General features: G+C 46.3%; 2 protein-coding genes and 1 non-coding gene across 6 annotated transcripts; 1 reads left to right on the top strand and 2 right to left on the bottom strand.

The window, feature by feature from the left end:
- The first annotated feature begins 5,686 nt into the window (after positions 1-5,686).
- nup50 (nucleoporin 50) lies at positions 5,687-91,438 on the top strand. Of its 3 annotated transcripts, XM_038779922.1 has the most exons (9): positions 5,697-5,885; positions 7,408-7,716; positions 31,485-31,563; positions 35,033-35,116; positions 60,657-60,843; positions 62,339-62,947; positions 74,871-74,952; positions 80,148-80,266; positions 85,460-91,438. In XM_038779922.1, exons 3-9 carry the CDS (start codon positions 31,495-31,497, stop codon positions 85,669-85,671), a joined length of 1,362 nt encoding a protein of 453 aa, XP_038635850.1. In that variant the 5' UTR covers positions 5,697-5,885; positions 7,408-7,716; positions 31,485-31,494; the 3' UTR covers positions 85,672-91,438. The 3 variants fall into 3 exon arrangements, with proteins under 3 accessions (XP_038635849.1, XP_038635850.1, XP_038635848.1); XM_038779921.1 differs by lacking the exon at positions 7,408-7,716 and having other exon boundaries at positions 5,687-5,885; XM_038779920.1 differs by lacking the exons at positions 5,697-5,885; positions 7,408-7,716 and adding an exon at positions 26,035-26,206.
- A 55,876-nt stretch (positions 91,439-147,314) lies between these two features.
- kiaa0930 (KIAA0930 ortholog) lies at positions 147,315-287,151 on the bottom strand. 2 transcript variants are annotated; one of them, XM_038780773.1, is made up of 11 exons: positions 286,747-287,151; positions 225,833-225,981; positions 201,749-201,853; positions 189,612-189,689; positions 187,351-187,452; positions 176,121-176,261; positions 165,862-166,056; positions 165,332-165,364; positions 159,301-159,475; positions 155,434-155,589; positions 147,315-147,639 (listed from the first exon to the last, which is right to left on the bottom strand). In XM_038780773.1, the coding sequence occupies exons 1-11, from the start codon at positions 286,877-286,879 to the stop codon at positions 147,599-147,601; spliced, it is 1,308 nt and encodes a 435-aa protein (XP_038636701.1). In that variant the 5' UTR covers positions 286,880-287,151; the 3' UTR covers positions 147,315-147,598. The 2 variants fall into 2 exon arrangements, with proteins under 2 accessions (XP_038636701.1, XP_038636702.1); XM_038780774.1 differs by lacking the exon at positions 165,332-165,364 and having other exon boundaries at positions 286,747-287,147.
- On the bottom strand, positions 273,099-273,290 carry LOC119955361. The gene has a single exon (XR_005458452.1). It is a non-coding gene; the product is annotated as a U2 spliceosomal RNA (small nuclear RNA).
- Positions 287,152-288,358: the final 1,207 nt, after the last annotated feature.

Raw genomic sequence — 288,358 nt, 5'->3', positions numbered from 1 at the left:
TATTTTGGAGGAGGAGAAGGCGCCGCTAGAAGGGATCAAGGCAAAGTGGGAGGAAGAGTTGGGAGAGGGTATAGAGGAGGGGTTATGTTGTGAGGGTTGTTGCTTCGGAGGGTGCCTCCACCTCGTGTGCAAGGTTGGGGTTGATACAGCTGAAGGTGGTGTCTAGAGCGCACCTTAAAATGGTGAGGATGAGCCGGCTCTTTGAGAGGTAGAAGATGTGTGTGAACCTTACGGGGAGGCCTCGCAAACCACGTTCATATGTTTTGGTCCTGTCCAAAGCTGGAGGATTACTAGAGATTCGGGTAATCTCTAAAATGGTGAACGTGAAACTGGACCCAGGCCCTTGGGAGACAATATTCGGGGTGTTGGACCAGCCGGGGTTGGAAACGGGCACGGAGCAGATGTTGTAGCCTTCGCCTCGTTGATTACCCAAAGACGGATCCTGTTAGAGTGTAGATCAACCTCTTCACCCTGTGCCCTGGCATGGTGGGGGGACCTGCTGGACGTCTTGACGTTTGATAAGGTCAAATTTGAAATGAGGGGTAGGATGGAGGGGTTCTACAAATCATGGGCGTTATTCATTATCCACTTTCGAGAATTGGATAATATCGAACATTGAGGGGAGGATTGGGGGAAGGGGTCTGTATGTGTTAATGGTGACTCTGGGTGACTCCTGATTCCTTTTTGTCATTTGTTTATGTTAACATGTGGGCGAATGTCAGGGGTTTGGTGGGAGGATGGGATTGTTGTTATTGATATGGGGATTGGCATTACATTCGTTACTGATTATTGTAGGGTGTAAATTTGGGAGAAAATGTGAAAAAGGAGAATAAAATGATTTTAAAAAAATGTTTCTGGAACCGACCTCTTCCTTCATCTGAGGAAGGAGCAGTTCTCCAAAAGCTAGTGATTCGAAACAAACCTGTTAGACTTTAATCTGGTGTTGTAAGACTTCTTATTAAAGATCTAGAGGCCTGGGATAAGGGCATTTCATTTTTATTATTTGCCGCTGCAGATGTACGGAATGAATCAATTGGTTTCAGTCCTTTTGAGTTGGTCTTAGGATATGAAGTAAGTGGGTCCACTTAAATTCATGGAAGAGGAAATTTTGGCCCATGTAGAAGAAATTATTCTCTTGGACTGTGTCTAAATTTTGAGGAAGATTGTTAAAGGTATGCACAGTGGCTCAGGAACATTTTAAAGTTTCTCAACAAGTAACGAAACCCTGAGTGTATAAGACAGCTAAAACTTGAACTTCTAAGGCTGGGAATAAAGTACTAGTTCTGTTACTTTAGCCAGGTGAACTCCTGCAGGCTAGATTTTGTTAACCTTGTTCTGTTAAAAAGAACAAACATAGAACATACAGTGCAGAAGGAGGCCATTCAGCCCATCGAGTCTGTACTGACCCACTTAAGCCCTCACTTCCACCCTAACCCAAGTAACCCAATAACCCCTCCTAACGTTTTTGGTCACCAATTTATCATGGCCAATCCACCTAAGCTCCACATCTTTAGACTGGAGGAGGAAACCGGAGCACCTGGAGGAAACCCACGCAGACACGGAGACTCTAAGAACAATGTAATCAGCCCCCGGACAGAAGGAAACAGTATTGACGAGTGTGTCATAAACAGGCTGAGACAGTATACTGTTTACTAGAGGCAGGTCTAGTCAACCAGTGAGTGTACTCCATAAGACCATAAGACCATAAGACATAGGAGTGGAAGTAAGGCCATTCGGCCCATCGAGTCCACTCCGCCATTCAATCATGGCTGATGGGCATTTCAACTCCACCTACCAGCATTCTCCCCGTAGCCCTTAATTCCTCGCGACATCAAGAATTTATCTATCTCTGCCTTGAAGCCATTTAGCGTCCCGGCCTCCACTGCACTCCGCGGCAATGAATTCCACAGGCCCACCACTCTCTGGCTGAAGAAATGTCTCCGCATTTCTGTTCTGAATTTACCCCCTCTAATTCTAAGGCTGTGCCCACTGGTCCTCGTCTCCTCGCCTAACGGAAACAGTTTCTTTGCGTCCACCCTTTCTAAGCCATGTATTATCTTGTAAGTTTCTATTAGATCTCCCCTTAACCTTCTAAACTCCAATGAATACAATCCCAGGATCCTCAGCCATTCATCATATGTTAGACCCGCCATTCCAGGGATCATCCGTGTGAATCTCCGCTGGACACGCTCCAGTGCCAGTATGTCCTTCCTGAGATGTGGGGCCCAAAACTGGACACAGTACTCCAAATGGGGCCTAACCAGAGCCTTATAAAGGCTCAGTAGCACATCGCTGCTTTTATATTCCAACCCTCTTGAGATAAATGACAACATTGCATTCGCTTTCTTAATCACAGATTCAACCTGCATGTTTACCTTTAGGGAATCCTCGAATAGCACTCCCAGATCCCTTTGTACTTTGGCATTATGAATTTTCTCACCGTTTAGAAAGTAGTCTATGCTTGGATTCTTTTTTCCAAACTGCAAGACCTCACATTTTCTCACGTTGAATTGCATCAGTCATTTCCTGCACCACTCTCCCAAACTGTCTAGATCCTTCTGCAGCCTCCCCACTTCCTCAGCACTACCTGCCTGACCACCTAACTTCGTATCATCGGCAAACTTCGCTAGAATGCCCCCAGTCCCTTCATCCAGATCATTAATATATATGGTGAACAGCTGCGGCCCCAACACTGAACCCTGTGGGACACCGCTGGTCACCGGCTGCCATTCCGAAAAAGAACCTTTTATCCCAACTCTCTGCCTTCTGTCAGACAGCCAATCCTGAACCCATGCCAGTAGCTCACCTCGAACACCATGGGCCCTCACCTTACTCAGCAGCCTCCTGTGTGGCACCTTATCAAAGGCCTTTTGGAAATCTAGATAGACCACATCCACTGGGTTTCCCTGGTCTAACCTACTTGTCACCTCCTCAAAGAATTCTAACAGGTTCGTCAGGCACGACCTCCCCTTACTAAATCTATGTTGACTTGTTCTAATCCGACCCTGCTCTTCCAAGAATTTAGAAATCTCATCCTTAACGATCGATTCTAGAATTTTACCAACAACCGAGGTTAGGCTAATTGGCCTATAATTTTCCATCTTTTGTCTTGATCCTTTCTTGAACAAGGGGGTTACAACAGCGATCTTCGAATCGTCCGGGACTTTCCCAGGTATTAAAGAAGGAAAATGGTGATATGAATACACTTGAAGGTTCAAACAATGAGTCAGAGATTGAAAGGTCTCAAATCGAACCCCCCACATCCTCACCTGGGTATATATATATTTTAACTTTTTCCAATTACAGGCAATTTAGTGTAGCCAATCCACTTACCATGCACATCTTTGAGTTCTGGGGGTGAGACCCACGCAGACATGGGGAGAGTGTGCAAACTCCACATGGACAGTGACCCGGGTCCGGGTTTGAATCTGTGTCCTCAGTGCCATGAGGCAGTAGTGCTGACCACTGTGTCCTGTACATATTTGTACCACTGGGAGCATACAGTTCAGCATCATTGGAGGGAGAGCTTTTACAAGGTTTCCATTGCTATTGTTCAGTATTGGTGGTACAGAGTATTTGTATGTCAGTAGATCACGGTTATGGAAGTTGGAGGAGGAACGTCCCACCAGATGGACTTAGATTGAGGTTAGAGCTGGAAGCAAAACTGAAGCAGCAGGTGAAGGTATTTTTATTTGTGGGACATGAGCATCACTGATGAGGGCTCTCTGTGTGAATGGCTTGTTTGGATATAGAGAATAAAAAACATTTATCTTTTCCAAGATGTTCATGCTTCAACAATTGTATTGGCACAGTGGTACCAGGCTGAACTTATTAGAAATTGCATTGATAGTCCAGGAAAAGTCTGAATATAAGTTTTCTTGGAGGTCACGTTTGGAGAAATCTAGTCCTACTTAACCAGTTAGATAACATGATATGCTCACTGTGTGACTACAGCACATTACTGTCAGAATTTACATATAATAATCTTTATTGTCACAAGTAGGCTTACACTGTAATGAAGTTACTGTGAAAAACCCCTAGTCGCCACATTCCGGCACCTGTTCGGGTATAGAGGGAGAATTCAGAATGTCCAAATGACCTAACAGTACATCTTTTGGGACTTGTGGGAGGGAACCCATGCAGACTCAGGGAGAATGTGCAGACTCTCGCACAGACAGTGACCTAAGCTGGGAATCGAACCTGGGTCCCTGGGTTTATTTACCCTTAGAAAAGAAAATCATATTTATTTTAAAAATATTTTTATTCTCCTTTTCCACAATTTTTCTCCTGATTTTACACCCACCAACAACAAACAATAATCAACAAATATATCAAACCCCATAACAATAACAACGATCCCATCCTCCCACCAACCCCAAACATCAGCCCGCATGTTAACATAAACAAATGACAAAAAATGAATCAGGGATTACCCATAGCCATCTTTAATATACACAGCCGCCCCTCCCTCCAACCCCCCCCCCCCCCAACTAATGACTGGGGATGAGTTTCTATGGGGAATTTGATTTCTCCATCTTGTTCTTGTTGACTTGATACTAAGCATATGACATAAGCATATGGTGGTTAGCATAAATGCTTCACAGCTCCAGGGTCCCAGGTTCGATTCCCGGCTGGGTCACTGTCTGTGCGGAGTCTGCACGTCCTCCCCGTGTGTGCGTGGGTTTCCTCCGGGTGCTCCGGTTTCCTCCCACAGTCCAAAGATGTGCGGGTTAGGTGGATTGGCCATGCTAAATTGCCCGTAGTGTCCTAATAGTAAGGTTAAGGGGGGGAGTTGTTGGGTTACGGGTATAGGATGGATATGTGGGTTTGAGTAGGGTGATCATTGCTCGGCACAACATCGAGGGCCGAAGGGCCTGTTCTGTGCTGTACTGTTCTATGTTTTATATCATCAGCCCCACTGCAATATAACTCAAAATGCTCTTTCCAAATAGATACAGTCTGATGCAACCTGCAGCTCCAGAGGCTCTTTAACAGCTTGTTTGCTGTCCTAAACTTTTCGAGACGTATCATGTTAACATGAAAAAAGCCTATAAAGTAAAATAAGTTTTTATTGTGGGGATAAAAGGCTAATCATTATGCTGTGTCTTGTAGATCCAAATGATTATTTTTAATGAATGGCATCATTGTGCTCTAAAATACTAAACCTGTTCCAAGTGGCGTGGTTATAATCATGGTTATAGATAATAGCTTTGGGTAGATGAACAGGTTTTCTGGTTGCGTTATTGTTTCAAAATTTTGCTGAGATGATGCTATTCTGAATTTTTTCAATTGCAACCAATGGCTGAAACAATTGTCTCGATTTTATACCTTCGGTTTTCAAGGCAACTTTACTGATGAACTGACTTAATTTGACGAATGCGGTGTTCAGAGTTAATCTTGTATATTCTCTGTATTGACACAAATGCAACACAGGCAATTTATTTGCTATATGTGCAAATTGCCCATTCCACCAGAGGCACTTGACAATTTGGAGAGTATTTGGTTTAGAAATGCCGAGTTCCTGTCTTGGAATTCTCAGGAGCATTTATTTTAGGTTTTATTTTGGAAAGAAAGCTGGGTCGAGTGGTCTGCACAGCTGAATGTTTCCTTTGCTTTGCTCACCAGCAGGGCTTTGAGTGAGATGCAGGAGGGACAGCAGCAGAGTTGCACTGAGCCCTAGGCCAGCGGAGGGAGCATGCGCGCGCCGCGGCCCGCCCTCCGGCACAAAATGGCGGAACTGGGACACGGCTGAAGCTGTGAGAAGGGGATTGAAGCAAGGCGGTGTGGGGCTGCATTCAGAGCCGAAAGCACAAATCCACATCGTCACCTTACCGGGAAGGGGAGGGCGTCTGATTATCGGCAAAGACAGAATCAGCGTGCTGCAGGTGAGCAAAGCTTTCCCCCGCCTTGCCCTGTGCTCACGGCGAGAATTCCCAGATTCAAATGGAAAACCGTTGGTTTGCGCCGCTTCCAGAAACATTACTGAAACGTGCGGCGGTGTTGGTTGAAATGCTCCAATTTAAGGGACGGGAGCAGGTTTGTATTTTGTGTCTGACTTCCTTTGCGGATGCATATGTTGCCCGGGAGGGGGAAGATTTAAAATGAAAGGGTCAACGGCATTTCACTGAGGCCTGCAGTCAGGAACTGATCGCTGCACGCTTCTCTCTCTGTTCAAATCATTACCCCCTTTCCCTTCCCCACCGTTTGGCTTCTTTCTCTCTCTCTCTCTCTCTCTTCCCCCCTCTCCCCGACGCGCGCGAAATGTGAAAGCGAGGAAGCCGCTGAACAGTGTGAAACAATCGCGCTGACAACATTTCATAAACCGGGCCGTTGCTGCCTTTCTTTAAAACGCACATTCATCTTGTGGCATGGACGCGCGTCCAGCAAACTTGCTGCTCCTGGGCCCGCCTCCTGTTCGGGCCGGCGGCGCCGAGCTGCTTTCTGATTGGCCAGCTCCCTTTGTCAATCACGGCCGGTGGCTAGCGCCTGGTTAGGTTATTGACCATGCTCTGGTCACGCGAGTTAGGTGGGCTGAGTGTCTCTGTGCCCTGGGAGACGGTCGGTCTTTTAGGGTTGATGAACTCATGATAATAACCATGAGTATATCATGTTGCAGACACACACTGATGGACACACACAAGGACCAATCAACATGTACAAACACCGTAGCCAATCACCAGTTAGAATATGCGCACTATAAAGGCAGAGGGCACCACGGTTCCTGCTCATTCTGGGTGCTGCCTCTCAGTGTAACAAGAACTCATCCAGCCCAGCACAGACTCGCACCACGTGCTGAGAGAATCTGGGGTGGGTTGCACAAGGCTTGGGTCTCTAGTTTAAGTTAGCATCATTTAAAGCCACAGTCATCGTGTGTTAGTTAGTTAGCAGTAGTTAATAAAATTGAGTTGAACCTTCATCAGTGTTGGAAGTGTCTGTTCATCTCAAATCTACACTAGCCAACACTTTGAGAACCTTACGAAACATCACCTCAAAATGTGATTAAATGTAATTATTGTTGCAAGTAGGCTTACATTGACACTGCAATGAAGCTACTGTGAAAAGCCCCTAGTCGCCACATTCACCGGTACACAGGGAGAATTCAAGAAGGGCAGCACAGTAGTTAGCACTGTGGCTTCACAGCGCCAGGGTCCCATGTGGGTCACTGTCTGTGGAGTCTGCACGTTCTCATGTCTGCGTGGGTTTCCTCCGGGTGTTCCGATTTCCTCCCGTAGTCTAAAGGTTGGGTGGATTGGATATGTTAAATTTCCCTTAAATGTCCAAAAAAGGTTTGGAGGAGTTATTGGGTTATGGGGGTAGGGTGGGAGTGAGGGCTTAACGTGGGTTTGTGCAGACTCGAATGTCGAATGGCCTCCTTCTTCACTGTATTATGTCCAATTTACCTAACAGCACGTCTTTTGGGACTTGTGGGAGGAAACCGGAGCACCTGGAGGAAACCCATGCAGACACGAGGAGAACCCATGCAGACTCCACACAGACAGTGACCCAAGCCGGGAATAGAACCTGGGACCCTGGTTTTCGGAAGCAACAGTTCACATTGAGCTACTATGCTGCCCACGGTTAAGAGGGACTGTAGAGCAGTCCAGTCACGGCAGCGTCCACTGGGTACTGAAGGCCTCTGATCCCTGTGGACATCATTGTCTTGATCCTCAAGCCCAACGCAAACTGGTGGACTAGCACCCCATCTCCCGATTTAAGGCACGTTACACTCTTTCACTTAACACTGAGTTCAACAATTTCAGATTGTGAATTATCTTCTCCACCATTGCCCCATTTTTATTTCCAGCAGTTTATTTTGATTTCTTTCATTGACCCGTCTTTCCCACTCCACTCGGGTCAATCTGCTCCTAGTTGTCCTATGACGTAATCTGACCTCTTAGTGTGCCACTATCAGAACCCATGTTCGTCATTATCAACATCATTCCCTTTGTGTTTTTGTCCGCGGCATCTTTGTCAATCTCGACCTGTCGCTGACCCTCTATCCAGCTCCATTGCTCCATGTATCCCCTGCCTACAACAGTATCAATCTCAACTTATTTCCAGTTCGCTTAGCTTCAACAAAGAGTCATCCAGATTCAAAACATTGGCTCTGTTCTCTTTCCATAGATGCTGTTACACCTGCTGAGATTGTCCAGCATTTTTTTGTTTTGTTATAGAGTTTATAGATTGGTTGAGTACTGCAAACCAGAAAGTTTGCAGGTTTGATCTCTGATCTGTGATGAATTCTCAATCTCGCCCTGCAGCAACGTTGTAGGGATGGTGTGATTGCCATGCTGTGCACCTGTCCTCTTTTATTTGTCCTTATTGCCCCATATCCATGCATAAATCAAATGCCTGTGAAATGGTTTGATTAGTTACTTTGGTGGCGAGGTTATTCCAGTCTCAATTTCATTCTTTACTGAGATTTGAGCATCAGTGTTTCCAGGAAGGGAGCCGCAGGATTAACAGTGAAGGAAAGTGGCATATAGTGATATGTAGGTTGGAGGGGTACTTACAGGTTTCTATTCATCTGTTGCCCTCATTCTTCTCGGTGGTAGAAATGCTGTAGAAGGATGTTTGGTGAGCTCCTGCAGTACAACTTGTCTCAGTACACATTCCTGCCACTGAGACAATAGTGGAGCGTTTTAAGGTGCTGGATGGAGAGCTGCTTTTTCCTGCATAATGTAGTGCTTCTTGATTGTTGTTTTGGAGCAGTACTCATGCAGGCAGGTGGAGAATTTTCCTTCCTGATTTGTGTCTTGTAGAAAGTGGAAAGGATTTATAAAGGGAGTCAGGAGGTGTGTTACACTCCACAGAATGCCCATCCTCTGATCTGTTTTTATTGCCACGCTATTTATATGGCTGTTTCAGTTCAGTTTCTGGTCAGTGGTAACCATCAGGATGTTGATAGTGGGGGACCCAATGATGGTAATGCCTTTGAATGTCATGGGGAGATCGTTAGGTTCTGTCTTGTTGGAGATGCTCATTATCTGGCACTCCTGGGGCACAAATGTTACTTGTCACTCATCAGCTAAACTTGAATGTTGGCCAGGTTTTGTAGCTTATGGGCACGGACTGCTTCAGTGCTGTACACTACAATTATGTGCAACTAGCCGAAGATAGTTGGGCTAAGGACACTACCCTTTGGAAATCCTGCACTGAGGTCCTGGAGCTGAGGTGTTTGGCACCAAGAACCACAACCATCATTCTACTGGGTATGACCGCAATCAGTGGAGAGTTTCCCCCTGGATTACGTTGACTTCAGTTTTGCTGCGGCTCCTTGATGCTGCCTTGTTGTCACGGCAGCCACTCTCCCCTCTCCTATTGTCCCTTTTTGGACAAGGACTGGAGATGAGTGGACCAACCGGACACACCCAACTGAGCATCGGTAAACAGGTTATTGTTATGTGAATGCTGCTTGATAGCATTGTCAACTGCATCTTCTGTCATATTGACGATCAAGAGTAGTCTACTGACAGTAATTGATCGGACTTGTTTTCTCCTTTTTCTGGGCAAGACATGTATGGGCAATTTTCCACATTGTCGGGTAGATGTCAATGATGTAGCTGACAATTATGGTATTTTTCTGAAGCTGTTCAGATATGTTTGTGTGCAACATTGTAAAGGCACCAAACATTTGGTTTATTTCCCTCCTGCAACAGACTGCTTGTTTAACATATTGTAGGATACATAGCATTATCATGGTGAACTGCTTTGTTAAGCAGTGTAAGCTTACTCATCTATCTTTTGTTGCAGTGTAAGTTCAACTTACACATAACTTTGGGTGTTCGGGCATTGTCATTGAAGATGAAATTTGTTACAAGCCTTTGATCTATTTCAACTTTGCTTGGCACAAGGTGGGCGTGGCAGAGCTCAATGGTACTGCATTATCCTTTTGGGACATATCAAGACCTTGTGTGCAGCAATGTTGACTGTTTTATTGCATTTGGTTAGATTTCTCCTGACAAATCCTAGGACTTTGCTCCAATTGCTGCACATGGTTTGTGTTGTATCCATGACATATCACTTGATAGGAGACAACGATCACACTCTGTCCTATCCCCACACACACTCTGCTTGATGGATGTCAGATTGACTCATTCCGTCAATGCTGTATGTGTGAAGGTCCTAGGCTGTCTGAATTTGCACGTGTGGTGTGGAGTTTGATGGATTGAAAGTCATATTGCCATTAATGGAACCATTCTCCCAGTACATCCACGTCCTTCTATAGTTGTACTTGGTCTTCCTAAACACAAATGGGATGGTACATGAGGCAGTCACCTGGGAATGGAATTGGTTCTGATACCATAGATCAAGCTATCTCCTGTGCAAGTCCGTGTCTCTCTTCTCCTCCCCCCCCCCCCCCCAATACACATACTGTAATCAGTCACTCTCCCCTTCCACATTCCCCCCCACATACACTGTAATCAGTCCCTCTCCCCATCCCCATACACACTATAATCAGCCCCTCTCACCTTCCCCACATACACTGTAACCAACCCCACTCCGCTTCCCCCCACACACTGTAACCAGCCCCTCTTCCCACCCCCATACACACTGTAACTAGCCCCTCTCCCCACACACTGTAATCAGCCCTCTCCGCTTCCCCCCACACACTGTAATCAGCCCTCTCCGCTTCCCCCCCACACACTGTAATCAGCCCCTCTCCCCACACACTGTAATCAGCCCCTCTCCCCTTCTCCCCACACACTGTAATCAGCCCCTCTCCCCACACACTGTAATCAGCCCCTCTCCCCACACACTGTAATCAGCCCTCTCCGCTTCCCCCACACACTGTAATCAGCCCCTCTCCCCGCACACTGTAATCAGCCCCTCTCCCCACACACTGTAATCAGCCCCTCTCCCCACACACTGTAATCAGCCCCTCTCCCCACACACTGTAATCAGCCCCTCTCCCCACACACTGTAATCAGCCCCTCTCCCCACACACTGTAATCAGCCCCTCTCCCCACACACTGTAATCAGCCCCTCTCCCCACACACTGTAATCAGCCCCTCTCCCCACACACTGTAATCAGCCCCTCTCCCCACACACTGTAATCAGCCCCTCTCCCCACACACTGTAATCAGCCCCTCTCCCCACACACTGTAATCAGCCCCTCTCCCCACACACTGTAATCAGCCCCTCTCCCCACACACTGTAATCAGCCCCTCTCCCCACACACTGTAATCAGCCCCTCTCCCCACACACTGTAATCAGCCCCTCTCCCCACACACTGTAATCAGCCCCTCTCCCCACACACTGTAATCAGCCCCTCTCCCCACACACTGTAATCAGCCCCTCTCCCCTTCTCCCCACACACTGTAATCAGCCCCTCTCCCCATCTCCCCACACACTGTAATCAGCCCCTCTCCGCTTCCCCCCACACACTGTAATCAGTCCCTCTCTGCTTCCCCCCACACACTGTAATCAGCCCCTCTCCGCCTCCCCCCACACACTGTAATCAGTCCCTCTCTGCTTCCCCACACACTGTAATCAGCCCCTCTCCCCATCCCCCCACACACTGTAATCAGTCCCTCTCTGCTTCCCCCCACACACTGTAATCAGTCCCTCTCTGCTTCCCCCCCACACACTGTAATCAGCCCCTCTCCCCATCCCCCCACACACTGTAATCAGCCCCTCTCTGCTTCTCCCCACACACTGTAATCAGTCCCTCTCTGCTTCCCCCCACACACTGTAATCAGCCCCTCTCTGCTTCTCCCCACACACTGCAATCAGTCCCTCTCTGCTTCCCCCCACACACTGTAATCAGCCCCTCTCCCCATCCCCCCACACACTGTAATCAGCCCCTCTCCACTTCCCCCCACACACTGTAATCAGTCCCTCTCTGCTTCCCCCCACACACTGTAATCAGCCCCTCTCTGCTTCCCCCCACACACTGTAATCAGCCCCTCTCCCCTTCTCCCCCACACACTGTAATCAGCCCTCTCCGCTTCCCCCCCCACATACTGTAATCAGCCCCTCTCCCCTTCTCCCCACACACTGTAATCAACCACTCTCCCCATCCCCCCACACTCTGTAATCAGCCCCTCTCCGCTTCCCCCCACACACTGTAATCAGTCCCTCTCTGCTTCCCCCCACACACTGTAATCAGCCCCTCTCTGCTTCCCCCCACACACTGTAATCAGCCCCTCTCCCCTTCTCCCCCACACACTGTAATCAGCCCTCTCCGCTTCCCCCCCACACACTGTAATCAGACCCTCTCCCCTTCTCCCCACACACTGTAATCAGCCCCTCTCCCCTTCTCCCCATACACACAGTAATCAGCCCCTCTCAGCTTCCCCACGCACACAGTACTCCGCCCCTCTCCCCTTCCCCACACTAATCAGCCCCTCTCCCCTTCCCCACACACACTGTAATCAGCCCCTCTCCCCATCTCCATACACGCAGCAATCAGCCCCTCTCCCCTTCCCCACACTAATCAGCCCCTCTCCCCTTCCCCACACACACAGTAATCAGCCCCTCTCCCCTTCCCCACACACACTGTAATCAGCCCCTCTCCCCTTCCCCACACACACTGTAATCAGCCATTCTCCCCATGCACACTAATCAGCCCTCACCTTCCCCACACACTCTCTCTCTCTCTCTCTCTCTCTTTCTCTCTCCCCCCCCCCCCCCACACACACACACACACACACACAACCACAGACAAAAAATATCTTGGTTAAAAAAAAGCTATCTCTGTGTCATTTATGTATACCAGGAACATCAGAGGACCAACGACAGTCCCTGATTGAATATGACTTTTCCTCCATCAACAACAGGGTGACTACTCTAGCCAAGTCTCTATGCACTGATGGGGGTCACTTTTTTCGATCTCTTAATCAGTTGGTCTCAGCTGGGGTATAACATTGAGTCCTTAGGAATTTCTTAAATGTACCAGTTGAGGATTTACATGATTTTCACTCCTTGTTACTGTCCGTGAATCCTGCTGGAAATGTGTTCAATTAAGAAAATAATTGCTGGTCGATTTATCCTCCTGATACATTCTTGTGGTTCATGTATAGAATGCTTCTATTAATTTTTAATTTAGGCTTTATTCGGTGCCCTGGCAAATTCATGCATAAACAGGAAAGGCATGCTTGTGTTGAAACTGCTTACAATTAAGATTTTGTAAGAATTGTCCAAATGACTCTGCTATTTTGGAAACAGATGAGTCACATAAGCAATGTTGCTCCAGTCAGTTATACCCTTGTAAAATCTGAATTTAATGGGGTTTTAATGTTTTTTTTTGAACTGAAGGATGGTATACAGCAGTGTGAGCCAGTGGTCAGATCTAGGAGTACTGCCTTTGTAAATATATATTAATGATTTAAACCTGGCTGTACTGGGCACAATTTTCAATATTTGCAGATGACATAGAACTTGGAAGTATTGTGAGCAGGCAGACTTCAAGAGTACATTGAATGGGCGGACAGGTGGCAGATGACATTTAATGCAGAGAAATATGGTGATAATTTTGGTTAAAAGAATACAGAGGCAACATAAAGGGAGAACAGGAGCAAAGGGACCTGGTTGTTGCTTGTATTCTGGCGAATCATATAGAGCAGCAGTAGAGAGGGCTTTGAACTAAATAGTGGGGACAAGGGCAGGTTTGGGAAGATGTGATAAATTAAATAGAGAAGACTTGAGAGCAAGGTAGCAAAAAAGGATATAATGATTTATAGTCTGGCAGGAGAGTTGGGAGAGGATATGGAGGAGGGTGAGGTGCTCCAGAAAGTGAATGGCGCCGCCTCGTGCGCAAAGCTGCGGTTGATACAGCTGAAGGTATACAGAGCACACCTCACGAGGGCGAGGATGAGCTGGTTTTTTGTGAAGAAGTTGAAGATGTATGTGAACGTTGCCCGGGGGGGGTGTGAACCATGTCCAAAGCTAGAGGATTACTGGAAGGAGGTTTTTAGGGTAATTTCTAAAGTGGTGCACGTGAAACTAGACCTGGGCCATATTCGGGGTGTTGGACCAGCCAGGGTTGGAAACGGGTGCGGAGGCAAATGTTGTAGCCTTCGCCTCATTGATCGCCCGAAGGCGGATCCTGATGGGATGGAGAGCAACCTCTCCATCCTGTGCCCTGGCGTGGTGGGGGGACCTGTTGGAATTCTTGACTCTTGAGAAGGTTAAGTTTGAACTAAGGGGAAGGATTGAGGAGTTCTACAATTCATGGGCATTGTTCATCATACACTTTCAAGAACTGGATAACATTGAACATTAGTTGGGGGGGTGGGGGAGGGGAGGGGGTCGGTGTGTGTTGATGGTGACTATGGGTGATTCCTGATTCCTTTTTGTCATTTGTTTATGTGAACATGCGGGCTAATATTTGTTTGGTGGGAGGATGGGATCGTTGTATTTGATATGGGGATTGACATACTTGTTACTGATTATTGTTGTTGGTGGGTGTAAATTTGGGAGAAAATGTGTAAAAGGAGAATAAAAAATATTTTTTAAAAAATTATAGTATGGCAGGAATGAACAGAGTGCACAAATCTAAGCGTGCACCAGCAGATGAGGCAAGAGATTACAAAAGTAATACAGGTTGAGCATCCCTTATTTGAAAACCGGAAAATTCTGAAATCTGCACTTTTCTTTGAGCGCCAATCTGATTTCACGAGCCCCTGGGTGATGCACAGTTCGCAATGTGAGCATTTGCACATTATCTTCCTAATTCCGAAAAATTCCAAAATCCAATACACAATCGACCCCAGGCATTTAGATAAGGGATGTTCAAACTCAAAAGACTAGAGTTAAATTATCCATCTAACATTTGTAATAAAACCGATTTAATTGTCAGCGCAAATAAAAATAAATATGTATGAACTGATTGCCATTACAAAAACATTGCTGCAAGATTACAAAGACTGTGATCTGAATGTTCAAGGGTACATGCTGTTTAAGAAGGGAAAGAAGCCAGGAAAAGATGGAGATGTGTAGCTCTGTTAATTACGGATGACACTGGTAACTTGTAGAGAGATGACCCTAGTTCTAGAAGTGACAATATAGAATCAGTTTGGGTAGACACAAGAAATAGTAACAGTAAAAAGTCAATTATGGGAGTGGTTTATATGCTCCACTATGTAAGGTGGTGTTGTACAGGAAGAAATAATAGAAGCTTGTGAGAAATGTGTAATTTCAATCTACATAAAGATTGCTCGAATCAGATTGGCAAAAATAGCGTGGAAGATTAGTTCTTTTTTTTAAATATAAATTTAGAGTACCCAATTATTTTTTTCCAATAAAGGGGCAATATAGCATGGCTAATCCACCTACCCTGCACATCTTTTGGTTGAGGGGATTGGGACCCATCCAGACACAGGGAGAATGTGCAAACTCTACACGGACAGTGACCCGGGCCGGAATCGAGCTTGGGTGCTTGGCGCCATGAGGCCTGATTGTCACCCTGGAAGATTGTTCTTAAATGTTTTCAGGACAGTTTCTTAGCACGTTCGAGAACTAACCAGACAGCAAGCTATCAAGAAATGTGCGTATTAAATTAATTTGTCCACTTGGCCAGGAAGAGTAGAAAAGCAGTGTATTATATAAATGCAGAGAGATTGTGGCACAGAGGGGTCTGGGTATCCATAAATCAAGGAAATTTGGCATGCAATGCAGTGTCAACATTCTATTGCAAGCGGCTTAGAATTTAAAAGTAGGGATGTTTTGCAACAGTTGAATAAAAGTCGCCATGATCTCTGAGGACCATTGGCTGCTCTCCCTTTTCGAGAAAGATCTGACTAGTAGTGATTTAACCTGAAGGTCTCCACACTCCGACGAGGGGCAAAGTTGAGAAGGCGGGACCTTCATGGATAACCTCATGTATAACCAAACAGTTGTATAAAGTATTGGTGAGACCACATTGGAGTACTGTGCACAGTTTTGGTCTCCATATTTAAGAAAGGATATAAATGCTTTGGAAGAAGTTCATGAAATGAAAAAAAATGAAAATTGCTTATTGTCATTGACATGACGTCGCAAACCCCTGCCAAAATCCCCTCAGCTTCGGACATGTGTACGTGATTCACCGGGCTTCCCCCACACCTGTCCTCCACCTCCTCAAAAAACCTACTCATCCGTGCCGAAGTCATATGGGCCCTGTGGACCACCTTGAACTGGATCAGGCTAATGAAGTTACTGTGAAACGCCCCTAGTCGCCACATTCCGGCGCCTGTCCGGGCAGGCTGGTACGGGAATCGAACCGTGCTGCTGGCCTGCCTTGGTCTGGTTTTAAAAGCCAGCGATTTAGCTGAGTGAGCTAAACCAGAAGGCTCACTTGACTTGATACCTGTGATGGAGGAGTTATTTTATGAGGAAAGGTTGGATAGGCTGAGCCTGTATCCGTTGGAATTTAGAAAACTGAGAAATGATGTGATTGAAGGATACAAGATCTGGTGAGGACTTGACAGATGCTGAAAGGATGTTTCCCTTGTGGGAGAGACTAGAGTTAGGGGCACACAATTTAAAAATAAGAGATTTTCCATTTAAGACTCCGATGAGGAGAGATTTCTCGAGGGTTGTGAATCTTTGGATCTCTCTTCCCATAAAGCAGTGGAGTCGGGACCATTCAATATCTTTACGGCAGGCGTAGCTAGATTCTTAACTAACTAGGAAGTCAAAAGTATATTGGGAGTCGATGTGAAGGTGGAGTTGAGGCCACAATCAAATCAACCATGAACTTATTGAATGGTGAAGCAGGCTTGAAAGTCTAAATGGTCTGCTCCTAATTCTTACGTTGACGTGCAGAAATCGTTGATGGTGGCAGATGAGGTTGAGAAAGTGGTTAATGAGCAAGACGAGTGTTCACTCTCCCAACAACGTTTTGCCCTGGCCATAGAGCCCTTGGAAATGGCACTTAGGTCATCGAACATCTGGTTGGGGATAGTGAGAGGGGGGTGGAGCACAGGGTTTCACTCTATGCGGACGCTCCTTAACGTAGCACATCCGTTTGGGGGGGGGGGGGGGGTGGCTGGGATTATGGAGATATTGGAGGAATTTGATCGGTTCTTGGGCTGCAAATTAAACCTGGGTAAGAGTGAAGTATTCGCGATTCAGGCACGGGGGCAGGAGAGGGGACTGAGGGAGTTTTTGTTTAAAGTGGTGGGAAGTAGCTTTAGGTAGCTGGGGATTCAGGTGGCAAGGGACTGGGGTTAGCCCGATTAAGTTAAATTTGGGCAGGGAGGTGGAGCAAATGAAAGGGGATTTCCGCTGGTGGGACATGCTCCCGCTGTCATTGGCGGGGAGTGTACAGACGGTGAAGACCACAGTCCTCCCGAGATTGTTATTTGTGTTTCGATGTCTTCCAATTTTTATCCCTATGGTGATTTTCAGGAAGATGAACGTGGTGATCTCTGGTTTTGTGTGGGCTGGAAAGGCCACGTGGGTGAAGAAGGTCCTTTTGCAACGGGGGTGCGGGATGGGATGCTTGGTTCTTCCGAATTTTATTAATTAATTATTACTGGGCAGCGAATATATCGATGGTGAGGTAGTGGGGGGTGTGGGAGGCTTTGTTAACGGTACCTCAACCGTTCTCGGCATCTTGGTACTCCACAAGCCCAATGGTAGTGGCAGCCCTGAGGGTGTGGGGGCAATGGAGGCAGCACATGAGACTGGAGGGGGCGTCAGTGTGGTCACCGATGTGTGACAACCACAGTTTTGTTCCGAAAGGGCTGGATGGGGCTTTAGCAGGTGATAGCGGGCAGAGATTTGGTGACATAATAATAATCGCTTATTGTGACAAGTAGGCTTCAATGAAGTTTACTGTGACAAGCCCCTAGTCGCCACATTCCGGCGCCTGTTTGGGGAGGCCGGGACGGGAATTGAACCCGCGCTGCCGGTCTTGTTCTGCTTTACAAGCCAGCTATTTAGCCCACTATGCTAAACCAGACCTTTTCATTGAAGAGGGTTTTCCGAGCCTGGAGAGATTAGAGGAGGAGTTTGAGTTACCGGGTGGGAACGGATTTCGGTACCTGCAGGTACGGGACTTTGTCCGGAGGCAGTTTCCAAGCTTCCCTCGCCTCCCTCTAAGGGCACTGCAGGATAAGGTGATATTAAAAGCAGGAGTTGGGGAGGGGAAGGTTTCGGGAAATATATAAAGAATTAATGGAGTGGTGAGGGGTCCCAATAGGGAGGCGAAGAGGAAGTGGGAGAGGAGTTGGAAGTTGGACTATGGGAAAAGGCCTTGAGAGTCAATTCATCCTCATCGTGAGCCAGGCTTAGCCTGATCCAGTTCAAGGTGGTCCACAGGGCCCATATGACTTCGGCCCGGATGATTAGGTTTTTTGAGGAGGTGGAGGACGGGTGTGGGGGAAGCCCGGTGAATCACGTACGAAGCTGAGGGGATTTTGTCAGGGGTTTGCGACGTCATGTCAGAGGTCCAGGAGCAGAGCGTTACTCCAAGTCCAGAGATGGCAATATTTGGGATGTCGGAGGATCCAGGGGCCCAGGAGGGGAGAGAGGCTGCGTTTTGACCTTTGCCTCCCTGGTGGCCCAGAGATGGGTTTTGCTGGGGTGGAGGGACTCTGAGCCTCCAAAGACCAGTGGTGTGGGTCAGTGACATGGCAGGGTTTCTCAAGCTGCAGAAGATTTAAGTTCACCTGAAGAGGTTCAATTCAGGAGTTCGCTCGGAGGTGGCAGCTGTTCATCAACTTCTTTAATGAAAACTGACCGGGGGTGGGGGGGGGGGGGGGGGGGGGGGCATGGCAGTGTAGATTAAGGATAGGGAATCTAATATACAGGTAGTCAGGAGGTATGGTGGGAAAGTTGGGTATGTTGTTGTGTGTGACGTTCCGCTCTGCTGTTTAGAATGTTTAAATGTTAAAATTCTAAATGCTTCAATAAAATGTTTTCTTAAAAAAAAGAGAAAGTAGTTAATGAGGCATATAGGATCCTGGACTTTATAAATAGAGACCAAGAGCACAAAAACAACTGGAGCACCACACTTTGAGGAATGGTGGAGGCTTTTGAAAGGGTGCAGAAAAGACTTACAAGGGGCGGCATGTGGCACAGTGGTTAGCACTGGGACTGCGACGTGAGGACCTGGGTTCGAATCACGGCCCTGGGTCACTGACCGTGTGGAGTTTGCACATTCTCCCCATGTCTGTGTGGGTTTCACCCCCACAACCCAAAGATGTGCAGATTAGGGCCACGCTAAATTACCCCTTAATTGGGTAGTCTAAATTTATTAAGAAAAAAGAAAAGGCTTATAAGAATGGTGCACAGGGTAATTGTTATATCTTTGAGTTTGCCGCAAAGAGAAAAGGAATGGCGGTGCCCACACTCTGGATTCTTATAAACACACAATCTAAAGATGGAGAACTGAACCCCACACAAACACTCATTACTGATGTCAGTACAGATCATGTGACAGCAGGAATGCATTCTCTGATGCATAACACCCCCCTCCCATAGTACTTTATTGCAATGACAACTGCTTCACATTTTTATAAGAGACCCATTTATACATTATCTATCTACACATACGTACAACTTGATAAAACAGAGAATCTCTCAGGTGGACGTCTATTTCTTTTAGGTTTTTAGGTTGTATTTGACATTCTGGAACTGGGTTACTCTGAACCTTGGAAGTGTCTCTTTACTTTCAGTAGTGGTACTTCCCGCATGGAAAGTTACTCCAGTGTCCATCTCTACAGGTATTTGGAAGTCCTCAGAAACAAAATCTGAATTTGTGTCTTCATCCGGCCTCTGTTCCAAGTATTGTTGTCTACGTTGTCTTAGGGTTAGGGAAATTGAGAAATTTCTGCAATTTCACTTTGTGAAGCTATGATGTCACCAAACTCTTTCACCATCCATCTGTCTGTTGTATGATTTTGGACCAGTCTTTGCTAGGATCACAGCCCGGTAGTGTGGCTTCTGGCTAGCACTCACTCTCCTTGATTGAGTAGTTGCTTTTTGAGTTCTGTTCTCTCGTAGCAATCTGTGCCTGTTGCTGTTGTTTGACAATCAAACTGACAATCAGAATTTCAGAATTAACAAATCAAGCTGTTTGCAGTTTGGTGAACTTTGATGTTGCGTGTGCGGTATTCTGGTAAGACATTAAGAATATGTTTACTCTTGCTATCGTGGTCCTTCGATGCCTTGATGAAATGTTTCAATGATTAAACAAAACATTTGGTCAACCCATTTGTTGCAGGATGGTACAGAGCTGACTATGTGCTGTATGCTGTTCCTTCTTGAGACGTCTTCAAACTTTTTTGAAGTGAACGGAGTACTATTGTCACTTGTGACCTGCTCCAGTGTACCAAATCTTGAATATTTTGTCTAGTTTCTCAATGGTTTGTTCAGTTGTCATGGATTTCATGATCATGATTTCTGGCCATTTAGAGTGTGCATCCACAATGACTAGGAACATGTAACCCTTCACTGGACTAGCATAGTCCATATATTCTCTGCCATGGCTGTGTCAGCCATTTCCATGGATGTAATGGTGGAGTGTTTCTTAGTTTTGCACAGGACTGACATTGCCCCAGTTTCTTTTCAATTTGAGCATCTAATCCTCGCCACCATAAAAAACTGCTTGTCAGCTACTTCATCCTCACCATACCAGGCTGTCCCTTATGCAGTTGACCAAGGACTTTACTACGCAAGCATGGAGGTATAATCACTCAGATTCCTCATAATAAAACTCTGTTCTGAACTGTCAACTCTTCGTGTGATGTTGGGCTTGAGGTCTGGATTTTTACAATGAACATCTGACATAGTTCCTTTTTGGACCATGTCCATCATCTTCCCCACCACTGAATTGGTTCTTGTATGCCTCATACATCAGATGAAGTCACTGGTACATTATTCACAAGTGAAAAATACAGGATGTTGACAAAATGTTCTTCAGCTTTTTGTTTGACGTAACAGCCATCTTGACTAAGCATCAGTGTTTGCATGTTGCTCTTACTTATGATATTAGATGTACTTGTGTGCCAACAATATCAAAGACCATCATTATAACCTGCTTGTTGCTAAAGAAGAAATGCTTTTGCATGCCCCAAAGATTGTTGTTAAGGGTCGATGATCCGTCAAAATAACATCTATAAATGTCGTGGTGGAGTCTTTTTACTCCCAAAATGATGCTCAAAGCCTCTTTCCAGCTGAGTATAATTTGTTTCAAGCGCTAGTAGAAGTTCGCAAAACAGATGATATTGGTCATTCCTCTCCCGAAGGAATTATTTGTGACACAACTGCACCAAACCCATAGGGTGATGCATCGCAAGCAAGTTGTGACTTCAGCTTGAGTTTGCAGTGAATCAACAGCTCTATTTTTTTTTAAAATCACATTATTGGCATTTTCAAAATTTATAAGCAATTAAGCACATTGGCTGTGTTCATTCACTGTACAAAACAGAAAGTTTTGTCTTCCTTCCCTTAAATTCTCCTATGTACAGTCTGCCGTCATCCTGTTGCTCTGGTCCATTGATGCTTTCTCCAGGTCCATGGTTGTATTCTCCTGGGCCTCCACCTTCCATCCCAAGCCATCTATCATGCGCTGAAGGGTGGTTGTTGCTTCCGTTACCACCTCCTTCACCATTATCTGGTACTCCATCTTGATCGCTACCTTCATAGAGGTGAGTTCCTTTTTCAAAACGTTCCTCCACCCGTCTGTGTGGTTGAGGGGAGGGGGGGGGGGGCGGAATGTCATATTCTGCTCCTGCTCAGCCGTTTGGGTCACCGATCTTTCCCCCTCCTGGTTCACCTGGGCCTTCGCCTCACCTGGTGGGGCTGCCTGTCCATCCACCCGTTGCTCCTGTCCCTTCCCTCCGCTTCTGCCTCTGACTTCTCGTTGTCCTATCAAGTTGCTGTTCGCGGGCATCTTCTTTCCTTCTTGCACTGTTGATGCCTTTTGTTTTGTGGGGGGGGGTTTAGGTGGCTTTTAGGGCCAAAAGCTCATAATAAATTCATCGTGTTGGGTGCAACTGGGAGGAGCGCCACCTGATGTGCGTCCGCTCAGCACATCGCCACCACTGGAGTGAATCAACAGCTCTGACTTCTGTTAGGCATCTTTTACCTCATTGTATGCACTTTGCATTCTTCTGGCTGTACCATACCTGTTTGGCAGGTAACAAGATGTGCAAAGGCTTCAATTGTGTTGCTAAATTTGACACGAATTGATCAACCCTAAAAATAACCGTAGTTGTATCACATTCTTTGGTGATTATAAATTATCTGCGGTATTAACGATACAGCTGCGCCCGTATCCACTTCCATCTTAATTTGATGCCCATCAAGTTTTGGAATTGCCCACTGCCGATGCCCACATTTAGCTCCTGCAGTTGCTCAGGTGCATCGTGAACTTTGTCTACTAATTTATAGACACGTCTTGTCTGTTTAGATGGGGTTTTTTCTTGCACATATTTGGTCTAGGTGAGGTTCTGAGTCCCAACAGGCCATGGTGATATGGCCCTTTTTGCCACAGTTCTTGCACTTATTCCCTCTACTTCATTTGCCTGCTGAGTGTCCAACCTGTGTACATCGGTGACATGGTTGTCCCCTTGCAGCCTTGTTTCTTGTGCTATCCATTTTGTGGATCTTCACTCCAGCCCCTATCTGTGAAGCTTCTTTCGTTGCTAGCGCCATAGATGTGCCAACTTGCACTGTAGCTTTGAGAGTTAAATCACTTAGTCAGCAGCTTCCTCTGAATAGCTTCACTGCGGAGTTCACAAATGAACCTATCACGAAGAGTGTCATCAAGTGTTGCACCAAACTCTTATATTGCTAACCGTCTCAAAGTTGCTACAAATTGTAAAATGCTTTGCACCCTACTGAACTGAGAAAAGTTGTCCCCTGGTGTTTTATTCGCTGTGAGATATAATTGGAATATTTTCTCGTACGCGCTCCAAATCTCAACATTTTCTTCAAATGCATCCATGGTGCTGTTCTTTTTCTCCACTCTTTCCCTCCTCTTCTCTCTCTTCCCCCCCCCCCCCCCCCCCTCCAATTCCCCATTCTGCATCCCAGCTCTAAGGGTCTATACTTCACCCAACCTCCTTCCAATTCTTTTTGTATGGCACAAGTGATCCCTTTATCCACAACGCAGCTTCAAATTTTTCCTTTTTGTCTGAGTGGTTTGACTTTTCCTGAGTAGTGACCTGTAAAGAGTTGGAAAACTGCTGAATCTCTGCCCCCGAAGTCTGTTTAGGTTTGCCACATGCGTGTTCTCTGCAACCCAGACTCTATCTCTTCAAAAGCAAGCAAGTTTTCAAATGGTTGTTCTTCTTTACTCATGGTTGTGGTCAATTTTTAAAAAATCTTCAGTGCGCTGGCTTGCTTCACCTGCATATGAGAGTCCAGTCCCGACAATTTTTTCTGCTCTCGGGGCTGGCTCCACTGATTTTTATTGACTGTCTCTTTTTTTTTTTAGTGTCTTCATCCGATCTGTTTTCATCCTCGCCGCCACTTATCTCTTTTGTTAACTCTGTAAATTTGCTGCAAAGAGAAAAATTATGGAGGTCCCCACAACTCTGAATTTTTGCAAACCCGACGCGAGGTTTTATTAGGGTGTTGCTCATACAATCTAAGATAGAGAACTGAAGTCTGCGCATACACTCATTGCTGATGTCACCAGATCATGTGATGCTTCACCAGCAGGGATGTATCCTCTGATACGTAAGAGGAAGGTACATCAGTTATTGGCGAAGCAGGTATTGGTTTCCATTTGAGAAGACTGTTCAGAATCATGAGGGTTCTGGACAGAGTAGATAGAAACTGTTCCTTTTGGCAGAGGGGCTGAGAATCAGAGGGCATACATTTGAGGTGATTGGCAAAAAAACAACCTCAGGGAAAAAAACATTTATGCATTGATCAGGATCTGGAATGCATTGCTTGAGAGGGAGATGGAAGCAGAGTCAATTGTGGTTTTCAAGAGGAAATTGGGGCAGCACTGTGGAGCAGTGAGTGGCACTGTTGCCTCATGGCGCCGAGCTCCCAGGTTCGATCTCGGCTCCGGGTCACTATCCGTGTGGAGCTTGCACATCTCCCCATGTTTGCGTGGGTTTCGGCCACACAACCCAAAGTTGTGCAGGGTAGGTGAATTGGCCATGCTGAATTGCCCCTTAATTGGAAAAAATGAATTGGGTACTCTAAATTTATTTTAAAAATAAAAGGAAATTGGTTGTGCATTTGAAGATGAGAAAATGTGAAATGTTACAGGGAAAGGATGGATGAGTACATTAGCTGTGTTACTCTTACAGAGAGCAGGTGTGGACTTGATGGGCTGAATGGTATTGTAATCACTCTATGATTCTCGGGTGTAAATTTTGTTCTTAACTGCACAATAGAAAAAAGAAGCAATGAGAATGCCAAATAGATTAAACTGACTATCCGAGTGGGGGTTGCACGTTCTCCCTGTGCCTGCTTGGATTCCCTACAGGTGCTTCGTTTCCTCCCACAGTCCAAAAGGTGCAGATTAGGTGGTTTGGTCATGATCTATGCGGGGGGGTTATAGGTCTAGGGTGCGGGGGGGGGGGGGGGGGGGGGGGGGTTATAGGTCTAGGGTGCGGGGGGGGTGGTTATAGGTCTAGGGTGCGGGGGGGGGGTGGTTATAGGTCTAGGGTGCGGGGGGGGTGGTTATAGGTCTAGGGTGCGGGGGGGGGGTGGTTATAGGTCTAGGGTGCGGGGGGGGGTGGTTATAGGTCTAGGGTGCGGGGGGGGTGGTTATAGGTCTAGGGTGCGGGGGGGGGGTGGTTATAGGTCTAGGGTGCGGGGGGGGGGGGGTGGTTATAGGTCTAGGGTGCGGGGGGGGGTGGTTATAGGTCTAGGGTGCGGGGGGGGGGTGGTTATAGGTCTAGGGTGCGGGGGGGGGGGGTGGTTATAGGTCTAGGGTGCAGGGGGGGGGGTGGTTATAGGTCTAGGGTGCGGGGGGGGGGTGGTTATAGGTCTAGGGTGCGGGGGGGGGGGGGGGTTATAGGTCTAGGGTGCGGGGGGGGGGGGGGTGGTTATAGGTCTAGGGTGCGGGGGGGGGGTGGTTATAGGTCTAGTGTGCGGGGGGGGGGTGGTTATAGGTCTAGGGTGCGGGGGGGGGGTGGTTATAGGTCTAGGGTGCGGGGGGGGTGGTTATAGGTCTAGGGTGCGGGGGGGTATAGGTCTAGGATGCGGGGGGGGGTTATAGGTCTAGGGTGCGGGGGGGGGGGGGGATTGGTCAGTACAGATTTAATGATCGAATAGCCTCCTGCACTGTAGGCACTCTAGCCTGAAGATCTTGTGTCTTAGAATTACTGCCCTATTTGCACAACGTTTAGTAAATTGATTTATATTGAGGAGGCTGGGGAGATTTGTTTCCATTGGTAGAGGAGTCAATAATCAAGGGACATAGATTTGAAGAATTTGGTGGAGGGGGTGGTGAGATAGAATTTGGGGGTCTAGAACCCAGTGCCTGAAAGGGTGTTAGCAGCAGAAGCCTTCATTGGATATAAAAAGTACGAGAGGTACATCGCTAAGGACCAAGAACTGAAAAGTGGGATTTGGCTAGATTAGTTATTTTTGGTTGTTTCAGCCACAATGAGTGAAATTAGTAATCTTCCATGCTGTGTTTTTTTTAATTGCACTGAATTTAAGATAGAGTATTTATAAGTTTGAAATTGAATGCATCTCAAACATTTTTCTCTCGTAATTTGTGATACAGCTTCGGGTAAGTAATCAAGATGAAACAAATTAAGCCGGTCGATTGAAGTGTATTGTAACTAAAACATGTACAGTTGGCAAGGCATGCCATGTTTTGTAAGGCAGTACCAAATTGAAGGTAAAGGATAGTGTCCGGCTATGCAAGCAAAGGGTAGTGGTTCACCAGTTCCTGATTAATTTATTGCATCATTTTTGGTTTCTGAACAAAATGGACAGAGGTCCATTACCTGAATTTATACAGATCTATTCTAGTTTTGAATTATTGCAGAAAAGTATGTCCAGAAAATAATGCTTATCAAATGATTATGAGGCAACAATCTCTTTTAACGGTGTGGATGATGTCATAAACTGCAGGAGAAAGCAGTGGTTTATAAAGTTACCTGAACTCAAATTTAACTGATACCAATGGTTTCTAACTTAGTTGCTTTTTGATCACCCTCCAAGTTGGTGCAAAGCACCAATTGCCATACTAATGAGAAGCATTTGAGCAACTTCCATAATGTATATTCTTGGACAGTCTCTGGGTGGAAGATGAGGACCACACTGATGGAGTTTGGCCCCTATTTGAGATGAGGTAATCTACTAAAATAAAGATTATTCCTAAATTTAATTGAGATAAGTTAAACCTAATTCTTTACTTCTGATACACACGTGCCTGGAAGGCCCATATTGAATAAGGGGAATTAACCAAGCTAAGTAATATTAGTTCTCCCGTTGTCCTTTAGATTGGGTCCTCCACATTATTCATTCATTTTGTTATAACTTGTGTTGGATTTATAACTTCCTGACTGAAATATGGTGGGCCCTCTTTCTAATAAGGAGTTTGTGGTAAGTAATTCTCATTATAGGATCACATTAGCTTGGAACACATGGTATTTTATGCTTCCACAGTAAATAGTCTTTGTGGAGGAATTGGTTGACACAATGTTTAGATTATTTTGTATTCTAGATCAGAATTAAAATCCATCCAACATTGAGGGCATGAAAATCTCATAGAATCATAGAATCTACAATGGGAGACGGAGGCCATTTGGCCCATCAAGCCTGCCCCAGCCCTGGGAAAAAGCACCCATTCAAGCCCACGCCTCAAACATATTCCCCTAACCCAGTGACCCAACCTAACCTCCAAACATCTCCTTTGGTGCAAGCATTTTGAGTAAATTCTGTTGGTCAGTCTTGCCTTTTGGTAAAGTTTCTCCCTTTCACATATGCTAACTTCCTATTGGGAAATGGTATCAGTTATCCTGAAGTGCCTTGTTCAGTTGATAACTTCAATAGCTACTTGTTATCATAGCATTTGTAACGTACTGTTACAGGATTCTTCACAAAGAACAAAGAGAAATACAGCACAGGAACAGGCCCAAGGCCCTCCAAGCCTGCGCCGATCACGTGTCCTATCTAGATCAACCGCCTCTATCCTTCTATACCCCGCCTGCCTGTTCATGTGCCTATTCAGATGAGTCTCAAAGGTCGCTAACGTATCTACCTCAACCACCTCACTTGGCAGTGCATTCCAGGCCACATCTCCACTGAACCTTTTTTCCCCTCACCTTGAACTTGTGCCCCCTTAATTGTCATTTCCACCCTGGGGGGAAAAGCCTTCAACTGTTCACCTTATCTATACACCTAATAATTTTATAAACTTGTATCAGGTCGCCCCTCAGCTTCCGTCTCTCTAGGGAGAACAATCCCAGTTTATTCAATCTCTCCTCTTAACTAATACCCTCTGTAAAGCTTCCACGTCCTTCTGGTGACCAGAAGTGGACACAGTATTCCAAATGTGGCCTACCGACGTTCTATATAACAGTAACATAATTTTTGAGCTTTTATACTCAATACTCCGTCCTATGAAGGCATGCAATCCATATGCTTTTTTACGACCATTTTCACCTGTGCTGCCACTTTAAGGATCTGTGGACCTGCACGCCCAATCTCTCTCAGTCTCTGCTCCTGATGGTTCTGCCATTTATTTTATAGCTCCCACCTGAATTGGATCTACCAAAATGCATCTCCTCGCATTTGTCTGGGTTAAATACCATCTGCCATTTCTCTGCCCAATTTTGCAGCCTGTATCCTGTTGTTTTCTCTGACAATTTTCATCACTATCTGCAACTCCTGTAATATTAGTATCATCCACAAACTTGCTAATCTGACCCGCTACGTTTTAGAAAAACACCCTTCCACTGCTACCCTTTGTCTTCTATGGCAGTGTTCTTCAAACTTTTTTCCAGGGACCCATTTTTACCAACCAGCCAACCTTCGGGACCCTACCAGGCTGACCTTCGCGACCCAAGCTGGCCGAACTGAGCGACCCACCATTTTCTCTTGCCTTGTTTGCTGCTGATAAAAATGGAGGAAATGGTTTTGGGTCCCTTTGGCCCTCGTACACACTCCTCCAATGGAACCTGTTGGATGAAGGTAAAGCCTTCCAGTGTTGGAAAGTATGGAGTCTCCATCTATCCAAAGTTCTGCACTTTTTCCTGTAAAACTTTATCAAATAACCCCCCCCCCCCCACCAAACTTGTAAAAAAAAATGAATAAAATAAATGAAAAAAATAAAAATTAAATGAATAAAATGAATTAAAACCCCCCCCGAACTTCTAAAACAAAAAGCTGCGACCATTTAAAAAAAAAAATAGCGGCAGCACTGTGCTTGCGCGCCCGATCATCGATGCGCATGCGTATAGTTTTGCGCATGCGCGCCGATAATAGTGCGCGCATGTGCAATGCGGCCAAATTTTTATTACATGTTTGCGGCCATTTTAAAGGCCGCTTGCAGCCGGCGTTATTAAAAGCCGGCTGCTGCACGGGGATTTGCGCGATCGGGAGCGCCGCGAAGGACGGTTCTGCGTCCCTCCTGACACCCGCCCGCGACCCACCCACAGGGCGCGCCCCTGAGTTTGAAGAACACTGTTCTATGGCCAAGCCAGTTCTGTTCCATCCAGGTAGTTCACCCCTGACCCCATGTGATTTCATCTTTTGCACCAGCCTGCAATGAGGGACCTTATCAAATGCTTTCCTGAAGTCCATGTAGACAACATCCACAGCCCTTCCCATATCGATCATTTTTGTCACCTCAAAAAAATTAAATTAAATTCGTGAGACTTGACCTCCCTCTTACAAAACCATGCTGTCTATTGCTAATAAGATTATTTACTTTCAAATGTGCATAGATCCTGATCCTATCTCGGAGAATCTTTTCCAACAATTTCACTATCACTGACATCAAGCTCACTGGCCTATAATTACCCAGATTATCCTTGCAACCCTTCTTAAATAACAGTGCAGCATTGCTATCCTCCAATCCATTGTGAAAACCGATGCAAAATACTCATTTAAGGACCTCGCCTACTTCCTCTGGTTCTATGCAATGAGGACACAAAGATTTCTGTTAGAGTCCCAGCGATTTCATCTCTTGTCTCCATCAGTAATCTGGGATAGATGCCTCCTGCCCCTGGGGATTTGTCTACCGTAATGCTTTTTAACACACCTAACATTTCCTCCCTCGTAATAACGATCTGTTCTAAAGTGTTTACACATCCCTATGAGACACCACCAATCAACGTGCCCCTCTCCTTTGTGAATACCGATGCAAAATACTCATTAAGGACCTCACCTACTTCCTCCTGGTTCTACGCATAATTTCCCTCCTTTTGGCCTTGAGTGGACCAACTCTTTCTCCAGCTACACTCTTGTTCCCAATATACGTATAAAATGTCTTGCGATTCTCCTTAATCCTGTCTGCCAAGGACATTTCGTGACCACATTTTGCCTTCCTAACTGCCTGCTTGAGCTCTTTTCTACTTTCCTTGTATTCCTCAAGTGCTTCATCCGTTTTTAGTTGCTAGTACGTCACGTATGCGTCTTTCTTCTTTTTGACATAAGGGGCAGCACGGTAGCATTGTGGATAGCACAATTGCTTCACAGCTCCAGGGTCCCAGGTTCGATTCCGGCTTGGGTCACTGTCTGTGCGGAGTCTGCACGTCCTCCCCGCGTGTGCGTGGGTTTCCTCCGGGTGCTCCGGTTTCCTCCCACAGTCCAAAGATGCGCAGGTTAGGTGGATTGGCCATGATCAATTGCCCTTAGTGTCCCAAATTGCCCTTAGTGTTGGGTGGGGTTACTGGGTTATGGGGATAGGGTGGAGGTGTTGACTTCGGGTAGGGTGTTCTTTCCAAGAGCCGGTGCAAACTCGATGGGCCGAATAGCCTCCTTCTGCACTGTAAATTCTATGTAAAAATCTATGACAAGACTCCCACATGCCAAATGTGTATTTGCCCTCAAACAGCCTCTCACAAACAACAGCCTCTAAATCCTGCCTAATCTGGTTGTAGTTAGCCTTCCCCCAATTTAGCACCTTAACCCATAACATCTTAGAGGGATAAGGTGGAGAAATTAAAACCAGTGAAGCTCCAGGCCGGAGTTGGAGCATGGATATCATGGATGGTTGTGGGGCTAGAAGAGATTACAGGGTGGGTGTGGAGGCTGTTGGTGAGACCATAGAAGGATTTGAGAACGAAGCATGGAAATTTTACTCAAGGTATTGGTTAACTGGGAACAGATGTAAGTTAGTGAATACATTGTGATAGGTGAATGGGGCATAGTTAGAACATGGGCAGCACAGTTTTTAATTAACTCCATTTCAGTCTGGATTATTTGCTCAAGAATCACCAATGGAATGAAGACCAATTCTGTTTTAATTGTTGCCGCCTCAGTTAGACAACTTTGTTCGTTGATAATGCTGTTCACTTCCGTATCTGCATGTTTTAGATTAAAGTCCCACTGTGGATTTGACTTTAGAAACACAGCTTATATTTGTAAAACAGAAGGATTATTGGCGATGATACATTGAGTACAATTTGCCTACTTACAAATGTAAAAGATTTGATGACACTATTAGAAGAACAGTGTGTTGTCCCAGTTTCCTGGTCAACATTTCTCTGCCAACCAACATCACCATAAACTGATTATTTGATCATTCATTACTTATCTTATATGGAACCTTGCTATTTGCTGCTGTTTTCCTAAATAAGCAACTGCAGTTCAAAAGCAATGCTTTTGTAACATAGTGCTTTAATGCACAAGACACACTCCCTCCTGTCCCCATGCAACTTCCCAACTTGCTGCTTTTGTCCTGTGGCACATTAATTCTTCTATCCATGCTATCTTTAATGGCAGTCTGCCACATGGCAAGTTAAATTTTAAGTCCTTTAGCATAATTCTGTTTTGTAGGTGAACATAGCAGCCAATATGAACAATAAGGTTCCAGAAACAGAAATTAGAACTTTTCTTGGTTATTTTGGTTGAGGGATAAATATTGACCAAGGAATCGCGTCTGTTCTTTGAATTGTGTCTATGTAATTTTTAATGTGTGATGGCAGACAGGGTTTCAGCTTAATGTCTTACCTGAAACACACTGGGTGGGATTCTCCGTCCCACCAGCCGCATTTTCTGGGGTGGCGCCCCACTGCTGGCAGCCGGCCAATGGGGTTTCTCATTGTGGGCCACCCCATGCCTTCGGGGAAACCCATGGGCGTGGGCACGATGCCTGTGGGGCAGAAGATCTCGCCGATGGAGAATTCCGCAGACTATTTCTGTCAGTGCAGTACTTCCTCAGTACTGAACTAAAGGGTTAGTAGATAATATGCACAAACTTGAAACCTTCTGACATCCAATCAAGGTGAACTTCTCACAAAATTACAGTTGATGGAAATTATTTTTTAATTGACCAAATTTTGGACTTTGTTCTATTTTTGCTGTTGAATTTCGGTGTATTACTTAATATTTTTGTTTTTTTGGATTTTAGACCAGTCGTCCAGTAATAATCAAGAGTAATCTTGCTAATTTTGTTTCAGTGACAACATAATGGCAAAGAGGACTGCAGACAAAGAGCTAACTGACCGGAATTGGGATCAGGAAGAAGAATCTGAAGAGGTATGTTCAGAGTTTCTGTCGGTGATAATGTTATTAAAGTGATTGATTTGATGGGGTTGCGGTAGTTGATATGGGCTTACAGTTATCTGTACTATACCAAATTAAATGATTTGGGGTGAGAGGTCTGTTGTTGCAGAGGGAGAGGTTGATCGGAACCTGAGTATGTGCCAAATTTGGTGACTGAGTTGGCGTCTGGTAAAGGAGTGAAGCAACATTTAGAAAAAAAAACATTTAAGGCACTTTTGTATCCACTTGATTGCGGAGTCAGAGACTTTTTAGAGTACCCAATTATTTTTTGCAATTAAGGGGCAATTTCACGTGGCCAATTCACCTACCCTGCACATCTTTGGGTTTTGGGGGTGAGACCCATGCTGACTTGGGGAGAATGTGCAAACTCCACACGGATAGTGACCCGGGGCCGGGATCGAACCCGGGTCCTCTGTACTGTGAGGCAGCAGTGCTAATACTACTCCACCGTGCTGACCCCTTGATTTGAATTGTTAACACTGAGTTGACCATCTAGAATGAACAGACAGGTGTTCAAATTTCAAGCTTGAAAGAGCCAATGTACTAACTACTGTTTCCTGTTGGGTTGCATGTAGATATGTTGAGCACGTTGCAGCTTCCTTGTGTTATGTTTCCAGTCCAACATAATAAGCTCTCAATTTGGTCACCTGATCAAACCTAGTAGTAAGGCAGAGTTTAACAGCTCCGAAGCCCCGGGGGGGGGGGGGGGTCATAGTCATTGCCTATCGGGTCCAAACTTCTGAGGCAACTCCCAGGTAGTCAGTGCATCAGGACTTCCGAGTGGTCACATAGCACATTTTGAGGAAGTGTCTTCAGAGTGTGACCATCTGTGTTCTGAGCCAATGGGCCAAAACTTCCTTGGAGTGGTAGTCAGAGTCTGACTGCCACTCTGTGCCCACTTACCTGTGCCAAGCAGGACACTATCCTTGGCTCCAGCCGGACAAGATCCAGGTAATGCAGCACCTCCCCAAATCCAGCATCCTTGGGACGGGGGAGGGCGCGAACCAGGAGTGGGAAGTTCGGACATTTTGAGGGTAAGGGGATGTCCAGCCAAGTCTGATTTGGGGAGACCCATGTTGGTGGTGGGGTGGGAGACTCCTTTTGGTTTGTGTGTGTGTGTGTGGGGGAGTCCCGTGCAGGGACAACCTGGGAATATGGAATAGCTTCAAATTCTGAGGTGCACACATCACCAGCAATCTGCCCTGGTCTGCCCATGTCGACCAAGAAAGCACAACAAAGCCTATACTTCCCCAGGAAACGAAGAAAATCGGCATGTCCACATTGACTCTTACCAATTTTTAAAGATGCACCATGGAAAGCATCCTATCTGGTTGCATTGCAGCTTGGGATGGCAACTGCTCGGTCCAAGACCGTAAGAGACTACAGAGAGTCGCAAACATCCTAGTCCATCACGGAACCTGCCTCCCATCCATTGGCTCTGTTTACACCCCACACTGCCTTGGGAAAGCAGGCAGCATAATCCAAAGAATCGGGGTATTCTCTCTCTCCCGCCAGGCAGAAGATGCAAAAGTCTGAGAACACTAACTAATCGATTCAAAAATAACTTCTTCCCCACTGCTACCGGACTCCTGAGTGGCCTTCTTATGGACTGAACTGATCTCTCCACGCATCGTCTCTAATGTGTAGCACGATACTCTATGCTGTACCCGATGTCTGTATATTTAAATTGTATTTATTGCATGTCCTAAGTTTTTTATGCATGGTATGGTCAGCCTGGACTGTACGAAGGACAATATTTTTCACTGTACCTCGGTACACGTGACTATAAATCTAAAATCTAGTTGCACTGAAGTTAGAAGAGGTTTTATTTCTTCTAACTTTTTTCAGAGTAACTATTAGAGTAACACGGTAGAACTATTCTAGGTTATTTTGGGTGGGGGGGGGGGGGGGGGGGGGGGGGGGTTGGGCCTGTTGGGGACTGGGGCGGGATCGGCCCATTGTGGGAATGAGCCCGATCATGGGGGTGGGGTGTCCCATTTGGGCCTGCTCTGGATCTTTAAAATAGGTACTCTGAAGTTAGAAATGCCTTTTGTTTTCCTCCTAACTCACTCAGAGTAACTATGAGAAAACTGACAATCATCTGAAATTGTGTTTTGTAGTTCCAAGTCTCTAAGTTTACAGATAACATAAAAAGAAAAGATGAGTAGTGATGCATTTCAAGAGGACCGTGGCAGGCTGGTAAAAAATGTAGTCATGTAGCAGAAGAAATTTTAATACAGAGGCGTGCAAGCCGATACATTTTGGTAGGAAGGACTAGGTGAAGCAATGTAAACTAAAGAAAACAATTCTAAAGGGGGTACAGGAACAGGCACATAAGCATAAACTGTTAAAAGTAGAAGGGCAAGTTGGAAAAGTAGTTAAAAGCATTTGGGATTCTGGGCGTTATAAAGTGAGGAATAGAATGAGAAATGAAGGCAGTTGTAATGAACCTTTATCAAACACTGGCCCTGTTACAACTGGAAATTTTTATTTATTTCACGGGATATGAGTATTGCTAGCATTTGTTGCCCAACTCTTAAAAGTGCCCTTGAAAAGGCAGCGGTGAACTGCTGCTTCGATCACTGCAGTCCATCTTATGTAGCTACACAGATTTTAGGCAACGAGATCCAGGTTTTTGATGTAGTGGCAATATAGTTTCAAGCCAGGATGGTGTGTAGCTTGGAGGGAAACCTGCAGGTGATGATGTCCCCTTGTGTCTTCTGTCCTTCCCCTGCTTGGAGATAGGGGTCACAAGTTGGGACAATGCTGTCAAAGGAGGCTTGGTGAGTTGTCGTGGTGCATCTTCTAGATGGCACACACTGCTAACGTTTTGCGACAGTGGTGGAGGGAGTGAATATTTAAGGAGTCGATCAAGCGGACTGCTTTGTCCTGAGTGGTGTTGGAGCTGCACTCATCCAGGCATATGGGGAGTATCCCATTAGGCCAAGCATGAGGAACTTCAGATGCATGGATAGATTGGAAAAACTGGGTTTGTTTTCCTTTTTAGATTACAGAAGCTTGAGAGGAGACTTGATAGAGGTATTCAAAATCATGAATAGATAGAATTAAACGTTTGCCATTGGTGGAAAGATAAAGAAATGATGGCACTTCTGAAGTTTATTTGCGATTGTGTAAAAACGCAGTGGTCAAGTAGGATGTAGCAATGTCCCACAAATAGTGAATGAGATGAATTCCCAGCTTTGGCATTGTTGCTTGCAGAAGATATGCAGAAGCACACAGAGAATTCCCTATTCTTTTGAATGGCCTGTGCGGTCTAATATCCTCCTGAACTACTGGAACCCACAACCTCTAGATTCCAGGTGAGAATATAGCTGAACCACATTGATATTTTAGTGCACCTTCACTTAATCTATTACTATGGAGAACCAAATGTGAGATTATTAGTTGACATCTTTATGACTGATATATTCTTGCTTTCCAGGCAGGAACCTTCTCGGTTGCAAGTGAAGATGTGTTGAAAAATAGAGCTATCAAAAAAGCAAAACGCAGAAACATCCTTGCTGAGGTAAGCCACACATTTTACTGTATTATGTGCAGTTTTTCACTTCCAGATATTTATTTAAAATGTAATTGAAGTACTCAACACTAGACTTCCCTGCTCTTCAGTATTTGGGGAGAAATTGAGCAAGTCCCCATTTCCTCGGGTCAGGCAAAATTAAAACCACATTTAAAATTTGCCTCTAATTGAATCAACACAAGCAGGGTATTCCCAAATAAAAATGTTCTTGTTCTATGGATAAGATGTGACTACATTGCAGTTCCTGTGATACAAAATAATAAAGCTACAAAAGGTGAAACTTCTATCTCTTCCCAATTCATTCGGGAGTTTCTGACCATATAGAAAATTAATTTATTATCCAAAGTACAAATCAGACATTTGGAATGAATTATTAATTGCATTTGTAGCTTCAAAAAGGCCAATTAAAATTGATGTAGTTTCTGTAATTGTGGCTTTTAAATGCTTCAATACAGTGTTTCTTTTTATCTTCACTCCACCTTTTAATTCTGCATCATTGAATTCTTTCTTCATTACCCTGGTAATGCACTATCTAAAACATAATTTTGTTATGTTTGCAATGAACTTTTTTTACACTTTAAAAATCTCAGGAATTAGGAGCAGACACAGGCAATTCAGCCCCTTGAAAATTCAATCAGATCTCAGCTGATCTCTTTGTGGTCTCAAAATCCACCTCCCTACCTGTCCCCATTTCTCTTTAACTCATTTTATATCAGAAATATATCTATCTCCTTCTTAAATCCATTTGATGATTCAGACTCCACTGCACCCTGGGGCAGTGGGTTCCACAAACTCACCACCCTCTGAGAACTGAGATTAGGAGGAATTACTTCTCGTAATTAACTGCCACTTGACTTGTATCTGTGACCTCGTTCAAGATTGCCCCACGAGGGAAAATATTTGGTCTGCATTTACTTGTCAATCCTGTTTAATATTTTATATGCCTCGATCAGATACCCTCCCGTCCTTCTAAACTCCAGCGAGCATCAGCCCAAACTGTTTAATCTCTCCTCCTACGTCAACCCTTTCATCCCTGGTATCAATTTGGTGAACCTCCTCTGAACTGCCTCCAAAGCCACTACATGCATCCTTAAATAAAGAGACCAAAACTGGACACACTACTCCAGATGTGGTCTCACCAACACCCAAGGGGCTGGTTTAGCATGGTGGGCTAAACAGCTGGCTTGTAATGCAGAACAAGGCAGCAGTGCGGGTTCAATTACCGGCCTCCCTGAACAGGTGCCGCAACGTGGCGACTAGGGGATTTTCACATACTTGTGACCATAAAAGGTTATTATTATTTTAATACAATTGCAACAACACTTCTTTACTTTTATACTCCAGTCCTTTTGCAGTAAACGCTAACATTCCATTTGCCTTTTTATTACATGCTGTATTTGCATATCAACTTTTTACGATTCATGAACAAAAGACCCAGATCCTTCTGCGCAACTACATTTTGAATCTGCTTTACATTTAGATTAATTGCCTTTCTTTTTTTTCCAGCCAAAATGGATAACTTCACACATTAAACTCTATCCGTCTGTAAAATCTTTATCTCCTCTTCACTGCCTGCTTTCCCACCTATTTTAGTACCATCTGCAAATTTTGCTATGCTACACTCTGTCCCTGCTTGCAGATCATTTGTACAGATTGTAAACAGTTGAAGTCTGAGGACTGACCCCTGCGGCATCTTGCTAGTTACAGTTCACCAGCCAGAGAAGGACCCATTTGTCCCAACCCTCTGCTTTTTGCCAGTCAGCCAATCCTCAATCCAATCTAGTACCTCTACCCTGAATCCCCTGTGATCTCACCTTAATGAAGATTCGGTATTAGTTTAACTTCAGTTTTATATTTTTGACACTATTGTAAATTCTGCTCGACTCAATGAAATAGTTGATCAGTTCAATTTCCATGTTATTCACTCTAGTTTGAGATAGTGAATTTAAGCAAAAACAATTAAATCCTTAATTACTTATTCTGCCCAGAAATTTGTCACCATTGGCTTTGTTTAGATACTGTACTGCTAGAAGTAAGTTAGGAGCTTGAGTGGCTCAGTGGATCTACATCTGACAGGTATGGGAGATGATCCACATTGTCCAAGGACCTGCTGTGAATCTTGATGTCGGAGAGCAGTTTTCTGTGGTAGGAGTGGGCTGTTAGAGAACCTTTGTTTTCTGGGTGTTTAGTCTGAGGCCCATTCTCTCCGATGCCTTGGTGAATATGTCGTTGATGGTTTGTAGCTCAGCCTCTGAATGTACGCACACACAGGTGTCATCTGCATATTGCAGCTCGAAGACAGAGGTTGGGGTGATCTTGGTTCTGGCCTGGAAGCGTCGGAACCAAGAACAGTTTCCTGCTTGCTGCAAGGTTAACTCCAACGGGGAGCTTCAGGGTGATTGGGTGGAGTGTTGTTGCAAGGGAGATGATGAAGAGCGTTGGTGTGATGACACAGCCCTGTTTGACCCCAGTTTGCACATGCATTGGGTCCGTGATAGTTCCGTTGTTGAGGATCATGGCTTTCATGTCATCATGGAGCAGGCAGAGAATGGTGACGAATTCCTGTGGGCAGCCAAATTTGAGGAGGATGTTCCACAATCCCTCATTGTTGACAGTCAAAGGCCGTTGCGAGATTGAAGATTGCCATGTACAGAGGTTGATGCTGCTCCCTGCACGTTTCCTGGATTTGTCAAATGCTGACGGTCGTTTCCATTGAGCCTCTGGATGGGTGAAAGCCGCACTGACACTCTGGGAGGAACTCTTCACTGGGAGAAGACGGTTGACGAGTACTCTTGAGATGATCTTTACCATGGTGGAGAGGAGGGAAAGCCTTCTGTAATTTCCGCAGTCATGCCTGTCTCCTTTCATGAAGACAATTAAGGCATCTCTAAGATCGTCTGGCATGCTTTGTTCCTGCTGACGAGGGTGATTAGGTTGTGGATTTTTGTCGAGAGTTACTCTCTGCTGTATTTTAATACTTCTGCGGGGATTCTATCTGCGCCAGTGGCCTTGTTGGTCTGTAGCTGTTGGATGACCTTTTTTTTTATAAATTTAGAGTGCCCAATTATTTTTTCCAATTAAGGTGCAATTTAGTGTGGCCAATCCACCTACTCTGCACATTTTTGGGTTGTGGGGGCGAAACCCACGCAGACACGGGGAGAATGTGCAAACTCCACACAGACAGTGACCCAGAGCCGGGATCGAACCTGGGACCTCAGCGCCGTGAGGCGGTTGTGCTAACCACTAGGCCACCGTGCTGCCCTGGATGACCTTTTTGACCTCACTACGAGCTGGGAGATGGTGGCAGGTAGCATGTTGTGGGATGGTGTCAAGGGCTCTTACGTTGAAGGCTGTGTCTTGGTTGAGGAGTTCTTTGAAGTGCTCTCTCCAGCGGGTGTTGATTGCCTCTCTATCTTTGAGCGCGTCACAATTTTTGGCTCTATTGGGTGGGTCCCTGCGTAGTCGGACTGTAGATGGTTTTGATTGTGCTGAAGAATCAGCTTGCATCATCGTTGTTGGTGGGTTGCTGAGTCTCCTCTCTTTCCATCCACCATCTGATTTTTAGGCCGCCTAATTCTTTGTTGCACGTTGGCCTTCAGTTGCCTGTAGGCTTATTTCTTCTCATTCAGGTTTTGGTGGAGCTGCCATTTCAGGAATGCCTTGTGCTTGCGGTCAAGCAGATCCTGGATCTCCTGATTGTTCTCATGGAACCAGTCTTGGGATTTTCTGGGGGTGTTGACTGTGGTGGCTTTTAATGTGGACCAGGCGCTGTGGGCATTCTACGGCTCTGGCTTGTTGGTTGTTGTCCAGTCAGCTGTGACACACTGACTGGCTCTTTCTTCTCCGGGTCTTTGAGTCCAGCAACATTGTGTCTCCTGTGGCAGAGTTTTGCCTGCCTGTTCTGGTTTGGGGGCAGGGTGATGGAGACGGTAAAGCGGATAGTCGGTGATCATTCCAGCAGTCGTTGACTCCGTCTGTGGTGCAGGTGATGCAGATGTCTTTGCTGTTCCTTGTTCGGACAATGTTGCAATCTATTAAATGCCAGTGCTTAGAGCGGGGGTTGTTGCTAGGCGGTCTTCTGCTTATCCCTCTGACGGAACAGGGTGTTCGCGATGACCAGGTCATGTTCTGAACATTTTAATAATCTTTATTGTCACAAGTAGGCTGACACTAACACTGAAATGAAGTTACTGTGAAAATCCTCTACTCCTGTTCGGGTACACAGAGGGAGAATTCAGAATGTCCAAATTACAGCACGTCTTTTGTAACTTGTGGGAGGAAACCGTAGCACCCAGAGGAAACCCACGCAGACATGGGGGGGGAGGAAAGTGCAGACTCACACGGGCAGTGAACTCCAAGCCGGGAATCGAACCTGGGACCCTGGTGCTGTAAAGCAACAGTGCTACCCACTGCCGCCCCAATGTCAGGAGAAAGACTCTGTTGTCTTTTGTTTTCCCCCATGCCTTCCCTCCCTAATAAGCCCTCCCAAAGGTTTGCATCTTTTCCCACTCTCGCATTGAATTTGCTGAGGAGAATTAGCTTATCTCCCTTTGGGATGCGGGGCAGCAATAGATCAAGGCGAGAGTCGAGTGCCTCTTCTGTCTTGTCCAGGTATGTAGGGTTGGGGTGTAGTTACTGACGGCTATGATGTGATTTTTCTAGGTCAGGGTGAGCTGTAGGGTCATGGGTGGTTTGCCCACCCTGCCACAGGGTGGGAGGGTTCGTTGAGTATCATCAAAGTATTCAAACGTCAAATAGCAAGCCAATGGTGGTGTGAGGCCAAAAGTCATTTAATAAAAAGCATTTTTACATTTTAGCAAAAGGACGTATTTGCCAGCCATTAGAAACTCAACTCTGTTTATATTTTATCAACCACTAACAGCAGAAAGCTAACTAGGGCAGCATAGTAGCACAAGTGAATAGCACTGTGGCTTCACAGCGGCAGGGTCCCAGGTTCGATTCCCTGCTGGGTCAATGTCTGTGCGAGGTCCGCACGTTCTCCCCGTGTCTGCATAGGTTTCCTCCGGGTGCTCCGGTTTTCATCACAGTCCAAAGACGTGCAGGTACGGTGGATTGCCCATAGTGACCAAAAAAAGGTTGGGGGGGGGTTATTGGGTTATGGGGATGGGTTGAAAGTTAGGGCTTAAGTGGGTCGGTGCAGACTCGATGGGCCGAATGGCGGCCTCCTGCACTGTATGTTCTCTGTTCTTAGTTGTTCAATTCAGTAGATGGTGATTATTGAAAAGTTTTTTGTTTGAAAGCATAGAACATAGAACATAGAACGATACAGCGCAGTACAGGCCCTTCGGCCCTCGATGTTGCACCGACATGGAAAAAAAAACTAAAGGCCATCTAACCTACACTATCCCCTTATCATCCATATGCTTATCCAATAAATTTTTAAATGCCCTCAATGTTGGCGAGTTCACTACTGTTGCAGGTAGGGCATTCCACGGCCTCACCACTCTTTGCGTAAAAAACCCACCTCTGACCTCTGTCCTATATCTATTACCTCTCAATTTAAGGCTATGTCCCCTCGTGCTAGCCACCTCCATCCGCGGGAGAAGGCTCTCGCTGTCCACCCTATCTAACCCTCTGATCATTTTGTATGCCTCTATTAAGTCACCTCTTAACCTTCTTCTCTCTAACGAAAACAACCTCAAGTCCATCAGCCTTTCCTCATAAGATTTTCCCTCCATACCAGGCAACATCCTGGTAAATCTCCTCTGCACCCGTTCCAAAGCTTCCACGTCCTTCCTATAATGAGGCGACCAGAACTGTACGCAATACTCCAAATGCGGCCGTACCAGAGTTTGGTACAGCTGCATCATGACCTCATGGCTCCGGAACTCAATCCCTCTACCAATAAAGGCCAACACACCATAGGCCTTCTTCACAACCCTATCAACCTGGGTGGCAACTTTCAGGGATCTATGTACATGGACACCGAGATCCCTCTGCTCATCCACACTACCAAGAATTTTACCATTAGCCAAATATTCCGCATTCCTGTTATTCTTTCCAAAGTGAATAACCTCACACTTCTCCACATTAAACTCCATTTGCCACCTCTCAGCCCAGCTCTGCAGCTTATCTATGTCCCTCTGTAACCTGCAACATCCTTCCGCACTGTCTACAACTCCACCGACTTTTGTGTCGTCTGCAAATTTACTCACCCATCCTTCTGCGCCCTCCTCTAGGTCATTTATAAAAATGACAAACAGCAACGGCCCCAGAACAGATCCTTGTGGTACGCCACTCGTAACTGAACTCCATTCTGAACATTTCCCATCAACTACCACTCTCTGTCTTCTTTCAACTAGCCAATTTCTGATCCACATCTCTAAATCACCCTCAATCCCCAGCCTCCGTATTTTCTGCAATAGCCGACCGTGGGGAACCTTATCAAACGCTTTACTGAAATCCATATACACCACATCAACTGCTCTACCCTCGTCTACCTGTTCAGTCACCTTCTCAAAGAACTCGATAAGGTTTGTGAGGCATGACCTACCCTTCACAAAACCATGCTGACTATCCCTAATCATATTATTCCTATCTAGATGATTATAAATCGTATCTTTTATAATCCTCTCCAAGACTTTACCCACCACAGACGTTAGGCTCACCGGCCTATAGTTACCGGGGTTATCTCTACTCCCCTTCTTGAACAAAGGGACCACATTTGCTATCCTCCAGTCCTCTGGCACTATTCCTGTAGCCAATGATGACCTAAAAATCAAAGCCAAAGGCTCAGCAATCTCTTCCCTGGCTTCCCAGAGAATCCTAGGATAAATCCCATCCGGCCCCGGGGACTTATCTATTTTCACCTTGTCCAGAATTGCCAACACTTCTTCCCTACGCACCTCAATGCCATCTATTCTAATAGCCTGGGTCTCAGCATTCTCCTCCACAATATTATCTTTTTCTTGAGTGAATACTGACGAAAAGTATTCATTTAGTATCTCGCTTATCTCCTCAGCCTCCACACACAACTTCCCACCACTGTCCTTGACTGGCCCTACTCTTACCCTAGTCATTCTTTTATTCCTGACATACCTATAGAAAGCTTTTGGGTTTTCCTTGATCCTACCTGCCAAAGACTTCTCATGTCCCCTCCTTGCTCGTCTCAGCTCTCTCTTTAGATCCTTCCTCGCTTCCTTGTAACTATCAAGCGCCCCAACTGAAACTTCACGCCTCATCTTCACATAGGCCTCCTTCTTCCTCTTAACAAGAGATTCCACTTCTTTGGTAAACCACGGTTCCCTCGCTCGACCCCTTCCTCCCTGCCTGACTGGTACGTACTTATCAAGAACATGCAATAGCTGTTCCTTGAACAAGCTCCACATATCCAGTGTGCCCAACCCTTGCAGCCTACTTCTCCAACCAACACATCCTAAGTCATGTCTAATGGCATCATAATTGCCCTTCCCCCAGCTATAACTCTTGCTCTGCGGGGTATACTTATCCCTTTCCATCACTAACGTAAAGGTCACCGAATTGTGGTCACTGTCTCCAAAGTGTTCACCTACCTCCAGATCTAACACCTGGCCTGGTTCATTACCCAAAACCAAATCCAAAGTGGCCTCACCTCTTGTTGGCCTGTCAACATATTGTGTCAGAAAACCCTCCTGCACACATTGTACAAAGAACGACCCATCCAATGTACTCGAACTATATCTTTTCCAGTCAATATTAGGAAAGTTAAAGTCTCCCATAACAACTACCCTGTTACTTTCGCTCTTTTCCAGAATCATCTTCGCCATCCTTTCCTCTACATCTCTAGAACTATTAGGTGGCCTATAGAAAACTCCCAACAGGGTGACCTCTCCTTTCCTGTTTCTAACCTCAGCCCATACTACCTCGGAAGAAGAGTCCCCATCTTGCATCCTTTCTACCACCGTAATACTGTCCTTGACTAGCAGCGCCACACCTCCCCCTCTTTTGCCCCCTTCTCTGACCTTACTAAAGCACCTAAACCCCGGAACCTGCAACAACCATTCCTGTCCCTGCTCTATCCATGTCTCTGAAATGGCCACAACATCGAAGTCCCAGGTACCTACCCATGCTGCCAGTTCCCCTACCTTATTTCGTATACTCCTGGCATTGAAATAGACACACTTCAAACCACAGACCTGAACACTGCCGCCGCCCTCCTGCGAAGTCAAAACTGTGCTCCTGACCTCTCTACTCTCAATCTCTCGCACCCCAAAACTACAATCCAGGTTCCCATGCCCCTGCTGAATTAGTTTAAACCCCCCCAAAGAGTACTAACAAATCTCCCCCCCAGGATATTGGTGCCCCTCAGGTTCAGATGTAGACCATCCTGTCTATAGAGGTCCCACCTTCCCCAGAAAGAGCCCCAGTTATCCAGAAATCTGAATCCCTCCCGCCTGCACCATCCCTGTAGCCACGTGTTTAATTGCTCTCTCTCCCTATTCCTCATCTCACTATCACGTGGCACGGGCAACAACCCAGAGATAACAACTCTGTTTGTTCTCGCTCTGAGCTTCCATCCTAGCTCCCTAAAGGCCTGCCTGACATCCTTCTCCCCTTTCCTACCTATGTCGTTAGTGCCAATGTGGACTACGACTTGGGGCTGCTCCCCCTCCCCCTTAAGGACCCGGAAAACACGATCCGAGACATCACGTACCCTTGCACCTGGGAGGCAACATACCAAACGTGAGTCTCTCTCGCTCCCACAAAATCTCCTATCTGTGCCCCTGACTATTGAGTCCCCAATTACTAATGTTCTACTCCTTTCCCCCCTTCCCTTCTGAGCAACAGGGACAGACTCCGTGCCAGAGGCCCGTACCCCATGGCTTACCCCTGGTAAGTCGTCCCCCCCACAAGTATCCAAAACGGTATACTTGTTACTCAGGGGAACGACCGCAGGGGGTCCCTGCACTGACTGCTTCTTCCCAGTCCCTCTTACTGTTACCCATCTATCTCCAGTCTTTGGTGTAACTACTTCCCTGAAGCTCCTATCTATGACCCCCTCTGCCTCCCGAATGATCCGAAGTTCATCCAGCTCAAGCTCCAGGTCCCTAACACGGTTTTTGAGGAGCTGGAGTTGGGTGCACTTCCCACAGATGAAATCAGCAGGGACACTGACGGCGTCCCTCACCTCAAACATTCTGCAGGAGGAGCATTGTACTGCCTTCCCTGACATCCCCTCTAGATTAAAAAAAAACAAGAAAAAGAAAAAGAAAGGAAGAGCTTACCTGATATTACCTCAAACCCTGATCCCGCTGAAAGGTAAGCAAATTTAAAGGCACTCACTCACCTTCACGACAGGCCCCTGCTCCCGCTTCCCAACCACCGTGGGGTGGGGGGGTTGGTTAGAGGAGGAGGTAGGGTGGGAAACACTCACAAAGTGTTTCGTGGACATATTCTCCCCAGGATTTAATCTTGATTTTTTAATGGGGCTAAGTTATTGAATTTTGAAAGAATTCTAGTCACTTTTTAACAGAAACATGAAATTATAGTTGCCTCAGGAAAAATATTATCTCATTAAGCCTGTGCAATTTAATCCATTCTTCGTAATTGTACCAGGAGGCTTTCACAAATAACCTCAAAACGTACTAAGGCTTGCTGTGCACCTTGGGCTGTTTTATGATATTCATAGTATCTAGTTTCCAGTTTGTTGTGAAACTACCTCTTGTTCGCACTTGCCCTTAAAAATAATGATCTTGCATGCTGGCCTGCAGCTTGACAATTAGTATCCTTATGATTTGAGTAGCTTATTCCTTCTGAGAAACATTGTATGCTATCTTGGGTAACATTTTCATCCACCCTGAATCTATGATTAGAGACAGAATAACTAATTTTTAACGGATTTTAAAAAACTTATGGAACATTTATATTGTGGTAGAAAGATGGGGATATTTTGTTTAAAAGGTATTGAAATTTGAGTTCATTGAAGGTTGAAGTAGCATGCAAGAGTGTTATTTTTTGTAGGTCACAGATGTAGCAATTTAAACCATATTATATAAGATGGCTTTAGTGTTTGAATTTGGTTCTAATTCTTTGCACAACACTTGCCATTGTCCATTAACTCTGTTTCTGATATGGTGTGGTACCTGCTTCTGCCTTGTGGTAATTGCTGGTGTCTTGTGGTAACTTATTTCTTTAGAATTTTTTTTTTCTTAAAATAATTTTTATTCCCATTTTCACAAAATATCAATAACAAAAAATACTAAGAAAAGAAAGAACAGCCCCCCCCCCCCCCCAAACCTGTATATACAAAAAGGAAGAGATAAATTAACGCCCGTCATTAACACAGAACAAATATACACATCCCTTCAGCCCAAAACAAAGAGACGACTCCCCCCGGGGGTTGCTGCTGCTGCTGGCCTTTTTCCTACTGTTCTGCCAGGAAATCTAGGAATCGTTGCCACCTCCTGAAGAACCCCTGCACTGATCCCCTTAGGGCAAATTTCACCCTCTCCAATTTAATAAACCCCGCCATATCGTTGATCCAGGCTTCCACGCTTGGGGGGCCTCGCATCCTTCTACTGAAGAAGAATCCTCCGCCGGGCTACTAGGGACGCAAAGGCCAGAATGCCTGCCTCTTTCGCCTCCTGCACTCCCGGCTCCTCTGAAACCCCAAATATTGCGAGCCCCGAGCCCGGTTTGACCCTGGATCCTACCACCCTCGACACCGTCCTTGCTACGCCCTTCCAAAATTCCCCCAGCGCTGGTCATGCCCAGATCATATGGGCATGGTTTGCTGGGCTCCCTGAGCACCGAATACACCTGTCCTCGCTCCCAAAGAACCGGCTCATCCTTGTCCCGATCATGTGGGCCCTATGCAGCACCTTAAACTGTATGAGGCTAAGCCTCGCACAAGAAGAGGAGATCACCCTTCCTAGGGCGTCCGCCCACGTCCCCTCCTCAATCTCCTCACCGGGCTCCTCCTCCCATTTACCCTTCAGCTCCTCCACCGGGGCCTCGTCTACCTCCTGCATCACTTGGTACGTTGCCGAGATCCTCCCCTCTCCAACCCACACCCCCGAGAGCACCCTGTCCTGGACCCCCCGCGGCGGCAACAGACGGAACTCCGCCACCTGCCGCCTAACAAACACCCTTACCTGCATGTACCTAATGGTGTTCCCCGGGGGGGAGCCCGAACTTCTCTTCCAGCTCACCCAGGCTAGCAAACTTCCTGTCTACAAACAGGTCACTCAACCTCCTAACACCTGCCCTGTGCCAACTCAGGAACCCACCGTCAATTCTCCCCGGGACAAACCGGTGGTTCCCCCGTATTGGGGACCCCATCGAGGCTCCCACCTCCCCACTGTGTCATCTCCATTGCCCCCAAATTTTGAGATTGCCGCCACCACCGGGCTTGTGGTATACCTCGTTGGAGGGACTGGCAGCGGCGCTGTTACCAGCGCCTCCAGGCTCGTGCCCACGCAGGTCGCCATCTCCATCCTTTTCCATGCTGCCCCTTCCCCGTCCATCACCCACTTACGCACCATCGCTGCGTTGGCAGCCCAATAATACCCACCAAGGTTCGGCAGCGCCAGCCCCCCCCCCCCATCCCTGCCCCGCTCCAGGAATGCCCTTCTCACCCTCGGGGTCCCTTGTGCCCACACAAACCCCGTAATGCTCCTGTTAACCCGCCTGAAAAAAGGCCTTCGGGATAAGGATGGGGAAGCACTGGAACAGGAACAGAAATCTTGGGAGCACCGTCATCTTGACTGATTGCACCCTACCCGCCAGAGACAGCGGCAACATGTCCCATCTCTTAAACTCCTCCTCCATTTGCTCCATCAGCCTTGTGAGGTTAAGCTTATGTAAGGCCCCCCAGCTCCTGGCCACCTGGACCCCCAAGTACCTGAAGCTCCTCTCTGCCCTTTTGGGTGGGAGCCTGCCAATCCCCCCCACCCCCCCCCCGCTCCTGGTCCCCCGGGTGAACAATGGATAGCTCGCTCATCCCCAAGTTGAGCTTGTACCCTGAGAAATTCCCTGACAATCCTCATCACCTCCGGCATTCCCCCCACCGGGTCCGCCACATACAACAATAGGTCATCCGCATAAAGCGACTCTCTGTGTTCCTCCCCACCCCGCACCAGCCCCCTCCAGTTCCTCGACTCCCTCAGCGCCATGGTCAGGGGTTCAATTGACAGTGCAAAAAACAGGGGGGACAAGGGACACCCCTGCCTCGTCCCTCGGTATAACGAAAAATACTCCGACCTCCTATTCGTGGCCACGCTCGCCATCGGGGCCTTGCATAACAGTCTCACCCACCTGACCAACCCCTCCCCAAACCTTTCCAGCACCTCCCACAAGTACCCCCACTCAACCCTATCAAAGGCCTTCTCCGCGTCCAACACCACCACTATCTCTGCCTCCCCTTCTACCGCCGACATCATTATAACATTCAAGAGCCTCCGTATGTTAGTGTTCAGCTGCCTCCCCTTCACGAACCCCGTTTGATCCTCGTGGATAATCTGCGGCACACAGTCCTCTATCTTCATGGCTAAAACCTTCGCCAACAGCTTGGCGTCTACATTTAAGAGTGAGATCGACCTGTATGACCCACACTGCAGGGGATCCTTGTCCCGCTTAAGGATCAAGGAAATCAGCGCCTGAGACATCGTCGGAGGCAGAGCCCCCCCCTTCCCTTGCCTCGTTGGATGTCCTAACCAACAGGGGGCCCAACAGGTCTGCATACATCTTATAGAACTCATCCGGCCCCGGCGTCTTCCCCGACTGCATGCTCCCTATCCCTTTGAACAGCTCCTCCAGCTCAACCGGCGCCCCCAGTCCCTCCACCTGTCCCTCCTCCACCCTTTGGAATCTCAGCAGGTCCGATGTCCTAACCAACAGGGGGCCCAACAGGTCTGCATACATCTTATAGAACTCATCCGGCCCCGGCGTCTTCCCCGACTGCATGCTCCCTATCCCTTTGAACAGCTCCTCCAGCTCAACCGGCGCCCCCAGTCCCTCCACCTGTCCCTCCTCCACCCTTTGGAATCTCAGCAGGTCCAAAAAGCACCCCATCCCCCCCTCCTCCGCTGGGGGTTCGGACCGATACAGTTCCTCATAAAGTCCCTGAACACCCCATTAATGTCTACCCCCCCTTCGCACCACATTCCCTCCCCTATCCTTAACTCCACCAATCTCCCTGGCCGCATCCTGCTTACGGAGCTGGTGCACCAGCATCCTTCTCCCCATATTCATACACCGCTCCCTGTGCCGTCCTCCACTGAGCTTCCGCCTTTCTGGTGATCAACAAGTCGAACTCAGCCTGGAGACTACGCCGCTCCCTCAGCATTCCCTCCTCCGGAGCCTCCGCGTATCTCCTGTCCACCCTCTCCATCTCCCCCACCAGTCTCTCCCTCCTCTCTCTGCTCTCTCCTCTCCCTGTGGGCTCGAATGGAGATCAACTCCCCCCTAGCCACCGCCTTCAGCGCCTCCCAGACCGTCCCCACTCGGACCTCCCCATTGTCATTGGCCTCCAGGTACCTCTCAATACATCCTCGAACCCGCCCACCCACCTCCTCGTCGGCTAGCAGCCCCACCTCCAAGCGCCAAAGCAGGCGCTGGTATCTCTCCTCCCCCAGCTCGAGGTCCACCCTGTGTGGGGCATGGTCAGAAATGGCTATCGCCGAAACTCAGCATACTTCACCCTCGCAATCAGCGCCCGACTCATAACGAAAAAAATCAATCCGGGAATAGGCCTTATGCACATGGGAGAAGTATGAAAATTCCCTGGCCCTCTGCCTCGCAAACCTCCATGGATCCACCCCTCCCATCTGGTCCATAAACCCCCTCAACACCTTAGCCGCCGCTGGCCTCCTACCCGTCTTGGATCTGAATTGATCCAGTGCCGGATCCAGCACCGTGTTAAAATCCCCCCCCCCATTATCAGGCCCATTCAGTCCCCTCACATTCCAGGTTATCAGCCGGATCAGGGGGCTACCTGGCCCCCTCCCCCGCGGACTAGCCGTTACCCTTCCTCAGCCCACCACGTGCCTGCGCCCCCTGCTCAGCCCGTTCCCCAAGGCGGCAGACCCCCATCCCGACCCCCTCTACATACTCCAGCTCCTTCTTGGCCATTCCAGCAGCGACCTGGTAAAACACCCCCCCCCCCCCCCCCCCCCCAACCACACCCGTCCTCTCCCAGCTAGGACCCCCCTAGCTGCGTTGCTTCCTCCATTGCACTCCCGCAAGTCAGCTGACTCCTGACTCCCGCCACTCCACCGACCCCTCCCAGCGTGGGGCCTCACCTCTTCCCCAGTGTCCACCAGCAGGTTCTCCTCCTTCCCCCAACCGCGCTCAGCGTGGGAAAAAGCCTGCGCTTCCCAGCTCCGGCCCCGCCCCCTTCAACCCTCAGCGTGGGGAAAAAGCCCGTGCTTTCCACCTGCCCGACCCCACCTCCTCTAAAGCAGCTCCCTTTACCGGCCCATCCAACAGATCCAAGCAGAAAACAGTGCCCCACCCGCCCTGAAAACAACAAAGAACCAGCATTAAACAGAGAACCCCCCCCCTCCTCAAAATATAACACAGTTGTATGCAGACCCCCGCACCCAACCCTCAGTTTGAGTCCAACTTCTCGGCCTGCACAAAGGCCCACGCCTCCTCCGGGGACTCAAAATAAGAGTGTCGGTCCTTGTAGGTGACCCACAAACGCGCCGGCTGCAGCATGCCGAACTTCACTCCCTTCCTGTGCAGCATCGCCTTCGTCCGATTGTACCCGGCCCCCTTCTTTGCCACCTCCGCACTCCAGTCCTGGTAGATCCGTACCACTGCGTTCTCTCACCTGCTGCTCCTCTCCTTCTTGGCCCACCTGAGCACACACTCCCGGTCAGCAAACCGGTGGAACCGCACCAGCATTGCCCGTGGCGGCTCATTCGGCTTGGGTCTTCTTGCCAATATTCTGTGGGCCCCCTCTAGCTCCAGGGGCTCCTGAATGGACCCAGCTCCCATCAGCGAGTTTTAGCATGATGACCATGTAGGCCCCCACGTCTGACCCCTCCAGCCCTTCCAGAAGGCCCAGGATCCGCAGATTTTTCCGCCTCGACCGGTTTTCCATCTCCTCGAACCTCTCCTGCCACTTTTTATGGAGTGCCTCGTGCATCTCCACCTTCACCGTGAGGCCTAAGGTCACGTCCTCTCTTTTGGAGGCCTTTTATTGGATCTCTCGGATTGCCACCCCCTGGGCCATATGGGTCTCCAGCAGCTTGTCAATTGAAGCCTTAAACGGCTCCAGCAGCTCCACTTTAAGCTCCCTGAAGCAGCGCTGGACAGTCTCCTGCTGCTCCTGCGACCACTGCCTCCATGTCTCCTGGTCTCCGCCCACCGCCATCTTGTGCTTCTTCCCTCACTTCTGCTTTGGCGCTGCAACCACTTTCTTACTCTCCCCAATCCTGGTCCAGGCCATACTGTTGGGGAAATGTTGCTGACTCCTTCCCACGTCGGGAAACGTTGAAAAAGTACCGCTGGGGGCCCTAAAAAGAGCCCAAAAGTCCGTTCCTGGCGGCAGCTGCCGAACGTGTGGCTTAGCTCCGCATAGCCGCAACTGGAAGTTTATTTCTATCTACTTAATGTTCCTGAATTCCACATGTTAAACAATTTCACTTCCCCCTAACGCTTTTTCTGTTTACTTTGGTTGATACACTGTTCCACCATTTTATTCAATTTTTTTGAACATCTGGCATTTTCTTCGCTTCAAGTCCAGTTTTACAGTTTGGTGATCAATTTTACTTACGTACTATTTTGCACATTGATTTAAGGCTAATGAGCCTTATAATTCCCCACATATGTAGATTGGGTCTGCTGAAAAATTTGTGTGCAAGACTGTCAATACTATGCTTTGAGTAGTACATTTACTGTGACATGCAACCACATTATTCCTGCACTGGTCAAGGTCAACTTCATTTTGATCTCTGGATTCTTGATTCTTCTAGGTCATGGCTACACTTTTTTTTGTTTAAAAAAAAAATGTTAACTTAAAATATTTCAAAAACTGTCTGCTCCTTCTCAAAACCAAAACCTGGCGTTTTCCTCTTGGGAAGTGGGATTCTTTTCAGAAATTCCCCATGCCAGTAAAAATGCAGCTGCCTCATTCGCAAGCTGCTGCTTGTATCTAGACAAACTAGAGGTTTGGCCTCAGCCTTCATTGCACTATTGGAGGTGCTTTCTCTCATTGAGACATTAAAGTGAGGCCCATCTGCCTTGCCAGGTAGATGTAAAAGATGCCTGATGATATTTGCAAATCCAACTGAAGATATCAAATGGTGCCCTCTCAACCATTAATGCTTCAACAGAAATATATTATCTTGTAATTTATCTCTCTGCTCTTTGTGAGACCTTGCTGTTTGTTGCGTCGCAGACATCACACTTCAGAAATAGATCATTTGCAGTAAAGTACTTTGGGATGTCCTGAGGCTGAGAGAGGTGTTACATAAATACATGTTCTTCCCTTTGTGTATTGATGGTACAGTTTTTCTTAAATCAGCAAAGCACTTTAAAATGGGAGGACAGCTTCTAAGAAATGCAAATAGCAAGTCCAGTGCCACAGTATAGAGAATACTGCATGTACTCCATTTGAATGTATCAGAAAATAAAAGATTACTGCTCAACAGGTTCTTGTATGCCCATCAGGATCTTTCTTTGGACTTTGACCACTATCTTCCAGAGTGGTAACATCAAACTGTCAACAGCAGACCCACAATACAACATTGCATGACGTGCAATTTGATTTGTATTTTGGAGGCAGCAAAGTCAAACACCATATCAACACTACCACATTTCATAAAATCTATAATATAAGTACCACCAACATAAGATTTGGTGCCGGTGATTTTAAAGTGAGAACTGGTTTAATTCTGTGACAATCAACAACATCCAAACACAAATCATGTCCTGGGGTTTCCCATTATCTCCGTATTAACCAAGTTTTATTTAAGATTCTCATGTAAATTTAGCAGTGTTATGCTGGAGACTATTTTTCAGTGCTCCATTATTAGGTTGTCTGTTTACAGCTGTTCTTAAAACCATATAACGTCTCCTGAGTAGCAAGCAAAGGCCATAACATCGGCCTCCTACACCCTCAATCGACTCCAGCATTTCCGATACCCCAAAGATCAGTATCATTGGGTCTGGCCTGACCTCCACCGTCACAATTTTAGACCGCTTTCCCAACACCGCTTCCCTGCAGCCCAAAACTTTGTCCCATTTGTATGTAAACTTGCCACCGGAGCGACATATAACAAGCGCATCCACGCCACAAGCCGGGCTAAAAGCAAACCTACCCAAGACCTTAAATAAATACCTCCATTCCACCCGACCAAAAGCTTTCTCTGCGTCCATAGCAACAATGACCTCCGCAGCCACCCAACCAACCGTATCATAACCACATTTAACAGTCCCCTGATGTTGCTGGAGAGCTGCCTGCCCTTTACAAAACCCATTTGGTCCTCAGCAACTATCCCTGGCACACATCCCTCCACCAATTTAGCCAGCACCTTCACATCTATGTTCAGCAATGAGATGGGCCTTTATGACCCATACTTCCAACGGATCCTTCCCCTTCTCCAATGCCTCACGAAACATCCCCAGCAAATGCAGTGCCAACTCCAATACAAACGCTTTGTGGGACTCCTCTGGAAAGAACAAGCTCCTCTGGAAAGAAAGAGCTCCTCTGGAAAGCCATCTGGTCCCGGAGCCTCCCCCAACTTTTCCTCCAAACTTAGAAACTCCAATCCACCCAGGAACCATCCCATAACCCCTTCCTCTTCACCCAGCTCCATCTTCTACAGCTTCTCATAGTCCCCCTGGAACACCTCATTTACATTCCCTGATTGTGAGATTACCTTCCCCATCTCTGTTCGCACCTTAAAATTTCCCTGGATACAGCCCGCCAGCATGCGGCTCCCCATATTCGGATTGCACCCCTTTCACCCTCCTTAGCTGTTCCACTGCCCTCTCGGTGTCAACCTATTGAACTATTCTTACAACCTCTTTCTCTCCGGCAGCAACTCTTTAGTGGGGGAACCCGCATATTTCCTGTCCCCCTCGACTATCTCATCCTATAGCCGTCCATGCTCCTCTCTCTCTTCCTGTCCCTGTGTGCCTTGAATGAGATAACCTCCCCTCGGACCACTGCTTTCAACGCCTCGCAGAATGTGGTTGCTAACACGTCCTCATTCTGATTATTCAAATACTGCCCGATCGTCGACCCCACCTTTTCACAGAACCCCTCATCCGCCAAAAAACCCGACACCAGCATCTATCCTGGCCTCTGCACCTGCCCCTCGCTGAGCCTCCCCACCAGCCAATGCGGCGCATGATCGGATGTCACAATTCCTGCATACTCCGCCCCCAACGGTACTGCCTGGCTCACCACGAAGTCGATTCTCAGTCCACAGTATACACAATGGCAGCATGGTAGCAGAGTGGATAATACTGTTACTTCACAGAGCCAGGGTTGCAGGTTGATTCCAGGCTTGGATCACTGTCTGTGCAGAGTCTACACGTTGTCCCTGAGTGCGAGGGTTTCCTCCAGGTGCTCCGGTTTCCTCCTGCAAATCCCGAAAGACTTGCTTGTTAGGTGAATTGGACATGTTGAATTCTCCCTCTGTGTACCCAAACAGGCGCCGGAGTGTGGTGATTAGGGGCTTTTTTCAGTAACTTCATTGCAGTGTTAATGTAAGCCGACTTGTGACAATAAAGTTCATTATTACACGTGCGAGAAGGAGGCCTCCCCCCAGGTGCTTAAACCTCCACAGGTCAACCATTCCCATCCGTTTCATAAACCCTCCCAACTCCTTCGCCATCCTTATTCTTCCCCTCGACTTGGGGTCGGCCTGTCCACCTTGGGGTCCATCACGCAATTAAAATTTCCACCAAGTCAATTGATGCGTGTCCAGATCAGGGATTTCTCCCAGCAAACCCCACATTATTCCAATTCCGCGCATATGCGTTGACTAGTACCACTGGCGTCCCCTCCAGCATCCCACTGACTATCTCCCCCCTCCCCCGGCGTCTTTGCGTTAAACCCCAAGTGAATGACTCACCCATCCCTCCCTTAACCTACCGTGGTCCTTCACTCGGAGGTGCATTTCCTGTAAGAAGATCACCTCTGCCTTCAAACTCTTCAGGTGTGCAAAAACACGGAACCTCCTTAATCAGCCCAGTTAACCCCCCCCCCCCCCCCTCCCCCCCCCGAAGTTCCATGTTACAATTCTTACCATGGACGTATGTCTCCGGTCCTTGCCTCTTCTACCACCCTAAATTAACCACGCTCAGCTTCCAATGCCACCCCCCCCATAGATTTAACAAAGAAAAGCGTCTAAAGTCACAACCCACCCCCTCCAAAAGAAAAACGCTACAGACGGCAGGGGATTGGGGGGTTCACTATGTACTTACAAACTTTTAACTCCCATAGTACAACAACCATAACCTCCAAAATTTACAGATGCAGCTCCTCCATCTTGCACTAACTTTCAGTTCTTCCCCCAATTTATGTTCCCTTATAAAGTCAATAGCCTCTTCTGGCTTTTCCAAAAATAGCACTCCCGGCCTTCAAATGTGACCCACGGTTACGTCGAGTACAGCACCCTAAACGGGATCTGCCTCCGGCGGTGTTGGCCCTGTTGAATCCTCCACACCTCTTCGCCAGCTCCGCACCAATACCTTGATATATTTGGACATGGTTCCCCTCCCATTCATAGTCTCGTTTCTCCCCGGCCCGTCATAGGATTTTTTCTTTCTCCACTAATTTGTGGATCTGCACAGTCACTGAGAGCTCCCCTGCTCTCAGCATCTGCCTTAAAGACCTGTGGGCTCTGTCCACCTCTGGGGCCTTGTCCAGCTCCAACAGCCTGGACACTTATTTTTGTGGCGCTCGGTCCTTCCACATCTTCTGGCAGCCTCACACTCTGAAAGTTCTGCCACCAGGACCTGTTTTGCTTCTCCACTGTTGCCCTCAGCGACTTGCAGACATTCCCCAGGACCCCCACACCTGCCTCCAAGCACATGATCTCGTCGCTCTGGCCGGACACCACCACCTCCACCTGTTGTATCTTTACCTCTTGTTCCTCAAGGTACTTCTCTACAGTCCATGCACCCTCGCAGGGGTGCTTCTGCTCCCTCTATGGCCCCATTCATCTCCTTTGCTGTCGAAATTCATATTTGCTTCATCTGGGCCTTTCCCACTGGCGTCGACCCTTCTCCCTCCGCCATTTTCACAATTGTTACTGCACCACCGGTCCTCTCCAGTTCCTTAGCCTGGTCTTTGACTGTTTTTGTCAGGTCTGGTAGCCAGAAGACATATCAATCTTGGAGAACCTCTCCCTCTACATCTTCTGCACCACTTTCCTGCCGGAGTTACCCAACCAATGGATATAAAGTGCCCAAACCAGCACCTTTGAGCTGGAGCTGCCCTGTATGCGACCACTTGCTCCATGGCCATCACCGGAAGTCGGAAAAAACCTTTATTATGAGCTATGTGCTCAATGTTTTTGGTTGTTTCTGCTCTCTCCATACTGTTGATATTTTTAGCCCTCATCAATTTGTTAGCGAAGTATGAGGACAGCCTTCTATGTCTCATTTTGACACGAGAAGTGTATTCCCCCAAAGCTTGCAAGAGAAAAATACTGTAATTGTTGGAAATCTAAAATAAAAACTATAAGAATGCTGGCCATGCTCAGCAGGGCAGGCAGCATCTGGGGACAGGAAAACCGAGTTGACATTTTCAGCACCTTGCATCAGAGCTGAAAAAGGTTAAGAGGTAACACGTTTTAAGCAAGTTCAGAGATAGGGAAAGAGGTTGGGGGAAGGGAGGGAAGAACAAAAGAGCATGTCTGTGATCTGGTGAAAGGTTGGGCAGAAGAAATGATAAAAGGGATGATAGTACAGTACAAAAGGAAAAGGTAAAGTAGCATGTGAAGAACAAGATGCTGGATAGAGGCGGTATTTTGCCCCTCCAATGTAGAGGAAAACCCATTGTGAACAGTGAATGAGGTAAAAAAGAAAACTGCCCTTTTGCCTACCGAAATGTGTTTGAACCCTTGGCGGTAAGCAAGGAAGAGACAAAAGGTAGCGGTTGTGCATTCTGCCCTTGTATGGGATGGGGAGAAGGGAATGATTTGAGGAGTAGGTCAGGATGATGCAAAGGCAATGTTCGCTTTGTAATGCTGGAAGGGAACAATGTGTTTGACGTCAAGCTGGAGGTGGCGGAGCTAGGAGAGAATGATCTGCTAAACGTGGAGCCTGGTGCGGTGTGTTGGAAAGTGGAGGTCAGTCAAGATTCTGGGAGTGAAAGGAAAGGGTGAGGAGAAATATGTGGAAATTGAACAGACATGGTAAAAGATCCTGCCAACCACAATGGAGGGGGGCAGGAGGATAAAGGAGCATGAGAAAGTGTGAGCCATTGAGATTGGATTTCAGTAAGGAACGCTAACAATAGGGAAGTAAAGTCAAATCAAGGTCAAGTGAAATAAAGTAATCAAAGTAAGATCAAGTTAACTTAAGTGTAGTAAACATAGTAATTTATTCTACTCATTCTACTTGCGTCAGAGTATTGAATAGTTGTTACAGTTACAGAATGGCAGGTCAGCTCAGCCCAGTGGAGCACGCACCTTATGGTATGTGTGAAGTTGTAGGCCATCCTGCGTCACAGACAAGCACATCTGTAGGAAGTGTCACAAGCTGCACGAGCTTGAGCTTTGGATTTTAGAACTTGGCCGGCACTGCTGTGCACCCACGAGGCATAGGACTAATGGCTAGCATGTTTAGGAAGGTGGTCACACCACAAATTAGAAGTGTACTTTCAGAGACGAAATGAGTGATGGCCAGACAGTCAAAGGCAACTAGACAGGTTGCAAAGAGTCCCCTGAATCTAATTGCTAACCGGTTTGCCAGGGCAATGGCTCCTCAGGGGTGCAGCCAGAGCCAGGGTGGCACCACGGGTGGCTCGGCAGTACATGCGAGCAAGAAGATTGAAAGGGCAATAGTGATGTGGGATTCCATAGTCAGCGGATCAGACAGGTGTTTCTGCAGCAGTAAACATGACTCATGTCTCCGCTCCCCCCCCCCCCCCCCCCCCTCCCCCAGGTGAAGAATATCATGATGAGGCTGCAGGATGTTTGCCGGGGGAGGGAATCAGCCAGAAGACATGGTTCACAGTTGGTACGAGCAACCTAGGTAGTAAGAGGGCTGAGGTCTTGAAAGTAGATTTCTGGGACTTGGGAAGAAAATTAAAAAGCAGGACCTCCAGAGCAGACATGTAAGGATTACGCCCAGTTCCAGTTTTAAAGGGTGTGTTGAATGAGCACTTGGATAATCATGATCTAATTGGATTTACAGTTGGGAAGTCATATTTGATGAACTTTTGGCTTTTTCTTTTATGGATGTTACTAACAAAATTGATACAGAAGAGTCGATAGACATAGTATATTTGAATTTTAAGAAGGTTTTTGATGAAGTCTCCCACAAGGAGGTTGATTCACTAAATAAAAGCACATGGGATAGGAAGCAATATACTAGCATGGGTTAAAGAGGGCCGTGGAAGCTCAGTCATTGAGCATGTTTAAGGTAGAGATTGATAGATTCCTGATTAACAATTAAGTAAAGGTCAAGGAGGTGGGGATAGTGTGGGTAAAAGGTGGTAAAATGTCCGATCAGCAATGATCGTATTGAATGGCGAACCAGGCTCGATGTGCTGAATGGCCAACTCCTAGGAAAAAGAACTTAGTGCTGGTATGGACGGTGACATCATCACAACAGACCAGGCATTGTCAAACTCGGGTGTGACCCGCGGGTGTCGGGAGGGCCATGGAGCCATTCGTTGTGGCGCTGCCGAGCGCGCAAATCCGCGCACAGCAGCCGTCTGTTAATAATGCCGGCCGCACACTGCCTTCAAAATGGGCAGGAAAAGATTTTAAAAAATTTGGCCGCACTGCACATGCACCGATGATCGGGCACGCATGCGCAGTGCGGCCGCATCTTTTTTAATATGGGGGCAGTCTTTTTTTCCCCTCAATTTTGGTTTGGGGGGGGGGGGGGGGGGGGAAGAGGGGGAGAGAGAAGGAGCCCAAAACCATTTTCTCCATTTTTAGAAGCATCAAACAAGGTAAAAGAAAATGGTGGGTCGCGATGGTTGGCCGGTTGGTAAAAAATGGGTCCCCGGAAAAAAAGTTTGAAAAACACTGCAACAGGAATGGAGAAATTGTGTGGATGGAATAAAATCTGATAAGTGGGGTGAGAGGTATTACATTCAAGATAGCAGTGGTAGTCCAGTTTATAGCTGATATTGGTCCTCAGAAATGGAGGTGGGAAGAGTTGGAGTTGGAGATGGATTTTTGAAGGAAAGGGTGAAAATTGAACGCAAAGTTGAATCTTTCCAGTTCAGTGCAAGAGCAGAAAAAAGCAACACTACAGGCATTAATGTACAGGCAAAAGAGATAAGACAGAGGGCCCGATTGTTTGAGAAATCCATGAAAAAGAAGACATGGTTAGGAGCCATATGGACCCCTATTTTTTTTTTATAAAGCTGTTTATTTGGAGGAAGTAAGTGAAGTCAAACGAGTCGTTATTCAATCTGAGAACATTGTTGCCAGGCAGAGGAGGGTGATAGTGCTTACCGACTGGCAGGGCCTCTGATCAGGAAGATTATAATCGAAGCTTGGTTCAGCAGTTTCTATTCATAGCCTGCCCTCATTATTTTCTTTTTGAACAGTAGCAGATGGTGATGATTGTGTTCTAATTTACACCTCCGAAATCCATCTTTTACTTTTATTTGCCAAATTGTTAACTCATTTTACCTTGCACCATCATCTCTTTTGTCATCTAATCATTCTTCAAATACTGAAATTGGCCAAATTTCCTCAATGCTGATGGGTATCCAATGTCCTTGAAGACTTTCCTGCGCACACCTTGTTTTGGTGCAATTGTAACTTATTGAACTTGTGAATAGCGACCTTTGGATGCAGCACAGCAAAGTGACTTGTCACACTATGAATCATATCCACATTATGAATCATATCCTAACTAGGATGATCAACACATTAAGTAGAATGGAGAAACTAACAAATAGAGCAAAACTTGCAAAAAGGACAGCCTGCATAAAGGTTTGTGGTGGAATTATAAAAACATAGTGTGATTGTTTTTCCACCCATTATTTCTTTAATGGGCATAAATAATTGGTTTGTGATTTAAAAAAAAGTCTTTGCAATTAAGACTGTTGATATCCTTTGAGTTCATTTACAACCGAGGCCTGGAAGACTCTAGTTTGGTGATTTTTATCCGACCCCACACCTCTTTCTCCCACCTACACCCCCACGGTTATTTTGGAACCCAGTTTAAAAAAAAAATCTTTATTGTCACAAGTAGGCTTACATTAACACTGCAATGAAGTTACTGTGAAAAGCCCCAAGTCGTCTCATTCTGCCGCCTGTTTGGGTATTCGGTGGGAGAATTCATAATGTTCAATCCACCTAACAGCACGTCTTTCTGGACTTGAGAGGAAACCGGAGCACCGGGAGGAAACCCACGCAGACACAGGGAGAACGTGCAGACTCCGCTCAGACAGTGACCCTAGCCGGGAATCGAACCTGGGACCCTGTCGCTGTGAAGAAACAATGCTATCCACTGTGCTACAGTGCTGCCCACAGTTTTGGCAATGACCATGTCTTTTTGATATTTTGCTCATTCAAGCACCTTGTCCTTTTTATTATTCCTATCTTCCCTGTGTGTGTGTGTGTGTGGAGGGGAGGGAGAGGGAGAGGGCTCCACTCCAGTTCCTTCCCTGTGTCCACTGCAGTATCGCTGCTGTTAGTGGCTTTGTGAAAAGCTTCTTGATTCTGTCTTTGCCATCAACCCCATGGCTGATCAAGATCTTGCTTCTTGCCATTTTCACAGCGTTGCAATGTAACTCGTGCTCCTTGGTCCTCCAAACCTACTTTGTATTCCTCCGCTCCATGAATGGTGGCATAATCTCAAGTCACAATATTATGTCTCAACCTCTCCCTTAATTACCGTACTTTACCATCTCTGCCTTTTAAAAGTCTCCTGAAAATCTAATGTTTTACCATGCTTTGGGGCTATCTCTAACTTTGCTGCTCCTTCTTGGCAACTGTTCTCCTACAAGTCCCTTGAGCCACTTTACATTAAAACTCTTCATGAAATATCTGTTGGTTGACAAAGCACCTATTATGTAAGAACTTGTACAAGTGAGTACAACGACTTGCTAAAATATTGTATGTACAACTTGAGGACCCCCATATCCATTCTGACATAAATAAATGATTTTTTTTAAAAATAACTAACTGGCTGCATGCTTCAAAAGCCTAACTCCTCAAAAATGAATGTTTTGCTTGCATATAACCCAAAAAAATGAAGTGGTTCTGTGGTTCACTATAGTGCTTTGATATTGGCTTTTAACAACAATAGGTGGCTTTTTGAGTGTTTCTGCATATGAAGCTCACAAAATGGTTGCTTTTCGTAAACGTTATTGGCGAATCTTGTTATTTTAAATTGCATGTTAACCTTTTTGCTTTTTAACATGTACCAGTCTGAAGGTGGTGGAGTTTTCAAAGGATTCCCTGGTCTGTCGTCTTCAACTGGAAATACTGGCTTTGGAGGATTTGGAAACGGTTCTGGTTTCAAGCCTTTGCAGGGGTTATCCAATGGAAGTAATGCATCATCTTCCTCTTCGACATCTGCCCTTAGTTGCACTACTGATGTGAATGATACAGTAGGTAAGTAGAGACAAATACCAACGGCTGAGTACACGTCTTTTTACAAAAATCTGCATTCCAAGTGTACTATTTTTCTCCCCTTTTGCTCATGTAGAGATCTTTAGGTTCTGGGTATTCTTGAAAAGTTGAGCTATATATGATGGTCAAGTGTTGCAGTTTTGATTTTTTAATATTTGATCTAAACCATTGCATTTTGAACAAATTGCATTTTGACTATTTCTATCTTATATGTACATATTACATTTAACAATATGGAAACTGGCCATTTGGTGCAATCCATCTTCCTTGTTGCGTACACTCCCTCCATATGAGCAAATAGTTCAATGAACTATTTAGCCACCCTGTTCCTGTACACATTTGAAGACTTTTCCCTTCATCCACTTCACCAATCTAATTTTGAATGTTGACATAGTTTCTGCTTCAATTACTGATCCTGAAAATGAATTCCACACCGTCTCAACTGCCAAGAGGATTCCATCTTCTAAATCTCTCACTGTTAAATGTATCTATTCCTCCTCAATCGAGGGCTTTTAATTATTGCTTCCATCTACTCTTTCTGACGCTTTCATAATTTTAAACAGTTTGGTGAAATCAAACAATAATCTGCGAAAAGTAAGATTTTAAAGATTTTCTTCACATTTGTATTTCCTCATAACATGCTGTACCCTACTGAACCTGTGCCCTTTCTAAAATATCCTTCCTGTAATGTGGAGACCAGTATGTCACATAGTTCTCTGGGATCTTATTCAGATTTTATATGGGCTCATCATTGCCTCTTAGAGTTTATTTCTCTACTGTTGAGGGAAAACCTAGAACTCAATTAGCCCCCTTTGAAATAGACTTGGCAACCCGAGGTGCTGCTTTTTTCATGTCATGTCAACTTCCTTGTCCTGCTCATCCGCAGGACTAAGCTTACTTCAATTCAGCATGTAATTACTACTTTTTTCTTTGTACTGAATACGGCACCTCGCATATTGGCAACCGCCCCCCAAATCAATATCTTTGCAGCTTTATTTAATCTTAAACTTCCTGTTTGGGTATCATACAAATTTTGAATTTTTTTTCAGCTGGTATCAAAATAATTGATGTATGCAATCCACCAAAGTAATCTCAGCAGCAAAAAGTACTCCGTTTAGGTTTGGCTTGCCATTTCTTTAATGATTACATTCTTTGTATGTTGTCACTTGTAATGAAACTATATTAACATATGCTGAACTGTTGCTGAAATGTTTCACTGTTACATGTCGTGTGTTTTGAGGAGTGGCGAATCAAAAGGCATTTGATAGCTATGGCATTTCAGAGGAAATTTCTACTTCGCTCGACAAGTAGTGTGTAACTATATTTTGCATACAATGGATATTACGTACCTTCTGTATTTTTAAGTGAGCTCCTATTGTAAGAAAAAGTCCTGATCTATGAAAACTGCTGCAGAACTCAGAACGATTTAATAGATTTTATTTTGCAATCTATTTGAATATTTAATTCTATTTCATAGGTTCTTTTCTGTCTAACGGTCCTCCATCTAACCCCTTGGCGAAAGGTGAAATAGGTACAAAAACAAATGGTGTTAATCAAATTAACTCTCGGAGTAAAATGGGCTGCACTGAATACAACAAACAACTATCAGCGCTGAATTGTTCAGTCCGAGACTGGATCACCAAGCATGTCAATGAAAATCCGCTTTGTGATTTGACCCCAATCTTCAGGGACTACGAGAAGCATTTGACAAGCATTGAGCAGAAATATGGTAGCAGTTCTGACAGTGGTTCAGAGAGTGACACAAGCAGCAAGAGGCCAGAAAAGCAATCTGTTCACACATTTGGTGTTTCCAAAACATCACAGGGGACAAACCCACCGTCTTTATTCTCCTCTGTCAAAAGCAACGATATTATTCCACTCACTTCAGAAATTAAGCCTGTGACTACAATGGGAAACACCAGCTTCCTCTTTGGGAAAACAGTGGAAAAGTCTCCTTTACCCGGCTTTTCTTTCAATAGTGGCACATCAGGCTCATTATTTGGAAAAGACCTGAACCAAGAAAAAACTGGTGCTCCAACATTTTCCTTCACAACATCAACAGAATTAAAAGGCAATGAACATAAAGGTAAGGATACTGTAAAACATTTTTTAATAAACCATGTTTATATTTATAGAAATTCAATGGTCCTAAAGTTGAGGTATAATAACACAGTGGAACCTCTGCTATCAGCATAATGGAGGGGATTCTCCTCTTTCACTTACCCTGTCCTTCCATCAATAAGGGATTTATTGTGGCCAATCCACCTACCCTGCACATCTTTGGGTTGTGGGGGAGAGACCCACGTGGACACTGAGAGAATGTACAAACTCCACAAGGACAGTGACCTGGGGCTGGGATTGAACCCGGGAACATACCTATTTTTGATCATTGCGTTCTGAGCTGCTTGGTAAATTTGTTAAAATATCAGGCCACCATCTCTCAATCTCAATTATTATAACAAATGAGGCCATTCAGCCTACTGTATCTGCATCAGCTCTCTGAATGAACAATTCACCTAGCACCACTCCCCTGCTTTCTCCCTGCACTTTCTACCTTTTTCAGATATCAATCCAATTCTTGAATGCCTCAATTGAACCTGTATTACAATCCCAGACCAGACCCCAACAGTGGCTAGGATACTGGAGCAAAATCCTAATATTTTATTTTATTTTCATAGAATTCCATTAGAATTTACAGTGCAAACGGAGGCCATTCAGCCCATCAAGTCTGCACTGCACTGGCCCTTACAAAGAGCACCCCACTTAACCTTTTTGGACACTTAGGGCAATTTAGCATGGCCAGTCCACCTAACCCACACATCTTTGGACTGTGGGAGGAAACCGGAGCACCCGGAGGTAACCCACGCAGACACTGGGAGAACATGCAGACTCCGCACAGACTGTGACCCAAGCCGGGAATCGGACCTGGGACCCTGGAGCTGTGAAGCAATTGTGCTAACCACTATGCTACCGTGCTGCGTGGCACAGTAGCAAAGTGGTTAGCACTGTTGCTTCACAGCGGCAGGAACCCAAGTTCGATTTCCATCTTGGGTCACACCTGTGCGGAATCTGCAAGTTCTCCCCTTGTCTGCGGGGTTTCCTCCGGGTGCTCCGGATTCCTCCCACAAGTCCCGAAAGACGTGCTTGTTAGGTGAATTGGCCATTTTGAATTCTACCGCTGTGTACCCGGAATGTGGCAACGTGGCGATTTTCACAGTAACTTCTTTGCGGTGTTTATGTAAGCCTACTTGTGACAATACTAAAGGTTGTTACTATTATTATTATTATTATTTGTAAGACTGCAGAACAAATACTTTGCTCTAGGAGTGATTACATGAGAAAATAGTGTTTTGGTAAAATAAAACTGTTTTTCAAACTTTTTATCTGGGGACCCATTTTTACCAACTGGCTGACATTTGCAACTCACGCCGGCCTACCTGCGCGACCCACCATTTTCTTTTACCTTGTTTGTTGCTTATAAAAATGGAGAAAATGGTTTTGGGTCCCTTTGGCCCCCCCGAAATGGAAAAAAAAGGCAGCGACCACATTAAAAAAAAAAAAAGATGCGGCTGCACTGCTCGTGCGTGCCCAATCATTGGTGCGCATGCGCAGTGCGGCCAAATTTTTAAAAATCTGTTCCTGGCCATTTTGAAGGCCGCTTGCGGCCGGCATTATTAACAGCCGGCTGCTGCGCGTGGATTTGCGCACTCTGGAGCTCCCCTGAGTTTGACACTGCCTGATTTAAAACTAAACTTATTAACACAATATTAAGCTCTTTAACAGCACATCCGAAAATAGCCTCCAATTATCCTATAAACAATATTACTAAATACAGTATATATCCTTAATTACTATCGCTATTCCCAATTAAACAACAAGAATGGAAAAACATAGTTCTCAATCCATCCTACCATCCCAATGGCACAGAGGAATACTTGCTTTCCAGAACAGATTTGAATCCTATTAGAACCCTTGCAGACTGGATATCTTCAGAAAGCTGTTTAAACTGATTTGTTTCAGATTTCCCCCTTGTCCACTGAGAAGTTTGCACTGCTTTAAATACTATTCTTTTTAACTATCCTACTGTGAAAACAAAATACTTTGCTCATGGTCTAAAGATCTAACCTCAAAGCTTTCTCAAAATGTCTGTATACCTTGGCTTCACTCATCAATGACATCCCAGCTGAAAACAAATTAACTCCCCAGGCCTCCTAAAAGCTTTCTGGTCTTGCAAAACAAGATTCTGTACAAAATATGACCACTGCAGTCAAACAGATTCTAACCCAACCCTTAAATTGCCAAATGTTTATAATCCAATGCATCGAAAATCCTGTATTCGTCACACCCTCAATTTAACCCACCTCCACTACATGCTCAGGCAGTATATTCCAGATATTAACCGCTCATTGCATGGAAAAGATTTTACTCATATCGCCATTGTTTCTTTTGCCGATTACTGTCCCCTACATGTTCTACTGACATTTGGGAATCCCTCATTCCCATCATCTGTGTATGTTGTCAAACTGAGAGCATCAAAGTGTTAATTATAAATACTTTGAGATGTTGTAGGATAAGAGAAGCATGCTTGGGAAGAAAAGGTGACTGGACCGTTGGTTATCAAAACTCTCCGCAACTAAAGTTTTCCTTGCCTTATTTACAGGTCTGCTGTTGATTGCTTTTTGTGGGCAGCACGGTAGCATGGTGGTTAGCATAAATGCTTCACAGCTCCAGGGTCCCAGGTTCGATTCCCGGCTGGGTCACTGTCTGTGTGGAGTCTGCACGTCCTCCCCGTGTGTGCGTGGGTTTCCTCCGGTTTCCTCCCACAGTCCAAAGATGTGCGGGTTAGGTGGATTGGCCATGCTAAATTGCCCGTAGTGTCCTAATAGTAAGGTTAAGGGGGGGGGTTGTTGGGTTACAGGTATAGGGTGGATACGTGGGTTTGAGTAGGGTGATCATTGCTCGGCACAACATCGAGGGCCGAAGGGCCTATTCTGTGCTGTTCTGTTCTATGTTCTATGATTAATTATCAAATTCATTATCACTTATCGTGCAATTAGCAAGAAAGTAGAATGCAAACTAGATTACCCATTTTTCATCCTGCCGTTGCTATGGAGGACGCTGGAATTTCTTCTAAGTTACTAAAAGATCATTTTTAGTTGCAGCTATATCCTGGTACTACTTGAGACATTTTTTTGGTATTGCAGTAACTAGTTCATGTTTCAGGGTCTGAATTTTGGTTCTGTACTAACCAAAATTGCTGAATTATGAAGATTGACTAGACACTTGTTTTTTTTAAAATTTAGAATACCCAATTCATTTTTTCCAATAAGGGGCAATTTAGCGCGGCCAATCCACCTAGCTTGCCCATTTTTTGGGTTGTGGGGGCGAAACCCACGCAAACACGGGGAGAATGTACAAATGCCACACGGAATTGACCTAGATCCAATCTGGGACCTCGGCGCCATGAGGCCGCAGAGTTATCCACTGTGCCACCGTGCTGCCCGAGACACTTTTTTTAACCTTGTCCAAGAAAAATAGGATCCCCACACATCACTGAAGCGTAGCCAGGTCCTAATCAATCCTGTTGATAAATAGGGCAGCACGGTGGCACAGTGGTTAGCATTGCTGCCTCATGGCGCCGAGGTCCCAGGTTCGATCCTGGCTCTGGGTCACTGTCCGTGTGGAGTTTGCACATTCTCCCCGTGTTTGCGTGGGTTTCGCCCCCACAACCTAAAAATGTACAAGCTAGGTGGATTGGCCACGCTAAAATTGCCCCTTAATTGAAAAAAATGAATTGGGTACTCTAAATTTTTTTTTAATTTAATGTGAAAGGGGAGCCCACTTTGTCCTCACGATCTCACTTTAATTCGGTTCCAAGGAGGAGAGGGCAATTCAGATATCGGGAGCAGGTTTCAGCCAATACCTTTGTGCCTTTATTAACACGGAAAATCCAACCTCGTGTAGATCGTCATGAAGGGCAATAGCAACAAAATGCGTGTTTTACTCTGCCCTGGATACCCCTGCCGAATGCTGACAGCCCCGTGGGCTTTCGGCATATTTTAACGTGGTATTACAGGTAAGTTGCAGCAGCGTAGTTTTTTAATTTGGAGTCAGCTCTAAGTTAATAACTGACTCTGTAGTCTCAACCTGAAAAGGAATTTATCACACACCACTTCTCTTTCAAATTCTGAAACTTGCCACCCGTGGGTCGCAACCCTGACTTTGAAAATCCCTGCCTGGATGATCCCTCCGAAGTCGCCACACACTAACTACATGGGAATTGCCCAGCAAGTTTGGATTGTCAGTGGGCGATTTCCCTGTGTCTGAAATGCTCCAAAACTGAATGGGTTAAAGTTGGAGACTTTGAATAGTTAGCAGAATAGTTACCCATTAAAGGTTAGGAGGATTAAAACTATTTCTAGCAGAGATAACCAGACTCGCTCGCTCGTGCTCACGCTCGCTCGCTCTCTCTCTCTTTCTTTCCCCCCCACACGCGCACACGCACACACACACACACACACACACACACACACACACACACACACACACACACAAGACCACCTATCGATCAAGTGGCTTTGGGACCCTTTAAACTTACTGCATTATGGTGTGACTTGGCTCTCCTCCTCCACGCCCCCTCCCACCTCCAAACACTCCTGCTCTATGAAGGAAGAAGTCACAGAACAGGTACACTACATTTCTGAGGAGGCTCAGTTTAGAAGACTAGGTGAGAAATATTGAGTTCCACATGTGGAGCTCCAGTGCAACTAAAGAGTGAAGAGGAAATTCCACGGCTGTTGCCAATCCTAGGAAGGTTCAACTCAATGTTTCTACTTGTGGGGAAACCAGAGTTATGGCCCATAAATGTAGTATGAATACATCCAGCAAGAGAAGAGTTGTTGAATGTGGAACGTTTTGCCATAGGAATTGTTGAAATGAATAGCATAGATGAATTTTTAAAACTAGAGTACCAATTCTTTTTTTCCCAATTAAGGGGCAATTTAGCGTGGTCAAAACACCTATCCTACACATCTTTGGGTTGTGGTGTGAAACCTCCGCAGACACGGGGAGATAGTGCAAACTTCACACAGTCAATGACCGGGGTCGGGATCAAACCTTGGTCCTCAATGTCGTGAGGCAGCAGTGCTAACCACTAAGCCACAGTCTCTCCCCTTGCTTTGATGGGTATGTGAGGGAGAAAAATAAAAAGATGATCTTTATGATTATCGACCACAAGCATACCTTTGCTTTCAGTATAATCATTGGAATTCTTACAGCTCCATGCGCTGTAGGATTGGCCTTATTAGCAACCTTGTAAATGGAGCTCAAGCCATTTACTCACCATGTGAGCTTGACACTGAAACAGGGCATATCAAAGTCATCCTTTGGAATATTGACTACCCTAATCCGATCCTTGCTCGCTGTATATTACACAAATTCAGGAATGGGCCTAAGATTGCCTGAAAAGTTCCCAACCTACCTCCGATTACCCTGGAAAGCTAAGGGGTGGGATTCTCCTTTTCTGAGACTTGAAGTGTTGAAGCCAACGTAGAATTCGTGGACTTTCATGACAGAAAAACTAGCGCCACACCTGGACTGATTCTGGTGCTATTAAGGGGCTAGAACCGGTGTCGCATGGAACACAATCTATTCCAATGAAAACCCGTGTGGGATTCGCCGGATCTATAATTGTCCACATTGAGCTAGTTGTCTCTCATTGTTTCCCAAGCTCGTTCTTTCGAATGCACTCGTTTGCCTCCGAGGAGTCAAAATAATGTTCCTTCCCCGATATAGGACCCGTAGTCTGGCCGGGCTGGGTACAGCACCATACCACACCTTTGTCATGAACAATGTGGTTTTGGCGCAGTTAAATTCTGCCCGCCGCTTGGCCAGGTCTGCTCCAATGTCCTGGTACAAGATGTGTGTCATTTCCTCTTGCACAACTGCCTGTGTTTTATTTTTTGCCCACCTCCGGATCCGCTCTTTATCCTGAAATCTATGGAGCCTCACTATCAAGTAGTGGTTCCCCCAACTTGGTCTCTATTGGAGCAACCTGTGGGCCCGGTCCACCTCTGGGGGCTTGGCGTTGGGTTCCTCCCCTCTGTGCCCCAGTCCAGTAGCCCGACGGGTCACAAGTTCTGCCAACAGGACCTGTTCTCTTGGTCATCAACTTTTCCTTTAAGTGCCTTCTGGATCGTGACCAACCTTGCCACCACGAGTTTGAGCAAGGCGATCCGCTCTCCTTGGTCCATGGCAGTTGTTTCTAGGTCCTGCGCTGTTGCCTCTTGGGCCCCCAGTCTCCGCTCTACTTTGTCCATTGCCTCCTTTATGGGGGCCAATGTGGCCTCTACTGTTGACCCTACTGCCGCCACGAGGTCCTCTTTCATCGCTTCTTTGTACCTCTGGCGTTCCGTTGTGATGAACTCCATCAGCTTCTCCTGGGTCGGTTTTGGCGATCCTGTTAGTTCGCGGCTGCCACTCTGGTCTCCCTGTTCAGGGGTCGAGGTTTTCCTCTCCCTGCTTGTGCTGTTTTTTTGGCTGGCTTGCTGGCTTGTTGGCATCCTGGTTGGCTCAATGATGGATGGGGATTTAATCCGTTAATCTGGTGAACACTTTGCCTCAATGGTGGATTAATTTGGGTAATATTTTGCCCTTTTGGTGCCTGTTTGGGGTTGAACGGTCTAATCGAGTCTAATCTAGGAGAGAGCCACCTTTTGTGCGACCGTTCAGCTCATGCCACCGCCGGAAGTCTGAACATCACATTTTAGTGGGCATAAAGACCCATTTTGACAGGTATTCTACATAAACCCATGTGACTACATAACATTCTCTTGAGACAATGGGCAGTTGACAGTGAGTTGTCCTAAGTTTGGGGGATAATGCAAAAAAAAACCTTTTTTTTTTGTTAAATATTTTTATTCTCCATTTTCACATTTTCGCCAGAATTTACACTCCACCCACAAGCAGTAAATGGTAACAAATACAAAGTTAGTTTCCTTATCAACAACAACGATCCCATCCTTCCACCACCCCAAGCATCGACCCACCTGACAATATACGCATCAAATAGAACAAACCCTCGCACGGTGGGACAAACAAAGGAGAAATAAAAGAGAAAGGAATTTGGAATCGCCTATGGTCACCATTAACCTATACAGTCCCTCCCACCCCTTCCCCCTCCCACTGACATTCAATGCCATCTAATCCCCAAAAGAGTGCCGTAGATGACACCCATGCATTGCAAGCCCCCTCCCTCGCCGACTCCTCCCCTCCACTTCCTCTGACAAAAATCCTCCCCCCCAACCTCTGTTCCTCTCACGCCCCCCCCCCCCCCCCCAAATTTCCACCCCGGCTAGACTCATCGGGACCTATTCTGCCAGGCCCTGATAGCTGGAGCCCCTCCCCCCACCTCACTCCCGTCCACTGGCTGGCTTAAACCGGCCAGCGTGGTTTCATCGCTTCTTTGTACCTCTGGCGTTCCGTTGTGATGAACTCCTGGGTATCTTTCCCCCTTGGGTGGCCCCAGGAGACCAAGAAATCCCCTTTAGCACACAAACCCCGCATACACACCCAAGCTCCAAAGAACCATCATTGCAAGTGAAAGTCTCCTCTGTTCCCTTGTCCAAGTATATACAACGTTAGCTCATTTAGCACATACACCTGCCTCACTGAAAAAATACAGTTATATGAGGCTACATCGGTACATGACCACTTCTCAATTCAGCCACAGTCCTTCTGCCTTTGCAAACTCCTCCGCTGCTTCCGCCGTCCAAAATAAAAGTCCTTGGATTTGTAGGTCACCCTCAACTTAGTTGGGTATACTATGCCGCACTGCACCGTACTGATGTACAGCGCCTTCTTCACCCGGCTGAAGGCTCCTCGCCAGCTCCACCGTAACACCGTAAAGTCCTGATATATGCGTATACCAGCTCCAGCCCACTGCACAACCCGCTTCTGCTTTGCCCAGCAGAGGACCTTCTCCTTCACACTACCTACGAAAACACGGCTCACTCTCCTTTGGTACAGGCCTCCGCGACTGATGAGCCCGATCCAGTTCATATTGGGAGGGATCATCACCCTCCCCCAATAGCTTCGCCAACATCATGGCAAAATGCTCAGTCGGCCTCGGGCCTTCCACTCCTTCGGGAAGACCCACAATCCTCAAATTCTGTCGCCTGGCTCTGTTTTCCAAGTCGTCCATTTTGGCTCGCAGACCCCTGTTGATCTCTATCACCTTCCACATCTCCTTCCCCATTGAGGTAAGTTGATTGCTGTGCTGCAACAATGTCTCTTCCACTTCCTTCAGTGCCTCGCCTTGCTCCCGTACCTCCGCCACTGCGCTCAATACTGCCACCCTCACCGGGGCAATCGCCTCCTCCACCAGCACTTTCAATACTGCCCCTCATTGCCTCCATATGTTTTGTGAACTGCCTTTCGAGTTCTGCGGCCATCACCGTAGTAATTTCTTCAGCCGTAGGCAATGTGGCCTCCCCTAGTGCCCCAGCCTCCATTTTTCTTGCTGTCCCCGCGGTGACCTTTCCACTCACTGATGGACTTTCAGCTGCTTTTTTCACGGCCGTTTTTTTACTTGTTCTCGACATCTTTCTTCGCTGTGCCTTCTCCCTGCTTTTGCCACCTCGGTTACCCCTGGGATTGGGCATTAGACCCCAAAAATGCCACTCCCAAGCGGGAGCCCTCCAATGTGCGGCTGCCTCCCGTCCGCCCTCACCAGAAGTCCCCAATGCAAAAAAAACCTGAATGCTAAGAAAACAGAGTCTCCGTATTTCTCTTCAATTATTTTTAACATTTTCTATATTTTCAAAATTACTTTATTATAACTATATTATTAAAACTACCAATTTCTTATCACTCTTTTTGCTCATTGCTGACCATGATTTTTAGTCATCTAGACCAGTGCTTCTCAAAGTGTGGTATGAGTGCCGGTGCCGGTACTCGAGCCATCGCCTGCCGGTACTTGGAGTGTTTCCAGAAAAGAAAGAGACAGTAATCCTGGATTGGCTTGTTTCGCTTACCGGTCCCTGGTACATTGAAAAAAAAAACTGCCGGTACACCACATCAGATAGTTTGAGATGCACTGATCTAGACCCTGCTCTGGAATTCCATCCCAGAATCGTTCCACTAATTCCTTCTTTAAAGCACTCTTAAAAGTCAAAATCTTTGACACAACCTGTGATCAACTGCTCCTAATAACATCGCACCTTGGTAGTGAAGTGCAAACGGCAGTCGTTCAGCCGATCCAATCTACACCAGCTCTTTTTAAAAGTCATTTGGTCCCACTCCCTGGACCTTTCCCCATATTCTTGGTTTCTTCTAGTTCATATATATATATATAATTCCCTTTAGAAGTCAAGCAATTCAATCTGCTTTCACCACCATGTTAGGCAATGCATTTCAAAGCTCAGTTGCTTGTTGTGTAAAACAGTTTTTCTACGCGTCACCCAATCTTCATAATTTTGTCCCCTAGTTATCAACACTTCAACTATTGAACAGTTTTTCTTTGCTCCCTCAAACCGTCATGATTTTAAAACCTCTCCTAACTCTCCTCTTAGTCTCTTTTTCTCGGAGAACAGCCCCAGCTTCTCCAGTCATGATCCCTCATCCAGGAACAATTCAGTAAATCTCAACTGTACACTCACGCCCATCATCCTTCCTGCAGTGTGCTGGCCAGATTTGGATGCAGTTCTCCAGCTAGGACTGAACAAGTGTTTAATAAAGTTTTAGTAGAACTTTGGGTTTGGATCTGCCACTTTTTAATAAAGGCTTGAATCCGAAGAGTTTTCTTAACGGCTTTGTTAATCTGTCCGGCACCATGGAAGATTTTATGGAAAAATAGTGGGCCTTGGGAGGGTGCTCTTTCAGAGGATAGGTGCAGAATTGATGGGCTGAATGGCCTCCTTCTGCATTGTAAGGATTCTATGAAATTGGTCATTTGCATGACAGCAGCAATGGCCAGGCAATATAAACTAAAAGGAGTACAAGAACATAGTGACTTGGCATTATTTTTGCCTAAATCTTCAAAGGTGCCAGACAGTAAAAGAGAATTTCTGGATCAGCACGGTAGTACAGTGGTTAGCACTGCTGCCTCACTGAGTTGAGGACCCGGGTTCGATCCTGGGTCGAGTCACTGCCTGTGTGGAGTTTGCACATTCTACCCGTGTCTGTGTAGGACTCACCCCCACAACCCAAAGATGTGCAGGGTTGGTGAATTGCTAAATTGCCCTTTAATTGGGAGGGGGGAAAAAATTGGGTACTCTAAATTTAGAAAATGGGGGAAAAAAAGATAGTTTCTGTTTGGAACATCCCAGGTATGCCACACTGCTGTCGAGAGAGGTTTGCAGGGATCACCCCTTTAGTGTGCTGTTTATCTCACAGCAACAAAGAGTCAGCTTGGAAGGATTTGAGAATTATCATAGAACATAGAACAGTACAGCACAGGACAAGCCCTTCGGCCCAGGCAATTGTCAGCTGCCTAGAGCTAGAACAATGAGCATAAGAGGGCAGTAGAAATCAGGGATGTTTCTGATCTAATGTCACTAAATAGGAATTGCAAGGAAGGCCTGTGCTTGGAATGAAGAGTCCCAAGTACATAAGGAATTAAAATTGTCAGATCTGCTGGTATTGGCAGTGGAATGCATACAGAAATCTGAGTGTCTGACTGAGAAATAGAAGAGAGGCAATTTGCATTCCAAAGAGCGGTTGCACACTCTTGGTTTGGATTCAGAAAATCTGAAGCAACCCTCAATCCTGTTACGTATAAGGGAACTCTTGGATGGAAAGAAAAAAATAGAAAACTTTATAAGTGCAATCTCTGATTATACAGGGTGGCATGATGGCAGTGTTTAGCACTGTTGCCTCACAGTGGCAGGGTCCTAGGTTGATTCTGACCTCGGGTGTTTGTGGCGTTTACACGTTCTCCCCGTGTCTGCGTGGGTTTCCTCCGGGTACTCCGGTTTCCCCTCTCAGACTACAGATGTTCAGGTTAGGTGAAATGGCCATGCTACATTGCGCAATCTTTAGGTGGAGTTATGGGGCTAGGAGTGGGGAATTGGGCCTTGGTAGTGTCCTCTATCGGAGCAAGTGCCGGTGCAGACTTGATGGGCCAAATGGCCTCCTTCTGCACTGTAAGGATTCTATGATCTCTGCACTATTCCTTTGATCTTGTAAATAATTAACTATGCTAGCAGCAAATTATGCCACCACTATAAGCCTGCAATAAAATCATTGTGCATAAGTGATATGGACATTGTGGATAGTTTGGAGTAATAAATAAATAAAAGTAATAAATGGGTCTCCCTAACAATCATAAACACTACCAAAACCGATCACCTCACAAGATATCTGCATTGAATTTCATTTGCCATGTGTCTACCCATTCCACCAGCCTCTTTCCTGGCTTGCTTCTGCATCTGTGAAGTACCTTAGATTTTTTTTGTATTCAAAAGGATGAATAGATGCAAGTTGTCAATGTAATAATCTTTCAGATTGTTATTGATAATGATACTAGAGAGATAAATGTTGTTTGCTCACAGTAAAATCCAGTCAGATGTTGTTAGAGATGGACAATAAATTTTAGCCTTTCTAGTGACACCCACATCCGGTAAATTAATTTTTAAAATTGCCATTTTAATTAGCAGAGGAAGCCATATCTTATGCAGCCATATGTGGAACACATTAGTTCTGCCGTTGTGATTCAAGCCACTCTACACATTTACTTTTCAGTTATGATCGTCAAACTAAATGGTGGAGAGAATGCACTTAGACCTCTAATCTCGCCAATTAATTATTGTGCAGCAAAACTGAATTCTGCAATCATTAATAGTGTGACATAACAGTCCGATGATTACGTATTTCTCTGCAAGATCATTACAGAAGCACACCATTGCATCCGTCATGGCAGTACCACTCTACTTGGTCATTTTTTCCTACTTTTCACGACCATTATGTTTCAATGTCTTCACCTGCTAAACTCTTGCTTTTACCAATTGTAGATGGAAAAGATGAAGAGAGTGAAGAACCTCCCAAACCAATTGTGAATGAAATCAAAGAGGATGATGCAATCTTTTCCAAGAAGTATGTAATTTTATTCTGAAATAGTGTTAAAACTGAATTCCAAAGATATTTAATTGTTTTTGTCACTGATACCTACTTCATTCATCTATCAGAATTGAATAATATTCTGTATTTTCATGATCTTTTGAAGCCCCTCTTTTTTTCCTTTTGGTTCATTCTCCAAATATACAAATCCAAACTGCCTTCATTCCACAGAAGTAAAAAACACTGAATTCTCCTTTCAAATACATTTGAACTCTGCAGTCGATCGATATCTCACTCTGCTGTATGTAATCTTACTGCTTTGACTTTCTTCCTGTACGTAAATTGCATAGATGTTACAGGATGAAAATGGACCTTTTGGCCTAATTAGTCAATGTCTACATTTATCCTCCATGTATGCATTTATCTATGATGTTCCATATCACTTTCACTCCCTTTCTTTTACGTGCCTGTCTAATTTTTTATGTCAGTTTCTGCCTTGCTCATGGTGGAAATGAATTCCACTTTCTCATAACCAACCCTCTGTAAAGAAGTGTCTCCTGTCCATTCTATTCTAAATCTTAATTAAGTATTGTATCTACAGCCCTCAACTGTACTGTTCAAAGTGTAAGAAACAGCCTGCTTCAATTTGACATGTTTAATTCCCCGTTTTCTTCTTGTATTTGTACCTCCTATCAGGCAGCATCCCAGTGAATCTATGTTGCATTCTCACTCTGAATTCTTACTCATATTATATAAAGGCTCATCGTTAATTCTTGGTTTTTATATTCTATCCTACCTAATGATGGAATGCCAGTAATTCTGTTGGCTTTTATTGTTGCTTTGGCAACCTGACGTGCTGCTCCCAGTGAATCTGTATACCCTATCTCTTCCATGCAACCAAACCTACTTCCATTCAGAATATAACTACGTTTTTAAACAAAATTTGTCACCTCAGATTTACAAACATTGAATGCCATCTGCCACTTTATAAGTACAATCTTGGATCATCTGGGGTGGCACAGTGGTTCGCACTGTTGCCTCACAGCGCCAGTGTCCCAGGTTTGATTCTGACCTCTGGTGACTGTGTGGAGTTTGCACGTTCTCCCCGTGCCTGTTTCCTCCAGGTACTCCGGTTTCCTCCCACAGAGAAAAGATTTGCAGGTTAGGCAAATTGGCCTTGTTAAATTGCCCAAACATTAGGTGGGGTTATGGGGCCAGGAGTGGGGGGCTGGGCCTAGGTAGGGTCCTCTATCGGAGGAAGGGCTGGTGCAGACTTGAAGGGCCCAATGGCCTCCTCCAGCACTTCAGGAATTCTGTGATCTCTTTGCACTAAACCTTTGATCTTGTAAATAATTAACTATGCTGGCATCTACTAGTGCATCCATATGTCCGTCAAAAATAACCCTCCGAGGAAAGCGTGTTAGTGCAGAAACCTCTGATCCATCTCCTAAAAAAAACAAAAATGGAAAAGGTGACTGGAAAGGTTGAAACGGTAACGGCCCAAGGTAGAAGAACAACTAAAGTAGCTGTGAGCACAAAAAAGCCACTTCCTGTCACACCACAACCAGCCAAGCCAACTGGACGTTCGACCAGATCGCGAAAATAGAAAACCCCACATCCAGTCGTACTCTTATAATCCACCTGCATATAGATTGTAGAAATTGCATTTTATTTGCCCTTTTGATTTTCCTACCTTTTTTGTTTGCTTTTGGCACAGGTGAGCTGTCGCATAATTTCAGTAGGTTGCTTGGCAGTCGACGGAAAAAGAATATATTAATATATTGGAATTTTGGTAGAAGGACCAATGTTTTTGTGATTTTTTTAAAGTTTAAGATTTCGGGTTTATGGCTTATAGGGATAAAAATAAAGCAATTATCAATTCATGCGCATAGTGTTAATTGTGAAGATGTAAACTCAGCTGTTGTTTCCTTGCTTTTAAGTAATCTGTATCAAGTATTGGAATTGTACATGGATATCAAAAAAATGCATTTTTATACACTCTTTAAAAAAAAAAACTATGCTGGCATCAATTTATGCCACCACTACAAGCCTGCAATAAAATAATTGTGCATAGGTAATAGAAAAATCTGACCCTGTTAGGCACGACAGCCTATTTCCAACCACACTCTGTAACCTCCATGGCCCAACATATTCATCACTCCACCATCATCATCAAGCCATAGGACTGATTCAATGAATAGTGAGTTGCCTTCTTGAACCGCTGCAGTCCCTGAGGTGTAGGTACACCCACTGGATTGTTAGGGAGGGTGCTCCAGAATTTCTCCCCAGCGACACTGACAGAATGGCGATATATTTCCACTCAGGGTGGTGAGTGACTTGGAGGGGAAATTCCAGGGGGGTGGGGTTCCCAAGTATCTGCTGTTCTTGTCTTTCCAGGTGGTAGTGGTCGTGGGCTTGGAAGGTGCTGTCTAAACACCTTGGTGAGTTACTGCAGTGCACCTTGTACATTGGTACACATGGCTGCACCTGTTCATCGGCGGTGGAGTGTTTGAAAGTTTGTGTAAAGGGGAGCAATGAATCAGGCTGCTTTGTCCTGGCTGGTGTTGGGCACCTAGAGTGTTGGAGCTGCGCTCATCCAGGAAAGTGGAGAGTATTCCTTTGCACTCCGGACTTGTGCCTTGTAGATGGTGACCAGGCTTTGGAGGGCCAGCAGCTACTGTCGATAGGATTCCTATTCTTTGACCTGGCCTGGTAGCCACAGTATTAATAAGGCTAGTCTAGTTCAGTTTCTGATCAATGGTAACCCCCAGGATGTTGATTGTGGGGGATTCAACGATAGTAATGCCGTTGAATGTCAATAGGTGATGGACAGATCCTCTCTTGTAGGAGAGGTCATTTCCTGGCACTTGTGTGGTACGAATATCATTTTCCACTTGTCAGCCCAAGCCTGGATATTGTCCAGCTCTTGCAGCATTTGGACATGGACTTCTTCATTATCTGAGGTGTCGCGAAGGGTGCTGAACATTGTGTGCAGTCATCCGCAAACATCGCCACTTCTGACCTTTTATGATGGAAGGCAGGTCATTGATGAGGTTGGGCAATTTTTTGGAGTAAACGGATAGAAGCAATAAAACTTGCTGAGTGACTGGAAACAGGGTAATGGTAAACAGTCGTTTTAACAGAGGCTAATACCATTCATGTGACTTATATGGACTTTCAAAAGGCATTTGATGCAGTGCCACATACCAGGATTGTTAGCAGAATAAAACTAAGGGTAGCAATATGGATGCGAAGTTGGCTGAGTAACAGGAAACACGAACATTGGTGACTGGTTGTTTTTTAGATGGGAGTATGGTGGGATATCCTTGAGGTTGGTGCTCGGACCCTTTGTTCCTGACCGAGATGTTGGTGTGTGGGGAACAGTTTGAAACTTTGCAGGTGACATGGAGTTCCCTATAAGGAGGATGGTGCTAAATTTCAAAAGGACATAAACTGGCTGGTGCAATGGGTGTGGCAGATGAAATTTAATGCAAAAGAGAATGAAGTGACTTAGTTGGGTAGGAAGCCAGTGAAGCAACAATCAAATAAAGGGTAAATTCTAAAGGTGTTTCAGAAGCAAAGGGATCTGGAGTATATGTGCACAAATCAATTAAAGTGTCAGGACAGGTTGAGAGCACGGTTAATAAAGTGTGGAGGATCTGGGGGTTTTATAAATAGGGGTATAAAGTACAAAAGCAAGGAAGGCACGATAAACCTGTATGAAACACTGGTTCGGCCTCAGCTGGGGTATTTCCTCTAGTTCAGGGCACCACAGTTCAGACAGAATGTGAAGATATTAGTGAGGGTGCAGACAAAATTCATTAGAGTAGTTCATAGGATTCCTACGATGGAGAAGTCCATTGTAGTCCATTCGGTCCATCAAGTCTGCACCGATCCTTCCTATGCTCAATCCTCCACCCTATTCCAGTAACCCCACCTAACCTTTTGGACACTAAGGGGCAATTTAGCATGGTAAATTCACCGACCCTCCACATTTTTGGACTGAGGGAGGAACCCAGAGGAAACCCACGCAGACATGGAGAGAATGTGTAAACTCCACACAGTCACCCGAGGTTGGAATCAAAACTGGTTCCCTGCTGTTGTGAAGCAGCAGTGCTAACCACTGCACAAGTGATGCCCTGATGGATGAAAAACGCCAGTTATGTAGATAGAATTAAGAAGCTGGGACACCTTTTGAGATGAGAAATTGAGAGGAAATTTGATCGAGATATTAAAAATCGAGTCCAGTCAGGGTAGAGATATTCCTCTTTCTGGAAGGAGGATCAAGAAACAGGGCAGAGATGATAATTGGCAAAATAAGTATTGGCAACATGAGGAAATTTTTTTTTTGGAGCGAATGGTTAAGGTATAGAATGCATGGGAGGTAGATTCAATTGTGGCACTCAAAAAGAAATTGGGTCATTATCTGAAGAGGATAAAAAATTTGCAGAGGTGCAAGGTGAATTGCTCCTGCGCAAACCAGCACAGACTTGATGGGCCAAAGAACCACCTTCTAAACTATTACATTTCTCTGACTCACTCCTTCCCTTCTGCTGACACCAAAACCTCTCTTCCTTTCGATTGTGCTCCCATACCTCAAGGCACTTTAATTGAGATGTACTGTCAAGAACTAAAGTCTGAGATACTGTGGTTTCTGGCACTTCATCCCCTCTGGCTCACTCTCGCTGATTCTGCCACTTTTACCTGGTTGACCTCGTACTGTTTGCCCCCAATATATTCCTGAGAATACATTTTCACATAGAACATACAGTGCAGAAGGAGGCCATTCAGCCTATCAAGTCTGCACCGACCCACTTATGCCCTCACGTCCACCCTATCCCGTTAACCCAATAACCCCTTCTAACCTTTTGTTTGGTCACTCGGCAATTTATCGTGGCCAATCCACCTAACCTGCACGTCTTTGGACTGTGGGAGGAAACCGGAGCACCCAGAGGAAACCCATGCAGATGCAGGAGAACGGGCAGACTCCGCACAGGCAGTGACCCAGCGGGGAATCGAACCTGGGACCCTGGGGCTGTGAAGCCACAGTGCTAGCCACTTGTGCTACCATGCTGCCCATAATAGATCCATTTATAGAGGGAAATTCTATTGCAAGTTAACAAATGGGGAATTTCAGTGTTAAATATCAAAATATGACAAATAACATTTGGTATTCTGCATGTTTTTAAAAATATAAGCTTACTAGCTGCAATTTTGTTTTCTTTTTGCAGGTGTAAACTGTTCTACAAGAAAGATGGGGATTTCAAAGAGAAGGGAATTGGTACAATCCATTTGAAACCTGTGGCAGATCAGAAGGTTCAGTTGTTAGTGCGAGCAGACACCAATCTAGGTGAGTTGATTAACATTTATATCCCACATCATCTGTAAGTTAACAAATTGATTGTTTAGCTGTAATATTTTATGCCAAACATTCGTAACTGATTTAACTTGGTGAATACCGTGGGCGGCATGGTAGCACAGTGATTAGCTCTGTTGCTTCACAGTGCCAGGGTCCCAGGTTCAATTCCGGCTTGGGTCACTGTCTGCGGAGTCTGCATGTTCTCCCAGTGTTTGCTCTGGGTGCTCTGGTTTTCTCCCACAAGATCCGAAAGATGTGCTTGTTAGGTGAATTGGACTATCTGAATTCTCCCTGTGTACCCGGACAAGTGCCGGAGTGTGGTGACTAGGACATTTTCACAGTAACTTCATTGCAGTGTTAATGTAAGCCTACTTGTGACAATAAAGATATTATATTCAAGGCTATGAAGTGTTCTGAGAAAATGGGGAAGAAAATGAGGGATACTGTACTATTGAAACGATAGAGTACCCTTTGTGGGACTATATGTGTCTTCCAGCATGCGCAAGTGAGCGACACTGCGTGCCCAACTAACAATCTTAAATTGGTTTTGGTGTAATTCAGCAGAATCAGGTTAATTAGCAGGAAATGTCCAAACGAGTAATCACATCTAATGTTGGACACCATGATCTATTTTCTGGTTCCCCGGGGTTGTATTTGGTTGGGGGGACCCCAATGATGCACTGCAGAATCCCTCTGCGAAATACTCACGCAAGGGTTTATCCAGCAATTGTCCAGAATCTCGAATAGCCCCTGCACAATTGCACTGCACTAGAAACCATCCAACAGAAGAGATTTAAATCACTAACTCCTGACGCCTCTGCCAGTTTTACTCTGAATGAGTTAGAAGGAAAAAAGATTGCGTCTAACTCCAGGGTAACTACCTTAAGCACCAGACCCAACCTTGCACGTGACATCTTCCAACCCTCCACCCTCGGACATAAGAAGTGTGAGAATGCAATAGTTACAGAGATTCAATTTTAAGGGGAATAGATTGGTGTTTCTGTGGCTGCAAATGAAACTCCAGGATGGTATGTTGCCTCCCTGATGCTAGGGTAAAGAATGTCTTGGAGCGGTTACAGGACATTCTGGAGGGAATAGAGAATAGCCAGTGATTGTGGGACACAGCTATGCCAACGACATAGGGGGAAAAGAAGGGATGAGGCCCTCAAAGCAGAATATCGGGAGTTAGGAAGAAAGTTGAGAAGTCAGACGTCAACAGTAGTGATCTCAGGATTACTACCAGTGCCACATTCTAGTCAGAACAGAAATAGCAGGATATATTGGATTATTTTTTGGCTGAAGATATGGTGTGAGGGGAGATGGTTTCCGATTCCTGGGGCATTGGGACTACTGGGGGAAGCGGGACCTATACAAATCAGACAGGTTACACCTAGGCAGGACCAGGGCTGATGTCCTAGGGGGAGTATTTGCTAGAGTGGTTGGGGAGGATTTAAAGTAAAAATGCAGGGGGATGGGAACCTATGCAAGGAATTGGGAGGTGAAAACTAGAACAAAACCAAAAGATAGAAAGGAGAATTAGAAAAGTGATAGGCAGAGGAACCAAGGGCCAGATTCCAACAGGGCCACAATGAAAAATATTGGGAGCGAGACGAGTAATGTTAAAAAGCTTAAAGGCTTTGTGTGTTAATGTGCAGAGCATTTGCAATAAAGTGGATGAACTAATTGCGCAAATAGGTATGAACGGGTATGATATAATCGGGATTACGGAGACACGGCTACAGGGTGGGATCTGAATGTCCAGGGGTAATCCATATTTAGAAAGGACAGACAATAAGGAAAAGGCGGTAGTGTGCAGTGCTGGTTAAAGAGGAAATTAGCACAATAGTGAGGAAGAATATTGGCTCTGACGGTGTGGAATCTATATGGGTCGAGCTGAGAAACACCAAAGGGGAAAAAAAACATTACTGGGCGTTGTATATAGACCCCCAAACTACAGTTGTGATGTTGGGAAGGTAGACTGAAATTAGAGACACATTTTATAAAGGAACATCTGTAATTATGGGTAATTTTGATCTGCATATAGATTGGGCAAATCAAATTCACCACAACGCTGCAGAGGAGAAATTTCGGGATGATTTCTGAACCAAAACGCTGAGGAACCAACTAGAGAACAGGCTATCCTAGATTGGGTACTGTGTAACGAATCATTGGCAATCTAGTTGTGCGGACCCTTGGGGATGAGCAACCATAATTTGATAGAATTTTTCATCAAGGTGGAGAGTGAAGGATTGATCCTGAGAATAGGGTCCTGAATCTTAATAAAGAAAACTACGATGATATGAGGCGTGAGTTGGCTTTGATCGATTGGAGAACATTACTGAAAGGGATGTTAGTGGGTAGGCAATGGCAAACATTCAAGGAGTGCATGGGGGAACTGCAACAATTGTTTATTCCTGTCTGGCACAAAATAAAAACGGGAAAGATGGACACTCCATGGCTTCCATGGGGCAGCACGGTAGCATGGTGGTTAGCATAAATGCTTCACAGCTCCAGGGTCCCAGGTTCGATTCCCAGCTGGGTCCTGTCTGTGCGGAGTCTGCACGTCCTCCCCGTGTGTGCGTGGGTTTCCTCCGGGTGCTCCGGTTTCCCCCCACAGTCCAAAGATGTGCGGGTTAGGTGGATTGGCCATGCTAAATTGCCCGTAGTGTTCTAAAAAGTAAGGTTAAGGGGGGGTTGTTGGGTTACGGGTATAGGGTGGATACGTGGGTTTGAGTAGGGTGATCGTTGCTCGGCACAACATTGAGGGCCGAAGGGCCTGTTCTGTGCTGTACTGTTCTATGTTACAAGGGAAATTAGAGATAGTATTAGATCCAAGGAAGAAGCATACCCATTGGCCAAGAAAAATAACAGGTCTGACGATTGGGGCCTGTTTAGAATTTGGCAAGAAGGACCAAGGGATTGATTAAGAAGGGGAAAATAGAGTACGAGAGTAAGCTTGCAGGCAACATAAAAGCTGATTTTAAAAGTTTCTATAGGTACACAAAGAGAAAAAGATTGATGAAGACAAATGTTGGGTCCTTTACAGTCAGAAACAGGAGAATGTACAATAGGGGACAAAGAAATGGCTGAGCAACTAAACACATACTTTGGTTCTGTCGTCACAAATGTGGACACAAAACAGATACCAGAAATGGGGAACACTGAAGGAGATCAATGTTAACCAAGAAATTGTGTTGGCAACATTGATGGGATTGAAGGCTGATAAATCCCCAGGGCAGGATAATCTGCAGCCTAGAGTACTTCAGGAAGTGGCTGTAGAAATCGTTGATGCACTGGTGGTCATCTTCCAGGCATCTATAGACTCTGGAACAGTTCCTGCAGATTGGAGGGTAGTTAATGTAACTCCACTATTTAAAAATGGAGGGAATTATAGACCAGCAAACCTGATGTCGGTATGGGGGAAAATTCTAGAATCCATTATCAAATACTTTATAGCTGAGCGCTTCGAGAACAGTGGCAGGATCGGACAGAGTCAGCATGGATTTATGAAGGGGAAATCATGTTTGAGAAATCTACTGGAATTCTTTGAGAATGTAACTAATAGAGTTGAAGAGGGAGAGCAGTGGATGTGGTTTATTTCGACTTTCAGAAGGCTTAAAGCCCATGGGATTGGGGGTACTGTATTGAGATGAACAGAAAACTGGTTGGAAGACAGGAAACAAAGAGTATAAATTAACGGGTCTTTTTCAAATTGGCAGGCAGTGACTTGTGGGGCACCACAGGGATCGGTGCTCGGGCCCCAGCTATTCACATTGTATATTAATAATTTAGATGAGGGAACAAAATATAATATCTCAATTTGTAAATGACACCAAATTGGGTGGGAGGGTGAGCTGTGAGGAGGGTGCATAGACCCTTCAATGTGATTGGACAAGTTGAGTGAGTGGGCAAATGAATGGCAGATGCAGTATAACTTTGATAAATGCAAGGTTCCCCCCCACCCCCCTTCAACACACACATACCTTGCCTCCGATCGTACTCAACCGTCTCGCTGGATCACTCTCTCTCTCTCTCTCTCTTCACCCTCACCCCCACCCCCCAGTTTTGATCCCACCCCTTCCTCCAGTCCGACACCCACTTTCCCTCGCGGTGTCAGCTGTGCACTGACAGTACTCAGTACTTTGCCTGTTGCGAACGGCTGAAGGAATGTGCTGTTTGATACAATCTGCCAATTTGGGTAGTTTAGATTATGTACTTGGCATCACACAGCACTGAACTTCATAAGTAACATTTTTCATTTGTATGATGGGCAGAAGATGGTTTTAGATTCAAAACTCAAAACATAACGTCCAGCATTAGATGTGATTCTACAATTGGACAACACATGCTAAATGATCTGATTCTAAGAATTGCACTGCAACCAATTGAAGATTGTCAGGTGGCTTGGACTGTGGTCCACTTACGCATGCTGGAAGCCACAGATATTCACACACACACACGACCCTGCCCTTTGCAGATAGAGGGAACATGTCCACACATTGTTCTTTTTAGCTAAACAAAAGGTTAGGGAACAGTCATTTCCTGGTTCTTTTGCCGAGGCAATGTCTTGACCAATCAATAACCAGCCTAGTTTGAATTTGGAAATAAATTGGGCAGTTAACTGTTCCATGCTGCATCCCCCATGGCAACGCCTCTACCAGAGTCCACTTGTCAACCAATCAGCACTCTGCTCATAAAGTATAAATTGTTGTGCCTCCATTACGATTGGAAATTTCTTGTGAGTGCAGAATGCAACAATTTCATAGCATGTCTCCTTTTTTTTCAGCAATACATTCTGACACCGTTGCCAAAATTAAACTATTAGTCTTATGCATTGGAAATTGACAATCCAAAGTGTGCTACCCTGTAGAAAATGGAACTATTCAAGAGATTAAGCCTCCAAAGAAAACTATTAGATTTTTGGTACATATATTGTGGGGGATGGGGAACTATTTTCATTAACAGGTGGTTATTAATCAGCGGACGTAAATTTAAGATGATGATGCTAATTAAGAGGCTATTGAGCCATCAGATGGCCCTTTTGTGGCAGAATATGTAATTGCCTTTCAAGGGAAAGTAGATATAGATTTGAAAAATAAAATTTCAAAGTGCTGGGGAATTGGATTACAGGAAATGGCTAGTACGGTTCTATAATGGCTTTAACTTTCTTTTTCTGTTGATCAGGAAATATTTTACTGAACATTATGCTTCATCCATCACTGCCTTGCACAAGGACAGGAAAGAACAACGTCCTCATTGTTTGCATTCCCAACCCCCCCATTGATGAGAAGAATCCTGATACTGCTATTCCAATTTTGATCCGCGTGAAAACCACTGAAGATGCAGATGACCTCCACAAAATTATAACCGAGAAAAAGGTTGCACATCAAGTGTAATTCATGCTCAATTTAGTGTTGTGAAGAGTTTTTGCCAAGTTGCTGCTAGGGGCTTTATTTTTCAAGTTATTTTTTTAAGTTAATGATTGAGGGAAATACGTTGGTTGGGTGGATTGAACTTCAGTGCATTCGTCCTAATTTGGGCATTCTTGGGTATTGTCCTTTTCATTTGGAGGGGAGATGCTTTCTGCGTACAATTGTGACCCAACTTTTTTTTTTTTAAAAGCAGCATCGATAACTTATTTTATACCTTAAGTTTGATTAAATGGGGCCAGCATACTCAGCAACTGCAATTCTTGACATGAAAGAATCTACATGCTAATTTAGGGAATTTGAGATTTTAATTCTTACCTCTGCTATTATTCGGTCTTGCTAAATTAGTTTTTTCACGTACTTAGATGAAGTCCAAGCTGCAGCAACATTTGAAGTTGCACGAATAATTGGACTATAGTTGAACATTTAGCCCCCCCCCCCCCCCCCACATAATGCATCCCATTTCACCCCATCCTGAAAAGGCCAATTAAGTAGCTCTGTTCACAGTGACAAAGTATGAGATTCAAACCTGATGTAAAAGAAGATATAGTATTGAGCCTAGTAGAACTTGGAAAGTAAAATGAGCAGGAAAGGAAAACAAACCAAATCAGAATTCAAAAGGTGATGACTGAAAAGACTACAAGGACAAGGAAGGAAATGACAGGTGAACAGAATTGAACATAACCAGGTGGTAAAGAAATTATTTTTAGATTTTTGTCATTTCCTCTACAATCTCTTGCAGCCGTCCATTTTAACTGCTTGTAAGCTACATGATTTTCATTTCATGTCGGAAGATTGTAATAAAAAAAATTACATTGAATCTGTTAATTTGTTGAGCTTGATTCTTGTACATTGTATCTTCCAAGTAGTTTCACTGTGCAACAACAGTGCCGTATTGCGCAGATCTATCTCAAGTTAATCCGGAAACCTAAATTCACCTTTTCTGCTGAAGCATTCATAATTTCATGCCACGGAATCGTGCTTGAAAATAACTTATTTCCTCTGTTCCAGTTGCTTATTCAATCTATATACACGATATTTAGTTGCACAAAAATTCAAATTTGCTTTGTTAAATTTCACTCTACAGATCATTAGAATTGGCTAATATAATGCAATTTTATATACTTATTACATGATGCCTTCATTACATGTGTCCTACAATGTGGCTGCGGTTACCTTAAAGTTGCCATATTTGAATATCTCTTAAATTGTGTAATTTGGTTCTGAATTTTAAAATGAATATGGTCTCTATGCATCTGGATTGGCATCTTGGAGAAGAAATGGAATGTTGGCATTTATTGCAAGAGGAATAGAATATAAAAGTAGGGAAGTTATACCACAGCCAGCTGTAGAGAGACTGCATCTGGAGTACTGTGTACTGGTGTCTCGTTATTTGAAAAAGGACATAGTTGTTAGAAGCAGTACAGAGAAGGTTCACTCATTCATGGGATGAGGGCCTTATCCTGTGAAGAAAGATTGAACAGGTTGAACAGACAGAAAATCAAGCCTCCTTTCAACCTTCTCCCAATAAGAACTGCCCCTGTTTCTCCAGTCATTGTAACTGAAGTCCCCCATCCTGGGAAACAATCTGATCATTTCTGCATCCCCTTTAAAGCCTTTGTGTCCTTCCTAAAGTGTGATGTCCCAAAATCGGACATAATGCCCTTATTGAGGCTGAACCAGTGTTTCATATGGGTTTGTTAAATCATTGAAAACTTGTTTGCCCTAATTCTGTTAAAGATTAATCATTGCGATCCACAATTTTGTTGTCTGGATATACGGGACTGCCCTGCTGACATGACTTTAACCTCCCCAATTGCTAATGAATCAGACCACAAAGGCATTAAATGTGGCTAGATACTGTCACAAATCCGTAATTGATTAGATTCCCATCCATATAAAAATTGCATGTTTGAATCTCTCATTAGTTCTTGGCATTAAATTTCCATTTTGTACAGTTTTCTTTCTGTTTGAAATCCAGTTAACAATTGAGAAGTAGGAAGAGTGGCTTTTTACTGAAATTGATGTAGAGAAATGCCTGCTTTAAAGACAGCAAGAATGTTTTATTTTTCAAAACTGAAGCTCATGCCAAAATCAGTTGTACCCAACCAGAAATCCAGAATGAATGACCCTAAATTTTTAATGTAAAAATAGATTGATACTGCAAGTGTGGGATGGAACATTTTGATAGAAATAATAAGGGCATCGCATGCTGATTTGGATAATTAATCTAAACTATGGTAAAGGGATACAGGGGTCTAGCAGTACCACTACTTATCTCTAAAAGAAGCAATGCTGGTTAATAAGACCTTTCAAGATCAAACCAAACTCTAGGGTTCATTTATGATGAAATTAAAAAGCAGAGCTATGTTAAACTTGTTTAGGAGCTTGCTTAAAGCAACTTGAAACTATGGTGCACCATCGTGCTCCCTATTTAAAAAGAGGATGCAGAGATTTGAGTACAAAAAACTGACAAAAGGTGATACCAGAATTGAGAGGATATATTTATTAGGTAATGCAGTGTTTGGGGTTCTTGCCTCCTGAGGTCTATGTATGAAAGGATTTGGTGGGTTAGATGTGAAGAAGTTTCTACTGTAGGGAATCCAGAACTAATAAATATAAGATCAATAAGAAATGCAGGAAAAGCTTAAGACTATGGAATATGCTACCTTTGGAGTAATGTGACGAATAACATAGATAAAGTCAAGGGACTGTTGATGGTACATGAGAGAGCAGAGAAAGGAGTAGAAGGATATGCTGCCAAATGACTTGAATTGGAGCAAATGTGTGTGGAATCTAAACATCAGTATGGTTTCTGCTTTGTAAACTTTATGTAATTCAATGTATCCCAATCGATTGGTATGATTAATATGTGCCTGAAATATAGTTCTTGTTGGAATTACTTATTTTGGTAATTATTATTGGCTGAAATAAATGTTGCCATGCAATTGTATTTTAAAAATAAAGTCCCCAAAGGGCAATTTACCAATATAAGTATTAAATCCCCATTTATGTAGTCTTGAAAAGTTTTGCATTTTACTTTTACAATTTACTCCACTCATTTCAGAATCACACGCTGCCTTCTGTTTTAATGATTGCAGTTTCTTTATGAAACGATCGTTGTTTTCTAGACATGCATTAGGTTTTAAGATATTGCAGTTTTATTTGGTGACTGGTTTCTCAGTGCACCAGACTATCACAGGAAGTCTGTCACATTTAAGTAATGCCCAAACCACAATTTTCACCAAGTTGCTTGGTGTCCTGTGATCCATTTTCATAAAATATGGCTGGCAGAATATAGGCAAAATGCAAAATCTTGGGGCCTTCCACGTGAAGAACCATGCCATCTCTAGTTGTGTCTTAAATCTTAATTTAAAAGCTTTAAAGAAAACTAGTTCTAACCTATAATGTAACTTCTGAATTTTCTTTTGAGTCTGCAAGACTACTGATGGCTGAGGTGTGTCAAACAGGGTATTGTAACTCTGTCTTCAAACACAACTTATTTGAAGCAAATCTGTTGTGATTTTTTGTGTTTTAGAATCTGAGATTGGTTTCAAATTAGATTTTTGCAGAAAACAGTTAATGTCCATGTGTGCAAACATCAAGCAGGTCAGTTGTATGTGTAATTAGGATAATGATTGTCAGCATTGTAATGTTTGCATCTTGAATGAGCTGAAAGTCAATCTCGCGGAACAAGCTCTTAGTGATGTGTTTTGTAGAATATTTGACATACAGTGACCCTGTTTAAGCAGAAAAGCATTTTGAATTTTTTAAAGCTAATTTCAGATAGTGTTTTGCAATTTGTAGCTTCCTTGAATTTGGTGATTAGTATTGGGTTAATACACTGGATCCTCATCCCCACATGTGTATTTATTTGCAACAGTTTTTGAAACAAAGCTAAACTTGGAAACGGTTTGAGTTGCCGATTGTACAGTCATAAACACAGTACATGTTGTGTAAAATAAATTGAAGAACACCAAATTAAATAGAAAGCACAAAAGTTGGTACCATGCAAAAGAAAAAGGCAAATTAATGGGAGAAGCCTCTTCAATCACCATGCCCTGATGAGTCTGCGGATATCACAATGTTTTAAAATATGCAGGAATTGTAAAACAAGATGTTTTGCTGCACAAATCGGAAATATATTTGATTGTATTAAATGTTTGTTTTCACCAAGTAATCCCAAACAAAAGTCTCAACATGCTAATACAGCTGCAAAGAATGCATTTTGGTTTGCATTTTCATATGCAGTACTATTTTCAATCCAGGGTAAAAGGAATTTAGTTTATCAGTGAGTTTCAATGCATATTTGTTAAAATCCTAGATGTGTGTGAGAATGGACCATCTTACATTTTTCTTGCACTTTAGGTGATCATAAATCGGTGTACTCCCTTATACTTTCTGTACCCAGTATAAATGAGGAAGAGTTGTCGGTCATTGATAAGGAAACATCAAATGTATCCATTATTCAACTTGAGTGAAAAATAAAATAATACATCAAAGAAACATCCACACAGTATTGCAAAGCAACGTCCAGATGCTTTATGTTTATGCTTTTCTGTAGATAAGTTTTGGGATTTTCGCTTCAAGTAAACATTCCAATTTGTGTTGAATGGCAGATTGCGTGCTACAAAAATTTGAATTTATAGTGATTGGAATAGTGGCGTTTATTTAATTATGTTGAGAAATGTGGTTAGAAAAGCAAATGATATATGGCTGGGTATTGCGAAAAACGTGTTATACATTTAAGCATTCTAGGTATTGTTTACTCGAGTGTGACTTTTGTGTCAAGTACCAGAATACAATTTTTCTGGTAATATCATGTGACGTCATACAGGATTTTAAAAATCATTTTATCTATAAGTTCTTTAATTCTAACTTCTCAGTAGTGATCCAATTGTTTAGAGACAATTTTATTTGATTTCCTGCATAAATCTTTATATCAGTCTGAGACAAATCACTGCGTATCTGTTTTTACGTTACGATTTTAGACTCCAAAACGGTTGAAGCAGAATGGGCTGAAATTCATTGTTATGCAATTGCATCCTGCCTTGGAATTTTCTGTATATTCCATTTTATTGACTAATAAAAAGGGATTCTGTTGTCTGAAGACATTGATGTGATATTCTAGCTATTTTGCATTTTAAGAAATCTTGTTGATGTCTAAATGCCTTTGTTGTAAAAACCTATTGTGATAAGAGCATTTAGCTTTTAAATTTTTTTAAATCTGTGTCAGCACTACTTAATATGAGGAAATGCACATTTTAGTGAGGGCCAATTTCATTTTGTTGCTTTTAAGTGCTTTATTTTAAGTTAATACTATTGATAATCTGATCATTTTATCTCAATATTTTCCTTTGGTTAATGTACTTGTAATATATTCACCTGCTTCATTTAAAACCTGCCCCTTCGCTTCCTGATTATTAGAAATAAATAGATTTAACTTGAAATGAAGCCTTATTTTAATCTACTGAACGGACATTTCCATTTCTGCCCAAAATATGAGGGTCTTCCAAACAGAGCATGTGGTGCATTAATATTCAAACCATCACTGTGAAACCTGTTGGCTCTCACAGGGTGTGCTTTCTGATAACATCTAATCATCTGTAATTTTGAAGTGTGTTGTCCATTTGTGGATATCAAAAACCTGGCTAAAACACTTGAAAATCAAAATGAAAATATGTAAATCATTAAGTGTTTGCATGAATAAAATGTGTTTTTCCAGAGACATTGCTATTTCTGCCTCCAAGAATGGATTGTTGTCATGGCTATAATTTTATTCAAATAAAATATGACAATAGCAACGTGACAGCACCTTTTAACATAATACAGCATCACAAGATGCTTCACAGGAACATTATAAAACAAGGTATGGCATAGGCAGAAAGCGGTATTAGGTCAGATGACCAAAATATGGCTAAAGAAATAGATTTTAAGTGGCACAAAGGAGGAAAACAAGTTGGTGCAGTGTGAGGAAGGTTATTGTAGAGTTTAGAGCCATGGCCACCAACAATTAAAATAGAGGTTTGCTCAATAAAGGAGAATTAGAGGAGCACAGATATCCGCGGTTGTACAGCTGGAGGAGATGAGAGTTATAGATTTTATATAGATGTTATTTGTTTATTAAATGTTTGCCAGATTTTTATCAGTTTCTGTTCTGATAATTACATTACTCATTCAACTGATCCTCAAAAACATAAAATTTCAATTTTGCCAAATAGGTGGTTGTTTGCATTTTTGTGATGGCTATTGCTTTGCTTATCACTAAAATTTGAGTGTTGGAATGAGAGCCAGCGAGACCATAAAATGAAGGAAATAAAATCTGTTCTATCATATCTTTCTAAGGTGGATAGTAGATATGATCTTTACCATATTTGCCTTTTATACCGCACTGCAGTTTGAATGCGATGTTTTTTGTAGTTTAGTGTTCCTCCTCTCTCTCTCTCCCTCTCTTTCCACCCCCTCCATCCCAAAAATGTTTTAACACAAGCGGAAAAGAGTTGGTTAAAGAAACCTTTCTTTTGGAGTGCACATTCCAGCAGGCTGACAAATATGTTTTTAAAATTTGAAGACTGCTGAGTTGAACTCTCAATTGCTATGGTGCAGAAGGAGGCCATTTGGCCCAATATATCTGCACCAGCTGTCCAAATGAGCACATTCTTAATGTTCCCTACATTTTGCCTGTGCCCTACATGTTGTTTTTATTCAAGTAATCATCTAATGCCCCTTTGAATGGCTCGATTGAACCTGCCTTCACCACACTTCCAGGCGATGCTTTCCAGATCTAAGCCACTCATTTATGTGAAAAAGCTTTTTCTCACATCACATTTGCTTCTTTTGCAAATCATTTTAAAATCTCATGATCGTTTTGCAAGTGGAAACTGTTTCTTCCCAATATCGTATCCAGCTCCCTCATGATTTTGAACATCTTTGGTCTCCAAGGGAAACAGTCCCAATCTCTCCAGCCTCATAACTGAAGTTTCTCAACCTTGGACTCGTGCTTGCAAAACTCTTCTGCACTCTCCAATGTGTTCAGATCATTTCTATAGTATGGCCATAGAACTGTACACAATATTCCAGCTGATGTCTAACTAGTGCCATGTATATGTTCAGCGCAAACTCCTTGCCCTCTAACTCCATACCCTTATTAATAAAGCCCAGAATATTAGATATTTTATTAACTGCTCTCTCTCTCTCTCCAACTGTCCTGCCACGTTCAGTGATCTATGTATGTGTGTGTATATATTTATACACACCCAGGCCCCTCTGCTCCTGCACCCCTTTACCCCTCATTTCATAGTGTCTCCTCATGTTCTTCCTTCCAAAAAGCATCACCTCACACTTCTCCACATTGAACTTTATCTGCCCACTCCACCAACTTGTCTGTACTTTCTAACTTCTACACTGTCCTCTACACAGTTTATACTACTTCCAAGTTTTGTGAGATCTGTAAACTTTGAAATTGTGGCCAGCGCATCTAGATCATTAATATAGATCAGGAAAGGCAAGGGTTCCAGTACTGACCCTGAGGAAACACCACTACATACATACCTTCCTCCAAGCCAAAAAATATCCATAAACCATTAAATTTGGCTTCCTAATATTCAGCCAATTTTGTATTCACATTGCTACAGTCCCTTTATTCCATGAGCTGTAACCTTTGTTACAAGCCTGTTGTGTGGCACTGTATTGAATGCATCGGAAAGTCCATGTATACCACCAACAGCATTTTCCTCCTTGACCCTTTCTGTTGCCTCAAAAATGCTGGCTCTTCCTAGCCAATATACTCGCCAAATAATTGTTTATAAAAGCATGTCCACAACTGATGTTAAACTGACTGGCCTATAATTGCTGGGACTGACTACAACCTCTTTTTAACAAGGGCTTAACATTTGCAATTTTCCAGTCCTCTGGCACCAACCCCAAGTCTAGATAACACTAAAGATTATGGCCAGTGCTCCTGCAATTTCCATTCTCATTTCAATATTCTTTGATCTGCTTTTTGTAGTTAGGTTATAAATGAATATTAGAAGGGAAAACAATGTTCATCAATTTTTAAATTTTTTAAAAAATAATCATTAGTGAAAATTAACATTAGTGAAATTGATAGAGGCAGGATATATATTTACAGCCATTTATCTCTGAAACAGGAATGCCTAGGTCCACATCGCTATTTTGTTTCAGAACCCTCCATGTTCCTCACCTTCGAGTACCTGTCCAAATCTCTTCATTTATGCAATCAGCTTCCACCACTTTTTCAAATAGCGCATTACAGCTCCTGCTGCCTGAAGAAAATTCTCTATCTCCCCATGCCACTTATTTTAAATCTGACATCTGATTTCATATATATAAATATATATACATATCCACTCACCAGAGAAATTATTTTTCTCTATTTGCTTTTTAAAATGCCATTAGCGTGTTAGGATTGAAAAGTACAAAAGCTGAGATAATGGCAAATTCTTACATAACAATGGATAAACCGTTGTTCAGAAACAAGATGTTCAGTTTTGAACCTCATTCTGGAAACAACATTAAAACCAGAGGGGGTGTGCAGTGTGTGAGGTGATGGATGATAATTATGAGACTATAATGGGAGTATTTCTATATACCCAAGAGGGGATATATATATATATACTTATAAAATGATGATGACTTTCAATGTGATGATTAGTGAAGACTACTTCCTCTTATTTGGGAACCATTGAGTGATTATTAATGTAAATGTCAGCAAGTTTCAGATTACACCAGAATGGAACTGAAACAACACTCAATTCTGCATTGTTGGTCATAGTTTAAACTGAGGCATTGCACATTAAAGTTTCTGTGGAAGATGAGCAGATTGTGCCATCATCAACACCTATATCAGTCCCTCGGCCAACACCACAGAAAAGCATATAGCATGAGGCCCTGCTTTCAGCTTCCACAACCCCAGCCAATAACGTTTTGGGCACAAAGTCAGCACAGATTGTTTTCTTTCAATTTTGGATAGCTTTCTTTTCTCCAAAGCAATCATCTTGTGGATGTGGAGTTGCTATTGAATTCTTGCTTGGATCTTTTTTTAAGCCTATTGCATTGTTAACTTCTGTCTTAAAACACACCTATCTTGAATCCAGAAATGTGAGCATACAAATTAGGAGCACAAGTAGGCCTCAGTCCTTGAGTCGGCTCCACTATTCAATAATGGAGCTGACCTGATCGTAGCATCAAAGTCACACTTCACCCTACCTTCATAACCTTTCACCCCCTTCACAAGAATCTATCTACGTCTACAGCAGACTCCGTATCTAGCTCCTTTTGAGGAAGTTACAAGACCTCACCACTATCAGGAAAAAATACTTTTTTTAAATTTGGGTTCTAACGTTTCATTGCAAACTTTACATAATAAAACCAGACCAATGCACATCACTCCCTTGCGGTTTTCTTCTGTGTCCCATGTTTTTCTTGGGTGTTTTCCTGTCCCCTCCCCCAGGTGGTTCTTCCTTTCTCTTCCTTATTTTGTCACTTGTCCTGGGTCCTGCCCCCACAACTTTATTGGTCGCTGGTTACGAACAGGTCTTGGAACAAGTTGGTGAACAAACTTCCATGTGTTGTGGAAGCCTTCCTCCAATCCTTGGAAGGCATGCTTTATTTTCTCCAGCCTGAGAAAATCTGCCAGGTCAGACAGCCTGTGTGCAGCCTTGGGTGGTGCTACTGATCACCAGCTGAGCAGGAGCCTCTAGCTTGCAATCAGAGAGGCAAAGGCTGGGGTGTCAGGCCCCCTTCCAGTGAAGAGCTCTGGCTGATCTGATACCCCAAAGACCACCACTAATGGCCCAGCTCCAACCTCACTCCCACAACCCTGGACCTGGCCTCAAAGAAGGACTTCCAGCACCTGACAAATCTGGGCAGGACCAGAACATGTGGTTGGTTAACCAGGCTTCCCTGGCACCTTTGTCCTCCACCTCTGCGCAGGGCCTACTCATTTGTGTTCTTGTTAGGTGTGTCCTGTGCATCACCTTTTTAAAAATAATATTTATTCAGATTTTCACAAAATATCAATAACAGAAAATATTAACAACTAAGGGAACAAAAAAGAGAACCCCCTCCCCCCCCCCCGCCCCGGTAAATACAAAAAAGAAGAAATAGATTAACGCCCGACAGAAACAAATAACACATGTACACGTCCCTTCAACCCAACGCACAAAAACGACCCCCCCACCCCGGGTTGCTGCTGCTGGCCTTTTTCCCTACCATTCTGCCAGGAAATCTAGGAAAGGCTGCCACCGCCTGAAAAACCCCTGTACTGATCTCCTCAGGGCAAATTTCACCCTCTCCAATTTGATAAACCCCGCCATATCATTGATCCAGGCCTCCACGCTTGGGGGCCTTGCATCCTTCCACTGAAGAAGAATCCTCCGCCGGGCTACTAGGGACGCAAAGGCCAGAACACTGGCCTCTTTTGCCTCCTGCACTCCCGGCTCCACTGCAACCCCAAATAATGCGAGTCCCCAGCCTGGATTGACCCTGGTTCCTACCACCCTCGACACTGTGCTTGCTACCCCCTTCCAAAATTCCCCCAGCGCTGGGCATGCCCAGAACATATGGGCATGGTTCGCTGGGCTCCCCGAGCACCTAGTACACCTGTCTTCCCCAAAGAACCTACTCATTTCGTCCTGGTCATATGAGCCCTATGTATCACCTTGAACTGTATGAGGCTAAGCCTCGCACAAGAAGAGGAGGAGTTCACTTTCCAGAGCATCCACCCAAGTCCCCTCCTCAATCTCCTCACCCAACTCCTCTTCCCATCTACCCTTCAGCTCCTCCACTGAGGCCTCGTCTACCTCCTGCATCACTTGGTACATGTCCGAAATCCTCCCCTCTCCAACCCACACCCCCGAGAGCACCCTGTCCTGGACCCCACGCGGGGGCAACAGAGGGAACCCCGCCAACTGCCACCTGGCAAACGCCCTTACCTGCATATACCTAAAAATGTTCCCCGCCCGAACTTCCCCTCTAACTCACCCAGACTCGCAAACTTCCCATCTACAAACGGGTCCTTCAACCTTCTAACACCTGCCCTGTGCCAACTCAGGAACCCGCCATTGATTCTCCCTGGAAAAAAATGGTGGTTCCCCCGTATCGGGGACCCTATCGAGACCCCCACCTCCCCCCTGTGCCGTCTCCATTGCCCCCAAATTCTGAGGGTAGCCGCCACCACCGGGCTCGAGGTATACCTCGTTGGCGGGAGCGGCAATGGCGCCGTTACCAGTGCCTCCAGGCTCGTGCCCACACAGGACGCCCTCTCCATCCTCTTCTGTGCTGCCCCTTCCCCGTCCATCACCCACTTACGCACCATCGCTGCATTGGCAGCCCAATAATACCCACAAAGGTTGGGCAGTGCCAGCCCCCCCAATCCCTGCCCCGCTCCAAAAACACCGTTCTCACCCTCGGGGTCCCATGCGCCCGTACAAACCCCGTAATGCTCCTGTTGACCCTCCTAAAAAAGGCCTTCGGGATAAGGATGGGGAGGCACTGGAACAGGAACAAAAACCTCGGGAGCACCGTCATCTTGACTGACTTCGCCCTGCCCGAAAACGGCAACATGTCCCGTCTTTTAAACTCCTCCTCCATTTGCTCCACCAGCCTAGTGAGGTTAAGTTTGTGTAGGGCTCCCCCCAGCTCCTAGCCACCTGGACTCCCAGGTACCTAAAGCTCCTCTCCGCCCTTTTTAGTGGGAGCCTACCAATCCCCTCCTCCTGATCCCCCGGGTACACGACGAACAGCTCGCTCTTCCCCAGGTTGAGCTTGTACCCTGAGAAGTCCCTAAATTCCCTGAGAATCTTCATCACCTCCGGCATTCCCCCCACTGGGTCTGCCACATATAGCAATAAGTCATCAAGCGACCCTCGGTGCTCCTCCCCACCCCGCACCAGTCCCCTCCAGTTCCTCGACTCCCTCACCGCCATGGCCAGGGATTCGATTGCCAACGCAAAGAGCAAGAGGGACAAGGGACACCCCTGTCTCGCCCCTTGGTACAACCGGAGGTACTCCGATCTCCTCCTATTCGAGGCCACACTCGCCATCGGGGCCTCATATAACAACCTCACCCATCTGATAAACCCCTCCCCAAACCTTTCCAGCACCTCCCACAAGTACCCCCACTCAACCCTATCAAAGGCCTTCTCCCCGTCTAGCGCCACCACTATCTCCACTTACCCCGCTACCGTCAGCATCGTTATAACATTCAAGAGCCTCCGTACATTGGTGTTCAGCTGCCTTCCCTTCACGAACCCCGTCTGATCCTCATGGATGACCCATGGCACACAGTCCTCTATCCTTGTGCCCAAGATCTTCGCCAACAGCTTGGCGTCTACATTTAACAGCGAGATCGGCCTGTATGATCCACACTGCAGGGGGTCCTTGTCCCGCTTAAGGATTTAGGAAATCAGTGCCCGGGACATCGGCGGGGGCAAAGCCCCCACCTCCCTTGCCTCGTTGAAGGTCCTAACCAACAGGGGACCCAGCAGGTCTGCATATATTTTATAGAATTCGACCAGGAACCCATCCGGCCCCGGCGCCTTCCCCGACTGCATGCTCCCTATCCCTTTGACCAGCTCCTCCAGCTCAATCAGCGCCCCCAGTCCCTCCACCTGCCCCACTCCACCCTCGGGAATCTCAGCCGGTCCAAGAAGCGCCCCATCCACCCTCCCCCCTCCGCTGGGGGTTCAGAACTGATACAGTTCCTCATAAAAGTCCCTGAAGACCCCATTGATGCCTACCCCCCTTCGCACCACATTCCCTCCCCTATCCTTAACTCCACCAATCTCCCTGGCCACATCCCGCTTATGGAGCTAATGCGCCAGCATCCTACTCGCCTTCTCCCCATATTCATACACCGCTCCCTGTGCCTTCCTCCACTGAGTTGCCGCCTTTCTGGTGCACAGTAGGTTGAACTTGGCATGAAGACTACGCCGCTCCTCCAGCAATCCCTCCTCCGGAGCCTCCGCGTATCTCCTTTCCACCCTCACCAACTCCCCCACCAGCCTCTCCCTCTCTCTCTGCTCTCTCGTCTCCCTATGGGCTCGGATGGAGATCTCTAATCTAATCCCCTCTAATCACCGCCTTCAATGCCTCCCAGACTGTCCCCACTCGGACCTCCCCTTTATCTTTTTTTAAAATAATTTTTATTGAAATTTTTACAAAATACAAAATATAAACATCTTAACTCTATTAACATACAACCGCGGTAACACCCCATGAACAATACCCCCCCAGCTTCAAGAGCAACTTCAAACAAAAGGAAAGAACAAAAACAAAGAAAAAGAAAAAAGAGAGATAGCACCCTCCACGAACCCATGTGCACAGTTCTCCCCCCCCCCCCCCCCCCAATCCTCCCCATTATCATTGTCCTCCAGGTACCTCTTGATACATCCTCGAACCCACCTGTCCACCTCCTCATCTGCCAGCAGCCCCACCTCCAAGTGCCAGAGCGGGCGTTGGTCTCTCTCCTCCCCCAGCTTGAGGTCCACCCAGTACGGGGTATGATCTGAAATGGCTATCGCCGAATATTCGGCATCCCCCACCCTCGAAATCAGCCCCCTGCTCATAATTTAAAAATCGATCCGGGAATAGGTCTTATGCACATGGGAGAAGAATTCAGTCCCCTCACATTCCAGGTTATCAGCCGGATCAGGGGGCTCCCTGCCCCTCCCCTGCCGACTAGCCATAACCCTTCCCCTGCCTGCCAATTGCCCACGCCCCCCGCTCGGCCCGTTCCCCATGGCGGCAAACCTCCATCACGACCCCCCACCCTGCATATTCCAGCTCCTTCCTGGCCATTCCAGCAGCAGTCCGGTACCCCCCCCCTCCCCCCCCCTCCCCCTTCCCCCAGCTAGGACCCCCCTAGCCGCGTTACTCCCTCCATAGTACTCCCGTAAGCCTGCTGAACCCGGCAACTCCCGCCACTCCTCCGACCCATCCTAGCGTGGGGCTACCCCTCCTCCCCAGTGCCCACCAGCAGGCTCTCCTCCTCCCCCTCCCGCGGGAAAAAAGCCTGCGCTTTTCAGCTCCGACCCCGTTCCCATCAACCCTCAGCGTGGGAAAAAGCCCGCACTTTCCACCTGTCCGACCCCACCTCCTCTAAGGCAGCTCCCATTGTCGGCCCAATCCTCTCGCGGGCCCACCTGAGCACACACTCCTGGTCTGCGAACTGGTGGAACCGCACCAGCACTGCCCGTGGGGGCTCATTCGGCTTGGCCCTCCTGGCCAGTATTCTGTGGGCCCCTCCAGCTCCAGGGGCCCCTGGAAGGACCCAGCTCCCATCAGCGAATTCAGCAGGACGACCACGTAGGCCCCCCGGTCTGACCCCTCCAGAAGGCCCAGGATCTGCAAATCTTTCCGCCTCGACCGGTTCTCCATCTCCTCGAACCGCTCCTGCCACTTTTTATGAAGCGCCTCGAGCATCTCCACCTTTACCGCGAGGGCTGAGGCCTCATCCTCTCTTTCAGAGGCTGGTTGTCGGATCTCCCGGATCGCCACCCCCTGGGCCGTCTGGGTCTGCAGCAGCTCCGCTTTAAGCTCCCTGAAGCAGCGCTGGAGAGTCTCCTGCTGCTCCTGCGCCCACTGCATCCATGCCGCCTGGTCTCCGCCCGCTGCCATCATGGGCTTCTTCTCTCGCTTTTGCTTTGGCGCTGCCACCGCTATCTTGTTCGCCCCACTCCTGCTCCAGGCCAAATACCGCTGGGGAAATGCTGCTGACTCCTTCCCACGTCGGGAACCGTCGAACAAGTACCGCTGGGGGCCCTAAAAAGAGCCCAAAAGTCTGTTCCTGGCGGGAGCTGCCGAACGTGCGGCTTAGCTCCGCATAGCCACAACCGGAAGGCCTGTGCATCACCTTTAGCTGCATTAGGCTCAGCTTTGCACATCTGAAGGTGGTTAGCCCTGTGTTGTGCTTTAATCCAGAGTCATCCTATTTCCCTGCCTAGCTCTTCCTCCCATTTCTTGTTTCGTCCAGGGTGAGCGTATCTCCTTAATTAGTCATCCATATATGTCTGCATAATTCCTCTCTCCTAGTTCACCCGTGTTCAGTAATCCTAGTAATGAACCTGGATTGTAGTTTTGGGGTACGGGAGATTGAGAGTATAGAGGTCAGGAGCACAGATTTGACTTCGCGAGGGTGCCAGTGTTCAGGTAGGTAGTTTGAAGTGTGTCTACTTCAATGCCAGGAGTATACGAAATAAGGTAGGGGAACTGGCAGCATGAGTCGGTACCTGGGACTTCGATGTTGTGGCCATTTCAGAGACATGGATAGAGCAGGGACAGGAATGGTTGTTGCAGGTTCCGGGGTTTAGGTGTTTTAGTAAGCTCAGAGAAGGGGGCAAAGAGGGGGAGGTGTGGCGCTGCTAGTCAAGGACAGTATTACAGTGGCGGAAAGGATGCTAGATGGGGACTCTTCTTCCGAGGTAGTATGGGCTGAGGTTAGAAACAGGAAAGGAGAGGTCACCCTGTTGGGAGTTTTCTATAGGCCACCTAATAGTTCTAGGGATGTAGAGGAAAGGATGGCGAAGATGATTCTGGAAAAGAGCGAAAGTAACAGGGTAGTTGTTATGGGAGATTTTAACTTTCCAAATATTGACTGGAAAAGATACAGTTCGAGTACATTAGATGGGTCGTTCTTTGTACAATGTGTGCAGGAGGGTTTCCTGACACAATATGTTGACAGGCCAACAAGAGGCGAGGCCACATTGGATTTGGTTTTGGGTAATGAACTAGGCCAGGTGTTAGATCTGGAGGTAGGTGAGCACTTTGGAGACAGTGACCACAAATCGGTGACCTTTACGTTAGTGATGGAAAGGGATAGGTATACCCCGCAGGTATACCCCGCAGGGCAAGAGTTATAGCTGGGGGAAGGGCAATTATGATGCCATTAGACATGACTTAGGATGTGTAGGTTGGAGAAGTAGGCTGCAAGGGTTGGGCACACTGGATATGTGGAGCTTGTTCAAGGAACAGCTATTGCGTGTTCTTGATAAGTACGTACCAGTCAGGCAGGGAGGAAGGGGTAGAGCGAGGGAACCGTGGTTTACCAAAGAAGTGGAATCTCTTGTTAAGAGGAAGAAGGAGGCCTATGTGAAGATGAGGCGTGAAGTTTCAGTTGGGGCGCTTGATAGTTACAGGGAAGCGAGGAAGGATCTAAAGAGAGAGCTAAGACGAGCAAGGAGGCGACATGAGAAGTCTTTGGCAGGTTGGATCAAGGAAAACCCAAAAGCTTTCTATAGGTATGTCAGGAATAAAAGAATGACTAGGGTAAGAGTAGGGCCAGTCAAGGACAGTGGTGGGAAGTTGTGTGTGGAGGCTGAGGAGATAAGCAAGATAATAAATGAATACTTTTCGTCAGTATTCACTCAGGAAAAAGATAATATTGTGGAGGAGAATGCTGAGACCCAGGCTATTAGAATAGATGGAATTGAGGTGGGTAGGGAAGAAGTGTTGGCAATTCTGGACAAGGTGAAAATAGATAAGTCCCCGGGGCCTGATGGGATTTATCCTAGGATTCTCTGGGAAGCCAGGGAAGAGATTGCTGAGCCTTTGGCTTTGATTTTTATGTCATCATTGGCTACAGGAATAGTGCCAGAGGACTGGAGGATAGTAAATGTGGTCCCTTTGTTTAAGAAGGGGAGTAGAGATAACCCCGGTAACTATAGGTCGGTGAGCCTCACGTCTGTTGTGGGTAAAGTCTTGGAGAGGATTATAAGAGATACGATTTATAATCATCTAGATAGGAATAATATGATTAGCGATAGTCAGCATGGTTTTGTGAAGGGTAGGTCATGTCTCACAAACCTTATCGAGTTCTTTGAGAAGGTGACTGAACAGGTAGACGATGGTAGAGCAGTTGATGTGGTGTATATGGATTTCAGTAAAGCGTTTGATAAGGTTCCCCACGGTCGGCTATTACAGAAAATACGGAGGCTGGGGATTGAGGGTGATTTAGAGATGTGGATCAGAAATTGGCTAGTTGAAAGAAGACAGAGGGTGGTGGTTGATGGCAAATGTTCAGAATGGAGTTCAGTTACGAGTGACATACCACAAGGATCTGTTCTGGGGCCGTTGCTGTTTGTCATTTTTATAAATGACCTAGAGGAGGGCACAGAAGGTTGGGTGAGTAAATTTGCAGACGACACTAAAGTCGGTGGAGTTGTAGACAGTGTGGAAGGATGTTGCAGGTTACAGAGGGACATAGATAAGCTGCAGAGCTGGGCTGAGAGGTGGAAAATGGAGTTTAATGTAGAGAAGTGTGAGGTGATTCACTTTGGAAAGAATAACAGGAATGCAGAATATTTGGCTAATGGTAAAAGTGTGGATGAGCAGAGGGATCTCGGTGTCCATGTACATAGATCCCTGAAAATTGCCACCCAGGTTGATAGGGTTGTGAAGAAGGCCTATGGTGTGTTGGCCTTTATTGGTAGAGGGATTGAGTTCCGGAGCCATGAGGTCATGTTGCAGTTGTACAAAACTCTGGTACGGCCGCATTTGGAGTATTGCATACAGTTCTGGTCGCCTCATTATAGGAAGGACGTGGAAGCTTTGGAACGGGTGCAGAGGAGATTTACCAGGATGTTGCCTGGTATGGCGGGAAAATCTTATGAGGAAAGGCTGATGGACTTGAGGTTGTTTTCGTTAGAGAGAAGAAGGTTAAGAGGTGACTTAATAGAGGCATACAAAATGATCAGAGGGTTCGATAGGGTGGACAGTGAGAGCCTTCTCCCGCGGATGGAGGTGGCTAGCACGAGGGGACATAGCCTTAAATTGAGGGGTAATAGATATAGGACAGAGGTCAGAGGTAGGTTTTTTACGCAGAGAGTGGTGAGGCCGTGGAATGCCCTACCTGCAACAGTAGTGAACTCGCCAACATTGAGGGCATTAAAAAATTTATTGGATAAGCATATGGATGATAATGGCATAGTGTAGGTTAGATGGCCTTTAGTTTTTGACTTCCCATGTCGGTGCAACATCGTGGGCCGAAGGGCCTGTACTGCGCTGTATCGTTCTATGTTCTATGTTCTATGAATGTCCTGGTATCTGGGGGTATGTTGTCATTTCCTTGCAGAGGAAGATTTGGTCTGCATAGACCTTACGCCATTCCCTCTCAGGAGTTGGAACTTGTCTGTGAGTTCCCCCAGGGTCGCTACTCTACTGTGTACATGCCCGAACCATCAGTGTCTCCTTATCCTGTCTCCACCTTTTGAAGGAAGCGTCCATTGTTGGGGGACCTTGATTTTGTACATAGGGGTCATAGTGGACATCTCGGTTAGTCTGATGTGCTGTTTCATTTGGTTCCATGACCGGAGGGTGGCCACAACCACTGGGCTTTGTGAGTACCTGGCTAGCAGGGGATGAGTGCGGTTGTGGCCAATGCTTGGAGGGATGTCCCGCTATAGGAGATCTCATCCATTCTGTGGTTAACGCTTGGAGGGTTGTTTGCCCGACATGAGCTCTTCATTCTGACCACTCCACTCCCGGTTCCTTGACCCATCCCCGTACTCTGTCTGCGGTGACTGCCCAGTGGTAGATCTGAAGGTTCAGAAGGGCCAGTCCTCGCACATTTCTTCTCCTTTGTAGGACCTTATTCCTAAACCATGGGCTCTTCCCACTGCAAACAAATGCAGTGATTAGTTTGCCCACTGCTGTGAAAAAGCCATTGAGGATGTAAATAAGGGAGATCTGAACAGCAGGAGGAAGCTGGGCAGCAGGTTAATTTTGATTGTCTGCACCCTCCCTGTGAGGGAGTGCGGGGGTGGGCCCCACCTCTGCAGGTCCTTTTTAACTTCCTCCACCAGACTCGTCAGGTTCTATTTGTGGTTCTGTGGGCTATTTAGATCCCCAGGTATCGGAATTTGATGTGGGCAAGTTTGAACAGCAGCCTCCTCAGCTCTGCTCCTTCCCCCTATGGATTCACAGGAAGATTCCGCTCTCACTCAGGTTAAGTTTGTTATGTCCTCTAGGAGTTTCATTATCCCTTGCATGCTGGTCAGTGGCTTCCAGATGTACAGGAGCAGCTGACCGCACAGAGCGAGACTCTATGGGGCAGCACGGTGGCACAGTGGTTAGCACTGCTGCCTACGGCAGTGAGGATCCAGGTTCGATCCTGGTCCTGGGTCACTGTCTGTGTGTCTCCCTGTGTTTGCGTGGGTCTCACCCCCACAACCCAAAGATGTGCAAGCTAGGTGGATTGGCCACGCTAAATTACCCCTTAATTGGAAAAATGAATTGGGTAGTCTAAATTTAAAAACAAAACTCTATCGAAGGCCTTTGCTGCGTCCAGGGAGATGATCACCTTGGGTGTTCTCTCCTCAGTTGGGGTCATGAAATGAAATGAAATGAAAATCGCTTATCGTCGCGAGTAGGCTTCAATGAAGTTACTGTGAAAAGCCCCTAGTCGCCACATTCCGGCGCCTGTCCGGGGAGGCTGGTACGGGAATCGAGACGTGCTGCTGGCATGCTTGGTCTGCTTTAAAAGCCAGCGATTTAGCCCAGTGAGCTAAACCAGCCCCTCACATTTAGCAGGCGCCTGATATTTGCTGTTAGCTTGTCTGATCTTCCGCGATTACCTCTGGCACGCAGCTCTTCACCTGTGTCGCCCGGGCCTTCGCCAGGATCTTGCCGTCAGTATCAAGGAGTGAGATGGGTTTGTAAGACCCACACTCTGTCGGGTCTTTGTCTTTTTTGGGGATCAATGATATTGAGACCTGAACCAGCATTGGTAGCAGGGTTCCCCTTGACAGCGGGTCAGTGAACATCTCCCACAGGTGCAGGGCTTTGGGGTGAGTGTTTTTTATAGAAGTCCACCGGGAATTTGACCAGCCCCAGCGCCTTCCCGCCTGCATGGAGTTAATGCTCTTTATGACTTGCCCCAGTTCTAAAGGTGCTTCCAGGCCCCATCTCCTATCTTATAAGTACTTATAAATGTAATCATTTAAATCTAAAATATTTAATGTAGAAACAGTGGGTTGGTTTGTAATTGTAATATCATTTTAATTCAATATTCCTTCTTTTAATATCCTGTCCACCACTTCTCTGTTAACTGTTGAATTTGTTTGTCTATTTTGTTATTAAATATTGTCACATTTCCATGTTTTTAAACTTGATTACTTAGTCTGTATATGAATTTTTTGATGCAAGTTACAGTTATTCAGCCCTTGGGTTGTAAACCTGTCTCTTGAAGAAAATACCATTGCTATTATTATAACTCTGGCTCAGACTGGAGATTGAACCAGATTCCTCCTTGATCTTAATGGTTCATCTAATTGCTACCAAAGTGAGCTCGGCAATTCTGATAATCAATGTTCATTCTTTAGTGAATGAAATCTATTCCTGTTTTTCTCCCATTTAACATTTGCTTGTAACACTGAATATAAAATGCGCCTGATAAAACTTATGATCAAGAAGACTTGATATATTTGTCTGGTATTAAGGATATTTCATTTGTTTGCTCAGCAGATAGCATTATCTGTACAAGCCAGCAGGAAAAGTATACTTCACTTTACTAATCATTAAAAAAAATGTATAAACACGTTATATTTCGCATTTGCACAATATTAACTGTAGCTGTTAGAATTGGATAATTATGTAGTAAAATATATAAGCTTTGCTTTATTGAAGAAACAAAATTCTGGCTAGTTTGTAAGTGTGCCTTGTGCGATGGCTGTAGCAGGATTCTTTACTGACTAGTTGCTGAGCTAGCTGACCTCAACTGGAGAGCCTCAACGTCCTCTGAGCTGGGAGCGGGGCAGTTCTCCCACTAGCTGCCATTTACCTCAATTTATGACATCCCAGTAGAAAGAATTATAGTGCAAGCACTGGCACAAACAAAATTTAGCTGCTGCTGAAAAAACTTCTCAGAGCTTATACAGTGTAAAATTACACAGATAAATATCCTCTTAATTCAAACAGCGAAAATACTGGACACTCGGCAGATCTGACAGCATCTGGGGAGAGAGAAGGGAGCTAACGATGATTCTTTGTCAAAGCTTTGTGAGAAACATGCTATTTCCTCTGGGAGGCCTGGCGTGCCTCCACCCTCCCTGACAAATACGGGAAAACTAAATCCAATCCAGTCCGGAGGTGAAAGGCCACTTGTAATTTCACCAGTGTGACAGCCATGGTGGCACAGGATGTTGTGTTGTAAGGTAGATAAAATTTGGTCAACCTAGGTCATCGTGGTCTGCTGGACTGCTTCTTCATGGCGGTTTGAACATCTGGACATCTCTCTTCGCTAACCCGCTTGAGGTGGGGTGATAGGCGGCTGTTCTAGTGTAGTGAACGCCATTTGTTCGGACAAAGTACTGCAACTCCTCTCCGGTGAATACAGTGCCGATGTCAAACACTATTACCTCTGGGAGGCATGAGTAGCAAAATAGCCACTGAACCTCTATTGTGCCCGCAGAGTTTATTGCCCCCATCTTTTGGACCACCAACTACTTTGAGTGGGCATTAGCACTTCACAGGGCCTGTGAAGTCCATTTGTACCCTCATTCATGGATGACCAGGCCATTTCCATGGTTAGAGGTTGAGTGGCAATGTCTGCTCTGTCTGACAGGTGTCACACTGGCACATCATGTGTTCCAAATCCTTATCCATTCGGACCACCAACTAGCTTCAAGCTAGCATTTTCATTTGGCCCACATGGGCACTGTACAATTCCTGCAACAGTGGTTGTTGGAGATGGCACCACCACTCGGGAACTCTAGAGTATGACTCCATTCTCGCAATTGAGTTTGTCTTTATGAGTGAGGTAAGGTAACTGGTCAGATTTATCATGATGCCCCGTGCGGAGTTTGCACATTCTCCTCGTGTTTGCGTGGCTTTCGCCCCCATAAACCAAAGATGTGCTGGGTAGGTGGATTGGCCACACTAAATTGCCCCTTAATTGAAAATAAATTTATTTAAAAAAAAGATTTATCATGGTGCCACCCGGTTAAGATCATGTGCTTCACTTTAGACAGGACTGGGTCGCATTGCGTCCAGTTCTTCATATGACCTGACGATACTGGTAAAGTTTAGCGGCCGGACGATTTATTGAGGTACCAGTGGTGGTGTCAGGTTCTTTGGAAGTGGGAGCTGACTCAGCACATCAGCATTATAAATCTGGGTGTCAGGCCTGTGCTAAAAGATGTGATCATAGGCATCCAGCAATAAGGCCCACCATTGTACCCTATGGGGGCAATTGGAGGTGTTGGCTTGGGGCCTCATCCAGAGGCTTACAGTCTGTTATTATTGTGACGCATCGCCCATAGTCAGACTGCTGAAATTTCTTCTTTTTTTCCTTTTAAAAAAAATTTAGAGTACCCAATTTATTTTTTCCAATTAAGGAGTAATTTAGCGTGGCCAATCCACCAACCTTGCACATCTTTGGGTTGTGGGAAAGAAACCCACTCAAACATGGGGAGAATGTGCAAACTCCACACAGACAGTCGGGATTGAACCTGGGACCTTGGCGCCATGAGGCAGCAGTGCTAGCCACTGTGCTGCCCCAGTGAAATTTCTCCGTACATTACAGTAAGGCCTTCTTTCTCGATCTATGTGTATTTCCGCTCAGCATTGAAAGAGTTCTGGAAGCTAAGGCAATTTGCCTCGCTGAGCCATCTACCATTTTATGGGACAGGACAACTCCTATTCCATATGGTGATGCATCGCAAGTTAAGATAATTGGCGTACCTGGGTCAAAGTGAACCAATAGACTCGAGGCCTGCTCCTGTGTTTCCTTCGAATACCAATGCTGGTGGTTTCTTAAGACCAAGTGTAATATTGCCAATGTCATAATTAGGTTGGGGACAAACTGACCATAATAGTTTACCATTCCAGCAAGGACTTTAATTCTGCCACTTAGGTGTTGCGACTTCTCTTTGGCTCTCACCTGGTCTTCGAGTGGGTGCAGGCCTTTTGTGTCCACTTTGAACCCTAGGTTAGTGACCTCACTAGCTTGAACAGTGCACTTCTCACACTTCAGTCGGATTCCCACATCTCTAAATCTCCTCAACATCTCTTCGAGGCTTGTTAGGTGCTCGTCTTGTTGTTTCTATACTAGGGCACTGTCCAGGTGGACCACAACATTTGGGATGTCCTGGGGAAGAGTCTCCATTGTGCTTCGGAAAATCACACAGGCAGAGGTGATGTCAAAGGGTAATCGGGTGTATTGAAACATGCCTTTACGTGTGTTAATTGTCGCAAGCTCTCTAGAATCTTCATCCAGTTCTAACTGCAAATAGGCATGACTGAGGTTGAGTGTGGTGTACATGAGGGCTGCCACCAACTTTACATAAAGGTGTTTAATTCATGGAAATGGGTATTTGTCTACTGGGGCCGCCTGGTTGATCATAAGATCGTAATCCCTGCATATTCTAACGGAGCAGTCTGGTTTTAGCACGGGGACAATGGGGGCTGCCCATTCAGAAAACTGCACAGGTCTGATAATTTCCAGTTCTTCCAAGTTTGGCTTCCACTTTTTAGTGTCTCCCCCTGGAAAATTTGATGTATAATCAGAATTTATGTAAATCTTGGATGTTACCTTATTTGACCCAACTCATTTTGGAATACATCTTTATATTTACATAAGATTTCCTGGAAATTTTAAAAATCTCCAACCAATTCAACTTGATTTGGAGCAGCCAATCTCATCAAATGAGACTTGGCCAATGTCCTTCGACAATAGATAACAATCTTTATTGTCACAAGTAGGCTTACATTAACACTGCAATGAAGTTACTGTCAAAAGACCCTAGTCGCCACATTCCAGCACCTGTTCAGGAACACAGAGGGAGAATTCAGAATTCTCTGCTGGTACGGGAATTGAACCCACGCTGCTGGCCTTGTTCTGCATCACAAACCAGCTGTCTAGCCCACTGAGTTAAACCAGCCCCATATCATAGATAGCTGGGCATCCTGTAGCTGGTATGACACTGGCGTCATGGTTGTCCCCAGGATTTTCATAGTTTCTCTCACATCGATGTTGCCAACTTGGCCATTATGCTACTTGGGTTCAAAGACTGAACTACTTCTTGAAGATAATTGAACATTTGTTTGCCTAGAACCATGGCTGACACCCTGGTGTCAACCTCCATCTTTAGTGGTTTTCCATTTACTGTGAAGGCTATCTCAACTGGGCTTTGATAAAGGGTCACCTGGACTCAAAACGTTAGCTCTTTTCTCTCCTTACAGATGCTGCCAGACCTGCTGAGATTTTCCAGCATTTTCTCTTTTGATCTCAACTGGGGCTATTTTGCTCACTCTCACCACATTCAATCTGTCTGGTTCAGGTTCTTCATCTGAATTCATTTCCACTTTGTTCACTGGAGTCGTGACTTTTCTTTGGATTTGGCACACTCTGCCTAGCATGGCAACGTGCCTGGATATGGCCCATCGTATTGCACTGAAAACAAAAAAGCTCTCTGCAGCGGCATGCTTCTTGAGCGTGATCTCTCCCACATTGATAGCAATCATCTTGACTTCTGGGTTGACTACCCATTTGCTTCCCTGACCATGATCCTGTTCCTGGGATTGTGGCTGAACTTCCCCCTGTGCCTGTCAATCTGGCTGCACACCTTGCAGCCATACTGTCCCACAGCTGGTTCACCTTGGTCTCTTGCCCACTTTGAAGCTCTGTCACGCCCCTCTCGGCGCATTAGGTTGCCTAAGCTTTGCCCCATCTAGGGTAATCGCCATTTCAGCCAGAAGCTTCTTTTGCACACTTAAAGTTTTAACACAACATACTAAACAGTCACGCAACATGTCGCTGAGCACAGTGCCAAACTCTCAATCCTGTGCCATTTGGCAGAGTGAGGCAACAAAGGTGGAGATGGATCGCTCCTTGGCTCCTGACAGTATCACTGTAGGATGTTTGAGGGCCTGGGGTTGAAATGCTCCCTGACCAGTATCACCAACTAGTCAAATTACTTTGTGTCGGGAGCCTCCAGGGATATCAAATTCCTCATGAGGTTGTAGGCCTGGAGCCTACAAACTGTTATTAGAATCATCACTTCTGGGTGATGGAGAATTTTCACCAGCTATATCTCCATCCAATACTCAAAGTCATGTAGGAAGACGCGACAACAAACTCTAGCATCCTCACAGAAGCCCGTCTCTTCAGTACGGCAACACTGACCATGCAAAATCAGTTCCCCTGGTCTGGACATTGCTTCCGCATGACCAAATAATCAGCTTCCAAAGCAGATCCTCTTTTCCCAATTTATGGACGGCACCTGATCTTGAGGCGGGCATGGAAAACATTGTAAAGGACTTTGAAGGCCTCTTTGAAAAGGGGACAAATCGATATTGGGGCTGGGGAGCAACATACTGGTCATGTGGCAGTGCTTCGTCCAACAAGCCGCAACATCGGCTGAAACTGACCACATAAATTCCGCTGCAGAGAAGTGACAAAAGTGGAAGGCGAAAGAGAGGAACACTGGCTCAAGAAATTCGTTTCCTCTTTACCCAAAGACCTGTGGCTCCAGAATTGACCTGTTGAGTCACCCAAGGATACACAATTAGTAAATATAAACAAAATGGAGGAAATAGAAGTAACAGCCAGGAAGATTAGTAAAGTTGGCATCATTGCTAACTGCTTCTAATAATTCCTGAATCCAGCCCTGAACTAATCTGACACAAATAAAACAATGCCCAGTGTTACATAAATTTACATAGAATTTACAGTGCAGAAGGAGGCCATTCAGCCCATCGGGTCTGCACCGGCTCTTGGAAAGAGCACCCTACCCAAGGTCAACTCCTCCACCCAATCCCCATAACCCAGTAACCCCACCCAACACTAAGGGAAATTTTGGACACCAAGGGCAATTTATCATGGCCAATCCACCTAACCTGCACATCTTTGGACTGTGGGAGGAAACCGGAGCACCCGGAGGAAACCCACGCACACACGGGGAGGATGTGCAGAATCCGCACAGACAGTGACCCAAGCCGGAATCGAACCTGGGACCCTGGAGCTGTGAAGCGATTGTGCTATCCGCAATGCTACCGTGCTGCCAGTGTTCTCAGAGATGGTGCTGATCACCTTCGTCTGCTCTACATTAATTCCAATCTTATCCATCCTGCCATCAGTTGATACCTTTGTTTCCATTCCCAGGGGAAAAAACCTTTACAAAGAGGAAAATGTTAACATTGTCATTACACAGTACAACATGTATAAATGGAGGTATAATTTTTCCTGATCTACCTTTATAAATATTTTTTTCATTAATCCCATAACATCTCAGATTGTTTCATATCACTAAGTGCGCATTTTACACTTATCGACGTTAAACTGTATATGCCGTTGACACCACCCACCTTCCAAAACAGCCCAACTAGTCTGTCTCTTTCCCCCCCACCTCCAAGGAGCGAAGGTTGCGAGGTTGTTTGGGGGGGGGGGGGGGGGGGGGGGGTATTCCTACTTTTTAAGGAGCAAAGAACCAAAATTGAATCAGTCAAGAGAAATGAACAGCAATGCTTCTTTAACAAATGGTACCAAAACATCTTTAATCAAAGCGATTATTTGATCTCAGCGCCATATATATCCTGCAGAAAAAGTAAAATGTACTTTTGTTGTTCAAGGTAGAAGAGAAAGCCATAGCAATCAAAAATTGCAGCAGATATACATATCTGCTTAGTGCATGAATTACTATTAAAACAATTTATTTTCCTTGACGGCATTTTGGATCAGGATTACAAATTTCATTTCCTGCATAATTTAGCGATGTATGTAAATGAAATGGAACTCTAACATGCGACAGGCTATTTTCTTCAAGATACATTATTCTGTCACATTATGTCATAGTCACTACATAAGTCTTCCTAACTGTGCAAAGAAAATGCAATAAATCTCACACTGATACAACAGAATTCTTGCATTAAAATGCACTTGAACATAAATTGTTTACAAGATACATGCTGGGCTTAGAAAGTTTTAGACAAGAAATGGAAGCAATCTGGAGAAGGCATTTCTTTTGAGACCTGGTTGAACAGATGGTTTGCGATCTGATTGCATCTGAATACCAAATTACCAGTAACTGCATTGCAAGGCTTGATTCCCAGTAATTCAATCATAACAGAACTTCCTATTCCAGGTTTTAATTATGGCTCGCGGAACAAGCAGCTGGAAAGCATATAGCTACAATTCTGTTCTGTAATAATTGTATTAATTCTAATTAGAGCAGACACTCTCAGGGCAGGAAGTAATCAATGCGCAATCAGGAAAAAAAAACAGATCGCAGAATATTGATGTTGTTGGAAATGCAGCAAGTTGCTGGGATGTTTATACAGTGTGTGCAGGATGTAGTGGCACAGCTGGCTGCTCTTTCCCCTCTGCTTCCGGGGGTCTGTACTTCACTTTGGTTCACACTTTAGGATGAGACGGGATCATGTGTTCCATTCAACATGCAAGAGACAATACGAGTTGCTGATTATAGATGGTGCACAGTATGTCGGATTGTTGTGACAGAGATAACGTGGAAACCATTTTAAACCAAGCTGCGGTACCACTGAGTGGAAGGACGTAGATTTGCGATTCCCCACATGACCAGTCTCTGATCTCAGATACAAGTTTGTGAGAAGGTGCAAGTGGAAGGCACAAACAGGGAAGGCAATCCAGTCATCTCGGATGTTTTTATATTCCATCTCAGTGTTGGTCGGTAGATTGACATAGAAAGTCCTTGCTGATTATCACCTCACAGTCCTGGGAGCCCAAGTAAACTGCAGTATCCTTATGTTCACCGCAACTGGAGGGACTTCCGGAGGCGGCCATGGTGTGAGTGGTCGCACACAGGTCAGCTCCTGCTTGAAGGCGTAGAAAAGAGCTCTTTTTACCCGAAATCGGGTGTACCTTTAATGGAAAAGTGTAGCTGAAGGTCAGAGGAGAGGTTCCCCCGCGAGTGGCATGTCTGCTGGTTACCAAACCCGGCAGAAGAAAGGTAAAGACCTGGCCAGGGAGTTAGAAGAGACCTGTGGTGCAGCAGCTATTGGAAAGATGATGGACGGGGAAGGGTCAGTGCAAGTCGGAAGGCACCAGATGGAGCAGTTGATGGCTTTCATCAGTGAAGCGTTCCGTCAGCAGAGGAAGGAGACGCAGGAGGATCGATCAAAGTCCAGCGAAGGGGATGTGGCATTCCTGAAGAGGGTGAAGAAATGTCTGGAGGCACAGGGGTCGCAGATCGGAGAGATTGAGAGGGTGATCTCTGAACACAGCGATCGTGTGGTAACACTGGAGGTGGAGATGGGCTCTTTGCTCTCAGCGTCTTACAAAGGTTTCCAAAGGTGGAGGAGCAGGAAAACAGGTCAAGAAGATAGAATCTGAGACCCGGTGGCGGCCATGGAGTGAAAGGTCGCATATTTGGCAGCTCCCGCTCATGGTGGTCTTTTTGTGGCTTTTACGCTGGATTGTTGTAGGAATTTGGTGAAGTAAGGGTGTAGAAGCAGAAACAGAAGGAGGAGACCCCTAGTTTATGGAGCTGCGCCCCAGGAAAAATCTGAAAAAGATGACTCAGAAGTTGGTGGCGGGTGAGGACCAGATTTCGGGTGTGGCAATGGCGGATGCGCAGGGATTGGCCCCGCCAGCTCAGTGGTCAATGGACCAGCTGGTGAGCTTCTTGAATGAGAAGTTCCAACAACGTAAGGAGTGTGCGGAGGACCTGGCCCGGGCGGCGGACTCGATTAGGGCGGTGTTTGACCGCGTGGAGGCGAGACTGACGACCCAGGGCCAGGCGATCCAGAGGTTGGAGGAGCAGGCGGGGGAGCATGAGGAGCAGTCCAACTCGATAGCAGTGGAGATCGGGATGCTGCAGGACCAGCAGAAGTGATTGTTGGAGGTGGAGGACCTGGAGAACCGTTCTCGGAGGCAGAACATCCGGATCGTGGGTCTGCCAGAGGGAATTGAAGGATTGGATGCTGGTGCATATGTGGGGAAGATGCTGGAGAAGCGGATGGGGGAAGGTTCATTCACCAAGCCGGTGGAGTGGACCGGGCCCACAGGGCACTTATGTGTAAGCCCCAGGGGTGTGAGCCCCCAAGGGTGATGGTGGTACGACTGCATCGGTTCCTAGACAAGGAACATATTATGAGATGGGCCAGGCAGATGAGGCGGTGTATGTGGGATGATGCTGAGATCCGGGTGTACCAGGACTTGGGAGCAGAACTAGCAAAGAAGAGGGCGAGTCTCAACAAGGTCAAGTCGGCTCTGTATGCAAAAGGAATAAAGTTTGGACTGCTTTACCCGGCCCGTTTATGGGTGACCTATGAGGGTCGGGAATTGTACTTTGGCTCGCCGGAGGACGTGGTGGACTTTATGAAAGACAATAAGCCGATGGGAGAATGAAGACCTTGAGCTTTGACTGTTGAGAACTGAGCTATTTAGCTACGTTTTGTAAAACTTTAAACTTTCAACGTTCAATTTGCAATGTTTGGAATTATGTTTGAGGCTTTGTATATATATATTTTTCTGTTTTTCAATCGGTTCTCTTTGGGGTCAGCTGAATAAATGATACTTTGTTAAGGGAGGAGAGGTGGGCCTTTGTGCTCTGTACTTGGGAGCGATTGCTTGTTTGTTCTTGCTTCTTGCCATTGTTTTGAGAGTTTGCATTAAGAGCAGGGGGGATGGAAACCAGTAGGATGCTAGGCTCCAGGGGCAGGGCTGCCAGGCTAGCTGGGAGGGTTAGTTCATGGAAGCAAAGTGGGGGTGAGCTGAAGACCAATGTAAGGGGGGCTGGGAAGGGGAGGGGGGTCGAGGTTAGACTGCCGACGGGGACAGGACTTTTAAGGTGGTGGAGGAGAAGAGTTGATGACGGTAGCTCCCGGAGTGCGGGCCAGGTGAGGTGCATGGCATGGGCTGGCCTAGGAGAGGCTATGGCTGATCGACTGGTGGGGGGGGGGGGGGGGGGGGGGGGGGGGGAGGGGGGGGGGTTGGGTGCAGTCCTGAGAGAGAACCTTTCAGAAGGAAACTGAAAAAACACTTCTTGGCAGGCTGAAATCTTATGGCAAACTGAAACTTCAGATAGGCCTGGCTCCTCCCCTTAATTACATAATTTGTACCAAAAGCATACGCCATTCTTCTGTCTCCTGCCACAAGAAGTCCCATGACCTGGTAAGCCAGGACCAAATACAATATCGCTCATAAATTATCTACAATCCGGGGACCTCCAAACCAAAATAATATTCCATTAGTGACCTATCTGTAAACAAATAAATGTTTCTCAAGTCAATCAGCAGAACAGTCTCCCAGCAAAATCATGATTACTTCACGTTTATGACCACATAATCACAGCTTTAGCAGACATACCTGCCGTATGCATCTTAAACCCATTTAAAAACATTACTGCAACAAATATAAAATACAACAATTTCTTGCATTCATCACACAACGCATACATTTGTTCCTTGAATATTAGCCATTGCCTATCCAACGTCATGCCTTTTATTTATGTTCCTCAATCTATCTTAGCCAACTCACGCCTCATACCTTTGTAGTTTCTTTGGTTCAGACTTGGGACGGTAGTTTCAAATTGGCTTTCTTACTTTCCATCCTAATGAAGAATTTGGTCATGTTATGGTCTAGGTTTATAGTCTACTCTCGATCATTGGTAAAGTAATCGAAAGGGTCATCAAGGGGGTTATCAAGGTGCACTTGCTCAGCAATAACCTGCTCACTGACGCTCATTTTGGGTTCTGCCAGGATCACTCAGCTACTGACCACATTACAGTCTTGGTTCAAAGATGGTGAGTGTGACTGCCCTTGGCATCAAGGCAGCATTTGTTCTCCCCCTTCCAAACAGTTAGCCTTCAGCAGTCTCTGCCCTTGGAAACTATCTCCCACTTATCAGTGACAATGTCTGCCATATTCACATCTTACTTGCAGATGCCCTTGTGGCAAAGGTAATTGGCAACCAACAGATCATGACCCAGTGGCCATTTTACCAGAAAGAAGGTCTTTGGCTATATGACCATCATCCACCTGGTGAACGAGGCTAAGCCAGTGCAGATGTGGTTGGATTGGTAATGAGTGTATGTTGATGGAATCAGCATTATCAGTGCTATGTGATGACAGCGTGGCAACATCCTGGACAATGACAGTAGGCTTAATGCTGCTGATGGTGAAACCAAACTCTTGCTAATAATAATCATCTTTAAGATTTAAGATAAGCACATAGGTATCCCCATAATTTCCTAACCTCTTTCTGTATGTTCAAGAATTGGAGCGCCTGGAGATAATCAGGTTGCCAACTCTCCAGGATTGGCCTGGAGTCTCCAGGAATTGAAGCTTGGTCTCCAGGACACTGCTGTGTGCAATCCTGGAGAACAATCATTGGGACAAGATTATTTTGTCCTTTTGTTTGAGTGTTTCTCTTGACCAGAAGTAAAAATATTGAAAATGGGAATTAAATGGCTGTTTGGCTGACTGGCAAGCGTCATCCAATTTGGTCCTGAATCTTTTTGATCTCTATTTGGCGTCACAAGCATGGATGTTTTGGCAGATTCATGACTGGAGCGTGATGAGGCCTCCAGGAATACGTTCAATCACAGTTGGCAACTCGGGAGCTCACGCTCCAGGAACAGAGGTAAAACCAGCCAATAGGGTATCAGAACGAGGGAGAGCGCGGATTGGTGGGAAGCAGATGATTTTTTTTCCACCAGTCAAAAATGGACAAGTCTTACATTTATTTCCGGTTAGTTTAGATAGCAGCCTAATGAATGGAGGTATTTAAGATTTCCGTCCAGGGTTTTAGTGGTTCGTGCAAGAAAGTCTGTAGAAAAAGAAAAATAGTTCAGCAAAATAATCCAGACTAGGATTGACAGAGCAGTTTGTGTTTCTGGGTTGCAGTATGTGAAGTTTGTGAACAGTGAGTGTCATAAACAAACTGTCTATGTCCTGAATCATTGCAGTTCATAAGCAGTGAATTGGTGTGTGAGTCAGAGACTCCAACAAGGCAGTGGGAGCAGCATCGGGACATTTTTCTGCCATTGTATCCCATTTGCAGCCCATCGTATCCATGCTGACTCTCTGAAGAGCAAATTATCTAGCTCCAGTTCCCACCTTTTCCCCAAAGGCAAACAAATTTCTCCTCTTCAGATACTTATGCAATTTGTTTCTGAAAACCACTCTTGAAACTTAGGCAGAGTATTCCAGAGCATAATAATTTGTTGTGTTACAAAGCATTTCCTCCTGATGCCATTGCTTCATTTACCAAATCATCTTAAATCAGTGTCCACTGGTTCTGGATCTTTCTCCCAACAAGAACAGTTTCTCAATATATATTCTACCCAGATCCCTCATTTGAACACCTGTATAAAAACCTCAATCTGGTTAGTGGTTAGCACTGCTGCCTCACTGCTCTAGGGACCCAGGTTCAATACCAGGTGACTGTGTGGAGTTTGCACTTTCTCCCCGTGTCTGCGTGGATTTCCTCCGGGTGCTCCGGTTTCCTCCCACAGTCCAAAGATGTGCACGTTAGGTGGACTGTGCAGGTGAGGAAGTGACTATTTATTTTATCCCAAATTATTGTTTCCTTTTTAAAATATATTTAGAATACCCAGTTATTTTTTTCCAATGAAGGGGCAGTTTTGCGTGGCCAATCCACCTAACCTGCCAATCTTTGGGTTGTGGGGGATAAACCCACACAGACACAGGGAGAATGTGCAAACTCCACTCAGACAGTGACCTGGGGGCAGGATCACACCCGGGTCCTCAACCCCGTAGGCAGCAGTGCTAACCACTGTGCCACCGTGTCGCCCTCCAAATTATTCTTTCTACAAGATTTTCCATCACTAAAGGTAAATAAACTGGCTGTGTTCATCCTTACACCCTTGTTTGAACAAGAGTGAACACTTGCAGTTCTCCAGCCCTCTGGCTCTATCCCTATCTCGAAGCAGGATTGGAAGATTATGGCTGGTGCCTCCATTATTTCCATCCTTACTTTCCCCACGTACTCTCGGCTGCACTTTGTTATGTTCCTTGAAAGAATGCTCGAAGTCGTTCAGTTGAAGGATGGTTTATTGTGCTCCACAATAAATTACTTCATTGGCTTTTACTTACAGAATTGCACTTGTGAATATACTGCTTTTCTATGCTCTGCAACTAGGCCCAAAGACTTGCAGCCCTGAGCTCAAACTTCCGGCCAGTCCTGCCTCCTTGACTCTCCAGTCCAAGTGTGCGAGGGCGGGCCTTCGGCGTCCTTCTTATATGTCCCCGCGCTGCCCCCTGGTGGTACTTCCATTTCCCATCAGCCCCTTCTGTACACACTCAGGCGAGGATCACGACACACTTCATCCAGTGGAGACTTTGTGGATATAAATAAGAAATAAAAAATTGTTTAAGGTAGTCTTGGGGTTTGTATATAGATCACGCAGTTGAGAAGTTGTGGATTGTATAAATGCAGAGATTAGACTAGCATGTAGCAAAGGTAGAGCAGTTTTAACGGGGGACTTTTGAGCTTGGTAGGTGAATTGGACAATCTGAATTCTCCCTCAATATACCTGAACAGGTGGCAGAGTGTGGCGACAAGGCGTTTCTCACAATAACTTCATTGCAGTGTTAATGTAAGCCTACTTGTGACAATAATAAAGATTATTATTAACTTTCATATAGATTGGGATAAGCAGACTAGCACATCAAAAGGTTGCAAATTTCTTGTGTGTTCAGCTTAACTTTCTGCAACAATATGTCCTGGAACCAACAAGGAGGCATATTATATTAGATCCAGTAATAAGTAACAGGCTAGATTTAGTTAACAACCCAATGGTTCATGAACATTTATCTAACAATGATCATAATATGATCAAGTTCAATAGTATTTGAAAGAAAGCAGTATGAAATGTAGGTAAGGTGTGTGACCTCAATGGGATGAGGCAGAGACTGTTTGCAGCAAACGCAGAAAATCAGTGGGATAGGTTAAAAAAAAAAGAATGTGATATTGAACCAGTTTATACTCCAAAGCGAGAAGAGCTCCACTTGCCAAAAAAAAACATCGACAACTAACAAAGACAAAATGCGAAAAAAAACGCAGATTCTGACCACTGAGGTTGATGATAAATGAGATTGAGAACAGCAATAGGTGGCCAATGCCACAAAAGGAGTATGAAAAGAAGCAAGGAATATCAAAATCAACAAAAAATGTTTTACACTGAGGAAAAAAGTTGGTCAGGAGCAACATGGGTCTTTTGAAAACATAAGTGATATAGTCAATGATAATAAGGGAATGGCTAATATATTAAATCTTTGAATCTGTATTTACAGTAGGGGGAAGAGGTGGATTTGTTGGAAATCACGGAAACTAATAGCAGATCAGGGCTAGTGACTCACCAAAATTAATGTCAAGAAAATAACAGTAATGAAGAAAATAATGGCCTGATAGTGACAAAGCCCCCAAGACAAGATTGTTTCCATCCCAAGGTTTTGAATCGAGTGGGTGACAACATTGCAGATGCCCAAACTATAATCTTCTAAGGTTACCTCTATTCTTGAATTTAAAAATGTGTATGGCATACTGTTATTTGAGAAAGGTTACAGTGGGAAAACAGAGAATTAGAGACAGCTAGTCCAACAATTCTTGTTGGGAAATTACTAAAGTCTATAATTAAAAAGAGGATTACTGAGTACCTTGAACATTTTCAGCTGATCAGAGAGCCAGCAGGGAGTTGTGAAGGGCAGGTCAGAGTTCATCAACTTGATTGATGTCTTCTTTTGCAGGGGTGACTAAAGTAGCAGACAGGGAATGTTTATGGTTGTTACTTATACGCACTTCCAGAAGGTAATTTGACAAGTTTCTTCATAAGAGACTGTTAGCTAAAATTGAAACTCATAGAGTTGAAGGAAAGGTATTGACCTGATTAGGAAACTGGCTGCACAATAGAAGATTGAGTAGGGGTAATGGGCATTTACTCAAACATGATTCACCAGGCTAGAACCTCCAAGGAGTACCAATCCCACAGCTGGATTGTTACTCTGCTCCTTTATACATCCCTTAGCTGGGAGGTGCATCTTTCTCGCCCGGCCTTCCAGCGCAGGCCTGGTGAGAAAAAAGTGCAGCAAGTTTCAGAGGCCTTCAATGTAGTGCAGCAATATTGTGGGAAGTGAAGCCATACCCCTTTTTATAGTTGTGTAAAAAAGGTAGGGTCCCAGCCATTTTGAGAAGACATGGAGGAGGCAAGTGTGTCCGGTAAGCAGGTAGGACGAGGTTGTGTGGGGAGGATAGGATAGGTTGGGTGCTCATTCAAAAAGGACGTAGGGTGGGTCAGGGAATAGGTGGGGATGTAGGGATCAGGTGGTCAGTCAGGGGCGAGGAAAAATAAGTTGGAGGGGTTGAATGGTCGGTCAGGAGTGAAGGGGTAGTCAAGGGGTTAGGGATGCAGTCAGGAGGTGTGAGGAGGGATGCGGAAGGTAGTTGTGGGGGGGGGGGGGGGGGAAGAGTCAGGAAATTAGATGACAAGTACAAGAGTTAGAAGTGGTTTAATCTTTCTAACGTTTCTTGAGTGACTATTCTGCTAAAATAATTCAAACCATTTGGATTTTCCAATTTAAGTATCAGATGGTTCCTGGTGCAGGATAATTCCCATTGTAAGTTTAAACTGCCTGGGCAATTCTTGTGCAGTATTTTCATGGGTTTCAGGGGTCCCTTAGCGCCTCTTCAACGCCAACCCTTCGGACATCGGAACGTCTGGGCCGATAAGCCAATGTTCCCTTTTAAATCTTGTTGTCATAGCCCATTTTTGCAGTGCACAGTCCCTTGAAAGTTTTTTTGCACGACCAGACACAAACATTATTTATCCCAGACCAATATCCTTTTAAGCTTCTGCCATGGCCACACACCCACATAAGCTTCTTGGCAATGTTGCTTCTGAGAAGTGGTGTCCCAAATGAATCAATGTTGGAGATTCAAATATTCGCCATATTTAATTAAGGACCTGTGATATTATCATAAGACACAGGAGCAGAATTAGGCCACTGGGCCCATCGAGTCTGCTCCGCCATTCAATCATGGCTGATATCTTCTCATCCCCATTCTCCTGCCTTCTCCCTCTAACCCATGATCCCTTTATTAATCAAGAACCTATCTATTTCTATCTTAAAGATTTGGCCTCCACAGCCTTCTGCAGCAAAGTTCCACAGATCCACCACCCTCTGGCTGAAGAAATTTCTCCTCATCTCTGTTTTAAAGGATCGTCCCTTTCGTCTGAAATGGTGTCCTCTGGTTCTAGTTTCTTCTACAAGTGGAAATATCCTCTCAACGTCCACTCTATCCAGGCCTCGCAGTATCCTGTAAGTTTCAATAAGATACCCCCCTCATCCTTTTAAACTCCAACGAGTACAGACCCAGAGTCCTCAACCGTTCCTCATACAACAAGTTCTTCATTCCAGGGATCATTCTTGTGAACCTCCTCTGGACTCTTTCCAAGGCCAGCACATCCTTCCTTAGATACGGGGCTCAAAACTGCTCACAATACTCCAAATGGGGTCTGACCAGAGCCTTATACAGCCTCAAGAGTACCCCCCTGGCCTTGTGTTCTAGCCCACTTGACGTGAATGCTAACACTGCATTTGCCTTCTTAACTGCCGACTGAACCTACAGGTAAACCTTAAGAGAATCGTGAACAAGGACTCCCAAGTCCCTTTCTGCTTCTGATTTCCTAAGCATTTCCGCATTTAGAAAATAGTCTATGCCAAAATTCCTCCTTTCAAATTGCATAACCTCACATTTTTCCACATTGTATTTCATTTACCCATTCTCCTAGCTTGTCCAAATCCTTCTGCAGCCCCCTTGCTTCCTCAACACTACCTGTCCCTCTACAGATCTTTGTACCATCTGCAAACTTGGCAACAGTGCCTTCAGTTCCTTCTTCCAGATCATTAATGTATATTGTAAAAAGCTGTGGACCAAGCACAGACACCTGAGGCACACCACTAGTCAATGGCTGCCATCCTGAAAAAGACCCCTTTATCCCACTCTCTGCCTTCTGCCAGTAATGCCAATCCTCTATCCATGCCAGGATCTTACCCTTAACACCATGGGCGTTTAACTTATTTAACAGTCTCCTTTGTGGCACCTTGTTAAAGGCCTTCTGGAAATCTAAATAAATCACGTCCACTGGTTCTCCTTTGTCTAACTTCCTAGTTACCTCCTCAAAGAACTCTAACAGGTTTGTCAGATATGACATCCCTTTGACAAAGCCGTGCTGACTCAGTCTTATTTTACCATGCACTTCCAAGTACTTCATGATCTCATCTTTAATAACAGACTCTAAAATCTTAACAATGACTGAAGTCAGTCTAACCGGCCTATAATTTCCCATCTTTTAACTCCCTCCCTTCTTAAACAGTGGTGTTACATTAGCCACTTTCCAGTCCTCTGGGACCCTACCTGCCTCCAGTGATTCCTGAAGGATCACCATCAAAGCCTCCACAATTTCCTCAGCTACCTCTTTTGCACCCTGGGGTGTAGTCCATCCGGTACAGGTGGCTTATTCACCTTCAGACCTTTCAGTTTCCCCAGAACCTTCTCCTTAACAATGGTCACTGCACTCACCTCTGCCCCCTGGTTCTCCTGGAGCTCTGGCATCCCACTGGTGCCTTCCACTGTGAAGACTGATGCAAAGTAACTATTCAGTTCATCTGCCATTTCTTTGTTTCCTATTATTACTTCTCCAGCCACATTTTCCAGTGGTCCAATGTCTATTTTTGCCTTTCTCTTACCTTTTATATACTGAAAAAAACTCTTTCTAACTTCCTTTATATTACTAGCTAGCTTGCTCTCATACTTGATCTTCTCCCCCCTTATTGCTTTTTTAGTTGTCCTCTGCTCGCTTTTAAAGACTTCCCAATCTTCTGGCTTCCTACTAACCCTCACCACTTTGTATGCTTTTTCTTTAGATTTTATGCTGTCCTTGACATCCCTCATCAGCCATGGACACCTTGTCCTTCCCTTAGCATGTTTCCTCCTCCTTGGGGTGAAATTCTGTTGTGCCTCCCTAATAATCCCCCAAACACCGGCCATTGCTGTTCCACTGTCTTCCCTGCTCAGCTCCTTTTCCAATCAACTCTGGCCAGCTCCTCCCTCATGTCTTTGTAGTTACCCTTATTTAATTGTAATCCCATTATATCTGATTGCAACTTCTTCCTCTCAAACTGCAGGATAAATTCTATCATATTGTGGTCACTGCTCCCTAAGGGTTCCTTCACCATAAGTTCAAGTCTGCCTCATTACACCACCACCAGAATTGCCTGTTCCCTAGGAGGCACTGTCACAAGCTGCTCCAAAAAAAACATCTAATCTCTTAGACATTCCACAAGTTCCTTTTCTTGGGATTCATTACCAACCTGATTTTCCTAGTCCAACTGCATATTGAAGTCCCCCATGATTATTGTAATATTGCCTTTTTTGCATGCCTTTTCTATCTCCTGATTTATTTTCTGCCCCACATCCTGCCTACTGCTAGGGGGCCTGTACATAACTCCCATCAGGGTATTTTGACATTTGCGATTCCTCAACTCGAGTAAATCTGCAACGACCAGAAAGCGGCCATCCAGCGACATGGAAAACATCCAGCCTCCTCCGCAGCTCCGCATCTCCGGCAACCTAACCACCAATTGGAAGATCTTCAAGCAAAAGTTCCTCCTATATATCGAGGCCTCCAACCCCGAGGCAGCATCAGATGCAATGAAGAACGTGCTATTTCTCTCGACGGCGGGGGATCACGCCATCTACATCTATAACTTGCTCACGTTTGCCGATGGCGAAGACAAGACGAAGTTTAAAACGGTGCTGCTGAAATTCGACAGCCACTGCGACATTGAAGTGAATGAGAGCTTTGAACGGTACATCTTCCAACAGAGGCTTCAGGGTAAGGATGAACCTTTTCAGTCCTTCCTGACCCAGCTCCGCATCCTGGCTCAGTCATGTAATTATGGCTCGACGGCTGATTCCATGATACGGGATCAGATCGTTTTCGGGGTCCACTCCGATTCCCTTCAGCAGCAGCTCCTTAAAACAAAACAGCTAACTCTCTCTGTCGCTATTGAGACGTGCGTGGTCCATGAGCATGTCAAGAATCGTCACTCCCTGGGGCTGTTGGGGGGAGAGGGGGGGATGTTGCCTTGCTGACAGAGCAGGTATCAATTTTGGGGTACCAATTGATGGTCGGGGGCGGCGGTTCCATGTGGGGGCGCTCAAAGCGGTAGCACAGCTGAAGAAGGCAAGGGGGGCAGTCTATGAGTACGTCCATGAGTACGGGGAGAAAGCGAGTAGAATGCTGGCACACCAACTGCGAAAGAGGGAGGCGGCCAGGGAAACCGGGGGAGTAAAGAATAATGAGGGTAACACGGTCTTGGATCCGGGGGGGGGGGGGGGGGGGGGGGTGTGTGTTAAAGAAGTCTTTATGGAATTCTATTGTAAGCTATACGAGTCGGAGCCCCCGACGGGAGCGGAAGGGATGAGGCAATTTTTGGATCACTTGAGGTGGAAGGGGATCTGGTGGAGGGGCTGGGGGCCCCAATTGAATTGGAGGAGATTGTCAAGGGTATAGAGGGCATGCAATTGGGTAAAGCCCCGAGGCCGGACGGTTACCAGGTAGAATTCTATAAGAAATTTTCAGAAATATTTCAAAAAAATTTTAAAATAAATTTAGAGTACCCAATTATTTTTTCCAATTAAGGGGCAATTTAGTGTGGCCAATCCACCTACCCTGCACATCTTTGGGTTGTGGGGGCGAAACCCACGCAGACACGGGGAGAATGTGCAAACTCCACACGGACAGTGACCCAGGGCCGGGATTCGAACCCGGGTCCTCAGCGCCACAGGAAACAATGCTAACCACTGTGCTGCCCTAATCTTCGGAAATATTGAGCCCACTTCTTTTTTTTTTAATAAACAATTTTATTGAGGTAGTTTTTGGCTTTATAAACAGTTACAGACATCATCAGAAAGGAAGCAAAAAAGGCAAAAATGTGCAAACATCCACGTATTTTCAATACTTCCATCGTACCGTATTGCACAAGCCCGCTCCCCTCCCACCCGTACTACCCACCATATTTTCCCTTCTACTCTACTCTACCACCCCCCCCTCCCCCCACCCCCCTGCTGACGCTCACTCTCCCGCAAAGAAGTCAATAAATGGTTGCCACCTCCGGGTGAACCCCTGCACAGATCCCCTCAAGGCGAACTTAATTTTTTCCATCCCCAGGAAACTTGACATGTCCGCAAGCCACCACTCAGTCTTCGGGGGCTTTGAGTCCCTCCACGCCAATAATATTCGTCGCCGGGCTATCAGGGAAGCAAAGGCCAGCACATCGGCCGCTTTCTCCCCCTGGACGCCCGGGTCTTCCGAAACCCCAAAAATTGCCACCCCTGGACTCATCACCACCCTTGTTTTTAGCACCTGGGACATAGAACATAGAACATAGAACAGTACAGCACAGAACAGGCCCTTCGGCCCGAGCAATGATCACCCTACTTAAACCCACGTAACTCGTATACCCGTAACCCAACAATCCCCCCATTAACCTTACACTACGGGCAATTTAGCATGGCCAATCCACCTAACCCGCACATCTTTTTGGACTGTGGGAGGAAACCGGAGCACCCGGAGGAAACCCACGCACACACGGGGAGGACGTGCAGACTCCACACAGACAGTGACCCAGCCGGGAATCGAACCTGGGACCCTGGAGCTGTGAAGCATTGATGCTAACCACCATGCTACCGTGAGGCCCCAATGACCCCCGCAAATCCCTCCCAGTACCCCCTCAGCTCAGGGCATGCCCAAAACATGTGCACATGGTTCGCTGGTCCTCCCGCGCACCTAGCGCATTTGTCCTCTATCCCAAAAAATTTGCTCATTCGAGCCACAGTCATATGGGCCCGGTGAACGACCTTAAATTGGATCAGCCCGAGCCTAGCACATGTCGCGGTCGAGTTTACCCTACTCAGGGCCTCTGCCCACAGCCCATCCTCCATTTCCCCGCCTAGCTCCTCCTCCCATTTAAGTTTCAGTTCCTCTGTCTGGGACCCTTCCTCCCTCATGAGCACCTTATAAATACCCGAGACTCTACCCTCCCCTTCGTCCCTCCCAGAGACTATTCTGTCTAGGATCCCCATTGGCGGGAGGCGCGGGAAAGATGGGACCTGTCTACGAACAAAGTCCCGCAACTGTAGGTATCTAAAATCATTTCCCCTTACCAACCCAAATTTCTCCTCCAAGCTCCTCAAACTCGCGAAGCTCCCTTCCAGGGACATATCACCCACCCTTCCCGCCCCTGCTCGCCGCCATACTCGGAACCCCCCATCCATACTGCCGGGGGCAAACCGATGGTTGTCGCAGATTGGCGCCCAGACAGACGCCCCCAGCTCCCCCACATGCCTCCTCCACTGGCCCCATATCCGCAGGGTCGCCACCACTATCGGGCTGGTGGTGTACTTGGCCGGCGGCAGCGGTAGAGGAGCCGTGACCAGGGCTTCCAAACTGGAGCCCCTGCACGAAGCCGCCTCCACCCGCTCCCAAATAGACCCCGTACCCACCATCCACTTCCTTATCATAGCGATGTTGGCCGCCCAGTAATAATTGACCAGACTCGGCAAAGCCAGCCCTCCCTCGCTGCGGTTCCTCTCCAACATCGCCTTCTTCACCCGCAGGGATTTTCCTGCCCAGACAAAGCTCATGATCAGCCCGTTAACTCTTTTGAAGAAGGACTGTGGGATAAAGATCGGGAGGCACTGAAAAATAAACAAAAATCGAGGGAGGATTGTCATCTTTACAGTCTGCACCCTCCCTGCCAGCGACAGCGGGAGTGCATCCCATCTCCGAAACTCTCCCTTCATTTGCTCCACCACCCTGGCCAAATTTAACTTATGCAGCCTGCCCCAGTCTCGTGCCACCTGGATTCCCAAATACCGGAAATTTTCCTCAACTAACCTAAACGGTAGCCCTCTCAATCTGTTCTCCTGGCCCCTTGCCTGTACCACAAACATTTCACTCTTGACCGTATTTAATTTGTATCCTGAGAACTGGCCGAACTCCCTCAGCATTCCCAGTATAGTTCCCATCCTGGCCACTGGGTCCGACACGTACAGGAGCAGGTCGTCTGCATAAAGAGAAACCCTGTGTTCAACCCCGCCCCTCACCATCCCCTTCCAACCCTCTGCGGCTCTCAGCGCAATCGCCAGCGGTTCTATGGCCAGCGCAAACAGCAGCGGGGAGAGCGGGCAGCCCTGCCTGGTCCCTCGGTACAACCTAAAGTACTCCGACACTTCTCTGTTGGTCCTAACGCTGGCCCTCGGGGCCTGATATAATAATTTGATCCAATCCACCAATCCCTCCCCGAACCCAAACCGTCCGAGCACCTCCCATAGATATTCCCACTCCACCCGGTCAAAGGCCTTCTCGGCGTCCATAGCCACCACTACCTCCACCTCTCTACCCGCCGGGGGCATCATTATCACATTGAGCAATCTCCTCAGATTGGCCGCCAGCTGCCTACCTTTCACGAACCCCGTTTGATCCTCCCCAATCACCTCCGGTACACAGTCCTCCATTCTACCCGCCAGTACCTTTGCCAGGAGCTTGGCATCTACATTAATCAGGGAGATTGGCCTGTAGGACCCGCACACCTCCGGGTCTTTACCCCGCTTTAATGTCAGAGATATGGTGGCTTGTGACATCGTCGGCGGCAGGGTCCCTCTGTCCCTTGCCTCATTGAAAACCCTCGCCAAGACCGGGCCCACCAGCTCAGAGAACTTCCTATAAAACTCTACTGGGTATCCATCCGGCCCCGGGGACTTTCCCGACTGCATGGCCTTTAGGCCCCCCAATACCTCCTCTACTCTAATCGGGGCCCCCAGCTCTTCCACTCGCCCCCCCCCCCCCCCAACTGTTGGGAATGTTAACCCATCCAGAAACCTTTTCATCCCCTCCGGTTCTTCTGGCGGCTCCGAAGTATACAGCTTACGATAGAAGTCCCGGAATACCCTATTCAATTCTGCCGGATCCTCCACTTTGCGCCCCCCCTCGTCCCTCACTCTACCTATTTCCCTGGCCGCCTCCCTCCTCCTAAGTTGCTGCGCTAACAGTCTGCTAGCCTTTTCCCCATACTCGTACACCACTCCCCTCGCCTTCCTAAGCTGTTCCACGGCCCTGCTCGTGGATAGTGCCCCCAGTTCCGCCTGTAGCCTCTGCCTCTCCCTGAGTAAAACCTCCCCCGGGGACTCCGCGTGCTCTTCATCTATCCGGCCCATTTCCCTGACCAATCTATCCATCTCTGCCCGGTCTGCCTTGGCTCTAAGGGCCCCAATTGAAATCAGCTCCCCCCGCACTACTGCCTTTAGCGCCTCCCACACGGTCGCCGCTGAGACCTCCCCAGTGTCATTCACCTGCAGGTAATTTTTTATACATTTCCGAAGCCTCTCGCAGATCCCCTCCTCCGACAGCAGTCCCACATCTAGCCTCCATTGCGGGCGTTGATAACTCGCTCCCCCGAACTGCAGGTCCACCCAATGCGGGGCATGGCCTGAAATGGTAATTGCTGAGTATTCCGTGTTCTTTACCTCCCCCATACAGTCCCTGCTTATTACAAAGAAATCTATCCTGGAATATACTTTATGGACGTGCGAGTAAAACGAGTAGCCCCTTCCTGTTGGCTGTCCCTCTCTCCAGGGGTCCACTGCCCCCATTTGCTCCATAAACCCTTTCAGCTCCCTTGCCATTGCTGAGAGTCTACCCGTTCTGGGACACGACCGATCCAAAGTCGGGTCAAGGACCATGTTAAAGTCCCCTCCCATTATTAGCCTGCGAGAATCCAAGTCCGGGATCTTCCCCAGCACTCTTTTAATGAAGTCCACGTCATCCCAGTTCGGGGCATATATATTCACTAGCACCACTCTTCTCCCCTCCAGCCTGCCCCGTACCATCAGGTATCTGCCCCCCTGTCTGCGGATATGCCCTCTGTGAGCCCACTTCTGATGAGGACTTTTAATGAGGCCAGAGAGAAAGGAACCCCCCCCCCCCAAAACAATGTCACAGGCTTTGATCGCACTCATTCTTAATGGGAAGAACCCGGAACATTGTGGGTCATACAGGCCGATTTCGCTTTTAAACGTGGATGCCAAATTGCTAGCTAAGATTCTGGCCACAAGAATTGAGGATTGCGTCCCAGGGGTGATAGAGGAAGACCAGACTGGGTTTGTTAAAGGCAGACAACTCAATACTAATGCCCGGAGACTTTTGAATATTATTATGATGCCCTCAGAGGGAGGGGAGGCGGAGGTGGTAACAGCGATGGACGCAGAGAAAGCCTTTGACCGGGTGGAGTGAGAGTACCTGTGGGAAATGCTGGGGAGGTTCTGGTTGGGTGAGGGCTTAATTGGCTGGGTGATACGCGAATGATTTGCAACTGTACATTTCGGACCCTGCGGATCTGGAGGGATTTTGGTAGTTTTTCAGGGTACAAACTGAACATGGGAAAGAGAGAGTTGTTTGTGATCCAGGCCAAGAGGCAGGAGGAGAGACTGGAAGAGCTGCCGCTCAGGATGGTAGAGAAAAGTTTTGGTTACCTGGGTATACAGGTGGCCAGGAAATGGGATGCCCTGCACAGGCTCAACCTAACCCGGTTGGTGGAGCAAATGGAAGGGGACTTTAAAAGGTGGGACATGCTCCCGCTGTTACTGGCAGGGAGGGTGCAGACCGTGAAAATGACTGTCCTCCCCATATTTTTGTTTGTTTTTCAGTGCCTCCCCGTCTTCGTCACTAAGGCCTCTTTTAAGCAGGTGAGTAGGATCATTATGGGCTTTGTGTGGGCGAATGTGACCCCACGAGTAAGGAGATCGCTGTTGGAGCGCAGTCGGGGTGTTGGGGGGGTGGGGAAGGTGGGTTGGCGCTGCCGAACTTTCGCTACTGGGCGGCCAATATAGCTATGATTCGGAAGTGGCCGATGGGGGGGGGGGGGGGGGGGGGGGTGTGTGTGCAGCTGGAGGCGGCATCATGTAAAGGTACTAGACTGGGAGCTTTGATAACAGCTCCTTTGCCATTCTCGCTGACCCGTTACTCCACAAGTCCGGTGGTGGTGGCGACACTGCGGATCTGGGGACAGTGGAGGAGGTACAAGAGGGTGGAGGGAGCGTCGGACTGGACCCCGAAATGCAACAATCACAGGTTTGTCCCGGGTAGGATGGATGGTGGGTTCCAGAGCTGGCAGAGGGCAGGCATCAGAAGGATTGGAGATCTGTTCATAGACAGAAGCTTTCCCAGTTTGAAGGCGCTAGAGGACAAATTTAATCTGCCGCCAGGAAATGCCTTTAAATATCCGCAAGTACGAGCCTTCCTGAAAAAACAGGTAATGGCCTTTCCGACGCTGCCGCCACTGAGGATACAGGAGGGTGGTCTCCGCCACCTGGGTGGGGGAGGGGAGGGTGTCGGATATCTACCAGGAACTACAGGAGGCGGAGGAAACCCCATTTGAGGAGCTCAAGGGCAAGTGGGAGGAGGAGCTAGGTAAGGAGTTGGAAGCGGGTCTGTGGGCAGAGGTCCTGGGCAGGGTTAATTCCTCCTCATCATGTGCCAGGCTCAGTCTAATTCAATTTAAGGTGGTCCACCGGGCACACATGATGGCAGCGAGAATGAGCAAGTTTTTTGGGGTAGAAGACAGTTGTATGAGGTACAAGGGCAGCCCTGCAAACCATGCCCACATGTTTTGGGTATGCCCGGAGCTTAGAGTGTTCTGGCAAGGGTTCGTGAGGGCAATGTCCAAGGTGCTTAACACACGGGTGGTGCCGAGTCCAGAGATAGTGATCTTTGGAGTGTCAGAAGACCCGGGAGTTCAGGGGGCGAAAGGGGCCGACGTCTTGGCCTTTGCCTCCCTAGTAGCCCGGAGACAGATTTTATTAATGTGGAGGGACTCGAAGCCCCCCGAATGTAGAGACTTGGGTTACCGGCATGGCTGGGTTTCTCAGCCTCGAGAAAATAAAGTTTGCCTTATGAGGGTCTACGCTAGGGTTCTCTCGGAGGTGGCAGCCATTTGTCGACTTTCTCAGGGAAAATTAAAATGTCAGCAGCAGCAATCCGTGGGGGGTGGGGGGGGGGGGGGGGGAGGTGAGTGCTCTATTGGGATGGTGTGGGAAGACTGGGTCATGTGGGGTCATGTCTGTTTAATTGTTATTGTATACAGTATTCTCTTTTTGCACTATGTTAATGTTCACTCTAGTTTGTTTTGTTATTATGGTTACTACTGTTTTATGATGAAAAATTCTGCAAAACCTTAATAAAAATACTTTAAAAAAAAAAGAATAGTTACTCCCACATCAGGGCAGTGGAAAATGCAAAACTGGCCTCCCGCGAGGCAGAACGGGTGCAGGCCATTGAAAAAAATCCAAGGCCTGGGCATCGAGGAGAGTGGCCATTTTGCGCACTTTTCCCGGGTCTCGACGCATGTGCGCCATAGCCGGGTGGACGACGAGGCCGACAACCCTAATGTGCAGTTGCATACATCGGCCAACCGCACTACGCGTTGGCGCACGTGCTGACGTCAGCGTTATGATGTGTCTGAATTGTGGCTCCGCCCATTTAAAGCGGCAATGTGCAGCCAAAGGACGGTGATGCCTACAGTGTGGGAAGCCTGGCCATTATCCGGCCTGCTGCAGATCCGCACCACCGATTATCAGCCAGCGATCCCAGATACGGCGTAGAAGTATCCGTTCGGTACAAGACATGCAGGATACTGATCCCAACAGCCCAACGGATCCCTATGCTGATTGCCTCAAATCTCCATATCGGGTGGGCATAATAACCACACGCGAGCTGGTCCCCACTGCACCGGCAACCCGCCTTTCGATCCTCAGTGTGGATCCCGACGATGAGCAGTGTGCTATCCTCACAGTCAACCAGGCTCACATCCGATTTAAACTGGACACCGGCACGTCTGCGAACCTCATATCGCAGTCAGATCTCGACAGCATCCGTGGCCGACCAAGCATTCTTCCACCAGCCTGCCAACTCCTCGACTACAATGGCAATGCCATAGCTGCCAGTGGATCATGTCAGCTAGGGGTATCTCACAAGGAATTCAAGGTGACCGTACGATTAGAGATCGTTCGGCCTGACAGGGCGTCCCTGCTCGGTGCTCGCGCCTGCAAGCTCTTGAATCTGGTCCAGCGAGTCCACACCATTCCTCGACACCGGCGACTACCTCGACCGATGTGAATCTCCAGGCCGAGATAGACGACATCCTCACGCAATACCACAACGTGTTTGATGGAATGGGCACGTCCCATATCGCTACAAAATTCTGCTAAAGCCGAACGGCACCCCAGTGATCCATGCACCACGCCGGGTGCTGGCTCCTCTCAAGGATCACCTAAAAAAGCAGCTGCAAGACATCAAAGACCAGGGCATCATCTCAAGGGTCACGGAACCAACGGACTGGGTTAGCTCCATGGTATGCGCCAAAAAGCCGTCTGGTGAACGCCGCATTTGCAGTGATCCCAAAGACCTGAACCGCAATATCATACGGGAGCACTACCCGATCCCGAAGCGTGAAGAGCTGACCAGTGAGATGGCTCATGCCAAATCTTCACCAAGTTGGACGCCTCCCAGGGTTTCTGGCAAATACAGCGGATGCGTCCAGTCAGAAGCTGTGCACGTTCAACATCCCGTTTGGCCGGTATTGCTACAACCGAAGCTGGTATCATATCAGCTTCCGAAGTATTTCATCGCATCATGGAGCAAATGGTGGAGGGCATTGAGGGGGTGCGAGTATACGTGGACGACATGATCGTCTGGTCCACAACGCCCGAGGATCACATTGCCCGCCTCAGACAGGTCTTTCAGCGGATTCATGAAAATGGCCTCCAGCTCAACAGGGCCAAATGCTCATTTGGTCAACCTGCTATCAAGTTCCTGGGTGACCACATTTCACAACACGGGGTGCAACCTGACGCCGACAAGGTGTTGGCGATCAACGCCATGAAGACCCCGGAGGACAAGAGTCCTCCGCTTCCTCGGGATGGTAAATTTTCTTGGGAAATTCATTCCCAATTTGGCAGCCCATACCACGGCCCTCCGGCATCTCGTAAAGAAGTCAACAGTGTTCTAGTGGCTGCCCACACATGAAAAGGAGTGGCTCAAGCTAAAGGCAAAGCTCACCACAGCCCCAGTACTGGCGTTCTTTGACCCAACCAGGGACACCAAGATATCTACTGACACTAGCCAGGACGGCATTGGGGCAGTGCTCCTCCAGCGAGACAACTCCTCGTCCTGGGCTCCAGTGGCATATGCCTCCAGGGCCATGATGCTGACCGAGCAACGGTATGCCCAGGTTGAGAAGGAGTGCTTGGGTCTCCTGACAGGAATAGTCAAGTTTCATGACTACATATACGGCCTGCCGAAGTTCACGGTGGAAACAGACCACAGGCCTCTAGTCCACATAATCCAGAAGGATCTAAATTACATGACACCTCGGCTACAGCGAATTCTTTTTCGTCTCCGCCGTTGTGACTTCAAACACGTTTACACACCAGGTAAGGAGCTGATCGTCGCAGATGCCCTATCCCGGTCCACCACCACGCCATGTGAACAGGGCGACTTCATCTGCCACATAGAGGCATAGGTGCAGTTGTGTGCCAGCAACCTACCAGCCACTGATGAACGTGTGGTCCAAATACATGAAGAAACTGCCAAGGATCCTGTACTGCAGTGCGTGATGCAACACCTCGCCCATGGCTGGCAAAAGGGGCAATGTCTCCAGTTCTTTAACGTTAAGGATGAGTTGGCGGTCATTGAGGGAGTCCTTCTTAAACTAGACAGGATCAACATTCCTCAAAGCATGCGAGCTATGGTGCTCGGGCAGATCCATGAGGGTCCCCTTGGGGTCGCAAAATGTCAACGCAGAGCTCGGGAGGTGATTTATTGGCCGGGTATCAACCAGGACATTGCCGACACGGTCCTCAACTGCCCAACCTGCCAGAAGTTTCAACCGGCTCAGCCTAAAGAGACACTACAACAGCACGAGCTTGTGACCTCTCCGTGGTCTGAAGTGGGGGTAGACCTCTTTCACGCCAATGGGCGTGATTACGTGCTCCTGGTCGACTACTTCTCCAGCTACCCGGAGGTGGTGAAATTGTCGGACCTCATGTCTAGGTCCATCATCAAAGCCTGCAAAGAGACGTTTGCCAGGCACGGGATACCACTCACGGTAATGAGTGACAATGGTCCGTGTTTTTGCAGCCAGTAGTGGTCCGATTTTGCACGATCCTACAACTTCAGACACATCACCTCCAGTCCCCACTACCCGCAATCAAACGGGAAAGCCGAGAAAGGGGTCCATATCGTCAAGCGGTTGTTGTGCAAGGCTGGAGACTCAGCCTCCGATTTCAACTTGGCGCTGCTGGCCGACAGGGCGGCCCCTCTGTTGACTGGTTTGTCTCCAGCGCAGATGCTCATGAACCGCAACCTGAGGACAACTATTCCAGCCATCCATATTCCAGACCTTGACCACCTCACGGTGCTGCAAAACGTGCATCGGTCCAAGGACCAGCAGAAGACCACATATGATGCTCATGCCATGGATCTGCCTGTGCTGGCTCCCGCAGATGTTGTTCGCGTCCAGTTGCCTGAGGGAGGTTGGTCGGCCCCAGCTGTTGTTATCAGGAAGGCCGCCCCAAGGTCTTTCATTGTTCAAATGGCTGACGGCTCCATTCTCTGGCGCAACAGGAGGTCGCTGCGGAGAGTTCCCTGCCCACTGCCTAACCGCATTGCTCCGCCGGCTATCGTGCCTCCTCCGGACGTTTCCTGCCACGAGGACACCAATCTTCCATCGATCCCGCCTGTCCATGAAACTGCCGCAATGCCAGCAATCTCGCCTGCCCAAGTGCCGGCTCTACCTCTGTGGCGATCGACCGGAATTCAGCGCCCGCCTCAAAGACTGAATCTATAGACTTTAATTTTGTAAATTTTGTTCACTTTGCTCTGTATCTGCACGATAGACACCTTCCCATGTATATATGTTCGTTAACTCGCCGTTTGTACATAGTCAGGCATGTATATACCTTCACGTTTCATAACTTATTTAAAAAAAAGGGGAGATGTCATAATATCTACTCATGTATATAATGAAATGCAGACAGGCAGTAATTGACACATAGGATGACCAATGAACACACAACACAGAACAACCAATCACCAGACAAGACACCACCACTATAAAGCTCACAGGGCATTAAGACTCCCGCTCTTTTCGGGACCCAGATACTGAGACAGTCAGAGTGCACAGGTCAGTGGACATTACTGCCATGTGGTAGCTAGTAAGTCTGGTCGAACCAGTGAGAGTTCGTTAGTAGGATTAGTAGAGTGTATAGCCGTTCATAGTTTAAATAAAACCGTGTTGGATCATCTCCGGCGTTGGATGTTTGTTTTTAGCTTTCCTGCATCCAGTTGCAGTCAATGTCAAACCAACCCGCCTAACACATCAGCCCCCACAACCCAAAGATGTGCAGGGTCGGTAGATTGGACACAGCCTCCACAGTCTGAGGCACAAGAAAACATAAGAACGCATGGGATAAGGAAAGGCCAGTTGTCTCATACCATGCTAAGAGTACCCTCAGAACCGTTGTTCCACTGCATTAGCATCCCCCTTTTTACAGTGTTATTGAAATCATACAACAGACTGACAATTGGCTTATCCATTTGTTTATTATTAAATTGATTTGAAGCATCAGAAGGATCGTTAACAGTACATTTACATAGAAGACTGAAACCTACTTTTCTACAACTTGACACCATACCTATAAATCGAATTGTGTTAAACACATCGCTTTTGGCCTCAACACTAGGTAGCAACAGCAACCGAGCTGCGTCTACGATCTGTTCCCTTTACCTAATTCAACACAGAGAATTACCGACAAGACAAATATGAAGGAAGTTGGAAGAAAGCTTAAATATGTAATGCTTTTGAGAGGTTACAAAAGAAATCCAGGAGACAAAAAGATGGGTGAACTATAAATTACACATGAGAATCAAATGATATTCATGGCAGCTGAGAGCTCTGTGGGAGAATGAACCACAAAAATACCCCACCCGGTACGATTTCTGTAATATTGCAACCATTCTGTTGGACGTATTCTTTGCTGTTCTTCTTGAGTGTCAGCCCATAAATATTGCACCCTGGATAAGTATATGTCAATCAGACCAGTCTATACTCTGGAAAGAAAATGCAAAGAAATTCAAAACAATCTATGAAAAATGTTTTAAAGCAATGATCAGTTGAGGGAGAACTAGGAACTTAGGAATTAGAAACAGAAGTAGGCAATTCAGCTCCTTGAGCCTGTTCCACCATCTCTTCCTGATCTCAAATCCACCTCCCTACCTCTTCCCTTCAACCCATTTTTAAAATCCGAAATTTATCTCCTTCTTAAAACCATTTAATGATTCAGATTCCACCGCACTATGGGGCAGCGAGTTCCACAAACTCACCACCCTCTGCAAGTAGTTTCTCCTCATGTGGCGACTAGGGGCTTTTCACAGTAACTTCATTTGAAGCCTACTTGTGACAATAAGCAATTTTCATTTCATTTCATCTCAGTTCTAAATCTACCACCTCTCAACCTATATCTGTGACCTCTCATTCTAGATTGCTCCACAAGGGGGAACATTTGGTCTACATTTACTCTATCAATCTCCTTTAGTATTTTATATACTCAATCAGATCCCCTCTCATTCTTCTAAACTCCAGAGAGTATAAGCCCAAACTGTTTAATCTCTCCTAATACCCTTTCATCCCCGGAATTAATCTGGTGAACCTCCTCTGAAATGCCTCCAATGCCACCACATCCTTCCTCAAATAAGGAGACCAAAACTGAACACAATACTCCAGGTGTGGTCTCACCAACACCCTGTACAATTGCAACAACATTTCTCTACTTTTATACTCCAGTCCTTTTGCAATAAACACTAACATTTCATTTGCCTTTTTAATTACATGCTGTATTTGCATATCAGCTTTCTGTGATTCATGAACAAAGACACCCAGATCCCTCTGCCCAGACACATTTTGAATCTGTTTTCCAGTTAGATAATAATTTGCCTTTCTACTTTTTCAGCCAAAATGGATAACCTCACATTTATCTACATTAAACTCCATCTGCCAAATTTTGGCCCATTCTCCTTGTATATCTGTATCTGTCTGCAAAGTCTTTATCTCCTCTTCACTGCCTTCTTTTCCACCTAATTTAGTAGCATCCTCAAATTTTGCTATGTGTACACTCTGTCCCTGCTTGCAGATCATTTATATAGATGTGAATAGTTGAGGTCTGAGGAATAACCCTCGCGGCACCCCGCTAGTTACAGTTCGCCAGCCAGAGAAGGACCCATTTAGCCCAACCCTCTGTTTTCTGCCAGTCAGCCAATCCCCAATCCAATCTGGTACTCTACCCCCAATCCCCTGTAATCTCACTTTCTGGATGTCTTTAATGCAGACGTCTAGATATACCACATCCACAGGCTCCCCATTATCCACCTTGCTGGCTATGTCCTCAAAGAGCTCAAGCAAGCTTGTCAAGGCTTATCCTTCATAAAACCATGTGGCCAATGGTGGATTGAGCTTTGTCTTTTCAAATATTCAATTATTTCCTCCTTAATTATTGATTCCCCACCACAGATGTCAAGCTAACCAGTCTATAGTTTCCTAATTAGTGCGTTTCTAATCCATCGGGACCTTTTCAGAATCCAATGAATTCTGAAATATCATAATAAATGCATTTACTATCTCTGCTGCCATCTCCCTTAATACCCTAGGCTGCAGGCCATCAAGTCCCAGAGACCTATCTGCCTTTACTCCCATCAGTTTATTCACTACCGTCTCCCTAGTGATGGTTATTGCACAAAGTGCATCTGCATTAACTGTAGTTTTTGGAAAATGTTTATTATCTTCTACCTTGAAGACAGAGGCAAAATATTGGTTCAGTGCCTCTGCCATCTGTGTTCCCCATTATTACCTCACCAGTACCCTCGTCTAAGGGACCAACATTTACTTTAGCTAGTACCTTTCTCTTTATATACTTATGGAAGCTTTTGGTGTTTATGTTTTCTGCTAGTTTCCTTTCGTAGTTCATCTTAGCGTTTTTGATTTTATTTTTAGTAGCTTTTTGCTGAACCTTAAAGTTCTCCCAATCTTCCAGCTTATGCTTTTGCAGTATGGTATGCCCTAGTATTTGCCTTTATGTCTTCCTTGTTTAGCCATGGAATGTTTTTCTCCCTTTTATAATTCCTCTTCCTCTCAGGGATATACTTTAATTGAGAGGTATTTAATCTCCCCCTGAACATCAGACACTGTTCCTCAACTGCCCTACCCTCAATTATTTGTGACTGGCCTTTCCTCAGTTCCACAGTACACAAATTGCTGCTTTATTGTTATTCAACAAGACCTTCAACATGACAGCAGAGAAATTAGTAATTTGATGATGAAATTCAGTTGCGTTTCCCTATTGCAAAATGTGACTGATTCCAGTGAAGATTGCAAACTATGCAGCCTACAGCACAGCAAGTCTCATGAGGCTATCTTTATCTGAATGTTAAAGGGCACTCAAGAGCCAATCAGAACATATGTGTTGTCCACCAGTATTAGAGGACAAGGATGTAGAAGCTAGATACGAAAATATTTCTTTGATTTAAGTTCTACTATTATTAAATGATGTAACATTCAGTGCAGCTGTTAATCCCAGCCTACCTAGTTGCAGGAAACAGAAATCAGCACTGAAATGTTCAAGATCACCCACAAGTGCTGCCTGAGGTGACGGTAGTGGAAATAATCGCGTATTTGTAACTTTTAAGGAAATGTACCTTGTTCTTAATATTCTCTCTTTGAAATCCACTGCTGTAGGTGACAGGTGACCTTTTTGATAGACAAGCCAGTGCTCTATATGCCTAACCAAGCCAGCATGTTACTATGACAACAGGCCCTTCCTGTAGAATCCCACCAGCAGCCTTACAAGCGGTATATTATCTTTTTCTAACTGTGTTATTCAATGGTTGTTTTCTTTGAAACCTTTACGCTCAGGATTGGACTGAAATCCACTGAAAACATTGTGGGGAAAAAGATCATTCACCGAGGTGTCAGCAGAATGTTTTGCTAAATTTCCAGAAATAGTTTAATGCAAATATATCTAAATTTAAGGGTAGGCAGGCTGGTACGGTGGTGCTGCTGCAGAGTTCCAGGTGAGGTAGGTGTCTCATTTGCCTCACCTGATGCACCTATATCCACAGCCAATTCAATTTCTTTATAAAATGGTAGAATTCCGGTTACCAAGATGGCAGCAGCTGTGCTCCAGTTGAATAGATATACTTCAACACCTGCACAATATCCTGTGATCTACTGAGCTCCTGTATCATCCAGGCAGCAGGAATTCATATAAGTGGGGTGCCGGAGAATAATGAGAAACTAAAAGGTAGCAAGTCAGGCACATTGTTCATCTAAATTAAGGTACGTGAATTGGGGAGCGGTGAAATAAAAGGCTGGAAAAACCATGCATTTATATTAGATCAACACACACAGAAGTGACACACAATGGTCTGTGTTTCTGTGAAGTCAATATCCCTTTAATAAGGATTCCAAACAGTTGGAAATTTGAAAATTGAACGAACCGCACAGCAAACCTGCAACTAGCACGGGGGTGGGGGGTGACGATGTCAGTAAGTGGGAGTAAAGGGGGGGGGGGGGGGCGGGGGCAAGGACAATCTAAAGTGCTTTGTTCAGTGGCTCAGCATGAAACTGAAATGACTTCTAGCTGCTTTGACCAGCCCCACAGACCTACACAGATTATATTGAATCGACATGCATTCACTATCCGCTGCCCAAAAGAGGGAAAATCTCCAACCTGCAGGGTTCCCCTTTAGAAACTGCAGTTTTCTGTTTCTATTGGCACATTAGGGTTAAAAATCTGTTAGACATGTTATCACATAGGCAGTTAATTAAAACAGATATGACAGAGCATATAGGTCTCATTTTTCAGCACGCATTGGTGTTTGAAACATAGGGGGCTGGATTCTCCATCAGCGGGATCCTCCGTTTTGCCAGCAGCGCACTCAGAGCATGGGGGTGCCCACAATGGGAATGCCCATTGGTCGGCTACCAGCGGGGGCACCAGCCACACCAGAAAATGGGTGCGGTCGGATGGAGGATCCCGCCCAGAAAATTTCGTGAGGTAACACTTCGCCTCAAAAGTGTAAAGATTTTTTTTGTAAACCATACACATCTCTCTTATTCCGTTTTTTTTGTTAAATATTCCTGTTAAATATTGTTACAAAGAGAAAAACTTGCCAAGAGTGTATACCTGGGACATTTTAGTATTTTCATTTTGCACGATGTGAGCGACTCTGGCTGGGCCAGCATTTATTGCCCATTTATTTCAGATGGCATTTGAGAGTCAACCACATTGCTGACCACTCACTGATCTGGAGTCACATGTAGGCCAGACCAGGTAAGTTTCCTGACCTAAAAGGAAGGTAGTGAACCAGATGGGCTTTTATAAGAATTGATAATGGTTTCATGGTCATCATTTAATTCCAGATTTTTATTGAAATCAAATTTCACCACCTGCTGTGGCAGGATTTGAACCCAGGTCCTCAGATCCTACTCCACGTCTCAGAGTGACTAGTCCAGTGACAATATCACTGCATCACTGCCTCCCCTCAGCACTAGTGATGAAATAAATCCAGAATACCAGATGCTATGAAATAGCGTGAAGTGTAACCTTAATTAATAAGCAATAAACAATGCAAGTCAGTCTCATTATTGTTTGACAGAAAGTATAAACATAAATAATTTTTCACAATCCTGTTAGAGCATCATGTGACAAAGTTTGCAAAAATCATAGAAAAATCCATTATATCACTCATGATTGACTGGATTATGAAACAGTTCCCTTTCTTCCCAAAGTTTGTCAGATCACTAAGACATTCCCTCTTAATGAAGGAGCACTAAAACATTGATATGGCAAGAGGCTTAGTAGGAGAAGCTAACGTACACAATATAGGAGGTTACCTTTTACAGGAGGAATTTGAGCAGTAATGGTGTCCATGCCAACGTTAAAAAAGATTATTCTACCCTGGACTTACAAGTTGCAAGTGTAGTGGGCTTGTAATAGAAAATGCTCACACTGAAGGTTTCAACCAACCAAAATATAATTTCAATCAAAATAAGGCAAGAGTCCATACACAGCTACAAAGCACTACACCTCACTAAGTTGGACACCTCTACATTGTGTATCCTGTCGTTAGAAGCACTCTTAACATTTTGTTCGACTGGGCCACTTCCAAGTTTAAATGATGGGCACACAATGACACAAGTCCTGACTAAACACAATAGAATCCATAGAACCCGTTCAGTGCAGAAAGAGGCCATTTGGCCCACTGACTCTGCACTGACCCTCTCAAAGAGCACCCTACCTAGGCCTACTTGCCTGACTTATCCCAGTAACCCCACAGGGCAACTTTTAACATGGCCAATCCAGCTAACCTGCACATCTTTGGACTGTGGGAGGAAACTGGAGCGAGGAAACTGGAGCACCCAGAGGAAACCCACGCAGACACAGGGAGAATGTGCAAACTTCACACAGACAATCATCCAAAGGCCGGGATTGAACCCGGGTCCCTGGCGGTGAGACAGTGCTAACACTGTGCCACCGTGCTGTCCAATGCCTATGGTATAGATAGAGTTAGGTAGCATTCAGCAGATTGCTTTGATCGGGTTCTGTGTGATTGCCCAAGTCTTTGATGCAAATAAATACAAGAAATCTTAATCATGAAAAATAATTGGAGAACAAGTGGACCAGTATTTTTGTAGCCTCTATCTGAAAGCATAAATTTCCATCCATGAGAGCGTGTGCATCAGCTCCAATGTATCTCCTCTTCATTGCCTGGAACACGTTACAAAAAAAAAATCTAAGTTTCTATCTTTTGCTCTGAAAGTAACATCTGTAATTTGTGGGAGCATGTCAACACTTAACACAGTAGTGAAAGTGTATCTTTGACAATTAAAGTAGGCAGTCAATCCCCTGTAAGGGCTCAGAGCAACTCGCTTACCAAAGGGAACCATCAGCAACCAGTGAAAAATCTAACATTCACTTGCTTAAGCATTAAGTGTTGCATGTGGAGAGATAAAAATGAAAAATTAAACTGAACAGAATGTAGGTTTTAAAAATTCTTTAGCATTGGTAAAATGGTATTTTCTTCAAATTCTATTAAGGTGCTGTAGAAACTGTGACCGGGATTCTCCCTTTTGGGGACTAAGTCCCCACGGCCACCGGAAAACGGGCGAGAATCACTCTGGACTCCGGACTTTTTCCTCGGAAGTCCGGGGGACCTTTTCCTCGGAAGTCCGGGGACCTTTTCCTCGGAGGTCCGGGGGACCTTTTCCTCGAAGGTCCGGGGGACCTTTTCCTCGAAGGTCCGGGGGACCTTTTCCTCGAAGGTCCGGGGGACCTTTTCCTCGAAGGTCCGGGGGACCTTTTCCTCGAAGGTCCGGGGGACCTTTTCCTCGAAGGTCCGGGGGACCTTTTCCTCGAAGGTCCGGGGGACCTTTTCCTCGCAGGTCCGGGGGACCTTTTCCTCGAAGGTCCGGGGGACCTTTTCCTCGAAGGTCCGGGGGACCTTTTCCTCGAAGGTCCGGGGGACCTTTTCCTCGAAGGTCCGGGGGACCTTTTCCTCGAAGGTCCGGGGGACCTTTTCCTCGAAGGTCCGGGGGACCTTTTCCTCGAAGGTCCGGGGGACTTTTTCCTCGAAGGTCCGGGGGACTTTTTCCTCGAAGGTCCGGGGGACTATTTCCTCGCAAGTCCGGGGGAATTCTCTGTTTTCCTGGGGCTACCAGGGCCCCGGCATGCGTCGCGCAGCTCTGGCTGCTGGCGGGGCCCTGACCGTGGGGCCAGGCATACGCACGGCGGGTACAAGCGGGTCTGCACATGCGCGCAGCGGCCCACATGGCCGAGCCACACAGCGGGCCCACGCAGAGTAAGGTAGGTCCCCCACAGATCACGATGGCCCGCTGATCGATGGCTCCCGATCGCGGGCCTGGCCACCGCTTAGGGCCCCCCCTGGAGTCAGATACCCCCTACCAGAACCACCACCGTAGCCGTGGGTCTGAGCCCCCGCTGGGTGGTACCAGATGTAAACAACGCCGGCGGGAGTTCGGCCGGTCGACCACGGAGAATCGCTGCGGGGGCCTGTTCCAACGCGCGCGTGACTGGCGGGTCCACAGAGAATCACGGAAATGCCGTCGCGCCAGATTTCCGGCATCAACGGCTATTCTCCGCCCCCGCGCCAGGTGCGATTCCGGCACGGAGGGTTGGAGAATCCCGCCCCAGATCTTTATGGCACACCTCCAAAGCTACTGCCCACAGAATGGTTAGAGAATCTTCCTGTTTCTGACTTTGATGCTCAATAAAATATGGTTCCAGCCTTAATAAACTGTTGGTTTTTATTCCTCTTCTGGGAGGACAATTAGAATTTCAAATCAATACTGCCCCTCAGTTAAATACTGAGCGTCCAGTCAAAAATGATAACTTTCAGGAGACACTTTTTAAAAGTCCAAGATGGGGCAGAAGAAATGAAGTGTTTACAAACTGGGGCAAAAGAAAAAGCAAATCCTTCACTTAATCAGAGCTCAGCAATTCCACTTAAACCCAAGAAAATAGAATTTAATATTTCAGGTCGTTTTCAACCCCAGACCATTTTCAGGTTTTACTTTTTAAATTCTTGCGCGGGAACGCTTAATTGTTGCACAGAGTGTCTTTTTCAGAAGAAAAACAGTATTTGTGATCATTGCAGTGGCCATTTTGTGAGCACGGTGCAGAGTATCACAGATGAACCTATTCCTGTGTGTAAAGTACAGTGGACAGTTATGGTGGCAAGAAGCACCAGCACAATGAGGAGAAAAGAAAATGAAGAAGAGGGAAGTTTGAAAATATAAGAGAAACATTGCTGACAGCAAAGAGCACCTTCATTCTCCTTCCCCAACCAAATATACTGAACTTCACAAAGCTCCATAACAAACAAGTCTGATGTGTTCCATGTTTTGAACGTACTCAATATACATAATTTCTAACAGCAGTGTGAACAACATTCCTAAAGCTACAAATAGTGGTTTCACCACTTTGGCGATGGCCTTTCTAAATGGTTTCCATTATATTGCCTTGTAATTAGAACACCCTAATTTAATTTTCTGAAAGGCACCTATCAAACCGATACTTAAATTAGAGATGGGCAAGGCAGCACGGTGGCGCAGTGGTTAGCACTGCTGCCTTTGGCTCTGAGGACCTGGGTTCGATCCCGACCCGAGTCACTGCCCATGTGAAGTTTGCACATTCTTCCTGCGCCTGCGTGGGTCTCACCCCCACAACCCAAAGATGAGCAAGGTAGGTGGATTGGCCACGTTAAATTGCCCCTTAATTGGGAAAAAATAATTGGGTATTCTAAATTAAAAAAATAAATTAGGGATGAGCAATCAACTATACTAATATTCCATGATTGGATAAATAAGGAAAACATATACTGGTCCCATCACCACTTTTAACAGCACAAGTGCTGGGTGCCACACTGCCTTATTTATAAAAATGCCTGCTAGCAGAAAATAAAACATTATAGCAAACTAAATGAAAATATGCAGTTCAATTAAAACACACTAAAATATCACAAATCCATTCTAGGTTTTTTACTTGGTGGAGAATTGGATGAGTTAATTTATATGTGCAGGGGACTGAATATTCCCTTTCAAAATTCCCAATTTCCGCACGCTGATTGGGATTGGTGTGGTTCCACTACATCAATTTATACTCTTTTTGTTTAAATGTCAATTGCTCCATTAGAAAAGCTGTATTATTCAAGAGGGACAGAATAGAACTAGTCTGATTTCACCCCAACCACAACATTCCCATTCTGCTCTGCATAGAGTTGCCACCTGTTCAGTTTCTGAATGGTGCATTCAGGAATTTCTAATGTGAAAACAGAGGGAGGAATTCTCCGGTTTCGTCCATGTTGGGACCCATTGCGAGCGAGAACAGAAAATCTGGCGTTCCAGCAAAAGTTCCATTCACTTTCAGCGGCACTGGAAAATCTCAGCCAGGATCGAGGATGGAAGATTTTGGCCAGAAAAAACTGGTCTATTCTATAATTAAACTTAGAAGTCCATTTTTCCTCCATTGACATCTGTGTTCTATGATGTGGAAATATTAGTCATTAAAACAAAATCTGTAAAAAAAGGATTTTAAAAAAATATCGAAGCACGTTAAGTATTCAAACTTAACTCATGATCTTAGCCCGTCCCCATTCGGTCCCTGGTCTGCACTCAGGTGCAGCAAAAGGTGGCAATCCTAGCTGTGCACTGCACAGGATATGCCATTCAAGCATTTTTAACCTAACAGCAAATATAATTAACACTGAACACAAGGCCAAACTGGCTCCTGAAGAGGAGGGCAGGCTGAAGTAAAGCCTGCAGCCATCACATTTCTTGGATAATGGAAGTAGTGGAAATTCAAAAATAAAAATAAAACTTGGCACACAGGTTTGGTGAACAATTCAGATAGCTGCACTGACCCTTTTCCAACAAGCTGTTGGCCAATATTTCGTTCCAATTGGCTTCATCAGGAAGAAAAAAAAAATCAAAGGAGTGCATCAAAATTGATAAACCACAAGTTGTGATTGTTCAAAGGTTTCGGCAGGAGAAAAAGCAAAATTAATTCTCTCACAAAGTGGAAAGATTCCTTTTCCCCCTGTACTTTAGCCATTCATTATTTTATGGTCCAGCTTGTGAAAACAAATATCTCAATATCCTTTACACAACCAGTCTCCAGATGAATCACCACAGGTGGCTGCTGAGAGAACTAATGGCAATGCGGCTGGGGTCCAACAGTAGAAAAACCTTCGTAATATAGATCAGCTCACCAGCTAGAATGACTTACGGTCACAATGAGAACATTGGAGACTGTGCCACTCAAATCTCATCTCAGTCGCACATTCATTATGACAGCTATCCAGACTAGTGGACTAAAAAAAAAAGTTCAATGTCGCCACATGCAAATAAATATTCCAGGAAAAGGATTCTGAAACAACATTCATTTATACAACTTCCGCTAAACACATTCAAAACCTGGTGTGCGCGCAGGTGGGATGCTTGTCATCTGCAAGCAGTGCAAAACAAGTTCCCAAATGTTTGTTTTGCTTACTGACAAAAATCAACCGAAGTTGACTTTGGGGATAAAAAAGGGGAAGACCATACCCCACCCAATTCACCCATCAGCAAATCCCATTGTTAATTATAATTTGATCTGCAAAATTTGATAACACTGTACGGTCCCAGGGATTTCATGCCTTCTGTTGCACCTTCACCCCCATTTTAAAAAAGTGAACAAGAATTACCCTACATTACTCGATGTAAAGTGCACAAATCAAATGGCCCTTTGACAAAAGATAGGGTATGGGAGAAAACTGTGCTATCTACGTGCTGAACACACTTTCTTGAAGATTTAATTAATTTGAAGTCTTTTGTTTAATATAAAGTTCAGCAAATAATTTCCTTCCCACCTCCCCAGCGCCCCCCCCCCTCCCCCCACCCCGCCTTTTGTTCTTCTGTACTGTTGTTGCTAGATACAAAGTAATTGTCTTCAGAAATTGTCCACGAAGCATCCTGTATTGGTTTCTACGGTATGAAGCAGCTCCTAACTGGACTCTATCAAAACACAAACGCAGTGAGATTGGAAAATGAACACTGGTGATGTCCTGTGGGCAGGTGAAGGAGGCACTTGGATTGGCTGGTATTCTAATAAACGTCCCTTCCATCCTGACACTAGGTGGTAGTGTTGTCAAGAATCCGGTTGCAGTTAGGCACTTGGCTGCAAGTTTGTAAGGCAGTGCCTGCCATCAGCTATGTCATCAGGATTGGTTTCTGCCGTATCTCTAGAATATCTGGAGGGAGAGAGAAAGGTAAATTCAATAGTGTTGAAAAAAAGAATCATACAAGAGCTTAATATCAAGCACGACGCAGAACAGAGAATCTCACAAAATAATTGAAGTTCTCTGGGTGGAAGCGGTGCTAATGATCTCATTATCTGCCATCAAGGAATCAGGTGCAGGAGGGAAACCTGGAAATTGAGCATTCTACATTGTTCATACAAGGGCCCATTTCAGTCACTTAACAGTGATTGGTAATTATTTGTTTTGAAAATTAATTTAATTCCAATTCGGTCAGTTGCTACATCACTTTACTTCAATTCTGCATGTAGAGAGAGGGCGGGATTCTCCGTTTCTAAGACTTAAGCGTTGACGCCAACACAGAATTCGTGCACTTTCACGGCAGCAAAACCGGCACCATACCTGGAACGATTCCGCTACTGTTGAGGGGCTAGCACTGGCACCATGTGGAACACAATGATTCCAATGAGGATCGGTGCCGGATTCGCCAGTTTCCTGATTGAGGGGAGGCTGACAAGTTGCAGCTGCACATACACTCTCCCCACACACACCATCCCCGCCAACAAGATGGCAGCAAGAAGAGCAGCTCCACGGTTCACCGATGCCGAGCTGGAGACCCTCCTGGATGGGGTGGAGGAGAGGCGGATGACCCTGTACCCCGGCCCGGGAAGGAGGCTGCTCGCTGTTCAGCGTGCCTGAGTGCAGGTGGCAGAGGAAATGAGCGCCACCAGCAACACCATCCCGAAGAAACTGCATAACCTCCTCAGGGCGGCTAAGGTGAATGAAAGAAAAATCGCTTATTGTCACGAGTAGGCTTCAAATGAAGTTACTGTGAAAAGCCCCTAGTCGCCACATTCCAGCACCTGTTCGGGGAGGCTGTTACGGGAATTGAACCATGCTGCTGGCCTGCTTGGTCTGCTTTAAAAGCCAGTGATTTAGCTCTGTGCTAAGTGATGTGACCATCAATTCACTCGAGACACGATTGGAAGTAAACTGTGGTTTTAATAGACTTACAACTGAGCCTGCCTGCGACCAGAAGAACTGAGGGCAGGCTCACAAGGCTGCAGCACTTTATACTTCCGGTATTGGGAGGGGCCATGGGCAGAGCCATGGGCGGAGCAGAGGGTGGAGCCCTGTACAAGCTCCTCATCTCCCCCTGCGGGCAGAACCGTGCAACGGCTCACAGACAGAGCCCACAAGGACACAATACAATAGTGTGAATTACATGAAGTACATTTACCACACTAAGCAGCACTTTGCCCCAGCACTAAACCGCATCCCACACACCTGCAACCCAAACCCCCCCCAACTCAGAGGGCAGCAGAACCCCCACGCAACCCACATGCCAGTACCCATACCGGCCACCATGGCCGGGTGCCCTGGCCACCGAGGCCATCAACTGACCACCCACTGGGCTGCATGAGTCAGACTTTCTAACACTGTCGTATTCTGTTACCTCCCCCCACCAGGAGAAGGCCGCACACAACCGTCGGGAGTGGAGAAGACAGGAGGGCGCCCCCCGGATCTGCAGCCTCCCACCATGGCCAAGCAGAGGGCGCTGGATGTGGTCGGCAGCCCAGAAGAACGGGAGGTCGCTGAGAGGAGCTCGGCCGCGGGGCGAGGAATTGAGACCCTGCTTAGTTGCGGTTCCCCATGACAAGTTGTCAACACCCCCCCCCCCCCCCCCCCCCCCCACCCCCGCCCCCACACCACCCTCAATCATACTCCCCTCCGTCTCCCAGGCCTGATTTTGTCTTGTAGCTTACATGACCTGCTTCAGGGGGGGGGGGGGGGGGGGGGGGGGGGGTGTCATAGTGCAGAACCAGGCCCCCACCCCCCACCACCACCGCCACAGCTCCCACCCCAGCCAGCCAGGCCAGGGTATGGCCCAGCAGCCTACAGGTCACTGCTTTCTGCATCTTATCTCCTTTCTCTCTCCCTCAGCAGCCACAATGTCAGTTTCACGATTTTTAAAAGCACAAGTGAACCGCGCCGTCGGGAACTTGGCCCATCGGAGGAGAATTGCGGAGTCCCCAGAGAATATCGGGTCGGGCCCGCTAATGATATGCAAACGGTGTTTACCGTTCGCGCATTCTGGACCACATTGACGCCGCTGTCGAGGCGACGGAGAATCGTGATTTAGCGGCAAATCGGTGCCCGCCGTGATTTTGGAATCGGCACCTACTCTCCGCATTTCACTATTTCGGCATCGGCAAACGGAGAATCCTGTACAGGATGTTCGGGAATGGATGACAAAACTCATTAGAATCTGAAAATCTGCTGACGAGCTTTTCAGAAAACTGTAAAGAATCCTGCACTGAAAAGCACAAAGAAACACCTTCTGAAGACTTTGGGTGTCTCCCTCATCTCATTAACTAAACCTTTGTCTGCAAGTCAAAAATTTTGGATTCAAGTACCAGAAACTGGAGTAGAAAATGAAGGCTGAAGGTACCCAGAGTGCTGCATTGTTAAAGGTGCTGTCATTCGTTAGAGACTGGATCTGCCCTCTTGGGTGAGCATAAAAGATCTTGGCATTATTTTGAAGACCAGAACTGTGCCTGGTGACCAGGCCGATATTTATCTTTCAACCAACATCACTAAAACAGATTATTGGGTCATAAGCTGTAAAGTATTTTGGACACCCGAGATCCTGATAAGGGTTATATGAATGCAAGTCTTCCTTTAAACTGTTAAGTGATTAATTTCACTGCAACATACAGTATATTTAGTGATTGGGGAAATTTACTCACACACATCACTTAACCACAGGGTAAACTCCACTAACTGTTCTAAAGGCCCCTATACGACCTCCATAAATTCCATTAATCTCGCATCCAAAATGTTGATGCTTGCAAAAAAAAGTTAGGAGGGGTTATTGGTTGCAGCAATAGGGTGGAAGTGAGGGCTTAAGTGGGTCGGTGCAGACTCGATGAGCCGAATGGCCTCCTTCTGCACTGTATGTTCTATCTATCTTATTCTGTATTGTTACCCTTCCCACATTCATCCCCATTCTTGAGTGCCCCCAAATTTTAAATTCCCATCTTCATGTTTAAAGTTCTATTCCTGTAAACTCCTTCAGTAACATCCTTCCCACACAGCTTTCTATTCCCCCACCTGAAGCCTCTTATGGATTTCTCCCCAAACCGTGTCTTCAGCCACCTATGCTCATACTTTGGAATCCTGTCTCCCCCTCCCAGTCTCTTCTCCTTCCGTCTAGCCTCCATTTTCCTAGTACATTAATTGTGAAGGACCATGGGATGATTTCCAATGTTAAAGGCACTACATCAATGCAAGAGGTTGGTAATGTTGGTATCCAAGGCACACACTAGGCATAATGCCTTTAATCTATTACAATCTATCATTGTTTTGGAAGATCTATTTCTTCATACTGCTAGCTGATGATGCGGTGTAATGTTTGAACTGCATTATCACTAGCTTTCGCTTATCCTAGTCTACCTGTGTAATAATTGAAAATTGGGAAAGCAAATATAGAAACCCAAATCAGTACTTTAGGAAAGGCCTGGACTGGAAAGTAGCAAATCCAACCCTGCTGTTTAAAAAAGGGAAGTAGAATGGAGAACTTCAGACTGGTTTGTCTGGTGTCAGTGTTAGGGAAAATATTAGAAATCTATTATAAAGGATGTGATAAACTGGAAATTTCGAAAAGAATGGGAGGGGATCACACGATGCGATGGTGGGCGTAGCTGCTATTCTGTGGGTTCTGACACCACTCGCTTTTGATCAGTCATTTCTCCTGATTTTCTGACATTTATCTATCTAATCTAATCCTTGAATTAATATTTGCTGTTATGCACCTGGATGATTTGGGGGATTAATATTCTCGAGAAATGTCAAGACATCTGGGGGAAGTCAGATTCAGCAGGGGTGAAGCGGCGCTTTCAATATGGCGGCCTGATCCTTGGGAGGTCTCTCGACCCCACGGTCTCCGGGGTTCTCTTGGAAGTGGGGAAAATTATGACTGCTGGCATTATCCAAGCGATTTATCAAAGGCTTGGTGTGTTGACCCAAAATCTGTGCACTCAGGAGGCCGGATTGCAAAACACCAGTAAGAGGCTTGGTGATGCAGAGGAGGGAAACCTGCACGTGGAACATGATCCTTCCGCTGTGGAGGCACAAATTCAATCCTTGGAAAACCGGTTGAGTGGCATGGCGGAGGTCCCGGAGGACTTGGAGAAAGAATAATTGTATCGTCGGTCTGCCGGAGGGCGTGGAGGTTTTGACCAAGGGTGGTATAATGACCGGTACAGGCTTGGAGGGCTGAAGGGCCTGTTCCTGTGCTGTGTTCTTTGACTGGTGCCGTGTTTTCTCAAGTTGGATATGAAGGCTGGCCATTTCAAATTAGAAAGGGTGCATCTTATCCTCTCTTTCAGGCCAAGGAATTTTCATCCAGGCCCTTAATCATTCGCTTCCAGAACCATAACGACCAGCAGAAGTTCCTGGAGACGGCAAGGCATATTGGGACCTGGCTTCACAAGGGAGTGAGAATTTCTTTCTTCCAGGATTTTTTTGGCGGTGACGCAGGCCACGTGTTGAGGCTTCGATGATGTTCGAATGCTGCTGGATTGAGTAATGCTGTGCTTGATCCTGAGACCATGAAAATTGTATCTAACAATTCTGTCAAATCATTTGATAATCGATTGGCCTTCATTCAATCCATGAAGGAAATGGTTTGATGATTTGCAGCTTGGACTCACTCAAACTCTAATCCGGACTTTTTCCAAGAAAACGGGTGGTGGTGTCTGATTTTATTACCTAGTATCCTGTTCAAAGGAGTTGCTATTATGTGTGCACGGATTGAATGTCTTTTTGCTTCTCCTGGAGTGTTTCAGGGACTTGTATTACCTTATCCTAGTCATAGTAGATCTGCCATGTACTTGTTATCCGTCGTCTGAGTGTTAATCATGGCAAGACCGATGCCATTGCTAAAGGGTGGTTGGTGGCAGATCCAGGTCTTCACGGGTGAGTCGAAAATGCACGAGGGGCATTCGATTCCCATTTCCTTGTGGTCTTCCTTTTGTTCCCCTTGTTCTGGAGAAAGAATCCACATGGCAATGACAATATGGCTGTGCATTAATCCGATGGGTCCTCAGTCTTAATGAGGAATGTCCCTTTAGATCTATTCCAGTTGTGATTCTTTTGTTTCTTTTAGGTTATTATGGGAGGATTTCTGCATTGAATCAGACTTTGGTGCAGACAGGTCATCTCTCCATGAAAGGAATGGTTTGGGGGTACTTTAATGTAAAGTGGGTTGGAAGAGGGGAGGTACTGGCTAGTGCATGCCTCATGGTGGCTTGTAAATCTGTTCTTATTTTTCTCTGTGGCCTAATTAATGGCAGCAGTTAATTTAAAAATTTGCTCATGGAATGTACGGGGCATCCATCACTTTACCAAATCAAAAAGATTATTTCCTTTCTTAAGAAGGAGAAGGTCAACATAGCCTTACCACAAGAAACTCATTTGGATGATAAGGAGCACTTAAAATTGAAAGGAGAGTGGGTGGGATAGGTTTTCTGTGCATCCTTTTCATTAAGCAGCAGGGCGGGGGCAAACCTTCTGAATGTCCCGTTTAGTGTTGAAACTTGCATGAAGGACGGGTAGCAGATATGTGATCATTAGAGATGCGGTGCCTGGAAACGTTAATGAATGTTTACGGACCCCCAAATTATTTCCCCTGAGTTCATTACGAAGGCTTTTTTGGGGGATTTTGCCGAGTTGGCCTCAGCGAACTAGTTTGTGGCTGGTGTCTTTAATGGTCATCTGAACCCACTGGTCGATAAGCCCCCAGTCACCAAGAATGCCCACCCACCCTATGGATAGGGCGTTGGCCTCAAGCCTGTGAGGAGGTGGGTTATGTGGACACTTGGAGGACTTTATAACCCAGGGAATGAGGATTTTACTTTTCTTTCTGGTTCCACATCAATGCCATACTAGAATTGACTATTATTTTGTGCTAAGGACGAATCTGCACCTGGTAGCATTGTAATCTTGGACCATGCTTTCGATTTCTTGGAATTTCTGCTCAAGGGCTCCAACCCCCGATGGAGAACGTGCAGGTTTGATGCCTCCCTGATAAGAAATTCAGCATTTAAAAAAAAACATTTTTTTCCAAATAAGGGGGAATTTAGCGTGTCAATCCACCTACCCTGCACATCTTTGGGTTATAGGGGTAAGACCCAGGCATACACGAGGAGAATGTGCAAACTCCAAAAGGACAGTGACCCGGAACCTCAGCGCCATGAGGCAGCAGTGCTAACCTCTGTGCCCCCCCCCCCCCACCCCCCGCAGAAACACATAATTAATTACACACTTTAAAAAGAGTTTGAGTTCTGCCTCGGTTAACTCGACCCCACGTATTTCGCCCCTATTTTGTGGGAGAGGTGCAAGGCTCATGTGAGGTAGATAAGCCGCCAGTCATCAAGAATGCCCACCGACATGGGCGGCATGGTAGCACAATGGAGAGCACTGTTTCTTCACAGCAGGGTCCCAGTCTGCATGTTCGCTGTCCTTAATGGTACGTTGGCCTTTATTGTGAGGGGGTTTGAGTTTAGAAGTAAAGGTGCCTTGCTGCAGTTATATATAGCCTTCACCAGGCCTCACCTGGAGTAGTGTAAACAGTTTGGGACTCCTTATCCAAAGAAGGATATACTTGCCATGGAGGGAGTGCAACAGAGCTTTGAATGTAGCCTAGGGACAAAATCTCAGGATAAGGGGTAGACCATTTAAGACTGAGATGAGGAATTTCTTGACTTAAAGGGTGGTGAATCTTTGAAATTCTCTACCCCAGAGGACCATGGAAGATCAATGGTTGAGCATTTTCAAGACAGCAATTGAGACGAATGACATCGAGGGATATGTTGATAGTGCGGGAAAGTGGCATTGAGGTAGATGATCAGCCATTATCTAATTGAATGTCAGAGCAGCCTCGATGGACCGAACGGCCATCTCATGTTTGTATGTTTCGAAAGAGGAACAAAATGAAAGTGCTGGAAATAAAACCTTAAAACAGAAGATACTCGATAGATCAATCAGAATGTGTGAAGAGAGGGCAACATTTTGAGTGGGCCCCTTCCCAAAGCATTGATCTGTCTTTCCTCTCAGCACCTCCAGGATTTACTCTTCTCCGAGACTTAGAAACTCTCGAGATTACGTACATCTGAACCTTTAAAAGGAAATAATCCCACTTTTAGCAAAGACTTCGATTAATAACACAAAATGTCATTCAAAAACAGATAATCAATTCGCATCATATGATTGGAGTGATTTAATAGGTCAGACTTGAATAATTAGATATTTAAAGTACTTGTATTTGCAGGTATCCATACCTTCAAGGGAGAAAAAATGTGAATTAATACACAATCTAAAGAGGATTGCAGTTAGAATAATGTAATTTACTGCCCAGATTTTTAAGTCAGGGAATGTGCTGAGAAGTTCCTTGAATTCCCCTAACAGCTGCACTGATAGCTGTTTTAAAAAGTCCTAGCTCGAAACTTTATGCAGCCATGTCTTTCACATCGCAGTCCTATACTTAGGCAAGGTAGTCGTCAGGGAGTAGCAAAACCACGGCTTTTGTTTGGGGTGAAAGGATATCCGTGCATTAATCTTTAGACTTTAATTTAAAAAGGAAGAAGAAAGGTTTACCGTCCATTTTTCTTTTGATCCCTCCTTAGCAACAATCCACTGGCGCAAAATTATCGGCATATTTCCTTTTGCATTGTGACATTAGTGGAGCAGACTGCCAGATAACAGTGAAGTTCTGAGAGGATTTACCTGTTGTGATGCGATGCATTGGTAATGTAACATAGGTAAGGTGTGCATAGAGTAGAAAATTTTCTTCAGTTCTGTTCAGCTTTAGCCAGGATCCAACCAGGGACCTCCCTGTCCCGGACAATGACCGAGATCGTAGGTTGGATACACCGTGCATGTCTGCAAAGAGACATTGGATTCATTTTCAAAATGAAAAAATGTACCACATCACATTGTATTTCAAAATGCAATAAAGAAGGAGGGGAAAAAAAAACACAAGAATGATGAATTCCAGCAATTTAGAAAATGCTTTCAAAAAAATGTTCGAGTAATCACTTCAATGGTATTTAATGCCATGTGGAATGGACTTTCAATTATGCCAGGATAAGAGAAAGCTATTAATAATGTTGTTCCAATGTTACAAGGCATCTTTAGCTAGCAGCATTAAGAAATTAATCTTACAAAAGCAATGATAGATTGCTGAGGACTTAAGGCATTAAAGTGTGGTGTGTGCCTTGGATACCAACATTATATTTTCATGTCACACTGGGGTGGAACTGTTTCTTTGTCCTACATTAACCATTGCTATGCCAGATACCCTTATTCTACAAGAGAGGGCCTTGAAACATAAAGGTGAGAGTTTTAAATGAGAGATACTCTGAGGCTAGAAGTCAATGCCGGCCAGCGTAGATGGGTATGGACAAGTGTAACAACGCAGGGTAAGATGGAAACAGAACTTTGGTGGTGGTGAGGATCTGTGGTGTGGAGAGCATTGGATCAATGAACTTACTACAAATGAGGATTTCAGCAGCAGATAGACTGAGATGGTGTCAGTAGGCGGTCTTGTAATGGAAAAGATATAAATTCAGAAGCTCAAAATCAGGGTCAAACAGAGCTCCAAAGATTGCAAACAGTCCGCTTCAGCCAAGACCGTGGCCACATAAGGGAATGGAGTTGGTAACAAGGTAATGAATTTTGTGCTGAAGGTTAGAAACAGTGATTTTGGATCTCTCAATGTTTAGGTGGAGGAAGCTACACTATGTGCACAATCAGAAATGCAATGGCCACGGAAACAGTGAAAGAATAAAAGAGGTGGTGGAGAAACTAGTACTGGGCGCTGTCAGTATACACATGGCTTTGAACGATGTCACTAAGGGGAAGTCTGTAAATGAGGAAAAGGTGAGAGCCAAGGCTGTATCCCCAACTCTGACAACATGAGGGAGGGAAGGTCATTAGTGAAGGAGCTGCAGATGGTTAGGCCTAGGACACTATCCTAAGGAACTCGTCCGTTGGCTGAGATGATTGGCCTTCAAAAGACACAACCATCTCCATTTGTGCTGGGTACGACTCTAGCCACTGGACAATTTCTCCACAGTTGCAATTAGCTTCAACTTTACTGGGATCCTTGATGCTGCTCTTGATCAAATGCTGCCTCGATGTAGAGGACACTCAATTTCACCTCAGGAATTCAGTTTGAGTCAAGCCTAGAATGAGTCCAGGAGCCGAGTGTCCCCGGCAGAATCCAACCTGAGCACTATTATAGAATAGTACAGCACAGAACAGGCCCTTCGGCCCTCGATGTTGTGCCGAGCAATGATCACCCTACTCAATCCCACGTATCCACCCTATACCAGTAACCCAACAACCCCCATTAACCTTATTTTTTAGGACACTAAGGGCAATTTAGCCTGGCCAATCCACCTAACCCGCACATCTTTGGACTGTGGGAGGAAACCGGAGCACCCGGAGGAAACCCACGCACACAGGGGGAGGACGTGCAGACTCCGAACAGACAGAGACCCAGCCGGGAATCGAACCTGGAACCCTGGAGCTGTGAAGCATTTATGCTAACCACCATGCTACCCACTTGAGCATATTGAGCAGGTTATTGCTGAGTAAGTGCCATTTGACAGCAATGTCAACGACAAATTCCATCACTTTGCTGATGACTGACAGTGAACTGATGAGGAGATAATTGGCTGGATTGGGTTTGTCTCGCTTTTTGTGGACAGGATATACCTAAGCAATTTTCCATATTTTTTGGATGGATGTCAGCATTGCAAATGCACCAAAACAACATAGCCAGTGGCGAAGCTAATTCTGGAGCACGTCTTCAGCACTACAAAGGGGTTTGACAGAGCCGATGGGTGTGATTTAACTATATCGGAACAAAGTCCCATAGCAAGCGCGTTTATCCAAGTGTTTTCCGGTGTGCTCAACGGCGAGAAACACAACGCTACTGAACGGCACTCGGGTTAGATAGGGGGCCTCAGCGGGGACTGCACAGCCAACACCATTCATAGACCCGTTTCCTACACTGAGGAGCTCCGCTTGCCGGAACTCCTCAGTGTCACGTGAATGTCGTAAATTAAAAAATGGCACCCTGATCTCTGGATTCTGCTGTGCGACTCCCGATCCCCCCCCAAGCCCCAACTCACTATGAGGGGGTCCCCCAGACCCGACCCCGACACCTCCCATACACCTCAACACCCGTTCAGAGCAGCACGGGCCCAATTTCCACCATGTGTAAAATGCCAGCTTAGCACCTTGACAGTGGCAATCTGGAACCTGGTAGTACCCCTGCTAACTGGCAGTGTCACCTGGGCACCGCCATCTGACACCCAGGTGGCACTGCCAGGGTGCACCCTGCGGCTGGGGGTCTCCGATTCCCTGCGACACCTCCACGAGTGCTGTTCTGTCTGGTCCCCGTTTGTGGTCTCCAAGGCGATGGGGATAGATCCCAGGGTGCCTCAGGAAACTGCGTATTACAGTGAGACTGACTGTCTCGCTTTAATATGCAGATTTGCCAAATAATGATCCTGCCACAACGGGCAGGATTTACATTGCAACGTCTCACATGGTTGCATTAGATCTCGTGAGACGTTACGAGCTGGGTAGATACCGGGAGTGGGGTCTCCCGGCTTCTATCTGTCATGTTGCACTGCTTTTCGAGCGCAGCATGGCCAATTGATCATGCCCTATATCTTTTGTAGTGTCCAATGCACTCAGTCATTTCCTGATATCACATGGAGTGAATCACATTTGCTTTCCTGATATCACATGGAGTGAATCACATTTGCTGAAAACTGTCATTTTTTAATACTGGGGACCTCAGGAGGAGGCCTAGATGGATCAATGGCTCTGCACTTTTAGCTAAATATGATTGAAACCGTTTCAGCCTGATACACAGCAACATTAAGGATGGAGTTGTTCGTGGAGCCTCCCTATCTAATCAGTTGCTTAATTGTCCACTATCATTCATAACTGTGTATCACAGGATTGCAGAGTTATGACCTGATCTATTGGCTGTGGGATTGTTTATCCCGGTGCAGCATTTCGCTTCCATTTGTGAGCCCTATGTTGTAGCTTTGCTGAGTTGGCACCTCATTTTTAGATATGTCTGGTGTTGGTTGTGGCATGCTACAAAGATACAAGTAGTACTGAGGTAGCGGGGGGCTGCAGAAGGACTTGAACAGGCTAGGAGAATGGGCAAATAAATGGCAGATGGAATGCAATGTAGAAAATTCTGAAGTTATGCATTTTAGAAGGAAGAATTGAGGCACAGACTATTTTCCAAATGGGAGAATGCTTAGGAAATCAAAAGCTGTTCAAGAATGTAGCTCACCACCACCTTCTCAAGGGCAATTAGGGATGGGCAATAGGTTGAGCCAGAATGAGAAAAACACTACCTTCCAAAGGTCCTGTCTGGCAGATATATCTTTCTGGAGTTGGCCAGCAGATATATGGACATATTTAACCATTCTTGGTGTTGGACATTGAAGTCCCCCACCCTGGACAAAACAAAGGACCAATCCACAAAAAGATGCATCATTATAAAGGCAAGCACAAGAAACTAGTTAGGAACCGTACAAAACGAAACTGAAGATGCACCTTCGGAGTCCGCGCTGTCTGAGCCATGCCTGAAGAATTCCTCACTGTCATTGGCCGAATGAGACTTCTTCATTTCTGCCATCCGATTTTTGGGTGTTTTTCTGCGTAATGAAGGAGAGAAAAAGGACGGACGATTGTTGCGCTCGGGAGTTGGTGGCGTGCTGAAGGAAGTTACCTAAAATTGTCCCAAAAAAAGATCTAAGTTCCAAGCATTATTGTCCAAACATGCCTAAATTATACTGGATTCGTTTTCTAAATGTGTGAAAATTGGAATTCATATGATACAATGACAACACTGGGACTAGTCCCACTGGAAGGATGACAATATTTAATGCTTGTTGGGCATTGGTGATGACGGCTGATCAATTTAAACTGGTCACTGAGATGGTCTGGAGGGACGTTAGATTTCTTGATAGATTTGCAGAGGCTTATCGGAGCATCCTATGTCTTATCACAAGGACTTATTGAGGCAAAGCTGATGCATATTTTAAGGAAAAACTACCCTCACCCTATACTCTAACATTAACGGCCAATTATTGATTAGGACAAGTGTCCCAATATCATCATTTAGATCTTGCACATCTCTAATTTCCCTCCATATTTGCAACTCCAACTCTCTCTCTTTCACTATTTGGAGCTCTACCATAACTCCAGTAGCATGATCAGACAATTTTTCTGCCTCAACCCTAACTAAATATATCAAAGAACAAAGAACAAAGAAAATTACAGCACAGGAACAGGCCCTTCGGCCCTCCCAGCCTGCGCCGATCCAGATCCTTTATCTAAATCTGTCACCTATTTTCCCGCTGTTCCCGCCCATTCATATACCTGTCTAGATGCATCTTAAATGATGCTATCCTGCCCGCCTCTACCACCTCCGCTGGTAAAGTGTTCCAGGCACCCACCACCCTCTGCGTAAAAAACTTTCCACGCACATCTCCCTTAAACTTTCCCCCTCTCACCTTGAAATCGTGACCCCTTGTAACTGACACCCCCACTCTTGGAAAAAGCTTGTCGCTATCCACACCTCTCATAATTTTGTAGACCTCAATCAGGTCCCCCCTCAACCTCTGTCTTTCCAACAAAAACAATCCTAATCTACTCAACCTTTCTTCATAGCTAGCACCCTCCATACCAGGCAACATCCTGGTGAACCTCCTCTGCATCCTCTCCAAAGCATCCACATCCTTCTGGTAATGTGGCGACCAGAACTGCACGCGGTATTCCAAATGTGGCCTAACCAAAGTCCTATATAACTGTAACATGACCTGCCGACTCTTGTACTCAATACCCCATCCGATGAAGGCAAGCATGCTGTATGCCTTCTTGACCACTCTATTGACCTGCGTTGCCACCTTCAGGGTACAATGGACCTGAACTCCCAGATCTCTCTGTACATCAATTTTCCCCAGGACCCTTCCATTGACCATATTGAATTTGATCTTCCAAAATGCATCACCTCGCATTTGCCTGGATTGAACTCCATCTGCCATTTCTCTGCCCAACTCTCCAATCTATCTATATTTTGTTGTATTCTCTGACAGTCCTCCTCGCTATCTGCAACTCCACCAATCTTAGTATCATCTGCAAACTTGCTAATCAGACCGCCTATATCTTCCTCCAGGTCATTTATGTAGATCACAAACAGTGGTCCGAGCACGGATCCCTGTGGAACACCACTAGTGACCCTTCTCCATTTTGAGACACTCCCTTCCACTACTACTCTCTGTCTCCTGTTGCCCAGCCAGTTCTTTATCCATCTAGCTAGTACAACCTGAACCCCATATGACTTCACTTTTTCCATCAACCTGCCATTGGAAACCTTATCAAACGCCTTACTAAAGTCCATGTATACGACATCTACAGCCCTTCACTCATCAATTAACGTTGTCACTTCCTCAAAGAATTCTATTAGGTTTGTAAGACATGACCTTCCCTGCACAAAACCATGCTGCCTATCACTGATAAGCCTATTTTCTTCCAGATGTGAATAGATGCTATCCCTCAGTATCTTCTCCAACAGTTTGCCTACCACTGACGTCAAGCTCACAGGTCTATAATTCCCTGAATTATCCCTGCTACCCTTCTTAAACAAAGGGACAACATTAGCAATTCTCCAGTCCTCTGGGACCTCACCCATGCTCAAGGATGCTGCAAAGATATATGTTAAGGCCCCAGCTATTTCGACCCTCACTTCCCTCAGTAACCTGGGATAGATCCCATCCGGTCCTGGGGACTTGTCCACCTTAATGTCTTTTAGAATACCCAATACATCCCCCTTCCGTATGACAACTTGACCTAGAGTATTTAAACATCCATCCCTAGCCTCAACATCTGTCTTGTCCTTTTCCTTTGTGAATACCGATGCAAAGTACTCATTAAGAATCTCAGCCATTTCCTCGCATAAATTCCCTCTTTTGTGGGCCAATTCTTTCTCTCGTTACCCTCTTGCTCCTTACATACAATTTTCCTTAACCACGTTAGCCAAAGATATTTCGACCCCTTTTAGCTCTCTTTATTGCGCGTTTGAGATTCGTCCTACTTTCCCAATATTCCTCCAAAGCTTCATCAGTTTTGAGTTGCCTCGATCTTATGTATGCTTTCTTTTTCATCTTAGCTAGTCTCATAATTTCCCCCGTCATCCATGGTTCCCTAATCTTGCCATTTCTATCCCTCACTTTCACAGGAACATGTCTGTCCTTCAGAATCTTATATCAGGCAAGATGTGGTGCCAGAGAGATAGTCTTGGGGAGAAAACTACTGGGGGGGGGGGGGGGGGGGGGGGGGGGGGAGAATCAGTTATATTTGGCCTATAAAGATATGCACAGTACCAGTGTAATAAAGGGTTAACATTGGAAACTGTGTGTAAATCAAACACTAGATGGCATTACTAAGTTGTTGCATATAAGGCAGCATCTCTAGGAACTGTGGGAGAAGCTGAAGAGAACATGATGAGAGCAGAGTGAGAATAGAATGTAGAGAGGTAGCAGGAGGTCAAGTAATAGTGCAGTTTAATAGTTAGACAGAATATTGATTGTTGTAGTACAGTTTCAGTATCATTAGTTTAGTATCTGTAAATCATTAAAGTGTGTGAACGCCATTTAGTTTAGTAGTGTAAAATAAATTTGCTTTGATTCAAACTTCTTATTTTTATATTCTTTGTCAACACTTATCTGGCTATCTTGGAGGAAAAGACAAGGAATATAACATGGTCTTCACTATGTTCCTTCATTAAACCCAGAACTTTGGAGCAAAGTAGCTTCAATGCAGTCAGATTCAGCTTGTTCACCAATGGAAGCTGACTCATTTGTTTGCTCTCAATGGCCCACGACAGCGGCTTGAAAGACTGATTAACATACTGCGCAGGGCCCATGAGGAACTGCAGTTAGATCATCTCAATTACTTCAGAAGCTGCTTTTCAATAGAAGGGGAATAGATTCACCTTCAAAACACTAAATGTACTCATTAGAAAATAAACTTAAAATATATCAATATTTAGAAAAGGGAAGATCTTGAGCAGTCAGAGTTAATATTCACTGCATGGATCGATATCCAGTAGGTGGCTTCCTTCAGGAAAAATCTGATAAAAATGTCTTGTGCCGAGTGGTTGTACAACACAGTCCACACAATGGATTTTACCAGAATCTAAAGCAAACAGAAATGGAATTATTCTGGCTCCACATAGCCCACAAAAACCTTGCACCTGCTGTTTCTGCCTCCACACAGACTGCAAACAAACCACAGCCTTGCTTGAACTCTTTAATTAACTGAAAGCAGCATTTGTCAGATCTTTACACTCTGCTTGCTTATACTGCAGGCTTGATCTCAGACGTCTAGGCACAGTTCATTACAATGCAATACAGAATTCCAGCCTTGCAGCAAAAATAATGACCTTTATCGCTTGTTTTTTCAGAGGTGCGGGAGAGACAGGCAGTGAGTGAGCCGAAAGAGAGATCGTGAGGGAGATGGGGAGGGGAGAGTGTTTGAGGGGGGGAAAAAGAGAAATGGGCTGAGAGTGGAGACCTGCAAGGCGACAGAGGGAGGCAGTGAGTGAGTGAGAAGGGAAGGATAAAAAACATGTGTAATTATCATACTGAATTATTCAAAACCTGCACCCACTTTAGAAAACCTATCGACACAATTGATGGCCCTTTCTCTCATTAATAATATCTTTGTATTGCACAAAACAATTTGAAATAAAATGGATTCAGATCCAGACTAGGCCAGCAGGATGGAAATCAGTTTTCTCTAGAAGTATTCGCTATGAAATGTGTTTGGGCAAATTCAACATACCACCTAAAGGAGCTCCCCAAAAAACTAGCCATTATTCAGTGGCAATCAACATTAACAAGCTGTCAGTTTAATTAATTTATATCTATATACCAATAACATATTTATTCCATTGTGAAAATAATGATCACAGCTCAATAGATTATTGTCTGATGAAAACAAGGGTTAGGGTTAAAACTGAGTTTTGAGCATTCGTCATATCCATTTGATTTCACTGACTGCCTCAGTTTCCGCTCTTGGTGTCTGATGCTCAAGTTAAGCCTGATACTGTTTCAAGGTTCTTGGAAGGCCAGGTGTTTAGTTGTATAATTACTGATTGCTACACAGTATTAAAAATAGATAGGGGGAACTTTTTTAAAATCAAATGCAACATGTTCACGAATCAAAAGGAAATCTTGCCCGACATGGCATGCCTAATGACGCCAACCAAGACCAGGGCCGGGATTCTCCCCTACCCGGCGGGGCGGGGGGTCCCGGCGTGATGGAGTGGCGTGAACCACTCCGGCGTCGGGCCGCCTCAAAGGTGCGGAAGTCTCTGCACCTTTAGGGGCCAAGCCCTAACATTGAGGGGCTAGGCCCGCGGCGGAGTGGTTGGCGCTCCGCCGGCTGGTGTGGAAGGCCTTTGCCGCCGGCGGAAGTCCGCGCATGCGCTGGAGCATCAGCGGCTGGTGACATCATCCCCGCGCATGCACAGGGGTGGGGGTCACTTCCGCCTCCGCCATGGTGAAGACTATGGCAAAGGAGGAAGGAAAAGAGTGCCCCCACGGCACAGGCCTGCCCGCCGATCGGTGTGCCCTGATCGTGGGCAAGGCCACCGTGGGGGTACCCCCCAGGGCCAGATCGCCCCGTGTCCCTCCCAGGACCCCGGAGCCCGCGCCCCCTGCTCCCGCCGGTAAGGTAGGTGGTTTGATCAACGCCGGCGAGAGAGGCTTGACAGCGGCGGGACTCCGGCCCACCGCGGGCCAGAGAATTGCCGGGGGGGCCCGCCAACTGGAGCGGAGCGATTCCCGCCCCCGCCGAATCTCTGGTGCCGGAGAATTCGGGACACGCCGGGGGCAGGATTGACGCCGGCCCCCAGCGATTCTCCGACCCGGCGGGGGGGCCGGAGAATCCCGCTCCAGGTTTTATTTAGACAAAAACTGAAAGCCTTTTGAATTCACTGAAACAGGTCTGATTTATTTCAGAGATGTAGCCATATTCTATTCACCGGTTGCTTTCAGAGACAGGCTGAATTGAGAAAACTCTGTTCTGCCAGCATCACAAGAAGCTGAGTAATAATGCTCAGGTCAGTGGGAAAAGGAGGGGTTGTAAAAGCCAGCAACAGCATATAGACAGTCACAGTGTTGGGTGGCGGAGAGCAATCAGGCATTCCTTCAACAAATTGACACCTCTGGCCTGTGAACCTTGGCTAAGATATAATAATCTTTATTAACTGGCAACCTGGCCTTAATTTTACAGGATAGCTTTCACACTACTGGGAGCTGTACACTAGATTTTAAACAATGTTAACACAAATATCCATCTACGCATGCAGGACTCTAGATCTAGTCACAAGATTACATGATCTTTCCAATTACAAATATTTAAGGTATTGTATATATAATATATATGTAAAATATATGTTATATATCATATATAATATAAAGATATATATATATATATATATATATATATATATATATGAGGAAGGCACACAACACAGCAAACACAACACAGGCTTGTGGGGGTAATGTTAACCTACCCAGAATGCACTGCAGGAAGGAGACGCATCCCCCTGGGTGGTGAGAAATTGCAATGTTACAAGTTAGACCATGTCGCATCATGGCAGAACATACTTCAGGACTACTGCCAAAGGGGCTCTTTGGCAAAGCATGGACATTTACTTTCAACTAGATACATTGCCATGACATAGCTAAAAACGAGAAGGGGATAAAACGTGGTGTTCTTGGGAAAGCACTCTCACATTTCTACGAATAATTTGTACTTGCGAAGGTCCACCCTGCTCCCCAGGTGTCCAGATGTGGTGCCCAGATGTCCCCCCCCCCCCCCCCCCCCCCTCCCATCTCAACCAAATGGCCATTCATCCTCACCAGTCTAAAGGACTGTAACATAGTTAGAAGTACTACATGATCATTAGATTTCCAAATAGTGGGCAGGAACAAAGAAAATGTCAACATAAATAATCAACTTAAATTCAGTAGAATGCACGAACGTTGACCGAGGGGAGCCGATGCCAGGAAGAGTCGAGCCTCTACAGTTCCCTCTACTTACTTGTTCATGCAGAGGTGAGTCTGGCTCAGAACCCTCCTCCGTCCCATAGGGTGACGTGTCTCCTGTTGCAACACGACTCACAGCCATCTCAGCGTGCCCTTTCCCCTGGGGGCCTTTCATCCGGACAAATTCCATGTTGTTATATTTATAGAAGCCAAAAGACATCTTCTGGGCCATCTTAGCAGCAACACTCACCTGAAAGAATGAAAGCATAAGGCTGTAGTAAATGCTTTTTGAGCCTCTCTCAAGGCTGGTAGCCGACCAGTTGCCTTCCTTTCCTGTGTAAGTCTAAACAGTTAGGACTGGCAAGTTACTCTACTGTTTGGCTATCTCAGCCGTGGTTCCCGTCATATTTGGCATCAATACAATGTCCATTGGGGGATCATTGGACAGAAACTGTTTCTAGGAACCAGCACTGATTTCTCTTTCTCTATTCTGGGCACATGCCAGTTGTGTGCCACCACTGCTGTCTTGGCTAAGATCAGCTCGCTCAACAGAGATTAGGGGGATCAACCCTGGGGCTGGAGGATTGAGAGCTCACACCTTTTGCAATACCCATTGAGGCAGACAATATGACTTTAAAGATTTTATAAACCGTAGTAGAGGAGACGGGAAGTTACAGGAAAGAGAGGAAGAAAAAAAAAGGAAGCTAGCATATTTTCCACCCATGCCAGTCGATCTCTAACGTGAACGGGCACCTCCACCACTTACACAAAGCAGTGAAAGGCAGAGCAGCAATTGTAGAAGACCTGCAGAAAATTCCATGAATCTGAACAAGGTGCCGATGTACCCTTTATTGCTTTGCAGCAATCCGAACAATATTTACTAATAGCGGAGAAGAACTGCCACTTTTAATTAAAAGAATTCAAACAGCTGAACGATGTAATTGCTGGTTGACACACATTTAAACATAGAGTTGCTGGGTTAGTTGTAAGCTGGTGCAAAAAGTGCATCTGGGAGATTGTTACTCATCTTACATTAGCAGAACCGCTTTGAGAGCTACAGTTTCATTGGTAACGTAATTTTTCATTAGGGCACCAGTAAGTGCTTGAGAGAGCAACCAGTTTGGCATGCAGCCTCTGATGCAAGGCACTCTTGGAAGAAAGAGAATTATTGATCTGATGTTGATGACTCTGCTGCGCATTTCCAGCATCTTTTGCCAAAGCTATGTTCGTGGCCACATAGTTTCCGCTCAATTCACTGCACATACTGTGGCTGATGGTTTATTCAACATACATCCCCCAGGGGACAGTCTTTCCTAATCTATCGTTCCAAAAAAACTGCCTTTGTTTATCTACTACTTCTGTTCCATTCTTGCTGATCATTTTGCTCTGCATTCAGCAAGTTGCTTTACAAACTTGCTTTCGATCACACTTCCTCAGTACACAGTGCGATGCTGATTTGTTTAAATCTTGGCCTCTGGGCCTTCAGTTTTGCAGTGAAAAATTTCAATTTTTCTGACATCGACTTGAAAACATGAACATTTCCTCCGGGTGCTCCGGTTTCCTCCCACAAGTCCCGAAAGACATGCTTGTTAGATGAATTGGTCGTTTTGAATTCTCCCTCTGTGTACCCAAACAGATGCTGGAATGTGGCGCCTAGGGGATTTTAACAGTTAATTTCATTGCAGTGTTAATGTTAGCCTACTTGTGACAATAATAAAGATTATTATTGTTATTAATTAAGTCCATCCCAGATGTGAATTGTGCACCCAATTGGACCACGAGTAAACCATTCCATCATTCATTTAGATCATGGTTGATCTGTATCTCAACTGCATTTAACCTTTGTTCTGTATCCAGAAGACATAGGAGCAGAAGTCAGCCATTCAGCCCATCAAGTCTGCTCCACCATTCAATGAGATCATGATTGATCTAATATGAAATCCTCAACTCCACTTTCCCGCCTTATTCCCATAATTCTCGATTCCCTTAAAAATCTGCCTATTTCAGCCTTGAACATATGTTTTTTTAAAAATGTATTTTATTACAAACATGTATCAGAACAAGTTATAGTGAACAAACACCCCGGGAAACATGCTACCAACAATCAACCATACAGCCTGTACAGATTTTTCCTCTTTTTCACCCCCTTCCTCGCCCACGATGAACAGCCCCTCTAACACGGTCACAAACATCCTCCACCTTTCCTCAAACCCCTCTGAAGAGCCCCTTAACTCTTACTTTATCTTCTCCCATCGCAGGAAGTCGTACAGGTCACCCAACTAAGACACTACCCCCGGTGGAGATGCCGACCGGCACTCCAGCAAAATTTGCCGGCATGCAATCAGAGAGGCGAAGGCCACGACATCGGCCTTCCTCCTCTCTATGACCTCCGGCTTCTTTGAAACCCTAAATATCACCACAAAGGGTCCGAGTCCACCTTCTTCTCCACTATCCTGGCTAAGGCCGTGAACACTCCCATCCCAATCTTCCCAATTTTTTGAAATTCCAAAACATGTGTGTAATTCGCCCCCACCTCTCACACTCATCTGCTACCCCCTGAAAGAACCCACTCATTCTCGCACGAGTCATATGCACCCTGTGCACCACCTTAAAATGTATCAGGCTCATCCTTGCACAAGAAGTAGTCCCGTTTACCCTACGTAGTGCCTCACTCCATGCTCCCCATTGATCTCCCATCCCAACCTTCTTCCCATTTCTCCTTGATCTTCACCACCCGCTCACCTCCCTGCTCCCCCAGCCACCTATATATATATCCCCAATTTTTCCCTCCCCTTCCACATCCGGAAGCAGCAGTCGTTCCAGCAGGGTATATCCCAGCAATCTAGGGAACCCCTTCCAGACCTTTCGTGCAAAGTCCCTAACCTGCAGATAGCTGAGCTCACTACCCCTCGGCAGCTCTATCCTCTCCCATAGCTCCTCCTGACTGGCGAGCCCTTCCTCCAAATACAGATCCCTCACCTTGACCAGCCCCACTTCCCTCCACCTCCATTATACGCTATCTATCCCCCCTGGCTCAAACTCATGATTCTCGCACACTGGCGTTAGCACCGACATCCCTTCCACCCTATAATGCCTCCTCAATTGATTCCATATCTTCACTGTGGACTGCACCACTGGGCTCCCTGAATACCTACTCGGAGCCATTGGCAATGCTGCCGTCACCAGAGCGCTCAAACTAGACCCCTTACAAGGTTCCTCCTCCATCGTAACCCACTCTACCCCTTCTCCTTCTGACCACTGCCGCACCTTGTCCACATTCGCCGCCCAATAATACTGAAGTAAATTCAGCAACGCCAACCCCCCCTGCTGCCTCTGTAACAGAGTCCTCCCCACACTTGGCACTTTCCCCGCCCATATAAAGTCAGAAATGATATCGTCCACATTCCGAAAAAAGGCCTTTGGTATAAAGATTGGGAGAACTTGAAAGATAAACAGGAACCTCGACAGAATATTTATTTTCGCCATTTGGACCCTCCCCGCTAGTGTTAAGTTCAGTGTATCCCACCTTTTAAGATTCCCCCTAGCCTCCTCCACCAGCTTCGTTAAGTTACACTTATGGAGCCCGATCCATTCCCTCACTACCTGAATCCCCAAATACCTAAACCTATCCCTCTCTAGCCTTGAACATACTTAACAACCCACCCTCTGTGGTAAAGAATTCCACAGATTCACTACCCTATGAGAGAAGATATTCCTCCTCATCTTGGTCTTAAGTCTGAGATTATGCCCTCTGGTCCTAGAATCTCCCGCAATAGGAAACAACCTCTCCACATCTACACTGTCAAGCCAGCCCCCTGATAATCCAATATGCCACAATAATGGTTGCCTCTCATTCTTCTAAACCTCAATGAGTACAGGCTCAATCTACTCAACCTCTTCTCATAAGGAAATCCTCCCATACCCGGGATCAACTGAGTGAACCTTCTGCCTCCAATGTCAGTATATCTTTCCTTAGATAAGGGGACCAAAAATTGTTCACAGTATTCCAGGTGTGATCTAACCAGTGTCTTATATAGTTTTAGCAGGGCTTCTGTATTTTTATATTTCATTCCCTTGAAATAAAGGCCAACATTTCATTTGCCTTTCCAATTACCTGCTGAATTTGCATGCAAGCTTTTTGTGGTTTATGCATGAGGACCCACAAATCCTTTTATGCTGCAGATTTCTGCAGTCTTTCTCCATTTAAATAGTATTCAGCTCCTTTAATCTTCATACCTAAGTGCATAACTTCACATTTTCCGACATTGTATTCCTTCTGCCAAGTTTTTGCCCACCCGCTTAACCTATATATGTGCCTCTGTAGACTCTGGGTCATTCTGAAACTTACCTTCCCATCTATTTTTGTGCCACCCACAAACTTGATCATGGTACATTCAATTCCCTCGTCCAAGCCATTAATATGTATTGTAAATAATTGTGGCCCCAGCACTAATGCCTGTGGCACTCCACAAATTACAGACTGTCATCCTGAAAATGCCCCTCTTAGCCCAGTTCTCTGTCTTCTATTCATTAGCCAATCCTCTATCCATGCTAATATACTACTCCAACACCACGGGAAGTTACCGAATTAAGTAGCCTTTTGTACAAAACCTTATTAATCACTTTTTGGAAACCCTAGTATATCAAATCTACTGATTCCCCTTTATCTATCCTGCTTGTTACCACCTCAAATAATTCTAATAAATTTTTCAGGTATGATTTCCCCTTCATGAAGCCATGCTGACTCTGCTTGATTATATTATGTATGTCTAAATGCTCCGCTATTACATCTTTTATAAATGGACTCTAACATTTTCCCAATTACAAAAGTTAAGCTAACTGGCCTACGGTTACCTTTTTTTTTCTCCCTCCCTTTTCTGAATTGGCAGTTTTCCAATACACTGGGACTTTTCCAGAATTTAAGGATTTTTGAAAGATCACTCCCAATCACTACCATCCACTATCTCTGTAGCTACTTCCTTTAATATCCTACAATGCAACCCATCATGTCCTGGGGACATATCGGACTTTGGCCCGATTAGTTTTCCTAGTGCTTTTTCTCTAGTGATAGTTACTGTATTTATTTCCTCTCCCTTTTGCCTCTTGATTACTTAGTATTTTTGGAATTCTATTACTGTCTTCAACCGTGAAGACTGACGCAAATAATTTATTTAACTCCACTGCCATTTCCTGGTTCCCAATTATTATTTCTGTAGTCTCATTCTCTAAGGGGCCTATGTTTACTATGCCTCTCGCTTACTTTTTATATATTTAAAGAAGTTCTCACTGTCTGTTTTTATATTATTTGATAGTTTACCCCCAGTTTATCTTCTCCCACATTTTTTTTTTGGTCATGTTTTGTTGGTGTTTAAAACTTTCCCAATCCTCTGGTTTACCACTCACTTTTGCCACATGGAGGGCGCGATTCTCCGCTCCCGCGCGGCATCGGGAAGGCCGTCGTGAATTCGGCCGAGTTTCACGACGGCCTCAGAGGCCGCTCCTCACACCCTATTCACCCCCCACCCCCAGGAGGCTAGGAGCGGCGTTCCGTAAATCTTGGCCGCCGGGCCTTGATGCTTGTGTCAAGGTGGCATGCCGAGAATGACGCGACGGCGGCGCCTAAGTGACGTCAGCAGCACATGCGCAGGTTGGCCGGCTCCAACCCGCGCCTGCGCGGTTGCAGTCTTCCCTTCCGTTGGCCCGCAAGACGTGGCGGCTTGATCTTGCGGGGCGGCGGAGGGGGAAAGAGTCCCTTGGAGACGCCGGCCCGACGATCGGTGGGCACCGATCGCGGCCCGTCCCCTCCCGAGCACGGCCGTGGTGCTCACTCCCCTCTCCGCCCCCACAAGCCACAAACGAAGCTTTGGCGCCATGTTCACGACGGCAGCGACCAGGTGTGGTTGCCACCGGCGTGAACAGGTCGGGAACGTCAGGCCGCTCGGCCCAACAGGGCCGGAGAATCGCCGGTTGCCGTGAAAAACGGCGAGCGGCGATTCTCCGAGCAGGGTGGTGGGAGAATCGCGGGGGGTGGGAGAATCGCAGGGGTTGCCAGGGCGGCGTGTCGTGAGTCGCCCAGCCCTCCCGCGATTCTCCTACCCGGCGTGGGGAACGGAGAATCGCGCCCAGTATGTTTTTTGCTTTCAGTTTAACTTTATCCTTCGCTTCCTTGGTTAACCATGTTTGATTTATCCCCTTCCTGGAATCCTTTTTTCTCACTGACACATATCCTTAGGTATTCTTACCAAACAAAGAATTAAATGATTTCAATTTTGAAAATTTCAGCATCCACAGCCTTTGGGTTTTAAATATCCATTAATTTTGTGTGGAAAAAATACGTCTCGATTTCACTCCAAAGTGGTGTGGCTCTAACTGTACCATTGTTCCACAGCGTTTCTGTACCAAATGTTTTGAGTATTTTGGCTAGATCATCTTCTAAAATGTAAGGGAATACACTTCAAGGTTATGCAACTTGCCTTCATAATTAAACCCTTTAAACTGATATTGTTCTGGTGAATATGAAAAGATTGTACCCTTACCAAGGCCGATATTTACTCCCAGAGTCCTCCAGGTGGGAACTGACCATGGTTCTGCACACCTGTCTCAAACTCCTAGGCATGCAGACAAGAAGTAAAATATGCCTTGATCACCACCATCCACTAATCACTCTCGAATTTGAATGTTTCTTTGTCTTTTTCTACTTTATTAATATGGATAGTTTAAAAAAAAAATTTAGAGTACACATTTCATTTTTTCCAATTATGGGGCAATTTAGCATGGCCAATCCACCTAGCCTGCACATCTTTGGCTTGTGGGGGCGAAACCCAGGCAAACACGGGGAGAATGTGCAAACTCCACACAGACGGTGACCCAGAGCCGGGATCGAACCTGGGACCTCGGCGCCGTGAGGCAGCAGGGCTAACCCACTGTGCCACCATGCTGCCCTTTAATATGGATAGTTAACATTGTTCCTCCAAAGTTTGACAGATAAATAGTTTGATATATTGTCTATCTTTGAAGCTCCAAATACACTTCAAGACTCTTCTGCCTCGCGACATCCGTATTACATTGAAATTAGGATTCCTCAGCATCCTAAATTTCAAAGACCGTAAAACTGTTGAACCCGCTACCTTTTTAATGTTTCCATATTCCTGCAATTTTCAGGCATTCAAAACTGGTATCATCTTCTTACTACTTTATGCAACATCTAGCCCCTTTCCCCCAACCTTGCCTGTGCAAAACATAATGGCTCTTCACCTCACTTTCTCTCAGTTCTTAATTCAAAGCCACAGCAACAAGAGAAGCTGCACGTGGCCTGTGGGAGTTGCTAGTGGTCCTCAGACTTCACGACATACTGCCCCAAACATGAGTGCTTTAAATCCGGGCCTGTTAACAGTGCAGAAAGGGAAAGGGCAAAGGAAAGAAAAAATATACTGAAACAGATTGATGAGATGAGAAATGGCAATCATCAAAAGTTTATCTCTCGAAAAGTTTAATATTTGCAAACAAAATAGGAATCACGGCCAAGATTTGTGAACTGGGTAAAGTTATTACATAAGGAGCCGAAGGCAAGTGTCCGCACGAACAATATCAGTTCGAGATACTTCTCTCTCCACCATGGGACGAGGCAGGAATGTCCTATGTCCCCTCTGCTGTTTGCGCTTGCGATTGAGCCGTTGGCCATCGCATTAAGAAGTTCGGGAGCATGGAAAGGAATAGTGAGGGGGTGAATAGAGCATAGGGTGTCCTTATGTGCCGACGACTTGCTGCTGTACGTGTCGGAGCCGAATGCGTCGATAGGAGGAATATTGGAGTTGCTGCAGGTATTTGGGTCTTTCTATGGGTACAAGCTGAACTTGGACAAGAGTGAGTATTTTGTGGTGTCTCAACGAGGGGTGGGGGCAGGGGTGGGGGGGGGGGGGGGGGCGGCTGCCATTCCGTAGGGCAGGGACCCACTTTAGGTATTTGGGGGTGGAGGTTGCGTGGGAGTGGGGAAGACTTCGTAGATACAACATCACTAGTTTAGTGGGGAGAGTGAAAGCCGATCTGGCAAGGTGGGATGGTCTCCCTCTGTCACTGACGGGTCGGGTACAGGCGGTTAAAATGAATGTGTTGCCACGATTTCTGTTTCAATGCCTACCGGTTTTCCTGCCAAAGTCTTTTTCAGGGAGATTGAGGGGAGGATTACCTCGTTTGCATGGGGAGGGAAGGTGGCCAGAGTGAGGAAGGTGCTGCTACAGAGGGGAAGGCAGGCAGGGGGTTTGGGTCTCCCGAACCTGATGTACTACTACTGGGCGACGAATGTGGAGAAGGTGCGGAGCTGGGTCAGAGAGGTTGATTCCCAGTAGGTCAGAATGGAGGAGAGTTTGTGCAGGGAGTCGGGACTGAAAGCACTAGCAACAGCGCTGCTCCCGATAGCTCTGGGGAAATACTCTGAGTCCGGTAGTAATAGCTTCATTGAAAACCTGGAGGCAGTTTCGCCAGCACTTCAGGTTGGGGGCAGGGTTGAGGGAAATGCCGATTCTGGAGAACCACAGATTTGAGCCAGGGAGGTGCGACGGAAGCTTTCGGAAATGGGAAGAGAAGGGGATTAAGACTCTAAAAGATTTGTTTCTTCGGGGTCGATTTGCAGGATTGAGGGAGCTGGAAGCGAAGTATGGGCTGGAGCAGGGAGAAGTGTTTAGGTATATGCAGGTTCGGGACTTTGCCAGGAAGGAGATACAGAGCTTCCCGGAGGAACCGGCCTCCACGTTGTTGGAGGAGGTGCTGGCGGCAAGGGGACTGGAGAAGGGGACAGTGTCAGCGGTATACGGAGGTATGTTGGAAAAGGATAAGGCACAACTGGAAGGGATCAAAGCGAAGTGGGAGGAAGAATTGGGAGAGGTTATAGAGGAGGGGGTCTGGTGTGAGGTGCTCCTAAGAGTGAATGCCTTCACCTCGTGTGCGAGGTTGGGGCTGATACAGCTGAAGGTGCTGTACAGAGCACACCTCACGAGGGCGAGGAGGAGCTGATTCTTTGAAGAGGTAGAAGATGTGTGTGAAAGTTGCGGGGGGGGGGGGGGGGGGGCGCCAATCACATTCATATGTTTTGATCCTGTCCAAAGCTAGGGGAGTACTGGAAGGAGGTGTTTAGGGTAATTTCCAAAGTGGTGCACCTGAAGCTGGACCCGGGTCCCCTGGAGGCCATATTCGGGGTGTCGGACCAGCCGGGGTTGGAAACGGGTGCGGAGGCAGATATCATAGCCTTCGCCTCGTTGATCGCCCGAAGGCGGATCCTGCTGGGATGGAGAGCAGCCTCTCCACCCTGTGGTGGTGGTGGTGGTGGTTGTTGGGTTACAGGTATAGGGTGGATACGTAGGTTTGAGTAGGGTGATCATTGGTCGGCACAACATCGAGGGCCGAAGGGCCTGTTCTGTGCTGTACTGTTCTATGTTCTATGTTCTATGTTCTATTTGTTTATGTTAACGTGCGGGCTGATGCCTGGACATGGTGGGAGGATGGGATCGTTGTTACTGTTATGGGGTTTGAGATATTTGTTGTTGGTTATTGATTGTTGTTGGGTGTAAATTCGGGAGATGAATTGTGAAAAAGGAGAATAAAAATATTAAAGAAAAAATAGGAATCACAAAATCACACTAGTACCTAATCATTGGATGGGGGGAAAAACATGCATTTTTAAATGTCCCATTTATTAAACGCTCACAAGATGGAGACCTCTGCACAACAAAGAGGGAGGGAGCCTTGGTAACATTAACTTTGCAACAAACTTCTTGCTAGCCTGACAATGGGGTTATGTGTCCATTTTTTAAAGTGGCCTTCACAGGAGGTGAGGTAATATTAGTTGGTAGACTGCATGGTGACAGTGAACTAATAGGATCATTGCTTATATTTTCAAAGATTCTCAACGCGACGAATGGAGAAATTTCTCCGCATCACAGCCCTAAATTGCCAACTCCTTATTGTAAGACCATGACCCCTAGTTCTAGACTGCCCAGCCAAGAGAAACAGCCTCCCAAAAATCCATCCTGTCAAACCCCTGAAGAATTTTACATTTAAGGTAGTTTGCTGCTCATTCTACTAAACTCTAGGCAGAGTTGACCAATCCCTTCTCATGGATCAACACCCTCATGCCAGGCAAGGAATCAATCTGGCAGAACTTTGTTGCACTTCCTTTAACATTGTTCTTTAGATAACAAGACCAAAACTATAGTAATCCATGTGTCTCTCAACAAGGTAATTATAGAGAGATTCTACACAATACAGCAAGATTACCAGGTTATTCAGGGTTTGCAGGTTAGAGAAGAGCATCTCACTTACCCGGTTATCGTATACCTTCTTTAGTGCTTCATATCTTATGGACCCCTGGAAGATTACTCCCTGAAATGTGTTGTTTTTATCACTAGCGACAAGCTCAACGCAGACCATTTCTCCCTCCCCCACTGACATGTCACTGAATACCTGCACAAAACAGAAGAGGTTACATAGCAACAGCAATATTGACAGATGCAAAAGGCAAAATCACAGATTCTTCAACTAGAATAACCAACACCTCGATATTACCAATTAGACAATATTGTCTCATGAATGAAAGAAAGTCACCATAACCCCAGAGTACTAAAGGTTGCTTTCCCCTTTGGTGATTTAACCGGAGGGTCGCCACATCTCAGGCGAGGGGTAAGGTTGAGAAAGCTGGGCCTTCATGGATAACTTTAGCTTTTGCATAAGAATCAGGGGCAAATTTACTCAATGTCCAGGCATCCACCGCACTCTGGATTCGGGCGGGAATGGAACCCACGCCTTTGGTGATGATCCGCATCACGAACCAGCCGTCCAGCCAACTAAGATAATGGGCCAGGTTCTTCCACCCAACCCGCCACAAGATTGCCATGGGCGATCCATTGACCTCAGGCGGGAATTTCCTGATGCCGGGTTGGCTGGGTCAGAGAATCCCGCACATTGTCTAATATCGTTATCCACATTCTGCAAAGATCTTAAAAGTTATCTCTTGTTCGTTTAATTTTTTAGTCTAGCATTGAACAACGCACATTAATCCCTCGAGTTGAAAGCAAACTTCTTAGCCATACCTATCATAGCACAACTCCAAGTAGGATCAAGAAACAGGTGTAACCAAAGTAGGCAACTGTAACAAATGGGAGTCAAAAAACTAGCCTGGATAATTATCTGAGAGAGAAAATTGATCTAAATCGCTCCTTACGGCTTACTTTGAATTAGCCAAGCCTAACGTTATGAAAATATGTCATTCTATCAAGTCAGCTGAGATCACCTCCCTCCACTAAAACTGTATGCCTCTGTCAGCTCCTACTCTGTGAATAAAATAGTCAACAAATGATTATTAATTTTACAATTTGGTGCAATCTTAGATGTTCCATTTAAGAGTTGAGACAGACCGCAATCTTCTTTCTAGAAAAGCCAGATGAGGCATTACTTATTCGAAGATTCTTCCCTGAACTAATAAAGAAACGTATCTGAAGACTGAAAAGGACTCTTGTATTAACATACACTCCTGTATACGACTGAGAGGGCCAAGGGCGGTGGACTGTGCCAATAATTAGCTGAGCTACCCAGCATGCAACACCGCTGAGGAAAGGGTACTGGAATTGGAAATCAACAACGACTTGATTCAGGAAATGTTACACCCTGCTAGACGAATACGAAAAACAGGATCGAATAGAATTAAGGAAATTGTCATTGAGAGGAAACTAGATTAAAACAAAGTAAACTGGCAAAATAAATCTCTCAGAGAAAATACAGATATATTTAGCTTGGCTATCATGCACCGGAAAAAGGCACAGATCACAACTGATCTTGAATTGAAATCAAAGAGAAAAAAAACATGAATTATTTCTTCTTGAGGCACAAGACTGCTGACCCCTTTGTAATGATATGCGAACACACACATAATGATATACAGACAAGCAGCTAATGGACATGACCAATAAGCAGGCAGGACACTCAGGGGTGGGATCTGACTATAAAAGGCACGAGGCACTCACACTCCACCTCTTTCCACTGATGAACATCTAGAGAGTCAATCAAGGGTGTTGTTACAATCTCACACCACGTGGCTAAGAGCTAGTCTGGTTCAGTCAGACAGAGTAACCACACTTAAGTTAGCAGAGAGTCGAACTCACAGAGAACTGTGCTAACTGTGCTATTAGTTCAATAAACCTGACTGAACTAACTTCAAGGTCTGGAGTATCTTTTTGATCAATGCTACATCCAGTTGTAGCCAGTGTTATACCAGTGTACCTAACACGACACCCTTAACTCAGCAAGCTATTCATCTAGGGATCTTTGCACTAACAACGAACTGTTAACTGACCTTAGCATGTGTCCATCATTAACTGCTCAATTCCACTGTAAAGTTCAAAAACTCTTTGTTCCTATGATGTGGAGATGCTGGCGTTGGACTGGGGTGAGCACAGTAAGAAGTCTTACAACACCAGGTTAAAGTCCAACATGTTTGTTTCAAACACTAGCTTTCGGAGCACTGCTCCTTCCTCAGGTGAATGAAGAGGTATGTTCCAGAAACATACATATAGACAAATTCAAAAATGCCAGCCAATGCTTAGAAAGCGAGCATTTGCAGGTAATTGAATCTTTACAGATCCAGAGATAGGGGTAACCCCAGGTTAAAGAGGTGTGAATTGTCTCAAGCCAGGACAGTTGGTAGGATTTTGCAAGCCCAGGCCAGATGGTTGGGGATGAATGTAATGCGACATGAATCCCAGGTCCCAGTTGAGGCTGTACTCATGTGTGCGGAACATGGCTATAAGTTTTTGCTCGGCGATTCTGTGTTGTCGCGTGTCCTGAAGACCGCCTTGGAGAACGCTTACCCGAAGATCAGAGGCTGGATGCCCTTGACTGCTGAAGTGTTCCCCGACTGGAAGGGAACATTCCTGCCTGGTGATTGTCGCGCGATGTCCGTTCATTCGTTGTCGCAGTGTCTGCATGGTCTCGCCAATGTACCACGCTTCGGGACATCCTTTCCTGCAGGGTATGAGGTAGACAACGTTGGCCGAGTTGCACGAGTATGTACCGCGCACCTGATGTGTTCTCACGTGTAATGGTGGTAGCCATGTCGATGATCTGGCACGTCTTGCAGAGATTGCCATGGCAGGGTTGCGTGGTGTTGTGGGTCGCTGTTCTGAAGGCTGGACAGTTTGCTGCAAACAATGGTTTGTTTGAGGTTGCGCGGTTGTTTGAAGGCAAGTGGTGTTGGTGTGGGGATGACCTTGGCAAGATGTTCATCTTCATCGATGACGTGTTGGAGGCTGTAAAGAAGATGTCATAGTTTCTTCGCTCCAGGAAAGTACTGGACGACGGAGGGTACTCTGTCGGTTGTGGCCTGTGTTTGTCTTCTGAGGAGGTCGGTGTGGTTTTTTGCTGTGGCGTTTGCTGGAACGGTCGATCGATGAGTCGAGTGCCATACGCCGTTTGTACGAGGGCATCTTTCAGCGTCTGTAGATGTCTGTTACGCTCCTCCTGGTCTGAACAGATCCTGTGTATACGGACAGCTTGTCCATAGAGGATGGCTGTTTAGGGTGGAAGATGGAGAAGTGGAGCATCGTGAGGTTATCCGTGGGCTTGCGGTAAAGTGAAATGATGAAGTGACCGTCCTTGATGGAGACGAGTGTGTCGAAGAATGCAACTGATTTTGGAGAGTAGTCCATGGTGAGTCTGATGGTGGGATGGAACTTATTGATGTCATTGTGTAGTCGTTTCAGTGATTCTTCGCCGTGGGTCCAAAGGAAAAAAATGTAATTGATGTATCTGGTGTATAACGTCAGTTGAAGGTCCTGTGCGGTGAGGAGGTCTTGTTCAAACTTGTGCATGAAGATGTTGGCGTATTGAGGTGCGAATCATCCCCCACCATCTGGCCTGGGCTTGCGAAATCCTACCAACTGTCCTGGCTTGAGACAATTCACACCTCTTTAACCTGGGGTTACCCCTATCTTTGCATCTGTAAAGATTCAATTAACTGCAAATGCGCGCATTCTAAGCATTGTCTGGCTCTTTGAATTTATCTATATATATGTTTCTGGAACACACCTCTTCATTCACCTGAGGATGGAGCAGTGCTCTGAAAGCTAGTGTTTGAAACAAACATGTTGGGCTTTAACCTGGTGTTGTAAGACTTCTTTGTTCCTAGTCACTGTGTCCATTCCTTAAGTCCTGTTGCTTTCCATTCTCTGTACCAATGATTCTCAATAGGTCATTTTATGACTCTGGTGCTTTATATCTCCCTGGTCTCCTCAATTTACCTCTGTTTCCCAGTCGATTTTCATTTCGGAGACTCCTTAGGACTTTTATTTTGCATTGAACACATTAATTAATTAGATGTCACCATCAACAATATATTGTATGTATTTTGTGGCTTTAAGATCATAAAAAATTCCAAGGCTCTTCACATTATAAAACAAAAAGTTGATGCCTAGCCACATCTGGAGATATTAGAGAGAGGACCAAAGGTTCAGTTAAAGAGGTGGATTTTAAGAGGAGGAATGAATAGTAGAGACATTTATGAAGGAGATTCCAGAGTATAGGACCTTGGCAGTTACAGCACGGTCAGCAACAGTGCAGAAGTTAAAATCGGAATGCACAATAGGCCAGAATTGAAGGAGAGCAGATATCTCAGAGGGTTGTGGGAATGAAGGAGAAGCAGATCTCGGCAGGGATGGAGGAGAAGCAGATATCACGGAGGGTTGGGGGATGGAGGAGAAGCAGATATCTCAGAGGGTTGGTGGATGGAGAGCAGATATCTCGGAGGGTTGGGGGCTGGAGGAGAGCAGATATCTCGGAGGGTTGGGGGCTGGAGGAGAGCAGATATCACGGAGGGTTGGGGGCTGGAGTAGCAGATATCTCGGCGGGTTGGGGGATGGAGGAGAAGCAGATATCTCAGAGGGTTGGTGGATGGAGAGCAGATATCTCGGAGGGTTGGGGGCTGGAGGAGAGCAGATATCTCGGAGGGTTGTGGGATGGAGGAGAAGCAGATATCTCGGAGGGTTGGGGCTGGAGGAGAGCAGATATCTCGGAGGATTGCAGGACGGAGAAGCAGATATCTCGGAGGGTTGGGGGCTGGAGGAGAGCAGATATCTCGGAGGGTTGGGGGCTGGAGGAGAGCAGATATCTCGGACGGTTGGGGGCTGGAGGAGAGCAGATATCTCGGAGGGTTGGGGGCTGGAGGAGAGCAGATATCACGGAGGGTTGGGGCTGGAGGAGAGCAGATATCTCGGAGGGTTGGGGATGGAGGAGAGCAGATATCACGGAGGGTTGGGGGATGGAGGAGAGCAGATATCTCGGAGGGTTGGGGATGGAGGAGAGCAGATATCTCGGAGAGTTGGGGGCTGGAGGAGAGCAGATATCTCGGAGGGTTGGGGATGGAGGAGAGCAGATATCTCGGAGGGTTGGGGGATGGAGGAGAGCAGATATCTCGGAGGGTTGGGGGATGGAGGAGAGCAGATATCTCGGAGGGTTGGGGGATGGAGGAGAGCAGATATCATGGAGGGTTGTGGAGATGGAGAAGCAGATATCATGGAGGGTTGGGGGCTGGAGGAGAGCAGATATCTCGGAGGGTTGGGGGCTGGAGGAGAGCAGATATCTCGGAGGGTTGGGGATGGAGGAGAGCAGATATCTCGGAGGGTTGGGGGATGGAGGAGAGCAGATATCTCGGAGGGTTGGGGGCTGGAGGAGAGCAGATATCTCGGAGGGTTGGGGTTGGAGGAGAGCAGATATCTCGGAGGGTTGGGGGATGGAGGAGAGCAGATATCTCGGAGGGTTTGGGGCTGGAGGAGAGCAGATATCTCGGAGGGTTGGGGGCTGGAGGAGAGCAGATATCTCGGAGGGTTGGGGGCTGGAGGAGAGCAGATATCTCGGAGGGTTGGGGATGGAGGAGAGCAGATATCTCGGAGGGTTGGGGGATGGAGGAGAGCAGATATCTCGGAGGGTTGGGGGCTGGAGGAGAGCAGATATCATGGAGGGTTGTGGAGATGGAGAAGCAGATATCACGGAGGGTTGGGGATGGAGGAGAGCAGATATCATGGAGGGTAGTGGAGATGGAGAAGCAGATATCACGGAGGGTTGGGGATGGAGGAGAGCAGATATCATGGAGGGTTGTGGAGATGGAGAAGCAGATATCACGGAGGGTTGCGGGGATGAAAGAGAGCAGACATCTCGAAGGTTAAGTGGATTAGTTAGAGCAGCAGCTGGAAGCACTGAGGAGCATACAAATAGCTGAAATTGTTATAGAGAATAGCTACAGAGATGTGGTCACACCCAAGGTACAGGAAGGTAGATGGGTGACCGCCAGACGGGGTAGGCAGATAGTTCAGGGGTCCCCTATGGCTGTCCCTCTATCTAACAAGTATGCTGATAAGGGGGAAGGTCCATCAGGAGACAGTAGCAGCAGTGGCCAAAGCAAAGGCACTAGGACTAATCCTGCTGCACAGACGGGGATACAAATCGTAGCAAAGCAATAGTGGTAGAGAATTTAATAGTCAGGGGCACAGATAGACACTTCTGTGGCCGTAAAAGGGATGCCCCCCTGGTGCCAGGGTCCTCTGAGCGGGTACAAAGCATTGTAAAACGGGAGGGAAATCAGACAGAGGTCATTGTCCACTGGCACAAATAACATAGGTAGAAAGAGTATCGAGGCTAGCGACAGGGATCTAGTGCAGCTGAACACGTGGCTAAAGAACTGGTGCAGGAGAGAATGCTTCAGTGTTTTTGATCATTGGGATGTCTTCCAGGGAAGGTGGGGCCAATACAAGGACGGGTCACACAAGAACTGGAGAGGCACCAACACCCTGTCTGGGAGGTTTGCTAGTATGGTTCAGGTGGGTTTGAACTAATGTGGCAGGGGGGTGGTAATCAGAATAGTAAGCCAGCAAGTGTAGAGACTGGGGATGAGCATGGTACCACAGTCAGGCTGGCTAAGAGGAAGGGAAGGCTGGAGAAGGTCATACTCCGTGGGTCTGGAGATCTGGAGTGTATCTGCTTCAATGCAGGGAGTATAACAGGGAAAACAGATGAACTTAGAGACTTGATTCATGCACGGAACTTGGACGTAGTTGCGGTAACAGAGTCTTGGTTAAAAAAGGTACAGGACTGGCAGCTAAATGTTCCGGGATATAGGTGTTTTAGGTGAGACAGAGGGGAAGGTAAAAGAGGTGGGTGAGTTGCAATACTGGTTAGAGAACATATTACAGCTGTACAGAGGGTGGACATATTGAAAGAATCAAGTAACGAGGCACAGTGGGTAGAACTCAGAAACAGGAAGGGGGTAGTCACTATGATGGGGGTGTACGACAGGCCTCCTAACAGCCCAGCGGAAGTTGAAGAACAGATATGTAAGCAGATTCTGGATATATGTAGAAATAATAGGGTTGTTGTAGTGGGAGATTTTAATTTTCCACATATTGGCTGAAAATCCCTTAGGGTTAGGGTCCGGATGGTGAGGAATTTGTTAAGTGTGTCCAAAGAAGGTTTTTTGCACCAATATGTGGATAGTCCGACTAGAGAGGGGGCTCTACTGGATCTCGTACTAGGAAACAAGCCCGGCCAGGTCATCAAAGTTGCAGCGGGGAAACATGTGGTGAACAATGACCACAATTCCGTAGGTTTTCGGATATTAATGGAAAAGAATGAGTGTTGTCCTAGGGTTAAGGTGCTAAATTGGGGGAAGGCAACCAGATTAGGCAGGATTTGGAGGCTGTTGTTTGGGAGCAGCTGTTTGAGGGTAAATCCACATTTGGCATGTGGGAGTCTTTTAAGGAGCAATTGATGGGAGTGCAGGACAGGCATGTGCCGGTGAAAAGGAAAGGCAGGATTCAAGAACCATGGATGACCAGGGAAATTGCGAGTCTAGTCAAAAAGGAAAAGGATGCATATGTGAGGCCGAGGCAACTAAAACAGTTGAAGCACTTGAAGAATACAAGGAAAGTAGAAAAGAGCTCAAGCAGGGAGAGGAGGGCAAAAAGGGATCATGAAATGTCCTTGGTAAACAGGATCAAGAAGAATCCTAAGGCATTTTATACATATATTAGGAACAAGAAGGCAGCTAGAGAAAGAGTTGGTCCACTCAAAGAAAAAGGAGGGAAATTATGTGCAGAACCAAAGGAAGTAGGTGTGATCCTAAATTAATATTTTGCATCGGTATTCATAAAGGGGACGGTCATGTTGATTGGTGGTGTCTCAGAGGGATGTGTAAACATTTTAGAACTGGTTACTATTACGAGGAAGGAAGTGTTAGGTGTGTTAAAAAGCATTAAGGTAGACAAATCCCCAGGGCCAGATGACATCTATCCCAGATTACAGAGGGAGACAAGAGATGAAATCGCTGAACCTCTTAACAGAAATCTTTGTTTCCACGTTGGCCACAGGTGAGGACTCAGAGGATTGGAGGATAGCCAATGTTGTCCCATTATTTAAGAAGGGTAGCAAGGATAACCCGGGTAATTATAGGACAGTGAGCTTGACGTCAGTGATAGCGAAATCGTTAGAAAAGATTCTCAGAGATAGGGGGCGGAATTCTCCGCTCCTGGGAAAAATCGGGAGGGCTGTCGTGAACTCGGCCGAGTTTCACGACGGCCTCGGAGGCCACTCCTTGCCCCCTATTCTCCCCTCCCGGCGGGGCTAGGAGCGGCCCTCCGTAAATCTCAGCCGCGGGGGCGTCGCGCTGAGAATGACACGGCCGGCGCGCCTAATGATGTCAGCCGCGCATGCGCAGGCTGGCCGGCTCCAACCCGCGCATGTGCGGCTGACGTCATGACGCTGACGGCACGAACCCACGCATGCGCGGTGGCTGTCTTTCCCCTCAGCCGACCCGCAAGACGTGGCGGCTTGATCTTGCCGGGCGGCGGAGGGGAAATAGTGCGTCCGATTTGGACGTCGTCCCGACGATCGGTGGGCACCGATCGCGGGCCTGTCCCCTCCCGAGCACAGTCGTGGTGCTCTTGCCCCAAACGGCCCCCTAGAAGCCCCAAACGGGCATCTGCCACCTGTTTCACGATGGCAGCGACCAGGTGTGTTTGCCGCCGTCGTGAAACGGTCGTGAACAGCAGGCCACTCGGCCCATCGGGGTCGGAGAATCGCTGGTCGCCGTGAAAAACAGCGAGCGCCGATTCTTCCGAGCTGGGGGGGGGGGGGGGGGGGGGGGGGATCGCGGGGGCGCGAAAGATGTCAGGGGGCCCTCCCGCGATTCTCCCACCCGGCGTGGGGAGCGGAGAATTCCACCCAGGATATCTATGCACGTTTGGAAGCGAATGGTCTTATTAGCGACAGACAACATGGTTTTGTACGAGAAGGTTATGTCTCACTAATTTAATTAAGTTTTTTGAGGAAGTGACAAAAATGATTGACAAGGGAAGAGCTGTGGATGGGTTGTCTACATGGACTTTAGTAAAGCATTTGATAAAGTTCCTCATGGCAGGCTGGTGCAAAAGATTAAATCACATGGGGTCAGGAGTGAACTAGCTGGATAGATCCAGAAGTGGCGTGGCCATAGAAGACAGAGGGTAGCAGTTGAAGGGTGTTTTTCCGAATGCAGGTCTGCAACTAGTGGTGTTCCGCAGGGATCAGTTCTGGGACGTCTGCTGTTGGTATTATATACAAATGACTTGGAAGAAAATGTAGCTGGTCCGATTAGCAAGTTTGCGGATGATACTAAGATTGCAGGAGTTGCGGATAGTGATGAAGATTTTCAGAGAATACATGCAGGACATAGATAGGCTGTAAAACTGGGCGGAGAAATGGAATTTAACCTGGACAAATGTGAGGTGATGCATTTTGGTAGATCCAATTCAGGTGGGAGCTATAAAATAAATGGCAGAACCATCAGGAGCATACACGGACACACACACACACACAGATCTGGGTGTTTAGGTCTACAGATCCTTAAAAGTGGCAGCACAGGTGGAAATGGTGGTAAAGAAAGCATATGGCATGCTTGCCTTCATAGGACGTGGTATCGAGTATAAACGCTCGCAAAATATGTTACAGTTATATAGAACGTTGGTGAAGCCACATTTGGAATACTGTGTCCAATTCTGGTCACCACACTACCAGAAGGACATGGAGGCTTTGGCGAGAGTACAGAAAGGTTTACCAGAATGTTGCCTGGTATGGAGGGTATTAGCCCTGAGGAGAGATTGAATAAACTGGGATTGTTCTCCCTAGCGATAGACGGAGGCTGAGGGCCGACCTGATAGAAGTTTATAAAATTATGAGGGGTATAGATAGGGTGAACAGTTGGAAGTTTTTCCCCAGGGCGAAAATGACAATTACAAGGGTGCACAATTTCAAGCGAGGGGAGATAGGTTCAGTGGAGATGTGCGGGGCAAGTTTTTTTACACAAGAGGGTGGTGGTGGCCTGGAATGCACTGCCAACTGAGGTGGTTGAGGCAGATACGTTAGTGACTTTTAAGACTTATCTTGCTAGATACATGAACAGACGGGGTATAGAAGGATACAGGCAGTTGATCTAGATAGGACACATGATCGGCGCAGGCTTGGAGGGCCGAAGGGCCTGTTCCTGTGCTGTTCTTTGTTATCTTTGTTTTTTAATTAGCTAAAATCCGGTTACAAATGAAAAAATTAGAGATGCTGCAAAAATAAAAAGCTTTTCAATTGGAAATTGAAAGGGAGGGGGCAGTCAGGAGTTAGATAATAGTTAACCTGTTGCATTTGCTGCATATTCAATTATAGTTATTGTTATTAATAAGCTTAATTATGTTTAAACGTACAACCCTGGTGACTGGAATAATTGGGCAGCCAAGGGCTAAAGGCTTTGGTTATTTTTTGAAGAATCATTGTGTTGCGACTCTGGGTCAGGGGGGAGCTGGAATTGACTGCGCACTGTCCTAACAGATAACAGTTCAGCTTGCTTCATTGTATTGGTCAGCATTGTTTAACTGATAATTGAAAGTTATTGGGCCGGATTCTCAGGCCCACCCTCTCCGGCAGCGGGAACCTCCGTTCTGGCAGCCGGCCAATGGGATTTCCCATTGTGGCCACCCCACGCTGTTGGGAAACCCGCGGGCCTGAGTGCGCTGCCAGCGGAGCGGAGAATCCCGCCGACGGAGAATTCCCTTGATTGGCGTTATTATGTTAAAGTTAATAATATAGTTGGTTTTAATATACCATATCTTTATTTGTGCGTGGAATCATTCACGGAATGAAGTATCCTTTCTTCACAGTCTTACAAATTGTATATAACATTGGGGTTTCTGAACGGTATCCTAGCAACAGGATGGTAATACATCACACATCACAAAAAAAAAACCACATTGCTGCAGACGCAAAACAGTTTTTGAAGAACTCAGCATGGACCTGGAACCTGAAACATACAATTGGCTAAGCCCCTGAATTTATCTGTTTGGATTACTGGCTCACTGGTAGAACTTGCACGATGGCCAGAGAGAAGCAGGCCAATACAGGCGGTAGGCATTTCAATGCTGCCCCAAACTCCTCTCCAAACGTGAGGATTTCCTCCGGAGGCCATCCGTTGAATATTAGGAAAACCAATTACCTCTTCAAAACTGTCAATCATGAAGAAAATGTTTGGATAACTGATTTTGGATTCTTCTCCTTTACTGTCCATTGGATGCTTGCTTGGAGAAGCAAATACTTGCTGTTCAAAAATAAAAGCAACAGGGAAAAATGATATTCATCTCAACAGAGAGAAAGTGCAGCTTCCCAATAGAACTCAAATAGTACCACGGCCATAAGCTCTGTTGGAAAGCAACAGTAAATTCTTATACATTAACTAAACAATTGCTTTGCGATTCAGCGTAGTAATTGGGAGGTAATGAGCGATTGGCTGGGTCTAGTTTTGACAATCCTCACCATTTGCAAACAGGCCAAATCACAACAGGTTAGTGACCAGTTGCTTGTTAATTATTGGTTGCTTGCCCATGAAAGCTGCCGAGACAGCTGATAGAATATACCCATTGAGGAGGTACAGCTTTGGTTTGCCAGCTGTCTGGATTTATTTATTGACATGTTATGAAGGAGAGCGATAAGGAAAGTAACCGGATTTTAAGCCTGCTGGGAAAGGGCTGATGAAGCACTGAAACCGGGCCAAAAATGTAAGAAATATCTTACATGTTCTTCTAATGTATAATTTGGGTTAGCACTGCTGCCTCACAGCGCCAGGGACCTAGGTTCAATTCCGGCTGCGGGTGACTGACTGTGTGGAGTTTGCACTTTCTCCCTATGTCTGCATGGGTTTCCTCCGGGTGCTCCGATATCCTCCCACAGTCCAAAGATGTGCAGGTTAGGTGGATTGGCCATGCTAAATTGCCCCTTCATATTCAAAAGGTTAGATGGGGTTACGGGATAAGGTGTGGGCCTAGGCAGGATACTCTTTCCAAGGGTCGGTGCAGACTTGAATGGCCGAATGGCCTCCTTCTGCAACTGTAGGGATTCTATGATTCAATTCTATTCTATGATTATGTGGCCTGTCATCCAGTTTCAAGGATTGATTCCCTATGGACAGGGTTAATAGAAGTTCAGAGCTGCCTGTCCCATTACCTGGTTGTCCTGAATTCCAAACTAGTTCAGTTTAAATTAAAACTGACTGTGGTACAAAATTATCAAAAGTTGTGTGCCTGATTGAGGCAAATCTTTGTGGGAAATGTTCTAGGACATTCATACCTTGATGTAATTCCTTGTATGGCAATGCAAAAAATGTAATGCTATAATGAATTGAGGTTATGAATAATTACTCATTCTATTTAGCAGATGATTTGTCTGTTAGATTGCAAATGTTGTATATTTACATACATGTCTCAGACTTTGCAGTTGCAAGAAAAGCTAATCAGTCAGCATTCACCATCATTACCCTGTGAAATGGGCAGCAACTTCTGCTGGCAACATACTTGCTAATTGCAAAAATCAAGAAGTTACAGTCAGTCATTCCCTGCTCCTCCACCAGAGGTGTGATATTGAAGTCCTCATAAATGAAAATCATCTCGAAATCACTAAAGTGACATGAACTCTCATGAACACTTTCAGCACTAGTTTTATTGCTGCAACTCGAAGAACCTCTCAGTCTCTGAGTATTTGTGGTGTCAGGTTTCTCCATTTCATGGTGAAATTGTATCGAATTTTAAAATGAAACTTAAAGATAGTCCATATTCACCTTCTACCTTAATCCCATGACTATGCCCCAACCCTTATTTCACTTTCTGTAAAAGTGATTGATGAAAACCGACTTGTTTCCCTGATTTGCTATCTATTAGAATTCTTCAGTGCAATTGGCTGCTTAGCTTTCTCAATGTCAGCAGTGCCCAATTCATTTTTTCCAGTTAAGGGGCAATTTAGCATGGCCAATCCACCTACCCTGCACATCTTTTGGTTGTGGGGGCGAAACTCATGCAAACACGGGAAGAATGTGCAAACTCCACACGGACAGTGACCCAGAGCCGGGATCAAACCTGGGACCTTGGCGCCATGAAGCAGCAGTGCTAACCACTGTGCCACCGTGCTGCCCTCAATGTCAGCAGTGTTGCTGGATGCCAGAGATTCCCTATACCGGACGCTAAAATGAAATTAGTGTCAGGAAGGGTAAAATCCTGAACACATTGCTTGCTCGATATTTGTGGGCAGCTTGTGGGCACCTCATTGCTGAACCCAAAAATCTAGACCTTAGGTTAGCAACAATTTATGGACAGTTTTGAACTTTAGTGTGTCTTCCCAGCAAAGCTTAAAAACAAACCTCAAGGCCAGCAGGACCACACTTTTCACATCCCCACTATCTTGGCATGAAAAATTGAGGCAGTCACTGACCTGTGATTTTTTCTTATGGATGTGAATGTCTCCTCCATCTGAACGTGTGCAAACAGCACATGTCACAACATATTCCAGCTGTAGAAAGAGATACGCAGGTTTTATACCAATTTTTCAGCCCTCTGATATCTTGTCCAAATGTTCATCTGTTACATGTGAATTAAGAGAATGCTGAAAGGCTGTTCGACAGTACAGTGCCTCACAATCAAGACCAACTATGCTTTCATCAGACATTCAGCTGTGGAGATTCCACTGCTGCCAAATCAACGTTTGAACCTCCTGGTCTGGTGAGTCAGTACCACAGCTATAAGGCTGGAGTTACCTCTGATCTGTTCCCGGATGCAAATTAACTGCAAAGGTGAACGTATCACAGATGTTCTGAATGATGAGAGCCTTTGAGAGCTTGGCTCATTTGAAGCAACATTAGAGAGTCAGCAGTACTCCCTGCACTCCAGCCTGCACAAAAATTGCAAAGTCGCTAATGATGACAGAGAGAAAAGGTAGTTTGTGAAGATTTTGTCCTCCAGCACTCTTTATAGGATCGGGCACAGGGTTCCTAACATCCAGCTTCAGTGTCAGTGTCCCCCTTTCCTGGGTCAAGATACATTTGGATTGGGGGGGGGGGGGGGGGGGGGGGTGATAACTGACAAATTAAACAAAATATTCCAGATAAATTGACACGTGTTTGTTGTGCAATTAAATCAGGAATAGTAAGGCGAAAAAGTCACTGATAGGAGTAGTCTATCGGCCACCAAATAGTAACGTTATGGTGGGGCAGGCAATAAACAAAGAAATAACTGATGCATGTAGAAATGGTACAGCAGTTATCATGGGGGATTTTAATCTACATGTCGATTGGTTTAACCAGGTCGGTCAAGGCAACCTTGAGGAGGAGTTTATAGAATGTATCCGCGATAGTTTCCTAGAACAGTATGTAATGGAACCTACGAGGGAACAAGCGGCCCTAGATCTTGTCCTGTGTAATGAGACAGGATTGATTCATGATCTCATAGTTAGGGATCCTCTCGGAAGGAGCGATCACAATATGGTGGAATTTAAAATACAGATGGAGGGTGAGAAAGTAAAATCAAATACTAGTGTTTTGTGTTTAAACAAAGGAGATTACAATGGGATGAGAGAAGAACTAGCTAAGGTAGACTGGGAGCAAAGACTTTATGGTGGAACAGTTGAGGAACAGTGGAGAATCTTCCAAACGATTTTTCACAGTGCTCAGCAAAGGTTTATACCAACAAAAAGGAAGGACGGTAGAAAGAGGGAAAATCGACTGTGGATATCTAAGGAAATAAGGGAGAGTATCAAATTGAAGGAAAAAGCATATAAAGTGGCAAAGATTGGTGGGAGACTAGAGGACTGGGAAATCTTTAGGGGGCAACAGAAAGCTACTAAAAAAGCTATAAAGAAGAGTAAGATAGAGTATGAGAGTAAACTTGCTCAGAATATTAAAACAGACAGTAAAAGTTTTTACAATATAAAACAAAAAAGAGTGGCTAAGGTAAATATTGGTCCTTTAGAGAACGAGAAGGGAGTTTTAAAAATGGGAGATGAGGAAATGGCTGAGGAACTGAACAGGTTTTTTGGGTTGGTCTTCACAGTGGAAGACACAAATAACATGCCAGTGACTGATAGAAATGAGGCTATGACAGGTGAGGACCTTGAGAGGATTGTTATCACTAAGGAGGTAGTGATGGGCAAGCTAATGGGGCTAAAGATAGACAAGTATCCTGGCCCTGATGGAATGCATCCCAGAGTGCTAAAAGAGGTGGCTAGGGAAATTGCAGATGCACTAATGATGATTTACCAAAATTCACTAGACTCTGGGGTGGTCCCGGTGGATTGGAAATTAGCAAACGTGACACCACTGTTTAAAAAAGGAGGTAGGCAGAGAGCAGGAAATTATAGGCCAGTGAGCTTAACTTCAGTAGTAGGGAAGATGCTGGAATCTATCATCAAGGAAGAAATAGTGAGGCATCTGGATAGAAATTGTCCCATTGGGCAGACGCAACATGGGTTCATAAAGGGCAGGTCGTGCCTAACTAATTTAGTGGAATTTTTTGAGGACATTACCAGTGCAGTAGATAACGGGGAGCCAATGGATGTGGTATATCTGGAAAGCCTTTGACAAGGTGCCACACAAAAGGTTGCTGCATAAGATAAAGATGCATGGCATTAAGGGTAAAGTAGTAGCATGGATAGAGGATTGGTTAATTAATAGAAAGCAAAGAGTGGGGATTAATGGGTGTTTCTCTGGTTGGCAATCAGTAGCTAGTGGTGTCCCTCAGGGATCCGTGTTGGGCCCACAATTGTTCACAATTTACATAGATGATTTGGAGTTGGGGACCAAGGGCAATGTGTCCAAGTTTGCAGATGACACTAAGACGAGTGGTAAAACGAAAAGTGCAGAGGATACTGGAAGTCTGCAGAGGGATTTGGATAGGTTAAGTGAATGGGCTAGGGTCTGGCAGATGGAATACAATGTTGACAAATGTGAGGTTATCCATTTTGGTAGCAATAACAGCAAACGGGATTATTATTTAAACGATAAAATATTAAAGCATGCCGCTGTGCAGAGAGACCTGGGTGTGCTAGTGCATGAGTCACAGAAAGTTGGTTTACAGGTGCAACAAGTGATTAAGAAGGTAAATGGAATTTTGTCCTTCATTGCTAGAGGGATGGAGTTTAAGACTAGGGAGGTTATGCTGCAATTGTATACGGTGTTAGGCCACACCTGGAGTATTGTGTTCAGTTTTGGTCTCCTTACTTGAGAAAGGACTTACTGGCACTGGAGGATGTGCAGAGGAGATTCACTAGGTTAATCCCAGAGTTGAAGGGGTTGGATTATGTGGAGAGGTTGAGTAGACTGGGACTGTACTTGTTGGAATTTAAAAGGATGAGGGGGGATCTTACAGAAACATTTAAAATTATGAAGGGAATAGATAGGATAGATGCGGGCAGTTTGTTTCCACTGGCGGGTGAAAGCAGAACTAGGGACATAGCCTCAAAATAAGGGGAAGTAGATTTAGGACTTTGTTTAGGAGGAACTTCTTCACCCAAAGGGTTGTGAATCTATGGAATTCCTTGCCCAGTGAAGCAGTTGAGGCTCCTTCATTAAATGTTTTTAAGGTAAAGATAGATAGTTTTCTGAAGAATAAAGGGATTAAGGGTTATGGTGTTCGGGCCGGAAAGTGGAGCTGAGTCCACAAAAGATCAGCCATGATCTCATTGAATGGCGGAGCAGGCTCGAGGGGCCAGACGGCCTACTCCTGCTCCTAGTTCTTATGTTCTTATGAAAGAGAAATGTGGGCTTTGTGCTTTACCACAAATTGACTGGTTACGCAAATCCAATTTCACAATTTATCATGTTTGAATTCGAACTCGTACCCGCTGGCTTGCTAATTGAGCATCATGACCACTTAAGCCATTCTACATGAACTGAAGTTCATTGTCAAACGTGTCTCTCACAACTCAAATCATTTTAAATTATTATTTTTTTTTAAAATGATCCATACTGTTTAGTGTGTGGACAGAATGCCCTCCCCCCCACCAATCAGTTTCACTGACTAATACAGTCTCTGGGGTGAAGATCATAGCCGAGATACCCATCATTTCTCAAACCACAAGTTCCTGTTAACTCCTGTGGGATAAAGAAAACGTGTAATTTCAAAGTTTACAAGATTTGATGCAAATGAAAAAGTGTTAATTTAGGGCAGTGATGAAAGAATAGAGCCAAGCCCTTCACCTCAAGGCAAGAGAAACTGGGATTTATTTACCCAGTGAAGGTCAAGAGGGAATTTAATTGCGGACTTCCGGTTGCGGCAATGAGTGAGCCGCACATCCGGGGGCTCTCACTCCAGCGGTTCCCTGGTATAGCGGGACTGTGGAGCGGTGAAAGGACGGCCACGGAGGTGCGGAGCAGCGGGCAGCGCTGTATGGAACCGCGGGAGAGCAGGAAGCAACGGAAATGGGAGAGGAATGGACAAAGACAAGGTGCAGGGGAAGCTGACCTGGGACCCAAGGTGGCGGACCTGTGGACCTTGGATCCAGCAATCCAGCAAGCGCTGGAAAACATGCTGCAGGTTATTAAAAGCAACTTTGAGTCATTGAAGCAGGATAACTTGGACCCACTTCAGAAGGCAGTGGATCAGCTGAACCAGGGCTGGATGCCCAGGACAAAAAAGTTAAGGAGCTGGGAGAGGCAGTGGAGGAGCAGGCAGATGCGCAGACGATTGCGGCGCTAGAAGTCGACGGGTTGAAGGAGAGGCAAAGAAGACTGCTGGACAGAGTAGAGGAGTTGGAAAATAGAGACCGCAGACAAAATCTGAGGATGGTCGGCCTCCCGGAGGGGGCTGAGGGAGCTGATGCCGCAGCGTTTGTGGCGGACCTGTTGATGCAGCTGGTGGGGGCTGAAGCCTTTCCCCGACCGCCGGAGCTGGAGGGGGCACACAGAGTGCAGGCGAGGCAGGGGCGGCAGGGCCCCCCCCCACCCGGCCCCATCCGATGGTGATTAGGTTCCACAGGTTTGTGGAAAAGGAGTGGGTGCTGCGGTGGGCAAAGAGCACCAAGAGCAGCACGTGGAATAACAGTGTTCTTCGCATCTAACAGGACCTAAGCCAGGAGGTGGCTAGGCGGCGAGCAGCCTTTAAACAAGTTAAGGAGGTGTTGTTCAAGAAGCACGTGAAGTTTGGTCTGCTCTTCCCGGCCCGTCTTTGGGTTACGCATCAGCGTCAACACCACTACTTCTCCAAGCCCGAAGAAGCAATGGACTTTGCGAGGGATCAGGGGCTGGTCCCGAAAAGAGGTCCCACAGACGCAAGCTAGGGTCAGAGAACTACCGTTTGAAGGGACGCCGATTGTGCCTAGACTGTTGGTCAACTGTTTACTGTTTTAAAGGTGCCATGTGAGGTATTTGTTATTTTTTGTGTGGGCAGTTTTTGCCTGGGGGCAGGGGGGGGGGATTTCTGCCCCCCCCCCCTCCTTTCGTATGGTCTTTTTCCTGTTTTTGTTGCTTTTATTTTATTTTTCTGGGTCTTTCTGCTGTGGTGGGTACCTTTTGTTGGGCTCGCTGAGTGCACTGGAGCCGGTATTGCAACAAAGGGGTGGCCGGTCAGCAATGGGGATTAAAGACGTGGGTTGGGGGCTTTCGTTTTATTTATGTTTATGGTTTGTTAGGTTTGTTTCGGGTGGGTGTTGTATGGGTACTGGGGTATTGCGGGGTTATTGTATTAATGCTCGGAAAGGGACGTGGGTTAACACTTTTCTGTGTATGTGGCGGGAACTGTATTGCACCTGGAGCAGCCTCGTGGGGCTGTTTGAGGTTTACATTTTGTTTGACAGTCCTGTGTTCTAGTGGGGGGGCTGGTGTGCTGGGGAGTGGGGATGAGGTCGGGGAAACAATGGGAATGAGACAGGTGGGCACCGGAGTGATGAGTCACCGGGCTAGCAGATTGGCTAGTCAAGGGAGTCAGGTGGGGGTGGGGGAATACAGCCAATGGATGGCAGGGGTGGGGCTACCGGGGGATGTTGCTAGCGGGGGGGGGGATCTAAAGTAGATAATGGAAAGGAGGTCGGGGGTGGAGGCGGCCAAGAGGCGAGACAAGGGCACACGGGCCGGGGGCGGGCCCGAGAAAGGTTATGGCTCACCGGCGTTGGGGGCGGGGGGGGGGGGGGGGGGCAACCAAGCTGATCACCTGGAATGTCAGGGGACTAAATGGGCCAGTTAAAAGGGCACGTGGTTCGTGCATCTGAAGGCGGACTTGTGTTGCAGGAGACACATCTGAAAGTGTCTGACCAGACTAGGCTAAGGAAGGGCTGGATTAGCCAGGTCTTCCACTCGGACTTGGAGTCCAAGTCCAGGGGGGTAGCAATTATGATCAATAAGCGGGTTCAATTTGAGGCGGAAGACGTAGTCGCAGACAGGGGGGGCAGATACCTGATGGTAAGGGGCAGACTGGAGGGGAGAAGAGTGGTGCTGGTGAACATATATGCTCCAAACTAGGACGACGTGGACTTTATCAAAAGAGTGCTGGGGAAGTTCCCGGACCTGGACTCACGTAGGTTGATAATGGGGGGGGGGACTTTAATACGGTCATTGACCCGGGGCTAGACCGGTCGTGTCCCAGAACGGGTAAACTCCCAGCAATGGCAAGGGAGCTGAAAGGGTTCATGGAGCAAATGGGGCAGTGGACCCATGGAGAGCCAGACAGCCGACAGGAAGGGGCTACTCGTTTTACTCGCACGTTCATAAAGTATACTCTAGGATTGATTTCTTTATCTTGAGCAGGGACTGTGTAGGGGAGGTAAAGAATATGGAATATTCGGCAATTACTATCTCGGACCATGCCCCGCACTGGGTGGACCTGCAGGTCGGGGGGGCGAGTAACCAACGCCCGCAATGGAGGTTAGACGTAGGATTGTTGTCGGAGGAGGGGATATCTGAGAGACTTCGGGAGGTGTATGCAAAACTACTTGCAGGTGAATGATAAGGGGGAGGTTTCAGCAGCGACCCTGTGGGAGGCGCTGAAGGCAGTAGTGAGGGGGGGAGCTGATCTCCATTCGGGCTCACAGGGTCAGGGCGGACAGAGCAGAAATGGACAGATTGGTGGGAAATGTATCGGATAGACAAGGAGCATGCAGGGTCCCCGGGGGAGGACCTACTCAGGGAGAGGCGGAGATTACAGGCGGAACTAGGGGCGTTATCCACAAGTAGGGCCGTGGAACAACTTAGGAAGGCGAGGGGAGTGGTGTATGAGCATGGGGAAAAGGCCAGTAGATTGTTAGCGCAGCAACTCAGAAAGAGGGAGGCGGCCAGGGAAATACGTAGAGTGATGGATGGGGAGGGGAGCAGAGTGGAGGACCCGGCAGGACTGAATAAGGTATTCCGGGACTTATATAGTAGGCTGTATACTTCAGAACCCCCGGAAGAGCCAGAGGAGATGAAAAGGTTCCTGGACGGGGTAACATTCCCAACAGTAGGTGGGGGGCGAGTGGATGGGCTGGGGGCCCCGATTAGAGTGGAGGAGGTATTGGGGGGCCTAAAGGCCATGCAGTCGGGGAAAGCCCCGGGGCCGGATGGATACCTAGTAGTAGAGTTTTACAAGAAGTTCTCGGAGTTAGTGGGACCGGTCTTGACGAGGGTTTTTAATGAGGCAAGGGACAGAGGGACCCTGCCGCCGCCGATGTCGCAAGCCACCATCTCGCTGATACTGAAGCGGGACAAGGACCCGGAATCCTGCGGGTCATACTGGCGCTGGAGGGTGTGCAGAGGAGATTCACTAGGTTAATCCCAGAGCTGAAAGGGTTGGATTATGAGGAGAGGTTGAGTAGACTGGGACTGTACTCGTTGGAATTTAGAAGGATGAGGGGGGATCTTATAGAAACATTTAAAATTATGAAGGGAATAGATAGGATAGATGCGGGCAGGTTGTTTCCACTGGCGGGTGGCAGCAGAACTAGGGGACATAGCCTCAAAATAAGGGGAAGTAGATTTAGGTCTGAGTTTAGGAGGAACTTCTTCACCCAAAGGGCTGTGAATCTATGGAATTCCTTGCCCAGTGAAGCAGTTGAGGCTCCTTCATTACATGTTTTTAAGGTAAAGATAGATAGTTTTTTGAAGAATAAAGGGATTAAGGGTTATGGTGTTCGGGCCGGAAAGTGGAGCTGAGTCCACAAAAGATCAGCCATGATCTAATTGAATGGCGGAGCAGGCTCGAGGGGCCAGATGGCCTACTCCTGCTCCTAGTTCTTATGTTCTTATACAGGCCAATCTCCTTGATCAATGTGGATGCCAAGCTCCTGGCGATTAGAATTGTGGACTGCGTACCGGAGGTGATTGGGGACGATCAGACAGGGTTCGTGAAAGGCAGGCAGCTGACAGCTAACTTGAGAAGATTGCTTAATGTGATCATGATGCCCCCGACGGGCAAGGAGGTGGAGGTAGTGGTGGCGATGGACGCTGAGAAGGCCATCGATCGAGTGGAGTGGGGCTATCTGTGGGAGGTGCTCGGGCGGTTTGGGTTCGGGGAGGGACTGGTGAATTGGGTCAGACTACTGTACCAGGCCCCAAAAGCTAGCGTTAGGACGAACAGGGTAGTGTCAGATTATTTCAGACTACATCGCGGAACCAGACAGGGATGCCCACTCTCCCCGTTGCTGTTTGCGCTGGCCATAGAGCCGTTGGCAATTGTGTTGAGAGCTGCAAAGGGATGGAAGGGAATGACTAGGGGCGGGGTGGAACATAGTCTCTCTCTATGCGGACGACCTGCTCCTGTACGTGTCGGACCCTCTGGCCGGGATGGAAAATATACTGGAAACACTGAGGAAGTTCGGCTGGTTTTCAGGGTACAAATTAAATATGGCCAAGAGTGAGATGTTTGTGGTGCAGGCAAGGGGCCAGGAGAACAGACTGAAGGAGCTGCCATTTAGGCTGGTTGAAGAAAGTTTCCGGTATTTGGGGATACAGGTGGCGCGAGACCGGGGCAGGTTGCACAAATTAAATTTGGCCAGGGTGGTGGAACAAATGAAGAGGGAGTTTCGGAGATGGGATGCACTCCCGCTGTCACTGGGGGGGGGGGGGGGGGGGGGGGGGGGGGGGGGGGGGGGGGGGGGGGGGGGGGGGGGGGTGCAGACTGTAAAGGTGACAATCCTCCCTAGATTCCTGTTCATCTTCCAGTGCCTCCCGATCTTTATCCCACAGTCCTTCTTCAAAAGAGTTAACAAGATGATCATGAGCTTTGTCTGGGTGGGAAAATCCCCGCGGGTGAAGAAGGCGATGTTGGAGAGGAGCCGCAGCGAGGGAGGGCTGGCATTGCCGAGTCTGATTAACTACTACTGGGCGGCTAACATAGCCATGATAAGGAAGTGGATGGTGGGTACAGGGTCTATCTGGGAGCGGGTGTAGGCGGCTTCATGCAGGGGCACCTGTTTGGCAGCCCTGGTCACCACGGCTCCCCTACCACTGTCGCCGGCCAAGTACACAACCAGCGCGGTAGTGGGGGCGGCCCTGCGGATATGGGGCCAGTGGAGGAGGCATGTAGGGGAGGTGGGTGCGTCAGTCTGGGCTCCAATATGTGATAACCATCGATTCACCCCCGGGAACATGGATGGGGGGTTTCGAACATGGCAGCGGGCGGGGGTGAGGAGGGTGGCCGATATGTTCGTGGAGGGGAGCTTTGCGAGGTTGAAGGGCTTGGAGGAGAAATTTGGTCTGGTAAGGGAAAATGATTTCAGGTACTTACAGATGCGGGACTTTGTCCGCAGACAGGTCCCATCCGTCCCACGTCTCCCACCAATGGGGATCCTAGACTGAATAGTCTCTAGGGGGGAAAGGAGGGGAGGGTAGAGTCTCAGACATTTAGAACGTGCTCATGAAGGGGGAAGGGTCCCAGACGGAGAAACTGAAACTCAAATGGGAGGAGGAGCTTGGCGGGGAGATGGAGGACGGGCTGTGGGCAGACGCCCTGAGTAGGGTAAACTCAGCCGCAACATGTGCCAGGCTCGGCCTGATTCAATTTAAGGTCATTCACCGGGCCCACATGACGGTAGCTCGGATGACCAAATTCTTTGGGGTAGAGGATAAGTGCACTAGATGCGGGGAAGGACCAGCGAACCACATTCACATGTTTTGGGCATGTCCTAAGTTTAGGGGGTACTGGGAGGGATTTGCGGGAATCATGTCCCGGGTGCTAAAAACAAGGGTGGTGATGGGTCCAGGGGTGGCAGTTTTTGGGGTTTCGGAAGACCCAGGAGTCCAGGGTGAGAAAGAGGCCGATGTTCTGGCCTTTGCTTCCCTCATAGCGACAAATACTGCTGGCATGGAGGGACTCAAAACCCCCGAAGACCGAGCTATGGCTTTCGGACATGTCAAGTTTTCTGGGTATGGAAAAAATTAAGTTCGCCTTGAGGGGTTCTGTACTGGGGTTCGCCCAAAGGTGGCAACCATTCATCGACTTCTTCGCGGGAGAGTGAGCGTCAGCAGGGGGGTGGGGGGAGGGGGGGGATTAGAATACAGTAGGAGGGATAAATAGGCGGGTAGTGGCGATGGCAGAGGAGCAGGCTTGTGCAGTATGGTTCGATTGAAGTATTGATTTTACGTTGATGTTTGCACATTTTTGCCTTTTTTGGTTTTTTTTTGTTGTTATCTGTAACTGTTTATAATGCCGAAAAATACCTCAATAAAATTGTTTGATTAAAAAAAAAGAGGGAATTTAATTCAAGTATTCAAATCTTGACTGACAGGGGGACCCGTAGCCAGTACACAGGTTCTTCCAGTCAGCAAAAGACAAGCAGGGCTTAGGGGAATCACTCATAATGAGTTGCTATGATCAGTAATGCAATTAAAGGGAAGCAGTTCAAATTGGAGGTTTCAAAAGGAAACTGAATATGTACTTGGAAAAAGCTGGGAGGAAATCAGACTAATTGGATGGATTCTTCAAAAGAACCAGTGCAGGTACAATGGCTTCCATCTGTGCTGTAAAATGGCCTATAATTTGTTGTTAAGAGCAACTTTTTTTTTTTAAATTTAGATTACCCAATTATTTTTTCCAATTAAGGGGCAATTTAGTGTGGCCAATCCACCTACTCTGCACATTTTTGGGTTGTGGGGGCGAAACCCACGCAGACACGGGGAGAAGGTGCAAACTCCACACGGACAGTGACCCAGAGCCGGGATCGAACCTGGGACCTCAGCGCCGTGAGGCGGTTGTGCTAACCACTAGGCCACCGTGCTGCCCTGTTAAGAGCAACTTAAGGTGTCTGTGGATACACAGTTAAATGCGGAAATCCAAGAGTTGTTGTCAGAATTATGCTGCCTCACTGTTCGCTTCGCAAGAATAGTACCGCGTTGTCTGCCTCACTGCTGAAATGCAGTGACTTCATGCTGTTTAATGCATGTGCACAGTAGATGCAAATTAAACTTGCCACAGAATGATGTATTGCCATTTCAATCCAAGTATCCTCTTGATGCACTATACCAATTATTGTCAAACCACCTCTCTGGCACTGAAATTCAGAACTGCAAGTGTTGCGTCTCATTCATTTACCTATTAGGTGATGTTGGAGATTTCAAGTTGTAAATGTTTTCAAAATTACTTTTCCTTTTGTCTTTTCTCTCTTAATCCAATCTTTCTTTCACGCCCAGATTTGGCATCAAATTCATCCATAATTTGTACTGCCTTGAGCAGACCATGCACTGTTAATTTCACAATGCTTGGTTGAGATGCACAGTTGCTTGTCCTATTCACTCAGGTTTTGCCTCGTCAGAGTCATTCCTACGTCAAATTACAGCCACAAAATCAGATTAACAACCAAAAATTGAGCTGTCGCTAGAGGGTGCTCCAGTTTAGCTGCAATCAGTGTGATAGCATAGAAAGTGCTCAATACTCATGTGAAATTTGTCCCATCTGGGAGAGACTCAAAGAAGGAAGCAAGGGCTCTTCTGGGCAGTGATTATAACATTTAGATTGTCTTAGCCTAGCTCCTATGGAACTGAACAGGATATTACAAAGTGTGTATTTCTAGCAAAATTCCATCTACATTTACAATGCAAGGTTAGAGCATGAAGTGTTATTGAGTTATTCAACTAGGACAGAACCACGCCCCTAATCTGTCTTCCGTTGATGTTCGTGCTTTCAGCAGAAGTCATTAGACAGTGGTCAGGAAAGGAAAAGCAAACATTGTCACATCCTCAGAACATCACAACGTGTGCTTAACAGCAATCACTTACTTTTAATGTTCAACTTGTGGCTGGTGAGCAAGTTCCAGGGGCAGGATCCCAGGTGGCTCTCTCTTGCCCAGCCCAGGGACATGGAAGCCAATTTTAGAACCCCCATTGAAGCCATCTTACTCAGTACAGACCAGGACTAAATGTTACAACCTGTCTGGCCTGTTCCACCTCACCATCACAACAAACACTGCATTTAATCCGATGCCCAGGAAGCCAGTCTTGAAATCTTTCATATATTTGAAACAATAAGTGATCACCTGGCAATTGTAAAGACTCATGGCAACACCCAATGGAATAACCAGCCAGGCCGTTGGTCAGCAAGATATTATCGGTTTCATTGGTTTCGAAAGGATCTTAGGTATTGCATATTGAGGATGGTGCTTGACCAATCTCACTGTACCTTCTGCAAAACGAGGTTCAGGTAAACACTCTCCTCCCAGTCAATGTCTGGGTCACCGAGACCAGGCAGCTTCTTGGAATCTCTGCGGTAAACTTCAACTTCAACCTAGCAGTTCAACAGGAGGGGAAAGCAAACATTTCAGGCTTAGTATTTCCACGCTGGATCAGCATTGTTACTGATTCACAGTAACTACAAGAGTAAAACTCATTTTTACATGGTGTTCACAATAGCACTTTTACTGTAGCTCATGACATGGATTGTGAAAGATGAACTGGTGACAATACAGATAGGGGACAGTGCAATGTGGAACAATACAAAAATAATACAGTTTAGCAATAAGAGAGAAGAAACTCAACCTAAAATTTTAAAAGGGCTTGCAGGAGCAGAAGGACCTTCTTGTGCAAGATATGGATCATAAAGGTTGGTGATAAAAACAAAATCCTTGGTTTTGTTCGAGAGATGTGGAATACAAAAAACAAAGAGTAATATTGAACTTATACAAAGCATTAGTGTGATAAAGCGAGGGGAGTCCAACGAGCATCTTAAAAGTCCTTTATTTCAGCAGCAGCATCCTACAAGCACAGGGCCGGTTACCTTTAACCGGGTCCTTGTTCCCTTTTTAGCTGGCTCTACAGCTGCCGGCCTTTTATGCTAGTGCTGGGTTAACTCAGTCCAATTGAGCACGGGGAACAATCGTCCCCAGCTGGATGAGTCCTGTGCAGATTACTGCAGGTTATTACAATTAGTTAAACCGTGAATTGAAACCTATTGAGCATGGCATTACAGGACACAGCTGACAACACTGGAATAACAGCACGGACACCAGGATGGTCGGTTATGGTGATGAGGAAAAGTCTGAATTCAGTTTCCCTCTTTCCACTGGGGGTGTGAAAGCAAAGGCCTGTCTTCATGTTTTTTTTAAAACTTAAGAGTGCCCAATTCATTTTTTCCAGTTAGGGGGCAATTTAGCGTGGCCAGTCCACCTAGCCTGCATATCTTTGGGTTGTGGGGGCAAAACCCACTCAAACACAGGGAGAGGGGGCAAACTCCACACAGACAGTGACCCAGAGCCGAGATCGAACCTGGGACCTCGACGCCGTGAGGAAACAGGGCTAATCCACTGCTCCACCGTGCTGCCTTTGTCTTCAAGTTTATGAAGGATTATAATAAAATTGTAAATAATGATGCTGCTAACAAGAGAATACAGGAAAAAAAACCGTCCCTCTCTTATTTTAGCTGTTTTTAAACGGAAACCAAAAGTATAATTCCATCATAAAGCAATTGCTCCAAGTACACTTTATTACTTTTCTACAATTCCAAACTTTATTCAGGACTCATAATTCTTCATAGAAACAATTCAGATCCCTCAGATTTATACTTTACCATACACGTGTATTTATTTGTTCCGTTCATTTTTTGAACCAGGTTCAGCTCCAGCTATTTTAACCATTATGTGCTTTACATATTCTGCTATAGTGGTACCATTTTTTAGTGTAACAAAAGAAAATCTAAGTCCCAAATGTGACAAAAAAAATATCAATGCTAATTCACACAAACCTGGGGAAAAATACCCCAGAAAAACAAGTTAATATTGTAGAATCTGTCTTTCCCTACACATGCTCAGTTGGGCACTTCCTCTAGTCAGCACCACATATCTTGCCTCATTGCCCAACTATTCTTTGAAACTCGTGTCCCAGCTTGCTTGTGCATTGCAAATAGCCTTATTTGGAGTAAGCACATTTTAATACAACAATTAAAATATTTTATTCAGGCCAATACCTGCACATTTTACCTTAAAATCAGACATTGATGCTTTAGTTTACAAGTTATTACAACTAATCATTTAAAGATTCTGGCCAGCATGTGGAGCCCCAACAGCTCCAGGAAACAGCAGGAAGAAAGAACACCAAAAATAAATCTGCAATCAAAGTTTGTTTGTTTGTGTTTTCTAATCTCTCAGCACCCAATTTCCATCATTCTTTTAATCATTCTTATTACAAATACTTCACTGTTCAGGACAAAGCAGCCCCTTTGATTGCTACCCCTTTCATAAACATTCACTCGTTCCACTATCAACTCACACTAACAGCCGTGTGCACCATCTGCAGGAACTCACCAAGACTCTTTAGACAGCACGGACTATCTTTAAAGACAAGAGCAGCAGATACCTGGGAACACTACCACTGGGGGTTCAACTTCAAGCCACCTGCCATCCTGACTTGGAAATATATCGCCTTTCCTTCATTGTCACTGGGTCAAAATCCTGGAAATCCCTCACAACACTGCGGGTGTACCTGCGCCACATGGACTGCAGCGTTTCAAGGAGGGAGCTCACCACCACCTTTCCAAGGGCAATTAGGGATGAGCAATAAATGCTGACCTAACAGCGAAGACCACCGCCCTTGAATGCATTAAAAAATCTATATCAATCACCCAAGCTAAGGTACCCTGTCAAAGTTATCTATGCAAGTTATTTAATCACTGAAGCACTAAAGTTGAGGCTGAATCAGTTTTGAGCTGACACCCATACTGGCAGAAGGATCCTTTGGATAATGTAATACCCTTCTGGTGCCCGAGATCAATTAACTCAAGCTGCCAAGAAATGGGTCTGTCTGGCTCAAATCTACATAAAGTAACTGACCCAATCTGATCTTTCACTAACAACACTCACACCCACCAGCAACCCTTCACCCCTTTTATCAAGAATTGAGTTCTAACTATCTATTTTTCAACCTGTAGAGGACTCACCAACTGCCCTCCCCTCAAAAAAGTCCTAAAAACCACATCATCCAGCTAAATGTCATATTATTCTGGCTACAGACTTCACCAAACAACTGGAAGGCAATTCATTTATTTGGGCGACACGGTGATTTTTCCTCTGCTCATTGTTCGGAAATGTCTAAAATATGACCCGTTTGGCGGAAAAATACTCAGAGCTGGGATGTCAATGCAGCTTGAAGTAAATCAACATGGAAAGTGGAAGTGGGATAGAACAGTACAAACAAACCTTGTGGTTTGATCCAATGACTCCTGAGGGGATTTGCTGACGCTGCCATAATGTCAAGCTTTGAAAGTAACGTGACTAACTTGTAAAGTCAATACAACTCTGTTTCCCGAACTGATTCACTGACAAACTTGGCCCAGTCAGAGGCACAAGAAAGCTCCCAATGGTTCAACTGGTTAAAGCAGTGAACAGAAGAGAGAACAGGAGAGGGTGGATTTGGTGGAAGAGGAACTTACTTTTTAAAAACAATTATGAGAAGTGAAGTGAGAACTCGAGCAAATCAATGTGATTCATTAACTGTAAAGGATTATACTTCAATGAGCTGCAGTATCTCTCACTGTAGCACTTACTAGGTTAGGAGGAGCATTAATGCGTAGGTACTTTCATTATAGATTGAGAACAACATTTCTACTGCAAATAGAAGCAACTCCTGCTGCTGGATACCAAAACCAGGAATCCTTACATTAGGCAGAATCATTTCCATGAGCAGCAGCACTCAGGGACGTGGAAGGGAAATGCAGGAGAGAAAGCAGAAGGGGTAGGGAGGGGTGACAGGGAGTATCTCTGAACTCGGCCTGGGGGAGTCAGAGGCCTGTGAAGGAGGGATGGAGGAAACTTGAGAAAAGGAATGGTCTGGTTTGTCTGTTGAAAATCCAAATATTCCGTTTTTTCCAGAAACGGAATGAGATTGTATCTTTATAAAAGTTCAAACATTTCAGGGATAGCATACCCCACCCCCATATCCTCTACAAATGCACCACCAAATCTACAGCATCAATATTTGAATGTATCCTATTGTTTAGTGATATATTTGAGGAAAAGGCAGATTAAGAAATGTTGGGTATCTTCTGCAATTCAAATACATACGAACGTAAGAAATAGGAGCACAAGGCAGCCATTCGGCCCCTCGAGTCTGCTCTGCCATTGCATAAGAACATGGCTGACATATTTTTGTTTCGAATTCTACATTCACGTCTACCCCAATAGCTTTAGATTCCCATGCTTAACAAAAAATTACCTACCCCACATTAAAAATATTTAATGAACTCACCTCCACCTTCTAAGGCCAAAGTCTTCCAAAGAGTTCCAAAGTCACACAACCTTTAGAAAGAAATTCTCCTTATCTCTGCCCTAAAAGGGCAAACGCTAATTTTAGAACAGTGCCTCACTGGTTCTGGATCACCCACAAGATAAAACATCCTTTCTAAGTCCCCCTTGTCAATGCCATTCAGGATCTTATCTACTTCAATCTAGTCAGCCCTCTGTCTTCTGAGCTCCAGTGGAGAAAGCCCAATCTGTCAAACCCAGTGTTTTTGAAACTTTTTTGCCCTGGACTCCATTTACTAACCTGCCATCCTTAGGGACACCGGCCGACCTTTGTGACCCTCACCAGCCGATCCTTTGTGACCCTCACCGGCCGATCCTTTGCACCCACCATTTTCACTTACCTTTAATGTGACAGGTGAGCCTGCTTGGTCCTCATGATCACTTGTTATTCATGTTACATTTCTGATAATGGCTTCAGCTGATGATTTGTGCGGAGTCTGCATCTTCTCCCCGTATCTGCGCGATTTCCTCAGTTTGCTCAGATTTCCTCCGACAAAATTCGAGTACGACGTGCTTGTTAGGTGAATTGGACATTCTGAATTCTCCCTCCGTGTACCCAAAAAGGCAGCGGAGTGTGGCGACTAGGGAATTTTCACAGTAATTCATTGCAGTGTTAAAGTAAGCCGACTTGTGGCACCAGTAAAGATGATTATTATTATTTAAGATCTCACAGCATCCGTTGAAAAAATAACTTTTCAAAACTTCTTTGAAGTTTTGAGGGTTTTAAATTTTCAGTTGCCATGACTTCCCTGCATATAACACACATGAACTTAATCTGATTTGTAGTGACCATACCTCAATAAATCATCTTTATGCTGCTTTGTTCCTATTTTCGGATGATTCTTCATGGGTTGTTCACCAGTGGTCCAACGCATTGCTGGCAGCTGCAAAATTCAGGAATCTCTCTCACGCCAACATGTGACGTCAGGGTATGGGGCACATGACCTGCTCTCTGCCACTGCTTCCAGTGGGAGGACTCCGTCGTTTGCTGAAAAAAAACTGTCCCTTGACAGCGTGCCGACGTCAGGGGGAGGCCGACGTCAAGGGGAGGCCGACGTCAGGGGGAGGCGGTCCACTCCGCTGGGCTTCAGGCCTGCGCACTGCTTGATCTGGCACACATGCTTGGGATGGCCGGCAATCTCAAAGGTCTGTTGCATCCGGCATTTTAAAAGCAGGTTTCGACCATCGGATGTTCCTCCCGTGATCGGGAACGCCATGGCCGAATACTGTGACCCTCCCAAAACCTGCCGCAACCCACCCGCAGGTCGTGACCCTGAGTTTAAAACCCCTATCCTCATAAGACAACCTGCTCAGTGCAGGTATCAATCCAGTAAATCTCCTCGGAACTGCCTCCAATGCACTTACACATCATTCCTTAAAAAAGGGAAGGAGACCAAAACTGCATATAATATTGAAAGTGTGGTCTCACCGTTACCTTGTATAACTGAAGTACTTACTTTATGTTCAATTCCTCTCATAATAAAGGATAGCATTCCATTAACCTTTGTGGTGGCTCGAGCCATACACTAGAGGCTTCCCGTTGTTAATAAAGGGGTTTACTGATGAAAAGCAAAGGCAGTAAAGTAACAGCCACAGAACACAATATAACAGGTGTTAACATTTCAGAACCAGAGTCCACACTGCCTGGGGTCCTGCTCCCAGGGCTCCACGTTAACTCCCTTTTGGTCGGGGTTTGCATGTACCCGGATGGTTGGCTCCCAAGGCAGTTATATGGTCCATGGAGCCGGCCCTTTAAAAGGGGTCAGTGATTGACACTTGGGAGGTTGACAAACTGCAGCCTCATATACACAGTACACTCCCCCAGTCACACGCTCCCCCAGTCACACGCTCCCCCAGTCACACGCTCCCCCAGTCACACGCTCCCCCAGTCACACGCTCCCCCAGTCACACGCTCCCCCAGTCACACTCTCCCCCAGTCACACTCTCCCCCAGTCACACTCATCCCAGCCAATAAAATGACACTGGTTGCGCTGGAGCACACTCCCACTGATGGGTCGACTGGGGCCAAATGACCTCGGGGGGTGCCACCCCCCTATGACCTGTGGCTCTAAGCTCACAGTGAGCAGTCAGCAGCGTGCGCAGCTGCATGGCTGCCTTGCAGGCCGCAGCAATGGTGCTCCATGCCCGTCCACCCCGGACACAGCCCACTTCCTGGCAACCCCCGGCTACCTCCACCGGCCCTTGCAGAAGCCCCCCCCCCGGCCAGCAGATTACGGTGATATTGGACACTTTCCGCACCCCCTTTCTCTCCCTCAGCAGCCACGACGTCTGTTTCCCGAATTTTAAAAGCACAAGTGAACCTCGTCCTCGGGAATTCGCCCCATTGGAGGCGGAGCTTCATTGCGGAGGCCCCGGAAAATACTGGGTCAAGCCGCTAATGATATGCCAACGGCATTTACTTATCATACGTTCTGGAATGCATCGATGCCGCTGTTGAGGCACCTGAGAATTGCGATTTGGTGTGAAACCGCCGTCCGCCACGACTTTGCTGTCAAAACTGATTCTCCATCCAATCACGATTCCCGATTCCGGCAAGTAGGCGACGGGAGAATCCCACACCATATCTCTGCCGGCTGCAAAGCACATGAACCTCCCCCAGCCAGTTCACCAGGCAACCCATCATGCATTAGCCCAGACTGAAAAACACATTCCTTCATCAATTGCATCTCCTGGCTGCTAAAACAGCCAGGCCCTGCAGAACAAAATTTATAAACCCTTAAATTTCCCACCACATTTATAATCCAATTTTCCTAACATCTTCCTATTGTCACAGCATGGACTGCTTCAGTATCAGAGCAGTTACAAATGAAACTCAATACTGTTCAATCATCACTGCTGGCCTGATAAACAGAGAGATCATTAATAAAGCAGCTGAAGATGGTTAAATGTAGGATGTTAGTTCTAGGTGCAATGTCCTGGGACAGAGTGAATGGACTCCAATTACACAACCATCTTTTTTTCTGCTCGTTGTGACTCCAACCAGTGGAGAGTTGTAGCTCTAATGAAGCAGATTGTAGCTCTTAATGAAGCAGCTTGTCTATGGAGACAGTTAGTCTTGGAGAACAAGTCTTTAACACTGCAGCCAAGATGTTGCAAGGGTCAATAGCCTTTTCCTTCAGCCCTTCATTATGGGCTGTGGAGGGGTAGCACGGTGGCGCAGTGGGTTAGCCCTGCAGCCTCACGGTGCCGAGGTCCCAGGTTCGATCCCGGCTCTGTCCGTGTGGAGTTTGCACATTCTCCGTGTTTGCGTGGGTTTTGCCCCCATACCCCAAAGATGTGCAGGGTAGGTAGATCGGCCACGCTAAATTGCCCCTTAATTGGAAAAATGAATTGGGTTTTCTAAATTTAATTAAAAAAAATAAAAAATAAATTATGGGCTGTGAGCACCACCGGCTAGACCAGGGGTGGGCAAACTACGGCCCGTGGGCCGCATGCGGCCCGCCAAAGGTCTTTATGCGGCTCACCAAGTCATTAAAAAAAAAATTAAAATTTCTTTTTTTAATTTTAAATTATTTTTTTTAAGGTTAATGGGGGGGGGGGGGGGCTGTTGGGTTACTTACTGGTATAGGGTGGATACGTTGACTTGAGTAGGGTGATCATTGCTCGGCACAATGTCGAGGGCCGAAGGGCCTGTTCTGTGCTGTACTGTTCTATGTTCTATATGAGGCGCCCAGAATCATAACCGGGTGAAGTAATTATTTTACTTAATATACTATGCGGCCCTTTAAAATTGTGAATTTCTGAATGTGGCCCTTGCACGGAAAAGTTTGCCCACCCCTGGGCTAGACCAACATTTGTTGCCCATCCCTTGTTGCCCTTCAGAAGATGGTGGTGAGCTGCCTTCTTGAACCGCTGCAGTCCCGGAGGTGTAGGTACACCCACTGTGCTGTTAGAGAGGGAGTTCCAGGATTCTCCCCCAGCGACAGTGAAGGAATGACAAGATATTTCCAAGTCGGGTGGTGAGTTACTTGGGAAGGGAACCTCCAGGTGTTGGGGTTCCCAGATTGATGCTCTTGTCCTTGGTCGTGAGTTTGGAAGGTGCTGCCTAAGGAACCTTGGTGAGTTCCTGTAGTGCATCTTGTAGATGGCACACACGGCTGTTACTGTTCGTCAATGGTGGAGGGATTGAATGTTTGTGGAAGGCGTAGCAATGAAATAGCTGCTTTGTCCTGGATGGTGTTGAGTATTTTGGGTTGTTGGAACTATACCCCTCCAGGCAAGTGGAGAGTATTCCATTACACTCCTGAGTGCATTGTAGATGGTAGACAGGCTTTAGGGAGTCACCAGGTGAGTTATTTGCTGCATGATTCATAGCCTTTGATCTGCTCTGGTAGCCACAGTATTTATGTGGCTAGTCCAGTTCAGTTCTGATCAATGGTAATCACCAGGATGTTGATAGTGGGAGTTAATAAGATTAATCCTGAGATTACTACCTTTGAGGTCCTAAGTTTCAATGTATTTTCTAGCTCCCTATGTTCTGCTTTCAGAATCTCCTCCCTTTTCTTACCCATGATGTTGGGACTGATATGGACCCCGACCACTGGCTGCTCACCTTCTCCCTTTAGAATGACTCATCATCTGAGGGGGGGTGGGGGACATTGTTAGGTAATAATCAGTAGCTGGTTTATTTTCCCATGTTTGATCTGAGGCACGATAGTTCTTGGCATCCGGAATTAATGTTGAGGACTTCCAGGGCCATACCCTCCTGAGACTATATCACTGGACTGCCAACTCTGGTAAGCCTATCCTGGCTTTGGGACAAAACATACCCAGGAACGGTGATGGAGGAGTCTGGGGCATTGGCTGTATGGTGTGATTTAGTGAGTAAGATTACGTCAGGCAGTTGCTCAACTTATCCTGTGGCCAGCTCTCCCAATTTGGAACATTTCTCCACGTATTAGTGAGGGCGACTTTACAGGGTTGACTGGCAGAGTGCGCCGTGGACATTTCCAGTGTCTAGGTGAATGTGATGTGTGCGATTTGATTCTTATTTTACTATGACTTGCGTGAATATAAAAAGCAATCAACATTGATGGGGCTGTACAGATTGTATTTGTATGCGGCTGAATGGTATTTCTTCAATCAATTCAGAAGCTACCAAGGCATGTTCTTGTTTCCATGGAAACAAACACCCCGACTCCACTCTGCTGGGTGGAACAATATTCAGCCAGACAGCGGCGTCTGTGGTTCATAAGGTTGCAGATTGTGCTGAACGTCAATCATTAGTTCAGTAAGCTGTTCAATTGAAGGCAGGTGACTGTCCTCAAAAGAAAACATCTCAGAGTAGCATCGGCTGCAGAAATACAAAGTGTGTATTTTTAAATCATTCTATCCTCCCCAGCTTCCCGTCTGCTCTAACCACCTTCAGCATTCCTTCAGCTGAGGGCAAGGCAGCTGGCTAACTGGGAGTCAGAACTTTCCAATTTCATCCTTCCCCAGCAAATAGTACGCCACGCAAACTGACAGCAGGCATTCACTTTGTGGAATGTCTGGTGAGAGCGGTGGTGGAAATGAGGGAACATCTAAAAAGAAATTGACCTGCCATTATACTGGGACAGGTTACAGGCAACACTAATTCAATCTAAACTGCAGAGAACAGTGTACAGTCTATTCACAATAGGAAATCAAATGAAATGAAAATGAAAATCGCTTATCGTCACAAGTAGGCTTCAAATGAAGTTACTGTGAAAAGCCCCTAGTCGCCACATTCCGGCGCCTGTTCGGGGAGGCTGGTACGGGAATTGAACCGCGCTGCTGGCCTGCCTTGGTCTGCTTTCAAAGCCAGCGATTTAGCCCTGTGCTAAACCAGCCCCTGCACAATAAATTGTTCTTCTCTGGTTTCATTCAGATAGTTCTCTTGTATTCAGCATCAAAGAAGATTCCTGCAGATGAATCCTCACTTTCCATCAACACAGTATGACTGCACGTGCATTGTCTGCCAACATTGTGGTGCCCTGGGTTAATGTAAACTCGCTGCTGGAATTATTCCCAAAATCAACATGAATCCTGCCATCTTCAGCGCTTGTTTTTCCATTATCTGATCACGTGACTTGGGTTAAGGATTTAGAGTCAGTAAATTTCATTTAATTACAGAACCTAGCACCTCCTCCGCTAAAAAAGAAACTAAACATGCAATGCTGTGCTAACCGCCTTCGCAATAGACAATCAGTATTTAACTTGTACCCGAGATTTCACCCAGCAACAGAATCGTCAACCTCTAACTCATATGGCTGAACCAGCAGAGAACAGACGAACATATCCCTTGGCCCTGAGAAGAAGCCACTAGTTCAGCCTCCACTACAAAGACATTCCGCGGAACCTTTGTCTGTCTACATGACTGAGTTACTGGAAATCAAGGAAACCCTTTGAGAATGCCAATCAATAGGACAGTAATGCCCCACCTTAGAATCACACAACAGATTACAATACAGAAGGTGAGTGGCCATTTGGCCAATCAGGTCAGTGTGGCTCCCTGCAAGAGCAATTCACCGAATGCCACCTACCCAACCGAGCATTCAAGGCATACAACTTCATCAAAAAGACTGGAGCTGTTCATGATTGCTCACAGACATCTGCCCCAAAGAAAAGGACAGATTGTGAAGTTTGTACGCTATTCTCTAGTTGGATAATGTAAGCCAAAAGCTCTATCACAAATAGGTAAGTGTGCAAATTGCACATCATCTTTCCATTGCAAAACAAGTTCAAATCCAGCCCAGGGATCTTTCTATGTTGGAGCAGACTATGCAAGTCTTCTTTCCCTGTCTAATCTCAGATGATCATAAGAAACAGAAGCAGGAGGCCATACAACCTATTGAGCTTGCTCCGTCACTCACTCAAATCATTGCTGATCTCTTTGCGGCCATAACTCCACTTTGCTGCATGCTCTCCGTAACATCCTTGTCAATAAAAATTTCATTCGGCTTAAATATATTCAATAGGGTGGGAGATATGGTGATTGTGAGTGGGGTACTAGAAGGGGCACGGGTAGTGTTAGTAAATGTGTACGCCCCAAATTGGGATGATACGGGTTTTATGAGGGGGTTGATGGCAGCAATCCCGGATTTGGCCGTGTACCAGTTGATCATGGGAGGAGATTTAAACTGTGTCCTAGAACAGAGGGTGGACAGGTCAAGCCCCAGGCCGATGGGTAGGGTATAAATGGCGAGGAGCTGGCGGGGGGGGGGGGGTTAATGGAGAGGATGGGTATGTGGATCCATGGCGCTTTCAGAACCCAGGGGGAGGGGAGTATTCCTTCTTTTCACACGTCTATAAGGTGCATTTGAGGATTGATTACTTTGCAATAAGTCGGGAGATTTTGGTTGGCGTGGAGGGGGCAGAGTATGTGGGGATAGTTATCTCGGACCATGCGCCCCACTGGCTGGAGATTCGGTTTAGATTGGGACGAGAGCAGAGGCCAGGGTGGAGGTTATATTCGGGGTTGTTGGCGGATGGAGGTTGTTGTGATGAGATCCGGGCGGCGATTAAGGAGTATGTGGAGTTGCATCAGAATGGGGCGGTGTATGCAGCCATTGTTTGGGAAGCACCAAAGGCAGTGGTCCGGGGGAAAATTATTTTGTTTAAGGCCCATGAGGATAGGGAAAGGTGGGAGGAACATGACCATCTAGTGAGCGAGATAGTGGAGGTGGACAGGGAATATTAGAGGGTGCCCACCGTGGAGGGATTGGTGACGAGGAAAAAGTTGCAGGGGCAGTTTGACAGGCTGACAACAGGGAGGGCAGTAGAGCAACTGCATAGGGCAAGGGGGGGGGGGGGGGGGTGCAATATGAGTATGGGGAGAAGGCGAGCCGCATGCTGGTGCACCAGCTGTGGAGGAAGGCTGCGTCCAGGGAAATATTGAAGATACGAACAGGGGCTGGGGATGTGGTGTCAGAGCCAGGGAAGATAAATGAGGCATTTAGAGAGTATTTCCAGAGACTTTATGAGGCAGACCCGGGAGGAGAGGAGGGGGACATGGGACGGTTTCTGGACGAGCTGGAATTGCTTCCCAGGTGGAGGAAGCAAAGAGGCAGGCATTGGAGGAGCCCTTGGGGCTGAGGGATGTACTGGATAGTATCAGGGGTATGAAGTCAGGGAAGGCCCCTGGGCCAGATGGGTACCTGGCGGAATTCTACAAGGAATTTGCAACAGACCTGGCACCACATCTGTTGGGGGCATTTAATGAAGCACTGGAGAAGGGGGAGTTGCCGGAGACGATGATGCAGGCAGTAATCACACTAATTCCAAAAAAGGGGAAGGACCCGGTAGAATGTGGGTTGTATAGGCCCATATCACTATTAAACATGGATGTGAAAGTATTGGCTAAATTGTTGGCGGGGAGGATGGAGGAGTGTGTCTCCGGGGTGGTGGCAGAAGGTCAAACAGACTTTGTGAAGGGCAGGCAGCTCAAGAGTAATACAAGCTGGCTGTTGAATGTGGTGATGAACCCGTTGGGGGCTCTGGTACCGGAGGTGGTGGTGTCCATGGATGTGGACAAGGCATTTGATCGGGTGGAGTGGTGGTACTTGTTTGAGGTTTTGGGTTTGGGCCGAGATTTGTGGCATGGGTACAATTGCTGAATGTGGCACTAAGGGCGAGGATGAATGATATGAGCTCATAAAGCTTTGACTTACACAGGGGTACGAGGCAGGGGTGCCCGCTGTCGCCGCTGTTGTTTGCACTCGCCATAGAGCCATTGGCGATGGCTCTCAGGGGGTCGGCAGAATGTAGGGAAAAGCGAGATATTCCCAGTGAATGAGCTGGCACAGCGGGTTAACTTAGGGTGGATGCCATTTATGGTAGCAAGGGATAGGTTTAGGTATTTGGAGATTCAGGTAGTGAGGGAATAGATGGTGCTCCATAAATGGAACTTAACGAAGCTGGTGGAGGAGGCCAGGGAGGATCTTAAGAGGTGGGATACACTGCGGGGAGGGTCCAAGTGGTGAAAATGAATATTTTGCCAAGGTTCTTCTTTATCTTTCAAGCTCTTCCGATCTTTATACCAAAGGCCTTTTTTCTGAAAGTGGGCATGATCATTTCTGACTTTGTATGGCGGGGAAGGTGCCAAGGGTGGGGAGGACCATGCTACAGGGGCAGAGGGGGGGGGGGGGGGTTGGTGTTGCCGAACTTGTTTCATTATTATTGGGCGGCGAATGTGGACAAGGTGCGGCGGTGGTTGGAGGGAGAAGGGGTAGAGTGGGTTGGGATGGAGGAGGAATCTTGTAAGGGGTCTAGTTTGAGCGCTCTGGTGACGGCAGCATTGCCAATGGCTCCGAGTAGGTATTCAGGGAGCCCAGTGGTGCAGTCCACGGTGAAGATATGGAATCAGCTGAGGAGGCATTTTAGGGTGGAAGGGATGTCGGGGGGGGGGGGGGGGGGGGGGGGGTAGTGTATAGGAGGTGGAGGGAAGTGGGACTGGTCAAGGTGAGGGATCTGTATTTGGAGAAAGGGCTCGCCAGTATGGAGGAGCTAAGGGAGAGGGTAGAGCTGCTGAGGTGGAAGTGAGTTCAGGTATCTGCAGGTTAGGGACTTTGCACAAATATCTGGAGGGAGTTCCCTAGGTTGCCAGGATACATCCTGCTGGAGTGACTGCTGCTCCCGGACGTGGAAGGGGAGGGAAGAATTGGGGATATATACAACTGGCTGGAAGAGCAGGGAGGTGAGCGGGTGGTGAAGATCAAGGAGAAATGGGAAGCGGAGTTGGGAGGGGAGATCAATTGGGGAGTATGGAGTGAGGCCCTGCGTAGGGTAAATGGGACCTCCTCATGTGCAAGGATGAGCTTGGTACAGTTTAAGGTGGTGCACATGGTGCATATGACTCGGTTGAGAATGAGTGGGTTCTTCCAGCAGGTAGCAGAAGAGTGTGAGATCCAGTCAATCACGCACACGTACTGGGGTTGCGGAAAATTGGGAAGATTCTGGGCGGGACTGTTCGCAGACTTAGCCAGGATAGTGGAGGAGGAATGGGCAGCACGGTGGCACAGTGGGTTATGGCTGCAGCCTCACGGCGCCGAGGTCCCAGGTTCTGGGTCACTGTCCGTGTGGAGTTTGCGCATTCTCGCTGTGTCTGCGTGGGTTTCGCCCCCCACAACCCAAAAGATGTGCAGGCTAGGTGAATTGGCCACACTAAGTTGCCCCTTAATTGGAAAAAATGAATTGGGTACACTAAATTTTTTAAAACAAGGATAGTGGAGGAGGAGGTGGACCCGGACCCTTTGGTGGCGATATTTGGGGTCTCAGAGAAGCAGAGCCCATGGTGAGGAGGAAGTCCGATGTCTTGGCCTTTGCCTCTCTGATTGCACGATGGCGAATTTTGCTGGAGTGGCAGTCGGCATCACCACCGGGGGTTAGGTGTCCTGTACGACTTCCTGCGATTAGAGAAGATAAATTATGAGTTAAGGGGCTCTTCAGGGGGGTTTGGGGAAAGGTGGGGGAATGTATGTGACCGTGATTGAGGGGCTGTTCATTGCGGGCCAGAGGGAAAATCTGTACAGACTGTATAGTTGATTGTTGAGAAGCATGTTTCCCGGGGGTTTGTTCACTGTAACCTGTTTTGACACATGTTTATAATAGAATACATTAAAAAAATATATATATTGAATGTCAGCCTCCACTGCTCCCTGGGGAAGAGAATTCCAGACACTAATTACCCTGTCAGAGAAGAAATTCCTCATCACCTCAGTTTTAAATGGGAGACAACTGTGCCCCCCCCCCCCAGTTCTCGACTCCCTCACAAGGGGAACCATCCTCTCAGCATCTACCCCTTCAGGCCACCTCAGAATCGTTTATATTTCACTAAAATCACCTCTCATTCTTCCAAAATCCAATGAGTGTCGGGCTAGGCCCAACCTTTCCTCTAAGACAACCCCTTCATCCCAGGAATGAGCCCACTAACCTTCCCTGAACGGCTTCCAATGCAAGTATACCCCTCCTTAGGTAAAGGAGACCAAAACTGCACAAAGCAGTTGGTGTGATCTCACCAATGCCCTGTACAGTTGTAGCAATGGTTCCCCAATTTATAGCCCAGCTCGCTTCCAATAAAAGCCAACACTCCATTTGCCTTCCTAATTAATCGCTGTAACTTTGTGCTAACCTTCTGTGATTCATGTTCAAGAACACCCAGATCCCACTGTAGTGCAACAGTCTCTTTCCATTTAAATAGTATTCTGTTTTTCTATCAATATCCCTTTGCAGAATCTTTGGGCCATAACTTCCAACTAGTGGAGGAAAGTGAATGCTTGCTGGAATTACTATTGTGCACTTACCTGCTCTCGAAAACAGCGCTGAAATCTCCGATGGCCGACTGCTTGGAGTTGGCATCTAAAGAGCTCCCACAGATCCCAGCCTAGTCCTGGCGCGTGGGTTTCAAGGCTATGCCCCCTTTTGATCTACTGAACTCGCTTCCGTAAAGCAGGTAGGTTTAAAGGGCCCAGTGAAATTGACAAGCCAAGGAGAAGTTGTGTCTTGTAAGTGGATACGATTTGGGTGGTTGGAAAAGATCAGAGGTCAGGGTTGCAGGGGTCAGAGGTTGGGGTATTGGAGGGAGAATTCGGACGTTGGGTTGGGGTGGGGGTCCAACAAGGTCAGAGTCGTCGATTGGTGGGACCGAATCCTGTTGGATCGGGTTGCAGTTGAGATTCGGGTCCGCGGGTGGAGGACAAATCTATTGCGGGTAGAGTATCTGCTGAATCCCCAGGGGTTCGGGGATCAGTCAGGGTCTTTTAAATAGTTATGCAGATGTTTGAAGCAGTTGTGACTGGCTCCTGGAATAAAAACTCGAGGTAACCTTCCCCTCCCTGGATCATTGCAACGCTCGAAGCTCTGACTCCAGTTCATCAATTCTAAGCCGAAGAGCCTCAAGCTGCAGATACTTGACATTCGATGGCATTACTATTGCTAAATCCCCCACTATGAACATCCTGGGGGCTACCATTGACCAGAAACTGAACTGGACTAGCCATATAAATACTGTGGGCTACAAGAGCAGGTCAGAGGCTAAGAATCCTACGACGAGTAACTCGCCTCCTGACCCCTCCAAAGCCTGCAAGGCACAAGTCAGGAGTGTAATGGAACACTCTCCACTTGCCTGGATGAGTGCAGCTCAAACAACACTCAAGAAGCTCAACACCATCCAGGACAAAGCAGCCCACTTAATTAGCACTACATCCATAAACAATCACCCTCTCGACCACCAACACATAGCAGCAGTGTGTACCATCTACAAGATGCACTGCAGGAACTCACCAAGACTCCTTAGACAGCAATGTCCAAGCCCATGGCCACTACCATTTCATTGGAGAAGGGCAGCAGATACCTTGGAGCACCTGCAGGTTCCCCTCCAAGTCACTCACCCTCCTGACTTGGAAATATGTTGCGGTTCCTTCACGTTTGCTAGGTTTAAATCCTGGAACTTACTCCCAAACAACACTGTGGGTATACGTACACCACACGGTCTGCATCGGTTCAAGAAAGCAGCTCACCACCACCTTCTCAAGGGTAATTAAGGATGAGCAATAAATGCTGGTCCAGCCAGCAATGCCTACACTCCGTGAATAAATAAGAAAAACTCAGTGCAGATGTGAGTGTGAATCAGACAGGTGTCCACCATTTTCCACAGTCAACACATCACTGCCCTCCCATCTTTATTTTGTACTTATTTATCCTGAAAAAGATGTCAAGTTCAGAATATCACAATGTAGTTATGTCATGGAGTTTCACAAGTTATGCTATTAATTTAATACTTGTATCACCCCGATACCGGTTTAAACGACTGCCTGGTTTAGATATGGCTGGTGTGAAAAACAGAATGTTCCACTGATGTTCCTCTTTCAAACAAAAAATTTAAATATTCATGCACTGGGTCGGTTAATTAGTGAGATCAATAACTACAGAAACCATTCAGCCAACCGCCAGCTCCAATCTGAAAAAGATGGTGGCAAAAATATGTCTGGTGAGGGAACAAAAAAACCTTTTCAGCACAATATTTGTATTTGAAGCTTGAATACATTTACTGGGAAAAGTACATATTGTCCAGGGCTAAATGATTATAATTCAAAATGGAACTAATTAAAATAGACGCAGGCCCATTGTACTGTTCATGAATAACTATCTGAGTGCACTTATTCTCTGGGCAATTGCCGCAGAGTTAGATCCTCTGTGGAATAATTTTCTGCTTTTACTGGAAGGGGGCACAGCATAAAGGGGCCAATTCCACACAGAATCTGCCACTGGAATTAATCTGGTTTGCTGTCTAGCTGTGCCCTCAACTTCGATCAGCAGGAAAATTTCATCAGGCCACAGATGCTTTATATAAAATTAAAGGCAAACATTCAAAGTGTGACCCGTTTGCACGGAGACTGGGGTACAGAGTAAAGAGAGAGGGAGACAGACGGCATCAAAACGATCCTGGAGCTACTTCCATGACATCAGCCAAACTTGCTGACCCAGTTCCATCATCTGGTACAGAATCCCACTATTTACTCATCATCATCATCCCACTATTTACTCAGTGGGCGGCACGGTGGCACAATGGTTAGCACTGCTGCCTCACAGCTCCAGGGTCCCAGGTTCAATTCCAGCCTCGGGTGACTGTGTGGAGTTTGTACTTTCTCCCCGCGTCTGCGTGGGTTTCCTCCGGGTGCTCCGGTTTCCTCCCGCAGTCCAAAGATGTGCAGGTTAGGTGGATTGGCCATGCTAAATTGCCCCTTAGTGTCCAAAAGGTTAGTTGGAGTTACTGGGTTACGTGGATGGCGTGGAGATGTGAGCTTAAGAATGGTGCTCTTTCCAAGAGCTGGTGCAGACTCGATGGGCCGAATGGCCTCCTTTTGCACTGTAAATTCTATGATGATGATGATGATCCGCGTATTTGCTGCTCCACAGCCCTGCCATGTTCCATCAATCATCAAGCCCTCGCCTAGTGCCCCACCCTACAATTTGCTTCATTCATCTCATGTTGTTGGTGTCGGATTTAATGGGGGGGGGGGAAGAAAGGAAATCACTATTCTACTTTATGGCTCATGAAATGCCATAATCTTCTGAATCCAAAGCAGTACAGGTTGTCACACAGAGATACACAATGCATTGGTCAGGTTCCCAACCTGCCACAATTGTTCTGGGATTGTCAGAAAATAAAGAGTATTAAAAAGCATTCACAGATTGAGATACAAAAAAAGATTTGTTTCTTGGGGGTTGGTTGGCAGGATTGAAGGAGCTAGGAGCGAAGTATGGGCTGGAGCAGGGGGAAATGTTTAGATACATGCAGGTTCGAGATTTTGCCAGGAAGGAGATACAGAGCTTCCCAGTAGAGGCGGCCTCCACATTGCTGGAGGAGATGCTGACAACAGGGGGACTGGAGAAGGGGGTGGTAACAGCGGTTACGGGGCTATTTTGGAAGAGGATAAGGCGCCGCTAGAAGGGATCAAGGCAAAGTGGGAGGACGAGTTGGGAGAGGATATGGAGGTGGGGTTCTGGTGTGAGGTGCTCCGGAGGGTGAACATCTCCACCTTGTGCAGGAGATTGGGGCTGATACAGCTGAAGGTGGTATATAGAGCGCACCTCACAAGGGTGAGGATGTACCAGCTCTTTGAGGGGGTAGAAGATGTGTGTGAATGTTGCAGTGGGGGGAAGGGGGGGGGGGGGCGCAAATCAATTTCATATGTTTTGGTCCTGTCCAAAGCTGGAGGATTACTGGAAGGAGGTTTTTAGGTAATCTCTAAAGTGGTGCACGTGAAACTGGACTCGGACTCTCGGGTGGCCATATTCTGGGTGTCGGACCCGCCGGGGTTGGAAACGGGAGTGGAGGCAGATGCTGCAGCCTCCACCTCGTTGATCGACCGAAGGTCTATCCTGTTGGGATGGAGAGCAGCCTCTCCACCCTGTGCCCTGGCGTGGCGGGGAGACCTGTTGGAATTTGTGACTCTTGAGAAGGTGAAATTTGAACTGTGGGGAAGGATTGAGGGGTTCTACAATTCATGGGCATTATTCATTATGCACTTTCAGGAATTGGATAATATCGAACGTTGGGAGGGTTGGGGGAAGGGGGACGGTATGTGTTAATGGGGACTATGGGTGATTCCAGATTCCTTTTAGTTATTTGTTTATGTTAACATGCGGGCAGTTGTCTGGGGTTTGGTGGGAGGATGGGATTGTTGTCGTTGATATGGGGATTGACATTATATTCGTTACTGATTATTGTTTATTATTGGGTGAAAATCTGGGGGAAAACGTGAAAAAGGAGGCGAATAAAATTTTTTTTAAAAAAAGCATTCATAGTAAAATCACAACACTGTTATTATGTCATTGTTCGGTGAGAGTCTGGGTGAAGATCAAAAGGATAATGGAGTCATCATTAGGATCAGAAAGTCCTTCTGTTTGGATGAATGAAAGGGCACAATTTTTAGGTTTCAAAAAGGGATGTTGTGGTATATTCCTTTGCAAATAATTAATCTGTCATGTCAGGTATGATCACAGCATAAGATCGTAGGCTTACTGGCCACAACATTGTGCTTACTTCTATAAACAGCGTACCAACAGAAGCACAGGATGAACAAAAAGCCATTCAGCTCATCCAAGTCCTTGCCTTTCAGAAAGGAACAGAGATGACCGTCTCTCTGATGGGTGGGGGCTGCATTGATTATAGATGCTGTAGTATTTAATACTTCCGAGCCTAGCTTACAGGGACTGATAGTTTCCTTATCCCAATGGCAGACCACTGTTTTTGTAAGTCTGTAATTCTGCCAGAGTAAGGTCAGCTACTTCTGGCAACAACATCACCCATTTATGGAGGAGCTTTAACATTTGTAAACATCGCAATGTGCCTCACAGGAACGGGACCAAATTTCTCATAGAGCCACAAAAAGATATCAGGACAGGTGACCAAAAGCTTGGTCATAGAGATAGGTTTGAAGGGCTGGTTAAGTGGAGGCCTGAGAAATAGTAGAGGTATTAAACAAGTACTTTGCATAGCTCACTTGGCTATACCGCTGGTTTGTGATACAGAGCCGGGCCAATGTCGCGTATTCATTTCCCGTACCAGCTGAGGTGATTCAGTGATCCATGAAGGCTCAACCTTCCCAACCTCACCCGAGGTGTGGTGACCTTCAGGTTAAACCACCCCCACTCAATTCTCACCTCCAAAAGGGAAAGCAACCCGTGGCCATCTGAGACTATGGCGGCTTTACTTTTTACAGAAGATGACACCACAACCCAGACCAATGTGAGAGAAGAGGTAACTGGTGCTGTGGAAGAATTTACAATTGCGAGGGAAGAGGTGTGACAAAAGCTTTCCTTACTAAAATAGATAAGGTACCAGCACTGGGTGAGATGTATCCAAGGTTAGTGAGGCAAGGGAGAGTGGAAATTGCAGAGGCACTAGTGACAATCTCCCAGTCTTCCTAGACACAGGGGATTGCAAATGATACACCAATGTTCAAAATGAGGTGCAATGTGGAGGCCGGCTCCACTGGGGATAATGCCGGCAACTACAGACCAGTTAGTATGACTTCAGTGATAGGGAAACTTCTGGAAACTATCGTTTGGGACAAAATAAAAAGCCACTTGGGCAAATTCAGGATAATTAAGGAAAGCCTGCAAGTATTCATTCAGGAAAAATCATGTTTAACTAACTTGCTAGAGTTTTTTTGAGGAGGTAAAGTGAAGGTTAATAAAGACAATGATGTTGATGTGGTGTATATAGATTTTCGAAAGACATTTGATACAGTGCCACACAACAGACTGGAGAGCAAAATTCTAGCTCATAGGATAAAAAGTAGACACTAGGATAAGAAATTGATGAGTGGCAGGAAACAATTAGTGGTTAATGGATGTTTATCAGATTGGAGCAAGGCTCGTTGTGGAGTTCCCCAGGGGCCAGGGTTGAGAGCCTTGCTCTTCCTGATATATATTATTGACTGTGGTGTTCAGGGCATGATTTCAAAATTTACAGATGATATGCCGATTGAAAATGTTGTCAACCATAGTATTGAACTTCAAAAGGACATAGATATGTTAGTGGATTGGGCAGACAAGTGGCAGATGAAGTTCAATGCAGAGAAGTGTGAGGTGATTTATTTTGACAGGAAGAATATGGAGAGACATTATAAAATAAGAGAGAAACTTTAAAGGAGGTGCAGAAACAGAGGGACCTCAGCGTATATGTACTGTGTCATTGAAGGTGGCAGCACAGATTGAGGGCAGTTAATAAAGCATACAGTATTGTTGGCTTTATTAATAGGGACATTGAATAAAGAGGTCATGTTGAACTTGTATGTCTAGTGAAGTCATCTTGAACTTGTATGACTAGTTGGGCCTCATCTGGAATACTGTGTCCAGTTCTGGGTGCCATGCTGGAGGAAGGACGTGAAGGCATCGGAGACAGTACAGAGGAGATTCACAAGAATGATTCCAGGGATAAAGAAATGTATCTATGAGGATACATTGGAGAGGTTGGGATTGTTTTCTTTGGGGAAAAGAAGGCTGAGAGGAAACTTGATAGAGTGAGAGAGTGAGTGTCTTTAATACAGAGATAGATAGGCTCTTGATTAATAAGATCAGGGGTTATAGGGAGAAGGCAGGAGAATGGGAATGAGAAACATACTAGCCATGATTAAATAGCAGAGCAGACCCGATGGGCCGAATGGCATAATTCTGCTCCTATGTCATTCTGGTCTTAATCAAGATCCTGAGGGGTATGGAAAAGATAAATAGGGAGAACTGCTCCCACTCAAGGGAGCATCATGAACTAGAGGGCAGATGCTCAAAATAATGGACAAAGGAGTAAAAGTAACGCGAGGATATTTTCTTTTACCCAGAGGGTGGTTAGAGTTTGGAATAAACTTCCGGAAAAGGTGGTGGAGGCAGGTTCAATGGAGGTATTCAAAAGGGAATTGGATTGCCATCTGAAAAGAAAGAATGTGCAAAGTTGTGGGGATAGGAAAGGGGAGTGGGACTAGGTAGAATGCTCTTTCAGAGAGCCAGTGCAGACTCAAAGGGCTGAATGGCCTAATTTTACACTGTAAAGATTCTGTGAGGACCTGACTCAAACAGGTTGTTTATTGGGCTTCCAAAAGGAAGAACATACTGGAGGAAGGCACTTTTACACAACCACAAAATAAATGCAGAAGAAACCAACAGCTGAAAAATCTTAAATGGACCTCTTGGAAAAACTTAAATGATTAGTTTTGCAAGTTCTACAGCTCTGGAAATGCCTGCCTGCTGGAGGATTAGGATTTTGCTCCAACTAATAGGCATTAAGCGGCTTACTTTGTGATCTATGGCCTCAGAAAATCTCATGTGTACCGGAAATTAAGTGCGATTTTTGAAATGCTCCAGGCGTTCTGCCCAAGTGGGAGCGGGGTGGGGGGGGGGGGGGGGGGGGGGGGGGGGGGGAGAGAAGGAGTTTGGTGCTTAGACTCAACTTTCCCAATCAACAGTTCATCATTTTACACAGAGTACCAGCAGATAAGTGATGGAGCCTTAAACAATGAATAAACTAATCTGTTTGCACTGTGTAATTTACTTTATTTTAAAATGCATGACTTCCACTTGGCAAACACAAAAATGTAATTGAGGATTTAAAAAAACACCTTCTCTTCGGTCCTCAGGCCATTTTTTAATCAACAGTGGCTAGGACGCTAACGATGATCTAGTCCAGGGGTGGGCAAACTACGGCCCGCGGGCCGCATGCGGCCCGCCAAAGGTATTTCTGCGGCCCACCAAGTCATTAAAAAAAATTTTTAAATTTTTTTTAAGGTTAATGGGGGGGGCTGTTGGGTTACTTACTGGTATAGGGTGGATACGTTGACTTGAGTAGGGTGATCATTGCTCGGCACAACGTCGAGGGCCGAAGGGCCTGTTCTGTGCTGTACTGTTCTATGTTCTATATGAGGCGCCCAGAATCATAACCGGGTGAAGTCATTATTTTACTTAATATACTATGCGGCCCTTTGTGAATTGTGAATTTCTGAATGTGGCCCTTGCACGGAAAAGTTTGCCCACCCCTGATCTAGTCTTTGTCACTGTTAGGAGGTATAAGAAAGTGCAGATATGGGATTTTCCGGCTGGGCTTTCTTCCGAGGTGAGCAAACGATTTATTGAGGTGCTACATTTGATGCACCAATTGTTGCTACATGTATGGACTCCCCTTTAACAAGAAATAAACCAATCTGACAGTGGGGCACTTGCTGTAGACAGCTGGGTTGGAGTCTCCTATTGGAGTTTGATCCCGAACCTTAGCTTTCTATTTCCCTCCCAAACGGATGAGGGAAAGAATGTTGTTATCAGTTTGCACTAAACTGAATGGGAAGTCTTGTGGCGCAGAGGATAGCACCCCTGCCACTGAGCCAGATGTTCCAGGTTCAAGTCCCACCCCAGGACTTGATGGTCATGGAAGGTGTGTTCACAATGCAGCCAAACTGGTTGAGACTCGATCTTCAAATCCTTCCAACACACACCAATGGCAGATGGTAACAAGAGGAGAGACTCCTGCGCAGTCATGGGATGGAAAGAACATTACAGCCTCTAGCACTACTTTCCATAAGCTCCAGACTCCAACATGCATGTACGAAGTGCACTAGTCACAGACAATCTGACTCCGCGTGAACTGTATCACACCACCAGCATTAAAATGAACATACAGGAGTCAAGTGAACTGGTAAAGTGTCTTCTCAAGGTATTGCCAAAAGTTACTGATTTCACTGGCGATTAATTAAAATGAACAAATCCAAAACTATACACACGTGGTTTGAAGGAGCCAACTTTCTGGCAAATTCTCCAATTAACCTTTTCTTACCCCATCTTTATTTTATTACTTATTGGATCAATTGATGAAAACAGAATGAAGAAGTCCAAAGATTGCAAAGTTCAGTTAAAGTGGGCTATTTGACTGCAAAGTTCAGAAGAACAAGGCATGAGCTTAATTTACATGGACTTTTGTTCATTTACTCCTCTGCTGTGCCTACCTGCTTTTCATCACCGCTGTCTGGGTCAGCAAATGTCAGCTTTCGACGCACGTAGAACAACATATCATCCTGTCTCGATGCCCATTTCTCCATGAAGTAGGTTGAAAACATCCAGGTCCAAAAGACAATCCGATCATCTTTGAAACAGCCTAGTAAGCAAATAAATGGTCTAAATGGAAGTCATAGAGTCATGGAGTCAAACAGTACAGAAGAGGCCCTTCGGCACAATGGGTCTGCACCAATAAAACTACACCAAATCTCCACTAATCCCACTTTCCAGCTCCTGGCCTGCAGCCTCGAATGTTATCACATTTCAAGTGCTCATCCATGTACTTTTTGTCTGATGTTGAAATGGTCAGTTTAACCAACATCTTATGTTGTTAACTTTACAGTCTAAAATCTTTCCTCCCCTCCCTGAAATGCTGTTAGCACAATAGAGTGCACAGTTCAAAACTAAAACAGCTCAACCTTTTCCAACCAAACTAATTGTAAGGGGCATGGTCAATCGTTCTGTCGTGTTGGCAAGAAATCTGCTCTGACTTTTTCTCCACTGGTTGAAATACTAAAACAACTTAATCAACGCATTATGGTCTGCAAACATCTCTGAACACAGTGTGGAATACTGCTAAGTGAGGGAGAGTCACTGGTTTTGTCTATGATACTACAGGGATATGGGGGGTGGGGAGGGTGGAGGCTGGATCAGGGTATTGAATTTGGTTATCCTAATGATTGACGGAGCAGGCTCGAAGGGCCAAATGGCCTATTCCTTCTTCTATTTTCTATGTATGTTTTCATTGTAAGAGGATCACAAGCAAATTAAATTTCATAATACACTTCCTAAAAACATGTTATCCGTAAAACATCTTGTCACTAAAATGATGCATGAGAACATGTTGACTCAATGAGCAACCCACAATTTCAGTTCACTTTCAGAAACTATGAGAGAGATTTTAGTTTAGACTGCAGCATGGTCGATGGAGACTTGGAGGGCAAAGGGCCTGTTCTGTGCTGTACTTTTCTTTCTTCTTCGTTCTTTTGAAACCTTTATGATCCATATAAATCTGTCACCAGAAGTCAGAATTTTTTGGATCCATGACAGCTATTATTAACAAGGCACTCAGTTTGATTCTGATCAAAACTGCAGCAGTAATTATTGATAACTATCTGAAATTTACAGATTGTTAGAAGGAGGGCAATCATTGTGTCATCAATTACCTTCATTCTAAAAAGGTCCATGACAATGCAGGATGGCTTTGCCTATCCCATGGTCCCACGTCAACGTAACTAATACAAAAACTTAATTTGTGATTTTTTTTTCCACAGATTTGTCATTTGCTGCAATACAGGAGACTTTCAAAGATATTTTTAGGGCTTTATTATTCCCATCAATTGAGACTTTGCGATCAAGACCAGCTCAAGGCTCGGTGTCAATTGGAAAACGGGTACTTGGTACTAATTGGATTACAGGGGCAGCACGGTAGCATAGTGGTTAGCATAAATGCTTCACAGCTCCAGGGTCCCAGGTTCGGTTCCCGGCTGGGTCACTGCCTGTGCGGAGTCTGCACGTCCTCCCAGTGTGTGCGTGGGTTTCCTCCGGGTGCTCCGGTTTCCTCGCACAGTCCAAAGATGTGCGGGTTAGGTGGATTGGCCAGGATAAATTACCCGTAGTGTCCTAAAAAGGGGGGGTTGTTGGGTTACGGGTATAGGGTGGATATAGGGTTTGAGTGGGGTGATCATTGCTCGGCACAACATCGAGGGCTGAAGGGCCTGTTCTGTGCTGTACTGTTCTATGTTCTATGTTCTAATGGGCTGTGGTTTTGCACCTTTTAGTATATTTGTATGTTGATTGGAGGAAAAGTCCTTGTGTATGAAGTAGACTTAAATACATAAAAACACACAAAACAAACAAAAAGAAATGGAAGTAGTAAGTTAGAAATGAATGCTGAAACAATCGTGCTGTTTCCAATTACCAAATACAAGCACCTCAACCTGAGGTGAGGAGGGAACAATAGACGTGTGGGGACTGATGTGAGCTCGGTCCCAGATTCCACAGCTGTAAAAGAGTAATAGAGGCTGGCAACTTCTCCACGCGCATAATCCAATTGGACTGTGATGGGATTTCACTGACGCACAACGTAGCCAAGTTCTTCTGGCCAGCTCTCGGTCAAGCAAAAAGAACTGGACCACTGGAATACAGGATGTGAAATCAGGTAGGGGAATGCAGAGAAATGAAATATAAGGGGCGCAATTCTCCCATCGGGAGACTAAGTCCCAACGCCGGAGTGAAAATAGGAGTGTTTCATTCCGGCGTCGGGGGCCGCTCCCAGCCCCCTATTCTCCCACCCCCAGGGGTCTAGGAGTGGCGCTGCATCATTTATGTGCGGTGGGCCTTGGCGCCGCATAAAAGCGGCACCGCGTAAATTACGTGGCGAAATGACATCACCCGCGCATGCGCGGTTGCCGTCCTCCCCGCAGCCGCCCGACAAGAAGATGTCGGATGGATCTTGCGGGGCGGCAGAGGAAAGGAGGTCCTCCTTCAGAAAGGCCGACCCGCCGATCGGTGGGCACCGATCGTGGGCCAGACCCCTTTCCAGGCCCCCCCCCCCAGAGCAAGAACCCCCCTTCCCCCTCCCACAGGCCGCCCCCCCCCCCCCATCGTTCCTGCATTGTTCCCACCATCCGGGCCGAAATATCGCCGCTCGCCCGTTACAAACGGCGAGCAGCGATTCTTGCAGCGGCTAGAGTGAATCTCGCCGCGCCGGTTGGGGGGGGGGGGGGGGGGGGGAGAGAATCGCGTGCGGGTGCCGGGGCGGCGTGGCAGGACTTGCTCGGCACCCCGGCGATTCTCCCACCTGGCGTGGGGGTGGGGGGGGGGGGGGGGGGGGGAGGGGGAGGGGGGGGGGGATTCCGCCCAAGAACCTAAATCCAGCATCACCAGTTATTGTTTCATCGCTCACTTGCCACTTTCAAGTTTCTAACATTTGGGGTGGGTTGGGAAAGTTTAGGACTTGATTGACTGCTCCGACCACAAGATGGAGGTAGGACATCTCTGGCCATCACCCAGAAATTTCCATTCAGCAGTTAAAAGAATGTGGGAACATAGAAAATTGGATCAGAAAGAGACCATTTGGCCCTTCACGCCTCCTCCACCATTCATTATCATGGTTGATCATCCAACTCAATAGCCTAATCCCGTTTTTCCTCCATATCCTTTGATTCCCTTCGCCCTAAGCGCTATATCTAACTGCTTCTTTTTGGCCTCAACTACTTCCTGTGGCAGCAAATTCCGCCGACCAAAGAACAAAGAACAATACAGCACAGGAACAAGCCCTTCAGCCCTCCAAGCCTGCGCTGATCACGTGTCCTATCTAGATCAAACGCCTATATCCTTCTAATCCCCGTCTGTTCATGTGTCAGTGGCCACTCCCTGGGTGAAGGAATTACTCCACATCTCTGTTCTAAATGGTCTACCCCATATCCTTAGATTGTGACTCTTGGTTCTGGACAGCCATCGTCAGGAACATCCTTACTGCATTTACCCTGTCTAGTCCTGTTAGAAGAATTTTGTACGTTTCAATGAGATCCCCCCCCCCCCCCCCCCCCCCCCCCCCCCCACATTCTTCTTAATTCCAGCGAATACAATCCTAACCAAGTTAATCTCTCCTCATACGTCAGTCCCACCATCCCAGGAATCAGTCTGGTAAACCTTCGCTGCACTCCCTCTAGAGCAAGAACATCCTTCCTCAGATAAGGAGACCACACAATATTCCAGGTATGGCCTCACCAAGGCCTTGTATAATTGCAGCAAGACATCACTGCTCCTGTACTTTAATCCTCTCACAATGAAGACCAGCATATAATTTGCCTTCTTTACTGCCTGCTGTACCTGCATGCTTACCTTCAGTGACTGATGTACGAGGACACCCAGGTCTCGTTGCACATTCCTCCTCCTAATCTCTGGTTATTCAGATAATAGTCTGCCTTCTCATTTTTGCTACCGAAGTGGATAACCTAATTTCAAATTATACTTCATCTACCATTCATTTGCCCACTCACTCAACTTATCCAAATCACACTGAAGGATCTCTGCATCCTCCTCACAGCTCCCACTCCCACCCAACTTGGTCATCTGCAAATTTGGAGATATGATATTTTATTCCCTCATATAAATCATTAATATATATTGTGACTAGATGGGGTCCCAGCACCAATCCCTGTGGTAACCCACTAGCCACTGTCTGCTAATTTGAAAAAGACTTGTTAATTCCTACTCTATGTTTCCTGTCTGCCAACCAGTTTTTTAATCCACCTCAATACACTATCCCTAATCCCATGCCCTTTAATTTTACACGCTAATCTCTTATTTGGGACATTGCCAAAAGCCTTCTGAAAGTCCAAATGTACCACATCCACTGGCTCACCCTCATCAACTCTACTAGTTACATACTTAAAGAAGGATGTAACTAGTAAAGTTACAGTGACCTCGGTCCCAGGAATCCTAAACTTTTCATACCACTGAGTCATCTTGTAGTTACATTGATGCTCCTATTCCCTTGTGTGAAAGAAATAGCACAGACACTTGTTTTCTTCCTATATTATTCAGTGTTTGTGTTTATCTTTGACCCTTTCCTCATATGGTGAGCTGGGAAATCTCAAAAACAAGTCAAACATATCAGAATTTAAATAACAATGCAGTTGTAGATACCTAAATCTAGAAGTGACTCATGATATCTCCTTAGTCTCTCAAAGTTACAGTCATGGGGTTGGTTTACAATGAATATTATTGGTGTAATAATAAACAAATAAGCCATAAATGATATCTGAGCTGAACATGTCAACATTATAGTGATGGGTCATGTTGTAGAGAGGGCATGTTATGTAGGGTCTCTTTTAATAAACAATATTAGAGATCAGAGCAATGAGGAATAAGGCAGAAAACACTGGACAATCTCCGGAGGTCTGACAGCATCTGTGGAGAGAACATGGAGCCAACATTTCGAGTCTGGATGTCAAAGCTCCTGAAGTTCAGATTGGAGGGCTTGGCTATAGTTTGAATTGCTGGGTAGGTCTGTACTGAACATTTCCCCGCATATTCTTGGTTCTTTCCAATTGAGCAATTATAGTAAATTTAGCGTGAACCCTCTTCATTTTCACTCTCTTGTCCAAACTCTACCTTTCCCATTTGAAAAATGAAATGAAATGAAAATCGCTTATTGTCACGAGTAGGCTTCAATGAAGTTACTGTGAAAAGCCCCTAGTCACCACATTCCGGCGCCTGTCCAGGGAGGCTGGTACGGGAATCGAACCATGCTGCTGGCCTGCTTTAAAAGCCAGCGATTTAGCCCAGTGAGCTAAACCAGCCCGAGTCAAATAAATACATTCAGATAGAGTGTGAGCATTTGTCAGCCCCATCCATGCCTTTGCAGTGCTGAGATGTAAAAATCTGGAAGCCTCTGAGGTAACTCATTTACTTTAGTTTGACAATGCCAAGCCAATGTACATCTCAAAACTTTGCACATGCTTTATTCACCATTCTTGAAATTGGTCAATGCTTGACCAGAAGATTCACCAGTCACAGGATTTTGTGTTTGTAATTCCATCCCCTTGTCATTATTTACTGCCCAAACACAAATGGTTTTTTGCAATACATGTATTTACATAACACCAGGCTTTGATGACAGAAGATTACTGATGGAATAAAGTTGGCAAATTATTTTGGGAGAGGTTAAAAATTGTACTAAAATATTAAGACTTTAAAAGAGTTAAAAATAAATTGATTTTAATATAAAACATGAAAGCTGTATGAGCCAAGTTAGTAGTGAGATAAGGGAGGGTTTTTAAATCAGCCAATAGGAGGGAAAATTATATCCTTCAAAACAATAGTTTGTTTTTTAAAAGGACTTTGCATTATCTGAACACTTGGATGCTGACCTGGAATATTTTTGACCTGCTTTTTTAAAAAAAGGGTCATAAGTTCACCCTGGATTGGGAGCCAGCCTGTCTTCTTCCAACAAATCAGCTGACCTGCATGGTACTGGAGGAAGAGCAGTCTGTTTGTTTTGAACTGCAATTACTTTAATTGATGGAGGGGGTTACTGAAAGGTAAAAGCAAACTAACTGGAAATCAAATGGCTGAGATAAGCTTTAAGTTTTGAACCTGTTGGTTTCGAAGGCAATTTTATTGGGGAATAAGCGGAGAAAGGAACCCGTGCAAATATCTGATTTACCTATAGCATCATGGCAGAAGTGGCTATTGATCTCTTTCACAAAGGAGGGAAAGATTATTTAATGACCATAGCCTGTTTTTCAAACTATCCCTAATTGGCTCTTTTGGCAAGCATAACAGCAAGCAGTGTAATACTGCATGCCAAGTCAATTTTTGCTCGACATGGAATTCCGCAAGTCGTCGTGAGCGACCATGGTCCTTGTTTTAGCTGTAAAGAGTGGCAACACTTGATTTCAATCAAGCCAATGGAAAAGCTGAAAAAGGTGTGCGTATCAGTAAGCAATTGTTGAAGAACGCAATGGACTGCCAATCTGATCCATATCTCGCACTATTGAGTTACAGAACATCACCATTATCACATGGTAGATCAGCAGAGGTACTCATTAATACAAGGTTGCTTACCACACTTCCATACTTGGCAAAGAAGGATGAGAATGCAGTGGTACTGCAGGAAATGCAAAACATTAAAGACAAACAACAAGTTATGTGATAGAGTGTCTAGAACTTCATCACCTCTCAGTTATCACCTCACCATTGTGAGAGTAGAAGATTCAGACAATTGGTTGAAAAAAGCCATGGTACTTGAAGGCATAGCACCACGTTCCTACAGTGTAAGAGAGAGGAGGATGGGTTGGTTTTAAGAAGAAATCATTGCACTCTTGAAAACCAGAGAAGACTTTCACAACAACGTGATGGATGACAAATCTACATCAGAATCAACGTCAGCTGCAGTGTCAGAGCGCAGCAGTTCCTGAGCATAAGAATGTCGTGGAGAACATTGAATCTACAAGTTCTGAGTAGCATGGTCAAACTTTGAGAAGACCAGTCAGAAGAAAACCTGATCCACTCAATTTGCAGACTTGGACTATTTGTGCATACTTTGCTTGCTATTCTTGTGTATATATGTATCTATATATTTGTTAAACCATAATAATGTTAGATTCATCGGCTCATGGTATCACATGTAAATATCCTGATGATAAAGTATTCATTTATTCTTTCAAAGGAAAGGGGATGTAGTGATATCATGTTTCTGTTGCAATTCATCGACTGACCACTAGGAGTCTCACTAGTACATAAGTGAATGTAAAGTCAGCTGACCAGACACTGGCTGGAGGAAGTAAAAGAGAGAGCTTGCATGTGCATGACTTTACTGTTGTTCATCTGTTGTCCTGTATATAGTTTACCCCCAGTTAATATTAATAAATCATTTATAACTTTAACTACAAGTTTTCTTGTAATAATTAAGGCCACCCAACAAGAACATTACACTGACTTCTACTTAAAATTTTATAAAATTGGCCTTTCAGAGAATTCTACGGTTAGTACTATTGGCGAATTAATCTAAAATCAGAAAATCGAGATTTGTTGCATCAGCAATTGAAGATAAATGCAGTTTTGTGACATACTTTATACCTGGCCCTTAAAATCCATGGTAAACCTATGCGGTTAAGGAAGGTCAAAAGCTGAGTCAATCTGGCATACCTCGTATGCCAGAGCATAGTGGTTAGCACTGTGGCTTTCAGCACCAGGGTCCCAGGTTCGATTCCAGACTTGGGCCACTGTCTGTGCGGAGTCTGCACGTTCTCCTTGTGCGTGGGCTTCCTCCGGATGCTCCGGTTTCATCCCACAAGTCCCAAAAGACATGTTGGTAGTAATCTGGACATTCTGAATTCTCCCTCAGTGTACCCGAACAGGCGCCGGAATGTGGCGACTAGGGGATTTTCACAGTAACTTCATTGCAGTGTTAGTGTAAGCCTACTTGTGACAATAAAGATTATCTACAAAATGAATTCAATGCACAGTAGTAGTGGCTGGATACATCACAGACAGACAAACAGGCACCCAAAAGTTTATTCTTGGGAGGCCACACCAAAGTGGTCATTCAATTCTTTAACAAATTGACACAGCCAAAATTTATTGCCGATCCATTATTGCCCTGGAGACTGTGGTGGTGAGTCCATGTGGTAATACATTCCCCACAGTGCCATCAGGTAGAACCCTCCAGGACTACCACCCAGCATAATGCAGGCACAGCAACATATTTCAAATCCTCTGCAACAAATGGTTCAATAGAGGAAATATTCATCACAACAAATGCAAGATGTTTCTTCATGGCAAAACCTATCTCAATAAACGAAGCTCAAATCAAATGTGATAGTATCAAGCAAAAGTTTACATTTATGTACTGGTCAGAACCCAGAAGGAGAAATCATAGAATCCCTACAGTGCAGAAGGTCATTCAGCCCATCAAGTCTACACCAGCCCTCTGAAAGAGCACCCTACCTTAGCACACTCCCCTGCCCTATCCCCGTAACCCCACCTAACCTTTGGACACTAAGTAAAACGAAGGGCTTTTCAACCATATGAAGTGAAGACATCAAGCCTGCAAACTGTCCTTAATGACAACAACCCCCCTGAATTATGAAAGACCTTCCTTCCCATCCTATTGACAAGATTATCACCTTCAGTATCCAACAGCTGAAGACAATCCGTTCAAAGATTAACTGCGTGGACACAAGATTTTGATTATCAAGATTGTTCTCCAGGTGACACAATCAAGTTAAACAACAATTATGTTTGAATTACTGGCAAACGGAGAGAGATCACATGACCAGACATGTGTGTGCGTGTCTGGTTTGGCAGGAGTTTCTCAGCAGAACTGAGGTATTTGGAACTCCTGCTCTCCCTCTCTCTCTCCAACCACCTAACAAGTTTGGACCAGGTCTACTGATTTGACTTTGTCTCCGTTCTGCAGGAGACAGAGACTTTAAAGAAAGACTTCCACAGCTGTGACTCCAGGAGAACAAGCAACTTTGGCATCTACATCTTTAATTCGAAGCGTCAAGTCCATTGAATTTATCCTGAAGCCAGTATGGACTCCAAGCTTTACTGTGTAGCACTTTTATTTCTTATCGATTCCAATTTCGCCAATCTATCCTCCCTTAATGGTGCATGTTTGTGTACAAATTGGGAGTGTATTTTATTATTTTACCTAGATTGGTTTAAATATAATAAAAGTAACCTTCTTTGTTAAACTGAAGAAAGCCTGCCTGATTGGCTTTTTTATGATCACAAAGTATGAACAGTTAAGTACTCAGTGAATTTAAAGTGTAAAAACCTGTTGGGGTCAAACAATGAGGGAAAAGTGAGGAGCCATTTGACCACACCTCACATGCTCATAACCAAAATGAATCTATTAAAGAAACCGCAGACTGGAAAAATTAAATTAGAGGCTGAAGTAAGCTGTAAACATGCATCATCTTTATTCATATCATGTCTCAGTGTGTGTTCCTACGCGAGAACGAATGTGGGACACTGTTAGTTTGAGGCAAGTGTGTGAGAATAAATAACCTTTATTTTGAACTCATGAAAGCTTACTGCTGAATTATTTAATTAGAATACACACTCCAAGGGTAAGAAAAGACACACCTCTTTCCACACAAAAACTTATTGATTCTGAGCCACAAGACAGAAAATATATTCTGACTGTCACGAGGGAGCAGAATCGAGGGAGAGTCCCAAAATATATTTCACACCAGCGGGATTTCCCCGATATATTGTCCTTACCCTCACCAGTGATGTAACTGAGTTCTCGCCATACATTGACGGGGACTTCATTTGGATTCTGGAAAATTTGGCCACATATGAAAGACTCCCCTGGCTGCGTGACACCACTACTGGTGGACAGTGTCGGGAGAGGAGGGCTTCCTTTTGGTAGGTTTGTGCCCATGGGGTGTGTGTGTGTGTGTGTGTGTGTGTGTGGGGGGGGGGGGGGTGGTTCCTCTTTTATTATGATCAGGGCACTCATTAAAATGGGTGCCCCCCACCTGCCAGTAGCCAAGGCATCTGGCGAGCCCACCCTGCCAGCTTGACATTGTAGGACTCACCTCCTTGATTTTTTTCGACCAAGTCTCAAACAATATGGCGGGAAAGGCCGGCAGTTGAGCAGAGAGACTACAGACCACTTTTCCCATCTGAGTTGATACTTAAGTCAATAACTGAGAAAATTCCACCCATGGTTACAGCATTTACAACAGGGCAACATTCCAACTGAATCATGAAATGAGCCCTGCTGAGGGATGCTGTCAATAAATTTGGAACGTTTTAGTAAACAGATGTTCTTAGTTTAGCTGAAAAACTATTCCATCCTCTCCCTCTTTTTCATCAAGAATGGTCCTTCTGAAGCCTCAGTAATAATTTCATGAAGGCCAGTCTCCAGCTTAGCATTTTAATATTTGGGAATTTAAGGGACTATTTCCTCATCTAGTGCATTGGTGCAGGACCTGGGCCCATAGAGGTGGGCAGGTGGGCCTGTGGGCAAACAGTGTCACAATCAGGTCCAATGATCACAAGAGGCCACATAAAGTTGACCTTTGGGATGAATGACTAATTTGGGGAAGATGTGTTCCCAGGTTGTTTTTTTTTTTTTAAATGCACTATTGTTGCTTGTTTGGCTATTTTCTACTGTATAGGATTCCTTCTGTACAGATGTCCAGTCACAGTATTCTTGCTACCATTAGGTGCTTAACTGAGCTAAACCCATACTTGCTGTGCAAATATTCCTGGGATTATTGAATCAGGTGGCAAATGCACTGGTACCTCTCGTCTGCAATCTAATTGGATGAGGATTTGCGTTATCTGATCCAGACCCTTGACCACCACTATTTTATATTGAAGTACCTTTAGTATGTAGGCCAATGGCATTTGTTGAAATACAGAACAGTGATGCCATGTAGTGTAAAGAGCATCCTAATGATGGAGCCAACATTCCATCGGCTTTGAAAGACTGCAAGTTGCTTGAAGTTAGTGAAGGTGACCTTTGCTACGTTTACCATTGATTGGAAATGTGTATCACATGTTCTGACCAGCCAGGTCCACATTCCTTTCAGCTCCAAACACGCCTAAAGTTGTTTCCTCTTTGGAACTCCAAGATTCCTTCAGTTTTGCTAGTGCGCCAGCAGATTCACTTCCCCAACTAGGGCTCTTGAAAGTAAGTGTTGCCCTCCGTTTAAAATCTACAGCTACACCCTAGCTCGCCAAATAACATACTGCTCTGTGCACACATGAACACAAATTCAATGCTTCGAACATTAATTTTAAATTGATTGCACACCAGCCACTTTCAAAAACTCAGTGTATACTTTTGCAAGTTATTTAAATTAGCCAACCAATTAATCACTCCGACATTAAGGTTATCAGACCAATCCACTGCCACCAAAGTTTTCATTTCGTCCAGCACCATGAAAGTGGAATCAGTCAACTGTAGAAAACAGGTTTGTTACTTTCTTGAAGAGATTGCTTTTGAAAACCATTTTGCAAAGTACTCAGCAAATCTTAAAAGTCAGAGCCACGACTGAAGCAACCTATTCACAATGTGCCCTAGTAGGCAACAACGTGCAGCAAGTGCAAACACACACACACTATAGCCATTTAACCTCAATACCTACTGCTTAGGAGCCAAGCATAGCAGTTTCATCCACAATTTTCCACTTACACATATTACATAACACACACACAGATTCTGTGTTTCTCCAGTACCCTTCTAATCAGCACCACTGCATTTACAAAACTATTTTTTTTTACAAACATGTGATAACCTGATAAGGAAATGATGCCTTAAATGATTGCCAACATGAGTCACAAGGTTTAACGTTGAAAGATTCACACTAATCCACCAAACCCACACATCTGGAAAAGCAACTAAGTTGAAGAGCATTCAGAGTTAGAGAATAGGAATGAAAGTGCCACTTTGCAAACTCGCACACACACAGACTATTTCTTTCTGTCCGTGCCATGACTGATGCATAGAAATCTACAGAATAAATGCTCATTTTAAAATGTACATCAAAACTGCTGGACACCTCATTGTTAAGCTTTAATTTTCTTGAAATCGTTGATTCATTTTCCGGACCTTACATGATAACTAGGGGTGGCACAATGGTTAGCACTGTTGCTTCACAGCGCCAGGAACCGGGTTCGATTCTCGGCTTTGATCACTGTCTGTGCGGAGTCAGCATGTTCTCCCTGTGTCTGCATGGGTTTCCTCCGGGTGCTCTGGTTTCCTCCCACAGTCCAAAGATGTGCGGGTTTGGTGGATTAGTCCCGCTAAATTTCTCCTTAGTGTCCAAATGTTAGGTGGGATTGCTGGGTTACGGTTGAGGTGTGGGCTTAGGTAGGGTGGTCTTTCAGGGCCGGTGTAGACTCGATGGGCCGAATGGCCTTCTTCTGCACTGTAAAATCTATGAACTTCACGTTCAGACTGAATATAATTAGAACATGAAGGTGAAATGAATCAACATATTGATCAGAAGGTTAAAAAAAACATGACTACGATGCAAGAATATTGTTCAATGGGCTGAATGTCAACAGATAAGTCAAAGGCCACATGTTCTAAAAGCGATTCCATTCTTTTCGCAATCCTCTCGTGTCACAGCCAATGTAATACTGTCAGGTCCAGTGCTTCACCAGAGAAAGAACAGTCCACCCAGCCCAACTTCAGAAAGACTACATCTCTTTGCACTGGATTGGCGTGAAGCTTCCTTTTAAAAGGAATACGTTTTGCTTTCACGGTCATGATATGCAAACATGCAACCAATGAACACTCAGAATTGGACACAACCAATGGGCAGTCAGGACACTCAGAGGTGGCATCACCACAAGGGGGCATGACATAAACACTATAAAAGGGATGAGGCACTCACACCCTGCCTCTTTCTACGGACAGACATTTAGATAGTTAGACAAGGTTGATCAGCAGCATCACACCCCAGCACGTGGCTTAGAGGAAGCTGGTACAGTTAGACTGAGTTACTACAGTTAGATTAGCAGAGAGTCGAACACATTTGAGAACTGTGTTAATAGTTCAATAAACACGTTGAACTCATTTCAGAGTCTGGAGCATCCTTTAGTTAAGACTGCATCAAGTAGCAGCCTGTGTTATCCGAAGCAGCAGAACACAACAATCACAGGAAAACTTGTGCTGGTGCACGTTGGCTGGGGTGGGAGTGGGGCAGCGGCACATTGTGGAAATCAGCACGCAGGGGCCATTTTAATGTTCTTACATCAAAAAGTGTTAACCTAAAATATTACACTGAGATTTTATTCACGTGTCTGCCAACAGTCTGTCCTGGTCCACTCACGTTGATGCAGCAGTCAAGAAAGCCCAACGGGGCAGAACGGTAGCATGGTGGTTAGCATAAATGCTTCACAGCTCCAGGGTCCCAGGTCCGATTCCCGGCTGGGTCACTGTCTGTGCGGAGTCTGCACGTCCTCCCAGTGTGTGCGTGGGTTTCCTCCGGGTGCTCCGGTTTCCTCCCACAGTCCAAAGATGTGCGGGTTAGGTGGATTGGCCATGCTAAATTGCCCGTAGTGTCCTAAAAAGTAAGGTTAAGGGGGGGATTGTTGGGTTACGGGCATAGGGTGGATACGTGGGTTTGAGTAGGGTGATCATGGCTCGGCACAACATCAAGGGCCGAAGGGCCTGTTCTGTGCTGTACTGTTCTATGTTCTATGTTCTATGTCTCTACTTCCTACTGCAGCTGAAGAAATTCGGCATGTCTGCATCCACTCTCACAAACATCTACAGATGTGCCACAAGAGAGCATCCTATCCGGCTGCATCACAGCCTGGTATGGCAACTGCTCGGCCCAAGAACGCAAGAAACTGCGGTGGTGAACTCAGCCCAACGCATCACACAAGCTTGCCATCCCCACATTGATTCTGTCTACACCTCCCGCTGCCTCAGGAAGGCAGACAGCATTATCAGACAGGCAGAAGATACAAAAGTCTTAAGACCTGCACATTCAGACATAGGAACAGCTTCTTCCCCACAGTTACTAGACTACTCTCCTTCGGACTGATCTGTTCCCTGGAGAAACACTATTCACGACGCCCTATGCTGCTCTTGCTCATGTATTTTCTTTGTTTGGCCCTTGTTCTGCAACCGATCACTATTTGTCAATTATCTTGTTTTGTCTACTGTGTAAGTTAACTTGGCCACAGCAAAATTCTTTTCACTGTACTTTGTGATAATAAATCAATCAACTTTGCATGGCTGAGTGGCAGAGGTTGGAAAAACCTGCACAACTTCAATACAATATAAGGCAGCGCCGAATAAGGAATAATCTGAAAGGGTGATTTACTTATTACAGTATGGTTTTCTTACTCACTAACCACAAGCTCATACACATATACTAATATTAGTGGAAAGTGTCTTCCGTACACTAACACAAGAGCAGTTAAATATGCTTCATGTGTTTACTTAAACATCCACCACCATTCAGTGACCAAGAAAAAAAAAGCACTCAGTGATCAAAAAGCAGTCTGCTTTTTGTTTGACCATTTTAGGAAAATGAGCTCACAAAACATTAATAAACAGAGACGTATGCCACGCGATAGGAATACTGAGATGACATAAGAAGCAGCAACGTGTCTATGGTTTCATTTATGTTTCCTAATCAGAAATTCACCACAATGGTTCTTAGCTAACTCATCGACTTATGCTGGAAGGCTCAATCCACCATCCCACTATCTTGGATATATAACGGACGGGAAAGGAAACGTAAAAAATCAAAATGTAAGGTGACTGTGGCAGTGAAAGTTGGGGATGAGGTGGAGTTTTTTCAGAGGTTAATAAAGGAGGTCAGAATGTGTGAAAGGTGTAGAGCACATGAAAATCCTGGCAAATCAATAGGACAGAGTTAAAAACCTTGTATCTAAATGCTGGCAGTATTTGCAATAAGATCAATAAGTATTTGCAATAAGATCAATGAGCTGACGGCACAAATAGAGACAAGTGGGCCTGATTAGGTGGGCATTACCAAAACATGGTGCAGGAGGACCGGGACTGGGAGTTGAATATCCAAGGATATTCAGTATTCCCAAAGGATAGAGTTGGAGTTGCTTTATTGGTTAAAGATGTCATGAAGGTTGTATTAAGAAACTATATTGACATCAAGGGCCCAAGTATTGAATCGGTCTGGTTAGAAAGAAAAAACAAATAAAATAACTGACAGGCCAGGGCTTGTGAGAAGGGCACAACGGTAATCATGGGTGACTTTAACGTGCATATTGACTTGATTAATCAAATTGGCAAGGGTAGCCTCGAGGGAGATTTCATAGAGTGTATGAGGGATTGTTTCTTAGGGCAATATGTTTAATTTAAAAAAAATAATCTTTAGTAGTGTTACAATTAGACTTACATTAACACTGCAATGAGGTTACCGGGGAAAGCCCCTAGTCGCCACATTCCGGCGCCTGTTCGGGTACACTAAGGGACAATTCAGAATGTCCAAATCAGCCAACAGCACGTCTTTCGGGACTTGTGGGAAGAAACCGGAGCACCCGGACCACGCAGACACGGGGAGAACGTGCAGACTATGTCTGCACCGACAGTGACCCAAGCTGGGAATCGAACCTGGGACCCCAGCGCTCTGAGGAAACAGTGCTAACCACTGTGCATGCTAGAATTGCAAATTCAGATTGAGTGAGAAGACAGAGTGCCCAGTGTTGGGCAGAGATGGTACAGGCCTGAGGAAAGAGTTGGCCCAGTAGACTGGGCTCAAATAATTGAGGGTAGGACAATTGAGGAACAATGGTGGATGTTCAAAGAGATAATAAATACCTCACAATTAAAGTAAATTCCTGAGAGTAAGAGTAATCATAAAAGGGAGAAAAACAGTCCATGGCTAAACAAAGAGGTCAAGGAAGATATAAAAGCAAAAACTAGGACATACTATACTACAAAAGCTAGTGGTAAACTGGATTGGAAGAACTTTAAAGTTCAGCACAAAATAACTTTAAACTTATTTGATTAATAATAAAATCAAAAGAGCCAAGATGAACCATGAAAGGAAACTAGCAGAAAACACTGATACCAAAAGCTCCTATAAGTATATAAAGAGGAAGAGAATAGCTAAAGTAAACATTGGCCCTTTAGATGACAATACTGGTAAGGTAATAATGAGGAACACAGATGGTGGAGGCACTGAACCAATATTTTGCCTGTCTTCATGGCAGAAGATAATAAAAATGTTCCTAAAAGTAGATTATGCAAATGAACTTGGTGTAATAACCATCACTTGGGAGACGGAATTGAATAAACTGATGGAATTAAAGGCAGATAAGTCCCTGAGACCTGATTGCCCACACCCTAGGGTATTAAGGGATGTGGCAGCAGGATGCATTGATTATGATATGAGGTGATAACTGAACATTTGGAAAGACAAAGCTCAAACCACCATTGTCAGCATGGCTTTATGAAGGGCAAGTCATGCTTGACAAATTTGCTCAAGTTCTTTGAGGATGTAACCAGCAAGGTGGATAGTGGAGAACCTGTGGATGTGGTATATCTAGACTTAGAAGGTTTGACAAGGTGCCACATAAAAGAATGATCCAGAAGGTGAGATGGCAGAGGGTCGGGGTTAGAGTATTGGATTTGATTGGGGATTGGCTGAATGACAGAAAGCAGAGGTCGGGACATATCAGTCCTTCGCTTGCTGGTGAAATCTAACTAGCGGGTTGCCGCAGGAGTCAGTCCTCAGACTTCAACTGTTTACAATTTATATAAATGGAACAGAGTGTAACATAGAAACATTTTCAGAGATACTAAAATAGGTGGGGAAGTCAGCAGGCAGTGAAGTGGAGATAAAGATTTTAGAGATGGATATAGATAGGATAGGAGATTAGGCCAACATTTGGCAGTTATTTAGTTAATTAGTTATCCATTTTGGCCAAAAGAATAGAAAGGCAAATTATCTAAATGGAAAGCAGATTCAAAATGTGTCTGGGCAGAGGGATCTGGGTGTCTTTGTTCATGAATCGTAGAAAGTCAGCATGCAGGTACAGCATGCAATTAAAAAGGCAAATGGAATGTTAGCGTTTATTGCAAAAGAACTGGAGTATAAGAGACGTGCTGTTGCAATTGTACAGGGTGTTGGTGAGACCACGTCTGGAGTATTGGGTTCAGTTTTGGTCTCCTTATTTGAGGAAGGATGTGGTGGCATTGGAGGCATTTCAGAGGAGGTTCACCAGATTGATTCCGGGGATGAAAGGGTTGACGTACGAGGAGAGATTAAACAGTTTGGGCTGATACTCGCTGGAGTTTAGAAGCATGAGAGGGGATCTCATTGAGATGTATAAAATACTAAATGGGATTGATAAAGTAAATGGAGACCAAATGTTCCCCCCTGTGGGGAAATCTAGAATGAGTGGTCACAGATATAGGTTGAGAGGCAGTAGATTTAGAACTGAGATGAGGAGAAACTGCTTCTTGCAGAGGGTGGTGAATTTGTAGAACTCGCTGACCCATATTGTGGTGGAGTCTGAGTCATTAAATGGTTAAAATGGCGGCATGGTGGTGCAGTGGTTATCACTGCTGCATCACGGTACCGAGGAGCAAAGTTTAATCCTGGCCCCGTGTCACTGTCCTAAGGAGTTTGCACATTCTCCCCATGTCTGCATGGGTCTCACCCCAACAACCCAAAAAGATGTGCAGGTAGGAAAATTGGCCACGCTAAATTGCCCCTTAATTGCAAAAAAAAATTTGGTAACTAAGTTTATAAAAAAAAATTAAGTGGTTTCAAGAAGGGAATAGATATATTTCTGATTTTTAAAAAAGGGTTAAAGGGATATGGGGAACAGGGAGGGAGGTGGATTTGAGACCAGGAAGAGATCAGACACGATCTGACTGAATGGCGGAGCAGGCTCAAGAGGCTGAATTGCCTACTTCGGCTCCTAATTCCTGTGCTCCTATTGTACTCGCATTGATCCTAAATTAAAAATCCAATAAACCTACAGTGGTCAGAAAGTTCCTTTCCAGAAACAACCAGTATATTGCGCACAAAGACTGTTAATCCAAACAGCAAGAAGAAGCTCAAATTTGAAAGGGACAGACCTGTAATTTGATCAAAATAGCTGATTGGATTTCCCGTCAAACAAAGCAATTCATGTTCTCTAATGGAATTGTCCTAAATTTAAACAATCTATTATGTTTGCCCTACAGTCATCTTCTCATGCGGTTAACAAGCCTTGAGTAGATGACCTATTTTACAGTTTTGTTACAGACAGGAGAGAGAAACAGAACTTTTTTTTTTATCCTAACCCCATCTACCTGTAAGCAGAGGTGTTTCTGAATGGTTTATCCAAGTTGACTGCAGTGCAAACACCCAAACTCTCATTGAGATATCTAATTTACTCCTCGTATTATGATTAACACAGAAGGTCAGTGTTCACATTCAAACCCAGGGGATGGGGGTGGTATTTGCAACAACAGTCACAGAGGCGCATGTACGCATTCATACAGTAAGTCGGCAAAAGGAGTAAAAGAACTACAGAGATTATCAGTTCACGGGATTTCCAAGTCTGAAAAGTCAAATTCCGGAGGGTGTTTCCTCCGTGCTGGAGTTCAGTCTGAAGACATTCTGGTTGAAGACAAAAACACACATAACCTTTAAACGCATGACGATGCAGCACAATGGGGTTTCTGTGCTTAGATCACTTGGCAGGAGATGAACAGAGATGTTTAAAATAAAACAGGTTGAGGAGTTGAGAGGTGATAGCCAGCTGCTTACTCAACCGGGCTGCTGGAGTTAATTCCAATTGGTGTTAACATGTGACGTTTTTTTCTCTCAATGATCATCTAGAACTGGCTTTTAGGTCCAGGACTGATGATATCCAAGTCATTAGGTTCAGGACCGATAATGTCCCAGCCATTACCTTTTGAAAGAGTTACCATCAATATGGAGGTTCTTTTGTCAGGAACCATTGTGATGCTCCAATTCTGCTACAGGGATAATGTTATCAAACTGACATCCATTGTCCCCTCATTGATACATTGTTAGAGGGCAACTAGGGGGTGGCCTGGGGGACACCTATATAGCTCGTGTTCACAGTAGCCTGTTAGCGGCATGTGCTGCTGCATGGCTGCCTTGTTGGCTTCGGCAATGGTGTTCCGTGTCTGTCCACCCTGACCTGACAGCCCACCTCTCGCTACTCCCCCAGGCCCTGGCAGAAGAGCCCCGGTCAGCGGCACAACTGTAAAACTATGGTGAAGTTGGACACTTTGCATACCCACTCTCTCGCCCTCAGCTGCCATGACGCCGGTTTCACGATTTTTAAAAGCATAAGTGAACCACACCGTCAGGAACTCGACCCATCGGAGTCGGAGCATCGTGGAGACCCCGGAGAATACCATGTCGGGCCTGCTAATGACATGCAAATGGTGTTTACTGTATGTGTATTCTAGACCGCATTGACGCTGCTGTCAAGGTGACGGAGAATAGTGATTTGGTCTTAAATCTGTGCCCACTACGATTTTAGCGTCAGAATCACGTTTCGCCCAATCACGTTTCGTGATTTCGGCATGAGCCTAGAGAGAATCCTGCACAAGGTGTCTTCAAAGTTAAGGACAATTTAATAAAAGAAAGAAATTACAATGGGCACCCCAAACCGGGGTGGGGGGGGGGGGGGGGGGGGGGGGAAAGAGAGACTTTGAGTTCTTCTCATGACTACTACTGTACCAGTTTCTCAAATAACCTCCTGCTCGCCAATGTGATTACTACATTTGACCTTCAAAGAATACCAATGCTCCACCACTCATCAATTTTCCATTCAGCTTTATCAGGCATTTCCTGGAAATGGAAGTAATTAGTCTAACTGCACTGAACAATGAAGGAGCTCACTTTGTTTTGCCAGCAAAGGGAAGCCACTAAGCAGGAAAATAAATTATTTGTGCAGAGAGGATGGTTCTGTCCTCCAAACAACAACTGCAGAGACAATAAAATAGAACACCATACACGGTGTTCAATCGCACAGCAACACAAAGAAATTCTATATATTCATAGTAAGAACACACACAGCAATAACTTGATAACAAGCCTGAATGCAGTCCATTTGACTTTCAGCGAATCAACACCAATCTAATTTGCTGAACTTCTCCAAATGATAGAAAATGGCAACAGTCAACAACTGTTCACAGCACCGCTCAAAGAAACATAGAACAATCATTTTGGAAGAAAACACAATGCGGGCAGCACGGTAGCACAGTTGCTTCACAGCTCCAAGGTCCCAAGTTCGATTCCCGGCTTGGGTCACTGTCTGTGTGAAGTCCGCATTTTCTCCCCGTGTCTGCGCGGGTTTCCTCCGGGTGCTCCGGTTTCCTCTCACAGTCCAAAGATGTGCAGGTTAGATGGATTGGCCATGATAAATTGCCGTTAGTGTCCAAAAAGGTTAGGTGGGGTTACTGGGATAAAGGGGATGGGGTGGAGGCGTGGGGTTTAAGTAGGGTTCTCTTTCCAAGGGCCTGTGCAGGCTCGATGGGCTGAATAGCCTTCTTCTGCACTGTAAATTCTGTGTTTCTGTGTAAAATGCATTTTTTCAACTAATTTTCCATGAAAGGATTAATTTCCACACAAATGTATTGTCAAGGCAAAATAATTACGTTACGAACTATGGATAATATTCTTTTTTTTTAAATAGAACAAAGAGCAAAGAAAAGTACAGCACAGGAACAGGCTCTGCGGCCCTCCAAGCCTGTGCCGACCATGCTGCCCATCTAAACTAAAATCTTCTACGCTTCCTGGGTCCGTATCCCTCCATTCCCATCCTATTCATGTATTTGTCAAGATTCCCCTTAAATGTCACTATCGTCCCTGCTTCCACTACCTCCTCCGGCAGCAAGTTCCAGGCACCCACTACCCTCTGTATAAAAGACTTGCCTCGTACATCTCCTCTAAGCCTTGCCCCTCGCACCACCTTAAACCTATGCCCTCTAAAAATTGACCCCTCTACTCTGGGAAAAAGCCTCTGACTATCCAAATACAAACAGCAGATGGCTCAAGTAAAACTGCCATAAAAAGATGCAAAACCAGTTGTACAATGAGGTATATATATGACAGAGGAAGATCTCTCAAGTTAGTCAACACTTTTAATGGAGTTCAGACAGTCAGAGTTGATGACCTGCTGATAAAACAAAAGGTCATGGCTCGATGCTGGTATTTGGGGTTACACCTGTAATTCTGATTTGTCACCTGAAATGAGCCACAGAAATCCAAAACATTGCTTTCCATTTACACCTGGTTGCTTTAAATAAACAAATGGGAACACCAACTTTTGCGAATGAAGCAGAATAAAATATTTATACTGTCAACTTCTGAGCAAAAGGGCAATCTGCAGTTAGTCAGCGCAGATAAAATACTTTGGATCAATAACCTAATTCTTTCAAGAAACTGGCCAGACACCATCACTGCATCTAACTGCCCTTGAACAATTTCCCCCTATATTTATCTCCATTAACCAAACCAGAAGATTAATATTTGCATAAAGTGCTTCCTGACATCAGTCCTAGACTGGCTATTTATTTGTATCTAAGACAGTCTTTGTTCAGTGGTAACATTAATGCAGTACTAAGGGAGGGTTGTATTTTTTGCAAGTGGGAATTATGTGACATGAACCTCTGCCTTGCTGTCCTGCAACTCAGTCGGCCATTTTACAAATAAGTAGCAGCACAGAAAAGGGGCCTTGCCGAGTTTGAATACACTGTTTCTACTGGAACGTCTGTACCATCGCTTACAGGACTGCTTCACCTCTGCATGCCCATCACCTTGCGTGAAGTCAACGCCATTGGAATAGTGAATTGTACAGCATAGGTTACCAACCTGCCGACGTCTGTGAAGGAATGCCACATTGAACTGTGTTTCATGTGGGTGCAAATTCTGGAATCAATCATTCTTTTATTCTGTGGACTTTGTTCTGAATGAGTGCACAGGGGTCTACGTGTCAACCTGCTGCTGCTGCATTTTGAATTTGTACAAATAAACTAACCCTCTGAATTCACCCGATCTCGGGTTTGCCATGGGGTCAATGGAAAATTGGATCACATCAAAACTGAGGGTTTGGGAAACACACCGCTTATAAATGGGAAGAAAATCAAAAACACATTTCTGTTTATGGATGGATGATGAGGGGAGAAATCATAATTATTTAAATTAATTCCCCTCCTATCCTTAACAGATTGTTCAAAAAGTGAACTTTACTGGCTGCGAATCACTTGGGATGTCCTGATGCTGTGGTGGGATTTGAATCCAGTCCCGAGGACATTGACACAGGCCTCTGGATCTCTGGACCAGTGACAATATCACTGCGCCACCGCCAACCCGAGAGTGAACAATTTCTCTCTAGCTCCAGAAACCTCCAGAAAATCTCCTCTCAAACTTCTCCAAGGAGAATAATCCCAGATTCTTCCTATGATACCCTTCATCCCTCAAACTTTTATTGTAAATTTTTTTGCATTCTCGCTAAAGTCTTCACATCCTTCTGGAATCATGGTGCCCAGAATGTTGTGACCACCGGGTTGGTGTATTGTAAAGGTTCACTGTAACTTCCTTGCTTTTGTACTCTTATGACTATTTAGAAAGCTGAGAATTCCCTTTTTAAAAAAAAACAAAACTTATTTTTCTAACTAGCCCTCTGAACTTCAACAATTTTATGAGCATACATCGAGGTCCTTCTGCTCCTGCATCCCCTTGGGAATTGTATCCTTTATTTTGTTGTGCCCCGCTGCATTGTTCGTACCAACATCTATCACTTTACGCTTCTCTGCATTAAATTTAATCTAACAATCTTCCACCTGTTCCATCAGCCTATGTCCACTTGGCTCCTCACAAACCACATTTATATCCTGTACACATAAGTTCAAAAGAATTAACATTGATCAGAAAAAAAGAGTGATCCCAGTACTGACCCAAGGGACACCACTATATACCTTCCTCTAGTTTCAAAAACAACCTCTCATAGAATCATAGAATTTACAGTGCAGAAGGAGGCCATTCGGCCCATCGAGTCTGCACCGGCTCTTGGAAAGAGCATCCCACCCAAGGTTAACACCTCCACCCTATCCCCATAACCGAGTAACCCCACCCAACACTAAGGGCAATTTTTGGACACTAAGGGCAATTTATCATGGCCAATCCACCTAACGTGCACATCTTTGGATTGTGGGAGGAAACCGGAGCCCCCGGAGGAAACCCACGCACACACGGGGAGGATGTGCAGACTCCGCACAGACAGTGACCCAAGCCGGAATCGAACCTGGGACCCTGGAGCTGTGAAGCCATTGTGCTATCCACAATGCTACCGTGCTGCCCTTGGTGTGGGACGACTGGGTCGCGTGGGGTAATGTCTGTTTAATTGCATATTCTCTTTTTGCACTATGTTAATGTTCACTCTAGTTTGTTTTATTATGGTTACTACTGTTTTATTATGAAAAGTTCTGCAAACCCTTAAAAAAAAAAGACGGTTATAGCAGAATACTTAGAAAATCATAATGGAATCAAGCAGAGTCAAAATGGTTTTAGAACAGGAAAATCATGGTTAAATAATTTATTCAGGTTCTTTGAGCAACAAACGTGCAAGGTGGATAAAATGGAACCTGTAGATGTGGTGAACCTCTATTCCTGAAAGGCCTTTGATAAGGTACCACATCAAATATTGCTACACAAATGATGTGAGGGACAACATATTAACATGGATAAAGAATTGGTTAGCTGACAGATAGTAGTGACAAATAGGTCATTTTTGGATTGGCAAGTTGGGTAATCAGTGGAGTTACACAGGCATCAGTGTTGGGATCTCAACTACAATCTATGTGATGATTTCGATGAGGGGACCAAATGATTGGAAGCTAAATTTGCCGATTGCACCAAGATCGGTAGGAAAGCAAGCTGTTAAGATGGTGTGGAGAGTCTAGGGATATAGACAGGTTAAGTGGGTGTGAAAAACATTGGCAGGTGGAATATAAATGTTGTAACATGTGAGCTTGTCCACCACAGCAAGAGGAATAGAAAAATCTATAATTTAAATGGAGAGAGATTGCAGAGCTCAAATAGTACAGAAGTATCAGGGTGTTCTAGGGCATACATCCCAAAAGGATAGTATGCAGAGACAGCAAGTGATTTAGGAAGGCAAATGGAATTCTGGCATTTATTGTAAAGGTAATGGAATATAAAAAGAGGCACATTTTACTGGAGCCATACAGGTCATTGGTGAGTCACATCTGGTGCGGCATTCTCCCCTACCCGGCGTGACGGAGGGTGCCGGAGTAGGGGAGTGGCACCAACCACTCAGGGGTCGCGCCTCCCCAAAGGTGGGGAATTCTCCCCATCTTTGGGGGCCAGCCCCGCGCCGGAGCGGTTGCCACCAGAAGACCGGCGCAAAAAACCGGCGCCCCCGGCAGCGGGGCTGGCCGAAAGGCATTCGCCAGTCCGCGCATGCGCCGGCAGTGACGTCAGCGGCCAGCGCATGCTCGATGTGGGGTTCTCTTCCGCCTCCGCCATGGCGGAGGTCGTGGAAGAACATAGTGCAGCCAGTGCACTGGCCCGGAGTCTGAGTGGGGGGCCCCGATCGCGGGCCAGGCCACCGTGGGGGCACCCCTGGGGTTCGATCGCCCCCCCGAGGACCCCGGGGGCCTGCTCGCGCCGCTGAGCCCGCCGTTCCAGAGGTCGTTTAAACCTCGGCGGCGGGAGAGGCCTCCCAGCGGCGGGGCTTCGGCCCATCAGGGCCGGAGAATCACAGCAGGGGCCTCTCCGATCGGAGTGGCGAGATTCCTGCCCCCGCCACTTCCCGGGTGGCGGAGAATCTCTGCCACGGCGGGGGCGGGATTTTAGGCGCCTCCAGGCGATTCTCCGACCCTGCTGGTGGTCGGAGAATTTCGCCCCTGGAGTGATGCATACAGTTTTGGTCTTGTTTGAAAAAGGATATAACTTAGTTAAAAGCAGTACGGAGCAGATTCTCCCGATTCATCCCTGCGATGAAGGGCTTATCTTATGAAGAAAGGTTGAACAGGTTGTACCTGCTGATATTGAAAAGATGTTTCCTCTTGCAGGGGAGACTAAGGGTCTTCGTTTAAGAATAGAGGTCTCCCTATTACGATGTAGAGGAGGAAAATTCTTCTCTATCAGAGAGGGTCATTAGTCTGTGAAATTCTCTTCGCCAAAAAGCAGTGAAACTGGGTCACTGAACTTATTTGAGGCTGAGCGAGGTAGAATTTTGATAGGCGAGGAAGTCAATGGTTATGGGGGTGCAGACAGGAGAGTGGAATTGAGACCACACCAGATCAGCCATCATCTTATCGAATGATGGAGCAGGTGTGAAGGGCTAAAAGTCTACTCCTGCTCCCATGTTCCAATAACCTCTGTCCCCATGTGCACGTCTCCTTTTTGCTCCCTAATTTATAGAATCATAGAATCCATTCAGCGCAGAAGGAGGCCATTCGGCCCATCGAGTCTGCATCTACCCTCTGAAAGAGCACCTTACCTAGGCCCAATTCCCATATCCTATCCCCGTAACCCCACCTCGGGGCAATTTAGTATTACCAATCCACCTAACCTCCACATCTTTGGACTGTGGGAAGAAATCAAAGCACCCAGAGAAAACCCACGGAGACATGGGAAAAAATGCAAATTCCACGCAGTTGCCCGAAGTCGGAATCAAACGCGGATCTCTGGCGCTGTGGGGCAGCAGTACTAACCACTGTGCTATCCTGCTGCCCATCCATCGTCTTACTACCTGTCTACTATTTATATGCCTAAAGACGACATTTGGAATCCTTTTTAGGTTAGCTGTTCGCCTATTTTCATATGTCCTCTTACATCCTCTCTTAATTCCCCTTGGAATTTTCTAGATTCAGTCATGTTCTCACTTGTATTATCAACCTGAATCGGTCATATATACCCCTTTTCTACTTCATTCAGTTAATCTAAACCTTCTAATACTGTAATCACTGCTCCCTAACTCGTGCCTCCTTAGCAGATTCCACAATGCCTGCTTCCTAAAGAAGACAATTGAGAAACTCTATCCCTGCTCTCGGCCCTTTGCACTGTTACTATCCTAGTCTATATTAAGACGACTGAACTCCTCCATTGTCACTCAACAGTTCTTGCACCTCACTGTAATTTTCCTGCGAATTTAAAAAAAGGAAGTTTAAGATTGCTCGGAGGAGCAATGAAATGTTTGTAAATTTAAAACTATTAATGGAGAAAACTCTTCTGACAGTTAACAAGAGAGCCAGCTCATGGAAATACAACTGCAGAACAACAGCTAAATATTTGCAAACGGTCACTCAGAAGATAGGAAATGACACCAGTAAACGAGCCATAATTAATTGCTAAAGATTAATATAAAATAAATCACGATGCTGACTTTTAAAAATTCTTTCATGGGATATGGACGTCACCGGCAAGTAAGCATTTGTTGCCCATCCCCAATTGTCCTTGAACTGACCTTGCTCGCTATTTCAGAGGACAGTTAAGAATCAACCACATTGCTGTGGGTCTGGAGTCACATGTAGGCCAGACCGCGCAAGTATTGTGTTATGTAATTCGGAATAACAAGCTGCCACTTAATGCAGTTTTGAGTAAAAGATGCTCCAGACTTTGAAGTGAATTCAATGTGTTTTATTGAACTATTAGCACAGTTCTCAGTGAGTTCGGCTCTCTGCTAATCTAAATGTAGTAACTCAGTCTAACTGAACCAGCCTTGCTCTAAGCCACGTGCTGGGGTGTGATGCTGAGGATACATCCTGTCTCACTCTGTAGATGTTGGTCTGTGGAAAGAGGCGGGATGTGAGTGCCTCATCCCTTTGATAGTGAGATACCCCTGAGTGTCCTGACTGCTCATTGGTCGTGTCCTATTCTATGTGTTCATTAGCTGCATGTTTGCATATCATGACAGTAAGGGCGGCATTAATGAACCAGATGAATTTTTACCCAACCAAATCAGAGACAGTAATTCTGAACCGAGACATTTTAAATCAAACTAAACGCAGCTAAGGATGTGTGTTATAATCTGCACGAGACCCACAGGGGATGGAACGATCAGTCTCCCCATGAGTCTTTTTTTTTTCATTTCATAGAATTTACAGTGCAGAAGGAGGCCATTCGTCCCATCGAGTCTGCACTGGCTCTTGGAAAGAGCACCCTACCCAAGGTCAACACCTCCACCCTAGCCCCATAACCCAGTAACCCCACCCAACACTAAGGGCAATTTGCCATGGCCAATCCACCTAACCTGCACATCTTTGCACTGTGGGATGAAACCGGAGCACCCGGAGGAAACCCACGCACACACGGGGAGGATGTGCAGACTCCGCACAGACAGTGACCCAAGCCGGAATCGAACCTGGGACCCTGGAGCTGTGAAGCGATTGTGCTATCCACAATGCTACCGTGCTGCCCCCAATGTCGAATATGAGCTTCCTGCTAAGGGGGCGGGGAGCCCGAGGACATTCATGATTGAGATCTGTATACCTGTATAAAGTTAGCCAGGTATGGAACCGACAGAGCAGACCCATCTGTGACCTGATTTATAGTCTAAATATATTTGCAATAAACCGAGCTTTCCTTTGACCATCTCGGTTTGGACTTGTTTTTGGCCCGTTCCAGCCTCCCCAAACAGGTGCTGGAATGTGGCGACTAGGGGCTTTTCACAGTAACTTCATTGAAGCCTACTCGTGACAATAAGCGATTATTATTGTTATTATTAAAATGTGTTTCTGTGATACTGAACCTGGTAAATTATGCCATGTTAAATTACACCTAGCTAAAGCTGCATTCATGTAATGCTGAAAGGAGTTTCACCCATATTGGATTCGCTGGTACACGGAGAATGTGAAACTCACCACATAAGATCAGCCATGATTTTGCTGAGTGGCGCAGCAGGTTTGAAGGGCCGAATGGCCTACTTCTGTTCCGAATTCGTACAGTGTGTGTTGAATTTGTTCAATAGGTCTGCTGTTGCAATGCTGAAACCATGCACCGGCACTAAACATTATTTGGGCAAACATAGCATCTCTTCCGGCAGAGAAATAGCAAAATAAAAAAGGTTGTTGTTGTCCAAATGCTATTGATATTCAAGTTGAGTGAAAAGCATTCATTGTTCTAATGCATTCCCTCAGGTGGCTGAAAATGATGATTGGATCATTTCAATTTATTTTTAATTTTAGAGTACCCTATTCATTTTTTCCAATTACGACAATTTAGCGGGCCCAATCCACCTAGCCTGGATTGTGGGGGGAGAAACCCATGCAAACACGGGGAGAATGTGCAAACTGCAGACGGACAGTGACCAAGAGCCAGGACCTCGGCACCGTGAGGCAGCAGTGCTCACCCACTGCGCCACCGTGCTGCCCTCTGGATCATTTCAATTTTAATCAGTTTATATGGGACAACTCAATTAAATTAGGCTCAAGGGTGTTAAACTATAGACACATGCATGATTACAAACCATTTTTCCAACAATTCATCTGTGGAATTTTTCAACCTGCCCTGCTTAATGTGGAAGCAATAGCTCTTCGGTTTGTCCACGTAGGATATTGAATCTTCCCTTTGTACCAAGACATATAATATCGTACCTACTGCAAAGCTGAATCGTGGATAATAACGAACATAGTTAACTGCACTATTTTTTCGATGGGAGGACTCCTGGAGAGACGGTGACGTTTTGTATTAAATCAAGGTGAAGGATGCCAGTTCTGGAAACAAACATTTCCCCCACCTCAGTCAACTTCCTGTACATTTACACCAAAGTGAAGTAAAGGTCTCATCACTCTACACCAACGATATCTTCATTTTACACGGTGGCTGGAAAAATTGTTATCTTTTATGTTTTACTCTATTCTATAAATCATCTCGGTAACACTTACGTTTTCATGTTATATGGCTCGGTGTCAAACTGTGTTTGCTAATGCTCCTGCGTGGCATCTTGGACACTTTGCCACATTAAAGTCACCATTGACTCCATAGAATACCTATAGAGCATAAGCATGCTACTCGGCCCATCGAGTCTGCATCGACCTTCCAAAAGAGCCATTAATCAGGGCCACCCACCAACCGGTGGGAGGAAACCTGAGTACCCGGAGGAAACCCATGCAGACACAGGGAGAATGCGTGCAGAGTCACCCAAGGTCAGAATCGAACCTGGGTCCCTGGTGCTGTGAGGCTGCAGTGCTAATCACAAGTACAGGTTGTTGTTACTACCCTCAGCTATCGATCCTCATCCTCCTAAATAAGCCTCTATTTTGCCTCTATAAAGCATTATAAAACATTGATGATATTAAACGGCAGTTCAATGGTTGTCATACTTTTTAATGCATTTCCCTGTTACGTATAATTTTGAACAGATTGCAATTTGAAGTATTCATTGCCAGAAGTGCTTCGGGATGTAGTGAGTTATGAAATATGTGCAGTCTAGCTTTCTTCAACTTTGTCCGTGTGATTGGTTTAACAATACCATGAAACACTATCATTCCATTGAAAAAAAGAGGTGCAACAGTTAACACACGATAATGGAATCAAGCAGCTCTTGGTCAGTCCTTCTCTAGGAGGACAATACATCAATCTGCTGCAGTAATCACTTGTAGAGAACTCATTTCCAAGGAGCCACAGTCATAGCTAACATCAATTGTTTCACCAAAACACATGGCGTCATCGGATCACAAATAAACGTTACAGTATCCTTCACATTGATCAAATAAACCAGATTGTGATGCATTTTCCTCTGATTAATGCCGTTTTTGATCATTCAACCTATTTATCTTTCAGATAAACTAAAATGGAGAAAATGAAACAACAAATGTGATTGGCAAACAAAACCAGAATGTTATTGGTTGGAGGGAGACCTTGGTAAAAGTCCAAACTATTAACCAGGATCAGTGACAAGATCAGCAACTTAATCAATGAGATTTGGCTCAAATCTTCCAGTCTCCGGATCATTGCATGACAGGAGATGCACATCAATACTCTTGGGACTACTGGAAGTAAGTGGATATTGTCCAGGAAGCCAAATCCGATGGGCAATACCCCTGCTGCCCAAGGCCCTATGCAAATCAGAGTTAGAATCGGAGACTTGGGACAGATCAGTGGTACTCACCTGCACAGTTACGTAGGAAATATTCCACAGCTTAAAAACTGGTCTGAAACCTGAATAGCTCCACAACTCAACCCCTACCCAATCATATTACCACCAATTCAACCTAACTACCACCCGCTTCACCCACCTATTCCTGACCTGAGCGCATTTATTTAAAGATTAGACCTTTAGATACTCACCAGAATGCAGCAGCAATGCCAAGAAGGGGGTCTTTTCTCTCTTTCCCTGACTCTACTCCTCTCCGACAGAATTCCTGTAGACAACATCGCTCTGAGCATTCCTCTGTCAGCTGGCATCAGGAGATCCCCAAAAAAATATGCAGCAGTGTCGGACCAGCGTGCATGCCACTGCTCGGATGATTCAGGCCAATTTAGTTTGATTCAGTTCAACACAGAATTCTATATATGTCCTATTCAGAACTACAACCGTCACTCCTCTTAATCTTCTATTCACTTAATCAAACCTCAGCATAAAACGGAGCTTGGAGGCGTTTCAAGTGCCGATATTATTGTATATCCAAAGATGCAGAAACTTCCAATCATTTAATTCAATGACTATTATTATTCATGGCTTAAGCAAAGACTTATCAAATCTCCTTTATGAAAAGATCATTCACATTTCTGATGGAATTGTTGTTATCAATTGTCTGAACTGAACCTCCAAGCAGCTTCTGTCCTGATGTTCAAGGATAGGCATGTGAAAAGATAAAGGCTGAGAGATTCTCTGACTTCCCGCTGGCCTATTTCTCGGCAGCGGGAGTCAACCCGCCGGTCAGCAGCAGGATCTTCCGGTCACGCCGCTGTTAATGAAATTTCCCATTGAATCCATCCCACGCTGCTGGGAAACCCACTGTGGGGCTGCACTATCAGCACGATTGGAAGATGCCACTGGAGTGATCAGCCGGAAGGTCTCACCCTATGACCAATTAAGTACCAAATTAAACTTTGTGATAAAACGCACACATTTATCATAGTATTTGCAGTGCAGAAGGAGGCCATTTGGCCCATCAAATCTGCACCGGCACTTGGAAAGAGCACCCCAATTAAGCCCACCCCAGCCCGTAACCCAGTAACCCTACCTAACATTTTTGGACACTAAGGGCAATTTATCATGGCCAATCCACCTAACCTGCACATCTTTGGACTGTAGAAGGAAACCGGAGCACCCGGAGGCAACCCACGCAGACACGGGGAGAAAGTGCAGACTCCACACAAGCCGGGAATTGAACATGGGACCCTGGAGCTGTGAAGTAACTGTACTAACCACTGTGCTACTGTGTTACCCTTCTTTTCAAAGAACTGACAATAAGAGGTTTATTTACCCCCATAAAATGATCACTTCTACATTCGGGAATGTTTATCGAAGTAATTCCAAAGGACGTGGAGTAGGCAGGCGCATCAGATTCGATTTGGATGGTTTCACTTGGAGCAAAGCACCAGTAAAACATGTGGTGCTGAATGCCTCGCGTCCAGTTTAACATTCTATTTTAGTCTGCGTATTGTCAATGACTGGAGTCGCACTCATGAATCGTCACTGCCCATTCCTTTCCTGCAAACATACAATATGTTTCACCGTTCAAACTACTGAAAATGTTTCAAAATGCTTCATTTTCATAAAACTTCTTCATTGGAATTCGGGAACTAAAGCATCACCATCATTGTACATGTTAATCATCCACTTCATGATAAAGCTGCACATAAGCAGCACCAGTCCTCCTGTGCATGCTCAAGGTTTCCTCGCTCGTGACCTGATTAGCAAGCAGAGAAATAGTGCCTGGTAAGTGGGGCATCATTGTTTGCCACTATTTGTTTCCAGCCACACCAGTTTCCAGCCTGAACTGAGCATGAATGGCAAAGTAATTATATTCCAGGAATGATCATGGTTTCACAACGCAGCTACTTTCTAATATTTGCTGGTGCATTAGGAGGAGAAAAGCAGAGTTGAGCTTCAATGCCTGAATCCATTGGGGTCCCGCAGGACAGTTTTGGGGCCCTTGCTGTTTGTCGTTTATATAAATGATTTAGACATGAATGAGGAGGGTTGATCAGTAAGTTTGCAAATAATACAAACATTGATAGGGTGATAAATAGTGAGGAGGATAGCCTTTGATTACAGGAGGATACAGGCAGGCTGGTCAGATGGCTGAAAGGTGACAAATGGAATTCAATCTGGATAAGTTTGAGGTGATGTATTTAGGCAGGACAAATAAGGAAAGGGAATACATGATGACGGCAGGACTCTGGGAAGCACTGCGGATCAGATGGACCTTTGTGTACATGTGCACCGGTCCCTTAGCAGGACAGGTGGATTCAGTGGTTGAGAAGGCAGATAGCATATTTTGCCTTTATTAGCATAAGCATGGAGTTTAAGAGCAGGGAGGTTATGCTGGAAATGTAGGGCCACAGCTAGAGTATTGTGTGCAGTTCTGGAATCCACATGTTGGAGGGATGTGACAGTACTGAAAATGGTGCAGAGATTTACCAGGATGTTGCCTGGGTTGGAGAGTTTGGATCAAATGGGATTGTTTTCCTTGGAGCAGGGAGTTACTGAGGGGGGACATAATTGAGATGCATGAAATAAGGGACATAGAGTAGACAGAAAGAAACTTTTTCCCTTGGTGAAGGGATTAATGACCAGGGGGCATAGATTTAAGGTAAGGGGCAGGAGGTATAGAGTGGATGAGAGGAAAAACCTTTTCAGGAGTCTGAAACTCACTACCTGAAGGGGGTGGTGGAGGCAGAACCCCGTAACATTTAAAAGCATTCAATGTGCACTTGCGATGCCAAAGCATACAAAGCTATCGGCCAAATGGGATTAGAATGGTTAAATGCATGTTTTTGACCAGTGCAGATAGAACATAGAACAGTACAGCACAGAACAGGCCCTTCGGCCCTCAATGTTGTGCCGAGCCATGATCACCCTACTCAAACCCACGTATCCACCCTATACCCGTAACCCAACAACCCCCCCTTAACCTTACTTTTTGTAGGACACTACGGGCAATTTAGCATGGCCAATCCACCTAACCCGCACATCTTTGGACTGTGGGAGGAAACCGGAGCACCCGGAGGAAACCCACGCACACAGGGGGAGGACGTGCAGACTCCACACAGACAGTGACCCAGCCGGGAATCGAACCTGGGACCCTGGAGCTGTGAAGCATTTATGCTAACCACCATGCAACCCTGCTGCCAATGGGCAGATGCGGTGGGCCGTGGTGCCTTTTCTGTGCTGTAGACCTCTAGGACTCTATGAGTATTCTCTAGAAGACAAGGTGAAAAGAAAATGTTGCTGTGCACCTTCTCTGGGCTGACCCAATAGTGGCTTGGCGAAAGGTTGAAAGTATATCGCCCGCTGACCCTCTTATGAGGAAAATTAGTCCTTTTATTATGCATGGCATGTACCAAACTAGAGGAGGAACCCAAAACAAATAAACTGAATAAACAACTAAAATAAACAAAGTTCTCTGCTCGTCAGGAATTGATTGATGTGCTTTGTGAAGCTGAGCTGCATTATGTAAAAGATTACACAGAGCGACAACTGTGCCATTGTTCCATTAACTACTATGGCAACAATCACAACCACATTTCCAAAGGGGCATTGTTGCCAGCCCTAAGGAAAGATGATTACATTGTCTTTATATCAGGCATGCCCACAAGAACTCGCATTTGCAAAATAATTCATGTAACGGATCCACAAAGTGCAGATTTGGTCGGATTTAAAATGGTGACATAAAATCATAGAATTCCTACGGGGGGGGGGGGGGGGGGGGGGGGGGGGCAGCACGGTGGCACAGTGGTTGGCACAGGTGCCTCCCAGCACTGAGGTCCCTGGTTCGATCCCGGCTCTGGAACACTGTCCGTGTGGAGTTTGCACATAACCCTGCATGGGTTTCGCCCCCACAACCCAAAGATGTGCAGGGTAGGTGGATTGGCCACACTAAATTGGAAAAACGAATTGGGTACTCTAAATTTAAAAGAGAACAAAAAAAAAATTCCTACAGTGGAGGAGGAGGTCATTCGACCCATCGAGTCTGCACCAAGCCTTTGAATTAAGCACCTTACCTAGGCCCACTCCCCTACCCTATCCCTGTAACCCCACCTAACCTGCACATCTGTGGACTGTGGGAGGAAACCAGAGCACCCAGAGAAAATCCACGCAGACATGGGAAAAATGTGCAGACTCCACACAGCGAGCAGAGGTCACAATTGAACCCACGTCCCTGGTGCTGTGAGGCAGCAGTGCTAACCACTGCCACTATGCCACCCTGCAAGGAATTGCCTTTTTCCCCAGTGAAACATGTTTTAGTGCAGTTTGCAGGCGGTAATATATTCTATTGTATAAACATTATGGAATCTTTAGCGATTTTGTTACTAAAAATGGAGTTAAGGGGCCTGTTACATTATCTATTGAAAAACAGTCTTGCCAGTGTAAACTCTGACCTCCAAACGCTTCTTCTCAAGATCTACAGCAACAAATTGAACAGATTACCACTGCTCTCCTATTGACAGTCACAGTCAGATTACCACTGCTCTCCTATTGACAGTCACAATCAGATTACCACTGCTCTCCTATTGACAGTCACAGTCAGATTACCACTGCTCTCCTATTGACAGTCACAGTCAGATTACCACTGCTCTCCTATTGACTGTCAATCAGATTACCACTGTGCTCCATTGACTGTCACAGTCAGATTAACACTGTGCTCCTATTGACTGTCACAGTCAGATTACCACTGCTCTCCTATTGACAGTCAGTCAGATTACCACTGTGCTCCTGTTGACAGTCACAGTCAGATTACCACTGCTCTCCTATTGACAGTCACAGTCAGATTAACACTGTGCTCCTATTGACTGTCACAGTCAGATTACCACTGCTCTCCTATTGACAGTCAGTCAGATTACCACTGTGCTCCTATTGACTGTCACAGTCTGATTACCACTGCTCTCCTATTGACAGTCACAGTCAGATTACCACTGCTCTCCTATTGACAGTCACAGTCAGATTACCACTGCTCTCCTATTGACAGTCACAGTCAGATTACCACTGCTCTCCTATTGACAGTAACAGTCAGATTACCACTCTGCTCCTACTGACAGTCACAGTCAGATTACCACTGTGCTCCTATTGACAGTCACAGTCAGATTACCACTCTGCTCCTACTGACAGTCACAGTCAGATTACCACTGTGCTCCTATTGACAGTCACAGTCAGATTACCACTCTGCTCCTACTGACAGTCACAGTCAGATTACCACTCTGCTCCTACTGACAGTCACAGTCAGATTACCACTGCTCTCCTATTGACAGTCACAGTCAGATTACCACTGTGCTCCTATTGACAGTCACAGTCAGATTACCACTTTGTTCCTACTTCCTGAAAATGAAAAGCAGCTGCCTATTCCTCGTCCGATCTTCCTACTCTTGCCGGGGAGAAGGACGGAGGGGTGGGGGCTGCCAGTATTGGTGGCAGTTATAACAGAGATGGGGGGGGGGGGAAACTTTCCTTCTTCTCACCAGTGCATAAGGTCTATTCGTGGATCAACTTTTTGTACAGTAAGAAGTCTTACAACACCAGGTTAAAGTCCAACAGGTTTGTTTCAAACACGAGCTTTCGGAGCACGGCTCCTTCTTCAGGTGAATGGAAAGGCTTGTTCCAGAAATGTTTATATAGACACAATGTGGAGATGCCGGCGTTGGACTGGGGTGAGCACAGTAAGAAGTCTTACAACACCAGGTTAAAGTCCAACAGGTTTGTTTCAAACACGAGCTTTCGGAGCACCTGAAGAAGGAGCCGTGCTCCGAAAGCTCGTGTTTGAAACAAACCTGTTGGACTTTAACCTGGTGTTGTAAGACTTCTTACTATATAGACACAGTCAGAGATGCCCCGGAATGCGAGCACCTGCAGGCAATCAAATCATCAAAGATGCAGAGAGAGAGGTAACTCCAGGTTAAAGAGGTGTGAATTGTCCCAAGCCAGTACAGTCGGTAGGCCTCTGCAAGTCCAGGCTTGTTGGTGGGGGCCGAATGTAATGCGACATGAATCCCAGATCCCGGTTGAGTCCGCATTCATGCGTGCGGAACTTAGCTATAAGTTTTTGCTCAGCAATTTTGCGTTGTCGCGTCTCCTGAAGGCCTCCTTGTAGAATGCTGACCCGGAGATCAGAGGCTGAATGTCCTTGACTGCTGAAGTGTTCCCCAACTGGAAGGGAACAGTCCTGCCTGTTGATAGTCGCACGATGCCCGTTTATTCGTTGTCGCAGTGTCTGCATGGTCTCGCCAATGTACCACGCTTCGGGACATCCTTTCCTGCAGCGTATGAGGTAGACTACATTGGTCGAGTCGCACGAGTATGCGCCGCGTACCTGGTGGGTGGTGTTTCCACGTGTAATGGTGGTGTCCATGTCGATGATCTGGCATGTCTTGCAGAGCTTACCCTGGCAGGGTTTTGTGGTGTTGTGGTTGCTGTTCTGAAGGCTGGGTAATTTGCTGCAAACAATGGTTTGTTTGAGGTTGCGCGGTTGTTTGAAGGCCAGTAGTGGGGGTGTGGGGATGACCTTGGCAAGATGTCCATCCTCGCTGATGATGTGTTGGAGGCTGCGAAGAAGATGTCGTAGTTTCTCCGCCCCAGGAAAGTACTGGACGACGAAGGGTACTCTGTCAGTGGTGTCCCGTGTTTGTCTTCTGAGGAGGTCGGTGCGGTTTTTGTATACTGGGGAGGGCTTTGCCGATGGTAAGGAAAGTGGAGTACTCTGCGATTGTAACGTTCGACCATGCTCCCCACCTGGTGGATGTGGCTTTGGAAAGAGGGCCGGCTCAATGGCCGGTGTGGTGTTGGGATGTTAGCGGACTTGGAATTTTGTGTTAAATTGGCCATGGTGTTGGATGATCATGTAGAGTTCAACAGGAAAGGGGAAATGAAGCCCTGGGGAAGCCCTGAAGGGGGTGGTGAGAGGGGAGCCGATTGCATTTAAGGAGCAGGTGGATAGGGAAGTGAGGGTGGAATGGCAGCAGCTGGTGGATGGGATATTGGACGTGGATGCAAAATATTTGGAGGACTGTACCCGAGAGCTTTTAACAAACAGGTTCCGGAGAAGGAGTGTTTGAGGCATTTTACAAAAGGTTGTACAACTCAGAACCGCCGGAGCATGATTCGGACAAGGCTGATTTTCTGGTGGGGTTGGAGTGTCCAAGGGTGGAGGAGGAGGACCCAGGAGGGATTGGAGGCGCGGCTGAGGGCAGAGGAAGTCAGGAAGGGAATATGCAGATGGGGAAGGCACCGGGGCCGGATGGGTTCCTGGTGGAGTTTGCAGACAGTCCCGCTGCTGGTGGAAGTTTTGAGGATGTGGTGGCTCGGGGAGTGCTCCCAGAAACAATGAGACGGGCCTTCATTTCACTTCTTTTGGAAAAAGATGGGATCCCGGTGGAATGTGGGTCGTAACGACCAATCTCGTTGTTGAATGTGGACGCAATGGTTTTAGCGAAGCTGTTACCGCTCAGGTTGGAGGGGTGTCTCCAGCAGGTCACTGGGGAGGATCAGACCGGAATTATGGAGTGTAGGCGATTGTCTTCCAATGTGCGGCACCTGCTCATCCCAGTCAGAGAGAGGGGGGGTGAGCAGGAAGTGATTGTGGCACTGGGTGCAGAGGAGGTATCTGCTGATAGGGTGGAAGGGTGGAATGGAGTTATCTGTTCGTGATGCTGGAGTGATTCAGGATAGGGCCGAAGTTTGTGTCGTCAGGTACGTCGTTGTCCCAGGAGCCAAAGGCTAGTGTCATATAAATAGTGTAACCTCGGGCTACTTCTGAATGTATTGGGGAACGAGGCAGGAGTTCCCCATGTGCCCCCTCCCATTCACATTGGCAACTGAGCCTTTGGACATCGTCTTTAGGAGCTCAGATCAATGGAGGGGGATAATGATTGTGTGGGGAGTGGGGTGGGGGTGGCAAGCTAGGAGCGTAGGTGCGTCTGTATGCTGACGACTTATTGCTAACGTCACAGATCCAGTCCCAATGATGGGGGCCATAATGGGGATACTAAAGTGGTTTGGAGCTTTTTCCGGGTATAGAACATAGAACAGTACAGCACAGAACAGGCCCTTCGGCCCCCAATGTTGTGCCGAGCCATGATCACCCTACTCAAACTCACTTATCCACCCTATACCCGTAACCCAACAACCCCCCCCCCCCTCCCCCCCTTAACCTTACTTTCATTAGGACACTACGGGCAATTTAGCATGGCCAAACCACCTAACCCGCACAACTTTGGACTGTGGGAGGAAACCGGAGCACCCGGAGGAAACCCACGCACACAGGGGGAGGACGTGCAGACTCCACACAGACAGTGACCCCGCCGGGAATTGACCCTGGGACCCTGGAGCTGTGAAGCATTTATGCTAACCACCATGCTACCCTGCTGCCCTATATAATAATTTAATAATTGTTATTGTGACAAGTAATGAAGTTACCATGAAAAGCCCCCAGTCACCAGATTCTGGCGCCTGTTCGGGTACATGGGGCAGGATTCTGTGATCCTGAGGATAAGTATTGATGGCGTCAACATGGCCTCAGGATCAGCAATTCTGGCCCCTACAGGGGGCCAGCACGGCACTGGAGCGGTGCTGCTGATCCCGGCGCGAACTGGATGCTCCGGGACCCAGGTATGTGCAGTGACACCAGCGCCAACGCGCACATGCGCAGTAGCACGCTGCCAACGGACGCATGCGCAGTGGCGTCCTTCAATGTGCCAGCCCCCAACGCAACATGGCGCAGGCCTACAGGGGCCGGCGCAGAAGAAAAGAGGTCCCCAGCCAGAGAGGTCGGCCCGCCGATTGGTGGGCCAGGCCATATTGGAGGTGCCCGCCCCCCCCCCCCCCCAACCCTTCCATGCCACGTTCCCGCTGGCTGAGAGCAGGTGTGGATGGCGCCGGCGGGACTCGGCGTTTTTACGACAGCCGCTCAGCCTATCCTGGGCTGAGAATCGGCGGGCTGGCCACGTAGAGCGGCCCCCAACCGACAGCGCACCAACCACACCGGCGCCAATGGCACAGATTCTGCAGAGAATCATGTGCTGGCATCGGAGCGGCGTGGCGCGATTCGCGTCGGTCACGGGGATTCTCCAACCCGGCCCTGGGCTGAGAGAATCCCGCCCATGGAGGGACATTTCAGAATGTCCAAATTACCTAACAGCACGTCTTTCGGGGCTTGTGAGAGGAAACCGGAGCACCCGGAGGAAACCCACGCAGACACAGGGAGAGCATGCAGACTCCGCACAGACAGTGACCCAAGCCGGGAATCAAACCTGGATCCCTGGCACTGTGAAGTAACAGTGCTAACAACTGAGCTACGATGCTATCCATAAACTGAATTGGGACAAAAGTGAATGTTTTCCGGTCAGGTCACCTGCTGGGGAGGAGAAACTAATTTGGGGAAGTTGCCGTTCATGCCGACGCACTCGCATTTCAGGTACTTAAGACGTACAGGTGGCAAGGAATTGGGCACAGCTTCGGAAGGTAAATTTTATAAGCAGACCTACAGAGAAGGGGTAGTCTCTCACTGTCATTAACAGAGCGAGTGCAATCAGTGAAGATGAATATCTTGCCACAGTTTTGTTCCTGTTTCAACGGCTGCCTTGGTTTTGTCAACGGCATTTTTTTGTACATGTGGAAAGCATGGTTTTGTCGGGTAAGTCAGGGAATTGGCGGGGATCCAAGGAATAGTCCAAAAGAGGGACCAGCAGTAGAGGAGTTGGGGTGACAGCTTTTTAAAAAAATTTATTTTCTTCCAAACTCATTCAAAAAGTACAAAAACATATATAATCCAGGACACATTCCCCAACTCATAATTTTACCATCTATTAAAATTTTTTCACTTTTTCACACCCCGCTCCAGTGACAAATAACGCCTCAAACATGGCCACGAGCAATCCTCACCGTGCCTCAAAGACCTCCGCTCAACCCCTCAATTCAAACACAATTTTCTCCAACCGGAGGAAGTCGTACAGGTCCCCGAGAGGGACCCCACATCCGGCGGCGTATTCGACCGCCTTTCCAGAAAATTCTTCGCCGGGCAATCAAAGAGGCAAAGGTCACAACATTGGCCTTCCTCCCCTCCATCAGCTCCGGCTATTCCAATATCTCAAAAATCACCACCGATCCGGCCTGACCTCCACCCCCACAATCTTTGCTAGCGTCCCGAATACTCCTGCCCAGTACCTCTCTAGCTTCTCACAGTCTCAGAACATATGCGCGTGGTTTGCTGGTCCTCACCCACACTTCTCGCACTTGTCTGCCACCCCCTGGAAGAACCCGCTCATCCACGCCCGAGTCATGTGCACCACCTTAAACTGTATAAAACTTGTCCTCACACACCAGATTGAATTAACCCTGCGCAGTGCCTCACTCTATAACCTATCTCACTCCTGCAAATCCCACTCTCATTTTCCATTGCTCCTCACCACTTGCATTCCGCCCTGCTCCCCCAGCCACCCGTATATGTCTCCAATCCTACCCTCCCCTTCCACGTCCAGAAGCAGCAACCGTTCCAAAAGGACATACTTCGGCAGTCTGGGGAACCCTTTCCACACTTTCCGTGCAAAGTCCCTCACTTGTAAATTCATTTCCCTTCGGGAGCTCTACCCTCTCCCGCAGCTCCTCTAGGCTTGCAAACCTCTCTCCCAAATTCAAATCCCTCGCCCTCACCACCCCCACCTCTGTCTTCCCCGGCTTGAACCCGTGGTTCTCACACGATGGTGTTAACACCAGCATCCTCTCCATCCTAAAATGCCTCCTCAGCTGATTCCACAACTTTATCAAGGACTGTACAACCGGGCTCTCAGTATGTCTCCTCAGTGCTGGACCCCATACAGGACTCGTCCTCCATCCTAACCTATTCCCACCAACGCCTCACTTTCTCCACATGCACTTCCCAATAGTAGTGCAGCAGGTTCGGTAACGCCAACCTCACCTTCTGCTGCTGAAACAGCTTCACTGCTATTGGATGATGAATGCGGAGAAGGTGTTGGGTTGGTCGGGGATCAAGAGTCAGTTGTGTAAAGGTGGAGGCCAGGTCGTGTGAGGGGGCAGGATTGCAGGCGCTGGTGACGGCCCGCTCCCGCTTTCCCTGAGGAAGTTTCGGCGGCTACACTAAAAATATGGAAGCAATTACGGCAGCACTTTAAAGCGGCGAGAGGGTCGACGATACCACCAATCAGGGACAACCATATGTTTGAGCCGGCTCGAGTGGACTCCAGAGTCCCAGAAGCTGTGAGCAGCAGTGCTAACCACTGTGCCGCCCGTAGGGCAAGGATGAGTCAGATGTTTGAGGGGCTAAAAGATAAGGGTGAGTGGTGTGAGAGCGACCCAGTGAATCACATAGATATGTTCTGGGCACTTCCGAAGCTAGCGAACTTTTGGGGCTCTTTCCTCAGCACATGTCAGCGATCTTCGGCAGGGAGCTGGAGCCGGGTCCCCTAGAGGCCGTTTTGGGTGTTTCAGAGCTGCCGGAGTTGCAGGCGGGAGGGGGGGGGGGAGATGTTTTAGCCTTTGCCTCGCTGATAGCTCGCATTTGGGTTCTACTGGGGTAGAGGTCCTCATCTCTGCCCAGTGCCTCGCTGTGGCTGGAGGAACCTCCTGGATTTATTTTTATTTGGAGAAAGTTCAATACACGCTGAGGGGGTCGATTGGCAGGACTGTTCTTCTCTTTATGTTTTTGTATATAAATTTTAAAATGTTAAATAAAAATATTTACAAAAAAATGAAAATTGCGAACAAAATGTTAAGGAGGGCAAACCAATTACATTTATTGATCTCCCTCTATGTCACCCACCATTTCCAAGGTGATTGTGGTAAGTAGAGAACTTATATAACAGGACAGTATATAACAGTCATTTTCCACCTCTACCGATGTGGGGAGGGTGGGGGAAGAGAGTGAGTCTCCAACAACACACTCGAGGTGAGAATCCAACATGTAACAAATTGCAATCACAGCCCCTTGTGATACAGAGCCTCACAGCACATGAAAAATTGGGTTGGCATTTGCAAAACATGCTATCTTGTTGCTGTGCATACATAGCCTGGTCAATCTAGCCATAGGGGGAAGATTTCCCCCCCTACATTCTGTCAACAAAATGGTCATTTTAAAAATAGATTTATAGATGTTACACAGAGGAAATCACCTAATTGTTTCCATGGTGAAACAAATGCAGCAGAATATAAGCTCATAAAAATCCCACACATTTTGCCTTGCTAATTTTCATACTATAATGTAAATGGCACTTCAAAAAAAAACACGTTTTCTTGAGAATTTTATCAATCTTCCAAATTCTATCCTGCCTGCTGCTATATTTGCTGCGACCAAACAAACATTCTCACGTTCATTTGCAGAGCACTGCACAAATGCAGAAGACGGCATCGGACTGCTCTTTTTCAGCCCTCCCCGTCTGACCTCAGGGTGAACTGTAAGTTATATTGCAGAATGTGCCACCTCCCCAGTAGCTCCAAAGGCAAAGTGCCAGTGGATTGTAGGGAGCTCACCTCATTAATATCACAGTCTCAGTATAGCACAGAGTAGGAGCTTCCACCAAGTCAGCTGGTGGAGAGAGGGTTGGAGGAAGCTCACCTGACGTTACACAGGAACTGTATGGTGGGGGGTGGGGGGGAAATAGCAGAGACACATACGTCAGATAGAGAAGAAATTAAGAATAGGTAAGTAGTCGTGTGATAGCTGGCTAGGGTACTTGGGAATGAAAAATAAGGAACCAGGACTCTCGGTCATTACATGTTAACCCTAAGAGGAAGGACACATGGATGGTGTCATAATATACATCTATGTATATAATGGAGTGCAGACAGGCAGTGATTGACACACAGGATGACCAGTAAGCACACAGAACAGAGCAGCCAATCACCAGACAGGACACGACCACTATAAAGCCAGAGGGCACCAGTTTTCCCGCTCTCTCGGGATCCAGCCTCTGAGACAGTCAGAGTTTGTGAGCATAGCCAGTCCAAACACCAATTGGTAGTTAGGAAGTCTGGTCAGGCTAGTATCAGGTCTCCAGTCAAGTCAGCATAGTGTCAACCCACAGTTGAACATGTATAATAGTTTAGATGTTAAATAAAATTGTGTTGCATCTCATCAAGTGTTGGAAGTCTGTCTCTCGCTACACTGCATCAAACGCAGTCCACATAGACCCAGCCTGCCCAACACATCAGATGGCACAAAGATGGGACAGGCCCGACTCTGATGTTCCCCAAAGTCCATTTAATGGCCAGTGCTCACTGGTTAAGATCACACGAGAGAGCCAACGTGTGAGAGATATTGTAGTTTGGCATTTATGAAATCATTCCAATGAGAGTCTTCAACATCATAGAAAGAGAGACAGGAGTCTTCAGAAGCCGACGTACAGTCTGTATATTGCAATTAATTTAAAAAACCATGTGTCTACAGTAGCTGGTCGAATGCTTGAATCAGATCCAATGTCCAGCCTGACTGCGCCATTTGCATTTGAAAAATCATTTGGAAAATGTCCGATCTGCAGCCATAAAACAAACACAATAGACATCGCCTGAATCTCAAGTGAAAACTCCTTTGAACACTGAATTACACTAAATCGAGTGCAAGAATCAATAATGGCAGAACAATGAAGGGCAGATTAAAGGTCAGTGTCTGATAATGGAAAACATACCTGTCCTGTAACTGTGAGTATTTCAACATGCTGTTCCATCACCTGCTCTTTGCTTATAAAAGGTATAGATTTTTCCCTCAGTATCTGGAGCTGAATTTTGTGCTACAGCCATTGGTCACTGCGAAGTCTGCACCTTCGCCCCTGTCTGTGTGGGTTTCCACCGGATGTTTCGGTTTCCTCCCACAAGTCCCAAAAGACGTGTTTATTAGGTGATTTGGACATTCGGAATTCTCCCTCCATGTATCCCGAACAGGCGTCTAGGGCGGCGACGGCCGAGCAAGTAAGGTGATGGATCAAGGAGCCAGAAGCCGAGTGGGTGCGTGCGGAGGAGGCCTCCTGCATGGGAACCTCCCTCCGGGCCCTCGCCACGGCGGCACTCCCATCCCCACCCAAAAAACACTCCAGCAGCCCGGTGGTGACAGCCACCCTCCAGTCCTGGAACCAACTACGGCAGCAATTTGGCCTGACCAAAATGTCGGACAAAGCTCCCATCTGCAACAACCATAGGTTCACACCAGCGCTGACTGATGCCACCTTCAAAAAGTGGGGACAGGACGAAGGGACACTGACAGTCAGGGACCTATACACGGACGGCAGGATCGCAACACTGGATGAGCTGACTCAGAAATTCCAGCTAGCCAGGAGGAACGAGCCAAGGTACCTGCAACTCAAAAACTTCCTACGAAAGGAGACAAGGACGTACCCACAACTGCCATGACAGACATTGCTGGAAGAGTTACTGGACGCAAGCATACTAGATAAAGGGAACTGTAGTGACATGTATGACCGACTGGTAGAAAGGGCCGACACCGTACTGGACGCAACAAGAAAGAAATGGGAGGAGGTCCTGGGGATTGAAATAGGGTGGGGACTCTGGAGCGAAGCACTGCATAGGGCCAACTCCACCTCCACATGCGCAAAGCTCAGCCTGACGCAACTAAAAGTGGCACATAGAGCCACTTAACAAGAATGAGTAGGTTCTTCCCGGAGGTAGAGGATAGATGTGAACGGTGCCAAAGAGACCCGGCCAACCACGCCCACATGTTCTGGTCTTGACCCAGACCTGCGGTATTACTGGACAGCCTTCTTTGGAGGTGATGTCCAAAGTGGTGGGGGTGAGGGTGGAGCCATACCCGAACGTGGTGGTTGTCAGGGTATCAGACCAGCCAGATCTATTCCTGGGGAGGAGGGCGCACGCCCTTGCCCTTGCCTCCCTGATCGCCCGCCGTTCGGCTGGCGGTCTGTAGCACCACCCAAAGCTGCAGACTGGCTGTCCGACCTCTCAGAATCTGTCCAAATGGAAAAAAATCAAATTTGCCATCCGAGGGTCGGACGATGGCTTCCACAGAACGTGGGAGCCATTCACCCAATTGTTCTGGGACCTGTTTGTGGCCAACGAGCAAGCAGAAGAATAGCCAGGTAGCCAAGAATCAGGGGAAAGTAGCCAAGGCATGAGGGGGAGAAACAGGGAACAATAGAGGAGAACCAGGGGGGGGTGGAGGGAGGCAAGGAAATGATAGCCGGAAGGAGCACATGGAAAACGATAACAAACTTGACATCTACAGGAAGAGAGAGCAAGGAGAACCCAGGCGAAAGATGGGGTGAATGGCTGAAGCAAAGGTGAGCGCAAGACGACAATGGCAGCGAAATCCATCCAGGAGAGGCAAGTGACAACACCAACACCAGACCCCCCCTGTGTACATAACTGTAAATATACTTTGTTTAAAATCCCAATAAAAAACATTTATTTTAAAAAAGCCTACTTGTGACACTAATAAAGATTATATTATTGGATTTTCCTCATGTTGCATCTTTCTACAAAGGATAATTGGCCCAGTTAGGTTTTCTCCCCATGTCCTCAAAGAAAAAGAAGACGTTGCACTTTCATAAAAGTTTTCCTCACTAAACCCCGTCAGATTAAATTGGCTCAATTGTAGCATGGCGTCATGTTTAAACTCCACAAGATGCTGAAGTTCACACCCTTTGTCTGGAAGTCTCACCACTAAGCTTTGAAAGTTATTATTAACTTGTTACTGTTGCCATCAGGTTGTAAAGGATGTGCCTCACAAGGACACGTAACTGTGCGCCTCCTGGCAATGACATGTTCATTTAAACATTTCCAACGGAACAACCTCTTGCCTCTAGGAATTGGGACTTCAGCCCAATATATCCTGCACAGTCCAGCAAAGCACGATATGATATACAAAAACAAAATCCATGAAACTGAAAAATTCTTTGATCACAAATCCTGATAGTGGAATACTTCAGAAATGTTTGCTGAATCCATCCACCAGCATAAACCCAAAATCGGTCCCAGTACGTGCCAGTCAAGGTGGCTCAGCTAATACTCATAATTTCTTACATATCTTAGTGGAGTACAATGGTGTTGCAAAATCATAGAAACCCTACAGGGCAGAAGGAGGCCATTCGGCCCATCGAGTCTGCATCAACTCTTCGAAAGCGCACCCTACGTAGGCCCATTCTCCTGCCCGATCCCAACCTTTGAACCCTTAGGGGCAATCTATCATGGCCAAACCACCTACCCTGCACATCTTTGGACTGTGAGAGGAAACCGGAGCACAGGGGGAAACCCACGTAAACACAGGGAGAATGTGCAAACTCCACACAGTCACCCGAGGTCAGATTCAAATCCGGGTCCCTGGCACTGAGGGGGAGGGCTAACCACTGTGCCACCATGCCATCCTTATTTGTAATATTCTAAAAACATATTTGTAATATTCTAAAAACATATTTGTAATATTCTAAAAAACTTTAAAAGATTCAAATGCCAAAATCTGCAATACAAAACAGTTGTAACAGCAGGGGCACATTTTGTTACCAGACCAACTTTTCTCAGGAATCAAGCTGCACAGCAGAGCTCATAGCATCAAGTTTAGCCTTCGTCGTGACACTCTTTTATGACTAATTATTGTCCAAGTTCAGAGTAGCATTAAAACCATGCTGTCTCTCACAAAGGGTACACCAACAACAACTTATTATGGTCAGCAGAGAAACAATGATACTTGCCACTGTCCTCGAAGAACATTCCCCACAAAACTCTTTGGAGTAACATAGATGGCATCAAGCGGGGTAAGCAGCCAATCACATTAAAGTATTCTCACAGATAGCAAACCAAAAAGTTAAAAAGCAATGCATGTTTCAAATCTAATTAAAATTTCACAGGAAGTGAAATAAACAATTGGGACATACACATGGAGTTGAGGGAGAAGCGGAAATACAAAATCTTTTATAAAAAAAGTTTCTAAAAAAAATGTAAATTTTACAACGGAGAAATTTGGCATTCCTCAAATATAAAATAAGTTGTTCAGGGGCAGTGAGATCGCTCAGCAGTAATTGTGAATTTAGTACAGGATAAAAAACTGAGTTACAATTCATTCAACAAATTGTTACTTCCTCAGAAGGTCTTTTTTTTTTTAATTACTTTTTCTGAGTTACAAAGCCAGGGCTCAGAGTGTGGACAGGGGCAAACCCCTAATCCAGCTCTTTGCCTGCTCCAAAAACCAATTCAAATTGAATCCAATTCATGGTCCCCGCAAGAGAGACATACCAGATCTGAGCCAAAAGGCTACTTCACTTGATCTTAGCCAAAAGGCCGAGAAGCGATGACTCAGAAGGTCTTTTTAACAGGGAGGCAAATAGTTTAAGCAATTTTTGTCAATTCAGCGATTTCTACTTTATCGAAGCTTGGGTGGAACTTTGTGAGGAAGTGTAAAATAACTGACAGTAACTTCTGGATTCGCACACTGTGCAGATGCCGGACGTGGCTGTCAGTTTCAGAGAAGTAATTAAAGGCAGTGTTTCTGTCTGGATCAACAACTTTGATTGACTTGGTTAATTCCAGATGCCTGGTGGAAGCAGTAGTGGAGTGTGGACAAGCGATTAAGTGATTTAAAGTAATAATTCCAGAGGCAGTAAATTATAAAATTGACAAAGTTATGTACAACACAGAAAGTTCATGTTGATGTTAATAATTTACGTGAGCTGCTTCCCACCCCTCCTTCTTCTAACCCCATCAACATAACCTTCTATTGCTTTCTCTCTCTCTCTCTCACGTGCTTATTCAGTTTCACCTTCAATGCATCCATGTTATTCACGTCAATTGCTCCCTATGGCACAAATGTGCACATACTGACATCTCTCTGGGTGAAGAGGTTCTCCTGAATTTTCCATTAAATTTATTAGCAGCTATGCCACACTTATTACCCCTAGTTCTGGTCTCCCCACCCTCTCTCTTGACAACACTAACGTAGTCACCTCACCAATTCGCACACAAGTCCTTAGATGTTACGAAGGAGGACTTTGCAGGATGACTGCGGTGGGTGTGCCTCTGTTGTGTCCTGTGCCTATAGGCCAATGCTGTTGGTCTATCCATTCTTTTCATAACAGTTTGACATAAGCAGTTTGCTATGCCATTTAAGAGGGTTAATAAGCACCTATCAATTGCTCAGTATCTGGAGCCATAAATAGGCCACATGGGGTAAGGATGGTAGTTTTGAAAGACATCAGTAACTAGATGCATTCTTACAACAACCCAGTAAGTTGCACGGTCACCGTTACAAATACGAGAGATTTATTTAATTAGCTGAATTGAATTTAATGGCTGCCTTGGTGGAACTCAAACTCATGTCTCCGAGTTCATTAGGCAAGGCCTTTGGATTACCATTCAAGCAACATCACCATGATGCTAACATACCCATTAGTGTACTAAATCATATCAGTGCCCTGTAGATTCAGAGGGTTGTAGCTGCTTGAGGTATGTTTGCATAGCTTCTAGCCTCATCCAAACCCAAGTGTCTTGTGGCCTTAAACCATAATGCATCAGTTATTCTCTATATAAATCATAACTCTGCTATCCAACGTGATTAGAGATTGAACAGTGAGAGTAAAATTAAATAAGAATTATTATATTGCATCTGTACAGAGACCATCACACCCTAATTATGATACACAATTTATCTTGAGACACTATTCTGTTAAATATGCAGATTATCAGCTATTAAAAAGGACTCATTATTTTATGAAAATGAAATTTGATTACGATTCAGTCTTCACCAACATTAACCCTCTTGTTACAGCAGAGTGAAAATAAAAACAATTATGGGGCAATATTTTAAAAAGTGCTCTTCAGCCTTCCTGCTCTTACACAGTGTATAGGGACAGCCGCAATCTATAACCTGATTCAGTACCAGTAGAATCAGAGACTAATTATTCACGATGATTTTTAGCTGCAGAATGGAGTAGGATTTTTTTTGAGAATTAATTTATGGGATGTGGGCGTCGCAGGCTTAGCGAATATTTATTGACCTTTCTTCTTTTTTGAAAGTGCATAATAAATAGTGCCCATGACTTGTAGAACCCCTCCGAGCTTCCCCTCAGTTTGAACTTGACCTTCTCAATGGTCAAGTATTCAAACAGGTCTCCCCACCACGCCAGGACACAGGGTGGAGAGGCTGCTCTCCATCCCAGCAGGATCCGCCTTCGGGCGATCAACGAGGCGAAGGCTATGATATCTGCCTCCGCGCCCGTTTCCAACCCTGGCTGGTCCGACACCCCGAATATGGCCTCCCGGGAACCCGGGTCTAGTTTCACATGCACCACCTTGGAAATTACCCTAAACACCTCCTTCCAATACTCCCCAAGCTTTGGATTGGACCATAACATATGAACGTGATTAGCGCCCCCCACCACCCAAACCCCCCCACCCCCGCAACACACACATCTTCTACTTCTTCAAAGAATCGGCTCATCATCGCCCTCATGAAGTGTGCTCTGTATACCACCTTCAGCTGTATCAGCCCCAACCTCGCACATGAGGCATTCACTCTCCGGTGCACCTCACACCAGACCCCCTCCACTATAACCTCTCCCAACTCTTCCTCCCACTTTGCTTTGATTCCCTCCAGTGGTGCCTTATCCTTTTCCAACATAACTCCGTACACCGCTGACACTACCCACTTCTCCAGTCCCCTCGTTGTCAGTACCTCCTTCAGCAATGTGGAGGCCGGTTCCTCTGGGAAGCTCTGTATCTCCTTCCTGGAAAAGTCCCGAACCTGCATATACCTAAACACTTCTCCCTGCTCCAGCCCATTACATAGAATTTACAGTGCAGAAGGAGGCCATTCGGCCCATCGAGTCTGCACCAGCTCCTGGAAAGAGCACCCTACCCAAGGTTAACACCTCCACCCTATCCCCATAACCCCAGTAACCCCACCCAACACTAAGGGCAATTTTGGACACTAGGGGCAATCCACCAATCCACCTAACCTGCACATCTTTGGACTGTGGGAGGAAACCGGAGCACCCGGAGGAAACCCACGCACACACGGGGAGGATGTGCAGACTCCGTACAGACAGTGACCTAAGCCGGAATCGAACCTGGGACCCTGGAGCTGTGAAGCAATTGTGCTATCCACAATGCTACCGTGCTACCCATACTTCGCTTCCAGCTCCCTCAATCCTGCAAATTGACCTAGAAGAAACAAATCTTTTAGCGTCTTAATCCCCTTCTCTTCCCATTTCCGAAAGCTTCCATCCCACCTCCCTGGCTCAAATCTGTGGTTCTCCTGAATCGGCATTTCCCTTGACCCTGCCCCCAACCCGAAGTGTTGGCGAAATTGCCTCCAGATTTTCAATGAAGCTATTATTACCGGACTCCCTGAATATTTCCCCGGAGCTATCGGGAGCAGCACTGTTGCTAATGCTTTCAGCCCCGCCCCCTGCACAAACTCCATTCTGACCCACTGGGAATCAACCCCTCTGACCCAGCTCCGCACCTTCTCCACATTCACCGTCCAGTAGTAGTACATCAGGTTCAGGAGACCCAAACCCCCTGCCTGCCTTCCCCTCTGTAGCAGCACCTTCCCTCCCCATATGAACGAGGTAATCCTTCCCTCAATCTCTCTGAAAAAAGACTTTGGCAGGAAAATCGGTAGGCATTGAAAAATAAACAAAAATCGCGGCAACACATTCATTTTAACCGTCTGTACCCGACCCGCCAGTGACAGAGGGAGACCATCCCACCTTGCCAGATCAGCTTTCACTTGCCCCACTAAACTAGTGATGTTATACGTGCAAAGCCTTCCCCACTACCCCGAGAAAGACCCAAATACCCGCAGTAATTCCAATATTCCTCCTATCGACACACTCGGTTCCGACACATACAGTAGCAAGTCGTCGGCATGCAAGGACCCTATGATCTATCCCCCCCGGCACTATTCTTTCCATGCTCCCGAACTTCTTAATGTGATGGCCAACGGCTCAAATGCAAGTGCAAACAGCAGGGGGGACATAGGACATCCCTGTCTCGTCCCACGATGGAGTGAAAAGTATCTCGAACTGATATTGTTCGTGCCGGACATTCGCCTTCGGCTCCTTATTTAATAGCTTTACCCAGTTCACAAATCTTGGTCCAATCCCAAACCGCTCCAGCACTGCCATCAGGTACCCCCATTCTACCTGATCAAACACCTTCTCGGCATCCAATGCCACAACCACCTCTGTTTCCTTCCCTTCCGCCGGTGCCATAATGACGTTCAAAACCCTCCTAATATTCAAAAATAGCTGCCTCCCTCTCACGAACCCCATCTGATCCTCACCTATCACCTTCGGGAGGTACTCCTCCAGCCTACCCGCCAGTACCTTCGCCAATACTTTTGCGTCCACATTCAGAAGTGATATGGGCCTATATGACCCACACTCCGTCGGATCCTTATCTTTTTTTAGCAACAGGGAAATCGATGCCTGCCCCAAGGTTTGTGGCAGCACTCCCTTCCCTATCGCCTCTTCAAACATCCCCACCATCAGGGGTGCCAACTTATCGTTAAATTTTTTATAATATTCCACTGGAAACCCATCCGGCCCTGCCACCTTCCCCGACTGCATCCTCCCAATCGCATCTTTTATCTCCTGCTCCAGTATTGCTCCTTCTAACGCAGCCATGTCCCCCTCCCCTAGCAACGGGTACTCCAACCCATCTAGAAATTCCAGCATCTCACGGTCTCCCCGGGTGGCTCTGACCTGTACAACCTCTCGTAAAACTCCTCAAAAACCTTGTTAATCAGCTCCAGAGCTACCACCAACTTCCCTGCCCTATCCCTTACCTGAAGAATTTCCCTGGCCGCTGCCTCCTTCCGTAGCTGACCTGCTAACATATGCCTTATCTCCATGTTCATAAACTGCACCCCTTGTTCGTCTCAGTTGGCGCACTGCCTTCTCGTGGATAGTCGTTCGAAGCTCACCTGTAGTTCCTTCCTCTTTCCCAGCATCGCTGGGTCCCCATCCTCCGCATAACTCCTATCTACCTCCAACATCTCATCCATTACCCTCTCCCGCTTCAACCTCTCCTCTTTGTCCACCCTGGCCTTGAACGAAATTACCTCACCACTCACCTCCGCCTTCAGAGCGTCCCAGACGACTGCCATTGACACCTCACCCGTACAGTTGAATCTTACATATTCCTTAATTACTGTTTCAATTTTCTCACAGAATACTTGGTTCCCCAAAAGCACCACATCCAGTTTCCACCCCGGCCTCTGCACTACCCGCTTCTCCAGCACCATATCCACCCAATGTGGAGCCTGATCTGACAGCAATTGCAGAGTATTCCAACTCCGTGACTCCAGCCAGCAAAGCCTTTCCCACCACAAAAAAGTCAATCCGCGAGTATACCCTATGGACTGCTGAGAAAAACGAGTACTCCCGTTCCTCTGGGTGCAGGAACCTCCAGGGGTCCACCCCTCCCATTTCAACCATTAGCCCAGCTAGCGCCTTGCCCCCCCGATAGGATCAGCGAGCGCGGCCGTGATCTGTCCAATCTTGGCTCCTGCACCAGGTTTCAGTCCCCCCCCCCACAATCAGCTTGTGAGTGTCCAAGTCAGGAATGGCTCCAAACACCTTCCTCACAAATCCCGCATCGTCCCAGTTGGGACCGTATACACTTACCAGCGCCACTAATCTCCCGTCCAGCGCCCCTGCCACAATCACATATCTACCCCCCTGATCCGCCACCACCTTCTCCATCTGGAAGCGTACCCTTTTGCTGACCAATACTGCTACCCCTCGAGCCCTTCCATCAAATCCAGAGTGAAACACTTGGCTAACCCAGCCCTTTTTAAGTCTCACCTGGTCCTTCACCCTCAAGTGAGTCTCCTGCAGCATTGCCACATCGGTTTTCAAACTTTTAAGCTGTGCGTGCACCCTTGACCTCTTGACCGGACCTCCTAGCCCTCTCACGTTCCACATGACTATCCTTACTGTGGGTCTCTCACACCCCCCCACCCCCAACTTTCTTATCCACCATCAGCGCCGGCTCTAGGGTTGCTGGCGCCCCGGGCAAGCTGAACTTCGGCGCCCTTGGGGGGGGTGGGGCCGGGGGTGGGGGGGACCGGGGGGGGGGCGGGGCGGGGCCGGGGGGGGGCGGGGCCGAGGAGGGGCGGACCCGAGGGAGGGGCGGGGCCGAGGAGGGGCGGACCCGAGGGGGGGGGCGGACACGCGGGGCGGGCGGACGCGGGGGGCGAGCGGACGCGGGGGGGCGGGCGGACGCGGGGGGGCGGGCGGACCCGAGGGCGGGGCGGGGCGGGGGGGCGGACCCGAGGGCGGGGCGGGGGGCGGACCCGAGGGGGCGGACCCGAGGGGGGCGGGGGGGGGGGGCGGACCCGAGGGGGGCGGGGGGGGGCGGACCGAGCCGGGGGGCCGCCCTGGGGGCGGGCGGCCACCGCGCATGCGCTGGTTGGCACCGGCCCAACTGCGCATGCGCGGGACCCGAGTCTCTGGCGCCCCCAAGCACATGGCGCCCCGGGCAACGGACCCCTGTCCATTGTTAACATTAAACCCCTTCCCCTCCTCCCGAAAACCCCCCCTACATTTCCCCCTGAAACAACATCCATCCATCCCTCCCCCCCCCCCCCCCCCTCGCTCGCCTCGTAGGCCCATTGAAGCCTGCTATCCAAGCTCCAACGTCCGCAGCCCTCCTCTCATAGAATTTACAGTGCAGAAGGAGGCCATTCTGCCCATTGAGTCTGCACCGGCTCCTGGAAAGAGCACCCTACCCAAGGTTAACACCTCCACCCTATCCCCATAACCCATTTACCCCACCCAAAACTAAGGGCAATTTTTAGACACTAAGGGCAATTTCTCAGGGTTAGGTGGATTGGCCATGCTAAATTGCCCGTAGTGTCCTAATAAAAGTAAGGTTAAGGGGGGGTCGTTGGGTTACGGGTATAGGGTGGATACGTGGGTTTGAGTAGGGTGATCATGGCTCGGCACAACATTGAGGGCCGAAGGGCCTGTTCTGTGCTGTGCTGTTCTATGTTCTATGTTCTATGTTCTCATGTCCAATCCACCTAACTTGCACATCTTTGGACTGTGGGAGGAAACCGGAGCACCCAGAGGAAACCCACGCACACACGGGGAGGATGTGCAGACTCTGCACAGACAGTGACCCAAGCCGGAATCGAACCTGGGACCCTGGAGCTGTGAAGCAATTGTGCTATCCACAATGCTACCGTGCTGCTCTCACCTCACCTCCGTTCATTAGCTGACTTTAGCTAGCTAGTGCGGGTGGCTTCCCCCCCCCCCCCCCCCCCGTACGCCCCGCCAAGACATATCATCCCCTTCCACCCAGTCCCAGAGAAAGAAACAAAATAAACCCAACAATCCAACCCCTACAATTCACTAACATAACATTTAACCAGCGCAACACAGAACGTCAATCAGCCCACCATTAACTTGAACTCTGTAACAAGAGGTGAATTACAATACAAATCCGTAAAAAGAAAGTTATAACATTTATACATTTTCCAGCTGTTCAAACGCAGTCCACAGTCTCTCTTCCAGTTCCGCTCTTCACGTCTGTCCCAAGCATTCTGCCCTCACGAACGCCTCAGCCGCTGTCTCAAAATAAAAGTCTTTGGCGTGATACGTCACCCTCAACTTAACTGGGTACACCATACCCTTCTTGTAACGTCACCTTATGTATTGCCCATTTCTAATTGCCCTTCAGAAGGTGGTAATGGTGCATTGCCTTCTTGAACTACTGTAGTCCCTGAGGTGTAGGTACACCAACAATGCTGTTAGTGAGTGAGTTTCAGGATTTTGAGCCAGCGACAGTGAAGGAATGTCGATATATTTCCTAATTGGGGTGGTGAGTGACTTGGAGGTGAACCTCCAGCTAGTGGAGTTCTAGATGGTCATGGTCGTGGGTTTGGAAGGTGCTTCCTAAGGAACCTTGGTAAGTTCCTGCAGTGCACCTTGTCGATGGTACACAAGGCTGCCGCTGTTAAACGGTGGTGGAGGGTTTGAATGTTTGCGGAAGGGGTAGCGATCAAGCGGGCTGCTTTGTCCTGTATGGTGTTGAGCTTCTTGAGTGTTGTTGAAGCTGCCCTCATCCAGGCAAATGGAGAGTGTCCCATTACACTCCTGACTTGTGCCGTGTGGATGGTGGACGAGCTTCAGGAGGTCAGGATTCCGAGCCTTTGACCTGCTCTGGTCGCCATAGTAGTAATATGGCTAATCCAGTTCAGTTTATGGTCAATGATAACCACCAGTATGTTGATAGTGGGAGATTCAGCGATGGTAATGCCATTGAATGTCAAGGGGTGATGGTCAGATCCTCTCTTGTTGGGGATTGTCACTGGCATTTGTGTGGCATGAATGTAACTTGCCACTTGTCAGCCCAAGTCTGGATATTGTCCAGGTCTTGCTGCATTTGGACATGGACTGCTTCATTATCTGAGGAGTCACAAATGGTGCAGAATATTGTGCAGTCATCCTCACTTCTGACCATATGATGGAAGGAAGGTCATTGATGGAGCCTAGGACACTACCCTGAGGAGCTCCTACAGTAATGTCCTGGAGCTGAGATAATTAACCTCCAAACATCACAACTAGCTTTATTGTGCAAGGTATGACTCCAACCATTGGAGGGTTTACATTGATTCCCAGCGACTCATATTTGCTAGGGCGCCTTGATGCCATACTCAAAATTAAATCAAATGCAGAGGACTGTCACATGAAAGCCACCTGCTGCTTTCCTGGAGTTTTTCTCTAAGAGAGAATGATGTACAATTGTTATTATAATCATTATTTTCTGTCAACGTCACACATTATTTTATTGCTACAGTCTAAGTATATCGTGTTTCCAATTTTAGACATATCTTGTCTAAGGCAATAAATGTTCCTTCTTGTTGTATATACAATTAACACGGGGAATATAAGCCCTTTCCAATGCTTTCATGGGTAGATTTATGGATAATGAACCAGGAAGAATCGTACAATATTGTCTCTAGTCTGTCAGAGGTAACTGATCTCAGCAAACGGTTTGGGATAGGGGCCAATATTGCCAGAATTTACACTTTGCGTGTAGAATGGGGTGAAAAGCCACAGTTTTTATGCTGGATTTTAACCAGCTCCAGGTAACAATTATGATGCCTCATTCTGCATTGCTGAACATCACTCACTGTCTCAACTCAGCATCTATAACATATCTATAAAGCAAAAAATAATTTGCTATCTTGATCATCACTGAGCGAACTATATTGGAAATAACAATTGCTGCACTCAGAGAAGATTGGGGGTGGGGTTAATATATGTAAAGAAAGACAAGAGAGAAAGAAATGGTAAAAGACAGCTAAAATGAAATGATTTCCGCGTTCCGCAGAGACCGCTCCCTCCGAGATAATTTCATCCACTCCTCCACCATACCCAACTCCTCTCCCATCACCCATGGCACCTTCCCATGCAATCGCAGAAAGTGTAACACTTGCCCCTTTACCTCTTCCATGCTTAGCATCCCAGACCCAAAACACTCATTCAAGGTTAAGCAGTGTTTCAGTTGCACCTCTTTCAATCTGGTCTATTGCAGTCGCTGCTCCCAATGTGGTCTCCTCTATATCAGAGAGACCAAACGCAGACTGGGTGGTTGCTTTGCTGAGCACCTTCAATCTGTACACATTCAGGACCATGAACTTCCTGTTGCTTGCCATTTTCTGTTGCTTGCCATTTTAACACAAGACCCTGCTCCCATGCCCACATGTCTGTCCTTGGCCTGCTGTAATGTTGGATTTGTTTATTGTCACGTGTACTGAGGTACAGTGAAAAGTATTTTTCTGCAAGCAGCTCAACAGATCATTCAGTACATGGGAAGAAAAGGGAATTAAACAAAATTCAAGAAAATATATAATTGGGCAACACAAGATATACAATGTAACTAAATAAGCATTGGCATCGGATTAAGCATACAGGGTGTAGTGTTAATGAAGTCAGTCAATAAGAGGGTCATTTAGGAGTCTGGTGACAGTGGGGAAGAAGCTGTTTTTGAGTCTGTATGTGCGTGTTCTCAGACTTCTGAATCTCCTGCCCGATGGAAGAAGTTGGAAAAGTGAGTAAGCCGGGTGGGAGGGATCCTTGATTATGCTGCCCGCTTTCCCTAGGCAGCGGGAGGTGTAGATGGAGTCCATGGATGGGAGGCAGGTTTGTGTGATGGACTGGGCGGTATTCACGACTCTCTGAATTGCGGCCCTGGGCAGAGCAGTTGCCATACCAGGCTGTGATGCAGCCCAATAGGATGCTTTCTATGGTGCATTTGTTCCAGTGAAGCTCAACGCAAACTGGAGGAACAGCATCTCATCTTCCAGTTAGGCACACGACAGCCTTCTGATCTCAACATCGAATTCAACAACTTCAGATGATTAGCTCTACCCCATCTCGACCCATTTGTTTTCATCCCATTTCATTTTAACTGTCTTTTACCATTTCTTTCTCTCTTGCCTTTCTTTATCTACATTTAACCCCCCAATCTTATCCACCTTTTCTTACCCTTTCTCCCCTTTGCTTCCCCTTCCCCTCCACCCATATCTATATCTGTCGCAGTTTACCTTCTGATGTTAGTTTCTCTGCTGTTTGGCCTTTTACATTTTTTGTTCTCTCTGGGGGCTGCCATTAACACTCTTTCCCCTTGGTTTCTGTGGCCATTAGCACCCCATTTCCCAGGGTTTCTGTGGCTAGAACTCATCTTTCATTCTCACCACAGTATAAATATTTCCCACTTTCTCTGTCTGATAGCTTGGACAGGGTAATCTGGACTCAGAACATAGAACATACAGTGCAGAAGGAGGCCATTCGGCCCATCGAGTCTGCACTGACCCACTTAAGTCCTCACTTCCGCCCTATCCCTGTAACCCAATAACCCCTCCTCACCTTTTTGGCCACTAAAGGCAATTTATCATGGCCAATCCACCTAACCTGCCCATCTTTGGACTCGGAACATTAGCTCTTTTCCCTCCCTACAGATGCTGCCAGACCTGCAGTGATTTTCCAGAATTTTCTCTTTGGAGTGAATTACTTCAATTTTGTCCAAAGCTAATTGGTCACTTTTGCTGCCAGTTTTTGATACAACTCCAAACCCTACACATAATGCAGGTGGCGAATAAATTGGAGGTCACAGAATCCCTATGGTGTAGAAGAATGCCATTCAACCCATCGAGTCTGCACTGGCCCTTGGAAAGAGCACCCTACTTAAGAGCACCCTACTTAAGCCCACACATCCACCCTATCGCCGTAACCCTACCTAACCTTTGGGCACTTAGGGCAATTTAGCATGGCCAATCCACCTAACCTGCACATCCGTGTGCGATGTGCAGTGAGAAAACTGGAACAAATGCATTGATTTTAATTGTCACCAGAATGCTCAAATCACTTGAATGAAGGTGCTGCGAAATGTGCACAAATATGTAGTTTACTAGTTGCCCTTAAAAAAAAGGCACAAGGCACTTCATTGAGGCAAAAGGTTCATATATGATGCTGCAAGAAGCTTGCAGCTGAGGAAATGTGCAACAAGTGCCAGTGTGAAGCTCCCTCTCATTGTGTCAGCGCAGATGGAGGTTCAGGGTGGCTCCACTAGCAATTACATCATCCCTTTCACTGAGGCTGGGCCACAATGCGCGCGCCGCGGTGCGGTATGGGACCTGTAGTCTGCCCCTCAGCCCAGCACACGACAACCCCGACTTCCGGGGACTACAACCCCCGGGAAGCAGCGCGCCTCGGCGCGCATGCTCCCTCCGCACCTGCGGCTTCCTTTGAAGTTGCAGGTTACCTCATCTTCAGCGTGGCAGACGGGCTAATTGAATTAAATCCACAGGAAAGGGGCGAGGTTTCCTATTCTATTCTCCCAATTCTTTTTGTGCTCCGAATCGAAAGTGAAATGTAACTGACGACCCTATCATAAATAAGTTTAGCATGTCTTTCTCTGAAAAAAAGTAACCATTTAAAATGATGTGTCAGTTCCAGACAAGTCCCTCAGTGAAAACTAGTACAACAGAACAGGAAGAAAATCATCTCCACTGATAATACAACATCAAATTCAGCTTTAATTGAACACCATTGGGTGCTCACTGCCCAGATAGCTGTGGACACAGAACCAGCTTCCACACCCAGATACCTATTCAATCATGTCCATGATACAAATACAGCGTATCCCTTAACAGCGCACCGTGTGGATACCAGCTAATTCTAGAGGCAACACTGCACCTTAACATTTCTAAATGCGATGAGATTGAAGGGAAACATAATTCCCAGGGCAGCGGGAAAAGGCAGCAGCGGAGGGTGACATGAACGGTGGGATCATGTAACTAACAAAACGCCCAGTCATGGACAAATGTCACCTGGAAAGTCCCACCACTCCTCTGGCCGGTTCAAACAACAGAACAACCAAAATCACCCCTTTACACAGGGTCCTGAGCAGGTTATCACTAAAATCAACAGAAACCCCAAACTAACATGACCAACTTTGGAAAGTCAGCAAACTATATGGTTCCTCTGCGGGAAGGATACAGACGTGTCAGGAATCCCGCCAGCAGTGAGTGCATCTTTTAATGTCGCGGAAATACTGGACTCATCTCAGAAAGACACATTCAAGAGCCAGAGCCCGGGAGATAGATCTCTGCCACCCAGAGCCCGGGAGAGAGATCTCCGGGTGGGAGATCTCTGCCACCCAGAGCCCAGGTGGGAGATCTCTGCCACCCAGAGCCCGGGTGGGAGATCTCTGCCACCCAGAGCCCCGGGTGGGAGATCTCTGCCACCCAGAGCCCCGGGTGGGAGATCTCTGCCACCCAGAGCCCGGGTGGCAGAGATCTCTGCCACCCAGAGCCCGGGTGGGAGATCTCTGCCACCCAGAGCCCGGGTGGGAGATCTCTGCCACCCAGAGCCCCGGGTGGGAGATCTCTGCCACCCAGAGCCCCAGGTGGGAGATCTCTGCCACCCAGAGCCCCGGGTGGGAGATCTCTGCCACCCAGAGCCCCGGGTGGGAGATCTCTGCCACCCAGAGCCCGGGAGGGAGATCTCTGCCAGCCAGAGCCCGGGAGGGAGATCTCTGCCACCCAGAGCCCGGGAGGGAGATCTCTGCCACCCAGAGCCCGGGAGGGAGATCTCTGCCACCCAGAGCCCGGGAGAGAGATCTCTGCCACACAGAGCCCGGGAGGTAGATCTTTTTCCACCCAGAGCACAGGGGATAGATGTCTGCCACCCAGAGCCCGGGTGGGAGATCTCTGCAACCCAGAGCCCGGGAGAGAGATCTCTGCCACCCAGAGCCCGGGAGAGAGATCTCTGCCACACAGAGCCCGGGTGGGAGATCTCTGCCACCCAGAGCCCGGGTGGGAGATCTCTGCCACCCAGAGCCCGGGTGGGAGATCTCTGCCACCCAGAGCCCGGGTGGGAGATCTCTGCCACCCAGAGCCCGGGTGGGAGATCTCTGCCACCCAGAGCCCGGGTGGGAGATCTCTGCCACCCAGAGCCCGGGTGGGAGATCTCTGCCACCCAGAGCCCAGGTGGAAGATCTCTGCCACCCAGAGCCCGGGAGAGAGATCTCTGCCACCCAGAGCCCGGGTGGGAGATCTCTGCCACCCAGAGCCCAGGAGAGAGATCTTTGCCACCCAGAGCCCAGGAGGGAGATCTCTGCCACCCAGAGCCCAGGAGGGAGATCTCTGCCACCCACAGCCCGGGTGTTAGATCTCTGCCACCCAGAGCAAGACAACTGGAGGCGAGGGAACAACTGGTGTCTTTGCACTTACCCAGCCCGCTCATCTCCTGCTTGAGGCTCGCTCTGATCCGCTCTTCCTCTATTGCCGTCAGCATTTTGTGCAGAGAGACGTCCTCGCTCTCCTCTCCTTCGTCTGCAGTTCGGCTCTGCTGAATGAATGCCATCCCTGAGCCCCTGACAATCTTCTCATTGCAGGTACCTCCTTCCTCCTGCCCGCTCTAACACCCTGACAGCGGCCCAGGCGGGCAGCCTAACACACAGCAGGAGCGGTGACAGGCACTGCGCTTCCCTCAGCCCCACATACCGGCTTCCCTGTGGGAAAGGGGAATATTCACGGTAAAGCAGCCAGACTGGGTGCCTGAGACAGCACCGCACTCACTTCCGTCTCTGAGCGATCAGCTGAGGCATGGAAGGAGGTAACAACGTCTCCACTTCCTGCCCTGCACAGCCAATTGAAAGGAGCAGAGATCCAGACTACACCAGACAGCAATCAATCCGTGGCCTCAAGTGTTTGCCTTTTTTTAAAAAAATCACTTGGAACAAAACCCAGTGTCACCAATCCCCCCTCCCCAAAAAATTAAGAACTAGAATCGACTCCCTTAAACCCCAAACCAGAAGAAAACTGAACAACCTAATGTAATTCGCACTCTATCCAGTGAGTAATCACTCCTGGCGGTGGGGTCAGTGAGTGTGCTTATGTTCCTCACCCATGTCTGATACACACAGCCACAAATAACTTGTGCCGCTTTCATATTTCTGACTGGATCGTTAACTCTCTCCACAGACACGCTGGCTTTCCCCAGCCTTTTCTGTTTATTATTTCATTCAGTGACCGAACTCTCCAATTTCCCACCTCTTGACTATTTTTGTCTTGGCCAATAGATTGTGAGACGTGAACTGTTAACGCGCGAGAGAACTGTTCCAGTTAAGTGTTGTTAACCAGCAATTCGGCTATTGCTGTCACCACAGCAGGACACCCTCTGCATTATCCAAAGGGCCACAGAAGACTCCAAGCAAATCACCGGGTTCCATATGACCACTCCATGCATTAGGGCCGCAACAGTGAGCCTGGGCGTAAGTCAATAGGAAAGATACAAATCATGTATGATGTCTGGGCTTACATTAATGAATACATGATTCTTTCACATCCAGGTCCACATTGACCAAACTTTAGGGAATGCCTTTGTTGCTGAGCATTATCATAATAATAATCCTTATTGTCACAAGTAGGCTTGCTGCAATGAGGTTACTGTGAGAAGCCCCTAGTCGCCACATTCCGGCACCTGTTTAGGTACGCAGAGAGCGAATCCAGAATGTCCAAATTGCCTAACAGCACGTCTTTCGGTACTTTTGGGAGGAAACCAGAGCACCCGGAGGAAACCCGCGCAGACACGGGGAGAACGTACAGACTCGAGAGACAGTGACCCAAGTGGGAATCGAACCTGGGACACTGGCGCTGTGAAGCAACAGTGCTACCCACTGTGCTACATGCTGCCCACCCTGACCCAATCTCATTTTCAAAAGTGAATTTGAACATTTTGCCTGTGTGTAGGCCCAAGCAAGTCATTTATTTTTTTAAAATGTTTTTTTTATTGGGCTTTTGAACAAAGTATATTTGCCGTTATGTACACAAGATATATATA

The sequence above is a fragment of the Scyliorhinus canicula genome, chromosome 20 (genome assembly GCF_902713615.1).
Source record: "Scyliorhinus canicula chromosome 20, sScyCan1.1, whole genome shotgun sequence".
NCBI classification, from domain to species: domain Eukaryota; kingdom Metazoa; phylum Chordata; class Chondrichthyes; order Carcharhiniformes; family Scyliorhinidae; genus Scyliorhinus; species Scyliorhinus canicula.
The sequence above is the reverse complement of the archived record's forward strand: the minus strand, read 5'-3'. Positions and strand labels throughout refer to the sequence as shown.

Excerpts from the sequence above, each read along its gene's own strand:
- nup50 (XM_038779920.1), top strand. Across the intron at positions 31,564-35,032 it reads AGGAAGAAGAATCTGAAGAG|GCAGGAACCTTCTCGGTTGC; the intron begins GTATGTTCAGAG and ends CTTGCTTTCCAG. Across the intron at positions 35,117-60,656 it reads GCAGAAACATCCTTGCTGAG|TCTGAAGGTGGTGGAGTTTT; the intron begins GTAAGCCACACA and ends AACATGTACCAG.
- kiaa0930 (XM_038780773.1), bottom strand. The coding sequence starts at position 286,879 with ATGGCATTCATTCAGCAGAGCCGAACTGCAGACGAAGGAGAGGAGAGC. Across the intron at positions 155,590-159,300 it reads AGACAGCGCGGACTCCGAAG|ACATGCACGGTGTATCCAAC; the intron begins GTGCATCTTCAG and ends GTCTCTTTGCAG. Across the intron at positions 147,640-155,433 it reads AATGCATCGCATCACAACAG|ATATTCTAGAGATACGGCAG; the intron begins GTAAATCCTCTC and ends CTCTCCCTCCAG.